This window comes from Acomys russatus, chromosome 26 (assembly GCF_903995435.1).
Source record: "Acomys russatus chromosome 26, mAcoRus1.1, whole genome shotgun sequence".
NCBI classification, from domain to species: Eukaryota; Metazoa; Chordata; class Mammalia; order Rodentia; family Muridae; genus Acomys; species Acomys russatus.
This window is the reverse complement of record NC_067162.1, coordinates 29,791,812-30,069,812: the sequence shown is the minus strand read 5'-3', so window position 1 is coordinate 30,069,812 and position 278,001 is coordinate 29,791,812. Positions and strand designations below refer to the sequence as shown.

The following is a 278,001-nucleotide window of genomic DNA, read 5'->3' as shown; positions in this document are numbered from 1 at the left end:
GTGGATTGCTGTGAGTTCGAGGCCAGCCTAGTCTACAGAGTGAGTCCAGGACAGCCAAGGCTACACAGAGAGACCCTGTCTCCCAAAAAAACAGACAAAAACAAACAAAACAGAGAGAGAGAGAGAGAGAGAGAGAGAGAGAGAGAGAGAGAGAGAGAGAGAAGAATGCTTACTGCTCTTGTAGAAGACCAAGGTTTGTTCCCAGAATCCATAGGGAACTTTACAACAGTAACTCCAGTTCCATGGGATTTGACAGCCTCTTCTGGCCCCTATGAGCTCCTGCATGCACTCAGTGCACATAAAGTCATGCTGGCATATACACTTAGATATAAGTAATAAATTCCTTAAAATAGTCCTATACATATGATTTAAAAATTTGGGTCTGTTTGTTTTGAAATAGACACTCACTCTGTAGCCCTGGCTAGCATGGAACTCACAGAGGTAAGAGGTAAGAAGAAACCCACCTGTCTCGGCCTCCTGAGAGCTGGGATTAAAGGCATACACCACCACGCATGGTTGACTTACTATTTCAATAAATATAATTCAATGATCTTATGTTTTCAGAGTTGTGCAACCACCACCATAACCAACTGTAAAATGTTTTTATCTTCCTTAGCCAGGATTAGTCCCCCAGTCTTAAGTAGCCACTGATCTTCTTTGTCTCTGTAAAATTGCCTTTTCTTCACATTGCCTGCTTTGTTTTTCTTAGCATAATGTTTCAAGGTGAACCCATGTTGTGACATGTATCAGTACTTCATTCCTTTTTATTAATAACATTTACTTGGGAGGCAGAGACAGGTGGATCTGTGAGTTCAAGGCCAGCCTTGTCTACATAGTGAGTACATAGTGAGTCCCATGCCTGCCATGGCTCCCACATGAGACCTTGTCTCAAACAAACAAGCAAACAACCTACCAAAATAGTTTCAATGTATGGATATATTTCACTTTGTTTATTCATTCGCCAATTGATAAACAAATTCAACTGAACACAAAGATTTATTTCTAGGCTCCAGTTTAGTTTTTTTGTTTGTTTGTTTGTTTTGTTTTGTTTTGAGACAGGGTTTTTCTGTATAGCCTTGACTGTCCTGGACTTGCTTTGTAGACCAGGCTGGCCTTAAATTCAGAGATCCTCCTGTCTTTGCCTCCCTGAGTGCTGGGATTAAAGGCGTACACCACCACACCAGCTCTAGGCTCCAGTTTTATACCATGTATTTATATGGTTGTCTTTAATTAATCTTGATGTGTACTGTTTTAAAATTGGAAGTATGGATTCTAAAATTTTATTTTCCTTTCCAAAGATTGCTGTAGCCATTCTAGGTCATTTCTTAGGCAGCTGATGTTCGCTTCAGTATTGTGTTGAAGTTGTTGGCCAGTTTGGAGACTGCCACCATATTTTTTTAGACAAGGTTTTGCTGTGTAGCTCAGGTTGGCCTAGGATTAGCTATCTTCCTGCCAGAGTCTCCAGAATTTGAGGGCTATAGTTGTGGAACAGCATGCTCTACTTGACTATTGTCATCTCCATATTAAATATCTCAAATGAACCTATATTCCCAATTACTTGGGTATATTAAAAGTTTCCCTCAACAGGGGACTAGGGAGAGGGTTCATCAGGAAAATACTGAGCTCGAGCCTCAGCACCCAAATTCAGATCCTCCTGCTTCCCAACAAGCATTCTTCTCCAGCGTCCAGTTCTCCCGCCTCCCACCTTTTAATTCAGGGTCTCACTATGTAGCCATAGCTGTCCTTGAGTTCAGTATGTAGTCCACACTGGCCTTAGACTTGTAGTGATCCTCCTGTCTCCATCTTGAAGTGTCAGCATTACAGATGCATGTAAGCATGCAACCATGGCTAGGTTTTAAAATTGTTAATGTATAAAATTTAATTTAAAAATACTCTTCAGTCTTGCTGAGCTCATAACATATTCTTTCTCCCTCTCCCTCTCCCTCTCTCTCTCTCTCTCTCTCTCTCTCTCTCTCTCTCTCACTGTGTGTGTGTGTGTGTGTGTGTGTGTGTGTGTGTGTGTGTTCCTTTGGATGATGTCAGCAAATGTAGTTTAATACTTCTCATCAGGGTGCTTTCAATTTCTTTTTGTTACATAACCCTCATCTCTTTTCCCTTTAGGAGGAGCCTGGCATGCCCCATGAATCAGCAGAGGATTTGTTTCATTTCAATGTTGGGGGCTGGCATTTCTCAGTTCCCAGAAGCAAGCTTGCTCAATTCCCAGACTCGTTGCTCTGGAGAGAGGCTTCCGCCTTGACCTCTTCAGAAACCCAGAGGCTATTTATTGACAGAGACGGCTCCACGTTTAGGCATGTACACTATTACCTCTACACTTCCAAGCTCTCCTTTTCCAGCTGTGCAGAGCTGAACCTACTCTATGAGCAAGCCCTGGGTTTGCAGCTGATGCCTTTGCTTCAGGTAAGATGTGCCCTCTTCCAAGAGTGATGATCAAAAGCATCACTAAAGGTGAGGCTCTGCTCTATGTTGGTTTCTGAGGTAAGCCTTTCCATGGGCAAGTGGGAAGAGTAAGTTAAAATGCTAAGCAATATACTGGCACTGTATGGTGTCTTTTGTTTGTGAGACAGGGTCGCACTACATAGCCAGGGATCACCTTAAGTTTATGATCTCCCAGCCTCTGTTCAACAAGGGCCACCACACCCAGCTCTTGATTGCTCAGTATTAACAGAGATGTCCATTCTGATTCTGCTTTATTTACATCAGCAGCCACAAGGAACCTAAGACAGAATTTAATGTCCACTGAGAGGGTATCTTAGGCTCTTTCAAATCTTATTTTAAAGCCAGGCGGATCACTGTGAGTTCAAGGCCAGCCTGGTCTACAAACCAAGGCTACACAGAAAAAGCCTGTCTCAAAAAAACAAAACAACAAATCTTATTTTAAGCTGCTACTTTTTTTTTTTGAGGTGCTGGGGACAAAAACCAAAGTTTTCTGCATGCTAGGCAAATATCCCACCACTGAGTTACATCTCACAGAGATTTGCCTGCTTTTGCTTCCAGTGTGCTGGACTTAAGGTGTATGTCATCATGCCCACTGTTTTTTTGGTATTTTGAGACAGAGTGTTTTGTTTTGTTTTGTTTTTGTTCTTTGAAACAAGGTTTCTCTACTTAGCCCTGGCTGTCCTGGAATTCACTCTGTACACCAGGCTGGCCTTGAATACAGGATTAAAAGTGTACGCCACCATGTGGCTCAGTATGACCTAGAATTCACAGTGAAGTCAGTGGTGCTCTTCCTGCCTCCACCTATTGCTGAGACTGCAGACATATACCACCTTACCTTTTTTTATTCTTATTTTTGCATTTTAAGGAAGGGTCTCATGTAGCCCACGTTGGCCTTGAACTCACTCTATAGCTGAGGAGGATTCTTGATTCTGTCAGCTTGCCTCTGCTTTTCAAGTGCTAGGATCATAGGCTGGGCCTCTATATAACCTGATTCCTTTCTTTTTAGAAAATTTTGGCTTTATGATTTTCACTTGTATATATGTGTCTGTGCGTGCACACACATATGGGTATGGGTCCTCCTGACAGCTAGAAGGGGGCATTGGATTCCATGGAGCTGGAGTTACAAGTTATGAGATACCCAACTTGGGTGCTGAGAATTGAACACTCAGGTCCTCTGCAAATGCATCAAGTGCTTTTACCACTGAGTAATCTTTCTAGCACCTTTCTTTCCTTTTCTTTCTTTTTTCTTTCCTTTTCTTTTTTTTTTTTTTTTTTTTTTTTTTTTTTTTTTTTTTTTTTTTTGGTTTTTCGAGACAGGGTTTCTCTGTGTAGCCTTGGCCATCCTGGACTCACTTTGTAGACCAGGCTGGCCTCGAATTCACAGCGATCCACCTGCCTCTGCCTCCTGAGTGCTGGGATTAAAGGCGTGTGCCACCACCCAATCACCTGGAAGCACCGCCCCCCTTCGTCTTTGAGACAGGGTTTCTCTGTGTAGCCTTGGCTGTCCTGGACTCACTTTGTAGATCAGGCTAGCCTCTAACTCACGGAGATCTACCTACCTCTGCCTCCAGAGTGCTGGGATTAAAGGTGTGCGCCACCACTGTGCTGCACCTTCCCTTCTTATTTTAAGAGCTTTAAATACCTTTACTTATGAAGCATCAAAGCATGACAGAAAATGGAAGCATTAGCTTTTTTTCTCCAAGCCACAGAAATCATTTTGGTAGTGGCTGTACTTAAATAGTTTATTTGGTAGTTTTTGAACAATTTTTTTTAACCTGAAAAAACTAAATATTATGACTGGGAAGGACATCTGGGCATGTTCCATCTCAATCCCACTGTCTGGCTGAGGTGTTGTTTATTTCACTTCCATAAGGGCTACATTTCCGTCAGCTACAGTGCACCTGCGTGCCGCTAATGTCTCCCCAGGACCTCTTGGAAGAAAATTGACTTTAACTGCATGTGTATCTGGATCAGGAGGAAAGAGTCCATTTATTTTGTAATATATGTGCTCATGGATGGTTCTTGCTAAATAAGCCAGTGTTTTCTCTGAAGTTATTATATATTTAGAAATCCAAAAACTGTTAGCACAATGCAGTGCAAATTGTACTTCTCTTAGATTTTTTTTTCAAGCTTCCCACTTGAATCTCAATTTTGTCAACCTCCTTAGAAGTAAAGTACTAGAATTGCTTGCAAGTGGCTTCATAACCATTTAAATGGCCTGGCATGTTAGGATTGCTTATGGCTCTATGCCAAGCCATCTCTTTGTGTGGAGAGGGGGTAACTTGTTCATTGCAGAAAATCAAAGAGATCAAGGGAATGTTTTACAGGAGAATTTAAAAGAATATAAGCTTCTTATACAAACAGTTTATTCAGCCCTTTAGCCCTTTTGCTGTCCTCACTTCCTGAACCAAAACGAAACACATCTGGCAATCAACTTCAAAATAGGAGGCAACAACTCAGAGGCCAATGAGTTGGTCTGATTCCAAAATTCCAAGATATGTGAGTAGCAGAATTTGAAGAATTATGTGGATCTGTCTCCCTAAAACAGACTGTGAAGCAAGTGCTTATGCTTTGAAAATGGTGTTTTCGAAGAAATAAACATTTGGGCTGGCTCAGCCAGAGTGGTATTTATTCACTGAAGCAGAGTGTAAATACAGCTGGGAAGCAACAGTGCCTCAAGCTAGTCAACCGCCTCATGCACATTCTCACCACTCTCCTCACTGCCAAGGCCCATCCAGCCACTCAGGGTTTGCCTAAAAGAACAAACATTACATGGAGAAAATGAATCTGTCAATTTTTTTTCGAGACAGGGTCTCTCTGTATAGCCTTGGCTGTCCTGGACTCGCTTTGTAGACCAGGCTGGCCTTGAACTCACACCAATCTGCCTACCTCTGACTCCTTGAGTGCTGGGATTAAAGGCATGGGCCACCATACCCGGCCCAAATCTGTCAATTCTTAGTCTAAAGACTCTTCTTAAGCAGGCCCACTTCAAGCATTTAACTATGGTTTAATGAGAGCATTTTGGGTTCCAGTTATTTATTCCTCTGCACTTTAGGGAAAACAAAGAATGGTACAATAAAATATAATATGAGCCACATATATGGATGACATATGTAATCATATGTAATGTCTTTTAAGAGGTGGGATCTCAGCTAGCCCGGCACTCCTAGCTTCCACTGATCCTCTTGCCTCAGCTTCTGAAGTCACTGGGGGACTACAGGTATATGCAGTAACAGCTAGTTTCATAGCTATTATTTAAATTTTGTAGTAGCCAAATTTTAAAAAGTGTAAAGAAATGAATGAAACCAATTTAAAGGTGCTATTTTATCTAACCCAGAATTTTCAAAAAGATTTACATTTCAGATACTTTGGCTTGTATGAGGTTTGCAATACCTGACATGTTTGTATTTAAAGCTAGCACATCTTAGCTTAGATGCTGTAGTTCAGAAAGGGATTGAGTCGCAGTGACTAGTGTATGGAATAGCATATATCTGAACAGGTCCAAATGATTAGTGCTCCTTACTCCAGAGTCTTTCAGAATTAGCAACTTACAATAAAAAATAGACTGTGGCTCCTGCGAACCAAATGTCTTAGTCACTCAAAAGGTAGCATATATTGTTCCAGATAGTCTATAACATGGTAGGCTTTGTTGAAAGGCAGTGTGGGAAGCTGGGCATGGTGGTGTACACCTATAATCCCAGCCAGTACCTGGGAGACTGAGGTAGGAGGATCATAAATTCAAGGCCAGCCTTGGCCACATGACAAGACCTTATCTCAAATAAATATATAAGTAGATAAGTAGATAGATAGATAGATAGATAGATAGATAGATAGATAGATAAATGTTTTAAGAGGACAAAAAAGAAAAGTAGTGGCATAGAATGAGCCAACAAACAGGATAAGATTGAAAGCTTCTGGAAGACAGGTGCCTGAGCTCCTACTGATTTTCTGCTCACCACTCCGTGCATATCTACCCTTGGTCTAAGTCCCATCCACTTACCCACCCATCTACACACATAACCTGTTCCTTTCATCTGTACAAGGTACACTTGAAGACTCAGATTCTAATCAGAACACTTTATGTGTATTGACATCTGGTTCTAGAGATAAAGATAAAGGTAGGAAGCTATACAATATGAGGTAGAGCAGGGCAGTGGTGGCACACCCCTTTAATCCCAGCACTCAGGAGGCAGAGGCAGGTGGATCTCTGTGAGTTCGAGGCTACAAAATGAGTCCAGGACAGCCAAGGCTACACAGACCCTGTCTCGAAAAACAAAACAAAACAAAACAAAACAAAACAAAAAGAGCGAGTTTTATAGCATGTAAAGTTGTTGGGGGTTGGGGAATAGATCAGTAGTGCTTACTGAATGCTTATGAGTCCTTACTAACCTCTTAAGAGGACCCAGGCTCAGTATCCCAGCACCCATTTGCTTGCTCACAACCATCTGTATGTAACTCCAGTTTCTAGGGACACGACGCTTTTCTGGCCTCTACTGGTTGCTGCATGCACATGCTGCACATAAACTCATGCAGGAATACACATATTCACATAAAAGTAGTAAATAAATAAATCTTTAAAATAAAGTTGTAAGGAAAAAAAATCAGTGGCTACTGGCTTAACAGTATATCAGAGCCTGCAAACTATTTAGATGAACCAAATCCAGTCCACTCGTGTGTGTGTGTGTGTGTGTGTGTGTGTGTGTGTGTGTGTGTGTGTGTGTAGCGCATGAGCTAAGATTTTTTTTTACTTTTTCATGATTGGAAAAAGTCAAATTTCAGTGTTCACTGGTGCTCATCTGTTTATATATTATTTATGGCTGTTTTTGAACTACAAAAAGAGCTGAGTATTTGAATCGACAGAGACCATATTGCCAGCAAAGCCTAAAATATTTAGTATCTGGCCTCTCACAGGAGAAAACTGTTTACTTCTGGCCTAGATTCAATAGGGCCAAATGCAGAAGTAGGAAGATCAGCTAAGAAGCTCTGACAGCATCCAGATCAGGGCTCTCGACCTTCCTAAGCTGCCACCCTTGTGGGGACCCCAACCATAAAATTATTTAGGTTGCTACTTCACAATTGTAATTTTCTACTGTTATGAATTATAACATAAATATCTGTGTTTCTCAATTGTTTAGGGGACCCCTGTGAACAGGTCATTTGGCCCCTGTGAAAGGTCATTCAGTACCCCCCCCCACACACACACCAACAGGTTTCAACCCACAGATTGAGAACCCTGATCCAGATAAAAGAAAGTGAAGGCGTGGGCGTGTGTGGTAATGGAAACACTTTACATCCTGGGTGTCTTGATGAATTTGCTAATGAATGGGATGCAGGACATGAAAGAATGGACAATTTCTTATGTTTCTACCCTGAGCAACAAGGTAAATAGTGAATTCTGAGAGATGTTAACAAGTAGGGGGCAGATTGAAGCATGTCGGGCTGGAGAAAGAGTGAAAAGGTAGTAACAATCCAAGTGGGAAATTGAGGAGCCACTGGGTAGGCAGGTCTGGAATTCATGGGGACAGTTGGGAACAGAAATATAATCTATCAAAGCGGATACGTGAATCTTTGAGCCTGACAATCTTGGAATGTTATATATTATTCATAGGACATATATAAAGAGGTCATTGCCAGTCCGTACATCAGCATCCCGAGGCTTCCTAGAACTTCATGTGGAATTTGAGAAGCCTCTTAAACATAACCTACTGAGTCTTCCACTTGCCCTCAGACTGAGGAGGAGTCACAGCTGCTCCTGGAGAATGTGAGGGTTCCCTTCGGGGCACTCACGAGAGTGTAAGGTTCAACGCAGGCTGTTGGTTTGCTTTTACATGCCCTTTGAAGCCCACAGAGGTTCGAATATATGCTAACACACATTCTACCACTAAACTACACCTTGGCACAAGTTTTCCTATCTCACTGCCTTCTGAGAACTTTAAAGTTTGAACTATAAATTGTTCCATTTGTCAGCAATCTGCTACCAGTAAGGAATACAAATATGCCTACATCGATTGTGTTCAAGGGAGCAAGGGAGTTTTTATGTTGATGACACAAATGATGCCTTTGATAAAATAGGCCATGGGCAGTCTCACTTCTCTTACTTATGATGTGAGACAGATTACCTTGTGGTGTTGGACAGGAACATATAAATGGCAGATAGTCATTCCAACAGTGTGGCTTGTGGACAACTCAAGTGCAGAGCCCTTGAAGTGGCTTCAAGCGTCCCCACAGACTGGTCCATCTGTTCATCCTGGCTCATATCACAAATATGATAACTTGTGTATGTAAAGAAATACATAGCCATGTATACATGTATACAAATACATACACTGAGGTTCATTCATGTTCCTCAGTGTCCCCTTATGCGTTATTTCTATGCCTCTACACTCATTTTTTTTTCTTAAAATATCCTCCTTTTAAATTTTGTTATAAATGTAGCTCACAGGAAGCATAGCCTGACAATTCCAAAGAAAGTTATTGTTGCTCTGTGGTTATAACAGTGCTAATTCTGTTAAAATCATTTTGTATGTCTTTCTGTTTTTTCTGGCTTATATTATTTTCATGTTTGCATATACAATGGTTTTCAAAGTATCTGGTATCCATGGGTGCTTGTTTTATGTATGAGTGCTCTATCTGCATGTCAGAAGAGGGCATCAGATTCCAGTATAGAAGGATGTGAGCCACCGGACCTCTGGAAAAGCACACAGTGCTCTTAACCACTGAGCCATCTCTCCAGCAGCCCCAACTATAAGTTTAGTTACCATCTGCTGGGAGATGAAAACTGGACCCACCGCTACGGAGCGAGGAGACGGAGCCAGCAGGAGGGAGACCAGTCTGAAGCACTGAGAGCTCCATCTCACTTAGCTTTTGGTGTTGGTGTCATCGGAGCACATCCTTTTGGTCTAACACCCGTGCTTCCTTTCAGCAGCAGTACAGGTACTCGCTGTCTTCACACAGCAGTCAGGGATTTGGCAGCCCCCTCAGCTCCTTTACCACTATGCTGCTCCCAATAGCCCAGAAGAACATAAGGTTTCTCTGCTCTGCCAGCAGGGTGCATCGTCAGCCATCTCTTAGCAACACACACACACACCTGCACCATCAGTTTTACATCGCTTCTCTACTATCTAGGCCCAAAGCAACATCAATTGTCCTTACAGTAGCAGTTAGCCTTCTGAGTTCAGGTCTGTATTTCCCATTGACCTGGCACAGTGGAGCATGTCTGTAATTCCAGAACTTGGGAGGCTGAGGCTGGAGGACTACAGCAAGTGCAAGGATAGCCTGGGCTACATAGCAAGACTGTGTGGCAAAAGAAGACCTCCTTCTATAACTTTCCATGTCTTTTTTTTTTTTTTTTTTTTTTTTTTAATTCTGCCTGCACGTGTGCCTGCACACCAGAAGAGGGCACCAAATCTCATTATAGATGGTTGTGAGCCACCATGTGGTTGCTGGGAATTGAACTCAGGACCTCTGGAAGAGCAGACAGTGCTCTTAACCACCGAGCCATCTCTCCAGCCCAACTTTCCATGTCTTAACATAGAAAGAGTAAAATTCCAAAAAGTAATCTTCAGGTAGATGAAAGTAGACCTGAAGTCAGCCTACAGAAAACCGGCCATATGCTCTGTGACAGCTCAAGTCAGGAAAGCCAGCTGTCCCCAGGAAGCCAGGCTCCCTGTCATGTTTGTTATTCACGCATTCTTTCTTTCAACAGAAAATGCATTGCTGTCCCATTTCTAGCAGAGAACAAAACAAGCAAAGTCCTTGGGGTCTCGGGGAGGTTATACTAGAAGCGCTGACAGAGCATAAATAAGTAAGTAGGAAAGGGAGCTGGAGTGTGCCTGTGGTTTCTTAAAGCATCCTAATGTCTTCCTGTGAGCAGAGGTCTTACATTTCTGCATTACCAGAGCAGACTCGCTGAGAGAGTTCAGGAAACAAGTGAAGCTCCTGGGCATTAGTTGTAAGCTTAGCCCCTTCAATTAGCACATAGCATGTCCTCACTGGCTGGGATCACAATCTTTGTAGATTCATTTGCCTGATTTCTTCTCCTTTTAAGATTTGTTAAATGTTTCCTTTCTTGGGGAAAATGGGGCTGCTCACAGTTTAACAGAAACCCCAGAACATAGAGGTTTCATTTCTATAAAATGGCTCATCCTCTCTCCACCAGCATATTTCCCCTCAAGCTAGCTGGGCTGACCTACTAGAATATATACCCCATACCAAACAGAGAATGCTGGGACAGCCTTAAGTAAGTTGTTGTCCTGGACAGGAATTTCCTTCCTCCCCAGGGGCCCCTTCTCACATGGCTAATTTGGACTTGCTCAAGGACTCATCTGTTTTATCCACTAAGATAGAATTTGGACTTTGGATCTGCAGGTGGCCCATTCAAGCTCTTATGAATGCTGAGCAGTATCTGAGAGTGGATTTGGGTGCTCTTTTGTCTCTCTCTAGGACTCCCCTGTTTCACCCTCTTTACTGTGTGCTTTGCCTTTCTGTCAATCACCAATCTAATTCAAACTGAGCCCCGTTCTTACTGCCATTGTTTGTCTGTCCTTTGTCATTCTGGTCCCTCTCCCCTTAAGTCTTCTGTCTCTCAGGTTTGCAAGTTGGGGTCATTATCTTCAGTGCCCTCTGAACTGTGAGCTGTGTGTGCTAGCTTAGCCTACTCTGCATCTTCCTCAGTTGTGTGAGTGCACTCCATTTCTCTGTCAGCTCTCTTTTTCTTTGCTTTTCTTTCCAAAAGACTGAGCTCTCCAGCTCCCCAAGTTTCACGCAGTCTTTCACACTTCCTCTCCATCAGGACCTAGACTGGAAGATGGATAGATGAACCCAGAACTGTCCTGGATCCAACCCAAAAGCCTGTGGCAACAAAGAGGGAGCAAGAAGGGCTGGCTCTGGCCAGGGGAGGCACCAGCTTCTGCAGCTTGAGAAAGGAAGAGGAGGTTTTTGGGCCCAGGGAACAGCACACATAGAGTTGAGGTGGGGTGAGAGGACAGAGGAAAGGGTAATTCAACAGTAAAGTGCTCGACATAAGATTGTCAGACATAGTGCCAGAGGCTAATTAATAATCCTAGAACTGTGTAGGAGGAGATGGGCGGCTCTCTGGGCTCACCAGCCAGCCAGTCTGCCTAATTGGTGAGCTCCAGCCCAATGAGAGAGCCGCCCCACACCACACACCTCATGCATTTAAAAAAAAATGCTGAGGCACCAGGCAGTGGTGATGTACACCTTTAGTGCCAGCACTCAGGAGGCAGAGGCAGGCAGACCTCTGAGTTCAAGGACAGCATGGTCTACAAGTTCCAGGACAGCTAGGACTTCATAGAAACTGTGTCTCAAAACAGACAAACAAAAATGCTGAAGAAGCATTAAAAAAAAAAAAAAAACCCAACATGGTATGCTTTGGGGCTTTTGTGGAATTTAGTGTCATTGAGTTTGGTAGATGAGGTTAAAAACATTAGAAGATGAAACTGGAAAGGTAGTTTGGGGTGTAACCACCAAGAAGAAGGCAGCAATTAACATATTTTGGGCCATAATCCTCACAATTCTTTCCAGATCTTATTGTCTTTACTTGCAGACAATAGGCCTGCAGAGAACACTGGTTAAGAGGTTGGACTCTGGGCTGGAGAGATGGCTCAGTTTAAGAACACTGGTTGTTCTAAAGACATGGGATTGAGTCCCAGTGTCCAGTGCTACCTTCTGGTGTCTGTGGTAACCATGTATGTACATGGTACACAGACATACACATGAAATAAGTTATTTTGCTTTTGTTTTTGTTTTTGAGACAGGTGTTGCACTTTTTCTTCTTAAACTCTACTTTATTTGGGGTGTTTAGGCCTCAGTCTCCCAAACCGATTAGGAGAGAGAGAGAAGGTTAGTGGGGAAAGGGGGCTCCTTTACCTCTCCGGGCTGCTTTGGGTCAAAGGGTCTTTGGGGGCTGTACCAATCTCTGTCAACAGCAGACACAGCCAGCAATCTCTTCCAAGCCACTGCACCCCAAAGCATTTCTCTATGTCTATCTGCTCCAAACCACCACACTGTCTCTGGTCTCTTCAAACTGCCACACGCCACACGCCAACGCTGCCGCCATGCCATGCCATGCCACACACACACTCTCTGAGACTTCATTTATATCCTCAGAGCCCTAGAGCACACCCTCTCCATGCTGCATGAGGTAGGCCTTACCAGCTGGCAAAAGCCACACCCCAATTGAGACAACAGTTGTGGACAAACCAAAGCTCAAACTGAAATCCCACACTAGGGATTAAAACAAAAACATATTTACATAACACAACTGAGTTTACAAAGAAACCAAAACTTCCATTACAGACAGGGTTTCTCTGTGAAGTCCTGACTGTCCTGGGACTCACTATGTAGACCAGGCTGGCTTTGAACTTGGAGATCCACCTGCCCCTGCCTCCCCAGTGCTGGGATTGAGGTAGTATGCCTCTACAGCTTTCAGTTTGCTTTCTTATACAACTCAAGACCACCTACCCAGGGTTGGCACTGCCCACAGTGACCTGGGCCCTCCTACCTCAACCATCCATCAAGAAAATGCACCACAAGCTTGCCCATGAAGCAGTCTGGTGGGGGCATTTTCTCAACCTGAGGTTCCTTCTCCCAGATGATTCCAGCATGTGTCAAGTTGACAGAAAGCCAAGCAACACATCTTTCAAGAATTTTAATTAACCAGAAGAACCATCAAAACTCGTGAGGCAGCTAGCATGGCCTCTGCTCTCTGCTCTTATTTGTTGTCCTCATTCTAGCGCCTTCTCTCCTTCAACCTCAAGCACGGCTGCCTTCAAGGCAGAGGCCTGTGGCTGGATATGTACCTCTACCTACCTTGCCCTATCCTGTCCTTCCGGGACACAGAAACCATTTTCCTTCCTTTGTCCCATTTCTCAGCACAAATACTGTCAAGTTGTCATCCTTTGTCTTGATTCAATACGTGTCCCCATTTGCAATGTGTATTGTGTTCTTCCACTTTGTCACCATCCCAGCAACTCATTGTAAATCTTTTCCCTAGGACAACTATTAGCTCTTACAGAAACCTTTCTCTGATTGATTTCCCTCCTCCAGAGAGCTAACAGTTTGACGCAGAAGCTGAAGCTGTGTGCATACCTAAATCAAGAGGGAACAGAAAGCTTGGTCCTTTTTTAATGATGTGAAAATAGTCCCAGGGTTCCTGGGGAATCCATAAATTTGTAACTGATGCTAGAGCTTACCTCATAATATACAAACTGTTGGTGTCCATGTCCACATGTGTGTTCATGTTTGTATGAATAGACATGTACATGTGTGTGGGTTGTCAGGGGATGCCACAGATCAATGTCCCATTGTCATTCTCAATTGTTCTCCACCTTTTTTTGAAGGGTGGGGGAACTCAACAACTGAGTTGGACTGGATGACTAGCAAGCTCCAGGGAGCTATCTCCCAGTACTGGGATTACAAATATGTGCTGCCGTGCCTTTAACATGCCTCTCTAGAGAGGCTCTGATGCTGAGGACCAGTTCCTACCAATAGCAGCCACCAGAGGGCTCTTCGCAATACTTGGGAATCTCAGGAGCAAACTCACAAGGCTTTCCACCTGGGTAGCTAGCAATTAGAAGCAGGTTCTTTTGCTATTATTGAACCAGAGGTTTTCTGACCATTGCAAAGGTCTTAGAGGAGAAAGCTGATCATATGTATGGCCTATAAGGGATCACTTGCCCTGTTGTGTCCAATGGTTGGTTTATTAGGAAAATGCTATCTTCTAGAATGAGGTGAGAAAAATTTGGCTCAATACTCTGATAATTTGTTCTCTGCAAGATTGCAGAAGGAAAAAAAAAAAAAGATTGCAGAAGGAGAATAAGTTCTTGGGTAAGTGTGCAATGAAGATCCTAACCCACCCTCTGCCCTGGATCCAGCTGTGCTCAGTTAGGGTGCTCCATATGACTCTCACCCACTGCTGGTCACTGGCTCATTCAAACCAAGATGCTCTGAACTTGGGAGACTATTTGTGCAAGTTATATGGCCTTTGAACTACTTGTGTAAGTTATATAGCCTTTGAACCATTTGTGCAAGCTATATAGCCTTTTAACTCAACCGTCTCACCAGTAAAACACCGTATCTGTCTCCCAGGGGTGTGTCAAGATAAACAAGCAAATATATGTGAAAGGGATTTGAAAACTATATAACCTGTGCCATGATTTTGCTATATCTTAACCTCACTGTTAGATTACTTCCCAGAATGGAGATGAATACATAATAAGCAAATCACGACAGTCATAAAAGATCAGGGTTTTGAATTATTAAGGGCAATACTAGAAGATGATGAAACAAATTACTCTGTAGCTGGGCATGATAGGAAACACCTGTAATCTCAATGCTTAGGAGATGAAGGCAGCAAGACAGAAGCTCAAAGCCACCCTTGGCTGTTAAGTTTGAGGTTATCCTGTACTACATGAAGCCTGTTTCAAAAATAAAAGGGAAAAAAAACTCCATAGATTTTTTTCAAGAAAAAAATCCTGCTACTTGGCATAAAATTAGAAGAATACAAACTCAGAAGAAAAGTAATCACTGGAATTCTGAATTATTACCATGCCATTTTACAACTTGAAAGTTTTACATTTTGTGATTGATTCAGTTTACTTTTAAATACTGTCCTAAAGCAAGTCACATACTATTTTTCTGAGCAGTCAGTGTGTAAAAAAAAAAAAAAAAAAAAAAAAGTTAGGGCTGGAGAAATGGCTCAGCTGTTAAGAGCACTGTCTGCTCTTCCAGAGATCTTGAGTTCAATTCCTAGCAGCCACATAGTGGCACAAAACCATCTATACTGGGGTCTGATGCCTCTTCTGGTGTGCAGGTGTGTATGTAGATAGAGCATTCATATACATTAAATAAATATTTTTAAAGTTAGTTACGAGGTTTAGATTTTCAAGGCAGCCTCCTCTTTGTCTGACAGACCCTGGATAACCTGAAGGAAGGGAAGCATCACCTCCGTGTGCGGCCTGCAGACATTCCTGTAGCTGAGAGAGCATCTCTGAATTACTGGAGAACATGGAAGTGCATCAGCAAGCCCTCTGAATTTCCAATAAAAAGCCCCGCCTTCACAGGTACAGCCATGGGTAGGCCCACTCTCTGAAGTCACTAGCTTCCGCTCTCCCTACCGGAACAGATGTTAACCTCCATTTGAGCTACTTCCAGATGTCTGTCTCTGCGTAGCCTTGGCTGTCCTGGACTCACTATGTAGACCAGGCTGGCCTCAAACTCACAGAGCTCCACCTGCCTCTGTCTCCCCAGTGCTGTGATTACAGGCCAGCATCTAGCGTCTCTTTTGACCTAGTACTGGTCCCCTGTCCCCTGCATGGCTTCTGCTCCATTCCATCCTGCTGCACCTGGGCTTCATTTAGGCCACACGCTCTCTTCCTAGAAGTTAGGCCTCCATCATCATTTCCGCTTACCTCCCGCCACAGCACAGAGCTGCCCCGTGGCCTCTGGCCTCTGAATCCTTTGCAGCATAGGCTGGCCTATGGTGGGATATCAGTAGTCTGCGCTTATTAGTGGATTCTGAGCTTCCAGAGGAGTCAAACACATTTATTTAATCTGTAGTTCAAAGTAGTTGGTTTGATCAATTAGAAAGACTGTAGAAGAGGCCAGGTGGTGGTGGCGCACACCTTTAATCCCAGCACTCAGGAGGCAGAGGCAGGTGGATCTCTGAGTTTGAGGCCAGCCTGTTATACAAAGTGAGTCCAGAACAGCCAGGGCTACACAGAGAAACCCTTTCTTGAAAAACCAAAAAGAAAAGAAAAGAAAGAAAGAAAGACTGTGGTGGAACTAGAGAGATGACTCAGCAGTTAAGAACACTTGCTGCTTTTGACCCAGCACCAACATGACAGCTCACAACTGCCTAACTCCAGTTCCAGAGAATCTACATGGGACATAAGCATATATACAGGCAGAATACTCATATACATAGAAAAAAAGACATCTTAAAGAAGAGTCATGAATAACTCAATTTAGTAACTTAGGATACATAAGCCAAAATATCATATCATTCAGTATCCTTTTACTGTCTGTAGAAAAAACAAAACCATATTTTTCACAGTTCATGTCCCAGAACACTGCTTCATTGGCTTCTTTTAAAAAAAAAAAAAAAGAGTGCTCTATTTACAAGTACATCTGCCTGCCAGAAGAGGGCATCATATCTCATTACAGATGGTTGTGAGCAACCTTTTGGTTTCTAGGAATTGAACTCAGAACCTTTGGAAGAGCAGGCAGTGCTCTTAACCACTGAGCCATCTCTCCAACCGCAGAACACTTTTTCTTGCCCTTAAAATAAAGAAATGAAAAGAGAAAGGGGGGCAGAAAGTGTATGGCAGATACTGTCCTCTGGGTGGTTCCTAACTTCCTCTGGGGCCCCTGGGTCAACGGGAGCATTGCAATGCCTAAGGAGGCGGTGCCACTTTCTGTTTTCTTCCCCAGGTCTTCATGATAAGGCACCTTTGGGACTCATGGACACACCGCTGTTAGACACAGAAGAGGAAGTGCACTACTGCTTCTTACCCCTCGACCTGGTGACCAAGTATCCAAGCCTCGTGACTGAAGACAACCTGCTGTGGCTGGCTGAGACTGTGGCCCTGATTGAGTGCGAATGCAGCGAGTTCCGCTTCATTGGTGATTGCTCTGTCTAGGGGTGGCTGCCTACCCTTCCTGTGCCCACACCTGTTGCTTCTGGCCTGAGGAACTCTGAGAAGAGGTTGTAGAGACTGCTAATCTCCCAAGGGCAAGCAGAGTCCACCATTAGGCTCTCACTTAGCTCAGAGCTTTTTTGATTTGGTTTTGGTTTTGAGACAGGGTTTCTCTGTGTAGCCTTGGCTGGTTTGGAACTCACTGTGCAGATCAGGCTGGCTTCAAACTCATAGAGCTCTGCCTGCCCCTGCCTCCTGACTTCTGGCATTGAAGGTGTGCACCACCATGCTCAGCCCAGCTCAGAGCTCTTCTAGCTCCTATTTCTTTTGGGATGGCCTCGCTATAAAGAGGAACTGAACCCTTCTAAGGTAGTGTTATGGACCACAGAGTTGATGGTAAGGGCAGAGGACTGAGCTGAACTCTGGTCACTTCCTGTACTTTGTTTATACCTCCAGCTAGGCTCTAGACCTAAGCTGCTCTCAACACACAGCAAGGAAACAGGAAACTCCCTGCTCTCCCTTCCATCGCACTAGGGTGCAGCGGAAGGGGACGGATGGTGATGGCTTCTCCAGATCATATAGGATGGGCAGCCTGAGCTAAGGAGGGATGCCATCTCTCATCCTGCCCAGAAGGTAGCCTCCCTTCCCACAGTTCCCCAGGGCTAGCTTCTCTGCTACCTAGATAATCAGAGCATTAGACAAGCACCTAACCGGACAGGACAATAAACACCAAGTTATGTGCTGAATGCTTGACAGCGATCCAGAGTCCACAAACAGAGGCTGTTTGTGTTGTGCTTCTGATCTCTGAGCTGGGTCACACAGGGACTTAGGGTTGGTTCCATCTCTGCAGAGACAAATGGCAGCCCGGGCTCGGCCAGGCCTCTCCTCTCTAACATGACAACTCCCTCTTTTGGAATGACCTGCTCCTGGGTCAAGGCTCTCAGGGTATGTCTCAGGGGCTTTGTGTTCCCAAAGAGGGCCTTGGGAATGCCAGGCCAGGGCAGGGGAGGCCACACCCATGGGCTCAGGCACAGGAAAACAAAGTAATCTGGGGTCCTTGAAAAGCACCTCCTCAGATGAAATCTAATCAGGTATGTTTAGCAATTGTTTCAGCCTCACATAAGATGAAGCAGTAAAGAGCTGCCAGGGCCCAGACAGATTAGTCATGAATACGCTTTGTTAACTCATGTACTTTCTCTCTGCTTTTCAAGTGAATTTTCTTCGCTCACACAAGATTCTTCTACCAGATAACTTCTCCAACATAGATGTGTTAGAAGCAGAAGTAGAGATTCTGGAAATCCCTGAACTTACAGAAGCTGTACGGCTTTACCGGATGAATATGAGTATGTTGGCCAGGAACCCTGGGTTCCCCCTGATGTGCTAGAACAGTCTGGGCTTGAGCTACAGAAGCCAAGAGCAACAGCCACTTTGGACTTGGGTGTGGCTGAGTTAGAACCTGAGAAAAGGACCTTGGCTTAAACTCCTGTATGTCCAGGCTGGAATGTCCTAGAAGCAGGCTGGCCCTAGGCAGGTGCTGCCTGTTCCTCAGTGGAAATCCAGGGCATCATCCACCTGCAACTCCCATCTTTCCTCTTCCAGGGACACCTAAGGAGGAAGCAGAAATACTGGTGTATTTTCCACCAGTGCTTCAGTTACTTCCTGCCTAGCTTCCTTCCTCCTCCACCCCTCACTTCACTTTCTTTGACTTCTGTGCCTGTTTCTCTTGTTCCTAACCTCTCCTGACCCTTGTCCAGGCCAGACCTTCGTGCTCCTGGCTTTGCCTCATTCCAGCGGTTCCTGCTTCATAGTTTAGAGTTGCCTTTCAGCAGCTCAGGCACCAGCTACTGCACATCCCTGGAAACTCCATGTGTGCTTTAGGACGCCAGCTCCATGGGTGCAGGGTGGGGGCAGCTGGCTTTTTGAAATAACAGAGCTACCACCAGCGCCACCACCACAACAAAGTGAAGAAGTGTCTTACACATGTGACATTCAGCCTGGTTGGTTGGCTGTCCAGTGGACTGAGGCTCAGCCTCTTCCCAGGCTGACGGAATGCCCTTCCCGTATGGGGGAGTGGCGTCCTGCAGCAAGTCTCAGGGACCTGTTCCAGGATCTTCTAGTTTACTAAGAGGAACGTAAACTCATCACCTTCCCCAAGAGCTTCTGCTCCTCCGAAAGCATGGGTGTTGTGATGTGGGTACAGTGTCTCCCTGGTCCTCACATGCAATGAAAAGACAGCAGTATATTTGTAGACAAGTTTTCCTCAAACCATGAGGTGTTAACCTTCCACAAAGCAACATAACCAAGGTAAACGCCTCCCAAGGCCTGGAAGGGAAGCTCCAACCCCAGCCTGTGTCACTCCCCTAAATCACAGTGTCAGGCAGGACTGAGAACACTGTTCATCTGTTGGCTGCTGATAGGGCTGCTCTGGAGACTGGAGATTAAACCATGAAAATCCTCCAGCAGGAGGCTAGGATCATGGTAGTACACACCTGCAATCCCAGCACTTGGGAGTCAGAGACACGACCATCACAAGTTTGAAAACAGCCTGGTGTATAGAGTGAGGCCCTATTTTTAAAAAAAGAAATTGAAAATCTCCTGGAAGCCTGTCAGCTGGCTCAGTGTTCCTACTGCCGCGACTCCCAAGGGTTTTGACCTCTAAACTTAACGAGTATACACCAAAATGTTAAGTTGATCCAAACTTGGACTGTGCAAGCAAACAATTTCCACCTTACTGGGTAAATGGTTAGGTGGTAGGAGTACCCACAATGTCCAATTCAGGGGTGATAAAAGATCCCAGAGTTGTCGCTTTCTCCCCAACACAGGTGGCTGTTCCCGGACCTCCTGTCCTCCTCTGAGCCCTGGAAAGGGGAGTCGTACAGCCAGTCTGGAGTCTGTGAAGCCACTTTACATGATGGCACTGGGCCTGTTGGTCAAGTATCCGGACTCTGCACTGGGACAGCTTCGCATTGAGAGCACGCTGGATGGAAGCAGGCTGTACATCACAGGGAACGGGGTCCTCTTCCAGCATGTCAAGTACGTCCCAGTCTCTCAGGGAACCACTCTGTGCCATCAGGCTGGGCTGGGCCCATCTTGGGGAATGACCTTAAGCCTTTCCCATGAACTCAAGGGGAGAATTACCTTTGAGATATTTCACTATTTTACCTCTTCCACCACCATCACCACCAGGTTTGGGCCTCTGAGGAGCAAACTGAGAACAGTTTACAAAGGTCTCCATGATTCAGTGGTTTCCACCTGTTTTATGTCCTTACATTTTTCTATGATAGGTCTGAGGTTCCCAGGCCACAGCCGGGTCTTCAGAGTCCTGGGTAACCTGAGCAAACCCCTTTGCAAAGGTGTTCTCTCCTGCCCTTTTTGTTTTGTTTCGTTTTTCGAGACAGGGTCTCTCTGCGGAGCCTTGGCTGTCCTAGAGTCCTGCACTCACTTTGTAGACCAGGCTGGCCTTGCACTCACAGCAACGGCCTGCCTCTGCCTCCTGAGTGCTGGGATTAAAGGCGTGCACCACCACGCCCAGCTTCTCTCCAGTCTTAGGAGACTTTCCCAAGCCCAGGGTGATCACCTGAGAACAAAGCAGGGCAGGCTTCCCAGAGGACATGGATTACTTTACATTTCTACAGAAGGTTAAAAAGAAACAATTCTATTAGTGCCACAAACTTCATTAGTTCCCAAACTGAAGATAGTGTGTTTTCCCACGGTCACCTGACCTAATTGTGTCATTTTGGACCTTTTAGGCCTATACCATCATTTGTCTCTCCCAGGCATGTCCACTTGCAATGTCACAGAAGGCAAATACAAATACTTTTGACAGAGGGTTGGACTAGAAAATTGGTGTTCATACCTTAGTCTCTTTCTAGGTACGAAGGATGTTGGTAATTTCTCAAAGCCATAGGAGGCAGCCACACCATGGATGAGAGGTCTCAAGCAGATACTTATATAAGAGGACAGGAAGGAAGTGGCTAGGTTTTGGCCTAGCTCAGGCACTCAAGGCTTGATATGAGTGATTTTGTTTGGCTTTGTTGAAATAGGTTTGAAGGAGTGAGCTTATGTCTAGGCTTATTCTCCTTCACCAATCATCAAATTAATCCAGGTACAATGGCACACAGCTTTAATTCAGGAGGCAGAGGTAGGCTGATCTCTGTGAGTTTGAGGCCAGCCTGGTCTACAGAGTGAGTTCCAAGACAGCCAGGGCTCTATTATACAAAGAAACTCTGTCTCTAAAAACAAAAAACAAACAAACAAACAAATCACCAAGTTCAATCAAAGAAATGATTTTTTTTGGTGCCACATTTGACTCAGTGCTGTGACAAGACATCCTGGTCATAGGAGGCTTACAGGTCAGGCTCCTTTAAGGTATAGGACAAAGGAAAAAAAACGGTATAGGACAAAGGTGCTTCATAACAGGCTTTCCTCTGGGCAGGAACTGGCTGGGCACTTGCCGGTTGCCCCTAACTGAGACCATCTCTGAGGTATATGAGCTTTGTGCCTTCCTGGACAAGAGGGACATCACCTATGAGCCGATGAAAGTGGCTCTGAAGACTCATCTGGAGCCAAGGACATTGCCACCCACGGATGCACTCAGTAAATGTCTACTTTACTGTGGTCAAACACAGTAAAACGTCTGTGCTTGAAATTAGCATCAAGGGAGGGTCTGGAGACTAGAGAGGGGAGGGGAGGAGGGCCAGCATCAAGTAGTGTAAATGGGAAGAGGAAGGAACAGTAGGCCAATATTTATGATTTTTTTCTAAAGGAAAACTTCCATGTTAAGTGCCCTCTCCTCACCTCCAATTCCACACTATATCTCAAAATAACGGACAGGGATGCTGCATCTGGGCCTGCACAGATCCCAAGGGCATGCCTGTCCTAGTCTCGGGAGCTAATATGAGCTGCCATTTGTTTTTCACAGCCAGGCATGGAGAAATGGTCCATGAATCCATTTAGAATAGAGCAGAGGAACAAGGAGGAATTTGCGCAAATTATAATTACACAGTGGGCAAACTAGGGTCTAAGTGAGTCTAAATCCAATGTTATTTTCACAAGCTAATAATTTTCTTTTGAGACATGGTCTCCCTATGTAGCCCTGGCAGTCTTGGAATCCACTTTGTAGACCAGGCTAGCCTTGAACTCACAAAGACCCACCTGCCTCCACCTCCCAAGTGCTGGGATTGGTGTGTACCACTATGCAGCTAGTTAATAAACTCTTATTAACAAGTTTTTATGTAAAGCTTAACTATATTACTATCACTCAGTAACATTCAACATTTGCTGAGCGCTGCCATATACCAGGACAGGAATAGACAGTGGAAGAAGCATAAAAGTCAGCAGCTTGGGTTCAGTTCCTGTCTTCTGGAGTTTACTACCTAACTCTGTACAAAGAGAGGGACTCCTAGCTCCATTCTGAGTGGGCACATGAACAGCTGCACAGCTAGGGTATTACCAGCCACAGACCAGAGGGAGCTGGCAGTCTAGATGGACAGGGGCAGCATACTGGCTTGTGGGGAAGATGGGTAGGGTGAAGAAAGAACAGTGCCTTTGGAATTAGAATTCCAGAGTCTTCCCTCCTCACCCAAGATGGCAGGCAGTCCATCTCACTCTCCTAGAAGCATGTGAGCACCAGGAAAGGTTTGTGTCCAGGGTTTTTGTTTCTCAGAGAGGCAAGATGATATGAGTTTTAAGGGTATGGAGTCTTACTGTGCAAACACTACTGACCGAAAACCCCTACTAGTTTTCCTTCTGGTCTTACAATGTTCCCTCTGGTTGATTTCCACAGATGAGGAATGGACAGCAGGAATCACTATATATTCACCCCAACAGATCATCAAGCTTTATGTTGGAAGCCATTGGTATGCAACCACCCTGCAGACCCTGATGAAGGTACCACTAGCCTCAGCTGTCTTCCCTGGCTTTCCCACCTGAACATCCTTGGGGCTTGTCACATGACCTTCACACAGCCGCTTCCAGTACTGCTTAGCATAAGAATCTTTCCCCAACTCCCTTACCAAGAACACTCTGATTCTCTGATAGAAACGTGATGAGCAGCATATTTGGAAGGCCTCAGGAGCGTGGGTGGAGGGGCCTAGTCCAAGAAGGGAGCAGGAAGAGGGACCCCCATTCCCCACTCCTGTCACCTCCATTGCTAAAGCAGAGGCAATGTGCTTCTCCCTAGATTCTCTACTTTGTTTCCCTATGGCCAACATACAGGGAGACGGAAGTCCCCAAGCCTGCTCCTTATTAAACAACAAGGCCTTAGGGGCTGATTCTGATGTGTAACACCCTCCTCTAGTATCCAGAACTTCTATCAAACACACAAAGAGTATACTGGATCACCTACGGACACACCTTGCTCATCCACGGTGATGGCCAAATGTTCCGACACATTCTCAACTTCCTGAGACTTGGAAAACTGTTTTTACCATCAGAATTTAAGTAAGCTAACCCAGTAAATGAGATGATAAAGCCACTAAGGCTGAAACTCTCCATAGCAAAGAAGAACCAACCCTTGGTTGTAGCCTTTTGGGAGGGGGTTCTATTATTTTCAACACGGGCATTATTGTTCAAGGCAAATCCTTCAGGGGCTCATGTCTCCCCTCTCCCCAATCTACCATGTCCTTGTCATTTGCAGAGAATGGCCTCTCTTCTGCCAGGAGGTGGAGGAGTATCATATTCCAGCACTCTCAGAAGCCCTTGCCCAATGTGAGGCATTCAAGTAAGCAAACTTCACTCTGAATTCCATGTTTGGAATTTGGACCTTTACAAATTATTCTTAGAAATGTTCTCACGAGAGAGAGAGCGAGAGCGAGAGCGAGAGAGAGAGAGAGAGAGAAATGTTCTCACCTGCCAGTGGTACCTACTCTGCTCATACCTGGGAGAGGAGGTTGGTGAAATGCGTCAGTATTAGCTGGCGTCCTATCTGAAGCCCTGTAAATCCTCTGTCTCTAATTATCCCCAGCCAATGGGTGACAGGCTGACTGAAGCTTCCTCTCACTAACCCAGCCCTCTTGGTCTCTATAGGTCATGGACTCAGGAAAAAGAATCTGAAAATGAAGAAGCTTTTCCCATTAGGAAGCTGCATGTGGTAACAGAAGGGACAGGACCAATGGTGGAGTTTAGCAGAGATGCCAAGGAAGTAAGCCCCAGCTTTCTTTGGTTGGTGTTGTCCTTAAACGTCACCACCACAGGGCTCAAGGGGCAGGCCCAGCTGCTGGGGGGCTGGTGTAGGAGGAGCAGGGCTCAGATGTGTTAGTAGTATAAGAGCTGGTTCTGAACCCCGAGGAGGCACAGGGGTGTGCTAGCCACTTGGGGCCTGGAATGACAATCTCTCCCTTTCAAACATAAAAGTTGCCTGGGCTGGTACCATATCCTTTCAGACCGAATAAACATAAATGGTGATCCATCTCAGGGGAGAGCATTGTTCTGAGTGAACAGATTGTCTTAAAGGCTGGTTTAAGGGGAAGACTTTGATAATGTCCAACAGGCCCACAGGTATCTGCCCCTCCCTCCCCAGGCCACAGCTTGCATGCCTGCGGACTTCCAAGAATGCAGTGACAGGACTCCATGGAGCAAGGCCAAAGGGAACCTGCCCAGGTCCAGCCAGATGGAAGAGGCTGAACAGTATACCCGGACTATTCAGGTCTCACTGTGCAGAAATGCCAAGAGGGGGGGCAATCCCAGCACATATTCACAATGTTCTGGCTTATGTGCCAACCCAAGGCACTGGGGAGGTCACTCTGAGAGTCCTCCCAAGAAGAAGTGCACCACTATAAACCTCACACAGAAATCGGACGCCAAAGAGCCTCCTGTTACCCCCATGCAAAAACTCATCTCTTTGGTAAGGGAATGGGACATGGCCAACTGTAAACAGTGGGAATTCCAGCCCCTGACAGCCTCCCGGAGCAGCTCTTTGGAGGAGGCTACCCTGCACGTCCCCTCAGGAAGTGAGGCTGCTTCCCAACCTTGTACCTCAGCTGCCTGGAAAGCTCATTCTGTATCCTCAGAGAAGGATGCTGGTGCCCAGCCTGGGCCCGCAGCTGGAGTGAAAGACAAGGGTCCAGAGCCAACTTTTAAGCCATACTTCCCCACAAAAAGAACTGTTACCCTAAAGGACTGGAGCAAACAGAGGCCTAAGGAGAGAGGTAAGTCTTGCCCCATCCTTGACCCAAATCTCATTCCAACAGAAAACAGCTTTCCTGGCTAAGACTACAGAGAGCAGAACCTCCTACTCAGTGAGGCCAACTCTGTGCCAGGCAGTGGGTACTGGCATGAATGGTACATGCGCTTGTTGACTTGAGGAACCAAGAGGTCATGTTAGGTGAAGTGATGAGCATTGTGGGAAAGGAGAACCTAGGAAATAGGAATACAAATGAGGCCAGCCACCGGGGAGTCAGCAGGCAGGGAGGAGGACGGTGAGGGTGTTTGTGGGGTACAGGCACTGCTCTGGCTGGAGGCCTGGTCCCAGGGCACAAGCTGTACAAGTGATGCTGAAGGCAGGAGTCGTCAGCCCAGGTCTTTGGGTCAAGTTCAGAATGTAGAGTTCTGTTCTGACCTTAATAGGGATGAACACCCATGAGAGATTTTTTTTAAGGGAGCATATATGATCAGGTGTATGTTTCTGAAACTTATGCAGGGGCAGAGGAAGTGTGGTCATAGGAGGCAAACTCTCAGCAGCATGGGTGCATTCCAGGCTAGGTAAAGGAGGTGGAGCACTGGAGGACAGCAGGGAGACAGAGGTGCCACTGAGAGGCCAGGTATCTAGGTTGGCTGGGAGCAAGTGAAAGTGGCCTTAATCAAGTGGGTGAACAAAGTAAACAGACCTCTGGGAAGGCATGCACAGCATGTGAGATGTTAAGGCCCTTTAAGGAGGGCCTTTTGGAGACTGAGCTTAAGAAAGTTTGTGGCCAGTGGTGGGAAGACAGCCCAGCAAAGTCAGCTGCGAAGTGCCATATTATATTATTTCTGCCTTCAGAACTCCCTCCTACATCACTCTTATCATCTTCCTTTCTAGTACCCTAAGCCCTGCTTAGAGGCCTTCTTGGACTCTGTGAGTCATACGTTGGCCTGTCAAGCTTTGCAGTAACACATCCTATTCTTCCAGAGTAGAGAAGCATGAAAGGCTGCCCAGGGCCGGGCGTGGTAGCACACGCCTTTAACCCGAGCACTCGGGAGGCAGAGGCAGGCGGATTGCTGTGAGTTCGAGGCCAGCCTGGTCTACAAAGTGAGTTCAGGACAGCCAAGGCTACACAGAGAAACCCTGTCTTGAAAAAAACAAAAATCAAAGGACAAAAAACAAAAACAAAACAAAACAAAACAAAAAAAAGAAAGAAAGAAAGGCCGCCCAGAAAGGTCTGCTCACGTTTTAGTTTTATAGCTTCCAAGTCTCTCACTGGGCTTTTGCTGGTAATATTTGATACTAGTCTTAACTTGAAGATTCTTAGAGTGCTGAAATTTAGGACTGGGCTTGCAACAGTGCCAGGGCAATGAAGTGGCAAGGCCAGGGTACCACTTCCAAAAATCAGGAGAATCCTGGAAGTTGTCAATGAAGACTCTTCTCTGTTGCACTGAGTCTAGGCTCCCAAGCCTAAGAAGAAGCTCTTCTCTATTTTCACAGAAAACCCTGGCCCTGAGCAGCCGCTGCCTAATGTTAATGGGACAGACAACCCGGGGGTCATCCTCAAAGTGACCCACCCCCCAGTGGTGGGTAGTGACGGCTCTTGCCTGTTCTTTGAAGACAGCATCATCTACACTACCCAGATGGATAACATCAAGCACACACAACTCACATCCAGCCCCCAGCCTCCAGGTGAGGCTCTGCAGCCATGCCAGGCCCTGTACTTTGCTGTGAAGATGAAGCCCAACTCAGGATGTTAAGAGTGAACACCCCTTGAGAGCGCTGCACCTCCCCTGCCCCGTGGTTGCCTCTAAGGCCTCAGCTGTGGGCAGCTTTAGCCCTCCCCACTCTTTGTCCTTCGCAGAAGTGACCTTCCTGAGCTTCTCCCTGTCCTGGGAAGAGATGTTTTACGCACAGAAGTGCCACCGCTTCCTGACTGACATCATCTTGGACTCCATCAGGCAAAAGGACCCCAAGGCGACCACAGCCAAGGTGGTGTCCCTGGCCTACCGGCTGTGGGTATGTGTGACAGGCCTTGGAGTGCCTTGTTTCCTCTCACATATCCCCTGCTCTTGCAATACGTAGCGTAGGATGAGAGGATGAAGGGAAGTAGCCAGTGACAGCAGAGGGGCTGAAAAGGCAGGGATGAGAACACACAAGTTGGGAGCTGCTCATGGCCCAGCCTGACTGTAGGCTCTCTTGGCAGACCCTGAACGTCAGCCCCAAGCAGTTTGTGGTGGATTTGCTGGCCATCGCTGGCTTCAAGGATGACCGGCACACGCAGGAGCGTCTGTACAGCTGGGTAGAGGTGAGGCCTACCTGCCCTATATAGGGAATGGCAACTTTGTGACTGCTTCACATGGATACTGTTGCTGCCAGGCCAGTGCTGTCATCCAGAAAACTAGCCAGCTAAGTCTGTGGTCCCTAGTCCCGCAGAGGTCGATGGCTGAAATTAACCACTCAAGACTAGTCAAAAAGCGACATTTCGGAAAGCTGCTTTTATAGTTTTCCTCTAATGACACCAAGTCTGCCTTCAACCCCCACTACCCTGGCCATGCTTGGAAAGCACATGCGAACTCAAACGTATGGGCACGGAGTCAGACTTTACAGCCAGTAACAGCTAGCTGCCCTCCTTAGCTATGATGTCACCAGACTTTTTTTATACTTAAGTCCCTCTATAGCATTTTTTAGGATTTGTTTTTATTTTATGTGTATGAGGGTTTCTGCCTACATGACTGTGCACTGTGTGCATGCAGTGCCCTCAGAGGGCAGAAGAGGCTGTGGGACCCTTGGAAACAGGAGTTACAATTGTTAGTCACCATGCGATGCTGAAAACCAAACCCCAGTTTTCTGCTAGAGTAACAAGTACTCCTAACCAGAGCCATCTTCCCCAGCCCCTTAAAGTATTTTCTAAAAGCATTTTGAGGGTTTTTTTGTTTTTTGTTTTTTTTTTTTTTTGGCGGGGGAATGAGATAGGGTCTCCCTATGTAGACCTGGCTATCCTAGAACTCACTATGTTGGTAGATCAGGCTGCCTCTGCCTCCCAGGGCTGAGATAAAAGGCCTACACTACAATGCTTGACTAAAAAACATTTTTTTTTTTTTTTTTTGTAAAGAAAAAAGGATGTTCAATAAGGACGGAAGAAGGGCTCAGGGTTGAGATTTCCCCACACAGTTTGGCTTTGCTGTATAGGTGACTGAGCCTGGTTGGGCCTCGCGCACCCAGGCAAGTGCCCATATCCCAGCCCCCTCCCTTTTGGAGTTTGAGACACAGTGTAGCTGAACTGTCTACTCTGGCCTTGAGCTCATTTTGTAGATCAATCAAGACTTTAATTCTTTTCTGATTCTGTAGTATAATTTCAGCATTTTATGTGTGAAAGATTTAGCAAATTTCTCAGTAAGCTGGCTTCTATAATCAAGTATATAATGATAGTGTCATTCCCTTTAAACACTTGACTACCCAATTACTGGTAGCTCTCTAGCTTGTATGTTGTTTATAAAGATAAAACGAGCATCTAGGGCTAGAAAGTGGACACAGCATCAGCAAACACATCTTTTACTGTCATTTTGCTCAGTTCTCTGGTAGCCAGAGTCCTATGAAATGTTTTACAGCAGAACTGAGTTTAGAGTACCAAGGGTCCCTATAAGGCTTTCTCTTTCTTTTCCCCTACCCAGAGGAGGGAGTCCCTCACGCAGAGCTAGAATAGAAGAGTGGCCGAGAAATCAGGAATAAGATAGGCCTTTCCTTGCAGCTCACACTGCCTTTCGCCAGAAAATATGGCCGCTGCGTGGACCTTCTCATCCAGAGGGGCCTGTCTAGGTCGGTCTCTTACTCAGTCCTGGGCAAGTACTTACAAGAAGGATAGAGTACCCAGAGATGTGGGTCCCACAGACGACCTGCTCAAGGCTCAGGCAACGACAGAAATCACTCTGTTCTTTATTATAAACAAATAAAAGAGTAAATCACAAGATAACTGTCTAGACTCCTCTGAGACAGCACTGTCAATGGCCAGTGGAACCAGTAGCCAACTCTAATTGACAGCTGTTCAAAGAGCATCAAGTCAAAATAACCAAGCCGGCCAGAAAACAAGAGGCTGCAAATGGGGAGCCAAGGAACTCAAGAATGCGGGGCCTGTGGGGGCATGCTAGCCCTGTATTTGGTGAGATCAGCATTAAGTTCAAGGGTTGAGGAGAACCCACTGGTGTCCCTCATGACTTCTCAGAGCTCCATAGTACTCTAACAGTCTGGAGTTTTGAAATACTCAACTTCTGTCCCATCCTGTCCTTAACTTACAACTGGGGTTGTAGCTGGAGAGGGGACAGAAGATGGATCCCAGGAGCTTGGAATCCAGGTGCTTATTTAGGCTGTGCAGCCAGATGCCCTCCCAGAGGCCCTAGGCCAGTCAGTTGGTGGCTGCATGCATCAGACAGGGGAATCAACAAGGCTATTCCTACTGGGGATGAGGGGTGGGGAGGGAGATGGCCCAGGAGCCAGCCATGCACCGGTTAGAGTAGATCCAGAGGCGTGGTGCTCCTTGGCTGCCGTATCTACTGTTTGTCTTCAAGCCGGATTCAAACCTATGGTGCCAAGTCAAACATGAATGCTTTACTTCTTTGGTTCTAGGGGTGGAGATGGGGTCCTCTGGGAAATGGCCCTGACCCACCCGTTTCCATCTCCCCTAAAGAAAAGGCACCAGGCAGGTTGGGATGGGCTGGTAGGCATAAGGCAAAAGGTGACACTCACACAGGACAAGTCCTCAAGGCCTCTGCCCAGGGCCTGCCCTGACACACAGCTGCTGTCAGAACCACTAGAGCCACTGACTGATGGGCACTGGGATGAGACCTCTGATTCCTCAGGAGCTAAAGAGGAGACTAGGTGAGCTGTCAGCAGAGGAGGCCCAAGCCATGCCTCCCGCCTCTGACTAAGACCACACATACTCAAGGAGGGCTGGCTGCCCAGCTCCGCCTCAGCATCCAGCATGGCCTCCTCCGGGAAGTTGGGTGGATACAGGGAACAGTGAACACCCTGAAGAGCTGGATCTTTGTACAGGTGCAGATTCAGAGACCCCAGAACAGAGCAAGAGGCACGGTCTCCAGGAAGGGATCCCAAGGCACCCAGATAGGGGTTGTCATAGTCAAGTGGGGCCACAGCAATGGAGGCCCTAGAGCGAACATCTGTGTAGGAAAGGGGCAGGTCAGAGCCCAGTCTGGCCTGAGGTAGCCAGGGAAGCACAGGCAAGGAGAGATAAAAGTCCATATGGCCTCCTCACTCCCACCCCCATAGGATGCCCTCTCCTCACTCCCACCCCCATAGGATGCCCACTCCTCACTCCCACCCCCTGTGAGATGCCCACTCCTCACTCCCACCCCCTGTGAGATGCCCACTCCTCACTCCCACCCCCTGTGAGATGCCCACTCCTCACTCCCACCCCCTGTGAGATGCCCACTCCTCACTCCCACCCCCTGTGAGATGCCACTCCTCACTCCCACCCCCTGTGAGATGCCCACTCCTCACTCCCACCCCCTGTGAGATGCCCACTCCTCACTCCCACCCCCTGTGAGATGCCCACTCCTCACTCCCACCCCCTGTGAGATGCCTACTCCTCACTCCCACCCCCTGTGAGATGCCCACTCCTCACCCCCACTCCCATAGGATGCTCACTCCTCATTCCTGTGCCCATAGGACGCCCTCTCCTCATTCCCGCCCCCTGTGGGATGCCCACTCTTCACTCCCATCCCCTGTAGAACACCTACCCAACTCCTCACCTCGTCTCTTTAGGACATAGTCGATACTGCGGTCATTGATAGCTTCCTCACTGGGGGCAATGTCCCAGAAGGCCTTGTTCCCCACACCCATGGATGCCATCTCAGCCATGCGCACCTCTGAGTAGAGAATAAGGCATAAGCGAAGCCTCCCGAGCTGTATCTAACACGCTTTTTCTATATACCCATACCCCAGAGATCAGCCATGACTCTTTCTGGTACCAGACTCCCTGCTCCCAGGCACCCCTGGGAAAGGTACAACGTCCCTTTTAGGGCATGAGACCTCTGTTCTTTCTCCTGCACTGTTGGCTGCTGCTGCACCTCTCCCTCTTCCCAAGCTTTTCCAAGTCACTAGATTCATCCCAGTCTCTGCCAAGACACACTCAAGAAGCTTTACCTTCCCTCTGAGTGTGAACCTTCTCAGGCTCCTGGGAGGACATATGCTCTCTGGACTTGTCCAAGAACTCACCTTTGTTGTGGACAGCCTGCCTCCAGAGCAGGCGGGAGATATCCGCTGTCCAGGCTTGTTTAGTGGCCACACTGGAGGCCTGTAGCACGAACAGGGCCCTGGCCTTGCGACGACGGAACCAGATCTCAAAGCGCAGTTTGCTTTCCCCACAACACTCAGTGAGGCCAAGGTCTGCCATCTACATGGCCAGGGGTAAGAGCTCGGTGAGGCATAGGTGGGGGACAGGAGGCAGGGGTCAGGGTCATGTGGACTTACTTTGAAGGAACGCTTGTAGGTAAATATGTCAACGCCTGCAGGCCCACGGCGAGGCTTGCTGAAGAGCAGCAGCTCCTCAAAGAGGAAAACACGACGGCAGGACTTGTGGCGCCCCGCCCGCACTGTGAACTCATCCTGTCGCACCAGCTGCCCTTGCTCCTTGAGGTTAACCTGCAAAGTTGAAGGCGAGCAGATGTCCAACCATTCCTGCCCTTCTCTTCTGTGTCCACGGTGCTTCCCCACATGGGCTGGGTGACTCACATCACAGCCCTGGATGGCATCCATGGCCAGCAGGTCATTGCCATGTCGCAGCTGGAAGTGCACAAGGCTCTGGGCTGCCTGGAGGGCACCTAGCTCTTGCGCTGGGCCCCCACAGGCCCTTGCCAGCTCCTGCAGTAGCAAGGCGTACTTGCTCATGCGCTGGATGGGCTTGAGTAAGTAGGAAGCCAAGTCCAGGTGGTCTCCCAGTGCTTGCTGTTTCTCCTGCACATAAGTAGGAGATAACAGAGTGGTTGTGGAGTATTTCCCCCCACCCCCACCCCCAGCCCTGCTCGTCCTATAGTCCCAGGCTCCTTACCTTGAAGAAGGTGTGACCATAGTTACTCATCAGGGCATCAGAACGAGGTTTGTTCTTGCTGTACAGTGCATACATTCCAAACTGCACCCTCTACAAGGACACATGGCTCAGCGCAGGCGCCAGAGGACTGGCCCCCAAAAGATATCCCCCCCACCTAGGCTACACCACTCTCTCAGCTTATGAGGACAAAGATGCCAGTAAGTGGCTCCAGGGCAAGGAGCTTCTCCCTAGCCCTGCAGATACCCCTCTGAATGCGGATGATCCAGCAAGAACCAGTGCTCTGCAGGAGCTGTCCAGCTGCCACATTCAGCTCTGCACCTCGCAGGGTTCTGGGACTCTGGGACTCAGGTGTTCACTATTCTCAGCCATGCTATGTCCACTAGGCCTCTCTTCTGGGATTGGAACTTACTCTCTACACCTCCTTTGCCCCTGCTCAAACACCCTCTCTTTTAAACTGGGAACCCTGCCCCAGGTGTAATTACCATCCTAAGTGTAATCTAGAATGATCCTTTTTATTTGTACATCTCTGAACCTGATGAAGTGAAAACACCTCAAGAGGCAGAGATTTCTGTGGGTCTCACTCATAGCTGTACCCTCACGGTGGTCTGCTTTCTCCCAGAGTACTCTCTGTGCAGAGCCTGGCATTATGTATTGTGTCCAAAAGCTCTCCAGAGCTCACGTGGCCTATGGAACTTACATGACGCAGAAAGGCATAAGCCACTCGAGGCGGGTGCCTGGTACAAGCTTCTAGCTCACGCAGGAAGAAATGGTGGTGGAAATCCCGAAGCTTTTCAAGGTTGCCAAAGAGGTGGGCGCGCTGGCCCCGGAGGCCCTGGGGCACATCGGGTCGATCTAGCTCAGGGAAGTAGTTCTGTATTGTGTAGTCAAGGGCCCGGACATACTCACGCTCTGTGGCCACCATCTCTGACAGTACTAGCTGTAGCCTACGAGGTAGGTGAAGTCAGGACCCAAGACCCTCCACTGACCCCCCTGCCCCGCCCTCTGCTGATACCTGTTGGGGCTCCTGCAATCAGAGTTGTTTGAAAGAGGCACGGAAGGGGATGATCTGGGCTGGACACCACCTCCAGCCTCAGGTCTGTGGCAGTCAGCAATAGTGGTTGCATAGTGGCCATGATGGGCAGCATCACCAAGATGCTGCCCCAGATTCCGATCAAAGCTATAGGCCTTCCTCAGTGGAGGGATGATGGGTACAGCAGGGGCCCTCCTGACACGCAGGGTAGCTGTGCTGTTCATTGATGGTGGCTTCAGTGCAGCCTCAAGCTTCTGATCCAGAGCCAGCCAGGTGTCCTGGCATTGTGCCCAGGCCCAGCGGCATTCCTGGCGGATGCCTTCTGAGCCTAGGCCTGTGGCCAGAGCCCACATTTTCCGGAAGTGGGCAGGGGGCAGGTCAGGATGTCTTGTCCAGTGCAGCTGTAGTTGCTGCAGCACAACCTCTGGGCGCTCCTGCTGCAGCTCTGTTAGGACCCGCTGCCCTTCCTCCATCCATGTTGAGGCCTGTAACACCAAGGTCACAGAGACATAAAAGCAGGACATCAGCAAGCTTCCAGCGCCTTCTCTTGTGCTCCCTGTCCCACTCTCTGGCTAGCTAGGGGACGTTGGTCCCAGGCTACAATCCAGAAGTTCACAATTTTGAGATCAGACTGAAAGGAAGAAAAGAGAACAAGCAAGCCAGACAGAAGGCTCTCAGACTCTGGAGTTTGGGTGGTGACAGGTACAACCCCTCCAGCTCAGCTACCTGCTTGAAGAGCTGAAACAGCTTCTCAGCATCTGTCAACCGCTGGCGCCTCTGGGCCAAAGCTCTGGAAAATTCCGTCAGCTGGGATCTCAGGGCCAGAAAGCGCTTTGCAAGGGGCCCCAGCTCAGGAGCCTCCCAGCCAAGCAGAGGCTGCAGTAGCTTCTCCCCTTGCCTGACCTGTCCCTGGAGAAACAGGCTGAACTCAGCTGCTGATCCATCCCACACTTGGATCCTTCCTCTGGCATCAGACTCCAGGGCAAAACCCAGAGTCCTTCCTCATTCCCAAGCACAGCTAAAACTGGACACATGAAGGTCTTCCATCAAAACACCCGATCCCCTGAGTCCTTTCACCGTCTCACATGGCTGTATTATCAAGTCCTACAGATTTTCTACGTCTGTTTTTTTGTTTTTTTGTTTTTTTTAACTACCATTCTAGGCAGATGAAGCATTACAGTTGGGCCTCTGTATTTGTAGGTTCCATATATGTGGGCTTCACATTCATGGATTTAACTAACTTTGTATTAAAGGTATTTGAGAGAGCCAGACACAGTGGCACACACCTTTAATTCTTGCAGTTGGGGAGGCAGAGGCAGGTGGATTGCTTTGAGTTTGAGGCCAGCCTGGTCTACAAAGCCAAGTCCAGGACAGCCAAGGCTACACAGAGAAACACTGTCTCAAAAAAAAAAAAACAAAGGAAAAAAAGTATTTGATTATTTTAAAAGTATGAAAGGATGTCTATAGGCTATCTGCAAGCACTACACCACTTTATGTAAGGGACCTGAGCATCCACACATTTATCCAAGATATGTCCTGGAACCTATCCCTAACAGACACTCAGCTACCTCTAAACTGGATTTCCTACATCCATTTTCCCAGAAGCCAATGTCATCTTCCTAGATACTCAATCTGGTTATGGAATTTCTTAAACTTCTTGGTAGTATCAGTTTCTAGATGTACTTCACCTCACCCCACCCTTCTACCACAAGACTTTTTTTTTTTTAATTATTTTATTTGCACTGGTGTTTTGCCGACATATGTATGTCTGTGAGAGGGTGTCAGGAACTGAACTCAGGACCTCTGGAAGGGCAGTCAGTGCTCTTAACCACTGAGCCATCTCTCTAGCCTGCCCCCCTTTTTTTGAGGCCGGGACTCTTATGAAGTCCTGGTACAACAATCCTCTGCCTCTTCAGAGCCCGAACTGAAGGCATGTGCATCACCACGCCCGGCTCTCTGCCCGAACTGAAGGCATGTGCATCACCATGCCGGCTCTCTGCCACAGAACTTCTGAACATACTGTTTCGCAGCCTTGATCGTCTCTCCATCCCCAAATTATTCTTCCATGCTGCTTCTTCCTAGCGTCCTTATGTTTGTGTGCAAATACATGAACCTCTGATTACAACTGATCTCTGCTGAATGGTAACCTCCGAGAGAAAAGGATGTTTGCCTTCACTCGTGCCACAGCCCTAGGCCCTGGCCCCAGTCCCTGCAGAATGAACAAGTATGGAAACTTACCTGGGCAACCTGGTCCAGCTCTTGAAAAGGGCCTTGGGCCTGTAGCAGCACGTCCAGTGAGGGTTCCACTGGTTCCTCCAGTCCTGGCCAGCCCACCTCCTGTAGCCATACTTCAATCTGGAGGACACAAGTAGGAGCACACGAAGGCAGCTGCTATGGTGGGAGTTACAGCTGAGACCACAGGCAGGACACACTCTGGATAGGTAGTTCCCACCTGGCGCAGCCCACCCTCCTGGGCTTCCAGCGCTTGGAGGAGCTCTAGGGTCCGTACTCGCTGGTTGCTCTGCAGCGTTAGCTGATGCAACAGTCCATCCACTTGACCATACAGCTCATCAGCCTTGTCCACTGCAGACCTGTGGAAGGCATACGACCTTGTCCTGCACTCTGCAGGCCCTTTCTCTACTATGCTGGGACTCGCATCTAGCATGTGCCGAGGCAGCTGGTTGAGTATCAGACACACGTACAGGAGGCTGAGCTGGGCTAAGTTCTGGTAGCTGCGCTTGCATTTACCTGTCATCAGGGCTCAGGTTCACCTCTGCCATCCCTTGCTTCAGCCATGCCAGCTCCAGGCTTCCCTGGCTTTGTAACCATGACAACTGAGGCGACTCTAACACCTGCTGCATGAGGGACTGTGACTGCTGGAGTAGCTGACCAACTTCCTGTAATTGAGAGGAGCAACATGCATTGGTGGACAAGGGAGAGAAATAGGAAGTCAGGGGAACATTTGAGGCAATTTGGAGGGGAGACTCACTCCGGACTCTGCGGGCTGCTGCGCAGCCTCCATACTGCCGATGACCCCCCGAAGCAGGGCACAAACCACCCGGCAACTCTGCTGTAGGGTTTCCAGACGCTGTGAGCAGACAGACAGCATGACCAACGTGCAGGGTTGCTCCCAGGCTCCAGACCACAGCAGCCAGTTTCCTCCTGGTCAAGCTGACCCAGGAAAGGCTCCCTACCAGGTCCAACCAGAACCTTCCACCCCCAGCTGGCGCACTGACCATCCGGAAATCCAGCCAGGCTTGATGGCAGTAAGATAGGCATCCTCCTAGCGACGTGGGCAACTCCACGTGAGGAATGTGGGTCAGCAGGCTTTGGTGAGAGGGAAGATGCTTGAACTGCAGAAGACGGCGGGATGGTGCAGGAAATGTGTGGACAAAGATTCCCCACCTCCATCCTAGCCAACCTGGCTCGGTACCTGAAGCCCTGTGGACATTTCTTCTGGCATCTTTCCAAACAGCAGCACTTCTTGTACAGATCCTGGGGCTGCTTCCTGCAAGGAATCAAAGTTCAGCTCCTACCCCTCGCCTATACAGAAGACAAATGGAAAGGGGCCAAAACTCTCTACTCACTTGTAGTTGCCTGAGGCCCCTGATGAGCAAAGAGCTCGGGGAACAAATTCGGGCATCAACCAGTACGGTCAGTCCCAGGGCCTGCACTTCAGGCCTAAATGGGGAGTTTTGTTTTAATGCTTGATTCACAGATCATAGCACGTCACAGCTCAGGCTCAGTGTCCCGTTCTCCACCCCGCCCCCACCCCCACCCCTCAACTCCTAGGTTTCTCCTTCAAACCTGGGGATGCCTCGAAGGTAGAATAAAAGACTCAGAAACTCATGGCTGTTACACTTGGGATGAAGCCAACCTGGGCTGTGGGCACACAGAAGCAGCACTGCTCGGCCTTCGGCATCGCGCGTCCCTGCGGAGAGGAGAAAATGAAGACTGGCAGAATTAGGTCACCCTTCCTCCACGTCAGATATCTAAGTCCTCCCAGCTACCTGGTAGGGCAGCCATGCCACTGGCCAGGAGCTCCCAGGTGAGGTCTTGAGCTAGGAGACTGTCAGCAGCAGCAGGCTTAGGGACGCTGGATCCGCTAGAGTCTTGAGAAGAGAAACGGCTCAGGTCTGAATTGGGACAGTCCCCCACAAAGCCCCTTCATGGACTAGGGGTTCAGGCTGAGTAGGGCCCCACTCCCTCCACAGGTCTCCCAGTCTCCTTACCTTCCTCCAGTAGCTTTGACGATGATGTCTCTGGCAAAGGGCTAAAGCCAGTTGGCAGCGCTCTGCCTGAACCTGGGTCCCCTAGCAAGCCTCCTCCTCGACTAGCATCCTCACCCTGGGTCAGGCTGAGGTGAGAAGACATAGCGTACAAGCGATTGTCCACTTCAGAGAAGGCTGGCTCCTCTGACTGGGCGGAGGGATCCCCTACCATGCTCCTCCGGCAGTGCCTGGACCCATCTGCAGTCCTTTGAGCTGGAAGTGATTGAGACTTCTTGGACAAGAAACCTCCCTGTATTGCTGTGCCTTGGGTTGCCCCTACTGCTGGGCTTGAAGGTCTGGGGTCCATAGCCTGTATCTGGTGAGCCAGTTCCTCCTCCTGCTGGGTGTTCTCAAAACTGCACAAAGCAAGCCTCCTCCCGTCTGTAGCATGGCCCTGGGAGTCTGGGGGCCCCTCCCCACACTCAGGAAGCCCTTCCATCACTCCCTGGGAAGAGTGGGCCTGCTGTGGGCAAATGGGTGATGGTTGGGCCTCGGTGTGAAAGACGACTTCCGCTCATCCAGGAACTGGTTTGAAGATGATGGGGGCACGACTGCGCGGGCAGACAAGCCGGGAACACTAGGCGGTAGGAAGTGCTAGTCTGGGTACCAGGTCTCCGGAAGCGTTGCCGCCCCAGTAGTCCAGCCTGGTGAGGGAAAGCAGAGTCTCCTTTGGGCCTAAATCTGGGTCGTGCTCCTCTGAGCCTCTGCCGGGCGGCCCTACCTTCGGACACACGCTCACGCCAGGCTTAGCAGGCCCACGGGCGGTTCTCCGCTGCAGCTCGCCCAGCCTGGCCCTGGCCTAGTCGCCTGTACCGGTGCTCCCGGCCCCTCGCGGGTCACCTGCACACTCACACCCGTAAGACGCACGGTGGGGAACTGTGAGGCCTGGTGGACCACGCCGCCGGCGCCCTCGAACGAACGAAGAACGAACGCGCCACAGCCTCGACTACGGGTATCGCGAGGTCGCCCGGCGTCCAAGGGCGCCACCTTCTGGCAGCTCGAAGGAACCGCAAGGCCGCTTGGGGACGCGGCGCCCTCTAGTGCCTGGAGGACCAAATTACAGGTTCGTCGGAGGGCAGGCAGCCTCTCAGACTGCGGGAGGATGCAAAGAGAGCGGACAGTCCCCGACCCCAGCCCTATCCCCATCACCGCCCCGGCCTCCAGGCGGGTGGACTTCCACTCTCAGCGCCATGGGGACTTCGCATTCAGCGGATCGTGGCAGCACCCACAACCCATCCCACTGTGCACATTGCACGACTTACCCAGAGCTGAAACTGTCTGAAAGGGTGAGTGAGCGGCGGCACTGCCGGATACAAAGAAGGCTCTTGCACAAAGCACAGGACCCACTTGTGGGATGAGAGCAAGGCTCCTCACTAGTCCCCTTTTGGACATGAGAATACTTGCCCAGCTCCCCTTTGCAAGAGGAGGACCACTCGGTGCTCGTGGCCCCCAAATCTGGCCCAAAGAAGACATGTGGGTTCAGGGTTAGGGGAGGACCCTAGAGAGACCTCCTAAGCCCAACCAGCTGCGTGCGGATAATCTTCATGGAGAGTGGGAGGGACCGCTCCACTGTAGCCTGTGATAGATCTCCCCTTAGGTACTCGGGCCCACCCACCACAAAACAGGTTGGATGGGCTGTGAGGTCTAATACAGTGGCGGGGCCCTTGCCTGGCTTGTATGTGCCCCAGGTTCAATCAATAAAAACAAAGTTTCAAGAAATGAATTGTGTAATTCCCATGACTGGTTGAACTGGAAGATGAGGTACAGGTAGTAATGCCTCTGGGTGGGAACTGACCCAAGTGTGCAAAAACCCGTGTGCCGCCCAAACCCTCCATCTCATTGAATCCAGGCTGGGGCTCTGGAGCTGGAGACCAGCTGGGGGACCTGGTTCCACCAACTCACCTGTTGTGGGGTGCTCCAGGGATTCTTTTCTCTTCACACCTCGTCCTTCTCTCCTGTAAAACAAGAAAGCCATTTTGTTCTCCGGGGATTTTCAGGTGGACCAGGAAAGGCCTGATGTGTCCTCTTCTTAGTTAGGGGATCTGATCTTGAAACCGTTGCAAGGCGCACGGGTAGCTGGTAGAGCCCCAGCAGCTCTCAGCTCTGAGGTTAGAAGTCCTTTTGGAGTGAGTGGGCCTATCACTCTTTTGAATTTGTGGGGAGATCCTACAAAAAGGTTAGCCATGCAACCAGGAAAAAAAACAAAAAACAAAAACAAACAAACAAACAAAAAAAAAACCATGCAGCCTCCACGGCCTTGGTCCCTGGGAGGAGAGGATGCTAGACAATAGTGACTCCTGGCTCTATGACAGGCACTCCCTTCATGAATCTAAGTATCCGCTGCAGCCATGGTACAAACAACAGCACTTCCTCTACCCAGCTCAGACTCCAAGGCGGATTCTGACGGAGAGCATGGGGCAGGGCTGGCCTTGGAGTTTGCCTGCCAGGCCCCAGCCCCCGGCCATGTCTTTTGTCCCTCCTCCCTCTAGCTTCGGTGAGCACCGGGTCCAGGCTCGGAGTCTGTCCTTGGTTCTTGTCCCAGGCCACCCCCACTGAGTCATTACCTTCCCCCTCCCTCCTTCCCTCCATCCCTGTCTCCCTCTTGCCTCTGAGACTCACCTTCACCTACTAGCCAGGCCCCCAGGAGTTATGAGAAGTAGATGGCCCTCCTGGCAGGTACATAGCCCTTCTCAGTGACAGAAGCAAATAAGAGCCATCAGGCCACAGGCCCTAGCTGACCAGGGGCCTTCTGAGCACAGGAGGCAGTTAGGGGAGGGCACACATGCTGGGATAGAGGCAGGACTGTGGTCTTTCCTTTCCACATAGAATGTGCCCTGTAAGCAGACGGTATGTTGTTCACTTTCATATGTCTAGCTCTGTACTTCAAGTCTGGCACAGAATAAATATCTATGACTAGTCACATGCCCCTGAACTCCCAAGCTATCCATCTGTGGGTCACATGCAAACCACAGTTGAAGAAAGTGACTGATAGAGACAGATTCAGACAGAAGTGGCAGAGAGCTGTAAAACACACGAATCTGGGATGGTAAAGGCACAAACAGGAGCAGGGACAGACACTGGCCTAGTGAGGTACATTGGGGGACTAGGCCTAGAGCCAACCTGGGGTGGCTGACCACAGCAGGCTATGAGGGCTGAGCTTGCAAATCTGAATAGTGACTCACGGAGACCATCTCTGGTTCTGCTGGCTGCTCAGTCTACTCACAGAAGCCTTTGCCACTGAGATCATGAAAAGTGGACAGGCCCTGCCTGGCCCCTTCCCTAACCCTCTCTGCCTCTCTTTTCTTGACAACAAGATTAAATATTAAAAAAAAAAAAAAAAAAGAGTAACCTCTGAGCTTTGTAGGCTTGGGTATAAAAGGACCAATAGGCACCCTTCTTCAACACTGCTATAAATAGTAAATACAAGCTCAAACCTTCCAGACTTTGCTCATCTCTAACCTAAATAAACCCAGACTTCTTGCTATGGCATTCAAGGCCACCAGAGGCATGCCAGCCTATTTTCATAGGTCCCAGACTGCTCTTAGAAACATAGCTGACTAAAAGTCTTTTGTCTCATACCACTTTCTTTGACTCAGAACCCTCCTTTTTAGGCTGGTGTTGTAGTACGTGTCTCTAATGTTAGCACTTGAGATGCATAGGCTGGAAGATCACAAGTTCAAGGCTGGCTTGGTCTACATAGACTTAAAAAGTTCCAGGCAAGGTAAAGCGTCATAATAAGATCCTGTCTTTTGTTTTTTTAAGATGGTGGGAAATAGCTAGAGCATGGTGGCACACGCCTTTAATCCCAGCACTCAGGAGGCAGAGGCAGGTGGATCTCTGTGAGTTCAAGGCCAGCCTGGTCTACAAAATCAGCCCAGGACAGCCAGGACTACAAGAGAAACCCTGTCTCGGGGGGGGGGGGGGGGGGGGGGGGGGAGAAGAACATGGTCGGAAGCTGGGGGGATAGCTTACAAGTATAAGGTCCTAAGTTTGATGCTCATTTTTTTTTATTGTTTTTTGTTTGTTTGTTTTGTTTTATCGAGAGTTTCTCTGTGTGGCCTTGGCTGTCCTGAACTAGCTTTGTGGATCAGGCTGGCCTCGAACTCACAGCACTCCTCCTGCCTCTGCCTCTGCCTCCTGAGTGCTGGGATTAAAGGTGTGCGCCACCACGCCCAGCGATCCTTTTTTTTTTTTTTTTTAAGCTAATCATGCTGGCACACTTGTAATCTTAGCACTGGGGAGGCAAGCACAGCAGATCCTGGGGCTCAGTGGCCTGCCAGCCCATCCTACTTAGTAAGTTCTAGGCCAATGAGAGGAGAGACCTGTCTCAAAAATTCAAAGTGGATGGCTGGAGAGGTGGCTCAGATGTTAAGAGCACTGTCTGCTCTTCCAGAGGTCCTGAGTTCAATTCCCAGCAACCACATGGTGACTCACAACCATATATACCCTCTAATGGCCTCTTCTGACATGCCGATGTACATGCACATAAAATAAATAAATATTTTAAAAAATTTAAAGTGGATGGCTTCTAAACAACAACACACACATACACTCTTTCCCCTTTAAGGCCTGGATTCCCCTCTTCGTTCATCTCAGGGGATATACCCACCCTGCCATTTTGTCCAGTCAAGTGGCCAAGCGTGGATAAGGTCTTGACTTGCTCGCTCCTACAGAGCAAATGCCTGACAGCTTTCCCCACTCCCTAAGCTGTGCTCACTAGCTTTGTGGGCCTCCAGAGATCTGCTCAATCAAAACTCTTGGAGTAGGCGAGTGTGGTGGCACATGCCTTTCATCCCGGCAATATGGTGAGTTTGAGGCCAGCATGGTCTACACACCGAATTCCAGGCTAACCTGGGGCTGCATAGCGAGACCCTGACTCCAAAAACCAAACATGCTGGAGTAGGCTGAGGAATCCCTGTGTTTTGACAAACTCCCCAGGTATCCTGACACTGAAAAGCAGCGGAGCAACTTTTTTGTTTGTTTGTTTGTTTGTTTCCTCTTTACCTAGTCAGAGCTGCTGAAGTCGCCGCCCCAGAGCCCTTACGTCTCTAGCTTTCCTTTATTGGAATCCACCATTTGAGCTTTCAGATAATCATCTACTTCTTCCTGGCCCTCTTTTTCCCAGAATGCAAAGACCCACAGCATTTCCCATGCACCTTTGCCTTGCAGTATAAGCGAGCTCCGTTACCACAGAGCCAGGGATAGGACAGTCTCTTCCCATTTTAATCCTAGCAGTCATCTTATGAAGTGCTAAGTGTGATTCTTAATCCTTTTTGTTATTGTGTTGCTTTTGAGACAGGGTTTCACTGTGTACCTCTGGGTAACCTGGGACTTGCCATGTAGACCAAGCTGGCCTCAACCCCACAGGGATCCACCTACTTCTGCCTCCCCTCTGCTGGGATTAATGGTATTTTGCCATCCCACCCTGCTTCGGCTAGCCCCTTTTAGAAATGGGGAAACTAAGGCTCAAAGAGCTCAGGTAACAGGTCCCAGATAATGTAGACAATACACAACAGCGAGGACTGACTCCAGATCATCAACTACTTAGATTAACTATCAGGTCTTATCACTGTCAGCTTTTAGCAACTCGAGGGCAAAGCTAAGTCACTCTTCCTTCTCTTTACCTTTTCCACATGAATATCACAGGGGGAAAAATGACCAAGTCTGTGGGTATTTGACATGTTCTAAGGTCCTCAGACCCAGGGACAAGAAGAGTGAGCCAGTGATTGCCTACAGCTGTGTGGTGTGAGTGGGATGAAAAAAATGACTTCTCTTGGGGCTGGAGAGATGGCTCAGTGGTTAAGAGCGCTGCCTGCTCTTCCAAAGGTCCTGAGTTCAATTCCCACCAACCACATGGCAGCTCACAACCATCTATAATGTGATCTAATGTACACTGTATACATAATAAATAAATAAATAATTTTTAAAATGACATCTCTTGAGTTCAGGGCAGTAAAGGGAGGGGAGGGGGATGATGATGAAACATTCCATTCTTATAACATGAGAAGGTTTGTACAACTATGGGAACATAGCTGGGCGTGGTGGCGCAACAGCAAGCATATTGCTGTGAGTTTGAGGCCAGCCTGGTCTACAAAGCAAGTCTAGGATAGCCAAGGCTACACAAAGAAACCTTGTCTCGAAAAACAAAACAAAACAAAACAAAACAAAAACAAACCAGCTATGTGAACATCCTAAAAACTGGGGCTGGACAGAAAGCTCAGTTGGTTAAAGCACTTGCTACCCTTTCAGAGGACTGGAGTTTGCTTCCAGGAGGTTCACATGCCCCACTAGCTCCAGGTGATTCAGTGCCTCTGGGGTGTCTCAGGGTACCTGCATTTATGTACATACTTACATGCAGACACATATACCCACACACAGTTAAAAATAAAACCTTGTTTTGAGACGGTAGCTCTCTATGTCTTTGAACTTGCCACATGGACCACAATGGCCTTGAACTCACAGAGACAGGCCTGAGTGCTTTGCCTCCTGAATGCTGGGATTAAAGGCATGTACCACCATACCAGGTGAAGGGATGTGACAAAAAACAAACCCTAACTGTACATTTTGCCATTTTATTCTCAAATATGCTTTTAAAAAAAATTCTTGTCGGGTGTGGTGGCGCACGCCTTTAAATCCTAGCACTTGGAAGGCAGAGGCAGGAGGATTGCTGTGGGTTCAAGGTTAGCCTGGCCTACAAAGGGAGTTCCAGGACAGCCAGGGTTGTTACACAGAGAAACTCTGTCTCGAAACAAACAAACAAACAAACAAACAAACAAAAGGGCTGGAGAGATGGCTCAGAGATAAGAGCACTGACTGTTCTTCCAGAGGTCCTGAGTTCAATTCCCAGCAACCACATGGTGGTTCACAACCATCTATAATGTGAAATGACGCCCCCTTCTGGCATGCAGGTGTACACGCAGGCATAACACTGTATACATAATAACAAACAAAAATAAAGTCTTCAGACCACAGTAGGGACTGCACTGTTATCGAAGGGTTCCATGGCCCATACTGCTTTGATATGTATCATAAATTCTCAGGGTAGCCAACTCCCTGGGAATTTAACTTCCTATCTGTCATAGGCAGAGAGACACTTGTTCATTTGGCTCACACATGTCCTTCCATAGAGGCTTTGTCCTTGGACAGCTTAGACCCTGACATCCACGGCTCTCTCCCTGCTGCCCTTTCCCATTGAGAGACCTTCTTCCTCAGCCCATACAGTGGTCCCCTAGACGGCCACCAATGCCTCCTGCTGGGAGGAGGAGGAGGATGGAAAAGTTGTTATGTGGACCAGAGGGGCTAATACTTCTGCCTAAGATCTTCCCTACTGTTCTCTACTCCTGAAAAATTGTGAAACCGGCAGATCTCTTCTTGTCCCCACCCTTGAAAGCCTGAGACAAATGGACAGAGGACACTCATCCATCTGAGAGATGTTTAATGTATCTTGGACATAAGGTACAAAACACAAGGCAAAGGCTAACCCCAGGAAAGCCCAGTTACTCAGTCTGCTGGCCCCAAACACTGCAGCCAGGCATCCCAGCCCCTACAGTCATAGTGCAGTGGCCCTGGGACACCTGGTGTCTTCTCCCTTTGGGAAAAATTTGAGGTGGTGACACAGGAGCCCAGAGGCCTCTGTCTCCTACTTGGAAACCTCAGATCCAAGCCTCAGAAAGTTCCAGACTTAGACCTAGAGCAGCAAACTGGCTACAAAGCAACTCTGAACTGAAGCCTGGCCCAGTGCCCGGGCCCTAGAAAAGAAGTCACCATTACCTCAATCCCTGGCAGCAAAGGGATAGGGGTAAAACAAGAATGTGGAGGCAGACTCCCGCTACTCCTGTAGCTGAGCCAAAGACTGAGGCTTGCCCTATACCCAAGCCCAGTCACTCTGAGGACCAGCCCCTCATAAAGCCTCATTGCCAGCACACTGACCATGACCTGGTGCTGGGGGGGGGGGGGACGGGGGTAAAGGACAGGGAAGACCAGTGTCTACTGAAGAATGATGCTTTGGGGCGGGGGGGGGGGGGGGGGGAGGAACAGCTGCCAACAGTAAGTCCAGGAAGACACCCTAGGGAAGGGACATCAGCTTGTGGGCCTATCCCCTAGAACTCTGGACTGGATCCTGAGCCATTTTTCGAAATGAAAAGTGGAAAAGGGTTAAGAGCAGGGAGAAACGGCAAGAAGAGTCTCTGTGAGGGCCAGCCCAGGAAACCCTTCTGACCAGTCCCAGGGAGGTCCAGTTGCCACCTCGGCCCAGGCCCGCCCTGGCCACAAAGCAGGCTGAGTAGGCACCTCTGTCCACTGCCTGAGGCACACACTCCCTACACTCCCCGAGGCCCTGGGCTACAGCCGGCCTCCTCTGTTGAACTGGATGCACCAGTGGGAGTTGGCAGTGCCCGGACTAAGATGCGTATGGCCCTTGTGGCCCATGAGGGGTTGCAGCTCCTGCTGCTGGGGGAGGTCAGCACTGCTCTCGCTACGAGAACGGCCAGCTTTGGCCAGGCTTGGGGGAAAGGCAAAGCTTGAGCGGGGGTCAGAAGACAGGTCAAGAGGAACCTGCGGCTCTTCCATGCCCAGAGGGTGAGGAGGCAAGCGGGCTAGAGTGGGAGGCTGGGTGCAGGGAGGGGATGCCAGGCTCTCCAGGGAGGAGATGCTTTGGTTCCAGCCTGTCTGCATGTCCACAGGCACGATCTTGGTTGTTTCCGAAGACACATAGACAGCCAGGTCTCCCTGCCCACTCTTCCAGGGTAACTCCTTCTCCGCACAGGTTGGGGAGGGGGGGATGATGCGTGGGCTTGGACACACCTCATGGCTTCCTAGAAACACAGAGAATGAGTACACATGAGCTCACTGCCGATGCACGGGGATCCTCAAATGCACTCAAGGTCACCATATCATATTCATCTGTGCTGCACACCATAAAAGGCTTCCTGGAAGGAAGCATCAGATGGCTTTGCTTTGTCCTAGCACCAGCACAGGGGCACACACTGAACATCTGTTCACAAGGTACATACTGAACAAATGGCAATTAAGTACAGCTTAAGAAAACCAAACAGGAAGGACATCTTATCCCTGATTACCCTCATCAGCACCAGCTTGGACACTGTGCATCCTGCTAAGCCTCATCCTGACCAAGCACTGAGACAGTGGTAACAAGGGAGGAGAGCCCTACTCAGTTGTGACAACAAAGCATTCTCCAGATGGGGCTGGGGAGGTGGCGGCACAGGTTAAGAGCACTTGCTCAGGCTGGAGAGATGGCTCAGTGGTTAAGAGCACTGGCTGCTCTTCCAGAGGTCCTGAGTTCAATTCCCAGCACCCACATTGTGGCTCATAACCATCTGTATTATGATCTGATGCCTTCTTCTGGTGTACATGAAGACAGAGTACTCATATACATAATAAATAAATAAATAAATAAATAAATAAATATCTTTTTAAAGAGAGAGAGGACACTTGCTCTTCTTGCAGAAGACTCAATTCAGTTCCCAGAGCCACACCAGGCAGCTTGCAACCTGCTTATAACCCAAGCCCCAAGGTATCCCATGCCCTTTTGTAGCCTGTGAGGGCACCCCCACAAACATGAGACACACACACACACACGCGCGCGCGCGCACTTGTACAAAAAAAATAAATCTTTTAAAAAGTCTCCAGATGTTACGGAAGTCCCCTTTGGAGCAAAATGTCTATACTGCCACCATTTTGTTGTTTTGTTTTTCAAGACAGGGTTTCTCTGTGTAGCTCTGGCTGTCCTGGAACTCACTGTAGACCAGGCTGGCCTGGACCTGCCTCTGCCTCCCCAAGTGCTGGGATTAAAGGTGTGTGTCTCTGCCTTCTTAACTATTCTGTAATAGGCTAAAGGGGACTTATTAACTAATGCAATGTGTGGTCATAGCCGGATTTTTTACTTGCAGAAAACTGTAGTAAAAGGGCTGAACGTGGTAGCACATTTCTGTCTCGAGACAGTGTCAGTGAGATAGTGAGTTACAGGCTGGCTGGGCTGCCTGGTGAATGCAAGGCAAACCTGGGTTACATAGTGAGACCCTGTCTCAAAATAAATAATAAACAAAAATAAAAACCAAGGAAAACTGACTCCCAACTAGATTCTCTTATGACAAAGATTTTGTATATGGTGATGATATTGTGGATGCGTTTTTAAAAATACTTATCTTGTTTTGTTTTGTTTTTTTAGTTTTTCGAGATAGAGTTCCTCTGTGTAGCCTTGGCTGTCCTGAAATCACTCTGTAGACCAGGCTGGCCTCGAACTCACAGAGATCTGCCTGCCTCTGCCCTCCCCCCCCCACCCCGAGTGCTAGGATATATTGAAGTATTTGTTAATAAAAATGAGATATTTAAGATTTTCTTCATGGGCTGGAGAGATGGCTCAGTGGTTAAGAGTACTGCCTGCTCTTCGAAAGGACCCGGGTTCAACTCCCAGCACCCACATGGCAACTCACAACTGTCTGTAACTCTAAGATCTGACACCCTCACACCAATGCACATAGATTAAAATTTAAAAAAAAAAAAAAAAAAAAAAAGAACACCAAATAAAGAAGGTTTTATAAAAAAAAGAAAAGAAAAAGATTTTCTTCATAAGAACCCTGAGGAGCAAGTGCCGTAGGTGAAGGTCTAAGTAAGATGAAGTGTTAGCTGATGAGTACTGAAGCTAGAACACGGGCCATTGTGAGTTTGCTTCACTATTCTGTCATTTCGTATTTTGAAATGTTCTATAATAAACTTCTCTATCGTCCCCTGAGCATTTGTGCCAACTACCATTAAAACCAAGCGATAGGCGGGAGGGTCCCTACATGCAGGAACATGTAAACTGCCTTTTATTCACAAGTATCCCATTAGGACGAGTCTCTAAAGCTTTGTGACTCTGTTTCCCCACCCTGGGTTCTGTAACGGCTTGAGGCAGATCACTTTGGGAGATTTCTGGCAGCGTCAACATTCTTAGTAAACGCTGGCGGTGGATAAACTAGCGACCAGGAAGGGAGAGTTTCCTGAAGCAGCGGCCAGGAGAACGGACAGAGGAGGCAGCTGCACAGGAGGAGGTCATGATTACAAGGAGGCTATTACCTGAGAGCTTGCCTTCTTGGAGAATCTCATTGGTCGCTCGAGCCACGAAGATGATCCCTTCATCGTCCTCTTTCTCTGTCTCTGAGCTGTCACTTTCCTCCTCCTCCTCAGACTCCATGGTTAGAATCACTGCAGCTGGGCAAGGGTGAATGCTGCGTCACCCAGTGGCTGCCTCTCAGTACTGAACAACCTCTAGCGAGCTCCTGCTACCCCCAGCCCCCTCCATCGGCTGCTACCCAGGTGAAGCCCATGTTGGCAGAGGCACCTGCATTCAGCCTTTTGGGGCACTGGCCTAGAGTGTTGGGCTTAAGGGGGAAAGGAAATTGCACAACCCAAGGAGGCAATCAAATGGTAAGTCCTCAGAGGAAGCCATGAGGGCTGTACCTTCCAGCTCTTTCTGTTGTCAGCTCCAGGTCAACTGGTGATATCAGCACCCACAAGACTGGAAGGTCTGTTAACATTCAGTTCACACGGAACTGGAGTTTTTATTTTGTTAGTTTTTTTTTTTTTTTTTCAGACAGGATTTCTTGGCTGGCCTCGAACTCACAGAGATCTGCCTGTCTCTACCTCCCCGAGTGCTGAGATTACAGGAGTGTGCCCATGCACCTGGCTTGGAACCAGGTTTTGATGATGGGCCATTAGGCCTTTCCCCACCTATCCTTTAAGGCCTTGGACAGTCTACCTGTCTCCACGACCTTTTCCAAGTCCTTAATAGTCCAAAGTCAGAGTCAGCAATTTTTTCATACCTGGTACATTGATTTGAACTATTCCAACACTCCAGTGCGCCTGTCTAGCCCCTGAGGGACTAGCTCGTGGTGCTAAGTGTTTCCAGAGGAGAGCCTGTAGGATCTGGATGACAGGCCTTCTCCTTCCCTTCCCCTCCCCCCTCCCATCCCCACAGCTCCCTGCTTGCCTGTGTCCTGAAAGCCCAGGTCTCGAGGAGGCTTCCCATTTGTAGCTTCGGGATTAGCCACACCATCCTTCTGAGGACCAGAAAGCAAACCTAAGACTCCGGCCTTGGTCCTACCACCCAAGCCCCAAGCCCTGTGAAATGGCAGAGTCAACGGAACAAGCCTTCCTAAGCTAGAAGGGGGAGGGAGCCTTGGTCAGCCTGGCAGGAACTGTGGCGTCTAAAGTGACCCACTTTATCATAGGCTCTGGCTCCACGGGCTTGGATTGGCTGAGGGCTCCTAGACTCCACCCTTTCCTGTTTTCTCAGGTAGCAAAGGCTGCCCTCCCCCTGAAGCCCAGACAGTCCTAAAAGGAAAGCCCGACGACCATAGACACCCAACCCCTGATGGTGATTAAACAGGACACGCCCTCGCCCTCGGGCTGAGTTCCAGTATGCAGCAGCCTACAGCCCCAGAGGAGGCATCCCAAAGGAAAGTCGCACCTTCTTGTGGCCGGCTTTGCGGGGTCGAGGTTTGCTCTTGGTGAGGCAGATGTTATGCTTGGTGGACTTAAAGGACTCGAGCCGTCGCTTCATGTTCTGCTGGAAGATCTCCTTGTCCTGTCGCTCCTGTGCATCCTCGGAGATGAAGTGGCGGCCGCAACTGGCTTTGTACTGGCAACGACAGCCCAACCTTGCCATGAGGCTGGGTGCCTTGGCCCTCCCACAGGAACCCCAGGCCACAACCCCAACATGTTCATCACATGTCCTGCCAGCCCAGCATTTCCAGAATTCGCCATGGGTTAAAAAAATAAAATTAAATTAAAACACAGGAAAGGGACTGGAGAGATGGCTCAAAGGTTAAGAGCACTGATTGAGTACAATTGCCAGCAACCTCATGGTGGTTCACAACCATCTATAATGAGATCTGGTGCCCTCTTCTGGCGTACTGGTGTATATGCATGCAAAACGCTGTATACTTAATAAATCTTAAAAAAAAAAAAAAAGAAAAGAAAAAAGGATTATAGCCAGAGACTCTGTACTAAGTTCACTAAGGGAAAATTTCCCCTTCCCCCAAAATTATTCCTCCAAACCTGGCTTTCCTTGCCCTCTGTCACCCATTCCTCAGTTCTCTACAATTTGAAGTGATAAGAGGCAAGGCCCTGTGTTTTGTTCCCTGGGGCTACTATGAAACCATAGAGCCATATCCTTTGCAATTCCATTTATCTCTGTATGCCTATCCCCAGGTAGCTACACAGGATCCTCTTGCCAGCTGATTTCCTTCTAACTATTTCTACAGCTACCAGGACACCAGGTCTGTGCTTTGGACTTCTCCAACCATCTGCCCTGGCACCCTAGATCCTCTTGGTCCTAGCAACTGCCCACTTAATGTCACGCTAACACTTGATCTGCTTCTTTGAACTCTTTCTCATAAAGGCCAAGCCCTCCACACACTCCTGGGCCTGCCTATTTCTGCCCTTGGCAACTTAGCAACCTTTTCCTATTTAGTGGAAGGAAACCAGCAAAGTACTGCTTAGAACAGTCCTGGTTGCTTTATCTTGCCTCACATTCTATTTGGTTCCTTTCATATTCCTCCTATTTTCTGTTTCTGTAAACCACTTCTAAGAAGTCCTTGAAGTCTCCCATCCACCTTTCTTCTTTATCTATGTATCTGAAACCGCCAACCCACCTTTGGGGCAAAGTGTCCCTGTCTCAGCTTTGCTCAACTCACTCCTCCCGCACCCCTCAGTTCTGAGCTCTCTTTTCTCCTGCCATAGTTACTTTTCTTACCCCTTTCTCTCTGCTGTAAGACAAGCTCCTACCCTTGTTTTTGTTTGTTTTTAAAGTGCTTCCACTGACACTACTATCTCCCTTTTGAGGCCAAGCTCCTAAAAATTAATTTGGATACTTTCCATCCTGTCTAGTACTTCCCTAAATACCAAAAAAAAAAAAAAAAAAAATGCTGTTCAAGTTCCATCAGTCCGTAATGCCACCTTCTCTTTGGTCACCTGTCCTGAAATCCCTGTAGGTACCAGCCTGACCTCTGTATGGCACTTAGCCCCGCTGTCCCGGGCAGACATGTTGTCTGCTATTCCTTCTCTGAGGGTTCCTCTTTCTCCTTTGCTGGCTCTCTGTCCCTTTCTTTCACGAATATCCCTCTGTATTATTCTTGGCCCTGCTCTCTTTTCTCTAAACACTCTCCCCAGAGACCTTATGCATTCTCTCCACTTCCACTGACCCAGTGGCATGATCTGCAGTTTCAAAACACCAGGCGTCAGACCAGCTGCCTTTGAGTCATCAGTGGGCTTATATTCCAGGATCCTACATCTCTAGGAAGGGAAAGCCAAGAATCCTCACTCCACCAGGCTTCTCAGCGAATCCCAGGTAGTCGAGTGAGGAGCCCTCAGCTGTAAGTTCCTCCAAACCTTTCTCTCTAGTCCCCCTCCCCTTCTCTCTTAAGCTATAATCTTAATTTTAACTGCATATTATCTCTAATGCTATTCTGGAAAGAACATAAGGAATTAGGGTCTGTGTCATGCTGCAGCTAAACGGATTCAGAACCAGTCGAATAACCATACCCAAAAAACGCTCCATCCATGTCAGTGTGGAGGAAGTCTTTAGTAGCATGCCACAGGGCTCTGTCCTCAGCTCTATCCTGTTCAGTATTTATGATGCTTTAGATGAACATAAAGTTAACAGGCTTAGCAAATTTTCAGATGATATGAATCTGAGAAAGAGACATCTGGTGGTAGACATGGGATCCAAGTGATGGAATGATGGCTAAATTAAATAAGATGACATTTGACAAATAAGCACAAACTTAGTCTAGTTCTTTTTAAAATGACTACACAAAAGCTGAATGCAACCCATTGGCCAAACACACACACACACACACACACACACACACACACACACAATCACACAGACGAACAACACACAACCATATAACACAACAAGAAGTATATAGCAAGCTGGGCCTAGAGGTGCAACCCTATAATCTCAGCACTCCGAAGACAAAAGCAGACAGATCTCGATGAGTTCGAGGCCAGCCTGGCCTACAAAGCAAGTCCAGGACAGCCAAGGCTACACAGAGAAACCCTGTCTCAAACAAACAAACAAAGAAATATATAACATACTTGAAAGCTCCTGAATTCCTGAATCTGATCAGGGTCCAGACTTAATAACAAGAAAATATAAGAAATGGAGCAACATGCTAAATAAGACTGGGATACAAACATCAAGATCTAGAAAAAAATGGTTAATTTGCCAATATAAAGTATCTAGTTTCTTCAATAAATAGCAAGGAGGAAAAGAAGAAGAAACTCTTATAGTTTTTCTTAATGAAGAGTATATATCCCAGATATAAGTTGTGAACTTCTTTTAAATCTTGACCTATGTAAACCAGCTAGGAAAAAACAGATATTATAAAGCAGGAAAAAAATATATTGAACACTAGGCACTTAATATAAGGAATTATTATAACAATCATAACAGTAATAGTACTGGTTTTGACTCGACTTGACTTTTTCAGTGCTGATGAAATCACAACCAGGTCCTCATAGGTGCTAAGCATATGATCCACTATTGTCCCATCTGCTCAGTCTGACGGTATTTTTAAGAGGATTCCCAATTTGAAGCCAGTCCTAGGGCAGCTAGGAAGACTGTGTCTCAGAGGAGACAAAATTTTTTTTAAATAAACTAAACAAAGAGCTCTTGCCATATACTGAGATATTTATAGATGATGAGAGATGGTATCTGGAGTGTTTTGCAAGATGAAGTGTGGGCAGGGTGTGGTGGGTTACACAGCATAAAATTTTAACCATGTACTGATAATTATTAGAGTTGGGTAATAGACAAATGAGAGCTATTTCATTCTCTCTACTAAAATTTGGCATAAGAAATGCATTAAAAGGGACCGTTGGATGAGGTGGGCTTGACTGCCATTAACTGAGGAAAACATGAGGGTTTGGCGGAGTGTGAATATAATATGAAGCCCTAAATTGGTGAGCCAAATCGGGGACCCTGGGCGGCAGAAATAGCAAGTCTAGAACAAGAAAGCAGGAGAGCCCCTATCGCTCACCCTAGACAATCACCTAGCAGCTTCTCCATGGGATTGGGGGGGGGGGGGCTTCTCACGGCCAAAGACACACCAGCGGCAGGAGAGGCTACTGGAGTAAGAGGGCCTGAGTACAGCTGCCGGGAAACCTTTGAAGCCTGTTCTGCAGAACTGGGAATGTTTAAAGACAGGTGCGTGTACATTAAGCCAATTCTATCTCAATGTTCTAAAAGCCTTGCCTGTGGAGCTGCCATCAATAACAGAGTCACATTTCAAAAGGCCCAGGATAACAGCCTGCTGCCCCCTTGTGGGGTTACGGAAGATCCTCTCCTGGATGGGACGGGCCTTTCCTTACCAAAAGCGCCAAAGCTACCCAATTTGCACTGGGCTAATCCACCTCTCTTGTTAAACTGGTTCCAAAGGTCTTCTTGGGTTCCTGCTCCCATCTTTGACCTGCTCCCCAAAGCTCCTTGTCCTCTTTCTCTTCCTCTTCCCTCAGGGACAATCAATATCTATGTCCCATGTGCTCCTGTCCTTCCTAAAACCCAGCTTCTAACCCAGTGTGCTTCCTTCTAGAGTCCCAGCTGGTCCATCTCTCAATTCATGCCTCGGTTAGTCTGCTACTCACCCTGCCGCATTTCTTCCACATCACCATCACCACCAAAACCCCAGCAAAGTATGAAACCCACAGCCTTCAACTGGGCCTTCACAGCCGGACACAAGCTGGTACCAAATGCCTGCAGGTCAAGGCCTCTGCAGACCACTTCCCACCACCCTGGGAACTCTCACCCTGCGCCTCCGCGGCTTGTAGAGGCCTCCACAGAGCAGGTGGTGCATCACAGCATCCTCTCGGTCTCGGCCGCTGCGTACAGTGTCGATCACCTGCAGATCCAGACACGCGCCACTGCCACTCTCCCTCCTGCAGGAGACAGGGGCACAAAGCGTGCTGGGGAGTGGGTGGCACAGGCGAGGGGAAGGGCAAAGGTGTCGACAAAACTTCCCAAGAAGGGATCTGTGGCGGGGAGGGGGGCAGGGGGGCGGGAGGGAGCAGAGCTTGAGGAAGGGAAAGGGGCCTCGTGGACTCACAACAGGTTGGTGACAGAGGTCTCTGCCACGGAATTTCTGCTAGGCATAGTGGGCAGTGTGAGTCCTGTGGAGGACAAGACGTGGCCTCCCTGCAGGAGTCAAGACTGAGGTCAGACAAGGAGCAGATGAGGAGCAGCCAGACAGAGGGGTAATAAGAAGAACAGCATGCGTTAACAAGTATTCTGTTTTGTTTTGAGCCAGTGCTGGGGATTACCCAGGTCCAGGTGCTGAACCACTGAGCTACACCCCCAGGCATCATTCTGTCCTTTGTTATACCAGATACTAAAACCCTTCCCATACTGAAGTCTCCAAATCTGACCTGGGTAGTACTATTCTTACTGCTAGTTTCTTTTCACTGAGAGGAAACTGAAGCTTGGGCAATTTAAGGAACTTTCCCATGCACCGGCCTATACGTGATTAACAGCCGGACTGTGTGCCTTTGTTGACTCCAGAGTCCAGCTGTTTCCCACCTTTCTGTACTAGCTGCCAGACTCTGCCAACACCAGGCTGGCTCCTGCAGCTGTGACGAGGCAGCTGCGAGTTCTAACTCCCTGCCCCTTGCTAACAAGCCCACCTGCCTGTCAGCCCTTACTGCCCTGCCGACCATCTGTCTACCCACCACCGGCCTACCTGGTAAGTGCTGGCCCACCTGGTCCACAAAACTGATGGCATCTCGGATGTTGAGCCGGTAGTACACATCCCAGATCTGGTCTCGGATACGATAGGCTGACCGCCGCATCAACAGCTGGCTCAGGTACTTCTTGTCAAACTGTTCCCACCTACAGAGGATGCCAGGCCCAGCCCTGAGTACCATCCTCATGGTGTGGCTGGCTGGCCCTTCCTCAGTCAGGACAGGGACACTGCCAGCACTTGCCTGGCTTTCTTGGTGTGAGTCCAGGCCAAGGAGAATCTCAAGGCTAGCCTTTACATTTTTAGGAGAGAGTCTGTCATTAGTTAAAGCTAGTTCAAATAACTGTAAAAATTATAACCATGACAAAAACTACCACGGATAATTATAATGGGGATTTGTCCTTGTCAGGGAGACCAGAAATCTCTAAGGAATCAATGTCTGCGGTTAGACCTGATGGATGATTCAAAGCTAAATAAGGAGGTGAGGCAGTGTTCTAGTAGACAGAACACATACAATGGTCTCAGTGGCCACGCTTGGGCCTCATGATTGGCTCTGAGGCTCTAAATAGGGTGCACGTAATTATCAGGTAGCCCATCAAAAACAGAACAGAGCACAGCGGGGTGGGAATCTGGCAAGTGCCAGACCATGCAGGGTCTGGCAGGCCACCCTGGGGGAGAGCTCTCTGTCTTATCCTGAGAACACTGGGGTGCCACTGAAAGGCTTCAGGCAAAGGTCACCAGCCTGAACCTGGCTGTGACCCTTCTGAGAAGGGTGGCATATCCCCCATGCTGGCCTGGCTGGTAGGGCCACTGTTGCTGAAGGAGCCTCGGGGCAGCTCCCTCACCTGTCCCTCCAGTAGTGGTAGCCATGGTGCCCCACAACGTCCTCCACTGCAGCCAGAATGTGGTCAAAAGTCTAGAATGGGGGTGGGTAGGGGGACTGGATCAGGACTCTGCCAACAGGAGCAGGGAGAAAGGGGCAGGTGGAGGGATGGGGTTCTGGTACCCACGTGCTCATGTAGCTCCTGGTTCAAGGTGGGTTTATGGTGATCGCTCCTCTTCACCCTCAGCCACTTGACCAGTGGCTTGATGGTCAAACCCTATGGACAGGTAGGAGGTGAGGCCTGGCCTGTTCAGTTCCCTGCTGCCCTTTTCCCAATAATTAGGCTTCAGCTCTACCTCCACCCATTACACTCAAGGTCTGGGAAAGTCAAGTCCCTGCCTACCCCCCCCCCAAAACGGAAAGGAAAGCCCCAAAGTGTTCCAAGGGTCTGCTGAACCTCTCTCCCCACCTAGCCTCCCGGGCACTCCCACCTGCACAATGACTGTGAAGAAGACCACCACAATCGTGGTGGCCACAAAGTAGTCCTTGGCTGGGACCTTGGTCCTGTCCAGTAGGATGACGAGAGCAAAGGCCACAGCCCCCCGAAGGCCCCCATAGGACATCACCACCTGGTCAATTTTGTCCAGAGGGACCAGCCGGAACTGATTCAGCACCCAGGTCTGCAAGACTACGCCTACAGCAGGAGGGAGGCCAGCAGGAGCAAGGAGTTGGGAGTGGAGGATGACGGGAGTGGATGGCGCCAGGCGTCTGGGCTGAGGTCTGGGAGGGGTTGGGGCAGGTGAGCACTGAGGGGAGGCCTAGGAATTAACAAGGGCGTGGACTTGGATTGAGGGGTCAGTGGTGGGGTGAGAGGGGAAAGAAAGGGGATAGGGACAAGAGCAGGGTGGCATGGGGGTAGCAGCAATACCGAGGGCTCGGAAGAACAGGATGAAGAAGAGGGTGCCCAGCACCAGCCCAGAGTCCCAGGCCCATTTGGATGAGTCCACGGCTGAGATGCCAAGCAGCATAAAGATGACGGTCTCAGCGCAGCTGGCGAGCGTTTTCATTGTGTATTTGACGGCTGTGCGTGACTTATGGGAGATGTTGGCCTCCACATATTTCTTACATCCAAGACCACACATGGTCACTCTGGGAGAAGAACAAAGCTGGGCGTGAGGAAGGGTCCCCAAACTCTCAGTTTCTCTTGGGCCTGAGCATGCAGCAGACAGGGATGCCACCATCACGGGGTATCAGATTCTCCAAGACAAAGCTCAGGGGCACGTGGAGATTGCTGGTTAGTGGTAGTTAGCCTTAGGATGAACACAGATCTGTGGGTCTCCCACTTAGTGCCTCTTGCTCTGACTAGCAAACCCTCCGAGGCATCCTTTGAGGTGCTATATCCATAGCAACCAGTGGTTTTGGGCCCTCGAGTATACTGGGCAGCTTAGTCTGCACTTCAGGTGCGCAGACAATTATCCTCTGAGGAGAGGACGAGCTGTCCACTACCACAAGGACTCGGTGGTGCCCACAGGGTCTTTAAGGACTTGCTCTTGGCCGTGTAATGTGTGACTATTCCCAAAGCCCTTTCCCAGTCATTTGCCTGTGATGCACCCTCCCCTCCCCATCCCACCCCCAGCCAGGACTCACGCAAGAATGGCGGACAGTGAGGCCATTTCAGCAGTGAGGTAGGCTGCGTAGGCGAGGAGGAAGACCAGCAACGGCTCGATGATGCGGACCCGCTTGGTGAAGCGCGTGGTCAGGGCCAGGAGGAAGGCAAAGACCAAACCCACAGCTGCCCCGCCCAGACTGACCACAAACAGGGAGGCTGGTGGGGAGGAGTGGGTTGTCAGAATGATCCCTAACCCACACCCTCCCCAAGTTGGGCTGACAAGACCGCTGCCTAGTGAGAAAGAGAGGAGGGTACCCTACTACGCTCCCTGGGGCTCAGGAGCCCAGGGCAAGCTCCTCCCAGACCCCATTTCTCCATCAGAACAGGCTCCTGTGTCCCGGTGCTGGGTGGGTGGGGCTCGCCAACCCAGGGAAGTAAGACACCGAATGCTGGCCAGGTTGGGGGAAATACTGACCGACTCCCTTTAAGTAGTCAGTGGCCTGCACGTTGGCAGAGCCCATCTCCACAAAGGAGTTGCAGACCTTGTACAGCACCTGAGTGATGAGAGGAGAGGCAGGAAGTAGGAGGAGGGCCACAGAGACGGGAAGTGAGCTGGAAAAGGCGCAAGAGCTCAGATCCTATTTCCTCCCCAGGGAGCTGGGAGGAACCGTCTAAGCCTGGTCAGATACCCAGTTGGCAGCCCAAGGTCAGGGGTTTGTAGTCAGCTATACATTCTCACCACGGTAACTGCATCATTGAGCAGGGACTCTCCAAAGACGATGATAAAGAGAGTCTCATTGACGTGCACCTCCTCGAAGACAGCCAACACAGCCACAGGGTCCACCGCCGAGATGAGGCTTCCAAACAGTAAGAAGTCCAGCAGGCCAGCCTGTACCTTAGGGGCTACCAGGGAGAGACACAAGACAGGCCTGACTGGTGAACATGACTCTGCCTCCCATAGCACTCCCTGGGACAAGCCCAATAGGCTTTCCTGCTGGACAGAAATAAACCCAAAGGGAATCTTTGGAAAGGCGAGGAGAGCCGCCTGTATCCTGGAGGCTTGAGCTGCCTGTGTTTAAGACCTGGCTTTGTAACCCCCAGCTGCTGTGATGTGGGCTCTTGTCACTGTAACATGACTTCTATTAGCCATGCCTCCCTATCTGCCTAACTCACAAGATGGCTGCAAAACCATTCAGGTGGTGCTGGTAATAAAAGCTGCAGCAACAGTCAAAGTAGTTCCCAGCAAGTAGAATTGGCCACTGACTGGCTTTATTATCCAGGATAACAGCAAATGATTTCTCCCACACCTATGGTTCTCAGCCAATGGGATATGGCAATAGACAATTCTCAACAGGAAAGAAAGGTCTGAACACAGTATGGAAGGTACCATAGGTGGGACTTGAGTATGTCAAATAACCCGGTGTGCCTCAGTTTCCCCATATACAAAATGGAAATAATAATATCAACTCCAGAAAGTTCTTTATTTAGATAGTACCTGATAAATGATAAGGAGCCAGTGTCACCTATTATTAGAATGACAACTATGATTAGAATCTGAGGTCCTCCTTTTCCTTCCTGCCCCAAATAGTTTACTTTTTATTGAGAACACGAGACTGGAGTCCCAGCTGGGAATTGAAAGCCTTTCCTTTCTACCTTAGAAGACGTCTGAATTTTCAATATCAGGACTGAATGGATTTCTTAAGAAGTGATTGGAAGAGGGCCTCAATAAAATGGATGGCAAACACAGGCTCAGGTACCAAATGAGCATCGAGCGGCTTTACTTTCTCTTCCATTAACTGCAGTAAATAACACTTTGACAGAATAATTGGCCAGACACATTAGGAAAGAACGCCCAGAATAGCAGTTAGCATTTTGTGGATGTAAAGTACGTATTTATTAGAAATAAACTTTTATTAGAAATTAAAAACTAGAAGCCACTTGGCATGGCTTGAGTATAGCCACAGCTGTCAATCCTCACAGAAATGGTGAGGAAGCAGGGCTGGCAAGTGGCAGTGCGCTGACAGAGGGCAGGAGGTACCAGAGTGCTAGTGCAGGCTCCGGAGCTCCAGCAGCCCACACACAGCTGGGAGCCAGGCCCTGCTCAGCTGTCACGCTGCAGAAACTCAGATCCAACTGGCAGGGACCAAAATGAGGACCGAAGCCTATCTGGAGTATTGCCATATACCCCAGGTGGGTCGGACCTGCGACACGCTGGCACCCGACCTTCAGAGGTGGAGAAGGGAGTTAGGGGATGGAGCTAGCTAGTGACTTTTTTTTTTTAATTAAACAACCTAGGTCTTAGAGCTACTCACCTACAAGTCCAGCCTGCTGCAGGCCCCAAAGGGCAACACCTGTTGTGAAGGTATTCCAGAGTGTGCCCACCACAGCGTAGGTGAGGATGGCACCCAAGTTGTCAAAAAAGAGCCGGCTCGGCATGAAATAGCCTGAGTCTAGCACGATGGGAGGGAGCAGGAAAAGGAAGAAGGTCCCTGGCTCCAGCTGGTATTCAGCCTTCTTGGCCACAGCTAAGACAATGCCCCCCAGCGCCAGGCCCAGCAAAATCAGCAGGCAGCTCTCAGGGACCAGAGATGTCACCTTCCGAGACAGGTGAAACACTGCAATGCAAGGAGAAGGCAGCAGGTATGAAGCCGTCCAATATCCACCCACAGCCTGGCCTATTGTGGTTTACCAATTTACCCAAAGTTAGAACCCCTGACCCTGGGAGCAGTGGAAGAGACATAGAATCTCCAACCTCTGACCCTACAAACTCTCCATGGCTTCACGGCTGTTGCTTGTTTTTTGTTTTTTTGTTTTTTTTCTTTATGAAAATGCCTCCGCCGCTGGGCGTGGTGGCGCACGCCTTTAATCCCAGCACTCGGGAGGCAGAGGCAGGCGGATCTCTGTGAGTTTGAGGCCAGCCTGGTCTACAAAGTGAGTCCAGGACAGCCAAGGCTACACAGAAGAAACCCTGTCTCAAAAAACCTTTAAAAAAAAAAAAAAAGATAAAAAGAAAATGCCTCTTCTTCTGTTTTGCCATCCCCAGGGAGTGCCGCCATCTTTCTCTGATCTCCTTTATCCATAGCAATCACCTGACGTTAAGCAAATGCTGGCCGGTCTCTCTCTACATCGTGTATACAGTTGCTGGGGAAAGACTGTAAAATCAAGCTGCTTGGGTTGGAAGACTCGGCCCTCTATTTACCCATTCTTCTACTCTCAATTTCCCCAATTGCAAAATGGGAACAAAACCAGCAACGATGGAGTAGGATGGTTGTGAAGATTAAATAAAACAACCTACCCACGAGCATTTAGAGCTGGGCCTAGTAGGGCAGACCTATGATCAATTTAGTAAGCCTGACTCAAAACAAAGCGGAGATTCAGCTCAGTGACAGAACACTAACTGGCAAGGCATACCCTACCATTTATGAGGTTCCAGAGTCAACGTCCAGTAACTGGGAGTGAGGCAGGAAAAATCAGGTACGACGGCAAACACCTGTCATCCTAGCACTTGGAAGGCTGAGGTAAGCGGACTGCTGTGTGTTTAAGGTAAATCTGGCTTAGGGTGGGTTTATTTTTATTTTTAAGATTTATTTATGTATTATGTATATACTGTTGTGTCTGCATATACACCTTCACACCAGAAGAGGGCACCAGATCTCATTATAGATGGTTGTGAGGCAGCGTACAGCTGCTGGGAATTGAACTCAGGTCCTCTGGAATTACAACCAGTGCTCTTAACCTCTGAGCCATCTCTCCAGCCCTTAGGGTATTTTTTAGAAGATTCTTTTAAAACAAATGTGTGTGAGTATTTGCTTGCATGTATGTAAGTGAGTGCATCATGTGTATGCCTGGTGTCTGAGGAGGTCAGAGGATGGTGTCAAATCCCCTAGAACAGCTGTTACAGGCAGGTGTGAACTGCCAAGTGTGAACTGGGACCCAAACTGGAGTCCTCAGTGCTTTCTCTGTAAGCACTGAGCCATCTCTCCAGCCCCTTGACCTGGTTTATACAGTGAGTTCAAGGCTAGCTTGGGCTATGTAGACTTTTTCTCACCTCTCTAAAAGGAAAAACAAAACAGAACACTTAGCCCACTGATTTTTATAGTAAGCAATAAATGTTTGCTATCGATATAACAAGATCTATGCTAATCTCTCACTATAGTTATGCATACCTATACATACGCTCACATAGCTCCTTTTAGGCACCGTAGGCCTCTCACCCTAATGCACATATTTCATTATACGGGCTCAGTTTAAAAAAAAAAAGCTTTGTGTAGCTAGGGTACCATGGCACATGCCTTTAATTCCCTCACTCAGAAAGCAGAGGCAGGTAGATCTCTGTGTGAGTTCCAACTTAGCCAGGGCTACATAGTAGTCTGCCTAAATAAATAAATAGATAGGTACATAAACAAATAAATAGCCTCGTATGTAAGAGTTAGATTTCAACGCCTTCTGACCATATCACTTTCCAATGCTGTGATCTCAGGAAATTTTTAAAAATATTTATTTATTTATATTTTTATGTGTATTTGTGTACCATCTGACCACAGGAGCCCACAGAGGCCAGAAGCAAGAGTCAGATCCTCTGGAAATTGAGTTACAGACAGTTGTAAGCTGCCAGGTGGGCCCTGGGAACTGAACCTGGGTCCTCTACAAGAGGTGCTTTTAACCACTAGCCCATCTCCAGGCTACCAGTTTCTTCTCTCCCTCTCCCCCTCCCTCTCTCTCTTTGGCTTTTTTGAGACAGGGTTTCTCTGTGTAGCCTTGGCTGTCCTAGACTCACTTTGAAGACCAGGCTGGCCTCGAACTCCCAGTGATCCGCTTGCCTCTGCCTCCTGAGTGCTGGGATTAAAGGCGTGCGCCACCACGGCCAGCCAGTTTCTTCTCTTTTAGTATAAGAAAAATATCCGTCACAAAGGGTAAATATAAAATACGTGAAATGGGCAAGTTGCCTAATGTAGTACAAGACATAAACAATAATTAAATTTGACTTGGGAGAAAAGTCACATTTGAGATATCTATCTTTAAGAAAAGAAGAGAGTATTTTAAAAAGGATTTCTAACATTATCATTTCTCCTACATTTGTCCCTAAACCCTGGTTCTCCTCTGGGCTCTAGCATGTTGGATCTGGCCCCATACAGTCCCTCAGCCACTGGCAGAAGGGTCCTTATTAACCTGAGCCCCTGTGCCAAAGCAATGCCCTTTGGAAAATGCATCCAAGGGCTTAGACTACCTAGCACACAGTGGACTCTACGTGTATATGTATTGAATGAAAAGAGGGAGGGCACTCTAGCTGTGAACATGTAAAGTGTTCCAGAATACTCTGTTCATCTTTCCCCTCCTCTCTGAGGACCCTTTTTAGCTGCTGAGGAGGATTCTTCTTCCTCTATAGGAGGTGTTATTGAAACTAGAGAAGGCACTATTCATCTATGATGTGGGTGCTGTGAGCCTTAAGTAAAACAGCAACGCTTCTACAACCCATGGGCTTCTCAGCAAACCCAGCCCTTACTCCATGTCTGAAGCTGCTTCCTCCAGCTTGCTGTCGCTGCTGCTGGGCCGGCCACCAGGGTGAGTTCAGGCACAGATGGCCCTACCTTCAGCCCCCCACCTCTGCTTTCCTTCTCCCCTCAGCCCTGCAAACCTATCAAAAAGTCAGATTCCCGGAAAATACTTAGAGCTCCATTTTCAATGGTTAACTCTGGTGGAGTGGAATTAATTCAAAGGTGGAGTGGAGAGATCTATTCCAGACCCATTCCCCACCCTGTACCCTAGTGATAGCCCTGGAGGAGAAGAGGCCAAACTCTAGGCTGTGGGATTCCTACATTGCTGAGACTGGGGTACAAGCTGTGCCGGCATAGATGGAGAGTGAGTAGCAGCGCTCAGCTATAATCAGTCACCCCCACAGCAGAACTGGAACAACGGAGAGAAAGGAGGAGGGGTCTCCGTTGGGAGGAGGGGCCGCTGGCTGTCAGAAAGTGGCAAGAGGCAAGGAAAGGCATCTCTAAAGGGGAATGTGGGAATCTGAAGCACAGCCCTCAGTGCAAGGGTTGAAAGATGTGGGATATATATATGCACCTAGGGGAGTCAGCACACACGGAAGACCCAATAAACGGGAAGTTTCTTAAACCGTGAAGAGAGGACTGTGAACTGGAGGGCGGGGTTGCATCCGGGTGCAAGAAGGTGGCAAAGGTTTTTTTTAAAAGAAGAGTAGATAAGCTACAGGAAAAGTGGCAGTTTAGTGTCTCAGGGGATATTAAATATCAGACTCTTAGCCGTGTCTCCAGGGCAGGAAAATTGCTCAGAAGCCGAATGCCTGGCTTCCCAGGAGAATACCATCTCTTCAATGTCCCTGTGCGTCCTCATTGCTGACAGGTTTCTGAGAAGCTGGACGTCTGGAGGAGAGGCCTTACAGACGTTTACTGAGAGAAGAGCTAACTGAAAGGGGAAGAGGGAAACAGTGGGGGAAAGAGTCTAAAGATGGAGCTGAAGAGAGGACCCCTTTAGAAAGGAGAGGAGGCGGGAGACCCACGAGAGGTGCAGGAAATGGGAGAGAACCCAGATTTGTGGAATTGCAACCTAAGTCCCGGCACAGTGCAAGACACAGGACTGGATCTGGAGACTAAGGGGTTTGGGGGCGGGTCCACTGCGGGCCGCTGGCGCGGCGTGCGGGGAGCTCGAAAACACACACACACACACACACACACACACACACACACACACACACACACACACACTCACCGATTTTGGCCAGGCTGGCCACCAGGATCCATAGGGCCACCAGGTAGGGCGCCTCCACCTCGTGCCACTGCCAGCGGAAAAGCGCCAAGCCTGGAGGAGGCTCACCCAACGGCCGGGACTCCTGGGTGGGTTCTTCTGTGGCCCCCGCCCCCGCTAGGGGCAGCCGGAGCAGGAGAAGCAGTGCGGCGCGCAGCATCCTGCAGCCTTGCCTCGCCGTGCTCCCGGCACTGCACGGCCGCCGGCCCCGCGTCGCTGTCGCCGCCGCCGCCTACCCAGCGCCCCCGCGTCACAGGCACGTGGGGTTCACTCCCCCCAATCCGGGCTCTGATACCCCCGCATCAGGTTCGGACCCCGAGACCCTGCCCTGGACTCTAGCAGTTGGGATCCCCTCCTCCATTTCTTCTCGGATAGTCTCAGCTCCGGAAATTCCACAGTGTAGCCCTCTTTCCCGAATCCTGAAACCCACTCCCTTGGTATGCTCCCCTCAATCGCCTCTCACCCAGATTGAGAGAGGTGATCGGCCACAGCGTCCCGGGACAGCGAGAAGGACAGGGGTCTCGAGGAACAGACACGAGCGCGGCTACCGGAGAATGCCGCCCAATTGCAGGCCACCGGCCCCAGGTGCCTAGGCTGCGGGTCCCGGCGCCTCGCTGAGTAAACCGCAGGGGGCGGTGCGCTGCTGCCCAAATCTCCAAAACCTGGGACCCCTGCCGGCCTGTGCCCAGACCAGAGCTGCGCACGCGCACTGGGCACACCCCAGAAAGCCTTGATGGACAACGCTGCCCTCCACGTACCCAGAAAACCTCAAGGCCGGGACTGATCCCAGTTCGTTCCAGTTTGCAAAGGAGGCTATTCTTCTTGTCTCCGGAGCTGAGAGGCATCGCCTTGCCTGTCCTTCAGACTACGGGGCACTATTCTCTTATTCCATGAATCTGTGAGGATCTTACGGAGTTCCCTTTAAACTAGGAACTTGGGTCATTTGACTCATCTCGCCCCAACCCAAAGACTGTCTCCACTTTCCACTCATCACCCAAACTGAAGTAACATGTGCTACCTGCCTCCTCACGCTGACTCATTCCATTCTTTTTCGAGAAAGAGCACCCATCCTCCGCGCCCCCCACCCCCCATCCCAGTTTAAGAGGACTGAATCCACCTCTTCCTTCGAATATAAAATCTATTTCCATTTCTTGTTCCAAATTGAAAGAGATCCTTCTCACTGCTTTCCTCAAATGAGAGAAAGGTTTTCACTTATCTTGCAGGCTAGTAACTAAGTCCCTGCTCGTCCCTTAACTGAGAGTGGCCCAACTATCCAGATTAACGGAAGAGATTTTCGCCCAATCTGCCCTAAAATCCCCACAAAGACCCGGGGCAGCCTCGCCCATATCAAACCTAAAGTCTCCCCGCCCTCTGCTCTGAGGCGGAGCGGGAGCTCGGGTTTTCCCGCCCTCCTAGCCGTGGAACTAACGGGATCACCAGCTCTCTTACTGGCTGACCCAAGCGCCGCCTCTGGCGGTGGTTCACCCAAGGCGCGCGGTCCGCCTAGTCTTGGCTCCACCCCCTTCCTCAGCCCCACCTCCGTCTGGCTCCGCCCCTCGAGCTGCAAGCGTCCGGGGCCCGGCCCTAACTGCAAAGTTAGTCCAGTTGAAGTTGGAGCAGTGCAGGGACACAGGGGTGTCCAGTAGTAGCCCGTGGCAGAGCCATGGCGGGCGAGGAAGAGCGCGGGGATGGCGACCCAGTATCAGTGGTAACTGTGAGAGTGCAGTACCTGGAAGACACCGATCCTTTCGCATGTGCCAACTTCCCGGAACCACGCCGGGCCCCCACCTGCAGCCTGGATGGGGCTCTGCCCCTGAGTGCGCAGATCCCTGCGCTGCACCGCCTCCTGGGGGCGCCTCTCAAGGTGAGGGGGTGCTGCGGAGAAGTTTGCGCTCGGAGGTTGAAGTGGGCGGTGGGCAGTGCTTCTGGAAGAGAGACTATAACCGGTGCTCGCCTCCGGCAAAGTCTCCGGCCGGGGTCCCACGGTCTACGCTACTTTACCTGTTAGGAGGAGTCTCTCAAGTTGAAGAGGCATTGTAGAAGGAAAATGAGAGTTTGTGATTTGCTCCACCCAGGCTCCCCTTGAAAGTTAGGCCCTCCTGGAGAGGTGCTTGGAGTCCCCTTGCTGCCTGTTTGCCAGGGTGGCTGGAGTGGACAGAGGGGTCGGTACCCCTTCTGGTTGTAGCGGATCAGGGAAGTAGAGTTTGGGGAGGGACCGGTTTCCACCTGCTTCAGGTAGGTTGGGGGGGCGGAGCTACAAAGAGGGGCGGGCTTAGGGAGGACTTGGTGTAGTGGCCAAGACTAGAGGCTGGGTTGGGTCTTTGGAATACAGTATCTCCAGGGTTGGTGGAGGCTGGGAGTGCGGGTCAGGATGAGAGGAGTCCTTTGGAAGCAGCCAAGGGCTCATGGGAGGCTGCACGGGTGGAAAAGCCCTTTGAGTCACCGCCCCCATGGTCCCTTAGGCCCACCGCTGGTGGCCTACGCCTGGAAGGGAGGGGGCGGGCCAGTCTAATTTTAAAACTCTGGGCTGCCCCAGTTTGCTGACGTTCCTTGGATGGTTTTGCACAGTTCGAGAGGCTTTTTTCCACAAGGCTAGGGGTACTACCCCTCCCTTCCCCTCCCGCTTGCCTCCCTCCAACCCCCCGCAGGCATCCCTTTCCGGCTTGCTTTTTCCGGGCCAGGACTCCTGGAGGCTTACATACAACCACCCCGCAGGGTTCCCGACCTGCGGGTTAGCTAGGAGCCGTGAGGAAGAAGGGAGGGAGGGAGTCGGTGGGGTACATCAACTGGGCGCGGAGTTGCGCAAACATTGCCCTTAGGCCCGGGGTCTCCCCTGGAATGTGCCCTGGGCTCTAGGCCCCCAGACTGCATTCCTTGCGTTGTAGCCAGCCCCGCCTCCAAGTGCAGGCAGGAGGGGTCGGGAAAACTTGGCCTGGGAAGTGGCAGGGTGTCCAGGCAGAGCCCCAGCTTTAAGACCACAGCTGGAAGGACGCAGCATACTGCGTACCTCCAGGGTTGTGGTTCAGTCTGCTCCCCTACTGCTCTGGTCAGAGGGGTCTGGAAGAAGCATGTGCAGTCTGAGGTCACCGGGCATTCTATTAGTATTGGAACGACATAGAAAAGGATGCTGAGCCACAACTGTTTAGACAGACTAGAGAGGAAGGGGTGTTGAACTAAGGCTGGTTAGCTTCTAAACTAATGAAAAACCTTGGCCTGAAGTAAGGCGGGGCCTGAGGCCGTGGTGTATGCTTACTATGTGCAAGGGGCCCTGGGTTCCATCCCCTGTACCACAAATACATACGTACATAAGGTAAGAGAGAGGACAACAGTTCTCTCATTGTCTCACTCCAGGACATCTCCCCTCACAGTTGGGAGCAGGCCTAGGATGTTCAAAAATGGGATTCAGAAGCTCCTCGTCATTTAGAAAAGCCATTGCATGCAAACACGGCCCCTGGGTTTGGGGTGTGTGTGTGTGTGTGTGTGTGTGTGTGTGTGTGTGTGTGTGTGTGTGTAGAGATACAAGTCACTATAAGACTATCTTCCCAACCCGGTGTGCTGTGTCTTGTCTTCCTTTGCCAAGGACCCTACTGAGCCCCGTGAAAGATGTGTTTCCCACCGCAGCTCTGTATTCCCTACTCTTGACAGCCTTCACAATGTCTTACCTGCAACACAGGAGAACTGCCTCCCCTCCCCAACCCCCTTTCTGGGAGGCTTTGGAAAAGGCATAAAGTTACCACACTGTTTAGAGCCAGAATTCTCTGGAGTTGACAGCTCTGCCAGGAGCGGTCAGATGCACTGTGATGTGCTTGTCCCAAATATAAACTGTGACCACAGACTCAAAATAGAAGGCTGGAGGAAGAGGGACCGAGAATAGGGCAGGGGGCAGGGACACCAGAGAACTGAGGGAGGAGCAGAGCAGTGCTCCTTTGCAGGAGACTTCAGCAGCTGGTTCCTCTGCAAGTCCTCTAAGTGGGCTTCCCAGAGGCATTCGTTAAGTCTGCCTTGCTTGCCTTCCAGAAGGAGATGATGGGCTGCAGAGCCAGGCATCCGTGTTGTAGGGCAGGGATGTGTTCTCTCTATCCACTGCTGCGTTCTATGTGCAGTTGTCTGCCAGAAGGGGGACCACAATCAGGAGACCTCTGCCCTCCCATTCTGGGTACTGTCATCCTTGCAGACCCTCCCTGGGGTTCCCCCCCCCCCCCCCCCCCAGCCCCTGTTGGACTCCAGTTCTCCAGGGAGCTCCTTTTTAAGCCATTCAGAGCTCTGCCAGTCTGAGAAACTTTGCTCATTTCCTCCCCGTCTAGGAGGAAGCTCCTGGCCACAGCCACTGACTCATCTTCTGTCCTGGTTGGGGGCAGGGGAGCCTGGCAAGACCGGAGGCTCTAGGCTCAGCCTAGTGTCCCTAGGGGAACTCCAGAGTCTTCCTCCCAGTTAAGCTTGGGCTCTTCCACCCTAAGGACTTGTCCTGCCCCCCGGGGGAGGGTTGACCTTTGATGTCCTAAACCCTAATTCCAACCCATAAATCCTATCTTTTTTTTTTTTTTTTCTGGGAAGGGCTTTAGAAGCTTTTCCTGAGAGCAAAGGTCCTGCCGCATCTGGTGTACCACTGACATTTCCCTGGGCTCCGGGCAAAGGGACCTGGACAGATTCTTGACCTTGCAGTAAAGGCTAGAGAGTTCCCTCTTAGCGACAGCAAGGATCGCCTTTAGGTGTTTGGTCATTGCCCACAATTTCCTCAGATGGAAGTGACTAAAAGAGGACAAAGGTGGACAAAGGTGCCACAGTATGTCCTGACTCCACTCCAGCGTCAGTCTGCCCCCTCAGAACCCTTGTGGCAAGAGAGCTCAAGTGTGAACCTGACCTTCAGGGATAGATGCTAAATGAGGGAGTCCCCTGAAGAGAGTTTTGGTTGTTGTTGTTTTTCAGTGCTGAGGATAAAGCCCAGGCCCTCACAACTGAGGCACTGCACAACTGAGCGACATCCCCTCCCACCCTATTCCCCCCACCTTAGAGTTTTGTTTTGTTTTTGTTTTTTCCCAGACAGGTTTCAGACCGTCTTCAAATTCAGGCTCATGAATGGTAGCGTTATAGGCCTATGCCACCATGTCCACTCCCTGAAAGATTAAGAGGCCCGTGGGGGTTTATCTTTTGGTAAACTGAGCCGTTTAGTCCTCTGCTGCGGGAGTCTAAGGACCACTAGAAAGTTAGAGTACCAGCTTGAGTTGCAGTCTGTAGTCTGCATGTCCCATGCGCTGGCTTTTCTAAGCTAAAGAAGTTGGGCTACAGCCTGGTGAGGACCCCACAGCCTAGGTCCTGGGAGCAGTAGATAGGCAGAAACAGACAGTGTTCTCGTGTGTGTGTGTGTGTGTGTGTGTGTGTGTGTGTGTGTGTGTTTTCTCTCACTAGAACTGGGAAGACCAGTTTGGGGTATTTGCAGAGTCCAAGGCGTTGAGTAGCAATGTTGTGGGCCCCAGTGCTCTCTCTCCACTTCTTCAGGGTTTTCTGGAACACTTCCAAGACCCAAGCATCTAAGAGATGGGTCAGTTAACCCTGGCTTCAATCAGGGCTGTATTTGCCTATGGCAGTTCACTAAAATTTTTTTTGTTTTTGTTGAGATAGGATCTCACTGGCCTACATGGCCTGAAATGCATACAGATCCACCTGCTCAGCCCCCAGTGCTGGGATTAGAGGCCCTATTACTGTGTTCTTTTGAGATTGGGTCATCCCGGGCTGGCATAGAACTCAGTATGGGCATCATGCATCAGGCTGGCTTGAACTTGTGAAGATCCTGCCTCCGCCTCCTGGGTGATGCAATTATAGGTGTGCACCGCCATACCTGACTAACTCACTGCATTTCTGAGCTCTGCTTGTTAAAAATGGAGAATCAGGGCCTGGAGAGATGGCTCAGAGGTTAAGAGCACTGACTGTTCTTCCAAAGGTCCTGAGTTCAATTCCCAGCAACCACATGGTGGCTCACAACCATCTGTAATGTGATCTGGTGCCCTCTTCTGGCCTGCAGGTATACATGCAGGCAGAGCACTGTGTACATAATAATAAATAAATACTTTTTTTTTTTTTTTTTTTTTTTTTAAATGGGAAATCAGATGAAACAGGCAGCCTAAAGTGAGGTACGCTGGCTTGCATCTACAATCCCAGCATTTTGGATAGCTAAGTCAGGAAGCTTGGCATGAGTTTGAAGCTAGCCTGGACCACAGTAAGAGACCCTATCCAGAAAGGAAGAGGAGAGGAAAGGGAGTAGGAGAGGTAAAAGAAAAAGAAGAGAAAACTAGGCTTCAGGCTTCGTATGCCAGGCGTGGTAGCATAAGTCTACAGTACCAACCAACACTTGGGAGGTGGAGGCAGGAAGATCAGGAGTTAGCTTTAGCTGTATATCGAGTTCTAGGCCAACCTGAGTTACAGGATGCCTAATCTTTTTATCTTTCCCCCCCTCCCTTTAGAAGCCAGTCTGTTATCTAGCACTGAAGAGGTGCATAACAAAGGCAGGTTTCTTTGCCTAAGGTACATCCTTGTTAGCTCATCCAGGAGGTCACAGGGTAGCTGGAGACTCAGATAACAGGAAGTCTTGCTATTCGGAGCAAAGGGTCCTGTGTTCAGTGGTCCAATTACTCCCTAAACCAAGAGTCCTTCAGCATGAATTCTAGCCTCCCCTCCATCTTCATAGATAGGAATGCCCTATCTATTCTTATGTGATTACGCTTACCAAAAAGAATAGGGGGCTGCTGATAAAGCTACAGGTTAGGATGCCTTACCTGTACTGACTGGTGAAGGAGGCTCTCTTCCTCTCTCCTCTGTGAACATCATGGGATGCACGCAACCATACTCAAACACACAGAAGTAAACACGTAATTCTTTCACTTTTTGGGTTTTGTTGTTGTTGTTGAGACAAGTTTATATGTGTAATAGCTCTGGCTGTCTTGAAACTCACTTTGTAGACAAGGGTGGTTTTGAACTGCCTCTGCCTCCGGAGTACTGGGATTGAAGGCATATGTTACTATGCCTGACAACAAATATTTTTTTTTTTTTAATAGAGAGTAACCTCCTGGTCTACTCAGCTTGACCTGCATATGAAACCATATATTGAGTGGTGGATTTGGTCAAATACATTATGTACATGTTTAAAATTCACAAATATATTAAGCTAAAAAAACAAAACAAGGCCAGGTGTGGTGGCGCACGCCTTTAATCCCAGCACTCTGGAGGCAGAGGCAGGCAGATCTTTGTGAGTTTGAGGCCAGCCTGGCCTACAAAGTGAGTCCAGGACAGCCAGAACTCCATAGAGAAAACCCTGTCTCTAAAAACCAACCAACCAAACAAACAAACAAGCAAAAAAAAAAACAAAAAACCCTATGCCAGATCAGAGCAGTAGCCTATACCTGTAACCACAGCAAAAGGACAGAGAGGCAGAAGGATTGGGAGTCATCCTCAGCTATAGTGAGTTTGAGGCTAGCCTGGACTACATGAAACCCTGCCTAAAAATAAATAAATTAAATCAATGTATGATATAATAACAGATGACATATAACAAATAGTAAAGTCAGGAGTGTATAATGAAGTATGGCTACGGCCCACTGATAACAGCATTTGCCTGGTATGAAAAAGGTTGTGGTTTTGATTCCTAGTGGTAGATATTCTCCACTGATGAAATGAGCCAATCCAAGCCAAATTAAAGTATATAAAATCAGGTTTACTGGGGACAACTCTTGGGCAGATTCACTGGTCCCAAAGGAACAGGGACAGAGAAGTTGCCCTTAGAGAGGAAGACAGAAAAGAGGGAAGAGGCAGAAAGAGATATGAGAAAGAAAAAAAAAAAAAAAAAAACCAAAATGTCTGGCTCATAGTGAAGAGCCTCTGGGGGAAAGGAAGAAAGAAAGCCCAGCCTCTGGGTTAGAAAGTTCAGATAGGGACTGAGGGATGCTGGGAGAGCCTGGAGGCCAGGTCTGCTTTAGTATGCTAAATAGGCACCCTAGCTGCTGATCTGAATCCCAACACCCAGCTCAATAAACAAATTCACTTATTTCTTAAAAACAGAGGGCAGGATGTGGTGGCTCATGCCTTTAATCCCAGGCAGAGGCAGATGGATCTCTGTGAGTTCCAGGCCAGCCTGCTCTACAAGTGAGTCCAGGACAATCAAGGCTACATAGAGAAATCCTGTCTCAAAAAACCAAAAATGATAAAAATTAAAAATAAAAATAAAAGAAAGAAAAGAAAACCCAAAAATAAATAAATTAAATAAAAAGAAAGAAAGAAAGAAACAGGAGCCAGGTGTAGACATGCATGCCTTTAATTTTTTGTTTGTTTGTTTTGTCTTTTTTTTTTTTTTTTTTTTTTTCAAGACAGGGTCTTTCTATGTAGCCTTAGCTGTCCTGGACTTAGAATGATCCGCCTGCCTCTGCCTCCCAAGTGCTGGGATTAAAGACATGCGCCACTGTGCCCGGCGTTTGTTTTGTTTTTCAAGACAGGGTTTCTCTATGTAGCCTTGGCTGCTCAAGACCAGGCTGGCCTTGAACTCACAAAGATCCATACCACACCCAGTGGTGCATACCAGCATAGAGGCAGGAAGATCTCTGTAAGATCAAGGCCAGCCTGGTTATTTATTTCTGTTTTTTGTTTTTGTTTTTGCTTCCTGAGACGGTTTCTCTTTGTAGCTGTGACTATCCTGGACTCATTTTGTAGACCAGGCTGCCCTCAAACTCACAGAGATCTGCCTGCCTCTGCCTCCTGAGTGCTGGGACTAAAGGAGTGAGTGCATCACCACACCTGGGCCAGCAGAGTTTATAAAGTGAGTTCCAAGGGCTGGAGAGATGGCTCAGGGGTTAAGAGTACTGGCTGCTCTTCCACAGGTCCTGAGTTCAATTCTCAACAGCCACATGATGGCTCACAACCATCTGTAAGGAGATCTGGTGCCTCTGGCATGCAGGCCTACATGTAGGCAGAACACTGTAAAAAATAAATAAAATAAAATAAAGTGAGTTCCAGGATAGTCAGCACTACATAGTGTTGCTCTGTCTCAAAACACTAAACCAACCAACCAAAGAACAAAAACAGGCTTGAGAGATTGCCCTGTGGTTAAGAGCCTTTACTACTCTTGCAAAGGACCAAGATACGCATGGGTTTGGAGCTGCCTGAAAAGCCTAAGATGGTAGACTAAGGAGATACATGGCCAGAAGCCAAAATGAGGGATGCCTGGGAAGAGTGAGTGAGGGACTACCTAAAGACCGAGGCCAGAAGTGAGAAAGACAAAAGCCTGGGTGGAGCTGTAGGCCCACATACATTGTGCTGGCCTGGAGCAATATCATCAGACACTAGGTCTTGCTCAAGCCTGGCCCAGCCCCAGGGTGTGAGAAAAGAGTCCCAGAAGTTTGCCTCTCAGAGTGGTGCTCCCAGGAAGGGGCCAGAGGGTGTGAAGGAGAAGTTCCATATTGCTGCCAGGAAGTCTTCCCTTGCTTTTGGCCTGGTTGTGGTGTCCAACCTCCCACTTCCACTCAAGACAGATATGTGAGAGCAGAAAGCTGACTTGGAGGAGGTAGGCTGAATGCTATCTCTAGATCTTTCCCTATAATGGACCCTAGGCACGATTGGACTGGTGAAATGGTTGGAGAGGCCACGTCTACATCCATGACTAAGGCTTAAAACTGTTGAGCTGAGGATGCTGGCATGGTGGCCACTTAGCCTTCAGGACTGCGCCGTTGCCCCTAATCTCATCCTGAAGGGGGAGGACCATTCTCTGTCTACTTAACGTGAAACAAGGTACATGGAGGAAGGAAGAACTGAGCGATGGGCCTAGACATCTCTGTGCAACTTTGGCCTGTGCCAAACACCTGGGTATGCAAGTGGGTTGTCAGGTACTTACGGCAGTTTGGTACCTCCTCTTTCTTAGAACTCGTGGAAGTTGTGAATCTTCATTTACTAGTGAGTGTTTTTCTGAGTCAAGGCTGGCTTGTCTCCCCGGCTGGGCTGGAAGGGAAGAGGCAGAGGCGGCCGAGATGTTAACTGCTGTGGCCTGCAGATCTAAAAGCAGTCTCTGGCTCATGGATGTTCCATTGAGTAAGCTAGTTTATGTGTGATTAGGAGGGTAACCCTTCGGGGGAGGTATGTTTAAAGTCCCCAGATCCCCTAGTCCAAGCAGTGCTTGGCACTGGGCTGGAATGGGGTCGGGGTTCAGGCAGGGCTGATGAGTCTGTGGGAGAGAGAGATCGGGAAGAATGTTGAGCTGGCCCTGACAAGATAACCCAGCCTGGGCACCTTATTGCTTCCTCTCAGACCTGTTCCCCAGTAGACCCAGGAGATGACTCTGCTCCCTGGAAGGAGAGAGGCCAGGCCCGCCCAAGGCGCCCAAGGAAGGGCAGGCAGCCAGGCAGGAAGTGGGACAGAGAACAGGCTGGAGTGTTTGTCCTGTGTCCCATGTCCCAAGCAAAGGGGTGGGGAGGGGTCACCCAAGGGCTCGACAGGCTAAACTGTAAGGAAGGAGCCAGGTCAGGCTCTGAGACAGGAGCAAGCAAAGGGTGCTAACAGCAGGAGCTAGCCCCACCCCCACCCCTATCCCAGGGACCAAGACTAGCTCAAAGCCTTGAGGTGGGGTTCAGAGCAGGAGAAATCTCAGGGAAGATGTCAGAAGTGACTTGCCCAGTGAGAGCCACCAGAATACCCCGCCCCTCCTCCCCAGAGGTATTTTCACCCTATGACATAGCATCTCAAAAGCAGAATTGCTAGAGGTGGGGGTGGATTTTGTTTAGCTCTGCGTATCAGCACTGTGCTAGTGGGGGGGAAGGCACGAAGCTGCCCCCGGAGTCCTTTTTGGTTTTTTGAGACAGGGTTTCTCTGTGTTAGCCCTGGCTGTCCTGGACTCGCTTTGTAGACCAGGCTGGCCTCGAACTCACAGAGAGATCGCCTGCTTCTGCCTCTCGAGGGCTGGGATTACAATGTCGAGCCAGGGCTGAAGGAGGGAAATGAGAGAGGGACGTATGATGGAGCTGCTGGTGGTGCCTTCCCATTTAGGGTCTGATGGCGTCATGGTCAAAACTCTGATGCTTACCCTGAATGGTTGTGACTGTCACTCCCTTGTGGCAAGGACCAAGAGCCCCTGAAACCCGGAGGGACTAGGGATTCTGGATTAGCTCCTTGGTCATATTTTACTGGAAGAAACTCCCAGCTGGGTTTGCACCTCCTTGAATGCTTAACACTTTCTCTCTGAGCCTGAATGCTTTTTGTGGCTGAAGCTTATCATCCCCACAAGGCTGTGAACTTCCTTGAAGGCAGCAACTTCCTGCCCTCCTCCTCCTCCGTGTCCCTTCCTCGTTTGTGTTTGTGAGTGCAGAATAAACAGCAAAAACTAGCCAACCAAACAAACCAAAACAAACAACCAAACAAACAAAAAACCCCAAAAATCTAAGGCTGTAGCTCGACGGTTTCACATGTGGGAAATCCTGGCCTTGATTCCTAATAGCGAAGACGACAGACAACAAAACCTGAACTGCGGCACTAGCCCTAATAGCCACATTGCTTTGCTTCCAGCTGGAGGACTGCGCACTGCAAGTGTCTCCCTCCGGATACTACCTGGACCCGGAGCTGTCCCTAGAAGAACAGCGGGAGATGCTGGAGGGCTTCTATGAAGAGATCAGGTCAGAGCTGAAGGGGTGAGGGGGGCTAGGGAGCTCCTCCCTCTTTTTAGAGGCTTGAGTCTGGCCCAGGCTCCCAACCTGGTCCCTACCAGGGTCCAAGCTCAGGTATCAGCAGCTGAGACACTTCAGTCTGTAGCCTGGGCATTGGGTAAATTCAGGGGACAATGCTATTGCCTAGACTAACTCATTATATGTCCCCACTGTTCCCTAGAAGTGGGATCACTCTCACATACCTGAGTTACCCGTATTTATAAAAAAGAAACAAAACAGAACTCCTGTTTAGCTAACACTTGGGCCCCAGAATAACAGTCGGGAGGGCAGGAGTGGGCCAGGGTTCGCATGTGGATGTCTTTGCTTTGAGGGTAGGACCCTGAGGAATCAGTTGGGAGCCACTAACACGGCTGCTTGATTTTTAGCAAAGGGAGGAAGCCTACATTGCTGCTGAGGACCCAGCTCTCTGTGAGGGTCAATGCTATCTTGGGTAAGTGTGTGGCATCTTTGGGGGAGTCCAGCAGTCTTCCGCTGGTTTGTTCCCTGCTTTTCCTCCATAGCCTAGTTGACCTAGCTTCCTTCAGGCATATTCTGGGCCTTGCATTGAGTGGATTGTCTATCCAGTATGGCCTCTTCTCTCCCTGTCCTGCCTTTTCCTTCTGGAGTCAAGACCGATGCCACAGCTGGACTACAATATTGGTGATAGAGGAGGGTGGGTACCCAGAGTCAGAGAGTAGAGGGGAGGTTTGAAAATACTAGAATCTTCTTTGGTAGGAGGCTGTGGTCATGTGCCCATGGAAGAAGACGCCCTGTCTGTGTTCCCTTGGGTTGTTCATGACCACTCAACCCCTTGCAGAAAAGTTGTATGGCTCCAGTGGTCCAGAGCTGCGCCGGTCTCTCTTCTCATTAAAACAGATATTCCAGGTAAGATCGGGAGGTGGGCGGAGGGTTGGTGTCGAGCCCAAGCTCCTTTAAACACCCCCCATGACACCTCCAGGAAGACAAGGACCTGGTGCCCGAATTCGTGCACTCGGAGGGGCTGAGTTGCCTGATCCGCGTGGGCGCTGCTGCTGACCATAACTACCAGAGTTACATCCTCCGAGGTCAGCGCCACACCTTTCCCCTTTGACCTCTGTTCCCACGTGGCCCCCCTCCCCTCAACTAACCTCTTCCCATTTCTACGTCTCTAGCCCTGGGCCAGCTGATGCTTTTTGTGGATGGGATGCTGGGGGTGGTGGCCCACAGTGAGACCGTGCAGTGGCTGTATACACTGTGTGCTAGCCTGGTAAGCGGCTCTAACCCAAACGTGTGTACCCTTTCCCCACTGGCTCCCTCTGAGCCTCAGTTCCTCACTCTTCTGCAAAGTGGTTGAGGGTAAAAAGCCTGAGGCCCCTTGAAAACTAAACAGCATTTGCAAGCTCCGGCCCAGGACCAGGGTCTTTCTACCTAGACCCTTCCCTTTGGGTCCAGCCCCAGGAGCCCTTCCCCTCCTCCAGGAACTAACCGTCTGCTCCAGGCCCCACTCATGTGGATTGACTTCTCCCCCAGTCCCGCTTGGTGGTAAAGACAGCCCTGAAGCTGCTGCTGGTGTTTGTGGAGTACTCTGAGAGCAACGCGCCGCTGTTCGTTCGGGCAGTCAACTCTGTAGCCAGCACCACCGGTCAGAGCCTATCTTTTCCTTTCTCCGCCACTCAGCCCTCTGTCCTGTTGCTCCCACCCCAGTGATTACTTCCCTTTCCGTGTGGCAGGCACTCTTCCCTGGGCCAACTTGGTGTCCATCCTGGAAGAGAAGAATGGATCGGATCCAGAGTTGTTGGTGTACACGGTCACTCTCATTAACAAGGTGTGTGCCTGGGACCGGGTGCCAACTACGGAGCCGTCACCCATGATCCGCACACATCAACCTCGGCCTTGGCTTCCTATCTCTACCTTCCAGACACTGGCGGCACTCCCAGACCAGGACTCTTTCTATGATGTGACAGATGCCCTGGAGCAGCAGGGCATGGAAGCTCTGGTCCAGCGCCTCTTGGGTACTGCTGGCACTGATGTTGACCTGCGCACACAGCTAATGCTCTATGAGGTGTGTCAGCGTGGGAGGGGGGTGGCAGGGGAGTGGGGGAGAGGTGCAGTTCCGGAGTACCTGTCCCATTTGTTGGGCCTTGGCTGCTTAACTCACATCTTGCCCACTTCCTGTTAGAGTGCCCTTCGGTTAGAGGATGGAGATATGGAAGAGGCAGCAGCTGCGGCAGCTGCAGGCGGCCGACGGGAGCGACGGAAGCCTTCCTCAGAGGAGGGCAAAAGGAGCCGAAGATCACTAGAAGGTGGAGGCTGTCCTGTGCGTGCCCCAGAACCTAGGTAAGTATATGCCTGGGTCCATGTGCAGGGGTGAATCTGCCTGGCATGCCGCTGTCTCATAATAAGCCCTGCTTCTAGCTCTGCAGGCCCAGCCTCACCAGTAGGCTCCACCTCCTTCACTGGCCCCACTCCGCTGACAAATCCGGCCCTCAGCCCCACTGGCCAAGCCTCTAGCCTCCGTACGTCAGTGAACCTCTTTCCTACCGTTTCTGTGGGGCCCTCAGTGGACAGTTCCTGTGAGAGAAGCATCTACAAGTAAGTGGGGAACTAGAGCCCCCGTCCCCCAAGTCCTATCTCCAACTGTCCCTCCACTTTGCGCCCCTCCATGGGCTCTCAGCCTCCTCTGCCCAAACGCGTGCTTTCTCTTTCTTTTCAGACTCCGCCAAACTGCTCCCGTTTGGTAAGTGAGTGCTGGAGGGTGAGGACTGGCTTTGGCTGGACCTCTTCCTCCTGCGGCTTCTCTAGGTCTTTCCAGTCAGTGTTCCACCTCACCTGCCTTGGCCTTGTGTCATGTCTCCCTGTTCACTTTCTGCCCTTCCGTTTCCGTCACTCCTTTTCTGTTCTGTCTTTGTTATTACTGCACCCTGTCCAACTTCCTGTCCATTTCCACCACTTCCGATTCACCCCATGGCCTGCCACCCCGAGCCCTCTTCCTACCACTGTGGATGGGAGGGGACTGTGACACTACTGTCCTGAGGGGACTGTGACACTACTGTCCAGCTCTGTATGGGTGCAGCAAGTGGGCCTCAGAATGGAGCTGGCACCATAGTTACCGTGTCTTCCTCTCATCCCCCTACCCAGCGCCCCTGAGAGCCCACCTGTCCCCCAGTCCCTTACTGGGCAGGCCAGGCTAGAGTAAGTACAGAGTCCAGTCTGCCAGGCCTGTCGTGTGCTCGGGGCTTCAGCATTGCTTGCCCAGCAGCCATTCATGTAGCCCTACTAGGATTCTCAAGAATCCCTTCTCTCAGACTTAAGCCTCCTTAGTAACTAGAAGACCTAAGCACTTTAAGGGAGCGGTTCACTGGGATCATAGCGGTCCCTATGCTTCCGTCGTGATACCTGAGTAGCTAAGACCAGAGAGGGGCATGTGGACCAAGAGCTTGCGGATGAGTTTGGAGAGGTGTTGAAAGTGAGGTGTGGGTGGTAGAGGACCCTAAAACTAAAGGCAGGACAGGGACTGAACTAACTGGCTGGAAGGACTGGAAAGGAAATACTTCAGACAGGTATGGTGGCACACACCTTGGAGCTAGCACTTGGAGCTGGGGATAAGGAGGATCGGTAGTTCAAGGTCATCTTCAGCTACGTAATGAGTTTGGGGCTAGGCTGGCCTACATGAAACTCTGTCTTAAGAAAAAGGGGGCGGGTAGAAGAGAAGAAAGGAAAGAAGAAAGGGATGGGGGAGAAAAGGAAGGGAAGACAGCAATAGATAGCATTTCGTTATGTCAACACAAACTGAGCGCACACTGTTTAACAGACCTTTTCTTAATTTTAACTCTCAAAAGCAGACAAGCACATAAGAAGTCTGTTGTGCTTTAGGGACAACCTTCCCCTTCCTTTACTCCAAGGGCCTTATCTAGAATCAGGAGGATGAACATAGATGCCAGCAAGCTTGCAGGTTAGATGCCCAGTAGAACTTCTGTAACTTGGACCAAGAATGCTGCCTTGGTTCTAACTCCCTGGATGAGGAGCACTGAACGGGGCCGGGCCTTGGTGGGGTGGCAGAGTTACGCCTAGTGCATGGACTGTTCCCTGTGCCCGTGTGTGCTTGCAACCGAGGGCAATGCCCGGTAGCTCAGCCAGGCATGTGGACTGCCCTGGGCTGGACTTGGGTCCGACACTGTCACTGACAAGAACCTCTCCTCAGAGCCCGGTTCCTGGAGAATGTGGCAGCAGCAGAGACAGAGAAGCAAGCTGCTCTGGCCCAGGGCCGGGCGGAGGCACTGGCTGGGGCCACGGCAGATGACACTGATGGATCATCAGGTGGGTAGATGGTCAGGCAGTGGAATCCAATCATACTGCCTTTTTTATTTTTTATTTTTTGGGTTTTTTTCGAGACAGGGTTTCTCTGTGTAGCCTTGCTATCCTGGACTTGCTTTGTAGACCAAACTGCCTTGAATTTACAGAGATCCACCTGCCTCTGCCTCCCAGAGTGCTGGGATTAAAGGTGTGCGCCACCACTGCCCGGCTGCTTTCTTTTTAAGATAAACACACCAACCCTTGGGCCTGCAGAGCTGCCTCAGTCAGCAGTTAAGAGAGCTTGTTGCTCTTGTAGAGGTCCTGCATTTGGTTCCCAGCACTCAAATGGTAGTTCATGACCATCTGTAGCTCTAGTTTTGGGGAATCCTATGCTGCCTTCTTAGTTTGTCTTGTTTTTTGAGACAGGGTCTCTCTGTGTAGCCGTGGCTGTTGCGGACTCGCTTTGTAGAACAGGCTGGCCGCAAACTCACAGTGATCCACCTGCCTCTGCCTCCTGAGTGATGGGATTAATGGTGTGCGCCACCACGCCTGGCTTTTTTTTTTTTTTTTCCCCGAGACAGGGTTTCTCTGTGTAGCCTTGGCCATCGTGGACTCACTTTGTAGACCAGGCTGGCCTCGAACTCACAGTGATCCGCCTGCTTCTGCCTCCCGAGTGCTGGGATTAAAGGCGTGCGCCACCACGCCCGGCTACGCCTGGCTTTTTTTATTTTTATTTTTTTATTATTATTTTCTTAATTTTCTAAAATTATTTATTTTACATACATGAGTGCTCTCTCTTCATAAATACCATTACAGATGGTTGGGAGCCACCATGTGGTCACTGGAAACTGAACTCAGGACCTCTGGGAACTCAGCTAGCGCTCTTAACCGCTGAGCCATCTCTCCAGGGCGGCTTTTTTTATTTTTTAAACTGTTGTTCCTTACTCTTATCTCCATGGGTACCAGACATGCACTTGTAGCACATACATATACACAGGCAAATCACTTATACACATAGAATTTTTTTTTTTTTTTTGAAACATGGTTTCTCTGTGTAGCCCTTGGCTGTTCCGAAACTGGCTCTGTAGACCAGGCTGGCCTCACAGTCACAGATCTGCCTGCCTCTGCCTCCTGAGTGCTGGGATTAAAGGTGTGTGCCACCAGCCATGGTGGCCAGAAGAGAGCATCAGAGGCCTGAAACTGGAGTTATGGGTGCTTGGTTGTTAAGTCCTGGGAACTAAACTCTGGGTCTTAAGTGCTGAGCTGCCCATCTCTCCCGCATTCTGCTAACCTCAACCATCACGTTGCTTTCTTGCCCCATAGAGGAAATGTGGCTGACAGTTACTTACCTTTTGCTAGGCACCAGGGAACTATGGGGCTCCCCAGAACCAGCCTCTGCACCCAGGACACCTCAGAGCCCTGTTCCCCGAATCCTGCTCCGGACCCAGCGGAGTCTTGAGTCAGAGCCTAAGGAACCAGTGTCTCCACCAAGTCCCAGGGCTGAGCCTATCCAGGATCTTCCTGCTCGAGTACCCAAGCTCTGCATTGGGGACTTGGACTTCTCAGATCTGGGGGAGGATGAAGACCAGGACACATTAAATGTGGACTCTGTGGAGGCTGGAAAAGCATTCGCATTCCTTTCACCTTCATCATCCCCACTCTCTGGGGGTCCCCCACCTCCTCCACCCATCGTAGGCTCCTGCCCACCTCCTCCACCCCCACCTCCCCCACCCATGGTAGGCTCCTGCCCACCGCCTCCACCCCCACCTCCCCCACCCATGGTAGGCTCCTGCCCACCTCCACCACCCCTGGCTGCTCCACACTCAGCACTTGACGGCCCTCGCCTCCCCACCAAAAGGAAGACAGTCAAACTTTTCTGGCGGGAACTAAAGCTGGCTGGGGGCCCTGGGTGCTCTAGAAGCCATTTTGGGCCTTGTCCTACCCTTTGGGCCTCTCTGGAACCTGTCTCGGTGGACACAGCCCGGCTGGAACACCTATTTGAGTCCCGAGCCAAGGATGTGTTACCCACCAAGGTAAATAAATGGGTTTGATGGGCAGGAACTGGGAGTTCAGGGGGCAGAGTTGTTGGAGCTGGTAACTCGTTTACCACATAGGGAAGTGGCAAGGAAAGGAAACTGTTGAGGCTCTCTGGGGATGAGAAGAACCCTCATGAGGAGGAGTAGTTCATCCCCAGGCCTTATGTCTGTGTGCTCCAGCTGTGGGCTCATTAGGTCATTCAGAGGAGGACTTTCAAATGCCCTCTTTTGTGGGGGGAGGGGCTTCAAGACAGGGTTTCGTTGTGTAGCCTTAGCTGCCTGGAGCAGTGGCTTTGAGCTCATTAGACCAGGCTGGCCTCAAACTCTGATTCTCCTGCCTCTGCTTTCTCAGTGCTGGGATTAAAGGTGTGCACCACCATGCAGGCTTAAAAGTACCCTCTAAAGGTTCCTACACCAGCCAGTTCCTCCCTGCCCCCCCCTCCCCCCCGCGCCCACCTCCTCCTCCTCATCTTCTTCATTTTATTTTATTTTTGAGACAGGGTTTCTCTGTGTAGTAGCCCTGGCTGTTCTAAAACTCACTGTAGATGGCCGGCCTTGAACTCAAGAGATCCGCTTGCCTCTGCCTCCCAAGTGCTGGGATTGAAGGCGTGCGTCACCACCACCTGGCTTCTTCCTCTTCTTAAACTGCAATTCTCCCAACCTTGCAGAAAGCTGGTGAGGGCCGCCGGACAATGACCACAGTGCTGGACCCCAAGCGCAGCAATGCCATCAACATTGGCCTAACCACTCTGCCACCTGTGCATGTCATCAAGGCTGCCCTGCTCAACTTTGACGAATTTGCTGTCAGCAAGGATGGCATTGAGGTGGGACCTACCCTAAGGGTGACAGGGGGAAGGAAACGTGCTGGCTCTTTCCTTTGGTCAGCAGGACTTTCCAGTCCTTCTGGTGGTGGGTATAGGCCTGCCATTTCTGTAGAGCATTCTTCCCAGCCTGGGGCTCCCCTAGAAGGCCAAGGGAGGGGTAAGAGACAATGTCTTAGGCCTCAGGTCAGTACTGAATTCCTGTGTGGGGCGGTGACTGCATCTTCAGAAACTGCTGACCATGATGCCCACGGAGGAAGAGCGACAGAAGATAGAGGAAGCCCAGCTGGCCAACCCTGATGTACCCCTGGGCCCAGCTGAGAATTTTCTGATGACTCTTGCTTCCATTGGAGGCCTGGCCGCACGCCTGCAGCTCTGGGCTTTCAAGCTGGACTATGACAGCATGGAGCGGGTACCTGGGTCATGGAGTGGGAGAGGGTGGTACGGACAGGCGAGTGATGACCATGTAGCCTGAAGGCTGCTTGTCCCTCACACAGGAGATTGCAGAGCCGCTGTTTGATCTGAAAGTGGGCATGGAACAGCTAGTGCACAATGCCACCTTCCGTTGCATTCTGGCTACCCTTTTGGCTGTGGGCAACTTCCTCAATGGCTCCCAGGTAAGTGAAAAAGCACCTGGGGACTGGAGGTCTGGGCTCTGGAACCAGCTATGACCAGACTGAGAGAGTGTCCTTTCAGAGCAGTGGCTTTGAGCTGAGCTACCTGGAGAAGGTGTCAGAAGTGAAGGACACAGTGCGCCGGCAGTCACTGCTCTATCATCTCTGTTCCCTGGTGCTCCAGACCCGGCCTGAGTCCTCTGACCTCTACTCAGAAATCCCTGCCCTCACCCGCTGTGCCAAGGTTAGTACCAGGCAGGTTCCACTGAGACTGGCTGGTGTACAAAGGGGCACTGCTTCTTGGGGTGACTCCTCTTACCTACCTGGACTCCTGTGCCAGGGCTTCCTGAGGCTGTAGGTAGGTGAGCTGTTATCACACTGCCAATGGCTTAGCCACACCCATTTAGTTCTTTGGGCCTATTTAACTGCCGCTCCCTCCATGAAGCCTTTTCTGTTCTTGCTTGGAGCAATTGGACTGGTGAGCCTCTTGTATGAAACTCTAAACTTTCTGGTTGGTTTGTTTGGTGATGCAGGGGCCTGAATCCAGGGTCTTGTGCAATGAAAGCAGCAACTGTTCTACCACTGGGCTTTATTCCCTGCCCACTTTTTACTTTCTGAGACAGGATCTAAGTTGCCCCGGCATACATTAAACAAACACCATAGCCCAAACTATCCAGCTGAGACCTGTGCTGACAGTCACAGGCCAGGCGTGGCAGTGCCGACTTAACATTCAGGCCTGAGGCAGTGATGGATAGATCGGGCAGCTGCATACTCTCTTGCTTTATAGGTAGACTTTGAGCAGCTGACCGAGGGCCTGGGGCAGCTGGAGTGCCGGAGCCAGGCGGCTGAGGACAGCCTTCGGAGCTTGGCAAAGCATGAGTTAGCCCCCGCTCTGCGTGCCCGCCTCACCCACTTCCTGGCACAGTGTACCCGCCGGGTAGCCATGCTGAGAGTGGTGCACCGCCGAGTCTGCAACAGGTAGGGCCATGAGCCAGAGAGGGAGAGAGAGGATTGCCGCCACCATTTAAACACCAGGCAGGACTCCCTATCCAATCTTTCTCACCTTCCAACCTACCTAGGTTCCACGCCTTCCTGCTCTACCTGGGCTACAGCGCGCAGGCCGCCCGGGAAGTACGCATCATGCAGTTCTGTCACACACTGCGAGAGTTTGCGCTGGAGTATCGGACTTGTCGGGAACGAGTGCTGCAGCAGCAGCAGAAGCGGGCAACGTACCGTGAGCGCAACAAGACCCGCGGGCGCATGATCACTGAAGTACGTGCCCCCTTCCGGGTCTTGCCTGCCACCCCATTCCTTTTCCTTGCTCCTAACCATCCTTCTTTTCCTGTTTAGACAGAGAAGTTCTCGGGTGTGGCTGGGGAGGCCCCCGGTAACCTGTCTGTCCCAGTGGCTGTGAGTAGTGGGCCAGGTCGGGGTGATGCCGACAGTCATGCCAGCATGAAGAGCCTACTTACCAGCAGGCCAGAAGACACCGTACACAGCCGACGGAGCAGAGGTAGGTAGGGCTTGTAGCTGCTGCTAGGGGGTGTTCTAAGGCCACCTTAGCCTCATGTCCCTCCCTCTCTGGTCTCCCTTAGGCCTGGTCCAGAGCAGCTCCCCTGTCACACACACAACAGTGGGGCCCTCCACTGCATCCCCTGAGGAGACTTCAGGCTCCAGTTTACCCAGTGACACTTCAGATGAGATCATGGACCTGCTGGTGCAGTCAGTGACCAAGAGCAGTCCTAGGGCCCTAGCTGCTCGGGAAAGGAAGCGTTCTCGTGGCAACCGCAAGTCTTGTGAGTGTCCCCTTAGCAGCCCACTGATTGCTTCCCTCAGCCCCCTTAATGATGCCCCCCCCCCCCGACCCCTGCAACCTGTAACCCTGCTCTGTCCCTGCAGTGAGACGGACACTGAAGAGCGGGCTTGGAGATGACCTGGTGCAGGCACTGGGACTAAGCAAAGCTCCTGGCCTGGAGGTATGAGGATGCTAGCTACCACAGCTGGATCCAGCCCTAGAGCCTGAGCACAAAGAAGGCCTGCAGCAGAAACCTGTGTTCAGAAGCCTGAGCCCAGGAACCAGTATTGTGAGCAGTATTGTGTGTGTGTGTGTATATATGTGTGTGTGTGTACATGCACATGTGTTTGTTTAGCATGTATACATGCACGTGTATTCTGCGTGTGTGAGTTCCTTATTTGGAACAAAATAAAGTTTACCTAGCCAATCCAAGAGCCTTTGTCCTCTTTCAAGATCCCTGTTATCCTAAGCCTAATCCTTCCTTCTTTGTGCATTATCATCCACACGGCCATCAGTCACATTCAAAACAATTTATTTAGTAATCCTATATTTCTGGCTGCTTTTGGCCCTTAAACCAGGCCCTCACTGCTCCAGGCACAGAGCCACGCAGCCTAAAAGCCAACCAGCACCCAGCAGCCTACGCCATAGTAATGGTGGCTATAACCGCTTCATTTGCCGCCGCTCCTGTCGGCGCTGTCGTTTTTCATTGACCTCTGGTGCTGGGGCTCCATTGTCTGCTGTGAACCAGGGGCCCAGCACATTTACCCACAAGAGGTAAAGGGCCCGGCCTGGAGCCTAGGGGAGAGAAGGTAACTTAAGACATTTGCAAAGACTGGCAACAAGATGGGGATGGTTTAAGAATTTTTTTTTCTTAGGAGCCCCAACCAACCCTCCAGCCCACGCACCAGAAGCCAGAAGGACCAGATGTAGAGGGAGAAGCAGCTGAGCACCTGAACAATGGCTGTCAGTAGGATCACATCCTTAAGGTGCCTGTGGATAGAGGGAAGGCTGCCAGGGATAGTAGACTGGCCCTAGTTCTGCCCCCTCCATACTGTTCATGTTGAAAGTAGCTGTGAGTCTTGGGCTGTATGGGCCCCAGCGCCCCAGCCCTGGGGCCGCTCACCTGGGCTGGCGATGGGGGACACTCACTCTGCCATGCCCTGCTCCATGTTGAGGTCCATGCCACCATCCATCAAGGACCCATCCTCAGAGAAGGATGCCCGAGCCATGGAGCTCATAGAGTGGTAGCTAGCCCCATACACTGCCAAACTAAAGCCCAGGGCCATCTGTAGAACGAGAATGCGTGTATCAAAAGCCAGACACTGACCCTGTGCACTCAACTCACTGTCCACAATGGGGCTACTTACCCAGGCCCAAAACGAGGCAGACGAATAGAAGAAAACCAAGGTCACAAGGCAATATATGGCCTGCAAGCAAACATAAGATCAGGCTACCCCCCAAGTCATGGGCTTTCCTCAACTCTGAGGAACAAAGTGGCAAAAGGGCTCTGCTTCCTGAGTCAGACAACTCTCAAACCCATGTTGGTCCTAGGAAAAGCAGCCTTCGGTGTAATGTGAGGATGGTCAAATTAAGCTGGGACTCGTTGCTTCATTTTGTTTCCCCTTCGTTTCTTTCCTTGTTTTGCTTCTACTTCTAGTCCATACTTCCTCTGTATCTGGCTGCTTTTTAAAAACTATTTTATTTATTTATTTATTTTTAAAGCTTTATTATATATACAGTGTTTTGTCTGCATGTATGCCTGCAGGCCAGAAGAGGGCACCAGATCTTATTATAGATGGTTGTGAGCCACCATGTGGTTGCTGGGAATTGAACTCAGGACCTTTGGAGGAAGAACAGCTAGTACTCTTAACCTCGGAGCCATCTCTCCAGCCCCTTAAAAACTATTTTAAAATATATTTTATGTGTAGGAGTGTTCTGCCTGTACGTATACCACGTGTCCACCTGTACCTGGTACCACAGAGATCAGAAGAGGGCATTGGATCCCCTGGGTCAGATGGTGCTGCTGGGAATGGAACCGAGGTCCCCTGCAAGAGCAGCAAGTGCTCTTCACCACTCAGGCCCTGGATAGTTTGGGGGCCGGGGTGGGGGGTTGCTGGTGGTGTAGGTGACCAAACCCAGGCAGGGGCTCCAGCACTAAGCTACACTGTCCGCTCTGAGTCCTCTTTCCTTGAGACTTGAGTCTTGGTGTGTTGCTCAGGTTATCCTTGAACACATGGACCTCAGTCTTCCAAGAATCTAGAAGCACAGTTATGAACTACTATGGTGGGCTGCTCTCATTCCCCTGTCCTCTTTTTTTTTTTTTTTCTCTCCTTTCTTTTCTTTTCTTTTCTTTTTTTTTAGAGATAGGATTTTCATGTGGCCCAAAGCAACCTTCAAATTTCTCATCCTCCTGCCTCAGCCTCCCTAGTTCAGGGTGATTCCATGCCTGGCTTCTCATTTCTTTATAGCGTTCTCTGGCTGTCAGTGACCAGCACTCCTAATCAGATAGGTATGAGAGGGCACAGAAAACACTAGACAGGCAACTTACATTGGCTCCCAGTATGATCCGAAGGTAAAACTTCAGAGTTTCTTTGTTCTCTTCAAATATCTGCTTCTTCCCTCTTGTACCAACTTTGCCTTTGGGCTGCAGAGGTATGATGAGATGCTGTCAGAGGGTTTTTGTTTTGTTTTTGCCTCGACCCTCACTCAGCCTGGTTACGTACTGAACTTTATCTGCTGCTGGGCGTGGCGGTACACGCCTGTAATACTGGTACTCAGGCAGAGGCAGGCGGATCCCAGTGAGTTCCAGGCCAGCCTGGTCTACAAAGTGAGTCCAGGACAGCCAAGGCTACACAGAGAAATCCTGTCTCGAAAAAACAAACACCCTAACAATTCCTGAGATGCCTACCACTCCTCTAAGTCCATTCCCCCCTATAGTTACACCATCTTTACAGTACCCCAGTTTTGATCGCCTAATGCTCGCCCCAAAACAATCCAAACTATGTTTAGTATCTTATTTGGCTCCCTGGTAAGGTTTAGCCTTAGGCTGAGAACCTCTCCGGGGTAAGTTCAGGGGAACTTGATGGCGTCCCCCTCCAACCTCTGGAGGAGTAGTTCAAATCTGGAACCGATACCCGTCCCCCGCCTCCAACACTAGTTCTGTATAGTCACACTGCCACTCTCCCCTCATCCTGGCCGCTCTAGCACAGTACATTGGACGGCGCCCCTCTCTGGCCAGGCCAAGTGCCTTATGCCTTCATGTCCTTCGTATTTTCACTTCCCCAACACCCGGAAGCTTTGCTGGTGCGGACCTTGCCCTACCCCTTACCGCCATGGTGCGAAGCAAATACCCAACCAAGGAAACAAGGGCGAGTAACTGGAACTGCAGTCACTAGACACCACATCGGCAGCCCATGCACTTCCGGTACAGACCGAAATCGTCAGGATTCTGAACGGAAGTGGATTCCATTTCCTTCCCAGGCCCCGCCCTTGAGACGGTGGGACTACACGTCCCAGAAAGCGTTGCGTGGGGGCGGAGACGGCAGAGATGCGATGGCGGACTCACTGCCCCTGGAGGTGAGAGGAAGCGGTCCTCAGGCTTGGGTCGGGGACAGGCCCCGCCTTCGGGGTCCTGAGCTTTGGGGAAGGGCTATCTGACAGCTCTCCCGGCACCTCCCGTTAGGCGGAAACCAACCGCCCGGCGAATCCCAGGACCTGCAAACTCTGGGTAACGGCACGCTTTGGGACCACTTCGACCCTTTCGGTTGGGATGCCTTCCTCTCCTTCCCCACTGGCCCCAGAAGATGGCTGCTCGGTCACCTCAACGAGGACAGACTCTCTGCCCATCTCCTTTCCTTGAGATGGCCATTCCCTCCCCCTCAGTCCTAGAAGATGTCCGCTCCACCGTCCCTGAAGGGCAATCAATTTTATCCCCACTGGCCCCTTGGAATGGTCGCTCCATTTCCTCCGCCCCTCCCCCAATGTCCTCGCAGTTGGAAATATACTGCTCCCTCCCTATCAGTTCTGGAGACCGTACCCGAGGCCCTTAATCTAAAACAGGCCTGCGCCTCATCCGAGACCCCTTGTGATGGTTGCCCCTGTAATATTCATCCCACGGGATGTTTGTTCCGTTAGCCAGGGACAAGACTACTCTGCCCTCATGAGCAAAGAGATGCAGATACAGGCTTTGTGTCCTGTGGTGTGTTTTTTGAAATGGCTTTTCTGCTTATTTTGCCCTGAAGGTTGGCAGCCCCCCCCACCCCCCCATTGCCCGAGGAAGTCAAGCCTTTCTCTCAGAGTTCCTGTAACACACCCTCTCCTTAGCATAAATAGAGCCTGCAGTGACATCCTAGTCCGTATTTTGGCCCCATAGGTTATCCATTCATCCCTGTAGTCCCCTGGGGTGGTTTCATGGAATGACCACTCCACCCATTCTCCTTTCTCAGCTTAATGAATTACAGTCCTTCCCATGGAGACATGTTGTTTCTCTTTAACTTTGCCCCCAGCGTTGATATTTAAGAAGATAGGTCAACCTAGCTCCCCCTAAGGATTGGGGCTTGGTCAGTCCAGTCCCATCAACACTCTTTTTCTCTGGTCCTAGTCATTCCAGCTTTGTCTCCTTCCCAGAGCAAACCTGTGGTGAAAACAGAGGTAAAGAACTCACTTTTTTTTTTTTTTGGTTTTTCAAGATAGGGTTTCTCTGTGTAGTCTTGGCTGTCCTGGGCTCGAACTCACAGAGATCCACCTGCCTCTGTCAGCTCGATTGCTGGGACTACAGGCATGTTCTACCACCGCACCCAGCTTGGATTCTCCAGCTTTAATCTAGTAAATACTGGCTGAATACTGCCTATGTACTTAGCATCTGCGAAGAGAAAGAGAAAACACAGCGGGCTAGTGAAGTCACTACAGAGGGGCTTCCCAGAAAGAGCCCCACGTACGGAAAAAGGATTAGACATGCTGTGCTGCTAGGGAGGATGGACTGGGGATATTCTGGGAGCAGCAGGCCCAACCAGGCATGGAGGTCTGGTAGTCTTGTCCCAAGAGCAGAGACATCGTTCTGAGAGTATTGGGGCACCCGGATGGTTTTCATGAGAGGTAGTGAAATTGGAAACTTTTTGGAAAATTAGTCATGTGACTATATAGAATGGATTAACAAGGATGAACATAGAAACAAAGGAGGCAGTGAACGGAATCTAGGTCTGGGGGGATAACATTTGGAACTATTAATATGGTGACGTTGCAAAGGTGGAAATGTCAGTAACAACCATCTAATCCCTATAAAATGGAGCTAAAGTGCTTCAAAATATCTTCATCTCATACACACGGAAACTGAAGCTCAGAGAAGTCACATGCTTTGAGATTACTCAGTTGGAAAGTAGTAGATCTAGGATTGGATGAGTCTGGGTTTGCCTTGCCTAAAACTTCAGTTTTGTGAGTAGAGAATGGAAGAACACGAGTCCAAGTATACCAGGAACCTCAGATTGGGCGCACGGTTGGCATCCAAGAGTAAAGTTAGACTGAAGGCAAAATACCAAAATGGTTGAGATTAAGGTTGAGAACTATTTAAGTATAGGACCCTGTGGACAATTGGCAGCACTAGACTAATGCTTGGCTAATATGACAACATAAAACTATTAAATTGCAGTACTCGGGAGCCAGAGGCAGGCAGATCACTGTGAGGTTGAGGCCAGCCTGGTTGACAAAGCAAGTCCAGGACAGCCAATGCTACACAGAGACACCCTGTCTCGAAGAAACAAACAAACAAAAAATCTTATTAAATTGTTGGCTATTCTTAGACAAATAAATAGAAAATCAAAAGATTAAACCTTGGGAGTCATGGAGAATCTAGAATAGAGCAATTAGCATAGTAAAGGCCTAGAAGACATTGCCATAGGGCTTGATGAGAAAAGAGTCTAGAAGAAAAGGATAGTTAATAGGAAGTTGTTCCTGGCCTCCCAAGTGTCCCCTTTCTCAGTCCCAGATAGAGCCACCAACCTCACCACAATAGACTCATAGTGCTTAGGGAAGAGCTGCGTCTCCTGACTTTCTGGGTCTCCCACCTTAACAGCAAGCTGAGAAAGAAGAAGATGGGAAACGAATAGGGGTCCCAAAGCTGGGGATCCTGGCTCACACTCACAAGTCATCCCATGGGGTATAGTTGTAGCTAAGGAGAATGGCTGTGCCAGATGGAAGCAAGACTGAGGATGTAGTGAGTTCCAGGACAGCCTAGACTACAGAGGGAAACCCTGTCTAAATGGGGGGAAAAAAGAGTAGCATTTGACTTATGTCCTAGATCTATGGAAAGCACTGTTTGTAACTTCTCACAAGAACCTATTTAAATCTCACTACAGTTGCCATTTCACAGATAAGAAAAACAAGGCTCAAAGAAGTCAGCTAGGCAAGTGGGAACTTTGACTAAGTTTGTCTGGCCCCAGTGCCCAAGCTCTTTCTACCAAACTGGGCGTGGATTTTGATTATTACTTGGTACAAGCCTGGATTCAGAAGTGGCTCATGTTAGGTTGATTCTCAGGAGGCATGCTTCAAGGCTGGAGAAGGGAAGTAAATACCTCATGAAGTTCTGGATCCAAGATTGACTAGTGCTCTGATGCCCTCAGACCCAGAGAGATGGGTTCTAAAGGCCTTCCGTTTCTAACGTCTCTCAAACACCTTATCTTTTCCCTTCAGATGCTCACTTATATCCTGAGCTTCCTTCCTCTGTCAGATCAGAAAGAGGCCTCCCTCGTGAATCGGGCTTGGTACTGTGCGGCCCAGAATGCCCTTCGGGAGGTAAGGTACCCACCTCACTTAGTCCACTCTGAGCTGTCCCTTACTTCAACTTGCTCATGGTCATGTTTATGCACCATCTGTCCATTCATCCATATATACTCATACATTCATACATACTTGTCTGGGGCATAGAGCTTGGAGTGTACAGGTGAATAAAGCCTAGTCCCCTTAAGGAGCACATCATCCAGTAAGGATGATGACTGTGATACTGTGTGTTCAGTACCATAGCAGCCAATGAAAGGGTAAACGAAGATAAGGGCACCAAGACGAGAGCATCCAGTAGGATCAGGGAAGGCCTGAGAGAATAAGATGAGAGTACATGCTGCTCTTTCTAGAACTGACATCAAGGGTATGGAAGTTCTGAAAACAGTCACACAAGTTCCACATAATTGGATTGAGTTTTGTGGTGGGATGTGGTAGGAGAGGAGACTAGAATGTGGTCAAGACTGCTAGGTGGCAGATGTGCTGGGCAGCAGGGCTTGGGCTTTCTTCCAGTTACCTGTGCAGCCTTTAAGAAATGGTAAGGCAGGCAAGGGACAGTGTGATCTGTGTCTTAAAACTCCACTGTGCAGAATGGACTAGATGGGTGAGACTGAGTTTGGGGCGGCAGGCCAGCCAGGAGGGGAATGCAGACATAAGTGTTATTTGAAAGACAGCAATGCTCTTGTGTTAATTTTGATTTAATTATCACTGAATTTATTTTATTTTATTTTTTGTTTTTTGTTTTTGAGACAGGGTTTCTCTGTGTAGCCTTGGCCGTCCTGGGCTCGCTTTGTAGACCAGGCTGCTGAGTTTAATTTTTTAAGAAAGATTTATTTATTATTCTGCCTGCAGGCCAGAAGAGGGCACCAGAACTCACTATAGATGGTTATGAGCCACCATGTGGTTGCTGGGAATTGAACTCAGGATCTTTTGAAGAGCAGCCAGTGCTCTTAACCTCTGAGCCATCTCTCCAGCCCTAAGTTTTTGTTGTTGTTTTTTTGAGACAGGGTTTCTCTGTGTAGCCTTGGCTGTCCTGGACTCACTTTGTAGACCAGGCTGGCCTTGAACTTACAGAGATTCGCCTGCCTCTGCTTTCCAAGTGCTGGGATTAAAGGTGTGTGCTACCACTACCCAGTTAATTTTTTTGTTGTCTCATTAGCTATTTGTATTCTTTATTCACTTAACTGGTAGGGTCTTAGTAATTTGCTTGCCTGTTTGTACATTAAAGATTAATTCTTTAGCTGGGCTATTGTGGTACATGCCTTTAGATCCAGCATTCATAAGGCAGAGGCAGGCAGACCTCTGTGAGGACACCCTGGTCTAGGAGAGCTAAGGCTATACAGAGAAACCCTGTCTCAAAAAAAACAAAAACAAAAAAGAAAAAAAAAAACCACAAAAAAAATCAACTTATTTTTAGAGTAGTGACTGGCTCAACAAAAATAGAATTTTTGTTTTATGTTTTTAATATTTTGCTTTCTTTTTTAATTTAAAATTTTTGGACAGTGTCTGACAGTGTAGCCCAGGTTAGCCATGAACTCAGCAATCTACCAATTCCAGCCTTCTAAGTGCTGAGATTGCAGGCATGGGCCACCACACCCAGAAATGGAGCAGAAGGGACACTGAATTTTAAGAGTGAGGGTAATTTAGGTCAAGTATGGTGGCACATGCCTGTAATCCCAGCACTCAGGGAGGTAGAGGCAGGCAGATTGCTGTGAGTTCAAGGCCAGACTGGTCTACAAAGCAGGCCCAGGACAGGCAAGGCTACACAGAGAAACCCTGTCTCAAAGACCAAAACCAACCCAAAACAAGAAGAGTGAGGGTGACTTGAATCAGGGCTATAAAAGCTTAGGAGGAAAAGCACATTCGGGCATAGATGGCAGATTCAGAATTAGACTTTCAGTGCCAGGCTATCTAGAGAGCTCTGTGAAGCAGTTGATCTCTAGTGTCTGGTTGAGGGAAATATGATAGATGAGAAAGTAGCTGGGGCCAGGCATGAAGGCACATATCTATAATCTCAGGGCTGGGAGACTCAGGCAGAAAGATTGCAAGTTAGAGTTTAACCTGGGCAAGATTCTGTTTCATAAAACAACAAGAAGGAAAAAAAAAAGAAAGGAAGACAGGACTGGAGAGGAGGTTCAGTAGAGTGGATGAGAATGCTTGCTGGCTGCCAGCTTAGCTTCAGGCTCAGTGAGAGCCCCTGTCTCGAGGGAATACGGCAAAAAGTGATGGAGTGGGACATGTGATGTCCTCCGGCTTCCACATGCACCTCATTCACTCTGCACTTAGACCATACACCACAGAAAGAGAAAGAAATACTGTCCCGTAGGAAGAAGTACAGTGTGACAGTACACATGGAAGAGGCCAAGGACTGTACAGGTGTATGTTGTCAGGTAGAACCTACTCATCTATGGTCTGGGTCTTTGTTTTGTTTTGTTTTTCAAGACAGGGTTTCTCTGTGTAGCCTTGGCTGTCCTGGACTCACTTTGTACTCCAGGCTGGCCTCGAACTCACAGTGATCTGCCTGCCTCTGCCTCTCGAGTGTTGTGATTAAAGGCGTGCGCCACCATACCTGGCATGGTCTGAGTCTTTTGATGACTCCAGAGACCGATGAAAAACAAGTTAAAAGGCAAGAACAGAGCAGAGGGTGGCACACTGGAGTAATGACAAGGTTAATGGCTATAGCAGGTGGCATGGTAAAGAGGAAGCTGTGAGGTTAAAGAGAGGCTCCTACATGGTAGTGCCTTGCAGGGGAGGGGGAAGCTGTGAGCAGGAATGAGGAGTCTAGCGGGAAGGAGTTAAAGGGAAACCAAGAGCCCAGACAGTGGCTATGAGTGCCTTCCTGTGCTTCTCAGGGAGAAACTGGAAAGAGACAGTTTAGAGAGATGACAAAAAGTGCTTTAGTACTCAGGAGACTAAGGCAGGGGGATTCTTGTACCAGGGCATCTTGGGCTACATAGTGAATTCAAGGTCAGCTTGAGCTGCATAGTCAGACCTTGTCCCCCCAAAACAAACCCCAAAACTGTTGTTTGTGGACTCTGGAAGGACCAATAGAAAGATTAAAAAAAAAAAAAAAAATAAACCAGCAGAGTTCTCAGAGATGATGTGGGACCAGCTCAGCCAGCCAGAAGAAAGAACTGTCTGAACTCAAAGAGTAGGAGCTGGAGGCAGGGTCCTGCCAGGAGCCAGCCAGCTAGCAGACAGGAGGGACTTCCTGATGGCCTTGGGTGTTTTTGAAGCAGAGCAGGCTGTTCCTAAGAAGGCCAGGCGCAGAGAAGCGTATGCAGCCAGCTCGGAGCAGGAGAAAACGGTGGACTTGTTGAGAAGGAAGACACGGAGGAAGTGGGATAGGGAAGGCGGCTTCCTCAGGCATATTCTGTTATCTCCAGCAAGGACTACAAATAGGCAGCTGGTTTTGTCATCTAAGGCTAGGCAAGAAGAGTGGGCACAGCAACACAAAGAAGGACTACAAGCCCTCCATGTAGAATTACGGTATTAGGGGCCTTTTTCTAATGCCCACCCTTGCTCCCAAATAGCAACACAGAGACCTTGCATTTATTGGTAAACCTCAGAGCACTATAGCTGGGCAGATGATTACTTATTCTAGCCCATCTGCACTGGAATGGACTATTTCCCAGCCATAGGCCCCTTTACCAGCTCTCTAGTCTCACCCTGCCATCTCCTGCTCTATCCTTGTCCCTATAGTGACCTTCACCCTCTTCTCTCCTCTCTCTTCTGGTCCCTCCCTGAGACTCCCTGACTGGCAACGGAAGTCCCACCTCATGTTTTCTCTACCCAACTACTGGCTAATCAGCTGATTTAGCATTTTTAGGAGGGTCTGGTTTGTTGTTTTTTGAGGGGTTGTTTTGGTTTAGTTTGGTTTTAGGTTTGTTTGTTTGGTTGGTTTTGGTTTCTCAAAACAGGGTTGCCCTGTGTAACAGTCCTGGCTGTCTTGGACTCACTTTTGTAGACCAGGCTTGGCCTCGAACTCACAGAGATCTGCCTGCCTCTGCCTCCCAGGTGCTGGGATTAAAGGTGTGCGCCACCAGGCCTGGCTTAGTTTTAGTTTTTTGAGACAGGGTTTCTCTGTGTAGCCTTGGCTGTCCTACACTAGGCTGGCTTCAGACTCACAGAGATCCTCTTGCCTCTGCCTCCCAAGTGCTAGGATTAAAGGCATGCACCACCACCTCCCAGCTTTTGAAGCATTCTTTTTTTTAAAAAAGATTTATTTATTATGTATACAGTGTTCTGCCTGCATGTGTGCCTGTAGGTCAGAAGAGAGAACCAGATCTCATTATAGATGGTTATGAGCCACCATGTGGTTGCTGGGAACTAAACTCAGGACCTTTGGAAGAGCAGCCAGTGCTCCTAACCTCTGAGCCATCTCTCCAGCCCTTTTGGAGCATTCTTTACACAACATTGATAGAGAAGATTCTTCATAGAAATGACAGTGCCCACAAGATCTCTGGGCATAGAAATCAGCATCTGAATACACAGTGCACAGGACTATACCCCAACACCTAGGAGAAAGAAGTCTCCTAAAAAAGAAAGACCAGCAAGGAAGAAGAGGATGGAGGGAGTAGCCAGGGTCCTGGGTATAGGAGGAGCAGGGAGGGAAGAAAGTGAAGGCTAGGGTCTGTGGCTGAGGTCTCAGTGGCCACTGTTGTAGAACTGGCACTGCTGTAGCTAACTTGCAGCTCCAGGTCATGTTGACAAAGACCCTGCTAGGCTGAGAACAGTGAAAGGTCAAGCAAGGTACACAGGCATCTAGGGCCCTGACCGTGCATAACCATTATTATATCCCAGAGAGCAGAGCCTGTCCTCTAAAGCCCAGATGTAGGCAGGTGGAGCAGGAGGTAGTGCCTCCAGCCATTGGTACTGTGGAAGAGAGTGGCCAGTTGAGGCAAAGCTGGGACTAAATCTTGCCCAGCCAGGCTAGGATACCTGGACTATGTGACTTCTGATTCCCTCTGTCCTCTCCATCTTCTTCACTTAACCCTAGGTACTCCCCAAGTAATAATCAAGGAAAGACAGTCCTAGTGCCCTGGACATCCTGGGTGGTGGCCACCATTGCATCTGTCACTATGGAGCAGTTCAGATTCTTCTTACTGTCCTCCTGTCCAGAGTATTTGATTCCCGTCTAGAGACTACACCTCTGTGCACCAGTGCTGTAGTAATTCACTGCAGTTTTCTGGAAGGAAAACGGTGCCTTAGCTTTTGGATCCCTGTACCAAGCAGATGGAATCATTTCTCTATTGGAGGGCTTTCAAAGCCTGTAGTCTTACTGTGAGGCTTCCCTGGGTACTATGTCCTGCCCTCCTACAATCAAGAGACATTTCCAAAGCAACTGCAGTTGTTCATAAGATGCCAACAAGGAGAAAGATGGCAGGAACTTACTTGTCACCTGTCAGTGGGGTGGCCAAAGCTAGGGCAGGTACCCTACCAGTTCTCCCTCAAGCCTCCAAAAGCAGTTTCTTAGGCCCCAGAAAAGGCCAAACCCCAAATCCAGGAGCCCTCCTTGCACCTGCTCTCAAAAAAGTAAAAATATTCTTAAAAGACTGCCCTTTAAGCTGGGCGTATGCCTTTAATCCCAGCACTTAGGAGGCAGAGGCAGGCAGATTGCTGTGAGTTCAAGGCCAGCCTGGTCTACAAAGCGAGTCCAGGACAGCCAAAATAACATAAAGAAACCCTGTCTCAAAAAACAAAAAACAAACAAGCAAAAAGATGCCCCTGTGGCCCTTGTAAATCCATCCAGCTGATCTCAGGAACAGGCTGACCATTGTATAAGGGACTCTAGGCTGTCTGGCATGTAAGAATAAAATGGTTGGGGGTCACTGAGGATGTGGTTCAGTTGGTTTGTACTTGCCTAGTATGTACAATGCCCTGGGATTGATTTCTCATTAATTACATAAAGCTAAGAGTAGTGAGGCATGCCTGTAACCCTAGCCCTTGGAAGGCAGAAACTAGTAAGTTCAAGGTTGTCTGCTTCATAGCAAGTTCAAGGATGGCCTGAGCTATGTAAGACCTTATCTCAAAACAAAACAAAACAGCCAGCAGGGGCCAGGTATGGTCTCAAGTCTCCTCTCTCCCCTAGGAGCTGGAAATCCTTTGGCCCAGACCCTGCCTATTTTTCTTGTGACTACCAACTATTGGCTGCACCCCAGGGTGATTGCCAGTGCCCTTTCTTGGCTGTTTGTCCACCTTGCTTACAGAAAGGTAGTGGAAAATGGCAGAACATTCCTGGCTGCTTAAGCTCCCAAGAAGGGAAGAAAGCCGAGCTCCTTTGTGCTTGTAGCTGTTAGCACAGAGTAGCTCTTCAGCCCCTAAGCTGCATGAGTGGTCGGGGTTGGTGCTGTCTGGGCAACTGAGCTGTTCATAGCTCCTCCAGCTCTGGCTTAGTCAGCATTAGACTGAAATCACATGCTGTGCAGGGCTTCTTTCTCAGTGGCTGCAGTCTGCTTTCACTTTTCTTTCTACAACCTCCCTTGGCTTCTCTGGGATTTATCCTAGGTCCTGTCCCCTGCAGAGATGTGATATGGGGTGTTCCAGGCAGCCCCACATGTTAGAATACACATGCACACTTCTGCTTACACAACCATTGTTGCAAATATTCAGGTGCTTGAGGCATTCAGGCTAGCAGGGCATTAGGCCTCATTGCTTATTCCCCTGTTATTCCAGAGTGATCCAGTGCTCTGCTACTTAAATCATAAGAAGTTAGTGGTGTTTGTTGCACTTCTGCCTTCCAGTCCTCTCAGTACTGTTTACATCCTTTCTAGAAAGCTGGGGAGGCTGGTAGCTTAACTAATGCCAAGATCCTGGCTGGGTCCATGGATCTCAAGATCTAAGACTCCAAAAGATTGTGATCCAGCATTCTGTCTTCCCACCCCATGAAGGCATCGGTGGGTGTCCTATAGGTCACAGCCCTCCTGTGCTCAGCTCGCTAACTCTCCACTCTGTCCTTGCCCCTCTGTGGGCATCTAGTGTTGTCCTTCACTTACCTCCTGCTGGTCCAATAGTCATTTCCCTCCAAATCCCAGCATGATTTATCTTTCTACTTCCTCTTTCCTCTTCCCAGTCCCACTTCCTGCCTGTACCATCCTCAGTTACACATGACACACACCAGGGATGGGTGCTCATTGTAGAAGGGCCTTTCTTGACTGTTCAGCCTTTGAGAAATCTAACCTCAGGCCTGCTGCTACCCTGTAGACAAATGTGCGCTACAACATTCCTGTGTCCTCTGCCTCACTCTCGGCCATCAAGAGTTTGGGCCTCAGGGGCATTTCATGCATCAGTTTGACCAATCTGGATGGCTCGCCAGCTTCACACCAGGTACTACAGTCTGTTGCTTACCACTTAGGGCCACGCCTGGAGAGCTTATGCCTGGGTGGGGGCAGCCCCACGGAGGCATCCTTCTTGGCCCTGATCCTGGGATGCCCAGCCCTTCGTACTCTTGATCTCAGCGGCTGCAACAGTCTCTTCACATCAGGCACTCTGCTGGCTCAGCCTGAGACAGCACAGTGTGTCCGAAAGGCATTGAGTGGCCTCCGTGATCTTAACCTGGCTGGCCTGCGTGACCTGACTGACCTCAGCTTCAACCATCTTAGTGGTTGTTTTCCCAGTCTAGAACGCCTCTCCTTGGCCTACTGTCATCTTACCTTTGAATTAGGCCCAACCTGGAGCTCTATAGGCCCCCAGGTTTCCTCTCCTTCCAAGCTTTCTTTCCACAACTTGCTACGGTTTGTCAAGGAACGAGCTGGTAGGCTGCGTGCCCTAGACCTCAGTGGCACAGGCTTGCCCCCTGAGGCCCTCCAAGCTCTGGGCCAAGTGACTGGATTGCAGTTGGAGGAGCTGAATGTGCACAGCTGTAGAGACCTCTCCTCAGAGGCTGTGGCCACCCTGTGCCGCCAGCAGCCCGGCCTTACTTCCCTGGACCTTAGTGGCTGTTCAGATCTGACTGACGGAGCGCTCTTGGCTGTGAGCCGAGGCCTACGACACCTACGGCACTTGAGTCTGAGGAAACTGCAGAGACTGACCGATGCAGGTTGTACGGCCCTGGGGGCCCTACATGAATTACAGAGCCTAGACATGGCCGAGTGCTGTCTGGTGAGCGGCCGGGAGCTGGCCCAGGTCCTAGGCTCAGTTCGCAGAACTCCACCTGCACTGACTTCCCTCAGGCTGGCTTACTGCTCTTCACTAAAGGTGAGCTACTCTGTCTCCCATCTGTCAAGGGCACCTGGGGGAGCTGGGCCTGTGTGCCAGGGAGAGGCTGCCTTGTTCTTGTGTCCCAGGCATAGTAGTCAGAAATGAATTTGGGACATGGTCTGGAAGAGAACAGAGGTTTATGTGATAATATAATAGTGGCACATACCTTTACAGTCCTCACTGGTCAGGCTCATGAGGTGATCTTACACTGTGTGTGACTTCTAGAGTGATGGAAAATTCTGGGAGTGGTGGCCCACACCCTTGATCCCAGCAAAGGAGGCAGAAGTAGGCTGATCTCTGAGTTCTGAGTCAGCCAGAGCTACACAGAAGACCCTGCTCAGCAAAGAGAAGGTGTTCTATTGTATTGCACCAAAGAAGGTGTTCAGTCGGTAGGGCTTTGGGGAGGGTAATGTCACCTTTTGGCTGAAGCATTACTCTAGGGGTGGCATTCCTGAGAATGTCAGGTGGCCCCTCCCTCTTGGGTGGGCTATCCGTTTAACCTATTACTATAACAGGAGTATTCCGAACTTAGAACCTACCTTAACCTCAGCTCACGGCAGGCGTTCTTCCTGCTAACCACTCCCTGGCCACCAGTATCTTAGCTGTTCTACCAGTCCTCCACGGCTCCCTCTGAATCTACACCTAGATTCTCTGCTCTGCTTTTAGCTCCTGCTGCCCCCAGCTTCTCATGGTAGTGGCAGCCCTAACACTTCAGGTTCAAATTCTGGAAGAAGTACCTCTGGTTAGTTCACCTGTCCATTCCTGGTGCAGTGGGCTGTGAGCAGAGTGTTGCCTTGGTGCATCCTTCCAGCAGGGCTGATAGCCCAGGCATAGCCTTACAGCCTTAGAACTATCCATCTGCATTCTTCCTGTGCCACCCATTGTCTTAGCCTTTGTCATTCAGCAATCTACTTTAGGCCTCCCCTCTCCCCCCCATAGCCTGCCCCATGCACTCCAAACTGACAACCAGCACAGGGAGCTTGTTGCTTGCTTCCTGCTTTGGCCCTCTGGCTGAGGAACCTCATTCAGACCCTTACTGGTGACCTCTGCCAAGCCTGGAGGCACCAGCTGCTGCTGCTCCTCTTCTGTCCTAGGATGCCTCGGTGCTCTCCATGATCCCGGCACTGGGCCCAAGCCTCAAGGTGCTAGACCTGTCCTCCTGCGTGGGCCTCACTAACCAGACCATGCAGGCCATCTGCACATACCTTATCCACCTGTCAGTCCTGCGCTTGGCTTGGTGCAAGGAGCTCCAAGACTGGGGGCTTTTGGGGCTGAAGGAGCCAAGTGATGAGCCAGCGCTAAGTCCCCAGGTATGAATGAGGTCCTTAAAGTTAGGGAGAGTGAGGTGACCTTGGCCTCAGCTGCCCTTCTGTGCTTCTTGAATCTTTGGCAAAGCTTATGAAAAACCTGAGGGGTTTCTTCCCACAGCTACGCCAAGAGGTGGAAAATCAAGCCCCAGATCCACAGAGCCCCTCCTTGCTCATGCTTCAGGCCCTGCAGGAGTTGGACCTCACAGCCTGCAGCAAACTGACTGATGCCAGTTTGGCCAAGGTGTGAATAAACTGAGGACATTAGGGCTGATGCTAAGGGATTGGGCTAACCCACTTTGTGCTTGGAGTCCTTTCTGTTTGGTTTCTGGTAGAAGCAAGGAACCTGGAAGGGGCCTAGGCTGTGGGTCCCTGTGCTACTCTATACCCCTGTGCTTGCAGGTGCTCCAGTTCCCTCAGTTGAGGCAGTTGTCACTGAGCCTGTTGCCAGCGTTCACAGACAAGGGCTTGATAGCTGTGTCTAGGGGCTGTCCCAGCCTGGAGCGCGTGGCATTGAGTCACTGCAGCCACCTCAGTGATGAGGGGTGGGCCCAGGCAGCCAGGTTCTGGCCAAGGCTGCAACACCTCAACCTGTCCAGCTGCAGTCAGCTCACAGAGCAGTGAGTGTCTGATGGCACTGCATTAAGCAGATGGTGCCATGTGCATGGGCTGGGCTTGGGCCTCACACTGGGTCAGGCACTCATCCTGTGGCCTCCTTGCAGAACTCTGGATACCATTGGGCAGGCATGCAAGCAGCTTCGAGTGTTGGACGTGGCTATGTGTCCTGGTATCAACATGACAGCTGTCAAGCACTTTCAAGCCCAGCTGCCTCAGGTGACCTGCATCCAGTCTCGCTTCGTGGGAGGGGCTGACCTGACCCTAACGCTTTGAGGCCAGGTCAGTAACTATCCCTGAAGCACATCTTCCTTCACCAGAATAGCCCTAGCCCCGGCCTCTGACCTGAGTTTACTCCTGTGCCTCCTCCCTTCCCCTGCTCTAGAGCCTTTTCTAAGTCTCAGGATGGAACCAATCCAGGATACATGCATCACCAGTGTACCCCACAAATGGCGGCAACCTCTTTCCAGCTATACTTGCTGCCATGGGCCCTCTAAAGGTCAGTCCCACAGGTGAGCTGGGCCTGGTGCTAGGGAAGGCCATACCTCCTGCCAGCCAACTACTCAGACCTAAAGCCTTTGTTCTGCTTGCTCCTGCTCAGCGGGAGAGTGTGTCTCTTCCGACCTTCCTGAGCTTATAGTCAATCCACCAACTTCATTGTAAACCCAAACAAGATTAAAAATTCCAGATCTTATGTCTTCCTTTGATGTTCTCAGACTAATGAAGCCCTCCTTTCTTTATCTCAGTTAACCCAGAGAGCACTGACTGTAGATACCTGACTCAATTAGGTCCCCAGCTTCCTTTGGAGGCCTTTCCCAGCACCCCTACCCATCCCAGCATGCCTGGTTACAGAGGCACTGGTCCTAATTAGACCTGGGAGTAACTGCTTACCAGATTCATGGGCTGTCTTGTGGTAGGGTAAGAAATAGGACAGCACTGGGAGTAGGACGGTCAAATGTGGTCATATAGTCCAAACCCTATTAACAGTGCCATGACGTCTCAATAGTAGCTCTGAGGTAGTCTATCCAATTGATCCTCTGTGTCCCAATACTTTGTCTATCTTTTATCAGTTCTGTAAGTAGCTGGCCGGTGCTTCATGTTGGGATTCAGAAGTGCCATTGCTCTCTCAATCAACAAACCCGATAGGGAGACAAATAAGCCAACAGCCAGGGGCATGCATGAGCAGAGAAATAGCACTGAGGGTAAGGAACCTAGGGCAGCAATGAACCTAGAGGGTCAAGGAAGGCATCAAAGCAATGAAAATGGCAGAAGTGGGCATAGAGGTCAGATGGACAGACCGGAGCTGGTTCTGATATGGAGGGGTATGTATAGACCCTGGTGGGATACAGGGAAGATGCTAGCTTGGCAACAAGAACCCTGAAAACCAAATGGAGGAACTAAAACACATGTCTGTGCAACTCACCAGCTCAATTCAGTACTCAGTCATGGTAACCATGGCAATAGAACAACAATGAGGTACTGATTAATATAATACAGGATGTGTCTTAGAAATAGAAATTGCTGCTACGAGATACTATGACCAAGGTACTTATAAAGGAAGGTATTTAATTGGGGGCTTGCTTATAGTTTCAGAGGGTTAGTCCACGAACATGGTGGGGAGTATGGTGAGATGCAGGCATGGTGCTGGAGCAGTAGCTAAGATGTAAGCATCCTGATCTATAGCATCAGGCGGGGTGGGGGGGGGAGAGCGCACGAGCTGAGAGAATGTGAGAACGTGAGCAAGAAGAGCACGCTACACTGGGCCTGGTGTACACCTCCTAATCTTTGCCAAACAGTTCCTCTAACTGGGGTCTTAGCATTCAATATATGGGTTTATGGTTGCCTTTCTCATTCAAACCATCCCAGGGAGTATATATGAGTATATAATCACATTCCAATTTGCAGTGTTGGAGTGGCAGCTATTGAGATGCTCAGAGGAGCAAGACTAGAACCCAGATGTCAGGGGTTATTACCAAAATGGTGGTGTCATGGCCAAGTAATTGAAGACACTGAGAAGAATCGACTGTGTTGGGACCCTGAGAGTAACTGGGACTCCTGCTGTCTGTTTTCATTTTAAACTAAAAAATCTGCTCTGTGTCCAGGCATGGACACTAAAGATTGGAAATGTTGGGGTTTGTTATTTTTAGTGAGGCTAAGTGTTTTGCTAGCACTTTCTCCAAAAGAAATGCCATTTAATCAATTTCTAAGGGACAGCATTAATGACTAGCATGCTAAATACACTATTTGAGGAGTAATGAGTGGCATATAGAAGTCACTCAGGGTAGTGGTAGCTTTCAGCCTACCATGTGGGGCCCTGGGTGGCAAGTATTTGTCTTTAGGTGCTTGGAGTTAGCTGGACCCACCACGTCTTAGCACTCCTGCCCCCACAGACTCTGGCTTCTCTGTGATCACCACCTCACATAGGATCAGGAGTAAGATCTTAATTCTCTTATGTAGATCTGCCTCTTTGGATTTGACAGCCTTCTCTTCAGCTTTGTGTGTCTCCTCATGCGTCTTACCAAAGGTTTCTGCACAGCACAGAGGCCAAGGGACAGGGCCAAGTAGGGTTGAGGAATGAGGGCAGACTATGAGGAGCCTTCTGAAAGCATGGCTGCCAGGCAGACCACTGTTGCTGGTGCCCAGAAAGGCATCCACTTGGGGCAGTGCACCGGCCCTGCTACTTCTTTTGTCGTCTGGCCGACATTCCAGTCTCCTCTCTGGTGTTCAGATGACAGGTCATCCTTCATGTCCTGAGCTGAGGGAGGCTAAGGACTCACTTCAAGAAGGGCAATATTCTCTGCCTAGTCTCCCCGAACACCAGCCTTCCAAAAGTAGCTAGCTGTTTAACTTTGTGGCCTCACCTGGTACTGTATGTCACTATGTTTGAAGACATGTCCATCTTTATTAACAGGCTTAACCCACAGGTTCAGAGCTGATTTGACACATACCTACAAGCCAACTTCAGTCAAGGCTCAGAGATGCTGTAGTCATAGCAGAAGTTAAAGCTGGTAGGGGGCGGGGGTACTGGGGGAGGCTGCTCAGGAATGGGTACATTCTCCAGTTCCAACAACCGCAACTTGGTCTCCATAGTAAGCAGCTGCTCAAGGTCTAGCCGAGTCAGCTCACTGCTCATGGTGCTGCCCAGCAGGGCACTCAGCCCATCTGTCCACAGGTAGAACTAGGAATGGACAGGGCCAACTCTGTGAGGGCCTGCCCATCTGTGCCCCTGCCCATCTTCCCAGCAGCCTGGCCCAGACACTTACATCGCGTTTGGAGGGAGCAATGAAATTGAGGTATGCCTCTTCCTCCCCATGGTCATAGCTGATAGAGAAAGCCAACTCATAGAGGTCCTAGTAAAGTGAGAGCAAGGACACTGAGTGGGGAGCAGGCAGCAGAGGGGTGTAGGTGAGGCAGAGCCTCCCACCCTACTGCAGTCACCTTGTTCTGCTTCCCAGAGCCTTTCTCCCGGACATGGGGACAGTCCTTGCCCATTAGGAGTGCCCTGATGTCTGCCACAGGGACTGTAGACAGAAGACATGCTGATCACTGTAGCCCAAGGCTGACCCAAGATATGGGGCATCTAGGGCTAGGGAGGACAGGTGTGGGAGCCCTAGCCCTGCCCTCCTTACGCTGCTCAGGTAGGCTCTCTAGGGTGGGTGGGTGGCCACCCTCCTCCACATCCCCATACTGCAGCACTTTGTGGTTGGGGGATAAACAGCAGAACCACAGCTTGTCTGCAGAAAAGCGAAGAGAGGGGTGATAACAGGGCCTCTGACCCCAATGTCCACCCCCACCCCTCCCCACCCCCCGTTTAGCCCATTCAGAGACCCTGGCGTCGCCGGCTGCTGATCTTGCGGAAGAGCATTCCCTCACAGAGTCGGAGTAAACGCTGCTGGCGAATTAGACCCATGAGCTCTGGCTTCAGCTTTTCCCGCAACTCCCTGGATGGAGAGTGGGGGTCATTAACCAGGGCTGACCTGGAGCATGGCTCACAGGGCACTGGGGCAAGTAGGGGCTGAGACTGGAGCACTCTACCAACTCACAGTATAGGAGGGGCCAAGGTGCCCTCCTGGTGCAGCCGCTCTGTCTGCCGCAGCCTCAACACTTCCCCATAGGTGAGGGCGTTCACTTTAGTTCGAAAGAGCTCCAGGGAGGTGGGCTTCAGAGCCAGGGTGCGGGCTAGCTGCTCCCGAACCACCTGCATTACCTAGGACCGCCCAAGCTCAGTGTAGGACCAGTGTTGTGGACCCCTTCCCAGAAGAGCCCCCTGGCCTTGCCGTTTCTACCCCACCCACCTTATCAAAATCCTCCTGTGTTGCCCTCATTTCCTTCCAGGTCTTATTCAGCAGCTGGATGGCCACACAGAAGAGCTCGTGGAAACTGTGGTCCTGGCTGAAGAACATGGGTGAGAAGTCCTGGGCCGTCTCGGAGCCTGGAGCGGGGGGGCAGGAGGGGCTCAGGGAGAAAATGTCTGCAGCCCCTGGCCCTCTCTGCCCTTCCGTCCCCTGTCCCCAAATACACTGGATCCAGCCCAACTCACAAGGCTCCCCAACACGAAGCAGCTCACACAGCAACACCGTCAGCTGGATGCTGCTCCGGGCAAAGGGGCACTCATGCTTGTCCTCTCGACTACTGTTCTCCAACACAAACTAAGGCCATGCATTAGACAATGGTAACAGGATCTCCATGGAGACCCCGATGTAGCTGTGTGGCTGCCATCCTCCCTGCCCCCCAACTCTGTTACTAACCCGACTGTATGCACTAGGGGCATGTCTGGAGAAGTAGAGCATGTTGTCCAGGGCTAGCAGGCCAGGGGGCACACGCTCCAGGTCCTGGGCTGGGTTGCTGTTCTAGAGATAAGAGTGCAGATAGCTCAGGAAGGGCCACAGTTCTAGAATAACTAGTCAGGGTGGAGGTTTGGGAGAGAACTAAGTTCAAGGTAACTTACAGAAAAGCCTAGCTTGCGGAACTCTCGGACACAGAGAGACCGGCGGCGGTCAGCACTCAGTCCTGTCCCCAAGGACTCCCCCTCTGGTTCAAAGGCTGCCTGACGCAGGGCCTGCAGTTGCTCCCGCTGTTCCTGAAGTCATTGGGAAGGGGCATGTCAATATCATAGAGTGAAAGCAAAATTCTGGGTAACCCTCCAGCTTTGTGCCCTTTGCACCTGGCTATAGGGGTCAAGTGGTGTCCGCATACGTGGCTCCAGCAGCCCCAGGGTAAGAGCCTGCAGCACATACAAGTGGTGAGCCATCTCGTCGCCCATGGGTGCTGCACTGTGGATGATGTTCTGGAAGGCAGCCAGGCTTGCGTGAGACTCACTGGGGAGGGATGACTGGGGAGAGGGTCTCCCTGACCTGGTTCATCCTACCTTGTAGATGAACTGGCGAAGATTCCTCTGCCACAGGTAGTCAAGCATGTTCTGCGAGAGGTGACAAGAGGGTTTAGATGACTTTGCCCTAAGCTGGAGCACAGCACCCAGCAGCTGCTGTTCTTCCTTTGGTCACCCTGGACAGAACACTCACCTTACGCTCAATGGGGTTAGCCCCCTGTAGAAGGGCTGTCAGCAATGCCATAGCCTTGGTTTGCAGCTGCTGGTTCATTCTGTGGCAAGAGAGCAGGCTCAAGTCTATATCCGGAGTCCAGCACTGCTTCCCCTATACATACTGTACCCTGGAGGCTTACACCTGCAGGTGCACCAGCAGCCTATCCAGTGGCACCTCACTCTTCACCAGCTGGCCCAGGGCAGGGCTGCTCAAGGTCACACTCTCCAGAAGCCTGAGGGCTAAGGGCTGCACAGAGGCATCCATCAGGTTCATGTTCACGTAAGACACCACCTGTTTGGGGTAGAGGGTGTCATTACCATTCATGAGGGCTAGGTGCTGGCACTGCTCCACAGCCCTGGAAAAGGATACACACCTTCCTGACAAAAGAGATGCTGAGTGTCTCCCAGGATACCACACCATGTTCCATGAGCTCCAAGAAAGCCCTCAGACCAAGGGCCAGCATCTCCCCTAGGCTACAGAGAACATCTGGGGATAAGTAGGAGCAGAGCAAGAGCCCTAAGCCCTACCATGTCCCCCAGTCCACCTGGGCCCTGTGCTCACTCATCCCCATTTTCAATGATGGTGCTTAGTCTCTGAAGCCCATCACGGCTGATGACCTCCTGGGCAAAGGTCATGTCTGAGGCCAGCAGGACCAGGCTTCTCAGGGCTTCACAGCACCCTTCACGACTTGTACTCTGCAGCCTACCCAGTAGCTGCCGGGCCTCCAGATCCTGCCGGGAGCAGTGTAAGGAAAGATGAAGTGGTTAGACAAGAATGTTACCCCAAGAACTGGAACTGTGATGGCCTGAGTGTCCGCTAGGTGGGGTACTTAAGGAGCGCGGGGGGGGGGGGGGGTGTCCCGACCAGCTGCAGAGGGTGCTAGGCAGTAGTTGCCCAGCAGAGGGGTAGGAAGGGGAGGGCTGAAAGGGGCATTACTGGGGCGGTGCTGAGGCACAGGATGCTTCCGTTCTTGATCTCCGTGCGGTTCTGAAGGAAACAGCAGAAAGGAGTGACATTAAGGAGTGCCCTGGGAAATGGTCAGCTGGATCATGAATTGGTGGGTCAGTAAAAGAGCTCCCATTCAGAGCAGGGAGAAGGAATATAGGTCGGTTAAAGGGACCTGAGGAATGCGGGGCTGGGCAGGGGCTCACATTCTCTGTGATGTATCTCTTGTGCCCATCAGCAAACTGTAGGGCATAGTGCTCCGGGTGAGTCAGGCTCCACCTGCGGGGCAGGAAGCTCAGCCAGGGAAGTCCAGGGCTCCTCCTTTCCCGCCTGCCCCTCCCCCACTTTTGCCCAGGCCTGCAGCACTTACGCGTCACACACCTCCTTCAGCACAGTGGCCAGGGGCTTTGCCTGCAAGTGGAGTTGTCACTCAAGGCATTAGAGTAAGGAGTTGGGGTGAGGGACTTCTGGGAGGGATGGTCTGGGCTGGCCCGAGGGAAAAGGGACAATCCAGAAGTGGGAGGCAGAGTTCTGACAGCCCCATTGACCTGGTCTAGCTGGATAAGCTGTGGGATGGCGTCAGGCATCTGGACGGCAATCTTCACCACGTTCCGCGGGGGCGCCATACTCCAGCCGCTGAGGCTGCCAGCACTCTGCACTAATGTGCCACGTGCCACCCGGGGTGCACCTAGGCTGGGAGCTGTGAGGCCCTCCTGTCTAAAGCCTGGCTTCAGTGGTCTGCACTCACAGTTCAGGCTCCCACTCCTGATCTGGCTCGGAGGCCTTCCCAAAGGAGCCTCTGCTAGTTCCGGGTTAATCTCAAGGGTAGGAGGGTAGAAGCCGGCCTGTCCTGCCCTGCTCCGCCCCGCGGAGGAGGCCTGGCCCCGCCCCACGCCAAGGTGCAGCAGGTGGAGACTGGGAAGTCAGGCTTCCTAGGCGGAGGCGGCCACACCTCCCATTCCAGTAAAGGGGAACCACCCAGTCCCAGCTACAGTCCAACAATCCCAGGAGGCCCCAAAGAACCAGATCAGAGATAGCCTTAGGCATGTCTTTATTCACTTGAATGCTGTACAAATATTACATTTCCTTTTGCTGAAAAAAGTATAAAAATAATCTTTATATAGGAATCCATTCGTTACTGTAAATCTTTCTAAATCTCTGCAAATGGCTCTAAATTAGGATAAGTGAATAAATGGAAGTGAAGGGAGTATGGGCTATCAGCAGGTTGGGCCACTCGTCAAGTACAAACCCACCCAGATTCCTAGCTAGACACATCAATTCCTTCTTATTAACCCCCTCCACCATGGCTATCCCGGACTTCTCAGGACTTAGGGCGGAGCAGAAAGGGGACATGTGAGAGGTCCAGAAGCTGCAGGGTGAGCAAGCAGAAAGGAAATTAGAGTGATGGCTGGCAACCACCCAGCTCCACCTCCTTTCCAAACCTCCTTAGAAGAGTGGCTGGTAGACACAGGGCAGATGTGCCACTGAGTGGCAGCTGAGCCTAGCTGGAGAAGGCTCCAGAAAAGAAGGCAAACACTTGGCTCCATGTAGAGAGCGCTAAGCTCTCTTCCCTGCTCTGCCAGCACAATTACAGGTGCCAGTGCAAGACAGGGGAGCATGGCCAGAACTGAGCAACTGAGGAAGCTATGTCAGGGGCTCTCAAGCTGGGGGTAAAGATGGGGGAGAGTCTGGGTTGCCGCTGCACAGGACATGTCCCTGTTAGTCAGAGGTTGAGAACAGGAACATCAAAGAGATCACAGACACCTTCACTCTCGTCCAGGTTGTAGATGTAATCGTGGTCTCCAGGAGGTGGAGAAAGTCGGAGGAGGGGGGCAAACACTGCAGAGAACATTACGCCGAGGTCTTAGGCCCTGACCCCCCAGCAGTCACCCAACCCTTTGCTCAAATCTTCCCCCTTATTCCTGGGCTACCCACCTTCTGAAGACATCAATTCTTCCAGCAGCTCGGAGCTCATGCACTCTGGGAATGAACACAATTCACTCAGATTCTGGCTCTCCCCTCTCCTCCCACCAAAGCCCAAGAATGACACACACGTGCACACCTGTTAGGAGCCTCACCCCTTTTCTGGGATACCCAGCACACATCCTCAGAAGGGAACTCAAAACTATGTTCCTCACTCCCTACATCCATTCCAAAAGAGAAGCACAGCCTACCTCGTGTGGGGTCAAAGATTTCTGACAGCTCTTTGGGGAGATCCAAAACTGAAAGAGAAGAAAGCCAAGCTCAAAGGAGGTCCAGCTGGCCCACGGCAGTGCAGCCTTCTTCAGGTCATACTCCATTAAGCCTCAGGGCCTCACGCAGCTGAGGAAATGTTGGCCCCACCTTTCTTCAGGTGTCTTATCTGCTGACCTAAGTTACTCTGTGTTGAGCCAAGGTTACCAAAGGCCCAGTGCCGTGCCAAGTACAGCTGTTGTAACTCAGAGACACTGCAGAACTCCCTTTCTGAGCCGGGCTGCGCACCTTCTCTAACAGAAGATGCCTTTTCCACCCCAACTTTTGCTGGGTACCTGCTCTGGGCCAGGACACCTAACAGGTGAAAGAAAAGATTTTGACAGAGGATAGACCTCTGACTGGGAAGGCACATATAGGAAATAAAAACAGAAGAAACCTGAGCAGAAGCTGGGCGGTGGTGGCACACGCCTGTAATCCCAACACTTGGGAGGCAGAGGCAGGTGGATCTCTGTGAGTTCGAGGCCAGCCTGGTCTACAAAGTGAGTCCAGGACAGCCAAGGCTACACAGAGAAACCCTGTCGCAAAAACCAAAAAGAAACCTGAACAGACCATGATGGATGCTGTACGCAGGGCTCAGAAGTTCATTCAGGTCTAGGGCTGGAGAGGCAGCTTAGTGGTTAAGAGAGTTTCCTGCTCTTGCAGAGGACCTGAGTTTGGTTCCCTGCACCCACACCAAGGAGCTCACAACTACCACTAATTCCAGCTCCAGGGGATCCAATGCCCCCTTCTGGCCTCTGAAGGCACTCACATACAGCCTTCACACACACATGCACAGCAATTTTTTAAAGTGTCAGGTTTGGGCAGTGGGGCAGTGAGATAGCTCAGCAGACAAAAGTGCTTGTCCTGAAATATTATATCCTAAGTCCAATCCCTGGGACCCACAATAAAGTGGAAGAACCAACTCTGTGGAGGAGTACATATGCACAATCTTTCCATCCTTCAGTACTTTTTGCTGCTGCTGCTGGTGGTGACTGAACACCTTTCCTCATGTTCAGAAAACACTGTATCACTGAGCTGTATCCCCAGCCATATTTAAAACTGAGAAGTCTCAGTAGTCAGGGTTGCATTGTAGATCATTCCATTACTGAAAGTAAATAAAAGGATGATTTTTAAAAGGCAATAGACTTTGCATAGCATTATACTAACCTACCAGACAAGATGTGCCTACTGGTGCAATAGTGGCACAGCTGTTATGGAGATAACCAACTTCCTCCCCCCTTTTTATGATTTGAGGCCAGTTCCACAGGAATTAATTCATGACTGATACTGTCAACCTTGTCAAAAGCCCATGGCTGGAGAGACCATAGACTCAATGGGGGAATCTTACTACTGTTGCTTTGCTAAATGGGCATATCATCAAACTGCCTAATTTTTATGCTTATCTGTTGACCAGAGAAAATGGATAGGAGTCAATGCAAAACTCATAGCTGATCAACGTGTTGAGATTAGGTTGAATGCTCAGCCAAGGTTCAGGGAACACTGGTGAAGAGGTATGGAGAGAATGTACAAGCCACAGGATGGGGAAGTGTTATGGTTTAGATATAACATGTCCATGAATCACAAGCAGCTATGGCTACCTACATAAGATCAGGCCTTCCAACTAGCTGGGAAAGGGGGAGCCTTTTTTTCTTTTCTTTTCTTTTTTTTTTTTTTTACATCTGTGTATGCCATGTAGCACTAATTAGAATGAATGGGTTATAAAGAAGAGCACATGGAGCTGGGCGTGGTGGCACACACCTTCAACCCCAGCACTTGTGAGGCAGAGGTAGGTGTATGGCTGTGAGTTTGAGGCCAGCCTGGTCTACAAAGAGAGTTCCAGGACATCCAAGGCTGCACAGAGAAACCCTGTCTCAAAAAACAAAGCAAGAGAAAGAGAGAACATGGAAGAGGAAGAACAAGAAGGGCAAAGGAGGGGGGGGTATCATTTTATTTATTTTGAAGATTTATTTATTATCATGTATACAGTGCTCTGCCTGTACACCTGCAGGCCAGAAGAGCCTGCCATCAGATCACACCATAGATGGTCATGTGGTTGCTGGGAATTAAGCTCAGGACTTTTGGAAGAGCAGCCAGTGCTCTTAACCTTTGAGCCATCTCTCCAATCCCCATTTGGGAGGGGGAGTTGTCATTTTATAAATAATCAAAACATATTGTTTAGAGCTGGGTGTAGTGGCACACATCTTTAATCCTAGCACACAAGAGGCAGAGGCCAGCCTGATCTACATAGCAAGTTCCGAGATGACCCCAGCTACATAGAGACCCTGTCTCAAAACAAACAAGAAATCATATTGTATACATGCATGAAATTACTGATAGGTAGGTAGGCAGGCAGATGGTAGAATGTTCTAAGGGAAAGGATGACTGTAAACGTAGACTTAAGATGACCTGTAGTTATCTGGATGCTGAGGATGCAAGAGGGATGAGAAGAGATGCCTCACAGACTTTACTTAGCCAATGTAAGGTGGGTAGCAAAAGGATTGAGAACAGAGGCGTCTCAAGCCTGGTGACTGGAGCCAATTATAAAGTGCACACAGAACTTGAAAGGCAAACTAAGAACAGGGTGCATAAGTTCAGTTGAAGACATATAGGAATGAGGTGTCCACCAGAAATGCAAAAGATGGATGGCAGACATAGAGGAGATTGACTAAAAGATCTAGACTGAAACCCATTATCAGCTCCCTAGAGCTGAGGCCCTCTCCAGGTACAAAATGGGAAGGAATTGCCAGGAGAAGCCAGTGAAGTAGAAAAGCCAAGAGCTAACAGAAAAGACAAAGGAGGAAAGAGCATCAGCAGAAACCAAGAACGCACCAGACCTGTACCCTGTGTACTGCTGGGCTAGGCAGTATACCAAGAGCAGCACAGCTGTAGCACTGGGCTGGGGGATTAGGAGACAGACAGGAGTACAACATGGGTTACTTTTTAAAGGCACCAATGGTGGGGTGAGTACAAAGAGTAGGAAGAAAGAGTTAGTGAGGCTCACTGATGTTCCAAGTGTTGGCAGGTGGGGAATGGAGTTCCAGGAAGGGCCAAGAGGCACCAGCACTGACCCTGAGACTAGGCACCCTTGTCTGGCTGGCAGACAGAGAGTAGGGCGTAGCAGGAAAGAACTGCCAGCTCCAGCTGTGTATTTGATATAACACTGGGCTAAGGCTGGACTCTTCCTGCTGCTCCTCTCCCCCTCAGTAAGTACTTACCACCTGTGGGGTCTGCCTTGATGGGCTCAAAGGAGGTAGAAGGGTTGGGTCCAGATGAACTGCTGCTGCTGCTACTGCTGCTGCTGCTGCTGCTGCTGCTGTCCAGTAGAGCAGAGGACTGCAGAGGTCGAGTGTCCAGTGCTGTCAGGCCCAGTGGGAGTGAGCTGAGTTCACCACTGTCCTTGTTTTCAGTTCCAGGGCTACCACTCACTGCAACCACATCCCCAGACCCAATTACATGGAGTCAAGAAATGGATCCTATGGCCAGGATGACCATACTGCCCTGGTACCCAAACCCAAGAAGACTTAGCCATCACTAGCTACCAAGAAACAACCTAGAAAAGGTAACTGAAGATAGAGCCCAAGTCCTGGAGGAGGGAGATCATGAGGTTGCCAGGACCCATTAAATAAACTTCCCTACTGATGCCTCATATATAGCCAAAGCTTCCTTGTTGGAAAGGTCATATTCAGGGCAAGTGAGATGGCCTAGTGAATAAAAACACTGGTGGTCAAGTTGTCATCTGACCTCTTCTGACTTCCACATGTATGCTGTGCCATGTCCCCTCCTCACAAATAAATAAGTGGAGTAACAAAAAAGAAGAAAAGAGTAACTGTGACACCAAGAAAAGCTAGGCGGGGACCCCAGGACCCTCTTCCATCTTAGTACAGCACTCCATGACACAGACACCTTCTTGTGGGCTCCAAAAAAGCATCCCGCCACATCCTACTAGCGCGTCTCACCTGCAATCTCAGCTGTCTGGTCTGCTACCTCCGAGACTTCAGTGCTGCCAAGGACAGGAGCAGGGGTGGTTAGCTGGGGACTGCTTGGACGAGAGGTTTCTTGGGGTTGAGCTAAGGCAGGCTTGGGTAGAGGTGGACTCTGGAGCAGATCGTCGGGGGGGGGAACAGGCACAGCCACCGGTGGCGAGCTCCAGGCCTCCTGGTTCACCAGCAGCACCTCGATGGGGCCGCTCACGCTCTTCAGGTGAATCTGGTACTTCTTCTGACCGTTGAGACCCTGGAGGTGGGTGGCAGAAGATGGGGAGCAAATAGCCTTGCAGCAGGCATGGCTCCTGCCTGGCTCTGGGTCAGAGCCAGACTGTCCTCACTCCTCACCTGCCAGTCCACCTAGATAACCCCAACTCCAGGCTTCCCCACCTGCCCCACCCACAACTTATCAGACTTCGCAGCCAGGAGCCGCCCTCAGTGGGTACCGCCTGCCAGGGGTGAGCACCTACCTCTGGGATGGGCACCTCTAAGCCGGTGCCTGATGGGGCCCTGATGGCGAGGAGGGTGTCTCCTGGAACGACAAGGACAGTGGGTCAAGCTGAGCTAGGATACAAGTGTTTACTCATTGGAGCAAGTTTAAGAGACTCAACATTAAGCCTCCACCATTCCAGAGCAATGGGTAGAGCTAAATTCTTCTCTCTTCAAAACCTTGTCCTCAATAACCAGAAAATCCAAGTGTAAACACACTTCGTTTTGAGACATGGTATTTTTATGAAGTCTTGCCTGTCCCAGAACTTGAAATGTAGACCAGGCTACCCTCAAACTCAAAGATCTGACCTCCGCTGCCTCCCAAGTGCTGGAATTAAACATACAATCACATTCTGGAGTGAGGTCACTGGCTACAGGTACCACCTCACTCCTCAAATGATGCTTGTCCCTAGCAGCAGATATTCTGAGCATGTCATATACACCATGCAATGGAACTAACTACATATTAGAAATGGACACCACTGACTCCTGTAAGGCTGTGCACACAAATACACATGTACACATTCTCTTTTCCCCCTCTGGGCCACTATCATGTCCAAGAAGAAAACCCAGTGAACACTGCTGATGAGGGCACACCTGTGGGACACACTGGGGACCCTCTACCCTCTCAGTATTATCGGTCTCTATAGAGTCCCAGTGACTTTCAAACAGAGGCTTACCATTACTGGTTTATCTTTAAGTGGGCATAAGGAACCCTCTTAAGAGGCAGAACTTCTCCTTGGGCATTGACCCTGATGCTCAGGACTCCGTGGCTTAGCTCAGTCCCACCCCTAAGTCCCCCTACCCAGGCTCTGCTCACCAGCAAAGCATCTGCAGATGTCTTCATGAGTCACGTAGGCCAAGGTGTGAGGGTTAAGGAGAACAGCTGATGCCATTCTTACTGTGCCAGATGCCAGATCACAGAAGAGACCCAGGGTTTTAGCAGATGTCTGACGGACAAGCCCTCACAGGAAGTTCTGGAACCTGGGGTCCAAGTAGGTGAGGATCATGGGGTAAGATTGGAAGAGAAGGGAACCTCACATCTGTCATCTGACCAGGGATTCCAGGATATCTCTTCCAAGAGGGACTGGGCCCAGAGCTCCACAGAGCAAAACCAGTTGAAGGCCCCTTGCCCACTCCCCAGGGCAGGGACTGCCAGAGGATATCAGCTGTTCTGGACGTCTTCAGTGACATTCCGGATGCTCTGCTGCACCCACACCTTGTGCTGGTCAAGTTCTTGCTCCCGTCGCTGCAGCTCCTCGATCTCCGCCTTGAGCTCAATCAGCTTGTCGGCAATCTCCCGGGTATTGCAACCTGGCCCGACACCCCTGGAGCACAGCAATGAGAGATGCTGACAGGGACTGCTAAGGCCTCCTGAGCCCCAGACCTCCGCTCTCTCCTACAACCGTCACCCCAACAACCCCTCTGACACACTACCCTCCCAAACAACCCTACTCACTTCCACTGGATGCTGTTCTTGGATTTTTTCTCGATCAGACCAATACCTTCCAACACGTTGGTGATGTCGTAAATCCGCCGTTTCTGGCGCACAGCTAGAGTGTCGGCTGCCTGGCAGGTAGAAGACAATTTAGAACGCTAGCTAGGCCGACTCTCAACAGCGTGCCCCCCCCCCATGCCTTTAGTCTGCAGTGGGGGTACTCGTGTCCCACCCTCGGAGTCCCCTCCCATCACTCCCGCGGTGTGCTGAAGAGAGTCTCGGCTTAGCTGTGCTCTGCCACTCCGATGCTCGTTTCCCTGTGCTAGGCACGGAAGGCCACGAGGGCAAGCACCTGCAGCCCCGACCCAGACAGAGCCGAGGCGCAATGCCTTGAGCGAATGAAAACCACCTTCCGCCTCTCTCGTGTGAGAAAGCACACTGGTGGCGGCCAGCTGTCGGAGGACTCAGAGGGGGCCTTCCCGGCGGTCCCCCGCTCCTGGTCCAGGCCTGGGCCCACCATCTCCCCCTATCGCCCCTGAGGCCGGGCCGCACCAGCTTGAGGTCAAGAACGCCGTCCTTGGCTTCTTGCAGAAGCGACACGAACTTGGTGGTGAGAAGTCCCAGACTCTTCTCGTGCCGGCTTGGAGTACCCGGGGGCGGCGGCGCCTGTGGCCCGGCCTCCGCCATCGCGCCCGCCCGCCCGCCTCCCCACAGCCAGGCCAGGCCAGGCCGGCGGCGGCGCCACTTCCGCTTCCGTTTCTAGTCGCCCGGCCACCGGAGCGGTCACGGCTACTTCCGCTTCCGCTTCGCGCCCTCCCAGGGTATCTGGTACAATTCTTGTCTGCAGATACGGACGTAAAACTTCGGGGACCATCAGCAAATATAACATTACCAAAGAAAACGAAAGCAACCCTTTAGGACAGCTAGGAGAATTTAATTAATTGGACAAACTAATTGTATGGCAGAAAGTGAAGGAGGTCAGTGAGCAGTCCTGGCGGTAGAGAAGAGGAAACCACCCGATTATTCCTTGCTAACTTGCCTCCACACTAACTGCTGAAACACCCCATTTAGGGAAAGGGAAGACATAATGCCTAATTAGCTTAGCCAATTAAAACTGATCCTAAAGGCTTCCCCGCTGTTTTGAGATCATTTCTGCTATTGCTGTTCTTTACTTCCTGATAAGCCAGCAAGAACTATATCTAGCTTGCCCACTTCGTCCATCTCTACTTTTCTTATTTAGTTCCAGCATCATTTTTCTCTGGCCTCCGGGCTACTATACAGCTCAAAAAGGCCGAGAGTCTTACTTACAGCCACTACTTAGACCATGCAAAGGGATTTGCCTATGTGTGACTATTAAGTAAAGCCTTTAAGGCAACTCCTAACATATAGGAAGGACTGTGTCTGTAAGTCTCATTTACTTTTTGGTTTTTAAAAGGCTTTATTATTCCTATTATTATTGTGTGCGTTTGTGCACATGTGTGCAGGTACTCAGGGAGGTTTAGAAAAGGGTGTCAGATCTCTGGGAGATGGAGTTAACAGGCAGGGTGCTGGTAATTGAACCCGTATCCTCTGCAAAAGCAGCAAATACTCAACCTCTGAACCATCTTGCCAATAGAAAAGCCTTATTTATTTATTTATCTATCTATCTATCTATCTATTTATTTATTTTTGGTTTTTCTTTTTTCTTTTTCTTTCTTTCTTTCTTTCTTTCTTTCTTTCTTTTCTTTTTTTTTTTTTGGTCTTTCGAGACAGTGTTTCTCTGTGTAGCCTTAGCTGTCCTGGACTCACTTTGTAGACCAGGCTGACCTCAAACTTAGAGATCCGCCTGCCTCTGCCTCCCCAGGTATTGGGATTAAAGGTGTGTGCCACCATGCCAGGCCGCAAGTCTTATTAACATCACTTATTGCTTGTTTATGTTGGTCAAACTGCCTTCAGCAATTCTATTGAGGATTCACACTTGCAAGAGTGTAAAAGAGCAGAGTTCAGAGGACCTAGCGCTCATAGAGTCCGTGGTGTGAGCTCTGAAATTGGGGTAGTCTTTCTGAGGTGTTCATGTTCAGCAAGGGTACTTACTTGGGCGTCAATACTGACTCGGAACTTCAGCTGCAAGCCCTCAGCAGCCTAGGCTTCTGGCAGCTGGGAAACATGGGTCCGTTCTGAGGGATGGGTTTGTGTAGATCACTAACTGCTTATCCCGTTATTATCATTTATTGTCCTCTGTGGCTCCCTATCACTGTCAGGAACAATATAACCTTTCTGATCACTGCTTGCCGTCTCCCACGGGACGTTCTCACAACAGCGGTCTTCCCGTTACCGAGGTGCACACCCTTTTCTGCTGGGCTGACAGCAGTTCTCATACTGTCATGCTGTGTGCAGCCACACCAACAACACATGGAAGGGTCATCCTTCACACCAGCTTGAGGCCAAATCAGCTTTTATATGTTCATGCGTGTTCACTGATCATTTAGAAGTCTGAGGTAGGCTGGTCAAGACTTGGTGATCACAAGGAGTTCACCCCTGTCCCCACCCCACAGGAAGTGGCGCCCAGCTCTCCCCACCACGGTGCAGATGCTTTTCCTGTTGGGAATAAAGTTCCAGAGACTCAACTTCCTTCCTTTCTTTCTGCTTTGGAGAGGGAGGGGACTTGGGGGGAGAAGGGGCTTCTGGGCTGGGAAGTGGGGGAGAGAGGCTTCCTTGGGGAGCAGGATTTGGCTGCTGGTGCCAGAGGAGCTGGAGGCACTCAGGTCCTGTGAATAGTGAGGGTGTTCCCAGCTCTGCAGGAGAGAGGCGGCTGTTCTCAAGGCCAAGGCCATTTGCAGAGGAGGGAGAATTGGACACCAGTCAGATCCGGTAAGTTCTGTACCAAACTGTCCTGGGCATTACGGAGCACAAGAGGGGACGTGCAGCTAGCGCGGTAGGCCCTTTTTGCGTGCTCTCACACTTGGCATTGGCAGAGGCACAACTCAGAACCCTGTAGGGCCAAGGCCTCCCAGGTATCCCATTTCTATTGTACTACCTTCTCTCTTATTTCCTGAAGAGGCTAGGCAGGGACCTTGCTCTCTCCCCAGAGGGCCCAAAGGAACATCCACTGTGCCTGATCTCTTCCGGGCTCTCACTCTAACTCCTACCGAAACTCCAGCTCCCCAGGGCACACCATGGACTCAGCAGCCAAGGACGAAATACAGCCCACACTTTGTCCTGGTATGAGAGCCTTGCTATCTGGGCTTGGGGGAAGAATGATGGCAAGAAAAAGAAATGGTAAAAGTGGGGTTGGGTTTTCCTGCCAGGTCCGGCTAGAGCTCTGTAGGATAGTTAAGAGTGGGCTGTCCTGGGGATAGGCCGAGGAAACAGAAGGGCAGCAAGTTTGTTAGCCACAGGCCATCCCTGACTGACACGACTGCCCAGACTCTTCCTGCCCAGGGCCTGAGTGGCCAGAGCAAGAGAGGGCAGAACAGCTGGCTCGGGGTGCAGCACTCAAGTGGGCTTCAGGCATCTTCTACCGGCCAGAACAGCTGGCCAGGCTGGCCCAGTACCGCAGCCGTGAAGTACAGCGAAACTACTCCTTGGAAGCACGGATCAAGGTGGGTATAGGACAGGGGAGCGGTAGTGTGGGAGTGGGCTGCAGTGCTGGCCAGGCCTTGCTAGGTAACTCTCTCTACAGTCAGTGGTGCAGTCATACCTGGAAGGTGTTCAGACCGGCGTGTGGCAACTGGCCCGAGCCCTCGAGGCTGTGCGGGGAACCCGGGAAGCCCTGAGCCAGGCCCATCACTTACTCCAGGGTTTGTCTCAGACCTCACAAACGCTGAAGCCCCTGAGGGAATGTGTTGTCCAGCACAAGCAACTTCAGGTCCTGACTCGGTTGCTGCCAAGACTACAAGCAGGTGCGTGGGGTGCAGGGGCCCCTTCTAGTAGTCCACAAACACCCCTACTGATCAACGTCTGGAACTTTAGGAAAGGAATTGTGTGCAGAGGTGCACCGCCAGGGACATCCCAGAGAGGAATCAGCTTCAAAGAGTATATGAAAAAGGCATGATCAGCTCATCCTGGGGTTTAACAGCTGGGGCTGTTAAAGTCAGCGTGGAAAGTACATTCTGTGGCTGTGAACACTGTGACTTCCAACCTGGGAGGGCTTTGGCTGTAGCTCTGGTAGATCATGTGCTTAGTATGTGCAGGGCCCTAAATTCAATCCCAGACATCCCCCCAAATTACACATATATATAAAGTACAATATATACTTGCATCCACACACACACACACATATATATGCATATAAATACCAGTATAAATGTAGCTATGTTTATAAATATTTCCCTAAAAAGGTGGGTGAATAGCAATTACAGTGGCTTCCCATTTCTTTTGTTATTTTGTCTGCCTCTGGCATTCTTTTTCAAGACTTGTATTTTAAGTGAATGTTTGAGTGCCTGGTACATGCAGGGGTCAGAAAAGGACTTAGATCCCCCTGGAACTGGAGTTATAGGCAGCTGTGAGCTGCCACATCAGTGCCAGGAATCAAACCCAGGGCCTCTGCAAAAGAGCAGCAGCAAGTGCTCATAACCACTGAGCCATCTCTCTACTCGGCCACCCACCTCCCCAGTATTCTTGATTTCATGTTCTATTGGCTCAGGGGTTGACATATGGCCCAACTCCAGGCCTTAGTCTGGATATTCAGATTAACCAATGCTTTTCAGTGCTTATTAGTAAATATTTAACCCACCACAGCAGTCTCAAGACCTCAGTATCCCTTGCTGTACCAGTGGCACAGGTGGGAAGGCTGAGGCCTCAAGCCACCTTCTTTCTTCATTAGTGCCAGCTGCCATGGCCCACACGCAGACCCTGATAGATGCTCAGCGATTCTTGGAGGCATATGTGAGCCTGCGGGAGCTAGAGCAGCTGCAAGGGGAGACATGGACACCCCTAGGAGGGCAGGAGTTGCCCATCTTCCAGGGCCTGGGCCTTCTGGCTGAGGCACTGGGCCAAGCTGTGGAGGCCGCCGCAGGGGCTGCAGGACGGCTGGCACGTGAGGATCCAGCCCTGCTGGTAGCTGCTGTTCGTGTGGCAGAGGTGGAGACCGAGCGTACAGTCCTGGAGCAGACACCCCGAGACTGGCGGCAGCGATGTCTTCGGGCACTACAGGAGGGCCTGGAGCGGGTACACTTCTCATCGCCTGTGCTACCTGAACCAGGAGCCCTGGCAGGGTGGCTTGAGGCTCTGCAGGTAGCCTTGCCTGCTGAGCTGGCAACGGCGGAGGCACTAGTGGCACCCTGCTGCCCACCAAACTACCACGTGGTTCAGCTATGGGCCCACACCCTGCACAACGGCCTGCGCAGAAGTGTGCGGCAACTCCTTTCAGGGCCTGAGCTGGGAGCTGCTGACACCTTTGCCTTGCTGCACTGGGCATTGCATGTATACATGGGGTGAGTGTTCTTGGAGAAGTGGGAAGTGGGGAGATTGGAGGCTCAGTATGACATCCTGCTATCTATCTCTAGGAAGGAAATGATGGGACACTTGGACCTGGGGCCTGAGGCTGACGTGTCACAACTAGAACCCCTCCTGACCTCGGAGGACATTGAGCAGCTGGAGGCAGCATTTGTGGCCCAGGTCCAGGTGACGAGTGACTGCTGCCTTAGTTGAATGGTTTTTGTTGTTGTTGTTTTTGGTTTGTTTTTTTGTTTTTGTTTTTCAAGACAAGGTTTCTCTGTGTAGCCTTAGCTGTCCTGGACTCACTTTGTAGACCAGGCTGGCCTCGAACTCACAGCGATCCACCTGCCTCTGCCTCCCTGAGTGCTGGGATTAAAGGCATGCGCCACCACGCCCGGCTAGTTGAATGTCTTATCATTGGTACTCTGATGCCTTATCCTTTCTTGCCAGGTAAGTGTGGCTCAGTGGCTGAAGAAGGCACTAGTCGGGGAGGTAGCCGAGTGGAACAGGGAGCAGGAGCCCAACGCAGACCCATCTGGTTTCTACCACTCACCAATGCCAGCCATTGTCCTGCAGGTGGGTGAGAAGTACCCAGGTATGTGGGTGGCTCCCACAAAGGAAAGGGGAGATGGGGCCTGCCCTGGGGATTTCTAAAGGCTGCTCCTCCCTGTCTGTAGATCCTGGCTGAAAACATCCGAGTGACCAGCATGATCAGTGACTCGCTGCATCGCCGGGTGTGCGACATGGCTCTGTTAGAGCTGGGCGCGTTCTTGAGGAGGTTTGCCAAGCGGGGTGGGGTGGGGGTGTGGGGGGGGAAGGGTGCATTTACAATCTCCGGTTGTGCTCCCAGACAGCCAAAAGGGCTCTGAGTGAATAGGACAGGCCAGTGGGGGAAGGGTTCCTTTAAACAAGGACTTGAACGTGGGACAACAGTTCTGGGGGATGCCAGAGTAACAGCAAACCCAAGCAAACTCTCCCCGCCCCCATCTTCAGTTTCAGTGACGCTCTGATCCGCTTCTCTCGAGGCCATCTCAGGGGAGAAGCTGTGGCCCCTCACTACGTGCCCTACCTACTGGCTGCCCTTAACCACCAGTCCGAACTGAGGTACTACACTTTCACTAAGACCCTTCTGAGTATCTGTGTCACATGGATGCCACCCACATTAGAACCACACAAAGATGGGGGTTCCAATCCTAGTTCTGCCAATTGCTAGTTGTACAGCAAGGTACTTGTCACTTGTCTTTTTTTGTTTTTCGAGACAGGGTCTCTCTGTGTTAGCATTGGCTGTCCTGGACTCACCTTGTAGACCAGGCTGACCTTGAACTCACAGCGATCCGCCTGCCTCTGCCTCCTGAATGCTGGGATTAAAGGAGTGCGCCACCACACCCAGGAACTTTTCTTATTCGTATTATTTGGGTAACAATAAAATAGTCGGAGAATCATATGAGATAAAGATGTCAAATAACTACCACATTCTTTCGGCAAGTATTTATCAAGGCTCTAGTCTATATTAGATGTCTGATATGTCTATATATGTCTGAGATTGCAGCTATGAATAAGAAAATTTTCCTCCCACTCTTCCTCCTGCTCTGAGACGAGAGTGGCACTCCGTAGTGCAGGCCGACGTCAAACTGGCTAGCTCCTTGAGTATTATGCTATTTGTAGTTGGTACAGGGAGGACAGACATACAAGCTGAGGAGTTTTACTCCCTCTTGACTAAGATTAGCTCCCCTCCGAAAAACAAAATAACAGGAAAGGACAAGACAGGGCTCTGGGCATTCCTGTCCTAGCCTTTCAGAGTACCTGAGACCATAAATTCAGAGCCGCCCTTCCCGTCTCCTCTCCTACCGGACACTTTGGACCACAAGGTGGCGCCAAAATGGATGACTACTGGAGGGCCCTGAGAGCCTTGGCCTTGGTCCTGAAGTAGTACTTACGGTTGGTTCAGATCTTCGGTATCAGTCCTGCTGCCTGACGGGGAAGCTTCCGGGATCTTAGCTCCAGTAGAGGCCGCGCTGGACGACGTACTGAGGAGGGTCTGTCGCCTGGTATTGGAAGCACTGCAGGTTGAGCTCCAGGTGAGGATGGTAATATGAAGGGAAACACGGTATATTTATGGTGGTCTCTACGGGATCCGGATCATTTCTCGAGCCCCGTCTCTGCTACGCTTTCCTTAGCCCCTGTTCGCCGCTCTGCCCTCGCGCCAGTGGCTATTGAGTTCTGAGTTGCTGGACGGCGTGTGTGCACAGACTTCGCACTTCTGCCAGGACTTCGGGCGCGTGCGGAAGCCTGCTGTTCAGGTGGGGCGGGGAGCGGAAAGCTGGGGGCAGTGATGATGGCAATCTATACTCAAATTGGTTACTGTCCTGCAGCTGCTGCTGGCAGAGGCGGAACGAACCGTGGTGTTGCAATACCTACGCGCGCTGATGCAGGGCCGCCTCGTGTGCCGAGGTGCGGACGAGCGGACCCAGGCGGCTGAGCGCCTTAGGCACGATGCCGCCCAGCTTAAGGAGCTTTTTCTTGGTTTGGTGAGAGTTCATTGGGAGGGCAGACAGCCGAGACTCTCGGTAGGAGCTCAGGACCGGCTAGAAACCCTGTTCTAACGTGTTCAGGGCTTGGAGGAGAGCGCTCATTGCGCGCCGGTGCTGCTTTCGCTGAGTGAACTGCTCAACCTTCACGACCCCACGCTGCTTGGCCTGGAGGTGGCAGGCCTGAGACAGCAATTTCCTGACGTGAGGTGCGGGGGGGGGGGGGGGGTGGGAGGAAAGGTGGGGGGAAACAGGAGGAGGGGCTCAGGAGAACAAGGACCAGACTCACGCAAGTGGTGGTATTCTTGCAGCGAGGATCATGTCTCCGCCCTCTTGGACCTGCGCGGGGACGTGTCCCGAGAGCATCGCCAGGCAGCACTCAGCTCGCTGCAGGCCGGCCCACCGCCCTCACCTTCCACTGGCCGCCGGGCACTCTTCAGCCTGGTACCGACGCCTACGCCTTCTCTGTCCTCCTGCCTCCCTTCGAGTCCCTGCTCCTGACACCTATTTGTCTGCGTAATAAAGCCACGTCTACCGCACGTCTGAATCTGTGTTGGAGCACGCGGGTGTTGAAAGCAGCGGTGAAATTAGGGGTCCATGTACAGTGGCAGGCATATCTAATCCTGACTGCAGTCCTAGTATTCTGTCAGCATCTCGCCTATGCGGGCATCTGTTCTTTTTGTGGACTGCGTCCCCCGAACCCTTGGTTCCTGTGGAGTTCTCAGTACCCACGTATCCAACGGCTGGCTACAGTGCCTCCACCACCCTCACTAGTCTCTTTAGAAGCCCGGAAACTTGGGGAAGGGAAAGTCTAGGACGACACCCCGCCCAGAGGCGTAGCGTGTCAGTGAATTCCTTCCTCTTCCACGCTCGGTTCCGCCCACAATGGGCTTAAGAACGCCCTACGGCGAGACTGAGAGTGACGTGAGCTTGCGCATCTTCGTGTGAGCGTGCGCGCGCCCGAGTGCGTGAGCCTTTGGCGCGGGCTTCCATGGTCTCAGCGGCTAGCGATCGGCTTTGAAGAGCAGGAATTGCGGACAGCAAAAGAGGCGCGATCAGGTGCGGGCGCGGCACGCGGACCGAACCCCCATCCCACTCCAAACACCGAGACTAAGCATGCGACTTGACCCCTCTTGATTTCGGAAAATTTCCCGGGTCCATTGTCTTCTAGCCCCGCCCTCCATTGGGCACGCCCTTCACCCTGTCCCACCTCTTATTGGCTTTCAGGGCACGCCCCCTCCCCAAGACCTCTCGATTCCCATTGGCTCTCCTCCCATGTTAACCTCTTTCCAAGGGTTCTTATTGGTGTGGACCACACCCTCTCATTTGTCACCAGACCCCGCCTTCAGCAGCCAGGGACTTTAGCCTTACCTAGCCTTCATTCATTCTGTGTCTAGTGAGTACTTGGGACGTGAGGGTGAATCAGACCCTCCCTGACCTCGGGGAGTTCAGGGCACAGTGGGGAAACATGGACCTAGCCTCAAACCGTGACAGCCTAGAGCTGTCAAGAAGCCATCAAGACCCTGGGACCCTTTACACACCGGGAAGGCTTCCCAGAGAAAGTGAGGCCTAGACTGAGCCCTGAAAAATGGTTAAGAGGTTGCTCCAGTGACATACGGCCAAAGAATTCTTGGCAGAAGAACCTGACACGTGAAAGAAACAGGTGCATTCTGGTAATTACGGAGAGGTAGGTGGAGTGAACGAAGGGGAAATGAAAGAACTGGCCCATGCAGTGGTCAATAGGCGTCCAGGAAAGTATAGTTTGAAGAAGGCGAATAAGAACTGAGATTAGAAGTCTTTTTTTCGTTCAAGCAGCCGACCCCTAGGCAGAGTGGGTGAGGGCTCCGAGGAGGAGGCTCGATTCTAGATGGGGATTTAAATTTGGGGAAGGAATAATTCTAGGTCTTGTCTTTGATGGTTATTTATTTACTTATTTATTTTTGTTTTCAGCCATTTATTTTGGATGACTTTCTTTCATTTTTCATTTTTATTTATGGGTATGGACATATGCATGTTCCTGTGGAGACCAGAAGAGGGTGTTGGCCCTCTGCAGCTGGAGTTATAGGGCAGTTGTGGATGTCAGGAACTAGATTTGGGTCCTCTGAGAGAGAGCAGCAAGTGCTTCTAAGTGTTGAGCCATCATCTCTCCAGCCTTATGATTCCGTTTTTTACAAGGACTTGGGTTCATTGCTTCATTGATTACAGTGCTGGATCAGGAACTGTTCCAGAAGCATAGTTGCCAATCCTGGGAAGGAAAAAAGCAGATAAAACCACTAGATACAGCGTACAAACATGAAGTTAACTGCAGTACACTTTAGATAGCAACAACTGTTACAGAAAAACCATAGTTGCCGGAGAGAGAGAGGAGGCTTGCTCTTTTGTAGAGATTTGCTAGAGCTGATTTTCTTTCATTCATTCATTCATTCATTCATTCGTTCTCTCTCTGTGTCTTAAAAGATTTATTTATTTTCGTATTTGTATATATAAGCACTCTATTTGCATGTATGACCGCATGACAGAAGAGGGCATCAAATTTCATTATAGGTGGTTGTGAGCTGCCATGTGGTTTCTGGGAATTGAACTCAGGACCTCTGGACAAGCAGCCAGTGCCCTTAACTGCTGAGCTATCCCTCCAGCCCTCATTCTCTCTTTTCAAAGCTTTTTAAGACAGGTATTGCTATGTAGCCTAAGCTTCCTGGGCTTCCCAGTTTTCCTGTTTCAGCCCCAAGAGTTCTGGGATTACAGTGTCATGTACCACTCTCACCAAGGGCAGCTTTTCTTCTGCTTTTAAACTTTATTAAAACATTTTCTTGTATTTTGATCATATTTTTATCCTTGCCCAACTCCCCCCAGACCGTCTCCACCTCCCTACTCACTCAGCACCCAAAATCTCCCTCCTTCCTGCTCTCTGTCTCTCTGTATCTGTCTCTCTCTGTCTCTAACGTGTATATGTACCTGGGGCATTTTTTTCTAATAGTATGGTATTTATGCAGTTTTTAGGATACTAAGAAAGAGACCCATTCTATTCTATGGGGGGAGGTGCCATTTTATACAATAGGCACATTCAGTTTAAGGTACCTACTAAATAATAAAAGTATCTTGAAGGTCAGGTATGTTGGCTCAATACTGACCTGGGACCAGAGAGATTGAGGCAGGAAGACCAGCATAGGCTACGTAGGACACTCTTGTCTTAAACGTTAGATATGTATGCAAAGTGTCGATACTGATCTAGGGTTCGTGGGAGGAGAGTCTGAACTGATGTATTTAGTTATTTATTTATTTAGTTTTTTGAGACAAGGTTTCTCTGTGTAGCCTTGGCTGTCCTGGACTTGGTAGACCAGGCTAGCCTTGAACTCACAGCGATCCACCTGCCTCTGCCTCCCGAGTGCTAGGATTAAATGCGTGCGCCACTGCGCCACCCGCCACCGGGCTTGAACTGATGTGTTTAAAACCATGAGAGTGAGGGCCAGGGATAAAAGCCAGCAGGAGAGCGCATACTTACTGTGTACATGGCCCTGGGTTTGATCGCCTGTGTCAAAACAAAACAAAACAAAAAACCCCACGAAAATCGGGATCGCAGGCCTCTAGGGCAAGAGTATAAGTGGAAAGGATGAGTTACCATAAACGAGCCTTGGGATGTTGTAGTGTTAAGAGGTTGGGAGATAGGGATAGGATGACTGACAAGCCAGGGATGTGGGAGGAAAACTAAGTTCTAGTGTGTTTGGAAAAGGAAGCGGGCATTGTGTTCCCAAGCTAAAAGGATCAACTGCACCTGGTGCTACAGATCAATGTGATGATCCTTAGTCACCTTGGTCAGCCAGTGTGATGGAGAGCAGGATGTACACATGCTTAACAACGGCAGTGAACTTAGGAGGGAACAGGAACGAAGAAAAAGGAGACGGCGTGTATGGCAGTGTGCCGCAACCAAGAGCAGCTGCAGGGAGCTGTGCGGGGAGGCGGGTAAAGGCTTTTGTCTTGTGTTTTAGGACGGAGGAATAATGGCGTGTGTCCTGGCTGATGGGAGGACTCCTGGAGAGGAAGACGTGTGATGTAGGATCAAGGAGAGATGCTTGGATTGGTTCCCTGAGCAGGCAAGGGGGTTCAGAGGCTGGGGCCTTCTGCCAGTCTCTGGGGGAGAGACTGGGTTGCACTAAGCCCTGGCACAGAGTCAGGGGTGAGTACTCTGACAGTGGCCTTGGATGACCACTGGGAAAGAGTCCTCAGATAGGAGACAGGCCAGGGGCTGCTTTGAAAGTAGTGTTTTTCCTCTGCTTCCAACACACAGGTTCCAATTCAGTTCTGAACCTACGGGACGGGTGTTGGGGGGGCGGAGAGAGAGAGAAAGAGAGAGAATTTCACGTGGGGATTGTCATGAGCAAGGGGCACTCATTCAAACTGTCTGATTACAAACAGGCAGCGAGATGTAGGGGGAGGGGAGAGGGGGGAGAGAAGGGGAGAGGACAGGGGTCAACGTGAGACTGAGATACCCCTGTCTGTACAAAGGAGTCCAGGGGGCTTCCCTTACCTATGTTCCATCTAGGGATCTGAGGCCTGTATTCTGCCAACTCCTGGGTTACTCCAATAGACTGGATGAGTGGTAAAGACTGAAACTAGAACCACGGTGAGAGTCTTGGTTTTAGCTCTAGGTCTGGCCACCAGGGACAGTTCTAGTAAGTAGGGAAATGTGTAAAATTCTTTCTCTTGCTTTTGCCCCACCTCAGACTATTTGGGTAAACCTGGTGAAAGCAATGGACACTAGGGAGGGTGGACAGTTTCCTGGGTTCCTGGCAGCAGACCCTGGACCCAACAAGGATTACATGGGACACAGGGCTTTCTCCTCTGACCACACCCACTCAGGCCGGTCTCTACATGCCCTTCTGTGTCCCCAGAGGTCAACAGTGTGGAAAGTTGGCACAGCGGAGCTGGATGTGACCCTCAGGAGAGAATGGTGCTGGATTCTGGGGCTCAGGTGTATGAGCAGGCACCCCCCAGCCTACCTGCTAGTCCCCCATCTCAGCACCATGACCTGAAGCCCTCAAACCAAAATGGGCCACCCTTGTACCCCTGGCCTCGGTCCCTGGCTATGCCCCTGGCTCTGGCAGTTCCCTCAGCACCACAGCCCAAGCCTACGTGGCAGGCCTTCTCAAAGCTGCACTTGGGACAGAGTAGCCACATGCGTCGCAGTGAGAGCACCTACAGCGTAAATAGTACTGGCCGCCGGGCGCGAGGCAAAGCCCCACTCGGACGGGAATGCGATCCAGGTGGAGGGACCCTCCGGCCTGCAGCCTCCTTACCTCACATTGCTAAGACTCGAAAGGACGGAGGCAATGGTAGCAACAAGAGCCCCTGTATGTTGGTGGCCCTGAGGCCAACCAACATGAACCAGGAACGGGAGAAGTTTTTCCAGTCTCGTTACACCTACAATCCACAGTTCGAGTATCAGGAACCGATGCCAATGAGTGTGTTGGAGAAGTACCAGGAGGCCTCTGGGCAGTTCATCCATCAGGTTAGTCCCACCTGCCCATTTCTCCCTGGCCCTGACTACCCAAGGGACCTAGCCTGACTAGTGACTGTGGCCCTGTGTACAGGCAGTTGGCATCATTGAGGCTGTCCTGGAGAAGTTTGGCACTTACGAACACTTTGAGGCTGCCACAGGGGGCCAGCTACTTACCAAGTGCCAAATTTGGTCCATTGTGCGCAAATACATGCAGAAGGAAGGCTGCGTTGGGGAGGTAAGTTTGCTGTGTTTACAAGACCCATCTGTGTGGCTGATCGGTCCAGCTACACACCTGGCCAGCTGTAATCCCCAGACGTATCCCTGCCCCACCCCTAGGGAAGTAAACGCTGGCTTTGAAGGGTGGGTATTCTAGCCACTGTCCAGACTGGCTGCTTTGTAGGATCAGGGGCCTGTCTGCACACTGGCTGGCAGGGCTTATAAACCATGCCTCAGAGCCCTGTCACCCTGCAGGTTGTGGTACAGCTGAGTGAAGACCTGCTGTCCCAGGCAGTGATGATGGTGGAGAACAGCCGACCCACATTGGCCATCAACTTGACTGGAGCTCGCCAGTATTGGTTGGAGGGCATGCTGCGGCATGAGATAGGTCAGGCTGTGGGTGGCATTTGTGTGGGTGGGTAGGACTGGAAAGTGCTGAGAGATGGGGACAGGGCAGTGTGGGGCCTCAATAGTCCCCTACTTTCGTCCCCCCTCCCTCTGGGGGGGGGGTAGGCCAGGGATACACGCCCACTCTCTGGGCTGACCTTGTATTCTTTCTCATTTGAGGGGTATCTCTCCAATTCCTTTCTGATTTCCTTTGATAGTGAAGGGAAGGTTTCTGAGGTTCTAACAGGCTAGCAAGAATCCTGAGGGACCCACCAGGGTGGGTGGCAGGCTAGATCCTAGGAATGGGGCTCCTTGAAGACACGTGGAGAAGAGTTAAGGAGAAGGTAAACCAAGCTAGGAAGAGGAGCACAAGACACCAACCACTGTCTGCCCTCACCAGGTTGTTCTGGGCAAGAAGTGGTTTTGTTTGGAGCTTTTGCACATCTGTCAAGAGGACTGGCATGGGCACAAGGATGTTGGGGCAGAGTGGCATGTGCTTGGTCTCAAGGAGGGTTAGGTAGGGCACAGTAGGAGTTGGGAGGTAGAGGTAGAAAGAAGCCTGCCCTGTACCAAGAAGTGTCCGTGTCTGGAGTTGGGTGAGAGTAAATTTAGGTAGGGCTTGGCATGACGTGTATGAGGTGAATTTGGGGGGCATGAAGATCTAAGAGTCTCCACTAGAGAGGCCCTAGGAGTGAGTTCAGCCACTACCTCATCCTTCCCACAGGCACCCACTACCTGCGCGGTGTGAATAACTCTCGACAGCCTTGGCACAGCACTGAAGGCAGACTGCAGTATGGGCTTCGGCCTGCCAACCCCACTGAGGAGGGCCTGGCCAGCCTGCACAGCGTGCTGTTTCGAAAGCAGCCGTTCCTGTGGCGCGCAGCCTTGCTCTACTATACCATTCACCAGGCTGCGCGCATGTCCTTCCGCCAGCTCTTCCAGGATCTGGCGCAGTACGTGCAGGATGAGGACGTACGCTGGGAATACTGCGTCCGTGCCAAGCGAGGACAGACGGATACCTCCCAGCCAGGTGGGCGCTGCGGGGCGGAGTCAGAGGAATGCCCGGGCTTGGGCAAAGGTGAAGGGTGGCGGGTAAGAATCCGTTGGTTCTCCTTCTCGCAGGCTGCTTCAGCAAGGACCAGGTGTACCTGGACGGCATTCTGCGTATCCTGAGGCACCGAGAGACCATCGATTTTCCGATGCTGACCTTGCTGGGCAAGGTAAGTGGCCGCGTACCCAGAGGCCCCAGTTAGCTCTTCCTCCTTGCACCTCTGACACATGCTCAGTGAAGGCCTGGACATCAGGCCTCTCTTGGAACTTGGGTGGAAGTAAGAAGACAAAAATGGCCGGGCATGGTGGAGCACTCGCGAGGCAGAGGCAGGCAGATCGCTGTGAGTTCAAGGCCAGCCTGGTCTACAAAAGTGAGTCCAGGACAGCCTACACATAGAGAAACCCTATCTCGAAAAACCAAAAAAAAAAAAAAAAAAAAAAAAAACCGACAAAAATGAAACAAAATTTTGGTAACCCAGGTGAGGTGTGACCTTGCCTGCAGGCACATGCGTGTGTTTCAAAGGAGGTGAGTGCTCCAAGACTGGGAGCAGTCAGGAAGTTCTTGGGAAGAGAAATGGCCAGGGACCAAAGTCCTGAGTATCTTGTCTGTACTGGGTTGAGGAATGCCAACCTCATCAGAAGCAAAAGGGAGCTGGAGGGGCTATAGTAAAAATGTGGCACAGGGGGCTGGAGAGGCTCAGAGGTTAAGAGCACTGGCTGCTCTTCCAGAGGTCCTGAGTTCAATTCCCAGCAACCACATGGTGGCTCACACCTATCTATAATGTGATCTGATGCCCTCTTCTGGCCTGCAGGGGTACATGCAGGCAGAATACTATGTACATAATAATAAGTAAATATGTCTTTAAAAAAAAATGTGGCACAGGCTGTGCTTTAGGAGGCTCCTACTGGGTGTCCTGTGGGAAGTGCATAGAAAAGAAGGGCCTAGAGAGGCAAGAGGAGGAAGCCTTCCATCACTTTTACAGAATCAACAATGGTCTATCCTAACCAAGCAGAGTCCTAACACTAACCAGGTAGTGGCCACAGTTGCAAAGGGATGAGCTACAGATGGTAGAACTCTTTATCTCTTTGACTCCCCAAATGGGAAGATGGCAATCCCAGTTGCCATTTGTTGGTCCTGATTGTGGGGACTATAAAGGCTGGGGGCGGGGCAGTGGGGGAGGGGGAGCACAGACAGCTGATGCTCAGCAGTCTCGTGTTGAATGTGGGAGATAACCTGAGAGATACCAAGGTGTCAGTTGAATACTATTTATAGAGGTGAGGGGATAAACCAGGCTGGAGAGGAATGGGTTGCAGAACAGAGATAAAAGATGGAGAGAAAAGGCCCAGGGAGGAGCCTAGCCTGAAGGTATCTGTTGCAGGAATAGATGAGGAACAGAGGCATCATCTCAGGAGAAAATGGCTCTGAAGCTATCAGTAGATCTGGGACTAGCTGCTTGAAAGCTGAGGGTGGGGTGGGGTGGGGTAGGGGTGGAGTGGGTGGGGGGGCTTTGATTAGCCCTGAGGTTCAGTTTCCTCCCTATAGGTCTCCTATGAAGATGTGGACCAACTGCGGCCCCATGGAGTACTGGATAATACCAGAGTGCCCCACTTCATGAAGGACTTGGGACGCTACCGGCAGCAGCTGGAACACATCATGGCTACCAACCGGCTGGATGAAGCGGAGCTCGGCCGCCTGCTGCCCGACTGACGTTGGTTAAGGGTTACAGAGTCAGAAGTTCTTGACAGAGGTCTCAGATCAGAATACGAAGCTCTTTATGGTTGCATAGCCTAGGTGTTTCTTGGGGGCATTTGGGAGGCCAGGAGCATCTCGGGAAGATGAGAGACAATGCCAGAAGCTTTTTGTCCTTGCTAGCCTTCCTGTGCGGCCTGTGAACTAGTGGCAACATTGTCACACAAACTCTTGGACGTGGGGGAGACCTGGGGAATAGAAGGAGAGCTGAGCGAACCAGAATGTGAGTTGCTTTGAGAATAGAAACTTGTTCCTGCATGAGATGGCTTTGGGTGTCTGGTACCAGTCTTTCCCCCATCCCCCCACCCCCCACTGGCCTATTGGTGCTTCTTCAGCATTCGTACTGTCTACCTCTCACTGGGGCTGGTGGAAGTTGGGGTCCCCTCTGAGGTGACGTGCCTGAGCATAGGGTCCTGGCTTTCACTCGGGATTCAGAGGCCCAGCTGGGCTGGGGTTTGCTTTTCAGTTTTTTTTTTTTTTTTTTTCCTCTCACCGGTCATGTGTTATTCCATGTTTGCCTCCGTGTATTTAGTCCATGCCTCCAGCTGGGGCTGAGAAGCAACAGATCCTAAGAGTCCAGTGCAGGGACAGGATCCTTTGACAAGGTACCTTTGTTCCTAGTTCCCCCTTTTAACACACACACACACACACACACACACACACACACACACACACACACACACACTGGACTTCAGGTCTTGAGGGTCCAGCACTTGGCCCCACCCTCAGTCCCTACACTAGGTTGTCCCTGCCCTTAACCACAGCCTCACAGCTGGTCTCTGGCAGTGGTTACGACAGGCTGGGCACAACTGCGATCAAACCTGCAGGGCAGGCCTCTAGGATTCGTTATCTCCTGTTCAGGCCAGAAGTTCCGAGCTGGTTGATGCTTTCATTTTAACTTCTGGTTCAGCCGTGAGAGACTGAGCCAGTACTATCCCTACCCTGGCCTTTTATTTTCCCATCTGCGAAGCTTGGAAACACAGCCGGGAAATTCTTAATTCATTTACTTAATAGATATGTACAGAGCTTCTTGTGTATGTCTGCGGCTGGTTAGGCCCCCCACCCCCACGGCCCCAGCTCCCAGTTTAGAGGGAAGCCAGATAATTAAACAGCAGTTACAATGATGTGTGTGGCCTCTGTCTACTCAAGTTCCCTCTCAGATCCCTCCTTCAATACTGTGAGCTCCCAGATTTCTCCCCTTGGCTTGCTCAGTACACCAAGCCTAATTAATGATTTCTATGGAGTACAACTGTTGCCTACACAGGCTCCCAAGTGGCTCGTGAAGGTGGGGGTTGGGGGTCGGGTGTAGAAAGCAATGGGGCAGGTGTCAGATTCCATTAGGGGCCTGGGTCTGAGATCTCCAGAAATACAGCTTGGGCTATTTTGGGAGTAGAATGTGTTTGAGAGGGTGGGGGGCCATTTCGTACAAGTCTGCTCAGGTCAGTGGGATTCAGATCCACGCCCACCCTCCGTTCCTGAGCAAAGAGCCAGAGTTGTGGAGAGTCAGGTCCAGGCTCAACCTCTGGAGTTTATTTATTTTGCTGTAAATAGAGTCTTGGTGCATTGGGTCGGGCAGGCTCTGGCAGGTTCTCAGGTCTTATCCAGCTTGGGTAGGGTTTGGACAGGTCAGGCTGGCTTTCAGGAATCTAGAGAGGAAGAGGATGGTGGTCAGTGGGATGGGGACCAGGCCCCACTTCCCAGTCCACAACCACTAGCAAGTCTGTAAGCAAGGGTTTAGGTGCTCTCACAACCTTCAGACTCATCATCTGCTTCTTGGAAGTCAGGCTCCGGCTCCGGCTCTGGTTCTACCTCTACCTCCGGCTCTGGTTCTACCTCCGGCTCTGGTTCTGGATCCATTTGTTGTTCCAGGTCCGGCTCATCCCCTTCAGAGGCTTCAGCTTCTAGTTCTGGCTCCTCTGGAGTTCCAGACTGCACTGCCTCAGAGCCCTCAGGACCTCCAACCTCCTCTTGCTCTGAAGCTCTGGGCAGCCCAGGACATGTGGTCCCCGAACTGGGTGCCTCGGGCGTCCAGTGGCCCGGACATGGAGGGTCATAGCTGCGGTCCCGGTAGCCTAGGGGAGGAAGTGGTGTGCTCAAGGCTCAATTCGCCCCTCTGTGGTTAGTTATCTCCACATTCTCTGCCCTCCACTTACCCTTAGCTTCGCCCCGCCCCCAATCCACGTCTGCCCCTCACCTCACCCCACCCCCTTTCCCGATTTCATCAAGGCTCCACCCTCCTGGTGCTCACCAGGCCCCACGTGCTGCCAATCCCAGGCGGGGTCTGGCATGCGCACAGTATGTTGGGCACAGCGCAGTAGCTCCTGGCAGGCTGCCTCGCCCTTGCTCTGCACCAACAACAGCAGGCGGCGCACCCTGCGCTCTGCATCCGGCAGCGCATCCAAGGCTTCATACTCCGGCCCGGTGAGGACACCCCGGGCCACCAGCGCGTCCAGCAGCAGCCCAGAGTCAGCCTGCAAAGTCTCTACCAGCCGTTTCCGTTCCCGGTCAATGGTCTCCGATGGCCTCTCCTGTGCGTTGCCCATGTTTGGGCTATATCAAGGAGGAGGATTGGAATGGGGATGGGACTTGAGGGAGCTGGCGATCCCCAACACTGACCTCTCTCCTAAGAGTTATCTAAGTTCACCTTGACGTCAGAGTCTGGATGGCTCCTCAGCGCAAGACCTGGAGGCCGGGGGCACAGAACTCACCCTCCAACCCCTTGGCTGCTTCTGTCCTGACTCCGCAGGTTCCTCTTCCAGCCCCAACCTGCCTGCGGAGTGCTCCCCCTAACTAGGACCTCCCTCCTTAGCCTCAGTCACTTGCAGAGCTGGCCACCAGTTGAGAGCCAGTTTACCTGAGTTCTTTTTTCTAAACCCAATTCCTTACCTAAATAGGCAGAAAACCCTAGGATTAATTCATACCTCCTTCCTGAACCCCCAAACCTTGGATCATGGTAGCCTGCCTGATCTCTCATACAATCAGGTCTGCACCCAAAGTGCTGAGGCACCCATGTTCCATTCGCCTAACCCTGAGGTCCCAGAGGTCCAGAACCTTACCCCTTCCCTCACCAGCACGCTGCAGCTTCAACATAGTCTTGTGACTCTTCCAGGTTATCTAAGCCGGAGAACTGAGTTTTAATTTTAATTTGGACAGACTTCCTGGCGTGGGGCAGGGTCAGGGGGGGGGGGAGTAGGGGGTGAGCGGGGGGGGGGGCACCGGGTTCCCTGATGGCTCGGCAATGACTCACCAACCATCTCTTACTTGACCTTGAAAGCCCAGCTGCCAAGGCCCAGCTCTTAGAAGCCATTAAGGAATGTTTACCAACCTTTAGCTTTCTCCCCATGGATTATCCATTTGGAGATGCTGCCTCAATCAAACCTTAAGAATCACGTACAAATTAGTCTACTCTGCCCACAGGGTTGGGTAGCCTGACCCAGAAAGCAAGGAAAAAAAGAAACCCAGCCATTTCCCCCACCTTTGTTTTATAAACTACAGCAACCTTCTAAGTCTCCTCTGCCCTAAATGTCCCTGCTTTTCCTTCTTCGAAGCCCATTCCCTCACATCTAAGTGTCAGCCCTTCCCCAAGGCCACCAAGCACAGACCAGGGGCATTTCCTCCCTTTCTGCCTCCTATCACAGATGCCTTGCAGTCAATCGCTATGAGCCTCTGCCCCTTAAACCCACCAGCAGGAGCTTGCCCCCTGGGACGATGAACGCCCCTGAGTACTCCCACGCCTCCCCCTCCCCTCCCGTCAACATAGGGGAGTTTTATGGACAAAGAGGTTCAGAGAAACCCAGTACAACTGCAATCTGACTTGCCCTAGACTGAATTGTATCTCTTGTCTAGCTAACGCCAGGCCTAGCCACCCACCACCCTCTGTCCCATTACCCACCAAAGAATCTAAGCTACCTGGTCGCGCTATTTTAATCCCCTCTCACGCCCTTGGACAGTCATATTCTTTGCCATCCCCCGCCCCCCATTCAGCCCTTGGAGAACTAACTATGGTCCTGCCGCCTTAGCCTTTGCCAAAGCTGTTGCCTAGGTCTGGGATACCCTTCTCTCTCCTCTCCTCTCTATGGATCCAGCCCTCGAGATGCAAAGGCTCCCAGGCCAACCCCAATTCCCCGAGAGTTTTGTGTGTCTTGGTCCTACACTACACTGTGTGCTCAGGACCTCAGCTCTCCTCAAGACTGTCTCTCCAAAGACTGTCTCCCACCACTGATTACAGGGAAGGGGGTGAGGCCAGCACCTATTCTGGCCACTGGACTTCCACGCTCCCCCCCAACACCCGTCTCTGTACGCTACATTATTTTTATGTTAGCTGCATTTTCCTTTGAGATTATCAGAGCTCTAAGGTGAACGCTGGTTATGCCCCGTCAGTACATCAAAAGATAAGCCTAAATGTTACCCTGAGCTCCAGGTGGAGAAGCATGTGACCAGGTCTTGTCTGGGATCCCCAGCTTGGTGGTTGGCTGTGATTGTAATGGGGGGGGGGGGGGGTGAGGCGGGGGAGATGGGAGGAATAAGAGCTGGAGCCGGTAGCGCATGCGCAACCGCAAGGGTACCTACATTAGCCCTCCACTCAGTCCTAGAGCTTCAGTTCTGCGGAAGGGCGGGGCCCACAGACCTTCGAGCTTCGCTGCTGGTGGTGAGGCGCGGGATTCTGCCCAATCTGTTTCCTTTCCTTCCCTGCTGGGTGGAGTCGTGCTTGTAGTCCGGAGAGTTTCGGACTGCCCCACTCCGGAGTTGAGCCTCGCCGGGGCAGATGACAGTGCAGAAAGGGTTGAGCAAGTGGGGTGGGGACGCGAACAGCAGCTGCCACAGGGGCGGGGCGTCCAGGGCTGCCGGGAATGGGGGGGGGTGGGGGAGGGGCTCACTGGTCCTGTGAACTCGAACGCTGGACATGGAGGACACGCAGCCCGCTATCCTTTCCTGCTCCAAAATTGAATCAGGGGGCCAATACAGCTAGCTCATAGTACCACTTGTCTAGCCCACTTTGGGCCTTCTAATTGCTAGGTCCTTTTAATTTACCCTTCCACGACTCCTCCTCCACCTGTCACAGAGTTTAGAGAAGGGAATTGACTTGCCCAGAATTAGAGACATGTGTATTGAGCCGCTGCATATGAATATGGCACAGAAACGCTTGCTTCTTAGAGATTATAGTGGCTGGCGCTAGGCCGGCATCTCATTGCAAGCGGCAGAGTTAGGCACTGGCTCTCCAAGTACCACCATCTTTTAGGTGTGTGTGTGCAGGGTCACATTCTTCCATGAATGTCCAGAGTATGGACCTTTCTAAGTCTGAACAGCGGGACACTGGTATGAACGCTAAGTCGTCACCCACCCACGATGCTAGTGATCATTGATTGATAGGAGAAAAAAAAAAAAAAGAAAGAAAGAAAAGAGAGAGGGAGACCAGAAACAGAGCGGGAGAATGCAGTTTATGTTGCAGGGCTCACAGGGGGTAGTGGAGAGAGGCTGCTGCATACAGCAGCCTGGGGAGGAGGCGCCAGGAAGCCCAAAAGAGGGTGCTGCTGATTGCTGGTTCCTTAAGCAGGCTTCGTCAGAGGGGTGTGGGTCTCAGCGGGAGGAGGGACTGGCTCCAGGATCCAAGTAGGTGACATTGCTCTCAGGGGCATTGTAAAGGGCTAAAGCCCCAGGCACAGACAGGGCTGCACCCTCCAAATCATCCTGGACATCCAGCAGGAGTGGGGGTCCCAGCGTGTGGTCTTTCCCTAGGAGAAGTAGGCTGTGCTTAGGCGAAGGGTCCTACACTCATTCTTGAGGAGAACAGCTCCCTTCAGCTAGAGTGTAATGTTATCCATACACACACTCCTTTTAAAGGCAGGATCTTGCTCCATAGCGCAGGCTAGCCTCCAGTTTGTGGTCTACTTATATCAGACTCCCAAGTGCTGGGATTACCAGCATGCACTACCCTATCTAGCTTAAGACATGATTCTTGACCTCTCACACAACGATGATGGTATGGGTGACTCTAGAAGGCTCTTCAGGGCAGCCTGAATTCAGGGTTGCCCTCTCTCCCGACCTAAGCTGCCCAGCTCACCAAATCATGCTAATTCACAGGCCCAAGGTGGCCATCTGCCCAGGAGTCCCTACCACCACCAGTTACCTACACCAGACGAATTCAACTCCTTGACTGTCAGCTCTGCATCACCCCTCTCTGGAGCCAAGGGCTGCATCTGCATGGGAAACCCCAGGAAGCACAGCTGAGAAAGGAGCCCCAAGAGAAGAAGCTGAGGAAGAGAGCTGGGGGGAAGGAATCACTAGGGCAACCCTTCAGCCATGAACCAGAGTGTGCGGCCCTTCCCACTCCTTTCTTACCAGAGACAGCTCCATGTCCAAATCCATCAAGGTCCATTCTCGTCCTTGCAGGCTAGGGCCCAGCACCTGGGAAGAGCTCAGGTAAATAGTGCCTTCAAAGGCTGCACAAGACAGCTCAACTTCATGTGTCTCATGTCCTCCCACGCCCCCCACCTCCACCCTGGGGGCGGGGCAAAGAGACACTCACATCCATGGATGCCATGGGCTCCACAGTTTCAGGGGGAGGCCGAAGCAACATCGAAGGCAGCAGACTCTCTGGGCTCCGGTTACCCTGATCCAGGCCCAGAGTTCCCCTGTGCATAAAGAACTGCCATGGGTCTATAATGCACACTTCCTAGTAGTTCCTAAGGAGCTTAAGCCTCATCAAGTTTAAATTGCCTTCCCAAACTTAAACATGCTAGGAAACAATACTTTCCTTCAATCCCCTAACTCATAAGGGAGGGTTTTAAATTTATTTTGTATTTTTAAATTTCACTGTGGAAGGAGTGAGACAATGTCTTGACACGTACATAGACCTGGCTGGCCTCAAACTTACAGCAATCCTCTTGCCCAGTCTCCTGGGTGCTAAAGGGGGGGCATCTTTTTTTTTTTCTTCAAAAGATTTATTTATTATGTATACAGTGCTCTGCCTGCATGTAAACCTGCATGCTAGATGAGGGCATCAGATCACATTATAGATGGTTGTGAGCCACCATGTGGTTGCTGGGAATTGAACTCAGGCCCTTTGGAAGAGCAGCAGTGCTCCTAACCTCTGAGCCATTTCTCCAGCCCCTAAAGGAGGAATCTTTACTGTTGTTTGACACAGGGCCTTGCATAGCTTAGGCCAGGCACAAAGCTTTACTAGCTAAGTCTGGCCTTACACTCCTGGCCCTTCTGCCAGCACTCTCTTCCTAGAGCTGGTATTATAGTAAGGTTATGTCACCATGCCCAGCTTCTAAGAGGTTGCCTTGAGTTTGCCTTTGCTTCCTAGCTGAGACCTGAGGTCTTGGGAGATATCTCATCCTATGTAAGTGTAAATACTAGTAGAGGGTTTTTAAAAAAAACTGTTTTGTGTGTGTGTGTGTGTGTGTGTGTGTGTGTGTGTGTGTGTGTGTGTGATGGGATTTCTCTGTGCTGGCCTTGAACTCAGAGATCCTCCTGCTTCTGCCTTCTGAGTACTGGCATTAAAGGCGTGTGCCACCACGGCCTGGCTTGTTTGTGCATTTGTGTTCCAGTGTTGGAGTTTGAATTTAGATCTTGAGAGTGCTAGGCACGTTGAGCTCTACCACTAAGTTATGTCCCCAGCCCAGCCACATTTCCCCTTTTGTTTTTAACTAATTATTATTATTATTAGTTTTTTTTTTCCAAGACAGGGATTCTCTGTATAGCTCTGATTTCTGGAATTCACTCTGTTTTGTTTGTTTTGTTTTTTGAGATAAGGTTCCTCTGTGTAGCCCTGGCTGTCCTGGACTTGCTTTGTAGACCAGGCTGGCCTCAAACTCACAGCCATCTGCCTGCCTCTGTCTCCTAAGTGCTAGGATTAAAGGTGTGTGCCACCATGCCAGGTTCCTGGAACTCACTCTGTAGACCAGGCTGGTCTTGAACTCATAGAGGTCCATCTGCCTCTGCCTCCTAAGTACTAGGATTAAAGGCATGCACCAACACCACCTGGCTGCTGTTATTATTATTATTATTTTATTATATTTTATTAAATTTTTTGGCTTTTTGAGACAGAGTTTCTCTGTGTAGCCCTGCCTGTCCTGGAACTCACCCTGTAGACCATACTGGCCTTGAACTCAGAAATCTGCTTGACTCCTAAGTGTTGGGATTAAAGTTGTGTACCACCACCTCCCAGATTTTTAATTTATTTATATTTGTTATGTGTGTGTATTATGTGTCTTGGGGTGGGGCATGTGTAGAGGTCAGAGGACAGTTGGTTCCCTCTTTGCTCTTTATTTGAGTTTTAGGTGTTGAACTCAGGTGAGGAGGCTTTTGTGGTAAGAGCTTCAGAGGCTGAACCTCCCTGCCAGAGCTCTCTTGTCTATTTAGACAGGGTCTTACTAAGTTACCAGCACTGTCGCCCAGGCAGGCCTTGAACTTGTGATACTCCTGCCTCAGTCTCTCAAGTAGTTGGGTTGACAGCTCTGAGCCACTAAGACCAGCTACCATTGTTTCTTAAGCTTACATATCTATATATTTATATCTATATACCCTCTCTCTATATATGTATACATAGTTATGTATGTATATGTGTATGTAGTATGTATGTATAGCCCAGTGAACTATTCTCAGATGTAAATTTCAGAGTCCTACCACAGGGTGCGTAGTGACTTTCAATTTTCTAAGTGATTTTGATACTTTTTGGATCAAACTCTGAGAAATCAGGTCAGGGTCACGAGAGTCTGATGCCCAGTGTACTCCCTTAGCTGCCACAGGACAGATAAAGCGGTGACTATTCTCTGGCCAGCATGTGGATCTGGCTCTGCTTACCTGTCAGGTACCCTCCCTGGGCCCCCTTGGTTCAGGCTGTTGTACACTCCTGGGCCCCTCAGGGCTGAGGCTCCCCTTCCCTTCCAGGATGGCCTGCACCACAGCCACAGGCAGCGGCGGGGGTGCTGTCACGCAGAAGTCACACTCGTTTGGGGCCAGGGCCAGCCCGGCCTCGCCATCCCCCCCTGGACTGGCCGGCTCTTCTTTGAGCAGTGCCAGGCCCTTCACCCTGCACCAGAGAAAAGCTTCAACCAGATCCCCCACACTGACCTCTCCCCCACCCCCATGGGCCTCTGGGCTGTAGGTTCTTTCCCAGATGGTCCCCAGAAGGCAGCCCCTGCCCTCCTTACCTCCTATTTCCACTGGAGGGAGAAAGTCTGTGCCCTTCAGGAGAGGGGGAGTCTTCTGGGATGTCAGAGATGATGGGCCCTCTAGCCCTGTGAGGGCTGAGGCCCAAGGTAGCCTCTGGGAGGGGCTGCAATTAGAAGGCTAGGCCTAGCGCTTGGTTTCTACCTATAGGAAGAGCCCAACCAGCACCCACTGGAACCAGGTTTAAGGGTCAAGGTTTGAAAATGAATCTAAGCTGAGGAGTCTCTCTGTCCGGTTGGTAGAGTGTTTGGCTTCCATCTTTTGGAGGGAAATAGGGAGAAGAGACAGCTTCCTTACAATCCTATCTGTACCCCAGGAGGAAAAGGAGGAGGAGATAACACCTACCGACTGGATAAAGTAGGGGTCCTGGAGGAGAGCACCTGACAGGGAGCAGGCATTGAATTTGGCAGATGCTGCGCAAGAGCTTCCCTCATCTAGCATTAGGGACCTGTGCAGGGCAGGCAGGTTAGCCTCCATGCCCCTCAGCCCACACCTCCCTCCCTCCCTCTCTCTCTCCCTCCCTCAGGCCCCAGCAGCCAAGTCAGCAGAGATGAGGCCTGTTGCCAGGGCATCAGTCACATGCTGGGGTGGAAGGGGCTCCCTGAGAGATGGGGGCCCTTTGGGGTTGAGAGGAGAGGTGGGGGTGGGGGGTTGGGGGGTGGGGTAAGGTGGGTGGGTGGGTAGGTGGGGGTAGCTTAGTTGGAGTCCCAAGCCAGGAATGCCTAACTTTGGACCTAGGAAGAGGGGAAGGGATGTGGAGTGGAGGGTAATAGGTGATAAGAGTTGGGGGTAGGATGGGGGGGGGGGATTCCCGGATGGTAGGAGGAAGGAAGATAGATTCTTGGAGGAGGCTCTGGAGGGGAGAGTCCCTGAGAGAGAAGTGAGTCCTAGCAGCTGAAAGGTCAGCAAGCGTGAACTCTACAGGCTTTTGTACTCACAGCTTTCTCTTGGTTCCTGTACTGCCAGGCCCTGTCTGAAGTGGCCCGAACAGGCATTGGATTAGCTGAAAAGAATGGGTTAATTCATACTTCAGGCCAGGCCCTTCAGCCTAGAAAGGCAATTCCTGACTGAGGGTAAATTCCTGGACTGAGGGAAAGGGGTAGATGTATGGGGTACCCAGGAGTGGGGGGCAGACGGGTGGGGGGCGGCTAAGGGGTAAGAGGCAGAGAAACACCTTGCCGATGACCCGATGCTGCTGACTGTGGCTCTGCCGCAGGGTCACCACCTCTCGCCACAAGATCTCGTTCTGCCTGTGAAAACCGGGTGGAAGGATGCTGAGGCAAATGAGTTTGCCAGGCACCAGTGCCCCACAGAACGGAGATGTCCAGACTCTGTGGCCAGCAGAGGGGAGATGCATCTTATAAAACCCTGCCTGGTGGCACACACCTTTAATCCCTGCACTCGGGAGGCAGAGGCAGGCGGATCATTGTGAGTTCGAGGCCAGCCTGGTCTACAAAGTGAGTCCAGGACAGCCAAGTCTAACACAGAGAGACCCTGTCTCGAAAACACAAACACACAAACAAACACAACTAAAGTTCCAGAGCTGGACCCATTGTCTGGATGGAGGTTCCAATCTAAGATTGGAAAGAGCTGCTCAGAAACCCTCTCACCCACAACTCCACCCTTCCTTCCCTGTCCCTCACTGCCTGAGCTCCTGCAGCCGTGCCTCGGTGCTCTCCTGCACTCCCCTCAGAGCTTGCACTTCTCCCAGCAGTCGGCCCAGGTCTTCAGGACGCCATCGACTGTCGTCGCCTCGCAGCGCAGGTACCTGTAGGCAGGAGGCACCATCCAGGACAGGGGCATGTAAAACAAAGTCAGAAGTACTGGCATTTGGTGTTTTCCTGTTTTGTTTGTTTGTTTTGTTTTGTCTCTCCCCGCCCACCCCCACCGCCGCCCAGTTTGTCTCACCTTGCGGCGCACGCGCTCCAGTAGCTGTTCGCGACCTCGCAGAAAGCTTGGATGCTGGAACTCAACGTGGTCGCGCTCCGGTCTGAGCAGGCCACCTTGCTCAATGCTCACCACCTTCCGAAAACCGTCTGGGGAATGATGCGAGGGGTGTGGGGATAGGAGTGGGGGCGTGAGCGTGAATCGCTCCGTCCTCTGCACTAAGTGACCCCCAACCCGCTCCCCGCCTGGCCGAGGGACTCACACATGTTGAGTTGGCGAACAAAGCTCGCCATGTTGCTGTGCTTGAAATACTGGGGCAGTACTTCCTTGGCGAAGCGGCTCTGATCACTTACGAGGAAGCTGGTCCCACTCTACCGAGAATGAACGACGCCCACCCTCAAGCGGGTGGAGACCAGACTCGTTGAGTGGTACCCACTCACGGCTGAGACATACTCACTCACTCTGGGGTCCAGGTTTGCACTTCATTGGGAGGAAGGACTTGTCCAGGACAGAATCATATAAGGCCTATCTATCCGGCCATAGCCACAAAGAATTCCTACCCCTAACTAGCCTAACTAGCCTAGACTAGGGTCTCAGAAAGAATTAGCACGTACCAACCCAGGGTCCACCTCAGATTGCTCTCAGACTCATTATGTGACCCTGAGCCAGAGGTAGAGCTAGCCCTTCCCTTTTCCGGGCCGGTTTTCCCATCAGTCAGTCGATGAAGTAAAGTGAGAATTACCTAGGTCCTTTTGGGCTCTAGGACCCTTCCTCCTCATCCTTATCTCACACACCCCTTCCGCCATGATCCACTCTGGATAGCAGAATCGAGGTACTCACAGCCCAGTCCCAGGCGGGGACTGGGTGGACATGGGTGTTCACAGACATTGGAGGGACCCCCGGGGACCACTGAGGGAGTTGAGGGGCCCCCAGCCCTCACCGGGCTCCAGCGGATGAGGTGGTCGGTGCCTGGGTCGCCCACCAGCGCCCATAGCTTGCCGAGGAAGGCAGGTACCGGGCTGGGGCCTGGCTCCGTGGGCAGCGCAGCTGGCGCTTCCTGCATGGCGCAGTCTCGGCCGGGCTCAGCGTTCCAGCCCGGCCGCTGCGGGCTTGTCAAAGCCGCGAAAGTGCTGCGTTTGCCGCCCGCTCCGCCCTACTCCGCCCCTGGGCGCCGGGTCAGGCGGGGGCCGCGTGCGAACCCAAGAGGCGGGGCTCGGACAGCGGCCCAGCCACCAGCGGAGAGAATAAAGCTGGCTGAAACGTAGGTACGAGGGGAGGGGAACCCAGGTTCGAGCCTCATCCTCAAGTTCCTCTCTTTCTGTGTTGTTTGGGAGAAATCATTTGTGGGCTTGGAAAGTCCTAGTTCATCTGTGGACTAAGTGGAGCCTAGGTAAGAGGGGGCAGATAGAAATGGTGGTGGGTGAAGGCCAACTTCTGTCTGCTAGGAAACTGGTTCTTCCCGGTGTATAGAGAGCCCGGATCCAGACTCCTCATAGTTACGGTACAGTGGCCCTTGAGGTCTCTTTGCAGGGCTGGCCCGACTGCTGTTCCAGCCTTTGTGTGTTTCCTGCCCTCCCCTTCAGAGCTGACTCGGTATCACAGGACGCAGGAATACTAAAGGATTTATTTACTTCACACTCACCCTTGACTCTTGGCTCTTACTTGTATCTGCCCTCCCCCCAGCTCTGGGCCTCAGAGCTGTCGCAAAGTGCACGGAGGGGAGGGAGAACCCAGAACGGGCAGAGAAACTTAGGTTGAGAGGGACCCCGTGAACTTATGGCGCCTGGGACTGGTGTGGATGCCCAAAAAGGCCCCAATCCCAGAGAAGCACTGTGGTCCACGGAGTCCCTAAGGAAGGAGCTAGCAGCTGGGGCGTGCCTGCGCAGCTTGCTCAGGCCTTTCTGAGGCTTCGGGTCCGCGCGCTCCTGAAGTGGTGAGATTGTCCAAACACCACACCAGAGTGGGCCGCCAGGGATGCGGCTCACGCTTTAGTTTGAGCGTATAGCTGCGCAGGCGCGGACAGTGCGCGCGGAAGGCGTCCAGTACAGAGGGTCTCACCACGCAGAAGCAGTGTATCTCCCTCAAGCCCGCGCAGCGCGCCGCCACCTCCTGCAGCGCAGTGTGCAGCTCGGCGGAAGCGGACGCGCGCACCTCGAGGACGCGCAAAGTTTCGGCGTAGTGGCGAGCTGCGAAGCGCACGGGCCCTACAGTATCACCCGAGAGGTTGAGACGCAGCACAGCCACGGGCACTGATGGTTGCAGGATGCGCGTCACAGCCTCGTCTGGAAGCACAGGCTCCAGATCCAGCTCCACCTCCAGGCCAGGGTGGCGGCAACACACTGTCGCCCAGGCTTCATCAGGCGGAGGGGACGCGCGAGCATCTTCGGGGCACGCGCACCGGAGTGCCAGGAGGGCAAAAGGGGCGCGGCGTGGAGCAGCTAGACATTCCAGCGCGCTGCACGACAGACTGGCAAGGTGCAGTCCGAGGGCGCGCAGGTGCGGGCAGGCCTTCAATAGCTCGAGCACAGAGCTGGGCTGCACACTGTTCACAAGTGTAGGGTTGTTCAGGAAAAGACTGCGGAGCTCCGGGCAGCCACGTGCAGCCCTAAGCACCAGCGTGTCGTCCAGTGTGTAAGGCAAGTGGCGCAGGTCGAGGTGGCGCAGTTGGTGCGCTGCTCCACAGACGGTGTGCACGGCGCCTAGGATGTCGCGGCCGGCATCAAAAAGCGGCTTCTCACCGCGGCATTCCAAGCTTAGACCTCGAAGCCGTGGGGCTCGGGCGGCCAGAGCAGTCAGCAGCTCGGTGGCAGCTCGGCGGCTGGGCTTCTTTGAGGGTTCATAGTCCAGCCTTAGGTTGTGAATGTGGTCCAGGCAGGCAGACAAATGTGGTGGCAACAAGTCTTCCAGCTCACAGTCACAGCTTGTGTTAGAGCGGCACAGAAAGGAATTAGTATTAGCAGTGTCACCATGAACTGGGGGAAGAAACTTAAAAAAAAAAATTAATGTGTTGGCATGGTGCGATGGGCACACGCCTGTAACCCCAGCACTCGGGAAGCAGAGGCAGACGGATCGCTGTGAGTTCGAGGCCAGCCTGGTCTACAAAGTGAGTCCAGGATAGTTGTTTGGCCTGCAGGTATGTCGGTGCACCACAGCTGTGCCTGGTGCCTGAAGGGGCAAGAAAGGGTGTTGGATCCCTTAGGGCTGGAATTGCAGCTGGCTATATGCTGCTGTGTGGGAGCTGGGAATTGAACCTAGGCCTTCTGGAAGAGCAGCTACTGCTCATAACTGTGGAGCCGTTGCTATCCTCTCTATAATATGTGTGTGTGTGTGTGTGTGTGTATGTATATATATCTTTTTTTTTTTAGAAGTTGTCAGAGGTCTCTGCACGGACCTCCATATCCCCGTGGAAAGCCAGTGGTACTTGCTCAGCAGTCTGTGGAGATGGAGCGGAGCCTCCACACTGCCAGGTTCAAATTCTGCCTCTGTTGCTTGTTTGCTGATGAAGCTTCCAGGCTCAAGCAATTAAGGCTCTAAGCCTCACTTTCCAGTCCATGCAAAGGAAATATTAGCCACCTACCTGCTATGTGAACTTCTTGTGAGAATTGAAAGAGTTAATTTATGTAAGGCACTTATAATGCTAGGAGCTAGTATAGGGCCTGGGACAGAGCTCAGTGGTGGAATCTTTCCCTAGCAAGTGTGAGACCCTAGGTTCAATCCTCTGTATCCAAAACAAAACAAAGAAAACAATATCTATTGGTATATAGTAGCCAGCCAGTGAAGAAGAGCGGTGGCAGGCGGCAGGCAACTCACCTGATGCTTGTATCATGCCACACAGCACTGCTGGTGGCTGCTGCAGCCCAGGCCTTGCAGACTCTGGCAGCTACAGCACGGTCCCTGAGAGGCAGGTCACGGAAGATGAGTGCTAACACTTCCTCTGGTAGTTTTTCTACCAGCTCCTTCATCATGTGGCTTGGGGGAGGGGGTCTGTCGCTCCCAGCAGCTGTGCCTAGAGTGAAAGAGGGAATGCCCGGGCATTTCCACAATGCCTGCTTGGGCACAGTAATGTTTAAAGCCTAGGAGACACTATGCAATTTGTAGGAGATGCAGAGATCCCAGCCTGTGAGATGGCTTGGCAGATAAAAGCACTAGTCCCCAACACTGACCTAAGTTCTATCCCTGGGCTCCAGGGGATGAAACTGACTTCCAAAAGTTGTCCTCTGCCTCCACAGGCGAGCATGCCTACTCTAGCTGGAGCATTTCCATATACGTACACACATGAATAGATAAATAGATGGTAGATTTGCTGGGTGTGGTGGCACATGCCTTTAATCCCAGCACTTGGAAGGGAGAGGCAGGCGGATCGATGTGAGTTTGAGGCCAGCCTGGTCTACAAAGTGAGTCCAGGACAGCCAGTGCTACACAGAGAAAACCTATCTTGAAAAACCAAAAAAAAAAAAAAAAAAAAAAAAAAAAAGTAGATTAAAAAAAAAACCAAAACCAAAACAAAACACCCTAAAGTATGATGCTGGAGAGAGAGATGGCTCAGCAGCTAAGAAAACTGGCTGTTCGTGCAGAGAGAGGACCCAGGTTCAGCAGCTGGCACCTCACATGGTGGCTTACAACTGTCCCTGACTCCAGCTCCAGGGAATCTGAGACCCTTTTCTAGCCTCTGTGTGTATCAGGCACACACATAGTGCACATACATAATGCAGGCAAACACTCATACATATAAAATATGTAAACCTAAGAATGACTTTGTAAGATATTTGTTGCTCTCAAAGAAGGTGGGAGCTGGGCGTGGTGGCGCACGCCTTTAATCCCAGCACTCGGGAGGCAGAGGCAGGCGGATCACTGTGAGTTCGAGGCCAGCCTGGTCTACAAAGTGAGTCCAGGATGGCCAAGGCTACACAGAGAAACCCTGTCTCAAAAAACCAAAAAAAAAAAAAAAAAAAAAAATCAAAGAAGGTGGGGATTTTGTCCCTACATAGCTAGGGACATAGTCATAGCTGTCTATAACTACAGTTCTAGAAGATCTAACGCCCCTCCTAGCCTCCATGGCACTGCTTGCTCATGTTACACAGATACACATGCAAACACATACACATTAAATAAATCAGTTAATTAAAAAAGGGAAACACTCAGAACATTGGTTTTCCCCAAAGGGTTAAGGGTTAAGCTCCAGTGGTTGTGTTCTCTCTCTCTCTCTCTCATACACACACACACACACACACACACATGCATACTTTTTCATGGTCTCTCCTCTCTAGCCCTGGCTGGTGTTGAACTTGAGATATTCCCGCCTCAGTGGTTTCGTGATATATATATATATATATATATATATATATATATATATATATATATCTGCATGACAGAATAGGGCACCAGATCTCATTATAGATGGTTGTGAGCCACCATGTGGTTGCTGGGAATCGAACTCAGGTCCTTTGGAAGAGCAGCCAGTGCTCTTAAACATTAGTCTGAGCCATCTCTCCAGCCAGATTTTTCTTTCTTTTTTAAAGACAGGGTCTCACTATGTAGCCTTGGCTGACCTAGAACTCACTATGTAGACCAGGCTGGCTTCGAGCTCACAGAGATGCACCTGCCTCTGCCTGGGATTGCTGTGACTAAAGGCGTGTGTCACCAAGCCTGGTCCTTAGGGGTTCTTCAAACTACTTTCTTATTTGTTGAAAAAGCTTTACTAGGTTTCAAGTTGAGGAACCCTGTCCCGGCCCTCCCACTAGAAAGTGACTGCTCAGTTAATCAAGCGTGAATCCTAGTGAAGATTTTGTTTGTTTGTTTGTTTGTTTTTGTCTGAGATCACAAGCCAATCAGGAAGTGATGGTGCACTTACGGAGCCCAGAAGGGGAGGTTCCTTCGTGCTGCCTCCACCCCCAGAAACTGACTTCCTGCGTGCTTTCTATGACATATCTGTGGGGAAAAGGCTTGTGGCTCTGGCACCTTAAGGGACTGTTGTTCAAGTTAGGACCCTGACTCTTTACGCAGCCTTGGTTCTCGCTAGCGGTTGGAACTCCGCAGACCCACTCCAGAGCTCCGCTTTTAGAGGAGGGTGGGTGGGGTTTGCTGAAAGCTGTGCGTTCTCTTTGACGCTGCCAGCTTTGTTTCAAGACGCTGGACGGTTTTGTAAAGGTTCACACCACTTGCCGTTTAATGTCCCTCTGTCTTCCAGGCGTGTCTCTCATAGAACTTACCCCAAGTACACTCTGGGCTTCGATTACCCGATCTAGGCTTGTCCTGGAACCACAGTCACCCCATTTTTCAGTGCTAAAGAGTAGCAGAGTTCAAACCAAATTCCTAGAGGTCGCCAGAAAATTCTCGTCCCCAGGAGATGCCCTCTGATTGAACTTAAGGAACTGATTTAAGTTTGGCAGCTCTCATCCTGAGGCCCTTCGGCCTTAAAAACCTCAAGCCGCTAACATCTGATCAGTGGGCAGTTCGTCCTGCCATCTAACCTTGAGTGTCGTTATCTTACCTGCTCCGCGGACTAGGTGGGCTTTGCCCGGAGGCAGGGGACTGGCCACGGAGGACAGCGTGGGGGCAGGAAGGAGAGGCCCTTAGCGGAGAAGGCGGGGCGCGCCGGGCGGACCCGGCTGGGGCACCGCCCCTGCGTCTCCTCCGCGCACACCCGGAAGCCGCGCGCAGCGGAGCCCGGCAAGTGTGTGGCGGCCAGGTTAGTGTGGAGGGTGGGTGGGCTCCGATGGGCTCCCTTGGTGCAGCCAGAGCAGAGAGAGAGAGAGAGAGAGAGAGATCGATCTGGCTCCCGAGGGTGAGCACCGCGTGGTGGTGACACGTGGTTGCTGGCCAGCTATTGGCGGCGCCCTGTTGGGCTGCTTCCGTGGGAGGTGTGAGGGGCTTTGGACCTCAACCTTCATTGGTTTCTTGTCCCAACTAAGGGTTTCTGGTGGGTGTCAGGGCCCTGCGGGCGAGAGGATGTGGTTGCTGAACTAGCCGGAACGGTGCTGAGAGCGCTCTTCCTGTCTGACCCCTGTCGTGTGCCTTCAAGCCCTCAGTTTGAAGGCGGGGTAGTGGACCGACTAGGAGCCTCCCTCTGGCAGGTCGCCTACTGCGCAGCCAAGCAGGGGGCGTGTTCTGGTCCGGGAATCTCAAACTTTCAGTCCCTGAGTTGGGACCCATGCCTTTCCAGTCAGAAGTGGGCCTGCTGGGTAGGGGCATTTGTGTTTAAGTTAGTATTGGTGTCCCAGGACGCAGCCTAGAAGCCTCCAGGTGGGTGGTGGGGCTTTAGATGGAAGGACATCTGGAAAAGATGATAATGATGATTCTAATGATGATGACGACGACGACAGTTTTGTTTTTTTGTTTTTTTTTGTTTTTTTTTTTTGGTTTTCCGAGACAGGGTTTCTATCTGTGTAGCCCTAGCTGTCCTGGAACTTACTCTGTAGACCAGGCTGGCCTCCAACTCACAGAGATCTGCCTGTCTCTGCGTCCTGAGTCCTGGGATTAAAGGGGTGTTCCACTACCACCCGGCTTCTGGAGGGACACTTGAGGGGACGGTGAGAGACCATTTCCCTCCTTCTTGTCTGTCCTATCTCTTCACTTCTCCAACTCCAGTGGACTTCAGTCAGGCCACTTCCCTTATTTGGCCAGTACCCAGTACTAGTGAATTTACATTATCGATCGCTCTCCCATCTCCACATCTCCAGTACTTGTGCCTGACAGGCCTGATGGGTAGTATTCCAACCCTCCTCCTGCCCCCTGCCCCCTGCCCCCTCCACCCCATCCCCATCCCCATCCCCGCCCGATTATGGTTCCAAATCTCTTTCCGCCCTTTGGCGTGAGGTGGCATCAATCAGATCAGCCATTCCAAACCAGAACTGTAGGGAAGTGAACCAGATGTTTCAGGAATCACCACACTAATTCTTAGGGTCCCTCACTTGTTTTCCCTCCTTAGCTGTCATGACAGAGTTTCATCCTGATTTACTGCTTTTTTTTTTATTTATTTGTTCACCTTACCTCCAGATTGCAGCCCCCACCCCCACTCCCTTATTCATTGCTTTACTTTTTTTGATTGTTTGTCTTTTGGTTTTTCAAGACAGGATTTCTCTGTGTAGCCTTGGCTGTCCTGGACTCACTTTGTAGACCAGGCTGGCCTCGAACTCACAGTGATCCATCTGCCTCTGCCTCCCGAGCGCTGTGATTAAAGGCGTGTGCCACCACGCTCGGCTGCCCCACCTTTTCTTAAAAAAAAAAATACTAAAGAAACATGTCTGTTCTATATAAAGATATTGCTAAATACAAAGAAAATTAAAATCACTCCAACCTGCCCAGAGATAATATTTTTCAGACTGTTTTAGTAAATTTAGTGTATTTTCTGATGGGAGAGGGGTTTCAAAAACTGTGCCCCAGCTGGGCAGTGGTGACACACACCCTTAATCCCCAGCACTCAGGAGGTAGAGGCAGGTGGATCTCTGAATTTGAGGACAGCCTGATCTACAGAGCTAGTTCCAGGATATCCTGAGCTACACAGAGAAACCCTGTCTCAAAAAACAAACAAACAACTGAAACAATGACACAAACAGAAAAACACAACCAACCAACCAGCCAAACAAACAAACAAGAATAAAAACAAACCTGTGTCCTCTATGCTTAGACCCTGGTAGGTCCATGAACAATTCATCATTGCTTTCAGGAAGGTCTGTATGATGCCCTGCCCAGGTGCTTTCTTAACCTTGACCCTCCACTAGAGGTATACAAACAGGATTTTGACAGGAGATGGATGGAAGAGGTCCTAGCATTGAGGGGCTCTGTTCTTGTGTGGACAATTAGGGAATTTGTTTAGGGACAGGTGAGGAAAACAAGAGCCTAATAACAAAGAATGATTGAACAGTCAAGGATGGCTCAGAGATGGCTGGTTCCCAGGTAAACAGTGTATGTCTCGAGATGGAATACATAACAGGGAAGAGCACTGGCAGCTCTTCCAGAGCAACCAGGTTAGATACCCAGCACCCGAACAGTGGCCCACAACCACCTGTAACTCCAGTCTCAGGAGATCTGATGCCCCCCTCCTGCCTTTTTTTTTTTCCCAAGTCCTGGAGTCACTTTGTAGACGAGGCTGGCCTCAAACTCACAGTGATCCGCCTGCCTTTGCCTCCTGAGTGCTGGGATTAAAGGCGTGCGCCACCACACCTGGTGCCCTTTTCTGGCATGGGCACCAGACCTGTATGTGGTACACAGACATAGATGCAGGCACACCAAAAAAAAAAAAAAAAAAAAAAAAAGTAAAAGAAATAGGAGGCCTGCCAGCTATGGTAGTTCATGTCTCTAATTCCAGCACTTGGGAGCCAGAGGCACACAACTAGTCTACATAGTGAGTTTCAGGTCAGGCAGGGCTACATAGACCTTGTTTCCTTCCATCTAGCCTTCCTCCTTCCTTCAGATGGGTTCTTTCTAAGCGGCACCCAAATAGAACTATTCTTTGCCTCTAATTCACACCAAGCATGGGGAAATTAGTGCCTCTTCTTCGTGGTCCACCCAGAGGTGCAGGGTTGAGTTTCATTAGTCAAGTCTTAGCCTTGCTTTTCATATCCAACCTTGGATCTAGGCGGTGACAACTAGGCTGAGCCAGGTATAGTAGAACAAAGGTGGGGAGGGTGGAGCAGGGTGGCACAGTGGAGCGTGGGCAGGGACAGTGGAGCGTGGGCAGGGACAGTGGAGCGTGGGCAGGGACAGTGGAGCATGGGCAGGTACAGTGGAGCATAGGCAGGGACAGTGGAGCGTGGGCAGGGACAGTGGAGCGCAGGCAGGAGGTACAGTGGAGCATAGGTAGGTACAGTGGAGCGTGGGCAGGGACAGTGGAGCATAGGCAGGGACAGTGGAGCGTGGGCAGGGACAGTGGAGCGTGGGCAGGGACAGTGGAGCGTGGGCAGGGACAGTGGAGCGTGGGCAGGACAGTAGGGACAGTGGAGCGTGGGCAGGGACAGTGGAGCGTGGGCAGGGACAGTGGAGCGTGGGCAGGGACAGTGGAGCGTGGGCAGGGACAGTGGAGCGTGGGCAGGGACAGTGGAGCGTGGGCAGGGACAGTGGAGCGTGGGCAGGGACAGTGGAGCGTGGGTGGTACTTTTGGCCGGCAAAGGCTTTGGGAATTTAAGGTTAAGCTGAAGGCAAAGCTAAGACGGGTCTGATTGGCTTTGAAGCATGAGCTTAGCTTTGGTAAGAGGTACATACTGGCGTGGGACCCACTTCAGGGCCCGCCTCTGTCCCGTTGTTACTGTGACATTACACTTTTTGTTAAAAGCAGTGGAGGGGCAATCCTGGGTTCAAGTCTGGGTTTGGTGGGCTGGTCTGGTTTTTAAGCAGAGCCAAATTTTGGGAAACTGTGGAAGGGCAGCTGGGCCACTTGAGACTGGATAGTTGTTTCCAAGTCTGGAGATGGTCTCTTTGCATCCCTAGGAGGCGAGATGGCAGCTGGGCAAAATGGGCATGAGGAGTGGGTGGGCAGCGCCTACCTGTTTTTGGAGTCTTCGATGGACAAGGTGGTCCTTTCTGAAGCCTACACAGATCCCAAGAAGAAGGTGGCAATATACAAGGCTCTGCAGACTGCACTGTCAGGTGTGTGGCTGGGCAGCTGTGGAAGTAACTCTGGGACTTTGTGGGAGGGACCAGGATTGAGGCCCCCACTTCTTTGCCTTTGTGGATTTAGGCTCAGACACCTTTAGGAAAAAGATGATTTGGGTGAGGGGTTGGAAGAGGGATGAGGAAAGAGGGAGGACCCTTGGTTGTGTGGGGTGTGCAGCCTTTGCTTATTGCACACGTATCCTTGAGTGTAGGCATTTGCACACTCATCTGTACCTTATCTATATCTACCTGTTTCTCCTCCTCCTCTTCTTCTTCTTCTTCTTTTTTTTTTTTTTTCCTTTTGTTTTTCGAGACAGGGTTTCTCTGTGTAGCCTTGGCTGTCCCGGACTTGCTCTGTAGACCAGGCTAGACTCGAACTCACAGCGATCCACCTGCCTCTGCCTCCCAAGTGCTGGGATTAAAGGCATGCGCCACCACTCCTGGCACCTGTTTCTCTTCTAATGTCACCCTATTGTACATCTATCCCCACTTGCTGCTAATTGCACTTTTCTGTCTTCTTTTCCTCTCTCACTGCAGCATACCTTGCCCAAACTCCTCCAGTACCCACCCACCTGTTCCATTCCCCTTTCCCATCTCTGGGTAGAGACCACAAGAGGCTGTATAGCAGCTGTCTGTGGGTTGGGAGAGTAGTATGACTGGCTGCTTGGAGAATAGTCCTGTTTGGGGACAGCGGGTGGCCTGACTGCTCACCTCTGCAGAGAGTGCGGACAGCCCCGACGTACTGCAGATACTCAAGATCCACTGCAGCGACCCACAGCTTGTTGTGCAATTGCGTTTCTGCGGGCGCCTGCTGTGCGGCCGCTTCCTCCAAGCGTACCGCGAGGGGGCGCTGCGTACCGCACTGCAGAGGTGCATGGCCTCGGCGCTGGCCCAGGAAGCCGTGCGGCTGCAGCTGGAGTTGCGTGCTGGCGCGGAGCAGCTGGACACTTGGCTGACCGATGAAGATCGCTGTTTGAATTACATCTTAGCCCAGAAGGTGCTGCCATCTGAAGTTAGGATGGGATGGGCGGGGATTTGCGGCCCAAAGCCGCACTTACTGTGCACCCCTTCGCGCAGCCCGATCGGCTCCGGGACGAGGAACTCGCGGAGCTGGAGGATAAGCTCTGCAAACTGACGTGTGACTGCACAGGCCAGGATGGATCCATACAGGTGGCTCCAGATGCTTCGAAGTCCCGGGTCCGCTCTCCTACTGAGGAGAAGTCACTGCCGGCGGCCTGCCAGACTTTCCTGTTTCATGGTCAGCCCGTAGGTGAGGTTCACTAGCAGAAGAGGGGTCCCCAGGAGGTTGGTCTGGGATGGAGCAGGGCATTTCCAGGCAGGCAAGGGAGGGTGCGGGGCTCCAGGGAACCGGGCTCACCCACCTCTCCTCACTTCCTGCGCAGAGAACCGGCCACTGAATCTGCAAGACCAGCAGACGTTCGCGCGCTCTGTGGGCCTCAAGTGGCGCAGGGTGGGGCGCTCGCTGCAGCGCAACTGTCGAGCACTGAGGGATCCTGCCCTCGACTCGCTGGCCTACGAGTATGAGCGCGATGGGCTGTACGAGCAGGCCTTCCAGCTGCTGCGCCGCTTCATGCAAGCGGAGGGCCGCCGTGCCACGCTGCAGCGCTTGGTGGAGGCACTGGAGGAGAATGAGCTCACAAGTATAGCAGAGGATTTGGTGGGCCAGGCGGAGCCGGGTGGCGGCCTGGCCTAGGTCTAGTACTGTGGGAAGGGCAGTCAACCAGCAGTGCAGCCAGTATTTGGAACCCACTGGTGGGTGTTGGAGTCGTCTTACTGCTGTTGTCACTGCTGACCACTTCCCACCCACTGGACTTAAGAGCATACACACTCACTCCCCCACTTTGCTAATGTGCTGGAGTGGAACTGACTGCCCTCCCCAGGAGCCAGCCAAGTACCCACGGAGCCTCGGGGTACATCACCGAGGATTGTGCCCCAGATTCTTTGATGGTGACAGCGTAGGTGTCATTATCCTCCCATCCTAAAAGAGGACTTCCTGCAAAAACTCACTAAGTACCTTCTGAAGCCTAGATACCATTCAAGGTGTTACAAACACTGTTTGTGAGCAGGATGCTCAATTCTCCTTGCCCTTGGCTCATACTCAGCGTGGGACGTAAGCACTTTGCAGCGATAATAAAAATGTAACCCTTTTACAGACTTATTTCAGAGAGCCGGAATTGGAGCAATTAAAACTACAGACAGGGAGTAGTGGAGCACATCTTTAATCCCAGCACTGGGAGGCAGAGGCAGGCAGATCTCTTGTTACAAGCCAGCCTGGTGTACAGAGTGAGTCCCAAGACAGCCAGGACTACACAGAGAAACCCTGTCTGGTAAGCAAAACAAAACAACAACAAAATCAAGACTAAGTTTTAAATATTTTTTCTGTTTTCTACTGAGGTCTTTTCCCTTGTTTCCACTAGACCGACATACAAGATTTCAGACATTTTACATGGCCTGTGACCTTCAGTATGTTGAGGCAGGATTGCTTCAATTTGGAAGCTAGCATGTGTTACATATTGAGACACACACACACACCCCGCCACTAAGAAACAAAACAAAACCAAACAAAAAATCTGGCTTTTTTTTTTTTTTTTGGCCAGTAATTCCAATATAACTTATATTGCTAATAAGTTCAACCTTCAATGCTTCTTTAAGCTTGGAGGTGGGCTAGTGAACTTAGCTTTGAATTACGCATACTCAGAAACTCCAGTTATTTGACTTTTTGTGGTGGTAGGGATGGAACCCAAACTCCGAGGAAAGTTCTACCACCGAGCTACACTGGCTCTTGTTTTGTTTTTGAGACAATCATTATGTAGCTCAGGCTGGCCTTGAACTCAGGATTCTCCAGATGCATCCAACTCCTGAGTGCTGGGATTACAGATGTGCAAAACCAAATGTGCTAGAAAACTGTTTATTTTTATTTATTTTTTTAATATTCGGGGACTTGAGCATGGTAGTCAAAGGCAAATGGGTCCCTGTGAGTTTGATTGAGGCCAGCCTGACCTAGAACAGGAGTTGCAGGTCAGCCCTGCTAGGGTCCTGGCCTTAGGCACTTTCATTTACTGGTACACACCTGGACACGTGCGTATACATAATTTAAACATCTTCAGGGGTTAGAGAGATGGCTTGGCATTTCTTCCCGATCAAGGTTTGAGTCTCAGATACCACATAGCAGTTCATAACCATCTAATTCCACTTCCAGGGGAGTCTAATGCCCTCTTCTGACACCAGGCACGTGCCTGGTGCACTGTGTACAAGCAAGCAAATCATCTACACATGCCCTTGCATGCCTATGTGTGCATGTGTGCACAGCTATCCTAAAGTTCCTCCTTTAGTAGCTGCTCAGAGACTCCAGGGTTTGGGTTTAGCTCCTGACTCTTGTTTGTGACAATGTCTCTCGCAGCACAGGTTGTCATCATATTCCCTAGGAAACCAAGAATGACCTTGAACTTCTGATCCTCCTGAGTGCTGGCATTACAGGCACTCACCACCATGCCATTTTAAAGATTTGTCAACTGAGCTACATCCCCAACCTCCCAGAGTTTGGATCTTATAACAAGGCAGTGAGAGACGCCTTTGAAGGCAACACACACACACACACACACACACAGAGTTTCTCTGTGTAGCCTTGGCTGTCCTGGACTTGCTTTGTAGTTCAGGCTGGCCTCGAACTCACCACCTGCCTCTGCCTCCCCAAGTGCTGGTGTAATATTACAGGTGTCCGCCCCACCTTGCCCAGCTCCTTCGAAGGGATTCTGGGAAGGAAGACTGGGAGACTGGAGAGAGATAGAGAGGCCAAGGCAGTGACAGGAGAGATAGAAAACAGGATGAATAAATACCAACAGCTGTTTGGGAGGTCGGGCATTAACAGGCCTGTAACCTTGGGTGAGGAACAGGTAGGTGAAAACCAGGTTTATTTGCCAGTGGGATGAGGCCTGGGGAAGGCTTTGATTGCTGTATCCGCAGAGGGAAAGACTACCCTGCAGGACCTTCTGCTGAGCTGGAGCTCAGTTGTGTCTGTAGTTTCAAATTCAGGAAAACAGTCAGAACCAAAGAGTCAAGGATGGAGCTGGGAATACTAGTGTGTGCCTGTAATCCCAACACCTTGGAGGTTGAGGGAGACAGGTTATCAGTTCAAGGTATGTGGGGGTGGGTGGGGTGGGTGCACAACATGGTCTGTCCTCAAAACACCAAACCAAAATAACAAATAAAAAACCAAAACAAACAACCTGTAAGACTGTCAGACAGAGCAGGGCAGGGGGTGGCGCACGCCTTTAATCCCAACACTCGGGGTGAGGGGGGGCAGAGGCAGGCAGATCGCTGTGAGTTTGAGGCCAGCCTGGTCTACAAAGTGAGTCCAGGACAGCCAAGGCTACACAAAGAAACCTTGTCTTGGGAAAAAAAAAAAAAAAGACTGTCAGACAGGTGAGAGTGGCTAGTGTGGCCTGAGCGACAAAGAGGTAGGAGAACAAGAGGACCTAGAAAACAGGGACAGCCTGCCATGGCTCAATGGCCACTTCTAGAGGTGCCTCTGCCATCCCCCCCTCCAAACAATACCAATCCCTGACAGCCCAATCTAGACTGCAGAGGCAACAGCATGGCAACTCTTCCATTAAGGATGCTATGTTGGGGAGCAGGAAACTCAACACTGGATCTGAGCATGGAGAGACAGGACTGAAGTGCTTCCCTGCGAAGTTAATGTAAGCAAAAGTGGTTCCATTTCCTTTATCCCTCTGGATGAGGAGAGCAAGGAAGCACTGGATTCCTGAATTTCCGGGGGCAATACTTTCTGCCTGCATCACCCTGGGAAGGTAACTCACTAAGCAGTGCTTTTTGGGTAAAGAGTTGTTGGCAAGCCTGCTGTCTTGCTTGTTGGGGTCTATGTGCTTGAGTTTACCGGTGGCAAGTATGGTAGAGCTAGGAGGAAGGAGGCAGTTCTATATCACGGGGGTGGGTGATGGGTGGTGTGTGTGTGTGGGGGGGGGCAGCCTATAGCTCCTGCTTGGTGGGCCAGGGCTGCTGAAGAGAAGTTTTCTGAAAGATGGCCCAGGATGGTGACCAGAAAGAGCTGAAAGTTAAGGCACTCGGGTCTAAGGATTTGAGAACCATCAGACAGAATGGGGCCTCTTATAGCCTTCGGCAGAAGTTGGGATGAGGGTATCTCAAGCCTCAAAAACATGGAATTCCGGCATCTGAGACAGCACAAAAAGACCAGGCTTTCCCAGTGAGATTTTCTCGAGATCAATCTGTACTCAAGAGATGGTGTTCCCTGCACTGGGGCGGAGCAGAGCTCCAGATGTCTTGGCGTACACAGCTGGAGGGTCACGTGACACGGCCCCAGCCCCCTTCCTGCCAACGCTGCATTTGGCTCAAGCCCGGGTCATGGCTGCCCTTGGGACCCTGAGCTGACAGTTGGAGGGCCCTGAATTTGGGAGCTGCGACCCCACCCCCCAGGTCAAGCGTGAGTGTTGGGGTCCTACGGGCCAAAGTCGGTGGCCGGGAGGTGGAAATGTAGAAGGGGCCTCGGAGCACCGGGTGAAGGGCGGTAGGGGCGAGGCCTGTGTTTCCCTGCCCAGTCTTGGGGACCTTTCTTGGTCTGGGGCTGGTGGCTGAACTTCTTGTCCCTTAGGCTGCTGCGGTGTGTCAGGGTCCCGGGCGGAGGCTGACAGAGTGGATGCAAGATAGAGGACCTCGGGAAGGGCGGGGCTGGACATGAGGAGGAGGCCGCGCCTTGGCCGGGACGCGTGGCTCACGCTGCTGCTGAGCGCCGCCCTCGGCCTCCTGCTTTACGCGCAGCGCGACGGGGCAGCCCCCACGACCAGAGCACCACCAGCGCGAGGACGACAGCCCCCACCTGGCCTCCGAACACCCCGAGGACGACAGCTCCCCATCACTGCCCGCGCGCCCCCGCCGGCCTACGAGGACGACACCCCGGCGCCGCCCACACCTACGGGCCCCTTTGATTTTGCCAGGTACCTGCGCGCCAAGGACCAACGGCGCTTCCCGCTGCTCATTAACCAGCCGCGCAAATGCCGCAGCGCCCCTGCACCTGGCGGCTCGCCCGACCTGCTCATTGCTGTCAAGTCTGTGGCTGCCGACTTCGAAAGGCGGGAAGCCGTACGCCAGACTTGGGGCGCCGAGGGTCGCGTGCAGGGGGCACTGGTGCGCCGAGTGTTCTTGCTGGGTGTGCCCAGGGGCGCTGGCTCCAGCGGGGCCGGCACGGGGACGCACTGGCGCGCCCTGCTGGAGGCTGAGAGCCGAGCTTACGCAGACATCCTGCTCTGGGCTTTCGAAGACACCTTTTTCAATCTAACGCTCAAGGAGATTCACTTTCTAGCCTGGGCCTCAGCATTCTGTCCAGACGTACGCTTCGTTTTTAAGGGCGATGCGGACGTGTTCGTGCACGTGAGGAACCTCCTGCAGTTCCTGGAGCCGCGGGATCCAGCGCGGGACCTTCTTGCGGGTGATGTGATTGTTCAGGCAAGGCCAATCCGGGCGAGAGCCAGCAAGTACTTCATCCCCGAAGCTGTGTATGGGCTGCCAGAGTACCCAGCCTACGCAGGAGGTGGTGGCTTTGTTCTTTCTGGAGCCACGCTCCGACGCCTAGCAGAGGCCTGCTCACAAGTTGAGCTCTTTCCCATAGACGACGTCTTTCTGGGCATGTGTTTGCAGCGCTTGAGGCTCACACCTGAGCCTCATCCAGCGTTTCGCACCTTTGGCATCTCCCAGCCTTCAGCTGCACCGCATCTTCGCACCTTCGACCCCTGTTTCTACCGAGAACTGGTGGTAGTGCATGGGCTGTCAGCTGCTGACATCTGGCTTATGTGGCGCCTGCTGCATGGGCCTCAGGATCCAGTCTGTGCACACCCACAGCCTGTAGCAACAGGTCCCTTCCAATGGAACTCTTAGCGATGTCTTGGTAGCAAGCCTTTCTCACCCAGCTACAGGACAGAACCCAAAGGGGTTTTCCCATGTGGATTAATGGAGCACAGGCTTTTCCTTAAATCCCTGACTCATTTGAGACAGCCTCGCTTTCCCTAAAGCTTAGGATAGAAACGCATGTTGATCTCTCCATGGTCAGGCCTCAGCCCTCAGGGACCTGGCAGGCACTTTCCTGTAAGCTACAGGCTTCCTTCCTTCTCCACATTGGACTCCCAGTGGCCATATCTTACCTGTCGCCTTTGAGGTCTGCTGTGTTGGAGCTAACGATCCCTTTAGGTCCAGGTTTGCCTGTGAGGGCTGGGGCCATGAGCCGTCATTGCCTTGCCCATTATGCACAGGCACACACCTATGCCAGTGCACTTCTGAGAGGTGCCCACCCCCTCCCAGGAGTCCTAAGATTCCCCCACTATAAAATATCCCATATTCTTCAACACACCTTCAAGGAAGCCAACACTTCACATCTTAGTACAAACAGCCCAGCAGCAGCACATGGCAAGCTGTCACTGAGGGCATAGGTGCTTTATTGGAAAGGGGAAGAGGAAGTTTCCTCTGTTCAAGAGGATAGGAACAGTCCTGGCTACCCTGACAGTGACATTTGCAGGGTCTCTGGCCAGACCAAGGTCCAAATGGGAAGACACCTGTCAATCAGCCATGGGAGTGCCACGCAGGCCTGGCTGTAGGCCAGGAGCCATACAGACAGCTGGGGCAGATCCCCTGCACATTCATCATGAGCTATACAAGATGAGGCTGTACATGAGTTAATTACAAAAGTCATTATTTACAAAAATCTGTACACACATTTGAAAAACTCACAAAATTGTCATCTATGTATCACAAGTTGCTAGACCAAAATATTAAAAATGGGATAAAATTATACATTTCTCTTCTCAATTCTTTTCAAAAGGATTACTATTTTAAAGCACATATATGCTACTCTCCATTAGCAAGACCCATGTAAGAAACCAAGCAGCCCAGTGTTCCTTGAGCCCCTAGGCCTTTAAGCTAAGTGGCCAAGCCAGGCCAGGCCAGTGCCCAGAACTCGGGCAGGGAGCTGGCCCACAGTGCATGACAGAATGCTGTGATGTAACAAAAGGAGGGAGGTGTCTTTGGCTAACACTTTGGCATTAAATAAAAGAGGCAAACAAGATGGAGACATGCAGCCCTGTCAGCCAGACTGGACCAAGAGACACAGGTGACCTTGAAGACTGGCTCCCAGATGAGCAGTGGGAACCAGGCCTGGGCAGATACCCGGTAGAAAACTACTTCACCACCTGGGTGTGCCGCCTGGGCATGGCAGGGAGCACTCACACAAGAAACACAAGGGCACGTGGGCCACATCAGCCACAGCCAGCTCATCCAGTAACTAAAGTGGATGTAGTGCAAATATTGCAACCAAGTACTATGGACATGCTTCTGCTCTGCCACATGGCAACGTCAGGCCAAAAGCAGGACCCTGTTCTCACCCTAGTTGCATTTCCTTAGCTAGAGAAAGAGCCCCATCTTCCCTGTGCGGGCAGGCAGAGGTTGACGTGTCCTTCGTTACATGTTAGTCGAGTATCAAGGCTCAACGTTTGTGCTTCTCTTTGCAGACGGTTCTCTGCTGGTGACAGCATATCTGGGTCCTCTGTCCCAAGGTGGAGGACTCAGGCCGAATCCTACTTCTGAATCCTTTGGAGTCCCAGAGCCCTTCAACACTGCCAAGGTGCCCAAGAAAACACACAGCGCGCCACAGAGACCCACTGAGCTGGATGTGATGCACAGTCCCATGGACGGGGGCGGGGATGGGTAGTGATGTCCTTAGGGCAGCTCTGCTGTTCTCAGGTGGGCACCAGGCCTAGGGGGGCCATACAGGGTCACTGAGGCAATATGGTTGTTCTGCATGACCTGGTGTGAGAAGAGGGAAGGACAGAGGCTGATGAGGTCCCCAGCATTGGGTGGGTGAGAGGGTGTGCCCATGGCAGCCTCCACACAGGCCTGGGTTCTGCCGTTCCTCACAGGATACATGCCTTTATAAACCCACTATAAAGGCCTGCTGAAGTATGGTGTCTAGATTGAAAATATGGGCTCCCCAGTCTTCTCTCAAACCAGTGGGGTCTCCATGGCCACTCATGCACATGGCACTCAAATTTGGCCATTCTTGCCTTTGAGGTTCCCCCTCAATGACAGGCTCATCCTGTTAGATGCAGAAGTCAGAACAACTTTCAAGACACGGCTCTCTCACTGTGTGGGTACCAGGGATTGAACTCATGTCCTCAGGCCTGGCAGTGATCGCCTTTACCTACTGAGCTACTTCACAGGCTCTCTTATCGTGTCTGAACATTCAGACAGCGGAGATGAGGAAGAGGCATCTCTCCAGCATGGCTGTTAACCCACCTACACTTTTCCTCAATCACTTGTTTGATCTTGCTACAACCACAAAGCCCTTAGCAGCTTATTTGGTCTCCAAGACTTACCTCAAAGATCATCCGCTGAAGACCAAAGCAGAACGTGGAGCCAAATGGGTTGGTGTTGTTTGGGGATGAGGACCTGAGGACAGAGAATCCAAAATTAGAGAAACAAGGGCCAAGCAGCAGAGGGTCCAGTCCCTTCTGGGGTGTGGTCTCTCATGACACTATGTCTCCAACACAGGCCCTCAAAGAAAGTTAATGTGCTGGCTGACTGGAGCCACTCGGGAAGAGGACACACTGGTTTAGGCATTGCCTCATCAGATGGGCATGAGGGCATGTCTGTGGGCATTCTTAATGACTGACGTGGACATAGCCCACTATGTGTGGTGCCTCCCCCAGGCAACGGGTGCTAAGCTGTATAAGAAAGCAAGCTATATGTGGAATGGTGGTGTAACCCTTTAATGCACCCAGGAGGCAGGAGCAGGTGGATGTCAGAGTTCAAGGCCAGCCAGGGTAGAGATCCTCTTTATCCAACCACTGCACCCACTCACTCCCCAAAACAGAGAACTGAATAAGCCAGAGAAAGCAAGCCCTAAGTGGTTTTCCTCCAAGGTTCCTGCCTCGACCACCCTCAATGATGGATTTTAATCAGATTGCAAGCCAAACAAACCCTTTTCTCTCCACAGCACCAGAGATCGTCCTAGGACAGTTACTACAGAACTGAATGGAATGGTGAAGTCAGGAAGTCCCCTTCAAATGAGAGGGCACCGCAGTTAGCACAGATTTGATGGGAAAGGAAAGCTGAAGACAGTGAGTCAAAACAACTGCAAGTTCTGAATACGGGGTCAGGGTACCCCGAGAGACAGGGCAGGGGAGATACACCTCGGCACCTTCTTAGTAAGCATGTTTAACCCTGACATGCAGGGTTAGCATGTACATGCTGGGCTAATACACCACTCTGACCTGCATCTCCAGTCCGGAAATGTATGCAATGTGTAGGATGGCCACTGCTAGGCTTTCCTGAGCAGATACAGCATCCGTATTTACCTGTGCAAGACAACAGGCTTCTCCACAGGATGGCCCAGAAGCTCCTGGATGCTGTCCCACTGCAGAAGGGATCGGGGAGATACACACCTGTGACTCATAGATTCCCCAGATGACATCTAGACCTATGTCTAGGCCCCAGACCTCATGCCCACCTCAATCTCAGACTCCTAGACAGCGAAGTAAGAGTTTACCTTGCTGTAGGTCGTGCACACTTCAGTCTGGCCACCTTCGTTTTCTGGAAAGAGAAGATGGTGCAGGCTGGGTGGGGCTGGCCTTGGTTATCTATAGGCAGAATCCAGACCTAGCCACACTTTGTGCTGTGCCTGGAGCCCGCAGGGAGCAAAGGCGGGTTGTTTGGAAGAATGTGGTGTAAGCTGCACTAGTCGGCCGTGAGCACAACGGATGTGTAAGGAGCACTGGGTGATAATCTGCAGAACAGGAAACTCCTCTGTCCACTAGCCGAGAGTCCCAGTCCCAAGAGAAGGCCTCATGGCCTTCAGAATAAAGGACCTTCCATCGAGTGCCTCTGGAATGGTCCTCTAAAAATACAGAAGAACACTCTTACTGCCCGGCCCTTGGGGTTCTCTCTTTTTGTGACTCCAGGAGCTGAGGCTCTGGGGAGAAGACAGTGAGTAGAGACTTTACTGGCCCAACCACTACTCTCTGCTGGCCTTGCCCCCTTAACACAGGAGTCACTGCACATTCCCCTTTAACCTGACAGCACTTCGCACTCACCTTTCTTTACGGCTAGTGGGATCTTGAACTCACAGCGGTGATAACTAGAAAGAAGACAGATAAAAGTAAAAGCTGTTTCTTGGGAGGCTGAGTGGCTCTAACATCTCTATTCCACATCCCAGAAAAGTCAGAACCCTACGTACCTGCCCAAAGCCCTGGTTTGGGGTCTTGGACAACATTCACTGGGGGAGGCCCAACTCAGGCACTGAAGCCAAACAGAAAAGAACATGGCTCTCAGGTCTAAAATGACTACTAACTAAGTAAGCTGTAAAGGTTTGTAGTTGGGCATGGTGGCTCATCCTTGTAATCTCAGCACCGGGAAGCAGAGCCATGAGGACTGCTTTGAGCCTGAGGTCAGCCTGCACTGCAGAGTGGGCACCAGGCCAGCTAGAGTTATGAAGACCCTGCCTCAAAAAGAAGAGTTTCCGGCTGCATCTCCCTATTTGTAAACTGAGTACACATAAACATAAAGCACTGAATACTGACTGGGGCAGGAACATGGTAGGCACTTAGCATGTATTTATTTCCCACAAAACACAAGGGTCAGGTAGAGGTGACGAACTTACATGGCCCACTCAAGGCCCTGGGTTGAAGCGCCAGCACACCGGAGGGGAAGAAATCCGGTAGAGGTACATTTAACACCCAGCCCCAAGTTCAGCTCCTCTTGCACACCTATGGCGTACTCACATATTAAAGTTGTAGTGCCCAGGGTAGTTGGTGTGCAGGACAAACTTCTTCACTTTGTGTGTATTTGCATCAAAGAGGATGTCCTGACCGGAGAGAAGAAAACCAAGATGTTATGGTTCCAAGGCAGGTCAGGGGCCTTTCCAAGAGAATTCCAACTTGGAGTCTTCAATCATGAACACTAGCAACTACCTGCCATATATTCACAGCAGACTTAACTAGGCATCTTTGGGGAGGGGGCCTGGCAGGCACAGGCACTACAGTTCCTCTGCTAGGCAACATAAACAGCCAACGGAAATCTTTTTCCCCACTGGCTCCTAGAATTTTTATTAAATGCAGATTTCAGTTCAAAAGAAGATTTAGGATGCTTCACTCTGGAAAGGCTCCGACACCTGGCTATGTAGACACTATAACCAAGGAGACCTCCAGCTTCTATAGAAACTGACAACTAACGGAACTGCTATTCAACCTAACCTCTTAACAGGACTCAGCCTGAATTTGATGCCACCCATTGAGCACTTACGCCTGTAAATACCAACTTTCCCAGCTCTTGGTAGGTGTTTGGGTCAGGACCTCAGGGTTATTTCTTACTCTACTCCCTTACCAACAGCCAACAAAATCCACCCAAAGCTATCTGCTCTGGCCATCTTCCTCACTATCATCATTGGTCCTTGAACTCAGAGGTCCAACCACAACAGCCCTGCTCCCTGCTGCTACTACCCTCCCCTCAGAAGTCTGTCCCCAAAACTCCCCAGGGTTTCCTGACTCATGTACGGCCTTTTCCATGTAGGTGTCCCCAGCCTCTTTTTCTCCCGCTTTTCTGCCTTTGTAGTTCAGACCATGGAAAGCTCAAAGCTAATTTTGAAGACTCAGGGTCCAATTTGGCACAGTAACACATGCCTGTAACTGCAGATAGATGACTGTGAGTCTGAGGCCAGCCTTGGCTACATAGTAAGACCCTGTTTCAAACAAAAGTTAGAAACAAAACAATGATGACCCACAGCACAGGTCAACTTTGCCCTGAAATGGTTCCTTCTGGCACATTAAAAAAAAAAAAAAAGATGTATTTATTTATTTATTATGTATACAGTGTTCTGCTGGCATGCCAGAAGAGGGCACCAGATCTCATTGCAGATGGTTGTGAGCCACCATGAGGTTTCTAGGAATTGAACTTAGGACCCCTGGAAGAGCAGCCTCTGAGCCATCTTTCCTGGCCACTTCAGGCACATTTATGTATTACAGGATAATTCCCCAAACAGTAATGCGTGATCTCCACAGTTCCCACATGTGAAACATGCTGTCCCCAGAAAAGAAGGCACAGTGAACCAGGAAGTGCACCCACCCCAATGTTCCTCAGTGTTCTTGGTCACAAGAATATCCACATTGTGATACCAGAACCTGGCACGAGCACAAGGAGCCGAAGTTCCTCAGAAGGTCATGGCTGCATGTGTCACACATGCATCCAAGGGTGCTCTGCCTGTGCCAATAGAAGTGAAGCCCTTAAGTCATAATACTTACCACTCCAAGAGTGAAATAGTTAAAAAAGTAGTCGTTGCACTTGGATGGAACTTGTTTATGAGGGGAAGGGGAGTGGATTTTCATCTGTAGGGGGAAAGAACAACACATCAAAATCCCTTTGAGACAGTTTCTAGCTAAAGTATGTGTGCACAGCACGCTCCATATGTAACGTTAAGCTGATGATGAGTAGGGAAGCAGATCTGTTGATATGGACAGATCTCCAAGAGGGCAGAGTAGATAGACAAGAGACAGAGCCATAGAACAGATTCTATGGGGAAACAGATTTATGCACATTAAAAGCACTGGTGAATAAAGAGAGAGACTGCCTAGTCACATGTAGACATCTTTCCCCTACCTTGTCTTCAGATTTATAGAAGACCTTGTGTGGAGAGCCAAGCATGCTAAGAACATCTTGGCAAGAATCACCAAAATACACTGCGCGCTCAAAGACTCGCATTTTGGCATCTGCTAATACTCCGGGTCCACAACCTACAGACAAGGGGAAGATGGTTCTGGTCAGGACTAGAGACACTGTAACTCAAAGTCACGGGGGCTCCGAAGAAGCCAACAGCTACCTCCTCCTGACTAATCAGGTCTAGCCAAAGGGCAAGACTGCATTCAACTATAAATATCAATAGGGCTTAATTAAAAGCGGCTTTTAATCACTATCTACTTGAAAACAGTGCCAGGGATCCTGGAGAACTAATGTATTCACCAAATCCTTAAGTACTTACTTTCTTCTTTATCTTTAACATATATTTCTTGCAGGATGTGGTGGTGCACGCCTTTAATCCCAGCACTAATGAGAGTTTCTCTGTGTAGCCCTGGCTGTCCCAGAACTTACTCTGTAAACCAGGCTGGCCTTGAATTCAAGGATCCACCCATCTATCCCAAGTGTTGAAATTAAAGGCAGGGGTCACATGGGCCAGCATTCTTTTTTTTTCCCCCTCTATTTGAGACAAGATCTCACATAACCCAAAACAACCTCAAACTTGGAAGGATAACCTTAAAATTCTGATCGTCCTGCCTTATCACAGTGGAGATTATACAGGCAGTGTGATAACACGCTCAAGTTACCCAAGCATTTCTTTATTACCTACCACGTGCTGAAACTCTCTCCCAGAAAGGTCTAATGTTAGAGTTCATAAGCTTTAGTAAAATGAGCCTCACACTTGTGATCCTTCTATCGCCTGAGTGCCGGGATTCGGTGTGCACTACCACGCACGGCAGGAGGTACTTTTTAATAGCACCACCCCGAGACTGTACCTACAAGAGCACTGCATCAGAGAAGCCACAATGACACACACACAGTTCATTCCCTAACCCTACAGAACGTCCAGCGGTGCCTTCCAACCTAGGGGTGAATACAGTCACTTCAAGCCGCAGATCAGGAAGATAAATAAAACAACGACAAGCGCCTTCAGATGTGACGAGAGTTTATATTTTAATGACACACCCACACAAATGGAGACACGCTTGTAGTATCAGTGGCGGGCAGTAAAAATCCCCTACATCCCGTGGGTGGTCGGGGCACAGATGATTAATGTGTCTTACCAAAATTTTAAAAGTAGCAAAAAGTCAGAGGAAGGCCTCAATTTCTGGTGTCATGTGAACAAGAAATTACTTTACATAGGGCGTTACATCTGTCTAAGCCTTTTCACGTATAAACAAGACATCCCTTTACTCTCCATAGGGCGTTACATCTGTCTAAGCCTTTTCACGCATAACAGCCAACTTGCTTTCTTTGAACAACTTCAGAGAACCCAGTCTGAAATAACTAGGCACTGAATTCTCCAACTAACTCAATTCTATTCTCAGTATATATCTATTCTTTTTCAGATAGGGCCTCACAATGCAGGACAGGTTGCCCTCAAAACTCATGATTCCCTTGCCCAAGCCTCCCAAGTGCAGCACACATACTCTGAATGGCAAACAATGGATGTTCAAATTAACCAGGTCCTAGGAATGCATAATTTGTCCATAAATACTGCAGTTTAGGCAAGCCTAGGGGGGTGACCTACAGAACACACCCAGAGTCTCCAATTATCTTACATATTTATTTCTATGACAGGCTTTCTCTGGGTAGCCCTGGGTGTCCTGGAACTCACTCTGTAAACCAGACTGGCCTTTAAGTCACAGAGATCAGCTTGCCTCTGCCTCTGGAGTGCTGGGATTAAAGTGCCACCACTGCCCAGATATGAAAATATCTCTTGACCCTCAAATGACTCAATTTTTTCCAGACCTCACAGCAAAGTTAATAATACCCCTTGAGATCACTTAAGACTATGTACTCAATCCTACTATGCTCTCAGTCTGTTTAATTTAACTGGTCTTTAAGAAAAAAAAAATGTGTCAACCTTACCATGCCTTGGATTTCCCATGCAATCAGCCTTTACATCCTAGCTAATGCATAGCTTTCATCTTAAATTACATATTCTTCCATGCCCCTGATACCTAGTAGTATATGTGTGTTTGTGGCTGTTGTAGTGATCACTTGTTGAAAGCAGCCTAACCCTGGCTAGAAACAACCTTATAAAAAACAAGCATCTGGCCAGGTGGAGGTGGCGCATGCCTTTTAATCCCAGCACTCAGGAGGCAGAGAGAAGCTGGTGGGTTGCTGTGAGTTCAAGGACAGTTTGGTTTACAAAGCAAGTCCAGGACAGCCAAGGATAAACAGGGAAACCTTGTCTTCAAAAACCAAAAACCAAAACCAAAAAAACCAACCCCCCCCCAAAAAAAAACAAAAACAACAACAACAACAACAAAACCACAACAAACCAAACCAAACAAACAAAAAAAAAACCCAAAACATTTATTTGCAGTTATGTTTGCTATTCTAAGTCATGTTGGGTCAGAGTTATCTCACCCCTAAAGAACTCTGCTAAAATATCCCTCATCCCTATCCCATTTGATGCTTTTAGTACTGGTCAATGCAGAGTGGGGCTGGAGAGATGGCCCAGAGGTTAAGAGCACTGTCTGCTCTTCCAGAGGTTCTGAGTTCAATTCCTAACAACCACATGATGGCTTACAACCATCTGTAATGAGATCTGGTGCCCTCTTCTGGCCTGCAGGTGTACATGCAGATAGGGCACTCATATACTATATAAATAAATTCTCATAAACAGAACAAAGCCTTTTGGGAGGGACAGACAGATATAGGAAGAGGCACAAATTCAGAGACATATGATCGACAAGCTAGAGACTGGCTGGTAACTACAAAATATACAGCACAACACACAAGGAGAGAAGTGGAGAATTCAAATCTGGGCTCATTTTTGGTCAAATTAATCAAGAGAAGTCTGTGTTTTCATTTCCTAATTTGACATGGACACATTTTGTATTTCGAGGTTATCTTTAATGAGCTAACAGGCCACAGAAGACCATCTGGGTAAATCAGCTTAGATTGTGATTTCCATAACTATCTTTTTTTTTAAACCTCTGTGTAGCCTTGGCTGTGCTGAACTCGCTTTAGACCACACTGGCCTCAAACTCAGAGATCCGCCTGCCTCTGTTGAGTGCTGAGATACAGGTGCACACTGCCATGCCTGGCTCTTAAGTAACTTTTTATAAATTACTGTGGTGCTCACAATTGAACTGACTTCTTGTTTAACATATCACCAGAGCCACACTACCTAAGAAACAGATGTGCAGGATGGGTTGGAGAAAACCCTTGTGTTTGCCAACGGAAACTGGATTGGACACTTCTCTAGAGAGGAACAGAAAGTGTTTTCCCCCCACTAGCAGTTTAAGCAGTGAGAAGTCTTGGGAGACAGGCAGCCAGTACTGGCTGAAATCTTCACACTCGGTGGGTGTTTCTCTTGTCACTACAATCACCACTGTTCTAGATTGAGACTCTGTTGTTTCAGGGGTGACCCTCCTGAGAAGAGAGACAGCCCTTCTCTCTCTTGTCTATTCTATGTCAATTTTCTCAAATGACGGCTCAAGTGCAATATTTCTTTAAGAAGCTGTTCTGATGTAATTATATTAAAACACATTTTAGAGCCAGCACTCTACAAATCTGACAAACTCACATAAAAATGAAAGGAGACAATCAACTCCAAATAGCTGCTTTTGTAAGCAGGATAGTGATGGTGCACACCTTTAATCCCAGCACTTGGAAGGCAGAGGCAGGCAGATTGATCGCTGTGAGTTTGAGGCCAGTCTGGTCTACAAAGTGAGTCCAGGACAGCCAAGGCTACACAGAGAAAAAAAAAAAAAAAATTGAAAAGTTGCCCTTCTAAGTTGTGGACATATGTCCTCCACCCCTACCCCTGTAGGGATAATCTTTTTGTGTGCTGTGTGAAGATTATCTTCAAAGGCTGATTTCAGTTCAGGCAGAGATCTGGTTACAGGGTACAACTTTGGTACTGTCATTATTATGAAGCATCTTCTGTCTTAGTGTTTTGTAAACATTGTTCCTATCACTTTCGGATTGGTTAAATAAAGAGCTGAATGGCCAACAGCTGGGTTGGAGAGTTAAGGTGGGACTTCTGATCCCGGAGAGGGTTTCTCGGCGGGGAGAGAGGGGACCAGAGAAAGGAGGCATCCCCATCTGAACACATAGATTGGATAAAGAAGGAGGTGCCAGACTAAGATGGCATGTAATAGGCCACATGGCTGGAAGTAGGCCAGGCCAGCACTATCAGGTTGGAATAGCTGAGTACTTACCCAGCTAAAGGGCCTGAAGCCTTTAATAAATGTAACAGGTCTCCACATCACTATTCAGATCAAGGAGGGCACAGAAAAAACATGCTGTTACCTGCACCCACACCATTCATCATCAACAACACAAGACTAACTGCTAATGGTTCAGAGTTAACTCAGTAAGTACTAAAATTATTCTTTCCTCCTCTTCCTTTTTGAAAGGGAGGGGCTTAAAGTGTAGCCCCAGGTTAGATCCTTTTGCCCCAATCTTTTAAGTGCTGGAATTACACACTTGAGCCACCACACCCAGGGACTGATACAAGATCCTAGTGGGTTAGGATATATGCAGGTTGGACTATGAACTCCAAGAAGGCATGGTCTCTATCCAGGAACACTCTGGAAATCACCACAAAGGTCATGTCTTTGTAGTGGACTTATGTGCAAGCCTGGTAGTGCTACTGTTAAGACAGACAAGTGGTGGCATTCGTCCCTAATCCAAATTACTCAGGAGGCTGAAACAGAAGGATGGCTTCAAGTTCCTGGCCAGTCTGGACTACATTATGAGACCCTGTCTCTGAAAGCAAAACAATACTCCCAGAACATACTTACTGAAGACAAAGTTGTGAGGCTAGAGAGACTCCTAGTTAAATCTGAACTCCCAGCACCTATTTTAAAATAAGGCCACCAGGTAGTGGTGGTGGCCTTTTATCCCAGCACTCCGGAGGCAGAAGCAGGTAGACCTCTGAGTTCAAGGCCAGCTTGTTCTGCAGAGCGAGTTCTTTCAAGGACAACCAGGGCTACACAGAGAATCCCTGTCTTGAATTGCCATCGGCTTCTGGTTCAGCCAGAGATTCTGCCTTGAAGCAATAAGGTGGAGAGAAGATATGCCATGTTCTGTTCTAGCCTCTGCAGGCACACCTTTGGGTGCACACATCAGCAGTCAAATGTTTGCATCACACACAAAAGTAAAACTATGTTTTGTCCCCTGATTAAATTAAAGCTGCACTAGATTGTTATCTAATGAAATAATTAACCACATCCCTATTGTTCTCTATTAACTATCTAGTAATGGATTAACTGTTTATATCATCCTAAAACTTGTATGTTGAATCTGAAATTCTTTTTTTTTTTCCTTCCCCCACCCCCACAGGGTTACTCTGTGTAACAGCCCTGGCTGTCCTGGACTTGCTTTGTAGACCAGGCTGGCCTCGAACTCATGGAGATCAGCCTGCCTCTGCTTCCCCGAGTGCTAGGATTACAGGTGTGCACCACTGCTTCCAGCTTTGTTCCTGATTGTAGATGTGTTTATTGTTATATTCCTGTGTTAGAAAGGTTCGCTAGCTCTCAGGGGTTTCCTTGTATGGACACTAATCCCAACTGTGAGATCTCTACCTCCCCAAAGCAGAGCTTCCTAAAACCATCACCATAACAGGTTCAGATGTGGCTGGGAAGTGGTGATGCATCCTTTAATCCCAGTAGAGGCCAGCATGGTCTACATAGCAAATTCTAGGGCAGCCAGGGCTACACAGAGAAACCCTGTCTCAAAAAATCAAAATTGGAAAACAAGTTAAAAAAAAAAAAAAAGCCCCCAAAAGCCCAGGCTACACAGAGAAACTGTCCCAAAAAGCCAAAACCAAAACCAACTAAACAACAGCAACAAAAAACAAATCAGAAAAGCCGTCACCCGACACTTCGGAGGTGGATGGGGACACATGAGGATGACAAACAGGGAGCCTACAGCAAGCTCACAGACAGGGACTTACCTGCAGCGAGCAAGCGAAGTCGCAATCCTGAGGGTCCAGTTCCATCTCGAAGAACATCTATACTTTCAGCATATACATTCCCCAGGAAACAGCTTAGGGGCATCACAGGAGCCCTGGAGGAGGCGCAGAATAAACAAGGCATGGATCTCCCTCTGTGCCAGAGGCCGTGGGCCTAGCAGGAAGCTCGTGCTCCTCCTCACACTCACTTGGTATCCTGAAGGCTGTTCCCGCTGTAGATGTACATTCGCTTTACAGTTGCTCCATGGGGAATCTGAAGAGAAGCTAGACCATGGGCAAAATTGGGCTGCGAACAAGACAGAAAGTATACTAAGAACATTATGTAGACCACATGATTAAGGGTCTAGTGCTCCCTGGCACTCATGATCTGTAAGAACTGGTCTGGTCAAAGCACACAAACTTGATGGAGTCAGCTAACCTACTTTAGATAAGCAAACGCACCTTTCATCTTTGAGTTTTATTGCCTTTTCCCTCCCTTTAAGACAGATTTTACTAATCCAAGCTGGTCTTGAACCGAAGACCCTTCTGCCTCAGCCTCCTAAATACTGGGATTACCCAAGTGTGCGCCATCACTTCTGCCTTGTTCCTCTTTGAAGCAACAAATAACTGATGATCCAGAGAACGAACTCTTCGGCAGTGCAAAATACCCTCTTCTAGGAATGCCCGGCCCCAGGCTTGTTCTTCATGTCAATTCTACCCATTCTATCTCTCCTGGTCCTTAAAGAACTCAAAGACAAGGTAACTAAAGACAGGTGTTCTGCTCAGTTCCTTATCCACCATAAACACTGGACAAAATAAAATAAAACACAGGAAGTGCCGACCTCATACTTGGGAGCCTCGGTCCATGAGTCTAACTGAAAAGAGAAAGACAATCCTCTGAAGTTGAGGTGGAAGAGCTGCTCGGCAGAGTTGTACACTGTGGAGGAGGAAGAAACAACAACACAGTTGATTGGTATCTGCTTTCCGATGTAAACCAGCTTGGCAGGAAGCAATGACTCCAGCTGGGGAATTCCTTATGTCTAGTGTCAGAGCTGACCCACTAGGAAGAAAACAAGGCTATGGGGTCCTGCACACCCACCCAAGCACCCAAGAGGTGGAGAGATGGCACCACCCACAAGCTTATTGCTATGGGCTACCTCTACTGACCAGAGGAATCAGGTGAGCTTGGCTTACCTCCAGGATGGGTTGCGCCAAAAGACTGGTCAATTTGCTCAATGGTAGGAGCGATGGCCTGAGAGTTAAAATGCACTCCACTGAAAAATACAAGTATGTTTTAAATACCAAGTTTAACAAGATGGGCTTAGATCATGAGAAATGGTGGCTGGGATGAGAGAATCTTGCTAAACACCTTGGCTGGCCTTAAAAACACTCCTGTCTTGGCCTTCTCAGGAATCACCAGTATGTGCCACTGTATTCAGCGTAAGAGCTATTCTTAAAACACGTTATATAAAAATAAAATGGCTAGGCACTGTGGTCTACACCTTTAATTAGCACTTGGGAGGCAGAACTCAGTGAGTTCAAGGCCAGCCTGGTCTACACACAGAGTTCCAGGCTAGCAAAGTCACATAGTAAGACCTTGTCTCAAAGTGAGTAAACAAACAAATAATAAATTTGTTTTTGTTTTTGTTTGGTTTTTCAAGACAGGGTTTCTCTGTGTTAGCCTTAGCTGTCCTAGACTCACACTGTAGACCAGGCTGGCCTCGAACTCACAGCGATCCGCCTGCCTCTGCCTCCTGACTGCTGGGATTAAAGATGTGCACCACCATGCCCGGACAAACAAATAATTTTAAAATTAAATAGGAGGAATTAATTAGGCACAAAATAGGTCAATTCTTGGAAGCCCATATATAGAGTTGGCTCTCTGGGGCCTCCCAATATATTACTGGCTCTAAATAAAAAGGACAGAGAAGATAAACAAATCAGACCTTAACCCAAGAATGTTCTAGCAAATAACACTAAAAGGACAAATGGATCTAGTGTCACTAAATATTTGTTTTCCATTCCTGTACCAGCAAATGCTGACAGAACTGCCCCAGGAACTGGTCCTAAAGGGCTTGCTAGAAGGCAGTCTTTTTTGTTGTTGCAGTCCTGGGGAAGGAACTCAAGGCCCCATGTATGCTGGGCAAGTTCATCGCCACTGGGCTGAATGTATTCCTAGCCCCTGGACGTTTGTTCTAAATGTGAGCATAGCACTCTGCCAACTGGCTCAAGTATCTAAGGCTTGTACAGGCCATGTTGTTCTTGTCTGAAATGCACCTTCTGCTCTCAGTGATGGTCTCTTTAGCTTTGGTTTTGAGTCAGAACTACCTAGCTTGTTCCATTTCTGTTATTCAGAAAAACCTGAAAGAGGTTTCAAAGGGCTATGCGGGAAAGGGTCATTATGACTCAGGAGACTGTCATAGCATTCCTAAGCCGAAGTTGTACTTTATTGGGAGAGCTGAGTTAGATTTTATATGTGCATCCAATGTGTTAAGCACCCAGTATTTTCTTAACGAGGCTTACTTCTTCATGAATCTGAGTAGACTGGGAGGCTGCCTCAGGGCACTATGATGCCAGGCTGTAGTTCCTGGACTGCTGGAAATGAAATCCTTCAATACTTTATGAAGACAGTAGGTGAGCTGGTCTGTACCAAACAGCACACATACCAGGAAGGGAGAAAACTTACCAATATTTTAACTTTACTTTTGTCAAGTCATAAACTTCAATCACCTGAAAAAAAAAAAAAACATTGTTTAGGTGTTCTAAATGTTTAAGTTGTTACAAAGACAGGTAAGCGGCTGTGCCAGGATTGAGTTCAGGCTCAGCTTGAAACCCTGTCTCTGAACATATTCCCAAAAGCAATATCGGGGACACAGCTTAGCAATAACATGTTTAATATGATCTGAGCTTCACCATCTGTGCCCCACACAGCAAAAGTCTCTCCTGAAGAAGTGCATGTTATCTTCTGTGCTCATTTTACATTTAGGGAAGACAAAAGCCTCATGTGGTGTTGCACACCTATGGTCTCATCTCCTTAGGAGGCTGAGGATGGAGCTATGTGTCTGGCACTAGCTTGAGCAAACAGTAAGATTCCATCTCCAAATAAGACAAAGAACAAAACTGGGAAGAAAATGCACACCATAACCTTCCTCCTTAACTTTCTTTTGGGGACAGGGTCTCACTACATAGTGCTGGCTATCCTACAGCTTGCCTCTTGCCTCTGCCTCCCAAGTGCTGGGATTACAAGGATAGTACACTCAGCCATAGCTTCTGGTCTTCCAATAGAGTGCTCAAGTGCTGACTGCAGATGCTTTGGATCAAGGTCCTTACATCTTGAGCCACACTGAACACATATGGTTCTACAAGACAATGCCACATTCCAGGAAACATATCCACTCAGCTTGCTGATGCTATGTGTTCAATACTGAGCCCTTTCCCCCTTCCACACCATACTTTTTTCCCCCTCTCTGACAGGATCTCACTATGTAGCTCTGGATGGCATGAGACTCACAATATAGACCAGGCTGACTTTGAACTCAGAGATCTTCCTGCCTCTCAAGTGGTGGAATTAAAGGCATGCACCAGGTCCCATTCCATATTTGATACATTATAAAAACAACAACAACAATGACAATAACAAAACAACTCTCTAATAAAATTAGCTTATTTTATTTACAGTACAAAATGATGAAGGAAGAGGTCCATCTTGCTTGGAAATAGGCACTACATTAGTATAGAACCAGTGTGAGAGTATTAGATTATGTCCCTAATAAAGGGATCTGGTTGAACCTGAAGATCCTGAGGGCCCTTGTGAAACTGTCCCTTTAATAGGGTCAGCCTTAGATGAAATGCCAGGAGTCAGGGTAGAGACAAATGAAAAGGCACTGAACACTTAGGCATCTCTGGTACCAAGTAATAAGTGCTACAAAGTCCTTGATACTGTGATGTCATGGCTTGGCAGCCAACAGCATGGGTCGGCTGGGGGCTGGGGAAGCATTTATTATCCTTCAGTGGGGATGGCACAAGCAGAGCTGGCCCAGTGCCTGTTTGTCATGCTACTCTGAGCTCAGATGTGGAAGAAACTGGGACATACACTCAAAAGTATCTAGCTTCTGACAGGAGAACTATGCCTAACTTCGCTTTCTTCTTCTTTTGTTTTTTGCTTTTTCAAGACAGGGTTTCTCTGTGCTGTCTTGGATTCGCTTTGCAGACCAGGCTGGCCTTGAGCTCACTGAGATCCACCTGCCTCTGCCTCCCTGAGTGCTGGGATTAAAGGCATGTGCCACCAAACTTGGCTCTTTTTCTTTCTTTTCCTTTTAAAAAAGATTTATTTATTTATTATATATAGGATTTTGCCTGTATGTACACCTGCACACCAGAAGAGGGCATCAGATTTCACTATAGATAATTGTGAGCCACCATGTGGTTGCTGGAAATTGAACTCAGGCCTTTTGGAAGAACAGACAGTGCTCTCAACTAAACTCTGGGCCATCTCTCCAGCCCCTCTTTCTTTTCTCCTTTTTTTTTTTGAGACAGGCCTTTATGTAGTCCAGGCTGGCTGTCAAGTCCCTAGGTAGTCAAGGATGATTCTTAATTCTTGATCCTCTGGCCTTTTTTTGCCCCCCTCCAGAGAACATTAACACTGGGACTTGTGAGATAGCTCAGAGGGTAAAGCCACTAAACCTGAGGACCTGCATTTGACCTCCAGGACCCACACGGGAGAGAATGAACCTCTACATGTATGCTGTGGCACATGCATGTAGTACGCGCACACACACACTGAATCAAGTTAGGAACCTCTCTATGCCAGGCGGTGGCTGCATACACCTTTAATCCTAGTACTCAGAAGGCAGAGGCAGGTGGACCTCTGTGAGTTCAAGGACAGCCTGGCCTATACAGTGAGTTCTAGGACAGCTAGGGCTACACAGAGAAACCCTGTCTGGGAAAAAAAAAAAAAAAAAAAAAAAAAGATAAAAAAATTTCTCCACCGTTATGAAGGTATTTTGATCCCTCCTGCTGGGACCTGAAGGAATCCTTTTCTTCAAACTTGTGTGGGCTCTTCAATGGTTCCATTAAGCCACTTAGTGGGTTAATGGTTTATTTTGTACAGGGAAGGTCTGCAATGCTCATTAGGTAGGTCCACCTCCTACGAAGCCACTTAAGGGCAGTATGAAGTTTGTTAAGTGTGGAAGCTGGTGCTAAGGGAGGCCATGAAAAGGAAGACAGGAACAACAGTGACTTAGAGGGTAGCCAGGGTCCCCTTCAGAGTGCCTAGGCATGGCAGTGCACCACGCCAAATTGGCTGCCGTTTCACTAAGGTCAGGACCTTCTGCTGACAGTCTCTCTGCTGTCAGCCGGAAGTCCTGCTTGTGGAAGATACAAGCGTGTTCTCTCTCTCTCTCTCTCTCTCTCTCTCTCTCTCTCTCTCTCTCTCTCTCTCTCACACACACACACACACACACACACACACTGACAACTATGGCTGGCCAACGACCTCTCAGAAGGATCTCCTCAAAGGGAATCCTTTCCACGTCCTATTTTCTCTTCTCAGTAGCTCTCTTGTGGTTGGATGACAGGAGCTGGGAAGCATGTCATCTTTTGGAAGAGCTACTTCATAACCTAAGCAGGAAAACACACTGGTGTGCCATTTAACCTCATGACTCTGAGGCATGAGTCTGGTGTCACATGACTAACCTGTGCAGTCCAGGCATTTGAAAACAGAGTGTATTATAAACATCCTGGACTGAACAGGTGCTGGCAGACGGCATGCCCATGCCCATTAAGATACCCTATACATCAGCAAGTTGTTTATATTTCCACAATGGGGCTAAAGAATCAACTTGTTCCTGGTAGTGTTAAGACCAAACCCTAAATACCAGAGAATTTTCCATTTTTCAATCCTCAGGTCACACTGTCTGGAATAAAAGTAAAGAAACACAACACACACACACCAGACTAAAGTCACTGGATCCTATCCTGTAGTTAGGCTCCATTCTCAGAACCTTTTAAACAAGATTTGGGTCAAGGCCTCTACAGGATCTTTATCAGCACTTTCTTCCCCTCTCAGCACACTCCCCTAAGTCTGGGACACTTTCTTCTTAGGCCCTCAGCAGAGAGCAACAAAAGCTCTTCCAACCATACCAGCTCAGTCCTACTTTTCAACCCACCTTTAGAGAAATATGCATAGCTTTAGTTTCTACACTGTGGTCTTTGAACCAAAGAAGTCTACACACTCACTTAAAAGTTTCCTGAACACCTCACAATAGCACATGTTAATTAACTTCAGACAGACTGGATCAGCCAGATACGAAACTATAGTTGTCATTTATGGTTACCTTAAGTCTCTGATTGAAAGCATCAAACAGTAGTTTGATCCCGTCCTGAGTCAGGTTAAGGATGAGGTCATGGCTTAGAGGAGACTACAAAACAAAAATAAAACATAGTTTGAGCAACTGATTTATTCACCAGCATCTGCTAAAAAACCTTACAACAAAAATGCAACACAGGGAATATTTAAGACAGTCCCAGCCGGGCGTGGTGGCGCACGCCTTTAATCCCAGCAGTTGGGAGGCAGAGGTAGGTGGATCGCTGTGAGTTTGAGGCCAGCCTGGTCTACATAGCGAGTCCAGGACAGCCAAGGCTATACAGAGAAACCCTGTCTCAAAAAACAAAAAAACAAAACAAAAGACAGTCCCCTTCTCCCAACTGAGAAAGTCTGGAATCTTAAAAACAAAGGAACAAAACTGCTGCATGAATGCAGAATCTCTTCCTTCTGCCTGCAACTCCTGCTTCATTATTTATTTATTATTTGGTTTTTGACACAGGGTTTCTCAGTGTAGCCTTGGCTGTCCTGGACTCACTTTGTAGACCAGGTTGGCCTTGAACTTGCTGAGATTTGTGGGTCTCTGCTTCCCTGAGTGCTGGGAGGCTCAAAAAAGCCTTTCCCTTTCAGACTTTAGTATAAATACATGCGAGGAATGGACAGAATTAACTGAGTAAACAGGTCATTTTCTTGGGCCCCGGGGTGACTATCTATCTTCATAGTTTACTGCCATTAAACTAGGAAGTCTATTAGTAGTAGTACATGTCATGTGAAAAGCCTCAGGATCCAAACTTGGCAAAGTACTGGCTATGCATGTCAGCTGAACCCACGTCTGCAGGCAGGCTCTTGGTGCTATGCATACCAATCACATATTTTATTTAGAATATTTTGGGTCAAATTCTTGGAATAAAAAAATACCTTGTGATCTTGTCCTACAAAAGATAGAATTCTCCCTCCTTCTTCTCCCTCATTCCATACTATATATGCTTCTTTCTGAAAAGTCCAAGTCTAAGATCTAAGGAGTTACACTCCACAGCTGCCCCTCAGTGCTGTGGGGAGCGGCTGCACACAGCTGCGGGCAGAGACCTCAAGACCTAAGATCTCCTAAAAGTGTCATGATTCTGGTTCCTACTGAGGAGTAGGTCACCTCTTTCTTCCAAGGCTGTTCTGAGGACAAAGATGGTAGGTCAGAAAGCATCAAGAACAGCTGTCTGCCTCCTCTTCCTGCTTCTAACCCAGTGCAAACAGTTCAAAGATAGTTTAAAGACCAAAGAATTGACACAGATTGCTACAAGTTGAAGGAAAAAACAAACAAACACCACTATCTCAAACTCCCATGGGGCACAAAGCTATTCAAAAGGCTTAAAGGTTTTAACTAAAGTAAATAGTGAGTAACAGAGGCATGGTTTTAAGAGACAAGGACAAATTAGAAAGCCAGATGCCACCCTGGAAGGCCTTATAGGGAAATTCCTCCCCAAAGGCCTGTTGGAATTAGTTCAAACTATTTTAGTCCCTCACTGACTCTAACACCCTGCAGACCCAGGTGGCACCATCAATGCTCTGCCCTCTAAAAAAGATGGCTTCTGCTTGATATGCACGCTTTAAGTTCCTCTGTGTGATCTGCACAGATAAGGCATTTCTATGGTAGGTAGCATACTTGCTTAGTATACTGGAGGTCCCAGGTTTCACCTCCAGCACTACCAAAGAGGAGAAAGAACAGTGAAAAGAGGAGAAAGAGGCGGGTGTGGTGGTGACACCTTTAATCCCAGCACTAGAGGTAAAGGCAGGTAGATTGCTGTGAGTTCTAGGCCAGCCTGGTCTACAAAGTGAGTCCAGGACAGCCAAGGCCACAGAGAAACCCTGTGTTGAAAAACAAAAGGAAAAGAGGACAGAATGAAAAAAAAATTTTTTTCCCTTGGAACTTTTAATAGGAGCAAAATGTTTTCTGAACTTGGAAGCAAAGAGGAAATATATTATAGGAAAAAAGGTAAGAAGACGAGAACAGACTCACATTTAGAAACCACCACAAAGATGGTATGGTGCCACACACCTATGATCACAGCACTTGGGAAGCTGACACAGTAAGATTACAAGCTAGAGGCCAGTCTGGAGTACACAGTAAGATACTGTCTAAAAGACAGCACTACACTGGAGTGCCAACACCATCTTTAGGTCCTTGTCAAACGCTGCTCAAAGCTGAGATGGTGGCATACAACCTCAGTCCCAGCAATGGGGAGGCAGAAGCAGAAAGACAGCGGCTTGAGTCTGAGGACAGCTGTCTATGAAGCAAGTTACAGGCCAGCCAGGGCTATACAGTGAAACCCTGTCTCAAAGATTGTTATAATAATATATGAATTTGACAGACTAGTTATCAGCTTTTCACAAGCTACACAACTTAAGAAACAGGAAGAATGTAGATCTAGACTCAAAAATCCACATATTTTTGGTTGAGCATAGTATCATGTCTTTAATCCCAGCACTTGGGAGGTAGGGACAGGAAGCTCGGGTGTTCAAGCCCAGCCCTGGCTACACAAAACCTGGTTTTAAAATTCCAAAGCCATAGCCAGGCGTGGTGGTGCACGCCTTTAATCCCAGCACTCGGGAGGCAGAGGCAGGTGGATCGCTGTGAGTTCGAGGCCAGCCTGGTCTACAAAGTAAGTCCAGGATGGCCAAGGCTACACAGAGAAACCCTATCTCAAAAAACCAAAAAAAAAAAAAAAAATCCAAAGCCACTCATGTCTAAATATTGGTAAAATTAAGAGCCTTGATGCTGGAGTTCAGATCCCAACACCCACATGGCAGCTTAAACCATCTGTATGTAACTCCAGTTTCACGCGATCTATACCTTCTGGCCTCTGCAGGTGCTGGGGCACTGTGTGCATAGTGTACACACACACACACACACACCACTCATACAATTAAAAAAAAACTTTTAAAAAAGAAGATACTGAGCAGTGGTGGCGCACGCCTTTGATCCCAGCACTGGGGAGGTAGAGGCAGGCAGATCTCTTGTTGAGTTCAAGACCAGCCTGGTCTACAAAGTGAGTCCAGGACAGCCAAGGCGACACAGAGAAACCCTGTCTTGAAAAAACAAAAACAAAACAAACAAAAAGATACCGGCCATTCAATCTTCAGAGCGACAATCTTACAGCTCCAGGCTTGCAAGCAAGCCCACCTCCTGTCATTAGGTTAGGGATGATTGACAGCCAAGAGCCATCTCTTTTAGACATGAGAACCCACTGTCATCATGGCTCCAGGAGCCCCTCTACCTTCTGCCAAGTTCTGTATTTTGTGGCAGGCCACTTGAATGTCTAAGCACTGCTTGGAGACTAAGCATCCTCAGATTCTTCAGAGGACCCAAGGGCTAGGTACTTCAGAAGCCCGTCATCTCTGGTAGAGGTAAGGGGCTTGATTCAGCAGCTGCTCTAAGCCAAACCAGAAGCTTACCAGAAATCTTACCCACTTATAACCTAATCTGCTTTGAGGGTTGAAACTCATTAAAATCCAGCCAGTATTCAAAGAGTCTCAGCGAAGCCACAGGGACAGCCTTCGGCTTTTGTAGGCTCCAAACTGCTCTCAAAGTTTTGCGACATAAAGGCTATTTTACAAAGCTACATATGTTGTAATGTCACAGAACTGCAGGGTTCAGAGCTCAGTGGAGAAAAGATGGTTGGAGAAGAACAGAGGGGTGAGCTGGCCCTGCTTCCTTTCAACTCATATGCTCTGCTAGCTAGAGATTTTTCCTGCAACAACTCTGGACAAAAGACAACCAACAAAGCAAAAAAGACACTTAAGCACAAAAGAAGGCGACAAGCACTTTAAAACAAAACAAAACAGGTGTAGTTTTTACTGCTCTTCTATTTACACCTGGCAGCACTACATTATCAAGAGCAAAGTTTCCCAAACAAGAAGACATACCTGAGACTTGCTCTCCTGTGGGAACACAGCAGCTCCTCCCAGCGTGCCTCACTAACCAAGGCGTTTACTCCAGTAAACAAGCCAGCCACCACTCACCTGCTCACTGTAGAGAACCTGGACGTTTTTGATGATGCGACAGTGCTTCTGAAGAATGGCTACTGCCTGAGCCAGAGGCATCCCTGAAATAAAGGAAGGACACCGTGTGGTTACTTGTCTATCTGCTTACTGACTCCTGCACAGTGCTAAGCATTGATCTCTGAAGCCAGCACACAGGGCGGAGTCCCTGAAGTCAGTAAGAATAAAGGCAAAAGCAAACTCCAAGGGACGGGCCACTCGAGGGGAGAAAGTGAACACAGAAAAAGCTTCCTAGAGATAGGGCAGCCAAACTGATCCTAAGCAATCGAAGAGCTCAAAGACAAAGTCAGCAGGAGCCAAGAGAAGGCTGGGAAAAGCAGACTTTACCACTCTAGTCCTGACTCTGTGTTAGCTTCCTATGACCCAGCACAGGTCCCTTCTCTTCCTCTCTGGCATCTGTCTCCGTATCTCAAATGAGAATGTATTAAGACTTGTGACTTACAAAGAGTCAAGGCTTAAACCCACTGGGCATGGTGGCACATGCCTGTACATCTCTGTTCTCCCAAGGTAATATATAGGCAGGAGGATCGCGAATTTGAGGCAAGTCTCAAAAGCAAATGAAAGAGTAAAGTCACAGATTGACCAAAATCAATCTATTTTTACAAAGAATTTCATTTGATTTCTACTTAATAGACCACAAATATCTCTTTAACACAAGTGTTGAAGGCAAGGCTCATTACGAGCAGGTTTAGATTTGCTTCCAGTTTAAAGTGATCCAAACCGACACCTCTAACATTCTAGGGATTCACCATGATACAAAGTTTGTTTTGGGGGTCCACTAACATTAAACAGGAAGAGACAAATTCTGGAGAATCTAAAAACTCTGTTTCATGAATGCAAAGACAGCATGAACTATTTTCTGCTCTGACTACCCAGCTCCCTGCTCAGAGCTAGCCATCTATTTATCTAGTGGCTTTAGAATGAATGCTTATTCTGTGGGGCTAAAGGATTATAGAGTAAGTGACAAAAGAAAGGAAAAAGGGGCTAAAATATGATGCCAGGCCCACCAGGAAGACCACAGGCAGATGAGGGACTCTAGATTGAAAAAATGAGTTAATGCAGAACAAGCCTTCAGATGAAGAGTTAGAAGTTGTGGTCCACATCACTTAAACAATTCTATTTCATTCTCATTTGAGGAGCTTATGCTGAGTTTTAAGAAAGGTGAAAGCAACCAATCAGAAGGCCACATGTAATTTTATACGTGGACATGTGCACATGCACACACGTGGAAGCCAAAGGACAGTCTCAGGCCCATTCTGCAGCAGCTGCTCACCATGGTTTTTGAGACAGCATCTCTCACTGGCCTAGAGCACCCCAGTAGGCTAGGGTGGCTGGCTGGCCAGCAAGCCCCAGGGATACACCTCACCACCTTTCCAGTGCTGAGATTTCAAGTCCACGCTACCACACTGAGTCTTTTTTATTTATTTTTGAGCCAGGATTTCTCTGTGTAGCCCTGGCTGTCCTGGTCTGTATGTATGTAAACCTATGTAGACCAGGTCTGCCTCTGCCTCTCAAGTGCTGGGATTACAGCAGTGTGCTACTATCTCCAGGCTATTTTTTGTTTTTGTTTAATTTATTTCTAATGTGAATTCTGGGGACTGAACTCAGAACCTCATGTTTGCTGGACATGCAACTTACTAAGCTGAACCCCGAGTCCTGAATTATAATCAATAAAAACCACTTTCAGCCTTCTATAGCTTAGGGCCTAATACACAGTAGACAGAGCTGCTGAGAATATGAGCAGTCTGAGTATTATCATTCAGTTCGCCGTTCCTGCAATGGGAGAGCATGTGCGCTACACACACCCATGAGAACGACCCGCTAGAGCATGCGGGACTTTCCTGCTGTTCCTCCAGCTGTCTTAGTCTCTCTGGGTATGTTTGACAAAAGGTATTTCTTCTGGATTCTGGGTCTCTCTTATTACTTCCAACATCCAGTCAGTATATCGTAAACCAAAATCTCTAAACTTTCTTTTCCCCTGCCTCTCTGAACCCAGTTTATAAACTGTACTTCCTAATGGAAGCCCACAACAGACTTTACCATCTGCCCCACAAGCTCAGAGCCTTTAAAGTGTCCCAGACAGCTAAAACAAAACAGAATTAGGACTCCAGAGAAAAACAACTTTTTTTGAGAGAGGGTCTCACTGTATCCCTAGCTGGCCTGGAACTCAGAGATACATCTGCATCCTGGGATTAAAGGGGTGTGGGGGGGGGTGTGGGGGCGCACCACCATGTCTGGCTATTGTTTTGCCAGTACACCATGCTCCAGTTATTAATCCAAATTGACTATGTTTTCCTGCATACATAACCTGTTTGTCTTCTTTGGGTTAATACTAACCCTTCTCTGGGACTCTAGGTTTGGTCAAGTCCCTTCTCTCTTTAGAACATCCTACACATCTATTATAATAAACCAACTATTTCTGTACACCTGCTGTATCACTAACCTAAGTTCTTCAGGGGATAGGATAATTTCCCATTCAATTTCCAGTGTTTATGAGCAGAGACCACAGACATACATATTATCCTGGATACAGCAAGCCATTGTATCTGTACAACACAACAATGCTGGAGATCGCTTTCTCAAGTAGCCCTTTAAATCTGCCTTTAGGATTCTAAAGATGAAATTCAAAAGCAAATTCAAGCCAAGCACAGTGACTCAGACCTGTAATCCCGGCACTCAGGATGCTAAGGCTGGAGGATTTCTCAGAGTTCCAGACTAGTATGGACAAGATTCTGTCTCAAAAAACTAAAAACAGGTCAAGACACATGCTGCTACTCCAATAGATTCTATAAGTCTTATTGAAACCATTATTTCAATTTCAACAACTTTATTCCACAATGGTCAAAGGATCTGTGGTTTTCTCAGAGATTCTGCTTAGGTTTTCCTGTCCATTGTTGGCATTTTCCTAATCTCCCAACACTATACAAAGGCCAGGAAGGCAGCCAAGAGGCTGCATGCTGTTCTCCATTATAATGAGAGGCAATGGTACATCTGCATTGCACAGACTACAATAAGAAACCTGGGGCAGGGCCTGGCGTGGTGGCGCACGCCTTTAATCCCAGCACTCGGGAGGCAGAGGCAGGTGGATTGCTGTGAGTTCGAGGCCAGCCTGGTCTACAAAGTAAGTCCAGGATGGCCAAGGCTACACAGAGAAACCCTGTCTCGAAAAACCAAAAAAAAAAAAAAAAGAAACCCGGGGCAGCCCAGGACACCCTTCTTTGGGTTGCTATGTGTCTCTTTACCTAGCTCTATAAGGTAAACTTAGCTTGCAAACGAAGAGAACCTTACAGTGTTGTGGTGACAAGGCAATCGCTGCCCAGTTCTAACATACTTTTAAAGCAGATTAATCTTCCATACTTATTTATCTCCACCTAACAGCCACAAATGCACTTTGGATGGTTAGGATTAGGAGAGAGGGGAAAATTGATTTACAGTAGCACCTCTACCCTCATGACGAGTGCTGGGATTAAAGATGAAGTCTAGGAAACCAGCTGCTTGGGACATGCCTTTAATCCTAGGATTTGAGGCAGGCAAATCGGAGTTCAAGGCCAGCCTGGTCTACACAGGGAGTTCCAGGCCATCTGAACTTTTGAGACCAAGCCTTAAAAGACAAAACAAACCCAAAAAAGCTTATATAAACTCATGAGTGATTGGTTTCTAGAGGATTATAAAAGTCTGTTAGGATGCTACACTTTAAATTTGAAGGTTAGAGTCCTGAGAAACAGATTAAGGCAAAATACTAGGGAACATCTGCCTCCTGCTTGTTACAGTGACAACTAAGCCAGTCACTGTGAAACACACCTGAAATGGTATATAGACTTGGGGACAATAGCAGAGTCCCATGCCATTCCTCCCCACACAGAACGTCCCTAGCACAGTAGCCATGTGACCACTCTCAGCAAAATGCAGTCCGTTCATTACTCAAAATGAAAAGAATAGTAGAAGTAAGGGGCCCAAGGTTGCTGGTCCAGGGTGATCCAAGATCGGCTAGCTAGTGTGGAAATCAAAATCCAGAGGCTGGAGAGATGGTTTCAAGTTTAGGAACAGTTGCTGCTCTTCCACAGGGCCTGAGTTTCATTGCCGGCACCTGCTGCTCACAACTGTCTTTAACTGCAGCTCCAGAGGATCCTATACCCTCTCTATTCTGCAGTCACCCATGCAGGCAGGTGCAAACAAACAAATCTAGAGGCGGGAATGGTGGCCCACGCCTTTAATGCCAGCACCTGGGAGACCGAGGCAGGTGGATTTCTATGAGTTCAAAGCCAGGCTGGCTTACAAAGTGAGTCCAGGACAGCCAATGCTGCACAGAGAAACCCTGTCTCAAAAAATAAAAAAAATCTTGAAAAGTACTCCATAATGATCTAAGAAACAATCCAAACCCAACCTAGAGTTAAACACCTTTATCCCACATGATCTAGAGCAATGAGATCTTGTATGTCTTTCCTTTCGTATTCATCAACAAATATGGCTTTACCTTTTTTACCATAAAAGATGAAAAGGTAGACTTTAAGTGTAGTGATGTGAGGATGGAAATAGAGAAATGTGGAGGACAGGGTAGGGGCAAGTAAGAACAAAGGAGTGTCAGATATGTATGCAAATGTCACAGTGAAGCCCATTTCTTTGTGTGTTAACCAAAAACTAAAATAATAAAGCACACACAACCCTTGCATGCTACAGAGGAGTGTTCTGTGAAAAGGATTTAAAAAAAAAAAAAGATTCATTTATTTATTATTTATAAAGTATTCTGTATGTGAACCAGAAGAGGGCACCAGATCTCATTATAGAAGGTTATGAGCCACCATGTGGTAGCTGGGAATTGAACTCAGGACCTTTGGAAGAACAGGCAGTGCTCTTAACCTCTGAGCCATCTCTCCAGCTTCCATGAAGAGGATCTTTATGCTTCTTTCAATCAAACTATTTAAACTTTGCTTTGTTCACTTACTGTATCTTATCAACTTTCTGAATCACCATAATTAAAAATCTTATTTTTAAGAATCAGTGGTTCAGTACCTCATTGTGTAATTCCTAAACTAAGCCTTCAGTTATAAAGAATTATAGTCTTGGGCTGGAGAGATGGCTCAGTGGTTAAGAGCACAGGCTGTTCTAGAGGTCCTGAGTTCAAATCCCAGCAACCATAGCAGCTCACAACCATCTGTAATGGAATTTGATTCCTTCTTTTGGTGTGCATCAAAACACAGCACTCATATGAACATAATAAGTAATTCTTAAAAAAAAAAAAAAAAAAAAAAGAATTATAGTCTTTTGCTGGGTGGGGTGGTGAACTCTAGAGGCAGGTGGATTTCTGTGACCAGCGTGAATTCAAGGATAGCCAGGCTTAGGTAGAGATACTGTCTCAAACAAACAAACAGTGGAGTCCTGGGTGTGTCACCCCACCAGCCCTGGATTCACATCCTCTAAAACTTGCAGATTTTAGGGCTGGTAAAATGACAGTGAGCAAGGGTGTGTGTTGGCAAACCTGGGGAGAATCAACTCCTGTGTGTTCTCTTTTGACCCACTCACACACTTAGTGTGTATGGGTGTTTTGCCTGCAATGCACCGCATGTGCATAATGTGCATGCAGAACCTGTGGATCCTTCAAAGGAGCAGCCAATGCTCTTAACCACTGAACTTCTCTCCTAAATAAATTTAAAGAAAAAAACATTTTTTTTTTTTCCGAGACAGGGTTTCTCTGTGTAGCCTTGGCTGTCCTAGACTTGCTTCGTAGACCAGGCTGGCCTCAAACTCACAGTGATCCACCCGCCTCTGCCTCCTGAGTGCTGGGATAAAAGGTGTGTGCCACCACGCCCAGCTTCTGGAAATTTCTTTACCCCAGGCGATCTCCTATATTCACTAGGTCAAACAAGGAGATCCACACTCTGAATGTACCATCTGTAGTCTGTAGTCTGTGGTTCTTAACCAGTCTTGGGAGGTCCAGGTTAGGTAGGAGTTGTCCAGGGGTGGGGGAAGATGTTAGTCAGAAGTCAAACATCATTGGCTTTCAACCAATCTCTTGGTGCATCACAAGAGATTGAATGGAACATTTCATCATAGCAGATTAAATTTTGAGACCTCTATAGGGAACAAGCAGTCTAAGTTCTGAGAGAAGAGAGCCAAGACCCCTAGAAAACTGGCTTCTACAATGGGCAGGAGGCAGGCAGCCACTGAGTCCCAGTAAGGTGATTCCAATATACACTGTCTCTAGACGGAGACAACATCATCTGCATTGACAGTCTTCCACATTCAAGGATAAGCCATAATCAAATGGAGCAGCTGGCTCAGTCCAGGAGCTGACACCAGAGGCTCAGGCCCACACAGACAAGCAGGAGGAACACCTTTCCCACCCCTTTTCCTTAGTGCTGGCATAAAGTAAACACACTGGAGTTTACTGAATGCAAAGATTCTTGTTTACATAAAATTGAACAAACTAAATTGTCTACAAAGCCCATCTGTAATTTCCACTTCACTTAATTTCAACCTTTAACTCTGGTCTCTAGTATTACGACATCACACATTAAGTCTACATTTCAAAAGAGAAGAAAACAAGTCAGAAGTTCCTTTAACAAAAGCAAGCTCAATTTCCCCACCATCTGATTATGAGATATGAGCTTAGGTTTTCCCTTCCGAAAAGGGGAACCCTCACTAAAACTAAAGGAAGGCAGATCTGAGACCAGAGGGTTGATGAGGGGTGCTACCCATTTCTTAACTATTGCACAGTCTGCTAAATAGGCATAACTAGTATTGACCCCCAGACTTCAGGGAGGGGTTGTAGAGGTAAATTCTAAAGATCAGGGCCTTCCCACCAAGCATTTGCAGTGTACCGGGTATTAAGATTACTAGTACCCCAGCTCCTATGAAGGACCCTGCTGAGACCCTAGGCGAGAACGTCGCTGATCCTATGACAGATGGGAGGAGCGGGCATCTAACGCCCGGAGCCGAAAGACCAGATAGAAGATACGAAAAGGCGAAGAAGCGCGGGCGCAGGGGTATCTGGGGCAGAAACTAGAAGCGGAAAGGGCCAGAGAAGCGGGGGTCAGCGAAGAGTGTCTCGAAAGGATCCCACACTGACCCAAAGTGAATTCCCATTGCTCGTTCCCCAGAGAGCGTTCAGGCACCACCTCCAGGTCCAGCATTGGTTCGGTTCGCTGGGCCGGGCGGCCTCCCTGCCGCAGCGCAGACAGGACCCGGCCTGAGGAGACCACGCAGTTGCTGACTCGCCGCTCTCGCCAGCCCGCGGACGTCCGGCTCTCCGCTCCGTTCAGGGCGGCGACCGCAGCACGAACACAACAACACAACACAGTTCACCTCCCTTCACCTCCCGGGCAGCAGCCGCGGAAGGAGCGGCTGAAGCAGCAACACAGGCAGCCGGAGCAACTGCAGCAAAAGCGGCGTGCCCGGCCGTAAAGCGTGGCAAAGGCGGAGCTCAAATGTAGGGGGCGGAGCTTGAGGCGGAGTCGCGCACGCGCAAGCCCTAGATCGGAGGCCAGACCAGGGAAGGGTGGCCCAATAACGTAGGAACAACCGCTGCTCTAGAAGCACATTCTGGCGCTACAACCTGAAGAGCAACCCATCCATACATGCCTACACAAGGAAAGGCACAACGAGCACAACACATCCCACAAAAATAAAGTTGTCTGCTTTCTACACACCTGTCCCCCTAATGTGCACTAGGACCAAAAGGGACAGGAAGGACACATCTAGAGACTAACGGCGTGCGGGGTGGGGGTGGGGGGTGGCAGGGGCGCACCATCATCTAGCTTGTCACTGTACTGACGCTGGCTGCAACTGCCTATAGTTGTGCAGAAATGTACTCTCCGCTGACCTAGTTGTCTCTGAGCAGGGTCCACTTCAGAGTTGGGGATGTGTGTGTGTGGGTAAGGTCTAGGGCAAGGGGCTTGAGTAGCCGGTAAAAGGATCCGGGTCAGGTCTCATATCCACAAAGCTCAACTTAGAAACAACGCTAAGGACAGGCTGCTTCCAGCAGCTCCGCTTTGCTGTTTTATAATGCTTTATGGTCTTGGCTAGCCCTTTAGGCATTCTGTGCCTTAGTTTCCCGTGGGTGCCCAAGGTTCTTTGATCCTAGGCAGTAGAACTTAACCTCCACTACTGTTTCCTTCTCTTGTCTTTGATGTTGGGGCCAAGACCTTGTTTGTTCCTTCGAGTCAGGGTTTCTGTGTAATAGCCCTAGCTATCCTGGAACTCACGAGATCAGCTTGCCTCTGCCTCCCTAAGGCTAGTATTTAGCAGGGAGGGACGGACTAAATGCTCAAACCGGCTACAAGGGAGCACAACAGTGGAGGCTTCATCAAAATTTGATGTCATTGCTACGGGCATGAAACAAAACAAAACAAAAATAGTAGGGTGTCTTGGAGAAGCATCTCCGCATGCCAGAACAACAACTGGGTCACTGGAATGTCCAGTGGGGAAGTAGCCGAATAAACACTGACGTGTGTGGTTAATTATGTGTAGAGGCTGGGTGTGTTGATTTGTGCCTGCCTGAAATTACAGCAGTTGGGAGTCTGAGGCAGTCAAGAAGTTCAAGGTCATGCTGGGCTACAAAATGAATTCAAGGTTAACTAGAGATGTAGGAAAACTTGTCTCAAAAAGAAAACAAACAAACAAACAAAAAAAGGTGACCCTCCCCAACTAACTTTCTAAATAGAACTCTAATTAAAACTGGGGGTGGGGTAGGGTGGGGGGAGCCTGGTGGTGGTGGCACAAGCCTTTAATCCTAGCACTCAGGAGGCAGAGGCAGGCAAATCTTGAGGCCAGCCTGGTCTACAGTGTGAGTTCCAGTACAGCCAGGGCTACACAGAGAAACCCTGTCTCAAAACAAACAAACAAACAACAACAACAACAACAAAAGTAGGAATGGTTATGCTAACAACAAACAAACAAAACCAAGGCGGAAGAGGAAAGGGTGTGCAGGGCTGAATTGGAATGCAACAGGCTAGGTCGGGTCTTAGGAGAAGCAAGACAAAGACAAAAGCCCCAGGCTTCTAAATACAAAATGAAATGATTATTTTGGGTTTTGTCCCCCTCCCCTCCCCAAACACGGGTTTCTCTGTGTAGCCTTGGCTATCCTGGACTTGCTTTACAGACCAGGATGGCCTCAAACTCACAGCAATCCACCTGCCTCTGCCTCCTTGAGTGCTGGGATTAAAGGCATAGACTACCACATGCAACATGTTGAAATTATTATTATTATTATTATTACTATTATTATTATTATTATTATTATTATTATTATTACTATTACTAATGTCCATTGGTGGTTTGTCTGCATGTATGTCTGTGTGAGAGCGTCCATTCCCCAGGAACTGGAGTTACATTTTTTAGCTGCCATGTGGGTGCTAGGAACTGAACCTGGGTCCTGTGGAAGAGCAGCCAGTGCTCTTAACCACTGAGCCATCTCTCCAGCCCCATGAAATGATTAAGTTTGAATAAACCATAAAACCAATAGAATACTGAAGCAACTCCCAGGAAATCCCAGTTGAGGTAGTGTGTAGTGATTCCTATGAACAAAGGATGTTATTTTTGCATATTTAAATGTGACACACTCAAGTTTTGTCATAAGTGAAGCTTTGAATAGCAGGAAAGCTCTTGGCAGAAGTGAATTCCAGGCTACACAGTGTGAGGTCCAAGAAGTCCAAAGTCAGTTGTAGGAAATCTAAGGCAATCCAAGGCTACTTTGAGTCCCTGTCTCAAAACAAAAACCTAAAACAAAGAAATAAACCCAACAAATATAATGCTCAAGGTACATCAGGGAAATAGCTCAACTCCAGAGAATGCCTACACAATTTAAAAGTGTTAAAAAATATATGTAGGGCTCGAGAGATGGCTCATAAGTTAAGAGCACTGGCTGCTCTTCCAAAAGTCCTGAGTTCAATTCCCAGCAACCACATGGTGGCTCATAACCCTCTATAATGAGATCTGGCGCCCTCTTCTGCTGTGTAGGTGTACATGCAGGCAGAGTACTGTATACATAATAAATAAATCTTAAAAAAAAAAAATAGTTGCATGGTGTGGTAGCCCACACCTTTAATCCCAGCACTCGGGAGGCAGAGGCAGGCGGATTGCTGTGAGTTCGAGGCCTATCTGATCTACAAAGTGAGGCAGGCCAGCCAGGGATACATGGAGAAACCCTGTCTCAAAATATAACAAAACAAAAAACCATGTAGTTAATGAAGAGTGTGTCCAGCCGGGCGTGGTGGTACACGCCTTTAATCCCAGCACTCGGGAGGCAGAGGCAGGCAGATCGCTGTGAGTTCGAGGCCAGCTTGGTCTACAAAGTGAGTCCAGGATGGCCAAGGCTACACAGAGAAACCCTGTCTTGAAACCACCCCCCAAAAGAAGAGTGTGTCCAAGAAGACAATCCTGGTATCCTACAAATTAGATTCAGAAGGTAGCCCCAGAGAACAGCAGCTAATTAATAATAAAGCTCATGGACTGGTAAATCACATTTCTACTATTTACCATAGCTTTGTCTCTTGGGCAGATGGCTTCATTTCTCTAAGCCTGTTTTCTGTCTGTAAAACCACCATCTCCCCCTCACAGATCTGTAAGTGGGTCTGCACTTTTGTGTCTGGCTTATATGAAAAGACTTTGAATATAAGTTAAAAATTACATGACTGGAACCAGCAAGAGTGACAGACTGCACGGGCTCCCAGGCACCTCCCTACCACTTGCAACTCCAGCTCCAGATGTGATGACCTCTGGCCTTCTCAGGCACAAGTGACACTTAAACACACATGTGAAATATGTCAGCTCAGGCAGAAGGCTGAATAGTCATTTAGGAAAGGGGATGGAGGAGCTGACATTCATTCTGGTAAAAACCATGTGATAACTTGAAAAGCAAGATACCAAGCAGCTTGAAAGACAAAGGAGTCTTCTCAAATGGGCTTTCCAATGATACTCCAGTTATGGACCAAGAGCAGTTACTTTCTTTCTTTCTTTTTTTTTTTTTAAGATAGGGTTTCTCTGTGTAGCCCTGTCTATCTTGGAACTCTTTGTAGAACAGGCTGGCCTCGAACTCAGAGATCCGCCTGCCTCTGTCCAAGTTGGCGCACTCCTTTAATCCCAGCACTTGGACAGAGGCAGTCTGATCTCTGTGAGTTTGAAGCCAGCCTGGTCTACAGAGTGAGTCTAGGACAGCCAGGGATACAGAGAAACTCTGTCTCGAAAAAAAACCAAACCAACCAACCAAACTCACGTGTCCCACCCCCCCACCAAAAAAAAAAGAAAAAGAAAAAGAAAAAAAGGTGAGTGTTGCAGCTGTGACAAGTGCTGTTAACTGTGGTAACTCCATTTTGATATCAGATGAATTTTGTCTTGCTAAGTAAAATGCCAAGAACTCTAAGGAGGAACTTAGGGAAAACAATTCCGGGAAGAAAAACTCAAGGATAAGGGCTCTTTGAAAGGGTGTCTGACCTTGGTATTTTTGCTAATCGAATATTTTGGCTTAGTTTACAGCTGCAGGAAGGGAACCTTGGGGGCTTTCCAGCCAGGATGTGGTTTTCTTGCTTAAATATGGACCCTGAGAAAGGCTTGAGTTCTCAATGCACAGGTATGGTCAGCAGCCACCTGGAAGAGACTTTCGGTTGGCGCCCCTACAACCGTGTGAACGGCTTGGTTCAATAAACACAGAAGATGCAAGTCAGCTCCAGGTGTTCGCAATTCCTCTTGTAACAGCCCTGGCTGCTGGGAACTCAGGGATCCGCCTGCCTCTGCCTCCCAAGTGCTGGGATTAAAGGCATGTGCCACCACACCCGGTTCACAATGGACTGTTTTTTGGAGACAGGATTTCTCTCTGTTATCGTGGCCATCCGGACTCGATTTGTAGACCAGGCTGACCTGGAACTCACAGTGATCTGCCTGCTTCTGCCTCCCGAGTGCTGGGAGTAAAGGCGTGCACCACCACCTGTGGCTACAATGGCCTGTTTTTTTTTTTTTTAAAGATTTTATTTATTTATTATTTATACAGTACTCTGCCCCCATGTATACCTGCAGGCCAGAAGAGGGCACCAGATCTCAGATGGTTATGAGCCACCATGTGGTTGCTGGGAATTGAACTCAGGACCTTTGGAAGAACAGACAGTGCTCTTAACCTCTGAGCCATCTCTCCAGCCCCAATGGGCTGTTTTTAACAGATAAAACTGGTACAAAATTTCAAAATTACAGTTCTTGTACTTTCTCCCTTTATTAATATAACACTCATGGTCTGATAAATTCCAAGCCTACCACTTACCATAGCCTTTTATCTTAAGCAAATGGTTTCATTTCTCCAAGCCTGTTTTCTGTCTGTAAAACAACCATATCTACCTCACAGACCAGCTAGTGGGTTTGCACGTTTATCCAAGTCTTCATACCCACCCGGCTACTGCATCTAAAAGGTTACCCTATGATTAAAGACAACACATTTCTGTTTCTGGCCTTGACCTTTTTTAAAGACAGGGTTTCTCTGTGTAGCCTTGGCACTTTGTAGAGCAGGCTGTCCTCAAAATCACAGAGATCTGCCCCCTCCTCCCCCAACCCCTTGCGGTTCTGCCCAGGCCTTGACCTTTTCAACGAAGAAAATTTCTTGAGAACTCATCCCACAAACTTTCCATTCTTTCGCTGACTTCCTGTCCTCTCCGAAGTAGCAGGCCCAAGTGTCTCCCACATGGGTGACAAGACTAACCCAGAGCTGCTTGTCTCACCACAGCCTCTGCAGTCCCCTCCAAAGCTGTATCTGATATTCTTTTTAGCTTCCTATGTATAAAGGTTGCTACTGCTTTGGGTCAATTTTCAGGACAGACTAGGTTCCTTCAGGGCAGAGATAATATCTATTTAGGGCACTCAATTTATATTATTTCCTCTAAATTATCCTAAATGATTAAAGTTTTTTTTCTTTTTCTTTTTTTTTTTAAAGACAGGGTGTCTGTGTAGCCCTGCCTATCCTAGACTGGCTTTGTAGATCAAGCTGGCCTTGAACTCAAGAGATCTGCCTGCTTCTGCTTCCTCCCAAGTACCGAGACTAAAGGCATGCACCATCACGCCTGGCTAATATACTTTTTAAATTTTTATTTTATTTTTAAAGATTTATTTATTTATTATGTATACAGCATTCTACCTGCAGGCCAGAAGAGATGGTTGTGAACCACCATGTGGTTGCTGGGAATTGAACTCATGACCTTTGGAAGAGCAGTCAGTGCTCTTAACCTCTGAGCCACCTCTCCAGCCCCAATATACTTTTTTTAAAATTAAAGTTTATTTACTGTAAGTACCTTGTTTATCCGTATATATGTGTACTATGTGCATGCCTAGTGCTCATGGAATTCAGAAAAGGGTGTTGTATCCCCTGCAGCTGGAGTTAGGGATAGTAACTGAGACACTATAAGGATGCTGGGAACCAAACCTTGGGCCCCTGCAAAAGCAGAAAGTGCTTTTAACTGCTGAATTATCTCTCTCCAGCCTGATTTTTTGTTTTTGTTTTTGTTTTTTTTCAAGATAGAGACAGGGTTTCTCTGTGTAGCATTGGCTGTCCTGGATTTACTTTGTAGACCAGGCTGTCCTCGAACTCAGAGATTCACCTGCCTCTGCCTCCAGGTGTGTGCCACCAGGCATCAGTGCATACATTTTTTTTTTTTTTTGGTTTTTTGAGACAAGGTCTCTCTGTGTTAGCCTTGGCTGTCCTGGACTCACTTTGTAGACCAGGCTGGCCTCAAACTCACAGCCTCACAGCGACCCACCTGCCTCTGCCTCCCGAGTGCTGGGATTACAGGTGTGCGCCACCACGCCCGGCCAGCCTGATATACTTTAATAATTTAAAAATTTAAAATTAGTATAGCTTCAACATTTTTCTTTTTTCTTTTTTTTTTTTTTTTTTTTTTTTTGGTTTTTCGAGACAAGGTTTCTCTGTGTAGCCTTGGCTGTCCTGGACTCACTTTGTAGACCAGGCTGGCCTCGAACTCACAGCGATCCGCCTGCCTCTGCCTCCCGAGTGCTGGGATTAAAGGCGTGCGCCACCATGCCCGGCTTCAACATTTTTCATTGAATTATTTCCATTTTATAATTTATTACCTACTTATACTCTTGATATTGATGGCAGCAATCTAAGTAACTTAAAATTTCTGGGCAGCGACACAGAGAAACCCTGTCTTGAAAAGCCAAAAAAAAAAAAAAAAAAAAAACCAAAATTTATGGGCAGCTACATTAAAGATTGCCATTTTAATATATAGTGTTAGGTCCAAAGGGACCTCCTCAAAATGGCAGTACTTGTGACACTGTCTGAAACAGAAGGGTTGTTATTGGATAAACCACTTTATCCTGTCCCAAAGTTCTACTACCTCAGGCAAGGGCCATGTAGTTCTACAGCTCAAAGCCCCCACCCCATATAATGTATATTATTTCTAAAACTAGTCTGAAAGATGATACTAATTTGGATATATTTATTTTTATTTTTTTTGTCCAGAGGTCACTGTTTTATGGTCATGCCTCCAAATATGGATAAACCCATGAGATTGTTGGGGGTGGGGGGAAAGGAGCTGCTGAAGATCTGATCTCACTCTGTAGTATAAATCCATGGTGATCCTTCTCTCTCAGCTTCCTAAGAACTGGATTACAGATGGACCAGTTTTTGCTTCTGTCTTAAGATTTTATTTATGTCTACAGATATTGTCTACATGTATGTACAGCCAGAAAGGGGCACTGATTGCTGGGTACTGAGGGGATTCTGAGCTGACTACTCTAGATGCTGGGAATCAAGTTACTGTTCACTATTAAAACAGCATAACCTTTAGCAACAGCTCTTAACCTCAGAGGCATGATGACCTTGAGTTCCTCATCCTCCTGCTCCCACTTCCCATGTTCTCGCTCAGCTCATCATATACAGGGAAATTATTGTACATTGTGATTTAAAGGGCCTTTTTGGAATTAGAAGATATGGCCACTAGATGGCACTGTTGTTGCTGTCCTAAAAAAAAAAAAGCATCAAAGAATTGAACCTAGAACAGAAATGATCAATAAACAGTCAACACTGTTTTCACTACACAGAACTTTAATGCGGAACTAAATTAAACATACAAATGTACATTAAAGCTAATGGCAAAGCAATCTGGTAGCTTAAGGCAAGTTTTAATGAAAAGGAATTTAGAAAAAATGATGCAAAGATGTAATTTTAAATATAGATTATGAAAAAATATGAAATTGCATCAATAACTTAAAGTAGTTTTCAAAGCCTGCACGACCGGAGAAAAGAGGTTTATGATCTTAACGCCAGCATTAAGACAGACAGAAGCAGTGCAGAGCTAATAAGGAACACTCAGTATTTACAGAAGGATGGCAACAACATTAACACCATGTGATCTTGTTTACCGCTGGACTGAAAGCTCTTGGCTAGAAGCAACAGAAAAGATGTACCACCAACATGTTACTTTAAAAAATAAAGGGTCATTTTAAGAAGGTAATTCCGCCAGAGGAATTAGGGCACTGAGAGTGTAAACATGTGAGCTGTACAACACCAAATACCAACCAATCCATTCATAGTACTTAGTTACACAAGGTCAGCATGGGTTTTGTAACACATTATTGTTTATAATAATTCAAACACAATCCTTACCATGCATGACTTCAAATATATAACAAATATTTTTATTTTGAGATACAGGGTATTTGTATATGAATTATAAGACCTATATACAATGAAAGACACACCTCCACAATCAAGTATCTTTATATGCTTTTTAAATGCAATGACCGTATTCAGACTTTTCTGAATTGACCATGTCAGTTTTTAAAATTCTCTAAAATAATGCCATTTTATGATAAAATACATTTTTGCAAAAATTCAGAAATGTAGTAACATTTAATGAATGACCATGAAAAGTATCTGTAAGCATGTGCCAATAACTTAGCACTTTTTTTCCAGTTTTATATTTAAAAAAATTGCAATTTGACACTAAGCCTATTTAAAAAATATTGTTACACTGATTCATCTCAAAAGGCGCTATTTATAGTCCTTTTGTAAAATACCACCATATATAACTGTCAATGTTTTGCCCAGAATTAATGGAAGAAAATGTATCTTCTGTACAGATGAACATTTTCTAAGACTAATAATTTTCACCACCCAAGTTTGTTTCTACAAAAGCATGCAATACAAAATACAAATGAAAGCAGCTATCTTAAACATGATTTTAATACCATTTACCTCTGTAGCTGACTCATCACTGCCTCCAGTTTAATATGCTGTTACACACAAGAAGTTCCAGTATCCCTTTTCTGACTGATTTAAAACAAAAACAAAAAGAATCCCTGAATAAAACAGAAGCCAGCCTGTGACTTCTTCAGGCATTTCTGTAGAATATTATCACTATAGAGAATATCTCTATCCAAACTCATAATTATAGAATGTAACTTGAAACAGATATGAGACAAATGAAAATTAATGCTAATTTTAAAATTTATGTTTAAAAGGGACAGAAAGGGTAATTAATTATTATTACCATTTAAAAGGATACTGTGGCTTTAACAACTGTAAACTTTTGTATTAGGAGGCTGTGACAGACAGCTCTATGCTAGGTTTTCAGCTTGTAAAAAACATAAGCACATCTTCATTTGTAAAATGGTGTAGAATACAAAAACATAAAATGATATAGAGAAAAGAAACAAAACCAAGAACGCTTATCTAAGAAAGAAAGCTGTATAACCAACTCGTCTGAAGTACACAAGAATTTTAAGCAACTGGCTAAAGAAAACCCTGATACAAATGTAATTTCTTATCTTGTTTTAAAATGACATGAACTTTTAAATTAAAACAAAGAAAGTAGATACTTTCAATCCAACTGAAACAATGTCAACAAGATAAGCTTGCATAGAAAAAAAAATCCAAATTATTACTGGCTACATGTTTTAGAAATCAAAAATGCAGGTATTATAGTGCAAAACCATGGCAGCTGATGTGTCGTCTTTACTGCCTCAGGTCATGACATACACTGTAGTGCCTCTAGTTATCACAGTTTCTGGTCGCACAATGAGTTATTTATACCAACTAGAAGCAGTGTGTACGTAGAGATGGGCGGCACACGGGCTGTTCTCATATTAACGAAGCTTGAGATCATCACCACCACCTAAGTTGGAACCAGGACTAGGGTCTTGCTGTCTTCTTGCCTGAAATGAATAAATTGTAGTATGTAGTCATGATTGTGGTGTGAAACATACATACAACATCAAGACATATTATCACATAAAAATGTTCATAGCTAAAAACTTTTCTACCAATATTTTCACAACTATATTATGACATTTTGTAGTACTCAATAATAATCATTTCATATTCAAAAGGATATTATGAACATAATACTACATATAAAAGAAAAAAAATCTATGGTTGTATTTTTAGAATTAGAAGTTTAACTTTAGCACACTAATCAGTCAATCATCTTAGAAACAAACTTTTACTCTTAATAATAGTTGACATTTAATTAAGCAACATCTAGATGCTAGGCATTGTCTTAAGTACTCTCAATGAATGAACTAAATAGGTCCCAACAACTTACATAGGTACTATTATTTTCCCTCATTTTATAAAGAAATTGAATGGCCATGCATGATGGCACATGCCTTTAATCTCAGCACTCAGAAGAGGCAGGGGCATATTTGTGAGTTCAAGGCCAGCCTGGTTTACAAAAAATCCTGTCTCAAAAAACAATAAAAAAAGGAAACTGAATCACGGAAATATTAATACATGTATAATTTACTAATTAACTGAAAAATATAATAAATTTAGTCTGTGCCAAATAAATTTTAACTAGAAATCTCAAGAAATAAAATCCAAAACTGGGCAGTGGTGGCACACGCCTTTAATCCCAGCACTTGGGAGGCAGAGGCAGGTGGATCTCTGAGTTCCAGGCCAGCCTGGGCTACAGACTGTGATCCAAGACAACCAAGGCTACAAAGAGAAACCCTGTCCTATCTTGAAAAACTAAAACCAACCAACCAACCAACCAAAAAAACCAAAACAAAACAAAACACTCCAAAGAAATGAAATCCAGAATATTTAGTTTTATAGACAAAAATAGTGCACTTATAACACCTTTAAGTATCTTTTAAATAGTATTTAACAATTAAGAAACAATAATTATAAACACTGAGCATTTCAAGGTACACTGACAAATGAACACACTAAATTACCTATGGCAAATTATTTACTAGGAAACATCTCTCTGGCAATATAAAATGTAAGATAAAGTACCCTTTGGTCTATGTACAACTTTAAAATTAAAGATTTATTTATTCTTATTATATTTAATAGGTGTGTGTGTGTGTGTGTGTGTGTGTGTGTGTGTGTGTGTGTGTGTGTGGTGTATGTGTTATGCATGCAGGAGCCTATATGGAAGTCAAAAGAGAGTCAGATGCCCTGAAGACAGTTACAGATGGTTGGGAGCTGGCTGAGATGGGTGCTAGGCCCTAACTAAACACAATCATCTGGGAGAGCAGTAAGTACTGAACACTAAACTCAGGTAGTCATGCTTGGCAGAAAGTGCCTTATTCAGCTGGGCATGGTGGGACTCGCCTTTAATCCCAGCACTTGAGGCAGAGGCAGTTGGATCTCTGTGAATTTGAAGCCAGCTGGGTCTACACAGGGAGTAAGCGAGTCAGGACAGCCAGGGCTACACAGAGAAATCCTGTCTCAAAAACAAAACAAACAAACAAAAAACCAACCAACAAAACAAAAAAGGTACCTTATTCACTGACATACCTCACTAGCCCCCCACATGCAATTTTTCATTTTAGTTTCTTGCACAAATTCTAATGTATTTTAAAGTTTTTTCAGTCCTTCCAAATATTTGCTAAATACAAACATCTAATTCAGAACCCGGTTCCTCCAATACAAGTCATCCATTTTTGTTTGTTTGGTTTTTGAGACAGGGTTTCTCTGTGTAGCCCTGGCTGTCCTGGACTCACTTTGTAGACCAGGCTGGCCTCAAACTCAAAGCAATCTGCCTGCCTGTCTCCCTGAGTGCTGAGATTACAGGAGTGCACCCCCCCACCCCCCGGCAAGTTATCCATTTTTAGATAATGGCAACTCCAGTTTGCCAGCTGTTTGGGCAGAAAGCCTTGGATTTTAACGTGTTCTTTTCCTATACTGAACAACAAATTCTGATGGTTCATCTTTAAAGGTGCCCATCCCTATTTGACCATTTCTATTTCACTCCCTCTATCATCCTCTCTAGACCAACCCACAGCCATAATTCCCACTTCCATGTCCTTCTTAGCTGGCCTGTTATATGCTAGCGGCTTGGACTAATTTATTAGCTAAACTTCCAGAATTGTGTACTAAAACATCAACTAATTTTTCTACCAGCTATGTCATTTTTTTAAAACTCCTTTTTCCTGAGACAGAGTTTTCTCTGTGTAGCATTGGCTGTCCTTGAACTCAAGAGATTTGCCTAACTCTGCCTCCCTGAGTGCTGAGATTGAAGGCATGCACCACCATTACTGGCTTTACGTCATTAAAAACAAACAAAAAAACTCCAAACAAATTTAACAAAACAATACACTGTGAATTTATTAAGCTGAACATAATGACACACAGAGTTACAGATTCTAACACCTGCAAGGCTGAAGCAGGAAGATCAAGTGTGTAAGGACAGTCACCTGGGCAAATGAGATCTTACTTGAAAAAAAAAAAAAAAAAAAAAAGCGATTAGAGAAATACCTTCCTACAAGGGCTCAAGTCTCAGTTATACTTTAAGGTCAAATTTTATTTTTTTTAGTACTAGGCATCAAAGACAGGACCCTGTCTTTGCAGACTTAAGAATGCCTTCTACGCCGGGCGTGGTGGCGCACGCCTTTAATCCCAGCACTCGGGAGGCAGAGGCAGGCGGATCGCTGTGAGTTCGAGGCCAGCCTGGTCTACAAAGCGAGTCCATAATGGCCAAGGCTACACAGAGAAACCCTGTCTCGAAAAACAAAAAAAAAAAAAAAAAAAAAAAAAAGAATGCCTTCTACGAATGTGGCACAACCAGCACACCAAGGCTATGTTTATAGCCAGCCCTAAGGTTGGAATGGCTTAGACAGTCCAGAGCTATATTATCCATTAAAAACCTCATGGTTTTTGTACAATTGCCTGGTGTAATGGCACCCTAGAAACAGAGGCAGGCAGATCTTATGAGTCTGAGGCAAATCTGACTACACAGCAAGGCCCAGGCCAGTCAGAAGACCCTGTGCTCAAAAAACCAAAAGAAAAGACAAAACAATCCAGAAGCCAAATAACTACTACAAAACAACAGCTTGCCTTATTTAATTCTGAACAAAATTAAAATTCAATAGTAAATCTTTCTTTATCAAATGAATTTACGCCATTTTTGTCAGGAGACTTCTCACAACTTTCTTAACATGCCCTTTTCAGTTAGAATGCTCACAGTAATAGTACAGTGTACAGCCTGCTGAGGTAAAAGGGTACAATGCTCATACACTAGAAAACCTACTTATGTTCCACACAATCAATGCTAAGTGTGCTGTAAAAACCAGTCAATTTTGCAGAGGCAGAGGCTGTGATATAGGCATCTGGTTTCAGTCAATGAGGGTTAGAAAGGGGCTGAGCAATGAAGAAACACTAAAGAAAAATCAATCTGAATTATATATTTATAAATCACTAACCTACCAACACAGTACTCTGTGAATAGCATAGCCTTTGTTTTTGATAAGTTATTTTTAAATTTTATTAAATGATAAATGAACTTATTTCAAATGGGTGACAATCACTACTAGCTGAAGGGTTTGTTTGTTTTGGTACTATGTGTGTTAAAACAGCTGAGGAACACGTGTCTAAAACACTGTATATTTTGATAGAAAGCAAGATTAAAAGAAAAGTAACCTTAATATATGCTATACTGTTGAGTTTCTCTTTACCTTGTGAGGAAAAGATCTAAAAAGATGCGATAAATGGCCCTATCCAGGAGTAAAATGTAGGACCAAAACCAAGGAGCCGAAACAGAGAACAGGAGAAGGAAGGAAGAGGGACAGGTTATGGAGGGACATACAGACACACCTAGCTCCTGTTAGCTTTACAAGTAAGACTTTCTTTGAGAAGCTGTGCTACCAATTTTGGCTCTTTCTTTTTTTAAAAATAGGGTCTCAGTATGTACACTTGGCTAGCCCCTAACTCACAAGATCCATCTGCTTCTACCTCTCAAGTGCATTTTGGCCATACCTAATGTAGGCTGGATGTTTTAAAGGAAATTCTATAGATAGTAAGCTACACTAGATAGTGGCAAAGAAGGCCTCTCTGAACTCACTCTAAACATCAAGGTCAGCCGGGCGTGGTGGTGCACGCCTTTAATCCCAGCACTCGGGAGGCAGAGGCAGGTGGATCGCTGTGAGTTCGAGGCCAGCCTAGGCTACAAAGCGAGTCCAGGACAGCCAAGGCTACATAGAGAAACCCTGTCTCAAAAACAAAACAAACAAACAAACAAAAAAAAAAAAAAAACACATCAAGGTCATAGTTTGTTGTTTTTATTTAAACTAGGCATTTCATTACAGAGTAGACATGTCCTTTCTTCTTACCTTTTTAGTACATCTTTCAGAAATATAGCAAATCCAGTTTCTAGGAGGTCATCACAAGATGAGTGTAAATGAGTGACCAAGTAATCATTAGAGAGCAAGGCTTAGTTAAATAAATCAAAGGTTTTGGTTGGTTGCCATTCTTGTATTAACCAAAAGAAAATAAATGGGGATAGCTCTTTATGGAAAAAAAATGCTGTAATCATCGAAAATAACTGCAATTCACTGAGTATACACCATATAAGATGTAGCCTTCTCATATTCACTTTATATTTGGTACCTGGCTAATAGTAAGTATTTAAGAGATCTGGCTTGGGCTGGAGAGATGGCTCAGAGATTAAGGGCACTGACGGCTCTTCCAGAGGTCCTGAGTTCAATTCCCAGCAACCACAGGGTGGCTCACAACCATCTATAATGTGATCTGATGCCCTCTTCTGGCCTGCAGGTTTATACGCAGACAGAGCACTGTGTATATAATAATAAATAAATTAATTCTCATTATATAGATGATAAGTCTGCAACATTCAAGGATTAGTGATGCCTAGACACTCATAGGGCAAGTGAGTGCAGAAAAAATTAAAATACAATATTCCTAGCCGTTGTTATTTCTTCGTATTGCTAAGGCTCAGAGATAAAAAGCAAAAATTTTAAGTCCTGAATTGATGCATTTCCCTCATAACTCATTAAAAAGGTTAAAAGCTAGGTCAGAGAGATGGCTCAGTCCAGAAAGGCACTTGTCAACAAGCCTAAATTCAACCTCTGGAACCCACATGGAACACACAGGGAATGAACTCCTTCAAGTTATCCTCTGACTGCCATATTACAAACACACAAATACAGACGCTTATTTTTTTCTTACACAAAAAACTGAGTATTATGTACAAAGCTAATTGTGCTGAAAATGCAATTATTAGGGAATTTAAGATAGAGGCTGAGTCCTTCTTTTAGCTTAGAATATACAAGCGCCAAAACTGTGTATACCAAGTCCAAAATCATATAAAACTTTTGCTTGTTTTATTCCTGAGTGAGTTCTAATAGAAATTCTCCTGACTTGCTGAGAATTAAACTTTAAAAGGTAGACTAATCAGTAATTAAATCATTCCATGATATTAAAAATAGCTATTTGCAAGTACTCCGTAACTTAACCAGATGGAGACTTGTTTTTAGTCAGTGCTAGAGAAAAATCTGTTGTAGTGATTTGTTGCCAGATTAGGTGCCAACAGTGTTCTATTAGCTTAGGTCAAGAGGACAAACTAAGGGAGTCTCCAGCAATACACAGTACCTGAACTGCGACAAGACAGACAAGAAGCACAATTCAAAACCAAAGCACTTCCAGGCACCATGCCAGCCTAGGAAACTGCTACTGCTATAGCTAGCAGGACCAGGCAAAGTTAAATTTTTTGTTGTTGTTGTTGTTTGGGAACTGACACACCATTACTGCCACTAAAAATGCCAAAATCTAAAGCAGTCTGGCAAAGTATCTTTGTGTTTCTGTCTAAAATAGAATAAGCCCATTTAACTGGCATTACAGATACACTGTAAATGAAATACTAGATACCATTTAACCGCCATTCAAAGCACCAGATACTAAGGCTCAAGAAGAACAAGCAACTTTTGAACTGTCAGTGAAACGGCAACTAGAGACAGAGCTAGCATTACAATCAGGTGTCTATTACATACTGTTTAAATGCATGAATGAGAATAGATCTCTAGGTGATAACTGAATTAGGAGGTGTGGCCTTGCTGGAGAAAGTATGTCACTGGGGACAGGCTTTATGGTTCCTGCCATTTAGAGCTGGCCCTCTCTGCTTCCTACTCTCTGATCAAGCTCTCAGCTGTCCCTGCAACTGTGCCTTTGCTCTGAAACCATAAGGCCAACTGAACACTTTCTTTTTTAAGTTGCTTGCAAAGTATGCTCATTCTACACACCCAAGGTCCCTACGTAATCTACATCCAAGTTCCATTAAAAATACTCCAGGAACCCCAGAGAGAGACACCATTTGGGAGGCTAAAGTAGGAGGCTCAAATGTTTGAGACCAGCTTGGATAGCAATAGTGTTACCGCCAACTCAGCAAAACAAAGTTTATATGCCAGCACATATAAAACACAAATCAAAGAATCTTCTGTTTTCATTATTCTGTGTTACACTAGGATAATTTTTCTATTTCTTTTTTTAAAAAGGTCTATAACCTTTCTTTTTTATTTTTTGTTTTTCTTTTGCTTTTGTTTTTTTGAGACAGGGTTTCTCGAAATACTTTTTTTTTTTTTTAATTTTAAAAAGAAAGGTTAGCCAGGCGGTGGTGGTGCATGCTTTTAATCCCAGCACTTGGGAGGCAGAGGCAGGTGGATCACTGTGAGTTCAAGACTAGCTTGGTCTGTTAAGCAAGTCCAGGACAGCCAAGGCTACACAGAGAGCCCCTGTCTTGAAAAACCAAAAACCAAACCAAACCAAAACTCTAGCCCTCTTCAAGAGCAGTAAATATTCTTTTTTTTTTTTTTGGATTTTTCGAGACAGGGTTTCTCTGTGTAGCCTTGGCTGTCCTGGACTTACTTTGTAGACTAGGCTGGCCTCGAACTCACAGTGATCCGCCTGCCTCTGCCTCCCAAGTGCTGGGATTAAAGGCGTGCGCCACCACGCCCGGCATAAGAGCAGTAAATATTCTTAACTGCTGAGCCATCTTTCCAGACCACTAAGATGAAATTTTCTTTCTTAAATACAGAACAGATGCATGTATTACTAGACTTATAAAATACTAAAGATATACAGTCAAAGATAAACCCTCCATTTAGAAAAAAAATTTAATTTAAAATTATGTGTATCTGTGTGTCTTTGTATACCAGTGCAGGTGTCCAGGAAGGTCAGAGGCATCAGGTCCCAACGGCTCTGCAGTTAGGGGCAGTTCACATGAGCAGCTAATGTGGGTGCTGAGAATCAAACTCTACCAGAACAGTTAGCACTCTTAATTGCTGTGCCATCTTTTTCAAGCTCTCTATGACTTACTGATGTGTATGTATGTGGGTATGCATGTATGTACAGGTACCCATGGAAGCCAGAGGAACATATCAGATACCCTGGACCTGAAGGTTGTCGGGAACTGAATCTGAGTGCTCTTCAAGAGCGACTGGTCTGTGATCTTCAATGTTCAACCATTTCTCCAGCCCCAATAGCTCTCTATTTTGGCACCCATCCCCCAGATCTGGTTTCTACTAGTTTCCAGTTTCAGTTTTCTATGTAACCTTCTAGAAAACTATGTTCAAACAAATATATTTAACTTTTTTTAATTTTTAGGTTTTTGGTTTTTTTGAGACAGGGTTTCTCTGTGTATCCTTGGTTGTCCTAGACTCGCTTTGTAGACCAGGCTGGCCTTGAACTCACAGAGATACACCTGCCTCTGCCTCCTGAGTGCTGGGTTTAAAGGATAAGATATTAGACATAAGTTTGTATCCCATTTTATTTTAAGACAATTTAACAATATCTGGTTAAGTTATTAAAATTAGCTTTTGCTTTTTTTTTTTTTTTTTTTTTTAGACAGAGTTTCTCTGTATAGTCCTGGAACTTTCTTTGTAGTAGTCCTGGAATTCTCTTTGTAGACCAACCTGGCCTCAAACTCACAGTGATCCACCCGCCTCTGCATACTGAGTGCTGAAATTAAAGGCACAGACCACCACACCTGGCTAAAATAAGCATTTTTTTTTTTTTACCAGTTCATTATCATCTGTCAAATCAATTTAAAGGTAGGCAAAATACTGTACAAGTGAAAAGCCTCTTCCTGAAAAGACAGAAAAAAGAAATGCAAAACCCAACCATAAGAAAATTCAGCATCTTGCCGGGCATGGTGGCGCATGTCTTTAATCCTAGCACTTGGGAGGCAGAAGCAGGTGGATCTCTGTGAGTTCAAGGCCAGCCTGGTCTTCAAAGTGAGTCCAGGACGGCCAAGGATAACACAGAGAGACCCTGTCTCGAAAAACCAAACCCCACCCCCCCCCAAAAAAACCAAACAAACAAAAAAACAAAAAAAGAAAGAAAACTCAGCATCTTATAGACGGCAAGCTGGGAGCATGCATATGGAATTGCATGCACAAAATTTCATATTAAGACAGTGAAAACTGAAAAGCCTTAAGACACCAGCCACTTTAAGTTCTGCTTCCCACTACAGAACTTTACATACATATGAAATGTTCATGAGCAGTATCATTACAGCTTTAGTGTGGCAAGGCTAGAGATTTCAGAGGTTATTCAAACAGTGGGGACATCCCTAAGCTTTAGTGCTGCCAAACATCTCAGGCTTCCAAAGTTATTACCCAGTGCCACCCACGAGCTGCCACTGTTCCCTGGCCCTCATTTCCAGTCATGCATCAGGACCACCCACTAGAATCAATATTATTCTTTTCTGCCTCAGCCTGTTCTATTCCAGGGGAAATGATTTCTAATGTCCTCTGGCAGATTTTACTTTTCAGCTTAAGCATCTGTATTTCTTACCACTAGACTGTATTTGTGTAGTGCCCTGGTTGGAAAACTATGGCTTAATTTCTTGTACTTTCTTCTGCTGGCAAACTATTTCAGAGAGCACACCAATGAATTTTTCTGGGAATTTTATTTTTACAAATTGTTATAATAATGAATTAGATGATGTTCAGATCCTGAAGATATTTGATTGTGTGTATGTGTGTTTTGAGACAGGGCCACATTATGTAGCCCTAGAACTTGCTATGCAGATTAAGTTGGTCTCAAACTGCAGAGATCCATCGACTTGTCTTTTGCCTCCTGAATGGGTAACCATACACATACCCAAAGATATTTAAATTATAGGGATTATAGTGTTATTTTTTAAAAAGAGGTAAACAACAAGAAAGCAAGCTTTTAGAAAGTGCTTGTAAGACAAGAATATGTGGGACAAGGGCAGAGTATATACACACAAAACACAGTGGGACAAGGGCAGAGTATATACACACAAAGCACAGTGGGGCAAGGGCAGAGTATATACACACAAAGCACAGTGGGACAAGGGCAGAGTATATACACACCAAGCACAGTGGGACAAGGGCAGAGTATATACACACCAAGACAAGTGGGACAAGGGCAGAGTATATACACACAAAGCACAGTGAGGCAAGGGCAGAGTATATACACACAAAGCACAGTGGGGCGAGGGCAGAGTATATACACACCAAGCACAGTGGGACAAGGGCAGAGTATATACACACCAAGCACAGTGGGGCAAGGGCAGAGTATATACACACAAAGCACAGTGGGGCAAGGGCAGAGTATATACACACCAAGCACAGTGGGACAAGGGCAGAGTATATACACACCAAGCACAGTGGGACAAGGGCAGAGTATATACACACCAAGCACAGTGGGACAAGGGCAGAGTATATACACACCAAGCACAGTGGGACAAGGGCAGAGTATATACACACAAAGCACAGTGAGGCAAGGGTAGAGTATATACACACAAAGCACAGTGGGGCGAGGGCAGAGTATATACACACCAAGCACAGTGGGACAAGGGCAGAGTATATACACACAAAGCACAGTGGGACAAGGGCAGAGTATATACACACAAAGCACAGTGGGCGAGGGCAGAGTATATACACACCAAGCACAGTGGGGCGAGGGCAGAGTATATACACACAAAGCACAGTGGGGCGAGGGCAGAGTATATACACACCAAGCACAGTGAGGCGAGGGCAGAGTATATACACACCAAGCACAGTGGGGCGAGGGCAGAGTATATACACACCAAGCACAGTGGGACAAGGGCAGAGTATATACACACAAAGCACAGTGGGGCGAGGGCAGAGTATATACACACAAAGCACAGTGGGGCGAGGGCAGAGTATATACACACCAAGCACAGTGGGGCGAGGGCAGAGTATATACACACAAAGCACAGTGGGGCGAGGGCAGAGTATATACACACAAAGCACAGTGGGGCGAGGGCAGAGTATATACACACCAAGCACAGTGGGGCGAGGGCAGAGTATATACACACCAAGCACAGTGGGGCGAGGGCAGAGTATATACACACCAAGCACAGTGGGACAAGGGCAGAGTATATACACACCAAGCACAGTGGGGCAAGGGCAGAGTATATACACACCAAGCACAGTGGGACAAGGGCAGAGTATATACACACCAAGCACAGTGGGACAAGGGCAGAGTATATACACACCAAGCACAGTGGGACAAGGGCAGAGTATATACACACCAAGCACAGTGGGACAAGGGCAGAGTATATACACACCAAGCACAGTGGGACAAGGGCAGAGTATATACACACCAAGCACAGTGGGACAAGGGCAGAGTATATACACACCAAGCACAGTGAGGCAAGGGCAGAGTATATACACACCAAGCACAGTGGGGCGAGGGCAGAGTATATACACACCAAGCACAGTGGGGCGAGGGCAGAGTATATACACACAAAGCACAGTGGGACAAGGGCAGAGTATATACACACAAAGCACAGTGAGGCAAGGGTAGAGTATATACACACAAAGCACAGTGGGACAAGGGTAGAGTATATACACACCAAGCACAGTGGACAAGGGCAGAGTATATACACACCAAGCACAGTGGGGCAAGGGCAGAGTATATACACACAAAGCACAGTGGGGCAAGGGCAGAGTATATACACACCAAGCACAGTGGGCGAGGGCAGAGTATATACACACCAAGCACAGTGGGACAAGGGCAGAGTATATACACACCAAGCACAGTGGGACAAGGGCAGAGTATATACACACAAAGCACAGTGAGGCAAGGGTAGAGTATATACACACAAAGCACAGTGGAGCGAGGGCAGAGTATATACACACCAAGCACAGTGGGACGAGGGCAGAGTATATACACACCAAGCAAAGTGGGGCAAGGGCAGAGTATATACACACAAAGCACAGTGGGGCAAGGGCAGAGTATATACACACCAAGCACAGTGGGACAAGGGCAGAGTATATACACACCAAGCACAGTGGGACAAGGGCAGAGTATATACACACCAAGCACAGTGGGACAAGGGCAGAGTATATACACACAAAGCACAGTGAGGCAAGGGTAGAGTATATACACCCAAAGCACAGTGGGGCGAGGGCAGAGTATATACACACCAAGCACAGTGGGACAAGGGCAGAGTATATACACACAAAGCACAGTGGGGCGAGGGCAGAGTATATACACACAAAGCACAGTGGGACAAGGGCAGAGTATATACACACCAAGCACAGTGAGGCAAGGGCAGAGTATATACACACCAAGCACAGTGGGGCGAGGGCAGAGTATATACACACCAAGCACAGTGGGACAAGGGCAGAGTATATACACACAAAGCACAGTGGGCGAGGGCAGAGTATATACACACCAAGCACAGTGGGACAAGGGCAGAGTATATACACACCAAGCACAGTGGGACAAGGGCAGAGTATATACACACCAAGCACAGTGGGGCAAGGGCAGAGTATATACACACAAAGCACAGTGGGGCAAGGGCAGAGTATATACACACCAAGCACAGTGGGACAAGGGCAGAGTATATACACACCAAGCACAGTGGGACAAGGGCAGAGTATATACACACCAAGCACAGTGGGACAAGGGCAGAGTATATACACACCAAGCACAGTGGGACAAGGGCAGAGTATATACACACCAAGCACAGTGGGACAAGGGCAGAGTATATACACACAAAGCACAGTGGGGCGAGGGCAGAGTATATACACACCAAGCACAGTGGGACAAGAGCAGAGTATATACACACAAAGCACAGTGGGGCAAGGGCAGAGTATATACACACAAAGCACAGTGGGGCGAGGGCAGAGTATATACACACCAAGCACAGTGGGGCGAGGGCAGAGTATATACACACAAAGCACAGTGGGGCGAGGGCAGAGTATATACACACCAAGCACAGTGAGGCGAGGGCAGAGTATATACACACCAAGCACAGTGGGGCGAGGGCAGAGTATATACACACCAAGCACAGTGGGACAAGGGCAGAGTATATACACACAAAGCACAGTGGGGCGAGGGCAGAGTATATACACACCAAGCACAGTGGGGCGAGGGCAGAGTATATACACACCAAGCACAGTGGGGCGAGGGCAGAGTATATACACACCAAGCACAGTGGGGCGAGGGCAGAGTATATACACACAAAGCACAGTGGGGCGAGGGCAGAGTATATACACACCAAGCACAGTGGGGCGAGGGCAGAGTATATACACACCAAGCACAGTGGGGCGAGGGCAGAGTATATACACACCAAGCACAGTGGGACGAGGGCAGAGTATATACACACCAAGCACAGTGGGGCGAGGGCAGAGTATATACACACCAAGCACAGTGGGACGAGGGCAGAGTATATACACACCAAGCACAGTGGGACAAGGGCAGAGTATATACACACCAAGCACAGTGGGACAAGGGCAGAGTATATACACACCAAGCACAGTGGGACAAGGGCAGAGTATATACACACCAAGCACAGTGGGACAAGGGCAGAGCATATACACACCAAGCACAGTGGGACAAGGGCAGAGTATATACACACCAAGCACAGTGAGGCAAGGGCAGAGTATATACACACCAAGCACAGTGGGGCGAGGGCAGAGTATATACACACCAAGCACAGTGGGGCGAGGGCAGAGTATATACACACAAAGCACAGTGGGACAAGGGCAGAGTATATACACACAAAGCACAGTGAGGCAAGGGTAGAGTATATACACACAAAGCACAGTGGGACAAGGGTAGAGTATATACACACCAAGCACAGTGGGACAAGGGCAGAGTATATACACACAAAGCACAGTGGGGCAAGGGCAGAGTATATACACACCAAGCACAGTGGGGCGAGGGCAGAGTATATACACACCAAGCACAGTGGGACAAGGGCAGAGTATATACACACCAAGCACAGTGGGACAAGGGCAGAGTATATACACACAAAGCACAGTGAGGCAAGGGTAGAGTATATACACACAAAGCACAGTGGGGCGAGGGCAGAGTATATACACACCAAGCACAGTGGGGCAAGGGCAGAGTATATACACACCAAGCACAGTGGGGCAAGGGCAGAGTATATACACACCAAGCACAGTGGGACAAGGGCAGAGTATATACACACAAAGCACAGTGGGACAAGGGCAGAGTATATACACACAAAGCACAGTGGGGCGAGGGCAGAGTATATACACACCAAGCACAGTGGGGCGAGGGCAGAGTATATACACACCAAGCACAGTGGGGCGAGGGCAGAGTATATACACACCAAGCACAGTGAGGCGAGGGCAGAGTATATACACACCAAGCACAGTGGGGCGAGGGCAGAGTATATACACACCAAGCACAGTGGGACAAGGGCAGAGTATATACACACAAAGCACAGTGGGGTGAGGGCAGAGTATATACACACAAAGCACAGTGGGGCGAGGGCAGAGTATATACACACCAAGCACAGTGGGACAAGGGCAGAGTATATACACACCAAGCACAGTGAGGCAAGGGTAGAGTATATACACACCAAGCACAGTGAGGCAAGGGCAGAGTATATACACACAAAGCACACAGGACCACAACGCCCTCGTCCGTTCCCAGCGTGTACTCTGGAGACAGATTCCAGCCCGCTATTTTTAGATGACAGCTCACTAAGAGAACTAATACTTCAAATTACTGACATAAGTGACTAGAGCAGTGGTTCTTAACCTTCTTAATGCTGCAATCTTTTAATACAGTTCCTCATGTTGTGGTGACCCTCAACCATAAAATTATTCTCGTTGCTACATCACTGCAATTTTGCCACTGTTATGAATTGTGGTGCAAATATCTGATGTGCAGGATGTCTGATATATGTGGCCCCGTGGAAAGGTCGTCCGACCCTCAAAGGGGTTGTGTTCCACAGACTGAGGAACTGCTGGACTGGAGGATCTTAAATCATTGATGAAAATCTAATCATTTTCTCTATCGTCTAGGTTGTAATACGCTTTAGTGCCCAATGTACATTAGAGAACTGAAAGGATACTCCATTAGCCAAACAATTCAATTAGCTGGAGCCAGTACCGGGCAGAGATATTAGCACTAAGGAGGCACTTTAGAGCTGTTAGTTCTGTTGGCACACAAGGGCTGGGAACCTCATTTAAGTGCTTTCTAAGTGTTTCTCATTGAATTCTCACAATTTCTGTGATAAAACTGGGGCTTCAGAGAGACTGGCAAGTAATTGAACAAGAATGTGAATTGGGCCTGACTACAAAGCCCAAGCTCTCAATCGCTGACTCGCTAATGGAATAGTCTATCTGACAAATCACTTGGCACCTCCTCTGTCAACAGGTTCTACTTTTGTTCACAGACAAATGTTTTCAAGTGACAACACTGTAAATTAGAAAAAGTATCTAAGTATTTAAAAGAGACAATCTGTGTTGGGTATAGTTGCACACATTTAATCTCAGCATGAGGAGATTCTCTGGCAAGAGGGTCTAGGCTAGCCAGGGCAACACAGTAAGGCCTGTCACAAATAAAACACCTTATTTAATAATTGAACCCAAGAGATATACAAAATCTTCTTGAATGACTGTTCCACTAATTCTTAGTTATTTCTTCAAGAATATTTATTTACTGCAGGAAGACTGACCACGCACATTCCCTGGCTTGACAAGCTCCATTACTCGTTCGTTCCTTTGCACAAGAAAGCCTCCTCAAGTCTGTCCACTTGGCAAGCAGTCTTCTCTTGAATCCTTCCAAGTGTGCTCTGTAAAAGTTCTCAAGCAGAGCTCAGTTAAATGCTCTGCTTTCTACACTGCCACCATTTTCCTTTGAACTGCTTTTATGTAAGGTAAGTGATATTGCAATTACCCTTTTTATATCACTTTCTGCCAGACTGAGAAGTGTGCAAAGGTATGTACCTCCAGTACCTACTGAAGAGTTCAGTACAACACAATTAGCCAATTAACACAAATCAACAAGTTTAGGAATTTTTATTAAAATCTTGGCAGAAGCCAGGAGTGATGGCGCCCTTCTATAATCCCAGCACTTGGGAGGCAGAGGCAGGTGGAGCTCTTTGAGTTTGAGGTCAGCCTGGTCTACAGGACAGCCAGGACTACACAGAGATACCCCATCTTGAAACAAAACAAAACAAAAACAAAAACTCCTAGCTCTCAAACAGGTAGGTTTAGAACTGTTGTTTGGAAGATATTCATTTACCAAGTAAACACCATGTAAAAACAAGGTAGATAACTCAGTGGACACAAAGAGTAAGAGTTTCATTTTATGGGATCTCAAGAAAGGGAAGGACAGATAGATGTATAGACATTTCAACATACAGTTGCAGAAAGCGGTAGCTGGGAGTGGCAGCTCATGCTTCTACTCCCAGCACTTGGAAGCTGGAGTCAGGAGGATCAATAATCTAGCTCTGGTTCTGTTTATACAGTGAGTTCCTGGTGAGCCTGTGCTAGAGGAGACCTTGTTTCAAAAACAAACAAAACTCCAAAGCAAACAAACCACAAACAGGGAAAATAAGGGTAGAGGGGCACAGGAGGAGGAAAGTGGTAAAAGTCAGAGGGAGACAACAAGAGAAAAGAAGGGAGGAAGAAATTAAGGCTATAGAAACTACAAAGCAGAAGGTGATTAAGAATACTTGAGAAGCCTGGTGTGGTGGCCTTTAATCCCAGCACTTGGGAGGCAGAGGCAGGCAGATCGCTGTGAGTTCAAGGCCAGCCCAATGTGCAAAGAGAGTTCCAGCACAGCCAGGGCTATTACACAGAGAAACCCTGTCTCAAAAAACCACCACCACCATCACCACCACTACATGAGCAAACAAAATCCCTCCAAAAGCCAAAATAAAACCCAAAAAACTAAAACAAACAAAACAAAACAAAACCCAGAAAACAAAACAAAACCCAGAAAACAAAAACAAAAACAACAACAACAACAAAAAAAAGGGCCTGAGAACGACCTGACATAACTTAAGCTGCACCCTGTTGAATGGGTAGCAAAGTACATTTCACTGACTACAACAAGAAAAATGGTAGAAGATGCAAGGCATCAAGATATACATACACATGTATTTGTGTGTGTGTATGCATGTAATGTATGCATATGGCTATCTCTGTTCTTCTATACTCTCCTAGCTAAAATTTCTAGGGATAGACTCATTTACTTAATCAGTCCTTTAAGTAAATTAACCCACCGACAAAGTAATCTATCAATCATTAAAAGACATCCAAGTCTTACTTTACCTCACAGAGTAAACAGTGAATAGGCTTCATATTAGATTTTAAAATTTATTCTAAAATAGACTGACCACAATACCACAGAAAAGGAAATAACAACAGTTGATATCTACTCAGTGCCACATGCTCTACAAGTTCTTTCACATGTAATTTGCCCATTTAGTCCCCACAATGACCACGATGAGGAAACTCATCATAAAGGTGAAGTACATTATCTCAGGTAACCAAGCCGGCGGCAGAGTCAAGAGTCAGAACTCTCAGTCAGCTTCAGAGCCTGGGCTTTTACTACTGTCTTTTTGTGGACAACACATACACTTTCTTTTCTACATAGTAATTTAAATAACAGTATATACATAATTTTGTCCTTTAAATGTTTTCTGTATTATACAACATTGATTTAAAACATTAAGAAAAAACATAATATAGCCAGGCATGGTGACATATGCCTTTAATTCCAAAAGGCAGAGGTAGGTGGATCTCTGGAGTTTAAAGCTAGACTAGTCTACAGAGTGAGTTCTAGGGCAGCCAAGGATACACAGTCAGACTCTTGCCTCAAAAAACAAGATCAGGGGCTAGAGAAACAGCTTAGTGATTAAGAGCACTGTCGCTATTCTAAAGGACCCGGGGTCAATTCCTAGTATCCACGTGACAACTCACAACTATCTGTAATTCCAGTTCCAAGGTATCTGACACCTTTATAGCAATGTACATAAAATAAAAAATTAAATAAATAATTAAAAAAAGCATATAGCTTGTTAAAAAAGAACAAAATTAAATTGTGTTAAAATGTACAGTATCTTAAGCATTTTCATGAACATCAGTAGTGTCTAAGTACATTTATATTGACACGCAACAAATCTCTAGAACTTGTTATTTTACAAAACTTAAACTATATATCCATTAAAACAGCTACTCTCAAGCTGGGCATGGCATGGTGGTGCATGCAGAGGCAGTTGGATCCATGTGAGTTCGAGGCCAGCCTGGTCTACAAAACCAGTCCAGGACAGCCAAGCTACACAGAGAAACACTATCTTGAAAAACCAAAACCAAACCATAAAAGGGTGCTCTCCCATCTCCCTAGCAACCATCACTGCACTTTGTGTTTACAAATTTGACTACTGTAAGTAACAAGGCTGACTTTATTTTATGTGTATGGGTGTTTTGCATGCATGTATGTGCCTGATGGTCTCAGGGTTACAGATGGCTGTAGCTGTCACATGAGTCATGGAAACTGAACCCAGGCCCTCTGGAAGAGCAGCCAGTGCTTTTAACCACTGAACCAGCTGTCCAGTCCCTCTTTTATTCCCTTTCCTTCTTTCTTCTTTCCCTGCCTCTCTCCCTTCCCTCTTTCTTCCTCTCCCTTTCTCTTTCTTGTTTGAAACAAGAGTTTTGCTATACAGCCCTAACTGGTCTGGAATTGTAGCCATCTTCTTGTTTCAGTTCCAGAGCTCTGGGACCACAGGTGTGTTCTATCATGCTCAGCATCATAAACTCAGCTTCATAATACTCATCTTCAAGGCCAAGAAATTACTCTAGTTGATATAACTATATTTTTAATACTTTGTGTGTGCATGTGCATAGACATGCTGTGCACATTTGTGTGTTAGGATGGATGGGCATATATACATGCATACATATGGAAGCCAGTTGTTGAAATCAGTTATCTTTCTTTCTTTTCCATATTTCTGAACCTGAGTCTGGTGATAAACCTGTAGTTCACTGGTTTGGCTTTTCTAACTAGCCAGCTTGCTCCAAATCCCATCTGCTTCTCAGTTGTTGGGATTACAGGAGGGCCACCAAGACTCCTGAGACATTTAGGTAGTTATTGGTAACCCAAATTTGCTTTACTCTTTCTTTTTAAAACTATATATATATGTGTGTGTGTGTGTGTGTGTGTGTGTGTGTGTGTGCGCGCGCGCGTGTGTGTGTGCACCTGAGTGTGTGCCTGTGCACCACATATGTGCAAAAATCCATGGTCAGAAAAAGGGTGTTGGATCTCCTGGAACTAGAGTTATAAGCAGTTGTGAACTGCCATGTGGGTTCTGGGAATTGAACTCAGGTCCTCTGCCAGAACAGCCAGTGTTCTTAAAGACTAGGCCATTTCTCTCACTCCTCCCTCTCCCAACCCCCAAAGCCAGTCAAATTTGGTAGTTAGTGGGGGCTGTGAACAACTTGAGTGATATGAACTGATAACCTTGAGTGATAGCATTGATAACCTATTACCACTGGGTCAGCTTTACTGGCTTTTGTCAAGTTTGCATTTCCTGGGCTGGGACACAGAACCACATAGGACAGGCCGTGAGTTGGGCTCCAGCACTTCAAGAGTGAGTGGGGAGAAGGCAGAGGGAGAAAGAATTTGTATTCTCCAAGAATATATTTGTTAATTACTAACTTTTTCAACTAAGTCCATTTAAATTAGGAATCAGACTAAACTCATGGGTACTAATACCACACAGAAAGAGAAGGAAGTACTGAGGTAATGAGCCAGGTGTGGTGGCGCACACCTTTAATCCCAGCACTCAGGAGGCAGAGGCAGGCAGATCACTGTGAGTTCGAGACCAGCCTGGTCTACAAACTGAGTCCAGGACAGTCAAGGCTACACAGAGAAACCTTGTCTTGGGGGAAAAAATTGAGGTAATGATTATTTTTGAGTAGAGTGAGGGTATAGTCATGCATATAGAGGATATTAGCATAAAAATCAATGTTTCATTTTGTTATCTTGAAAGTAGTTATAAGGGTATTTGATTTACAGAAATTCATCAGACTACATATTCTTTTATATAGACATATCTGTATTTTACTTCATAATAAATTTTTAAAATTATTTTATGTTTATGTATCAGATGAATGCTTTACCTGTGTGTATGTTTGTTTGCCTGAGATTAGAAAGGGCACTGGACCCTCTAGAACTAGAATTACAGACAGCCATGAGCTGCCATGTGGGCGCTGGGAATCAAACCTGAATATTCTTCAAGAGTAGCAAATGCTCTTAACCGCCAAGCTATCTTTTCAGTCCCTAAATATATATTAATCCTCATAACTCCATTCATAAGATATTCTGAAAATATTAAGCCATGCTCTAAAGGATCACACAAATGACAAAGACTATCCTGTTTCAAGATGATCATTCACAGAGCTATACATGTGATAAGGCATTTGTAGAGCTGGCCTCAGGCTGGTTTAAATACCCAGCATCACAAGAAAATGAAACAAAGAAACCCACCTTTGTAACTTTCAAAATCAAAGTAAATATTCATAAAAAGTAGAAAACAGTATTTGGCTCTAAGGATTTTAATAATGTTTTATATTTTTGGTTGTAAGCCTAACTTTCAACACTGAGCCATCTCTCCAGCCCTTTAGTAATGTTTTAAATAATGTTTTAACAATGTTCTGTATTAACAAGAGGCACATTTTACAAGTAAGTATGTTATGGCATACACCTGCAATTCCAGTACCTAGAAAGTGGAGTCAATAAGAGACAGAATAAAGATATTTGAATCACAAATTTTAAAAAAGGTTCTTTTGTGAAACTTAGTAAATGAGAAATCCACACACAACCTTAAAATTAGCATTACTTTTAAAAAACATCAACTTCATACAATAAATTCAAGCATGAATATACAATTTTTAAAAATAAAAAACCAAAATCAAACAATTAAAAGAACAATATGCACAAACATCGCAAACACAGCCTGAGAGTTTGGGAAAGTACTAACCAGTTACTGCCAGCAGCTGTGAAACTCTCACCTCCATTTCCTCCCGGTGAGACCTGTCTCTATCCTCAAATTCACGAGTTCTTCTTCGAGCCTCTTCGAAGGCCTGTTGTGCTAAAGCATCTTCCTGCTGTCAGGGTACATGAAATAATTATTTTAATTTTGACTTATGTAAAAAAAATTAAAATTGGGGATTCTGGGGAAGGAAACTAACTGAAGAGTAATTCTTAAAACATCAACACTAATTCTCCCACCCCTAACTAATTTCAGAGGTATTTTTATTTCATTTTGGAGTCAGGGTCTCATTACACCTTGGCTGGTCTGAAATATAATCCTCCGTTAGCCTCTCCAGTGCTGGGATTACTTACATGTGACTGTCTTTGACTTGTAACCGTCTTTCTTACTCCTGCAAACTATATCAGCATACTACCTATATGCTCCTGTATTTTTGGAATCTTTAGTATCCCCTTCCTTTTCATAAAAATTTTTCTAATTTGGAACCCAAAGAGCTCCTAGCCAGATTACTGTAAGTCTCCCAAAGACTGCTCCTGTTCCATTCGGTTATTGCACCCACTGCTCTCTATGCCATCCATGTGCGTCTAAAATAAGATGTGACTGCATAACTCGTAACGTTAGGATGTATTTACACATTTGATGGTATATTTGCAGAAACTAAAAGATCCGTAACAATACCAAAAAGTCATCAATATTCACTTCCCTAGAACAGCACAAGGGTTGGCCATATAACTTATTTTTGCCAAGGAGGCACAGCACAAGCCACCTAATGAGGTTTCCAAGAAGGCTATATAAGAGAAATTTCATTTTTTTGTTTTGTTTTGTTTTTGTTTTTTTGAGACAGGGTTTCTCTGTGTAGCCGTGACTGTCCTGCACTCACTTTGTAGTCCAGGCTGGCCTTGAACGCACAGCGATCTGCCTGCCTCTGCCTCCCGAGTGCTGGGATTAAAGGCGTGCGCCACCATGCCCAGCAGAAATTTCATTCTTATTCCTTCCTGGGAACTGATACAATGATCAGAGACTTAGTAGCCAGCCATCTGGCAAATAACGAGGATAGAGCCACAGGCTAGCAGCAGCAGAAACATGAAAAAAACCTGGACCTCTAATAATATAATAAATGTTATACCAGGCCTGACTATGCTAGATATCTTGCTGTGTGCAATAAATTATGACACTGTTAACAATACTAATATTTATTTTTTCACAATCCACAGAGGCTTTCTATTTATGTGTTTTACGTCTCTAAAAAAGAATCCCAAGATTTTCCCTCCTGTGTGTTTTCAGCTTGCTTCTTAACGGTCCATGATGCCAGCTGAGGTCAGTACAATGAAGCCAAACTGACTGGATGGGAGCAGATTGTTCTGCCATTCCTTGCTCTTTTGCAGATCAAGATTGCATATCAAATCTAGCACTGATCACTCTACACTTGTTCAATCTGCTGTGGGGCTCACAGCTCTGTGATTATCAATGGTTTCAAGTTATCCGATATAAACAAACTTTAGCATCAAGTTAAGAACCAATGAAGACTTAGAGCATGGCCTAATGAGGAACTGGCACTCGCATCTCTTCTCAGCGTTGTTGCTAGAGAGCATCTGTCAGGACATTCATGTGCACCATGGTGTGACAGCGTGGAGAGATGGCAGAAAGATTAGTATTTATAATTTCTATTTGCAGTGCCTGTAACTTAAAGGTATGATCAGATTCCCACACTTGGAGCTGGAGATGAAGCCTGATGGCAGAGCATTTGCCTAGCACACACAAGGCTCCAGGTCCAATCTCTAGCACCTAGGGACAGGAAGGCACATTTTTTTTTTCTTTCCTAAAGTCTTGTGTGTGTGAGGTGTTTTTTTTTTTTTTTTAAACATGTATTTCTGTGCACTACTTGTGCACCTGGTGCTTGCAGAGGCAAAAGAGGTCACTAGATTGCCCTGGTATAGTAATACTCAGTTGTACCAGTCCTCTTAACTGCTGACCCATCTCTCCAGCCTCCAAAACACATTTTTATGATGTACCTACTAGTGTTAGGACCCAAGGCAAGATATTTAATTTCTCTAAACCTCAGTAAATTAATATAAAGTATAGGCATAGTAATATTTCACACCTTTGTTAAAATTAAACAAGACAACACACAAAAAAATGCTTAACATTGAGTGCTATTAATTTACAAGCACTTATGGACATATAAGTCAGACACCTAACTAAACATAATTGCTGGTATCTATTATACTTTCAGAATATTCTTTTTTTTTTGCTTTTTGTTTTTTCAAGACAAGGTTTCTCTGTGTAGCCTGGATGTCCTGGACTCACTCTGTAGACCAGGCTGGCCTCGAACTCACAAAGATCCACCTGCCTCTGCCTCCCAAGTGCTAGGATTAAGGCATGCGCCACCACACCTGGCTACTTTCAGAATATTTTATACAAGCCTGAGCTACCTGGAAAAGAATGCTGTCCATTCCTAAGAGCATTCTATTTCTAGTGAATTATCAACTGGGACAAAGGTGCTGATGACAAGGTAGCCATCCGTTCTGCTCATTATTCATTCCTTTTTTAAAAAGATTTATTTATTTAATATATACCCGTGCTCCATCTGCATAGACACCTGCATGCCAGAAGAGGGTATCAGATCATGTAACAGATGGTTCTGAGTCAGGATTTGGTTGCTGGGAACTTAGGACCTCTGGAAGGACAGACAGTGCTCTTAACCCACTGAGCCACCTCTCCAGCTTACTTACTCTTTTGTTTTTCTCAGAAATTTTTATTACACTTAGTGTGTGCACACATTGCAGCTTATAAGTAAAGGTGAAGCACTGGGTAGGCAGAGGCAGGTGGGTCACTGTGAGTTCGAGGCCAGCCTGGTCTACAAAGTGAGTCCAGGACAGCCAAAGCTATCACAGAGAAACCTTGTCTCGAAAAACCAAAAAAAAAAAAAAAAAGTAAAGGTGAAATAACAACCTGCAGGGGTCGGTTCTTTCCTCCCATTTTGTGGGGCTTGTGGCTCAAACTGAGGTCAAAGGCTGGTGACAATGATTTTACCCTATGCCATCTCATTGGCCCTTACTCACTTTTCCATTTATTTCACAATTGTTTACTTAGCCTTTATTATGGGCAGGCTTTTGTGCTTGTGCCATTAATATAACATGAGGCAATATTGTTTTGCTGTTGTTGTTTTTAATCATATAGCTGCTGGGGTCAGTGGCAAATAAACCTAACATACATAAGGTTATGAATTGTGTAGGATAACAATTGAGATGTAATATGAATAAATTAATAAAATATATTTTTATAAAGTTATCAACTGCGATTATGTACAACAGAGGAATTACAAGGATAAAAATGAGAGTGTACATGAGCTGTGACCTAATTCCCTAAGAAAGTTACTGATACACTGTGTACAAAGAAATAGGTATAAACTTTCCCCATGAAACGACTGAAAAGCATACTAATTACTATAGAAAAATGAGTCAGGAAAGACTTGGTAGTTCTATTTCCTAGTTCCAGTTTTCCAGTTTCTGTCATGATCTTTTCTGGTGACAAGTGAGATGTACATATGGTGAACAGAATTCTTACTCCTGGCAAACTGGTAAAATAGGAAAGCTAATGGGCAATCACCAGTGCCATCCTGGCCTTTAGCATCTCCCTTCTGGGGACACTACCTGCTTATAACATTACCTATTTACCCATGACTGGAGACTAATGGCTAGGGACAAATAACTTTATCCAGCCTTAGGCAATGGTTACAGGAATTTGTAAAATTTTAGTCTCCTTGGTCATGTGTCACACTAACTTGTTTTTCCAGAGTCTATATGAAGACATGCTTAAATAGTGTGCTTTTTCAATTGTTTCTTTCCCTCTCCCCTATAGTGGTTCTAAAAAAGGAAAAGAGAATATTGAACAGAACCATTTACTGGACTTTTGATTTACCATTAGCCAACCATGGGTAAGCCAATGATTAACCAGACTTCCACTGAAGGAAAGACTCCCAAAATTAGGACCAGGACGTAGTCCTCAACACTTTCAAGATCATTCATTATATGAGCGTACTCCTTGTGCGGGCTGGTTTTGTGTCAACTTGACATAAGCTAAAATATCAGGGAGGAGGGTGCCTTGATTAAGAAAATGCCTCCACGGGATCAGCTTGTAGGCAAACCTGTAGGACATTTCCTTACTTTATGATGCTGGTGGAGGGCCCAGCCTACTGTAGGTGGTGGCAAATAAATCCTTTTCTTCCCAATTTTGGGTCATGGTGTTTCATCACAGCAATAATAAGACTAACTACTGCTCTTTACTCTTTAAAGCTTTTTTATTAAGGGTCTGGAGAGGTATCTCAGCGTAATAGCACTGGCTGCTCTTCTAGAGGCCCCAGTTCAGTTGCTGGCACCCACACGGAAACTCACACCTGTCTATAACTCAAATCCCAGGGTTTTTTCTCATATATATATAAAAAATACCAATAAACTTAAAATATTAAGGCTGGGCAGTGGTGGCACATGCCTTTGATCCCAGCAGAGGCAGGTGGATCTTGAGTTCCAGGCTAGCCTGGTCGACAGAGAGAGTTCTAGGACAGCCAGGGTGGTTCAAAGAACCTCTGTTTTGCGAGGTGGGAATTTGTTTTCATTACATGTTGTTTATTTTGTGGGTGTGTATATGTGTATGGGCGCACAACAGTTATATGGCATGTATGTGGAAGTCAAAGGACAATTTACAGGTCTTGGTTCTCTCCACCATGTAGATCCTGGGAATCAAACTCAGATCCTCAGGCATGGCAGCAGGTGCCTTTTATTTGCTAAATCATCTCACAAACCTAAACATACTACTCTAAAGATGAAGTAATAGTTCCTCAAAGACAAGAATAGAAGGGTAAAATAAAAGGACTGTTCCCAGTAAAGCCTGAAGTCACCCTACCTGGGCTCGCTCCTCATCAAATTCCAGGCAACCCATACCATCCAATCTGTGGAGATCAATCCAGCCCTTCCAAATAACACATACTCCATTCAGAATCATGGGAGCCTTCAAGTACACCTAAAAAAACAAAAAAGACTGGTAAAAACCAATAAAAAGCAATCAGAGGTGAATTTTCCCCTTAGGATATTACACACACACACACACACACACACACACACACACACACACCTTTAAAATAAAAGATTTATTTATGTTATGCATATGAGTGCTCGATCTACATGTGCACCTGCATGTCAGAAGATCCCAGTATAGATGGTTGTAAGCCACCATGTGGTTGCTGAGAACTGAACTCAGGACCTCTAGAAGAACAGCTGAGCCACCTCTCCAGCCCCAGATTTTTTTTCCCTAAATGTTCATCTGTCCAACAGAAGAGGGCATTAGATTCCATAGGACTACAGTTATAAACAGTTGTATGTTGGAGAAATATCCAAAAGAATACTCTGGGAAGCTGTAGCATTGTAAGTCACTGAAAAATGTAAAACACATACTATACTTTATGCCTTAAGTTTAAAAAGGTATCAATAAATTTTATTTCAAATGTGCTGAGCTAAAAACTATCCTATAAACCTTTAGCACTATCAGAAAATTCCAACCTCCTTTCACATTGAGGTGACTTGAACTTTAGTTTTCTATTTTCTTCTCTAAAGATAATCAATACAGTCACTAATAATTTTCAAGTAAATAACATTAGAGCAAAAGTCACTTTAGTTGTATTTCCAAACTGAGATTTCTTTTCTTCTTCTTCTTCTTCTTTTTTTTCTTTGAGCCACGGTTTCTCTGTGTAATCTTGGCTGTCCTGGACTCACTTTGTAGACTAGACTGGCCTCGATTCTCCTGCCTCTGTCTCCCAGAGTGTTGGGATTACAGGTGTGAGCCACCACACCTGGCCCAAACTGAGACATCTAGCACTGGACTGGATGTGATGGCGCACACCTTTGATAGCAGCACTGTGAGGCAGAGGCAGGCAGATCTCTGAGTTTGAGACCAACCTGGTCTACAGAGTGAGTCAGGGCAGGCAAGGCTACACAGAGAAACCCTATCTCGAAAAACCATAACCAACCAACCAAACTACCAACCCCCTTCAAAACAACAACAACAACAACAAAAAACTCAAAGCCTATTGTTGGCTGACTTTTCTCCAGAATAAGTATTCAAATGTTAAGAACGGCTGCTAATACTATAGGACAGATATATTGCATTATGGCATGGGTATGAACCAAGTGAGAAGTTTATCAATCTTGTAGGTTCTGATGTCTAATTGCTATGGATCTCAAAATGGCTTTGAACTCAACATCACTGTACTTCCACTTTAAATGCCACGCTTCCAGTCTGAGCCACAATACCCACCAGGTGTGGTGGCACGTGTCTTTAGTCCTAGCTTGGGAGGCAAAGGTAGGTGGGTCTACTCGAGTTCCAGGCTAGCCTGGGGCCACAGAGAAATCCAGTCTAAAACAACAAAATCCAAAACAAACAAACAAACAGGCTAAGGAGGGAGAAGGGAATGGGAAAATGATGTGCTTGATATAATGTCAACTTTTAAATAATTGAAATAAAAATAATAATTAATTAAAGGCTGGTTGGTCCCTGCCCTTTCTCTCTTCCTTTCTCTCTTTCTGAGATAATTCATGTGGCCCAGTCTGGTCTTGAACTGATGCTCCTTCTGCCACTACCTCTCAAGTACTGGGATTGTAGGCTTGTGTCCACCATACCTGGCCGTTAATAATTTTTCCCTTTATATCTTCTCTACCTCACTTAACACTTCTGAATAAAAGTCAGCATGAATTTAAATCATTACCTGCCATGAGTAAAATATTTAAAATTCAGAAGAAGTGGATCTTTAGTGAATATTAGAAACTCAAGTAATCAAACAGATCCTCAGAAGTGAGATTTTTATCTGTGAACACAAAATATGTTGTCACTGGACAAATCTAGTGCTTTATGAGCTAAAATTGGCAATTTTATTACTTACATGACAGAAAAGTGGTAGGAAAGTTTCTCATTTTAACAGAAAAGCTGGAAATATCATTCTCCCCTGCCCCCATACTCAATTTAGCAGTCTCCTAAGAAACATTTTGGAATTCTTGTTTAATAAAAACTGTCAGTTTATAAAAGATAGGAGGCTGGGCTGTGGTGGCGCACGCCTTTAATCCCAGCACTTGAGAAGCAGAGGCAGGTGAATTGCTGTGAGTTCAAGGCCAGCCTGGTCTACAAAGCAAGTCCAGGACAGCCAAGGCTACACAGAGAAACCCTATCTCGAAAAACAAACAAACAAAAAACTAAAAAAAGGATAGGAAAATTAATCCCTGGGTACCTGCAACAAAATTTACAGGACTTATTATGTATATGTATGTTTTTCTTCTTATGCTAAGAACCCCCCCTTTTTTTAAAAATAAAGGTTTCAATAAAAGATGTTGAACCAATTTCTACTTATAAAAGAAAGAAAACTCTCTTAAAACATAAGGGTCTATTTCTCCTCCCACTGGAACAAGGGAAATAGTCTACAGTTATAGTTACAAAACCGTTTAACCACATATTTCCTTTTGTTCTGATAAGTACTCATTCCTTTCCACATTATAAATTCATTATTTATTTGTTTATCCATTTTTGAGACAAAGTCCCATGAAATATGGGTTGGCCATGAACTCTACATAGCTGAGAGTGACCTTGAACTCCCGATCCTCCTACTTTATCTTCCGTGTACTGGTAATCACACCTATGTACCATCAAGTCCAGCCACATTTAGTCCACCCATGTGCACCTTTAGTCAAGTGACAATGCTAACTATCTGCTCCACACCCCAAAGAACCCTAAGAACAACATCCCTCTACACTTTATTCAAGAGAACTTGACTTACCAAACTTCCAATGAAGATTTTGCTCCTTACAGCACATGGTACAGAGTGTAACAATTCACTATCAAAGCCTGTATTATATTAAGTTCTGGTACAAATCATAGGTAACTTTTCTCATGTAAAAGCTGAGAAAGGGTCTATCTCACACTACTTTTAAATTATATTTGTGTTCTTCACAAATGGTTTATATCTTTTTAAATACAATTTTTTAGCTTATTCATACTAACATCCACAGGCAAAAATATTTTCTTTGTGAAATTCATTTTTTTAAGTTTGTCTTTTACTTCTTTATAAATCTTTCATGAAAAGGAGACCATCATTAATCTGTTTTGGGAAATCCCTAAATGGCTTTAGAAAATGGATACATTCATTATGAAGAATAATGTCTGGACTCCTAATTTAAAATAACATCTGATGATCCTGGTGATTTATTTAATGTTCACACTGAAATAAACAGTTTTATTTGTAATCTTCAAAGTAAATATTTGGTGCTTTTATATATGCATGAATAGCAGGCCTCAAAGTCTGAAGAAAATATACTGCTGTCTCTTAACAGCTGGTATTTTGTAATGTTAATTTAATAATGTCATTTAAACACAAAGACATTTATTTATTTCACTGAAAATGATGCCTTACGTCAAATTTTGAAAAGAAAGGTTATTATATGTCTCAAAATGAAGCTCATTTGTCCTGGAAAAAATTATGTTATAGAAAATGGAATCCACAAAGCCTTAAAAACTGGTAAATAGATGTAGCCACCACATGAAGCAAAGTTTATCTTTCTAAAAGTTAAATACTAAGAATGAGCTCTCACAGGGTTAGAAGTGACTAAAGCTTCCTTTTTAAAAAGGTGATAGTGTTTTAAGTGAATTTAACTCATGATCTAACACCAATATTTTTGGTGTCATAATCCAAATAATACAAATCACTTTATTTTCAACCTATAGCTTCAAATTTCCCATCATTCAAGCCAGCAAAGAAGTTCAATAAAAATATGCTTGTATCATCCAACTGTATTATTCGTATAAGGGTATATTATTTGGTCATAAGCAGGAATGTGTGCTGGACATAGTGATGGCAATGCCTCTAATGCCAGCACTGAGAAGGCTAAAGTAGAAGAGTCAGTGCGAACTCAAGGTCAGCCTGCACTACACAGGATGACTGTCTCTAAACAAAAAATCCTCAATATTGTAACCATCAGCAAAACAAAAACTCAAACAACAAAATAAAAATTTGAGTCCTGTTCCTATAACACAAATGAACCCCCAAAATCATACAAAGTGGAAATAAGCCAGGAAAAGGACAAAATTACTAAATTACCCATAACAAGTCTAAAGAGATAGAAAGGAAATGTAAGATTTCAGTTTTCTAAAAGATCTGGGCTGATACAATAAATATGGTGGCCACTAATGCTGTGGGTTCAAATACGGAGAAAGAGAAGAGAGATTCATTGAGGAGTAAATAGGAAATGGGGACCAGTGAAGAATGGAGTGTTGGAATATGGTCTGGTGCTTTGTATTTGTTGATTGCTTGCCCTCGAGATTCTTGCTGTAGACTGTCATGTACCCCAAGTATCGCCATTTAACCTTGCCTCCCTATCTGACTAATCAGGAAAGCTGATACCTGGATACCTGGGCGGGGCCGGAGGAAGGCAGGCACGGTGAAGGGTCAAGGGCTGCTGGGATAGAGAGGATCTTGGGAAGAGGCAGAAGGCACTGGAGGAGGAAGGAGGAAGGATCATCGGGGGGGGGGGGGGTATAGAAAAGAGCCACGTGGGCCCCGAGGAGCTCTGAAGTTCCACATGGAAAACAAAACAAAACAAAACAGCCCAGATCCTTAGCAAGTATTTTGGGATTTTGGATGGGAGGTAGTCCAGATAGAAGTTCAACTTTTCAACGTGGGCAGAAGAAAACAATGCAGAGCCGACTATGAACTCCCTTTTGTTGGCTGTAATATATATCTCAATGTTAGAGGACCTTAGGTCACTCAAGTTTTTAGTAATACTTTTATTTACAGCAACAAAATTTTTGTCATAAATATTGCCCCTTTGATTTTTTTCAGACAGGGTCTAATTATTCCGGCCCGACACTACTTGCTAGTAGTCATGCTAGCTTCAAATTCAAGTTTCCTGTCTCAGCCTATAAAGTTCACAGGCCATAGGTTTCTACCTACCATACTTAGATAACAGAAGATTTACTTTATTTTATGGAGACAGGGTCTCACTATGAAGCCCCTGCCTGGGCTGGAACTTGTATGTAGATCAGGCTGGGCTCAAACTCAGAGATCCACCTGTCTGTCTCCCAAGTTCAGGGATTAGGGTTCAGAAAACCCTTAAGGAGGTTTGCATTTATAGGTACATTTTAGTAAGGCTAGAAGCTTTGTAAAATTCTGAATAATAATTTACTTTTGAATCCAGGTGCTTTTCTCAAAAGAATATTATTTCTTTCATTAGATTCTTAAAGAGATGTGCAAAAAAAAAAAAGTATTTAATATAATGTAAAAACTGCTAATCCTCCTTCATAGACAGACTCCAAGGTCTTTGTAGTAAATGGGCAGAGAGGAGGGAGGGAGGGAGAGGGGAGGGATGAAGGGAGAAGGAGAGAGAAAGTAAATATGACTGCAATGCAAGATCCCTAACCTCAAACTTTATGGGGGTGGGGAAATGGAAAGGATTTCTCTGTGTTCTCCTGCTGTCCTGGACTCACTTTGTAGACAGGGTGGGCCTCCAACTCACTGTGATTCACCTACCTCTGCCTCCCAGAGTGCTGGGATTACAGGTGTGCACCATATCGCCGAGTCCCTTAACTGCAGCCCTCTTAAATAGCTAATAAAAATAAATCAGTAAACTTGGGTCCTGAAATTTAAGTGTCAGAAGAAGGGTATGAGGAAAACCCATAAATGCCTCACTTATTAACTTGTACAGTATTTCCTTCTTTGTGGGTCTATTCTAAGGATGCTTATTCTAAGAGTAATTGATATGGAAGCAGCAGTGGCATTTACAGCTCAGCCATCTTTCCTCTTTCATGATGATCCCATTTGAGGAAAGAGCACTTCTAGCACCGAGGGAGCTGAGGTGAGGCAAACTGAAAGTAGAAAAGCTATGACTGAATTTCCATGCTACTCTAGCTATTCTGAGTTATTCTAAAGATAATTGTGATGGGGCTGGAGAGATGGCTCGGAGGTTAAGAGCACTGGCCGCTCTTCCAAAGGTCCTGAGTTCAATTCCCAGCAACCACATGGTGGCTCACAACCATCTATGATGTGATCTGGTGCCCTCTTCTGGCAGACAGAACATTGTATACATAATAAATAAATAAATCTTAAAAAAAAAAATAATAATTCTGAGATAAGTACATCAATATGTACAAAAACCAAAGCTATTGACAAGAGGAAAGAGTTCGTTTTTCAAAACAAAACAAACAAAAATACCTTTTAATTGGAAAGAGTGTTTCACTTCTCTATAATAAGCTGATAAGCAGGGAATGGCAGTGCACATCTTTAATCCCAGTGCTTGGAGGCTGAGTTTGAGGCCAGCCTGGTCTACTTGAGTTCCAGGACAGCCAGGGCTACACAAAGAAACACTATCTTTAAAAAACCAACCAACCATACAAACAAAGAAATAAACTAGTAACATTCAAAATGTTTCAGTCTAGTCTATAAACAGAAATACCAGGAAAACATTAAAAGAAAACAATCATTATCCCTTAGCCTGAATATTTACATTTTTAAGAAATTATTTTATGTATATGGGTGTTTTGCCCACACATGTCTATATACTACATTTATCTTTCCTGGTACCCAAAGGCCAGAAGAGTACATCCATTGGATTTGCTGAAACTGGAGCTATGGATGGCATTGAGCTGCCCTGTGGGTGCTGGGAATTGAACCAGGGTCCTTTGGAAGAGTTGCTGGTACTCTTAACCACTGAGTCAGTCATCTCTCTAGGTCCCAGAATAAATATTTACTTATTAATAAAAGAGCAAGAAAAAAATGTTCTTAGCTTTCTTGTACTAGTCATTTCAAACTACTTACTTTTTAAAAAAATGATGTTGTTTATTTGAGATTTTTGTTTTTCAGACAGGTTCTTACTATGTAGTTCAGCTTTGCCTTAAACTCACAAGTCTCTTTGTTTTAGTTTCCTAAATGCTAGGATAATAAGTGTGTACCACTTACAATGCCTGTCCTTCAAACTACTTTTTTTTCACTTAGCACCAGACTCCTCACATTTTATAACCATCGATGAAAACATCTCCTGTAGTAAAAATTAGACAAGTTAAAGGAAGTAAAGTGTATGGAACCCAGACCACCAAGAAACACTGCTGGCATGTACATTTCCACCAATGCTCTACATGGCAACTTTTTTCTAAGGCAAAGAACTATCTCCCCCTCCCCCACCCAGACAATGAACAGTTGTTCTACCCACAAACTAATGAATCATCAGACAAGCTAGCTGTAATTCTAGGCTGGCCAGAAGCACCCAGGAAAAAAAAGATTCCACTGATGAAATATGTACCTTGTGCCCAGCTGTAACCATTTCTGTAGACTACTTAACAGATCCCATTAAAAGACTTCTGATTCATCCTCCTTTAGGCACATGGTCCTCTCTGTTCATAAGTGCAGTGTCAGCCACTGTCAGATAATGACTACAGTTACTCATTCACATTAGCCTCTGAGTAACAACCGGGTTGTATGTAGGAGAAAACAGCTCCTTGCAGTGATCTAATGCAATGTATAAACCCACTTCATGTAGTTCAAATGACAAATCATAAAATGGAAAACTAGAAAATATTTTTGAAGCTTGTATGTACATACATTTAAAAATAGTCCATCAATTAGTCTGTGGCTGGGCACAGGGCAAAAAACTGTAATCTTAGGATTTTGAAGACTGAGATAGGAGGATTGAGTTTGAGATCAGCCTGAGTCACACAGTAAAAACCTATCTCAAAAAAAGGGGAAAAAGAGTTTGTTAACTAACCTCAGATTTCTGTTACGACTACATGAGAGCTGGACATAGTGGCTCCCACCTAAAATCCCAGCACTTTGGAGAAGGTAGAAAGATCAGAAGGGTCATCCTGTGCTTCTTGGCTAGTACAATACCAGCCTGAGCTACATAATGACTGTGTTTCAAAAAAACAAAACAACACGCACACATCACCACCACTAACATGAGATATGTACACCTTTCTACAGAATAAAAGATTGTACTAACATGTCACTAGTGCTTTCTACACAATTATTTTTTACTTGATTTCACTGTATTTTTCCTAAGTGAAAAGCTTGTTATGTCCACTCAGAAAAGTGGGCAGGCACAGCAGTGCTGTATGGCAGACAATTCATCCATCAGTCATTGCCCTAAGGGCTCTTAAACATCTGCAGCAGAATGCAGTTGCATCCTTAATTCCATCCAGCTCATCCTCTTCTAAGAAGATATCTGAGAACAACAGTTCTTTTCCACATTCGTGTCTTTTTAAGTTGAAAATATTAGTCTAGGGCTGGAGAGATGACTCAGCAGTAAGAGCAATGGCTGCTAAGTCTGGCAATCTAGGTACAATCCCTAGAATGCACATAGTGGAAGAAAGAGAACCTATGCCCACAAACTGCACTCAGTGAGACAGACAGACACAAAGACACTTTGTAGCAGGCATGGTGGTGCACACCTTTTATCCTGGCACCTGGGAGGCAGTGGCAGGCAGATCTCTGTGAGTTGGAGGCCAGCCTGGTCTACTTAATGAGATCTAGGACAGCTAGAGGTACAGAGTGAGACCCTGTTTCAAAAACGTAGGACCATGCTTGGCCCTAAAATTACTTTTTTAGAGAAGAGTTTGACCTCTTTCTTCCTGAGGCCAGGACAAGAATAGAATACACAAGTTCTATTAGGGGGAAAAGGGGGCCAATGAATAGCAAGCAATAAAGTTCATTTTTTGAAATCAGTTTTCAAACTCTTTAGACTAACTAGACCATACAATTACCATATATAGTCATTTAATCAAAATCCCAATGAAGCTTTATGAAACACAGATTATATGAAAAAAAAAAAAAAAACTGTGACCACTCAAGACTATTAATTATGGTCAACCAAAATCACTTGTATTCATCTAAAATAAAATATAATTGGAAATAGGTCCTAAGAGGAAAGAGCAAAGGAATTAAGCTGAGTCTATAAAATTTCAATTTAGGAATGATTTAAGTTATGATAAGTTGCATTTTCCTAGCTGTCATCTGATAGCTAAATACAAGGAAGCAGCTTAAAGAAGAATGAAAAACATCTTGGTTGCCAGCACAGGATGGACTACTTGGAAAGATGAAGTGTTCCAACAGCACTGTACGCCTACCTGAAACGAACTTACCCAAGTCATGCTACGGCACTAACTCTATGATTCAGTTACAATCTTACCTGACAAAAACACCCAATAGCCTAACCCTGGATAGGGATTTACAACTGAAGATGCATTTTTAGTGCTGAGCATACTGTCACCAGCCTATAATCCATACACTTAGGAGGTAGAAGCAGAAGAAACGTCAGTTCAAAGCTGGCCTATCCTACAGGAGACCAGTCTCAAAACAAACAATTCAAATTTCAAAACATACCCTTCATATACTCTGGCACTTCATTTAATCCTCACTATTGAGAATATTCTGCTTACCACTTAGGAATAAGCAACAGTTGTGATCAGCTTTGACTCGACCTTCCCACTATGCTTATGTTAAATCTTTCCTGAAAGACTCTAAGAGCCCAGTTTAAAGGCTGGGAACACAAGAACTCAGTGGTAGAGAACTCGAGTAACCCGTGTGAGGCAGGCTCTGGGTTCCATGCCCTGTACTATCTAAAACAAACAAAAAACAAGGACATGCCAAATGCAGACAGTCCAACTAGACAGCTGTTTCAAGTGGGGCTGGAGAAATGGGTCAGTAGTTAAGAATAGTGGCTGTTCTTCCAGAGGACCAGGTTCAATTGCCAGCACCCATGTGACAATTCATAATCTTCTGTAACTCTAGCCCCTAGGATTCCAATGCTCTCTTCTGGCCTCCTTCCCAGGCACCAGGCACACAGAGGGTGAAAAGACCTATAAGCAGTCAAAACATCCTGGTTCATATAATGAGTTCCAGGCAGCCAGAGCTATATATGTAAGTCCTATCTTCCTCCAAAAGTTTCAAGTACTTCAAAACAAGACTATAAAATACTATGCTCAAACTTGATCTTATACAAAGTACCTATTTGTTAGTAATAGTCTGCTAAAAGACCTTCCTTATTAAAGACACTTGGAGTGATACATGAAAACAAAAGAGCCTCAGTTTAAGGAACAAACTGAGTGGGGGGTTGGAACCTAGGGCTCACAAGTACAAGGCAAGAGCTGATTGCTGACAACTGATCTACATAACCAGCCTTCTTAAGCCTTTTATTTTGAGACAAGGTTTCTCTAAGTTGCCCAGGCTGGCCTTGAACTCTATAGAACACCAAGCCTTGAACTTTTTTGATCCTCCCATTCAGCTTCCTGAGAAGGTGGGATTATAGACCTGCGCCAATAGAGGCCTAGGTGAAAATACCTCTGCTATCACATAAACAAAAGAATGAATAAAAGAGCCTCTTTTCTGAAATCACAAACTACTGTTTTGAATAAAATATTTATTATTTGTTTCTTATTTATTAACATTGTAAGTTGTTATAAATTCACTAAATTTAAGAATTATTATTGTGGCTGGGCTCAAACATGGCCAATGACTGCATCATCCCGGGACTCATACCCAAGTGTAATAATCCTCTTCTCTGTTGAGTGTGGCCTAGACTTAGTGACTAGCTGCTAATAAACCAAATGAGACACAAACGACCAGGAGAAATGGTCATAAAAAGCATGGCGACTTCATTCATTTCCTCTGTATAGAGAAGCACACATGCCTAGAAATAAAAGTCATATGGGCTTAGACAAGTCTTCAGAGACTGTCCAGCCTTATCTAACAGTTAGAATGTAACCTCAAGAGGGACCCTGACCCAGAACCACACAGCTACAACAACCCCAGATTTGCGTAAAGGAACATGAAAACAGTACGTTAGCCATAAAGGCATTTATATGTACATATACATATGTACATATACATATACATTTGTTAAAGTGAAATTATGCCATTAAACTAAGTACATTTTATTATATTTAACCTACATATTTCAATAAAGTCGATCTTTTTCAAAGGTCATTGAACTCTTGAGATAAACAGATGAAGAGTCATTTTAAAAAGCCGTTTGTTAGTTCAGGGTATGCAGTAAGGAAACAGAAGCTACAAAAACAAGCAACCATGACAAACCCACATGTCCTAAACTGAGCAAACCTGCTCCTTACTCATCTACAGCCTTTCCCATCTTAGATGATGGCACCCATATTTCCAGTTGTTCTAACCAAAGAGGTGGAGTTGTTGTTAGTACTCTCTCCCACCCACTACATCCAACCCATAAACAAATCCAGATGGTTTTATTTCAGAGCACACTCACCTCTCACTATACCACTGCTGCCTGGCCAAGGTTACTTCAATGGCCAAACTGGTTTTCCTACTTCACTTTGGCCCTTAAAGTATATTATCAACCTAGAATGCAGAGTGAGCCTGTCAAAACCTAACACAAACCATATCATTCATCTGTGAGGAATCCTGAAACCACTCTTCATTTCACTCAGAATGAAAATCCATGCCAAGCCAGATGCAATGACTCACACATTTTATCCAGTATGCTGGAGGTGAGGGAAGAATATCACAAGTTCAAGGCCAGACTCAACTACATGTCAAAGTCAAGATCAGTCTGAGCTATGTCAGACCCTAACCTTAAAAACTAAACAAAATAAAATTAAAACAAATAAACCAGGGGAAATAAAAAAATAAGAAAGCTGGGCGCAGTGGTCTACCTTTGTAATCCCAGCACTCAGAGACAGGCAGATCTCTGAGTTCAGGCCAGCCTAAGTATACAAAGTGAGTCCAGGATAGCCAAGGCTACACAGAGAAACCCTGTCTTGACAAACAAAACAAAAAAAACAATAACCCTCGCTTGCTCCCAAAAAAGAACAGCCCTTTTGAGTAGGTAAGATGGCTCAGTGGGTTAAAACACTTACTGCCAAACCTGATAACTAAAATTCAATTCCTAGGACTGACACTGAGAAGAACATATTCCCACAAGTTATATTCTGACCTCCATATGCATATACATACATGTATATACACAAATAAAAAGTCAGCCAGACTACAGTGATGCACGCACCTTTAATCCCAGCACTCAGGAGGCAGAGGCAGGCAGATCTCTGAGTTTGAGGCCAGCCTGGTCTACAAAGTGAGTTCCAAGACAACCACGGCTACAGAGAAACTTTGTCTCAAAACAAACAAACAAACAAACAAACAAAAAACCATACAGCCTACCATGGTCACAATAACCAGCTCTCTGTTTTATTTCTCTTATCTCATCTTCTGTTCCTGTTTTGGGCTAATCTAGCCATACCAGCCTGTTTGCTGTTTGTATAGTACGCAGCGCCTGCTCCAACTCTGGATCCTTTACAATGGTTTTTCATTGTCTAGAACACTCCCCCCTAGATGCCTGCACAGCACACTATTTCCTAATCTTCTCTTAAGTGTCTGCTCAAATTATCAGCTTCTTTACCAACCACCTATTTAAAATTACAACATTTCCTGATCACTTATCAGTCAAGAGAAATAAGCTGCTGGGAGACAACAAGGTTAAAGCGATGCGATTTACATACCTGTAATCTCAGCACTTAGGTGGTGTAGGCAGGAGGGTCAAGAGTTCAAACAAGGTGCAAAAAATATGAGATGATACTCATCTGATAAAAAGAATCCCAGCACTCGGGAGGCAGAGGCAGGCGGATCTCTATGAGTTCGAGGCCAGCCTAGTCTATAAAGCGAGTCCAGGACAGCCAAGGCTACATAGAGAAACCCTGTCTCAAAAAACGAAACAAACAAACAAGCAACAACAAAAGAATTAACACAGGAGGGGGGGGGGTGGGGGGGGTGGGGGGCCTGGAGAAATAGATGGCTCAGAGGTTAAGAGCACCTGAGCCCAATTCCCAGCAACCCCATGGTGGCTCACAACCATCTATAATGTGATCTGATGCCCCCTTTGGCCTGCAGGTGTACATGCAGGCAGAGCACTGTATACATAATAAATAAATCTTTAAAAAATTTTTAAAAAAGAATCAACACTGGCAAATAATTAGCATTTGGGAAAAGCTCACCCAGTTGTTTTTTCGGTAGTCCACCCAAGGCCTACGAAGACAGAAAGTCTAAGGAGAACAACAACAAAGCCTAAAAAGGGAGAAAGACACCTCCACAGTCTAAATGTGATGGATGAGAAAACCTAGGTTAGTGTTCTTTTTTTAAAAACCAACTGGAGTATTTTATCTTAGCAGCATGTAGCAATATGCTAGGAGGGTGTCTTTGTTTTCTGCATTTCTTTTGGTTGAGTATAGGTGTTGGTAACACTAATGAAAGACCTGTCATCTCTACATAAACACAATTTCATCATATGAAAGAAAGATACTCATTTTGGCTAGCATTACCAGATTCTTGGAATATAGCACCACTCACTTATTCATCTGCAGTATTTAGCTCTTTTGACACTACAACTACAAAGGTAAATAGCTGCAACAGAGAAAGTTAGCCTGAAAAACTGAAAATTCCATCTGTCTTTTTAAAAAACAAACTTTTAAAACCAATATTAATACAATGTAAATTTCCTGATATCTTGCATCAGTTTTATTATTTGCTACTGAAATTGAAACATATATTATGAATACTATTTTTCATTTTCCAATTAAACAAATTAATATTCGAAAAAGTAAATTATGTAACTATTACTCACTTTTTAAAAACTCTGCAGCCTTTCTCCTTTTCAACCTAAAGACTAGCTGGTTACCTATAAAAGATCAACGTCACAGAACTAAACAGACAAAATCTTCACTGTACTTAAATAAATTAAAAATAATTTATTTTAAACTTATGTACATTGGTCACTTAACTGCATGTACATCTGTGTGAGGGAACAGGAGTTATAACAGTTGTGAGCTGCCACGTGGGTATTGGGCATTGAATCAGGGTCCTCTGGAAGAGCAGCCAGTACTCAACCACTGAGCGGACTCTACAAGCCCCGAAACAGATACATTTTAATTAGTGCATATATGCTGCTATTTCTTTTTGGTTGCTGTTTTTTAATTTGTTAAGAGTTATTTTATTATTTGTGTGTGGTAGGGGGTACAGATGTGTCTGAACACTAGAAGACAACTTCTTTAGGTGACAGGGTCTCTCCTGTTGTGTTTGCAACTGGAATATTTTACTAGCCTCTGGTAGATCCTCTGGGCTCTACGTCTCACCTTGTAGTAGGAACGCTGAAGCTGTGGCCAACAGCCACAGTACTGTGTTTCTCACATGGGTTCTGAGGTCCAACTCAGATCAAGGTTGCCAGGCACACATTCTTACCTCCTGAGCCATCTCACCAGCACTGTTCGTTTTGAGATAGGGTCTCACTGTCGCTCAGGCTGACTTGGAACTAAATAGTCCAGAAGCTCCCCATAAACTAAAGAGGCAAAATCTGCCACACCAAAGGCAAATAACTAAAAAGTTTATGCTAGCTATGATGACACTTAGAAAAATAATTTATCAAGTTGCTAGAAACAAAAATGGTTAACATTTCAGAAGCTGGGTGTAGTAACACACACCTGTAACCCAGCAGTCCAAGGTGGAGTCAGGAGGATTAAGAATTCTAGGTTGGTGATGGTTACAAGAGACCGTATCTCAAAAGAAAAACAAAAACACCCCAGGAAAACAAACAAATAAAAACCCCAAAACTCCAACAAAACCATCTATGGAGGAAATAGAAATATGTAGAGTATACAACTGTTATAAAAGTTCTTTAGTTTTTGTTCATGAAATCAACTGGACTTTTAAAAATATTTTTCGAAAGCTTCATACAGTCATGTAATATATACACATGACCTCACCCTGACTCCTTGATCAAAGATCAATCAATCTAAAATACCATTACATTTTTTATCAAGTAATACAACACACAGATTTTTAATAGTTATCAGTGTAAACATTTCTACCTATATTTTCATAACTTTAACCTTAACTTCTAACATAAAAATTAAAAGACATTTATTTGAATTTCTAGAAACTTTCCCTTAAAATAAATGGAAAATATTATTTTCAAGTAGAAAATTTCTTAAAATAAAAATTTGCTATATTAACAAGCTACCTATAATTTGTTTCTAAATACAGAAACTTAAAAAAATTTTTAAACAGTCATCCCGTCCCTAATTTTCATAGGACTATACCATTTCAGTAGACACAAAAAATTTCTTGCTAACTTTTAAAAAAATTTTAATTTGAATGTTAAATGTAGGTTCTTACCTTTCTATAAATTAGAACTTCTCATGATAATTATATATATATGAAATTAGGAATCAAATGTTATAAAAATCACTAAAATCATTTTACATTCTTTTTACATAAAAACAAATCTGGTAGTCAGACTAATAATCTCCTTATTAAAATGCAAATAATCAGACAGTAACAAAGCAATACACAATACTTGAAATAAAAAAACAAAACAAAAAAACAAAAACCAAGAAACGTTTCCTACCTTGCCTGCTTCTCTTTCTAAGTCGACATATTCCCGGCTAGGTGTTTGTCGCTGTTCTCCCTGCCAGCTGGCCGGAAAAAACTGGAGAGACAGATTGGTTCCTGTGGCCACAAAAGCCTTTTAGAAAAATCAATACAAACAGGATCAGAAGCAGGACATTACATAAATTATGCAGGCAGTCATTTATTTTTACATCAGTTTATGTCTTAAGCCAGGCAGCACCAAGAATACTTAAAAGTAAAAACCATGCACTCATCATTTTTCTTAAGTATTAAGTTACAAACATCTGATTCCATTTTAAGGACATTTGCCATTGGCTGCTCAAATATAAAATCAGACATGGAATCAATACTTTCTTTCAGGTCATTTTTTTGCTGACGTTAGGAACTCAAATTGCTCTTGTATAACAAAAACTATCCTTGCGCTTAAACTTTATTTTCAAATGTGCAAACCACTCATGGTTTTGAGTTTTAAAGCATAATATAATTTAAAGTTGTATATGTAAGCTATTTTAATTTTTCTTGATTCTCTGGCTCAAGAAAACATGCAACCATGTGTGATGTGTTTAAAACAAACAAACAAACCAATGCAGTATTTAAATACATTTTTTTAAGCATGAGTTCCAAAGCCCATGATAAAAATATTCTCAGAGGCCAGGTATCATACACCTTTGATTAGCACTCAGGAGACAGAGGCATCTCTATGAGTTCAAGGCCAGTCTGGTCTATATAGTAAATTCCAAGACAGACAGGGCTACATAGTAAGAACCTGTCTCATTTAAAAAAAAAAAAAAGGTTAGCTGGTATAGTTCAATACACAGGACAATTTAAAGTAAGCTCCAAAAATGTCATTTTATGTCACCTCTGAGTAATTTAACTCTTACTTCTTCACATTAAAAAAAAAAAAAAAAAAAAAAATCGCCAGGCGTGGTGGCGCACGCCTTTAATCCCAGTATCAGGAGGCAGAGGCAGGTGGATTGCTGTGAGTTCGAGGCCAGCCTGGTCTACAAAGTGAGTCCAGGACAGCCAAGTATACACAGAGAAACCCTGTCTCGGAAAAACAAAACAAAAAAAAAAAAACCCCCCAAAAATCAGAAAAACCATTACTCTCCTTTCCAAGACAGATTTCCAAAGATATAAATAAAAATTGTATTAAAAAAAACCCAACAAACATTTTCAGTGTTCGTAGTAGAACACACCTTTAATCCCAGCACTTGGGAGGCAGAAGCAGCCAGATTTCTATGAGTTCCAGGACAGCTAGGCTACACAATGAGATCTGTCTTGAAAAAAACAAGGGGAATCAAACAAACAAACAAAGCCCAATACGTATTAGGGGCTGGAGAGATGGCTCAGCTCTTAAGAACACTGACTACTTGTCCAGAGGACCAGAGTTCGATTCTCAAAACCCACGTGGAGGTGCACAATCATCTGTAACTTCAGTTCTATGTGGTCCAATGCCCTTTTTTGGCCTCTGGGCACCAGGCTGATCATAAACAGGCACAGACACGCATGAAGGCAAAATACCCATATACCTAAAGAAAGTTTTAAAGTCATCTAGGTATGAACTCCTCTTTGCTGGAAGCATAGTTTTACTTTGCTAATGAAATTTCAAAGCCTCAACTCTTTTGAAACATAATTTGTTTTCTTTTCTTCTTCTTCTTCTTCTTTTTTTTTTTTTTTTTTTTCGAGACAGGGTTTCTCTGTGTAGCCTTGGCTATCCTGAACTCACTTTGTAGACCAGGCTAGCCTCGAACTTACAATGATTCGCCTACCTCTGCCTCCTGAGTGCTAGGATTAAAGGCGTGCGCCACCACGCCCGGCTCAAACATAATTTTCATTTGAAAGCAAGGGGCTCAAAACCAGGGGATACTCAAAGTCATTAGGTGATACATTTACCCATTGGCCCCCTCTACCCAGGATTAACAACTTCAAAGAAGGGGGTCTCAATACTCAGCCCAAATTGGCCTTAACCTAATCCTTTTCCCACTACCTCCAATTTTTTACTCAGTAGGTGAAATTCATCAGTCTAAGTGCTCAATTTCTCAACTGGGTAAGTTTTACCTATTAAAGCCCCACGAGCACAAGTTCAAATGAAAGGGGGACTCATGAATTCAAGCTCATCCTTGGCTACATATGAAGTTTAAAACCATACATGAGGCCTGTCCAACCCATCCTCCATGCAAAATGAAAACCAAAATTGCAAAAGGAAATCTGCCTAGGCTGTATGACCTAAGGCATACCTCAGCTTCCTTATTTATTAAGCTACTTAGAAAAGTACCAATAAGCACTAAACGTGTGCTGAATAATGTAAGAGAAACATAATCCCTCTGACACAGAAAATGTGGCCAGGCTGTTCAAACTCAAGGCAGTCTTCCCGTGTCACGTACCCAAGCCCTGAGATAAGCATGAGCTGTCATGCTAAGCTAGTCTTTGCAGACCATATCTGGCTATTTTGCACAGAAAGCCTTCAAACTCCAGGGCCTAAGTAATCTTTTTCAGTTTCTCCAGTAGTGAGACTACAGGCACAAAGCCTATACACGCAGCCGAAGAGAAACTACCGAGACCCAACTTTTTTAGCCTTAGATAACAATGTTTTCAGAGCAGGGAGTTAGCAGGTTAAATCCAGCCCATGAGGAATGTTTGTTGACAGCTGTGAAGAGGTAAATCCTTCAATCTCTGAGCTCAGCACCAAGACTGCAGATCCTATCACTTCACATCCTGTTTGAATGGCAACCTCAGACAGTTCCTAAGGTGGGTGTTACTTACACCTATAATTACCGCACTCCAACAGCAGAGGCAGGACAATCACAAGTTCCAAGGTTGCCCATGTTGGAGAAGATCTGTCTCAAAACACAAGAAAGAGGCCCGGGAGATGGTTCGGTGGATGAAGGTGCTGCTGCACAACCTTGACAACTGGGTTTCAGTATCACACGGTGGAAAGAAAACCGACTGCAGCTAAATCGCCCTCTGACCCCCACAAGCACACCATCCATATGAGTGCTCATGTGCGCCTCCCTTGTGTGTGTGTGTGTGTGTGTGCACGTATACAAAAAATGTAATATTTAAAAAAGGAAAGTTTCTATATGCCAATTATCTAAAGGTTATTCTTATGAGGGAAAAAAAGTGGCAAAACTGATAAGCAAGTACTGCAACCCCATCTTTTTCTTTCTTTCTTTCTTTTTTTTGGAGATAGGGTCTCATTATGTAGGCCTGGTTAGCCTGGAACTCACCATGGAGAACAGGCTGGCTTGAAATTTATATTGACCTGCCTGTCTCCTGAGATCTAGGATCAAAGATGTTCACCGTTAGACCCAGCAAAACACCAGATAGGGCATCTCTCTAACGGAATAGCTACACATATGAAAGGGTTAGGAAAACTCTGAAAGCAGTAAAATGGCACATACTGTTTTAGAACCCCAACACACTTATCAGTCAAATTTCAGGATTAAAAGTATATATTAGTGAGAAAATGAAAAAGTTAAAAAAAAGTTGTAGTATATTAAAGATAAGAATATTAGAAGTTTGAGGCCAGCCTGTTACAAAGTGAAAACCTGTCTTAAAACACTTTCTCACAGTAGAATTATAACTCGGATGTCATTCTTTTTCAAAATTATTTCTTGCTGTATTATTAATAAAGATATTTTCAACATTCTTACTCTAAGAATTGATGATCAGGCATGGTGGTGCACACCTTCAATCCTAGCACTCAAGAGGCAGAGGCAGGTGACCTCTGAGTTCAAGGCTAGCCTAGTCTACAGAGCAAGTACAGGACTGCAGAGAAACCCTGCCTCTAAAAACAAAACAAAAAACATCTAAAAAAGGACAAAAAGATCACAAGTTCAAATCAACTTAGTAAGACCCTCTCTCAAAGTTTAAAATGCAATATTGACTAGTATGCTAAAGACCTACTGTTCAATTCTTAGTACCCGGGTGGGGAGAATAGGTAACAATTAAAAGGTAAAAACCAGAAAGAGAAGGAAATGTAAAATTCCTTCCCAAATACAAATAGTTAAATTACTCAACAAAGGGCCAATGAGAAGGTAACAGGTACTTACAGCGGCCCTGACAGCATAAATTCAAACCCTGGGACCTACATGGTGAAGGGAAGAACCAATTTCTCTAAGTTACCATCCTCTGACCCACTCATCACAGCACACATACTGCCTCCTAAACAAAAAAAATGTTAAAAACAACAACCAAAACCACTTACTGTGGAGCCCAGTCCCAATGGACACATCTATAAAACACTCCTGCACCAAAGGCTCAGGGCACATTAAGGAAGAGGGGTAGAAAGGCTGTAAGAAGCAGAGGATCAGGGAATTTTATTATGAGATTCCTTCCTAGTAGTATCAGAAGCCACGCCCATCAAGTCTAACCAACATGACTGCCAAACATCATAAACTCTCACCAAATCACTACCCAAACAGGAACTGAATAAGGGTAACATTGGACATGCCTAAGTGGAGGTGGGAAAGCCCAGTAGGACTCAACCCTATACAAAGAACTGAGGGAAACTGAGGGAAGCTGGGAGGTGGACTTCCCTAGAGAAAAGCACACCAACTGACTGTCCAGTGCCCAACAGTCCTGAGAACATATATACAAGCAACATCATATGGACTGTACAGGTCATATTTAGAAACACCTATGTATTTAGAAATATATATGCATACACACATATGAATACAATGAAAAAAAGAGGCTGTGAATTTGGAGTAGAGTGGGGAGGGACATATGGAAAGGCTTGAGGGAAAAAAGGGAAGGAAGAAATCTAACTATAATTTCAAAAAAGATTGAGCGTATGGAGTAAGAACACAGTCTTTAAGCCAGGTATGGTGGCGCAGGCCGGCAAGCCCAGCACTTGGGAGGCAGAGGTGGGTGGATCTCTGTAAATTAGAGGCCAGCCTGGTCTGCAAAGCGAGTCCAGGACAGCCAAGGCTAAGACACATGACCAGGCATGGTGGCTCACAACTGTAATCTTAACACGCAGGAGACTGAGACAGGAGGACTGCTGCACATACAAGGCCATCCTGAGCTATAAAGTATTGTTTCAATAAAATAAAATAAAAGACACACATTTCCAAGCCAGTTTGGGAAAAGAAGAAGAAAATGGGGTGTGGGGGAGGTTTGGTGAGATGGCGCAATGGGTGAAGATGCCAAGACGGACAACTTGAGCTCAATCTTTGGAATCTACATGGTAGGAGGGAACTGCTGTTCTCTAAATACCATATGTGCCCCCACACACAATAAATAAAAAGTAAAAGGAAAAATAAAAAAGACATACTATCATAAATGCAAATCTTTTTTCTTTTTCTTTTTCTTTTCTTTCTTTCTTTTTTTTTTTTTTTTTTTTGAGACAGATTCTCTGTGTAGCTTTGGCTGTCCTGAAATTCACATACTGACCAAGCTGGCCTCAAACTTGTTCACCTGCCTCTGCCTCCTATGAATGTTGGGATTAATGGCATTTGCCACCATGCCCAACTCAAAAAACCTTTCTTTTGCTTTTTTGTTTTGTTTTGTTTTTTGAGATAGGATTTCTCTGTGTGATAGACCTGACTGTCCTGGACTCACTTTGTAGACCAGGCTGGCTTAGAACTCACAGAAATCCACCTGCCTCTACCTCCCGAGTGCTGGGATCAAAGTTGTAGGCCACCATGTCCAGCCCCATAAACCTTTCTTAACTTATGAAAATTTTCAGAAAACAAACAATGCTTATTAAAATTTGTAAGGAGTTAGGCACGCTGTACCAGGTATGTGGAATGTAAATTCATCCTAGGTTACATACAACCTTTTCTCAAAAACAAAACAAAACAAAACAAAAAACAGAGAAAAATAAAATTTGTAGTATCAAATATTTAGAAGATGGCCCAAAACGTCTAATTCATTCTAAAAAGAATTTATGACAAATACAGCAAGCTATATAATACTGCTGTATCACAAAAATATTAAATACAGCTGTTTAGACATACTGTGCATTATATGTGCAATCTGTAACTACATACACCAAACTCTGATAGCATAAATAAATAAATAAATAAATAAATAAGGAAGCAAATCAATCCACCCATCCTACTGACTATGTATCACGGCATTAAAAAAAAAAAAAAAAAAAAAAAAAAAAAAAAAAAAATCAACTTGCCCCGATGTGGTGTCACACACCTTTAATCCCAGCATTCAGGAGGCAGAGGCAGGTGGACCTCTATGAGTTCAAGGCCAGCCTGGTCTACAAAGTGAGTCCAGGAGGACAGCCAGGGCTGTTACACAGAGAAACCCTGAAAAACTGGAAAAGAAAAAAAAAAAAAAATCAACTCAGCTTTAAAAAACAGTAACTTAATTGTATCTCATCTTTTATACTTAACATATGTAACATACAAGAAATCTACCGTGCAGTATACCATCCACCCTTTGCTACTGAAATGCAGGCAAAGCATGCCATTGGGTCAACTCCTGAAGGATTTTCTTCTGCCACCCAAGGCTAAAACTAAACAGCATTTCTTATGCTTTTTGAATTGTGTGACATCACAATTACTCAAGAAACCAGTTGAAATATGGGTTGAAAGTGGTAGGTCTTTCTTTCATGAGACACCTTAACGGTCAGATATCCTATAGCTCTTGATATGTGTAATTAGTGTTTTTTCACTATCAATTCAATTCCAACCGCTTTCATTTTAAATATTAAATAACACTTAAAAATAAATTAAGTGGGATTGGAGAGATGGCTTGGGGGTTAAAAGCACTGGTTGCTCTTCCAGAGGACCCGGATTTAACTCCTCATATGGCAGCTCACAGCCATCTGTAACTCCTGTTCCAGGGGATCTGATAACCCCACGCAGACATACTTTCAGTCAAAACACCAATGTACATAAAATAAAAATAAACACACTTTTTTAAAATCTAATTTCAGTGACAAGAGTTGAGTTCATGGTATATGAATTACCTCTCAATAAAAAATTTTTGGCTGGGGAGGGAATACACTCAGTAGCCGTGTACTGTTAACCTGTATTGAAATTGCTTCAAGTTTGGGCTAAGGCAACGGGGCTATCACTGAACAAATAGCTATTAGGATTCCATCACACAGTGCTTCCACTTAAAACACACGTACCTCTTTCCTACAGTGTCTGCCCTTTGTTGCTTCCTAACCAACGCCTCTGAAGAGATCAACTAACAGGCAAGAGAGGAACTAAGTCACTTTGATATTTTTCAACTCAGGGTTTGATGAGTAAATAGAAAGCTTCAAATATAAAATAGGAGCCTCTAGATCAACTACAGGCTTAGTTTATGGAGAACCAGGCAATTTTTTAGGAACTCCAACACAAAGACAGCCGTATTTAGGTTAGAAAAAGGAACCTTTTCAGATTCCTAACATTCTAAGGAAAGAAAATGGTCCATCCTTTGGCCCCCCCCCCCCCCCCGCCTCGACAGATAAGTGGAATAGATTTACTCTCCACTGTATTGGGAGATAGCTTCTCCTACGGATTTACCCATCTCGCTTCTCAGAAACAAACCTATCGCTGACCACTTAAATGATTCTTTTCGCTAAAGGGGGTGTATTCCTCCTTCAAACACTCAGATCCCTGATCGAGGTCACATCCTAGACCATACCCGTTGCCTGGCTCGGGTTTGAGCTCCACTCCGAGAGGCAAGCAGGCAACTGGGAAACACAAACCATGTCGGGCGACCGAGGAGAACGCGCGTGTGTCCACCAAGCGTCTGCCTCCTCCCCCCCCCCGCCCCGGCGCCTTTCGAATCCGGACTAGGAAGTGAGACTGCGCCCGCTGCTCAGTTCCGGGAGCCGCAGCATCCGCGGCGCCGTCCGGAACCCGCCCGGGGCCGCGCGCAACAAGTGACTGGCGCGCGCCCGGGTCCCCCCGGCGCGGCCTTCCCCCGCACACACCCCCGGGGCCCCCGCCGCCGCCGCCAACTTACGATCTCCGAGCGGCCGTCGCGGCAGGCGTTCTGGAAGCGTGTCTGGCGCTCCTCGTGGGGCCGGTCCCTGAAACCCGTGTACTTAATCTGCAAAGGCAGAGGCGGCCCGAAATCAGGAGTCAAATCCGCGGCGGCGCCCGCCCTCCCGCCCGCCGGCCCGCCCGCTCCCCCGCGGCTCCGATAAGGACAAGCAGAGTCTGCGGGCGGACCGCGGCCGGCCGGGGCGAGATTACCCCCTCCGCCGGCGCGCCGCCGCGGGCTTCCCGGGAAGCAAGCCGCTCAAACTTTTCTCCGCCGCCCGGGCCCGCTCCGAGGGGGAGCGCCGGGGCCTCCGCGCCTCCCACCCCGCCTCACCTCACACTCGCGGCTCAGCTTCCTGAAGAACTCCTCGTTCTCGAACTTGCTCCTCTGGTCCGGTACGACGCGCGGCATCTTCCCGCCCTTCAGGCCCCGCCGGCCGGCCGCGCTCCGGGGCTAGCGCGGGCACCCGCTGGCGGGCTCTGGTGCTGACCGGCTGACCGCCCACCCCGCGGCGTCCGGACTCCCGCTTCTCTTTGTTTCAGGAGCCCGCCCGCGTGGGCTCCCGCTCCGGGGGAGTCTTGAGGTGCCGCCGTCTGCCGGAGCCCAACCCACGCTACCGCCGCCCGCTTCAGCCGTTGCCTGCCGCCCGCGCAGACACAGCTCTAGCCTCCCCCGGCCGCTGCCGCCACTTCCTCTCGCCGCCCGCCCCCCCTGGCTCTCCCGTCCCCCTCCCCCTGCTCCCCCTTCCCGCCGGCCCCACCCCTCCTTCTCGCGCGCCCGCCCGCCTCAAACTCTAGCAAACAAGACGCACCATTCACAACTCCACGGCCCGCGCCGCGCATGCGCCACCCGCCGGCAAATGCCGGGCGCCTGGGTTGCAGTGAAACCAGGCTCCTTCCGCAGCCAGATCTCCTTCCCCCGGCTTGTCCGCAAGACTTCTCTGCGAACTACCGCCTAGAAAGGGATCCGCCCCTCCCTTAGCAACAAGGAGCGGCCCCGCAGACCTTTTCCTCTGCTCAGTCTGGGCTATCTAGAACTTCGTGGCTCCCTAGCCAGCCACGCAGAGTAACCCCAGCTGGGCCACTTGAATTCGAGGAAACCTTAGCCCTTGAGGACTTTGCATACTCCGCACTGACAGGGAAGGGTGTGGATTGTGCACTGAAAGGTGGAAGTGGACATCTAGCCAAATCATGGTGGAAAGGTGGTGACTTGCAGCCAGGTGGGCCTTAGGATCCCCTCCTGTCCGTATAGCTTTCTGTCTGCAGACAAGGTTGAGACAAGTACCAGACCAGCGAGCCTCAGATTGGTAATTTCCAAAATGCACACTCATAAGTTCATAGCGTTAGTAGGAGAATGTTTATGTAGACCTAGCACACCACTTAAAGAAAAACTATCTAAATTATATATAACCCGTTGCCAGCCCATATTTTTCCCCAAATGTGCAATCAAATATGGAAACAAACAAACAAAACAAACCAAACCAAGATCTGCAAGTTCTAGAGAACTTGCCAGAGCAGAAGAAAATCTGACTCCCGGTTTGCAACAGAACTTGATCTAGATAAATTCCCATCCTTAAAATCCCAGTTTGTTAAAAGTTCAGTTCGACGACGATGGCAGATAGGTGCCAACTCTGAGAGCAGCCAGCCAGATGCTAAGCAGTGTGAGGATACACCTAAAGTCACTGAGGTCATTTGGCAATGCCTGCCTCAATACAGATTTTGGCAGAATTTCGCTGCCAATCCAGTCCAGTCTCATGGATAAGAACCTAAACTTGGGTAAACAACTGTCCTAGTTTGTCAGAGACTGTCCTTGTTTTAGCAATGACTGCCCTCTCCCCAGCCCCTAGAAGCTGCGTAATCCCTGACAAACTAGGAGGGTTGGTCATTATTATTATTTTTATTTTTTGAGACAGGGTTTTTCTGTGTAGCCTTGGCTGTCCTGGCTTTGTAGACCAGGCTGGCCTTGAACACACAGCGATCCATCACCACGCCCAGCTGAGGATTGGTCGTCTTAACTGAACTCTGGAGAGTTGCTTGCACAAAGCCAAGAGTTTCTTGTCATCGTCATTGTAGTTGTATGTGTGTGTTACTTTTCTACTACTGTGATGAAACACCATGTCCAAGGCAAGTTATAGAAGATTTTATTTGGGTTCATCACACCCGAGGGTGTGTCCATGATGATAGGGTGTCAGGACCAGGAAGCTGAGGGCTCACATCCTAAATCAAAAGCAAGCCAGGTGCAGTTATATGCCTGTAATCTGGGCATTCGAGAGGCAGAGACAGGTGGGCCTCTGAGTTCAAGGCCAGCCTAGTCTACAAAGCCAGTAGGATAGCCAAGACTACTTAGAGAAACTCTGTCTCAGAAAAACCAAAACCAAAACTAAACCAAACCAAACCAAACCATGAATCAGAATAAGATGTGGGAATGCCAGTGGCTTTGAGACGTCAAAGATAGCCCAAGGGGCATACTTCCTCCAGCACGGCCACACCTCCTAAACCTACCCAAGCAGGGCCCCCACTGGGGATTCAAACATGAAGCCTATGGGGGGGGGGGCGTTTCTCATTCAAACCACCACAGTCTCTGAGTAGGTCAGACTCAGGGATTCACCTCAGCACGAGCTCTCCCACTGAGCTGTATTCCCAGCATTCCTGGTCAAGGTGTTCTTAGCAGTCAGATTTGTAGACCACATGACTTATAGCCCCAGCTGCTTCAGCCACGGAGGCAGGAAGATTTCTTGATCCCAGGACCCGTGCTAAAAAAAAAAAGAAAAGAAAAAACAAAAAGGAAGGAGGTCCTGTAGGTTGAAAGACATACACCTTCCATTAGCAGATAGGGGATCAGCTCCATCTTGGGACAGGCACAGCCCACTCCACCCCAAGCCTGGAGAACAGATATGTGTACATGAATAGAAAGGGTGCAGTTGTCCATGTCAACAATGGCTATCGATGAATCTTCAGCTATTTTACAATCTCACACTCAGGCCTCTATTTGTTTATTTATTTTTGCTTTATTTATTTATTTTTTTTATGACAGAGTCTCTCTGTGTAGCTCTAGCTGTCCTGGAACTCACTCTGTAGACCAGGCTGGCCTGGAACTCAGAGATTTGTCTACCTCTGCCTCCCAAGTACTGGGATCAAAGGTGTGTGCCACCGCCCCCCCCACCAGCTTCAATTTTTTAGTGTTTGTATACGCACGCATATGCATGATGTATATGTGGGCACACATGCTGTAGCTTCTGTGTATAGTTCAGAGAATAACTTTGTGGAATTGGTCACCTCTCTCTTGCCACTTTTACTTTGGTTTTAGGAATCGAACTCATGTTCTCAGGCTTTCACAAAGCAACTGATTTTTAACTTGCTAAGCTCTCTTGGCAGCCCTGCCCAGGCCCCTTTCAGTTGCAAGGCACAGACGCTCTAGTCCAATGACCTTAAAACTAAAAGAGACCGTTTATTTCCAGTAATCAAATCAAAGGTGGGGACAAATGAACATCACACAGACATGTAAGTTCTCACTTCTGCTTCTTCTTTTTCTACACAGCTTAATTCTTTTCTCTTTTTTCTTCTTTTTGGGTTTTTGAGACAGGGTTTCTCTGTGTAGCCTTGGCTGTCCTGGAACTCACTCTGTAGACCAGGCTGGCCTCGAACTCACAGTGACCCCTCTGCCTGCCTCTGCCTCCCAAGTGCTGGGATTATAGGCATGTGCCACCACACCTGGCTCACTGCTTAACTCTTAAAGGCTCTCTTAGGGGCATCCATTTCCTGGCAAAGGATAGCATCAGCCATTCTTCAACTTTTTGAAAATTTCAGTGAAATATTTTGATTGCTAGTTCTGGATTCACATAGCATCCCCTCTCTAAATTCATTATGTCCAGACAGATGGGCTAGCATAATCTATCAGTTTACTTTTTTTCCCCCAGTTTACATTATATGCCCATACGTCAGGGACTGAAGGCCTGTGATTGGCAGCATCAGAGACAATCTGATGAATTGAAAGAAAAGGAAAAACAATTTTTCCCTCAAAGAGGGAGTGAATGGAAGTGTGTTATAGGTCTATTGAACAATCTGTATCGACTATATCTGGCAAAGGCCTCAATATTTATATATTCGTTTATGTGCATTGGTGTTTTGTCTGTATGTATGTCTGTGTGAAGGTGTCAGATCCCCTACACCTGGAGTTATAGACAGTTGTGGGCTACCATGTGGGTGCTGGGAACTGAACCCAGGTCCTCTGGATGATCAGCCAGTGCTCTTAGCTACTGAGCTATCCCTCCAGCCCCTTATTGGTATATTTTTAAGATGAGCTCTCATGTAGCCCAGGCTGGCCCCAGACTCATTATGTGGTTTAAAAAAAAAAAAAAAAAAAAGACCTCGCATTCTCCTGCTTCTATCCTATCTCCTCCATGCTGGGACTGCGTAAACACTTGGCTTATGTTGTTGTCAGGATCTGACCCTAGCAGGGACTATGCATGCTAGGCAATCATTCTATCAAACGAGTGGTACTTTTCTAGCCCCAAAGTATCCCACTTTTATTAATACATAAATATTTTGGTCAGACTGATAAGAAATTTTCCACAGGCAAAATAGTGACAAAATTAGCTTTAAATATCTGTAACACAGGTTAGAAGGTGAGTGGGGGAGCCTTCGTTTCATCCAAGACAGACCCAAATCACTTCCAGGAGTAGGATCCTTTATCGTGTCTGCTGAGTCACCCTCAAGACTTCCAGTCCAGCTGAGAGAATCTGTGTGCGCAGAGCAGCACAGTCATTGTTAAGCAAGAAGAGATGACGCGGTTTCCCAGTCAACGAGAATTGTCTGCAGAGTTGTGGAGATGCTCACTGCTGCCGTCTTTGCCATCGGCCCTCGTGGTGGGGGTGGGGGTGGGGGTGGGGGGTGAATAACTGTAGCCCATATGATACCAGTCAGCGCCACCACGTTCTGTTTAGGCAGACATTTGTATTGCTTTCCATGTCAGCTTCTGAAAAGTGACCCTCATGAAAGCGCCATCGCTCTGCAATGGGTTCTGGAGGGCCCACTCACTTGCAGCTCATCTTGGCTTTCTATCTCTAGCAGTAATTGTTTCTTCTATTGGTAATCAAAGTTGAAACTGGGAAGGATGATCCAGTCCTGTAATACTAGACTAGCACTTAGAAGATCAAGGCAAGGGAGGTCAGGCCCCAGGCCAGCTTGGCCTGCTCCACAGGAAAACAGAAAAGAAAGGAAAGGAAAAAGAAAAAAAAAAAAAGGAAGAAAAATCGATCTTTGTAGTGCCCTGAGAGGACAGATAGTACCAAGGTCAAGGGATCTGGACCTAGATAGTTGGTGTTGGTGCAGGCAATGTAGAACAAGCCAGAGCACTTTAACTGTCATCTGAGTGGGCATGGGGAGCAATGTCCTTAGGGAAATAGATGGCAAAAAACTTGCCCAGAATCAGTGCAGCCTTTGGCAACTCCAGGCCACAGGGTAACCCACAGCCAGCATGGTCTGGCATCCGGGCAGCCTGGCCAGTAAAAAACTTCTGGGAAACAAGCTGTTGACTGTAAAAGCTCTCCTCAGCTGACCTCTGTATGCCTTTTTTGTTGTTGTTGTTTTAATTTGTGTGTGTGTGTGCTTATTTTTAAAATGGGATTAAAAGAAAATTATAAAGGCAATTTTCATCCAAATGAGGCACATTTAGGTCTGTACTCCTAACAGCTCTGGCAGCAGTCTGGCTGGGTACGGATTGATTCAGAGTCAGCCCTGTGAAGTCTGCTCAGACCCAGTTCTAGAAGGTTCGCGGGTGGCAACTTGGTAGTGTCTTTGCGCTGCTTAGAGCCCCCCCCCCCTCCCATTATTTCCTCCAAATACTAGCAATTCCTCTGAGGTTTTGTTACCTGGAACTGTCCAGCCTTAAGCATTCAACTAGCCCAGGGCCGCCTCCGAGGGTTTCACCTACCTTTCTGTCTGGGTAGTCATTTCCTGGGACCCCTCTCCCCCAAGTCTGATCTTCAGTGGGTGAATATAAAATATACACTAGGGATCCTGGGGAGATAGCTTAATCAGTAGAGGCCATCTAAGCATGAAGACCTGTGCTAGGATCCTTAGAACCCACATTTAAAAAAAAAAAAAGGGAGAAGCAGGTATGTGCCACCACACCTAAAAGGATTTGTTGTGTGTGTATGCCCCACACTGGTGCTGGGGTCCACACTTAGGGTCATGCACTTGCTAGGCAAGCACTCTACCACTGAGCCAAATCCCCAATTCCAAAATGGCCATAGCCGTCCTCTGCTGGTAGCAATGCCTGTATCGATTATTGAGTTGATAGGGACCCCGAAAGTCCTGTCTGTATCTCTTACTGAGCTGCAAATTCGCAGGAAGCTGTAGTTGTGCTTCTCTTTTGGCGCACCCACCATGTCCTGGAGGTTCCTTAACTGTTGAATAATGGGTCCTATTGTAGGCCTCTGTAGGAGGGTGCAGCTCTTGTGTTTGAGGGTTACTCATTCCTGCCCATGGACCCAGCTGTTTGCCCTTCCCTGTCTTGGAAAGTCAAGGCCTAGCCATCTCGCCTCCCCAACTCCCGACTCCAGCAGGAAGGAAAGCCTTATCTGGGTCTGGGGTCAGAGTCACACACACATCTGACTTTCCTGGTCTCTGAGCCTTTAGTCTTCTTCTTCCCTAAGGAAACAGTTTCCCTTCAGTTACTGAGGAAACACTTTACCGTCCTGCAACAAATGAGACTTGAGGGGAAGGAAGAGACGTTGGTAGCTGGCACCATGCCTAATGTCCTGGCTCCACCTAGCTTCTAGGTTTTAGAAGGAGATGGGCCAATACCCAGGACAAATGTGTCATCTGCCTAGACAAAGCAGTTTCCTGGGCCCTTCACTTTTTTTTTTTTTTTTTTTTTTTTTTGATGTAGAACTCACATTCCATAAAATTCACCCCTAGGCTCTACAGAATTTCTCTTTTGTCCCAGTGGTGTCCTCCCCTTTTAGCTTTCTTGCCACCCTCCCCCCAACTGGCTCAGCCCAGCCATAGGGAAAGGAAAGAGGAGCAAATTTACCCAGAATAGCATTTCTTCAGTGTTGGGATCAATAAACCCTTTTGCTTAAAAGGAACCAGATGATTTCATCCTTGTAATTACAAGGTTGACGTTTGCAAATCTTGCCCAGGCTCCAAATGAGCCTCTTTGTCATAGGCGGGTGCAGGGGTTTGTCTGGGTGCCTGAGGATGGAGAGGGAGCCTGATGTGGTGGGAATAGGTCCTGGCTAGGGTCAAAAGGCCTGGCTGACCTTATGGGGAGGCATTGATGCCTCCTCCCCCTCCCCCACCAACTTCGGGCAAGTGATGGGAAACAGACTAGACAGGAGGCTAGGGAATATGGGCCATGACCTTGAACCACACCATGCTCCTGCTTAAGACCCCTCCCCCAAGTCTCCTGGTTTCTTTCTTTTTCTTTTTCTTTTTTTTCTACTTCTTCTGGCAGAAAGACAAAGGCCTTCAGCATAGCATTCCAGACCCCAGGCAATCTTTCCTTTCCTTTCCAGCTCCATCTCTTGTTTCTCCCCATGGCACCCTGCAATCCATACTGGCCTGCTCATGTTTCCCACATGCCTCTGGCGTGACTTTCTCCCTCTTCTCTGCAGGGAAAGCTCATCCTTCTTTAAATATGAGTTTAGGGGCTTCTGTCTCCTACAAAGTGACTGAGCACCCGCTGTCAATCCTCTTATTTTTATTTTTTAAAAATCTTTGGTTACATTTTATTTATTTTGGGTGAGTGGGGAGCATGCTTGCCGTGGTATGAGGGTGTTGTGGCAGTTTTGTTTTTGTTTTTATCCTTGCAATGCTGGGGACTGAACCCAGGGCCTTGTCCATGCTAGGCACACACTCTACTAAGGTACATCCCTAGGCATACCCCCCCATTCACAGCAATTCTCCTGACCCTGTAAGAATTTGGCTCACTGCTAATTTGTTTTTATACTACTACCATACAGAGCTAAGACTTTGAAGGAAATTATTTAAAAATGTATACTTCTTTTTGTAAAATAATAATAATAATTAGGAGTTAAAGGAAATAAAAGTGTCCTGTCAACTTACCATTGCTACAGACCAAGATACCCCAAAGACTGAGGTTGGGAGAGTGCTTGAACTTAGTCCCAGAGGTTCAAGGCCAGGGTGGACAACAATGTGAGAACCTCACCCCCACCCCACCAAAAATAGCTCAAGAAACTAGCACCACAATAACAACAAACAATTGCTAATCTCTTACTGTATTTCCCTTGGCCTTGTTCCAGCCACACACTTTTCTACACAGCTCTGACGTTCTATGTGTGCAATTTTGAGTACTCTGTTTGGGGCATCACTCTAAGCCTACAGTATGAATATTTTTCTATGATCTCACTTAATATTCTTTTTTATTAAATTTTTAAAATTTTAGTTTATTGGCATTGTTGTTTTTTCTGCATGTATGTCTGTGTGATGGGGCTGGATCTCTGGAGCTGGAATTACAGTTGTGAGCTGCCATGTGGGTGCTGGGAATTGAATCTGGGTCCTCTGGAAGAGGCTAGTGCTCTTAATTGCTGAGCCATCTTTCCAGCCCCACTTAATATTTTTAGTGGCATCTTCTTGATCCACTGTTCCAAGCCCTTATTGTTGGACATTTAGATCATTTCCTGTTACTCATTATTACAGATAAGGCTGCTATGAAGTTTGTAATGCACAGACTTTCTCCTAAAAGTTTAGAATACTGTTTTTTGTTTTGTTTTGTGCTTTGCTTTGTTTTTAGAGACAGGGCTTCTCTGTATATCAAGCCCTGGCTGTCCTGGACTCATTTTGTAGACAAGGCTGGCCGTTACTCACAGGGATGCACCTGCCTCTGCCTCCTGAGTGCTGGGGTTAAAAGCATGCGTCATGCCGCCCAGCTTTGGATAGTGTTTTTTATTACCAGTTTTCAGAGGTAGAACTGCTAGGTCCAAACATATAGGCGCCATGGACTCCTGATGCATATTACATTGTTAAATTGCTCCGTGGCATTGCCTCTTCCACTTCTTCATCACCATCTTCTCTGCTTCTGCTTCAGATAAGATCTCACTATGACTGGGCAGGCATGGTGGCACAAGCCTTTAATCCAAACACTCAGGAGGTAGAGGGAGAGAGGAAGTCAGAGGCAGGAGGATCTCTGTAAGTTTGAGGCCAGTCTGGCCAAAACCGTGAGTTACCAGGCCAGCCAGTGCTAAGTAGTGAGACCTTGTCTCAACAGCGAACTAACACTTTACAAACAAACACGTAGCTCAGGCTGTCCTCAAACGCATGACCCTCACATGTTATCGTCACATCACCAAGTACTGGGTGATAGGTGTCTGCCACCATGTCCTTTTCCTGCTGTCTCTTTTGGAGTCTCAAAATCTATTCCCTCCTCTGTTTTCAGTGGAGGGACACAGGAAATGCCAACCAAGAATAAACCAAGACCTGCAAATAGAGATCAATGGATCAATAAAGGAGGTTGAATAATTTAACACTCACTTCTGGCTCATTATTGACTCTGCAATCCAAATGCACCCTTTTCTACCTCCTTTTCTTTTATATGTCTGACGACCACACCTTGACACTTTGTCCTCTTCTTGGATTCTTTCCCAAGTTTCCCAGCCGCACCAATCAGGCAGGCGTGGTTCCTATCATACTGTAATGTTGTCTTATAAATAGAAAGAAATTACCAAGCCATAGCCCCCTCAGCAGCCTGACACCCTCTTAGGAACACAAAGAAGAAGAATGGATAAAGCAGATACCAGTTGTCTTCTTCAAGAGGACTCTTGCGGGTGTAGCAGGCAAGGAGCTGAGCTCTGGTCTGTTCTATCCTGACTCATGTCTTGTCTACTTGGCCTCTCTTCCCTTTATTAGCCAGACACATTCATCCTCTTCCTCAATAGCTTCTCTACTTCCACCTTATGCTAGTTTCATCTCTCTACCATCTGTCCCAGGGGAGTTCCCAGCATGCCTTGTAGCATCTAAAAGTGTTGATTCTATCCTGCAAGAGAGAGTTTCTTGACACCACACACTGTGACAGTGACAAGGGCTCATTCTCAAAAAAGCTTCATTTGAGTCCGGTGATGGTGGTGCAAGCCTTTAATCCAAGCACTTGAGAGGCAGAGGCAGGCAGATTTCTGGGAGTTCGAGGCCAGCCTGGTCTGCAGAGTTGAGTTCCAGGACAACCAAGGCTACACAGAGAAACCTTGTCTCGAAAAGCCAAAAAGCTTCATCTGGTGCAGCGGTTCTCAATCTGTGGGTCATGACCCTTTGACAAGCCTCTATCTCTAAAAACACTTACATTATGATTCATAACAGAAAAATTACAGTTATGGAGTAGCAACAAAAATACTTTTATGATTGGAGGTCATCACAACATGAGGAACTGTGTTAAAGGATCGCAGTGTTGGAAAGGTTGAGAACCACCGGTCTAGAGCCATCTCTCCTCTCTCCTCCTTCACCCAAGTGTGGTCTACATAAGACTCTTCCCAAGAACATGCTGTGGGGAAGCCACCTTATAAGTACACCTCAAGATCTTATCATGCCACTAGAAAAATTCTTTATTTTATTATTATTATTTATTATTATTATTAATTTGATTTTTTGAGACAGAGTTTTTCAGTGTAGCCCTGGCTGTCCTGGAACTCACTCTAGGGACCAGGTTGGCTTTGAACTTGGAGATTCTCCTGCCTCTGCCTCCCAAGTACTGGGATTAAAGGTATGTACCACTATACCTGGCTCTTGTTTTCTTTCTTTTTTAAAAAAAAAAAAAAAAAAACTCAAAGATTGTCTTGGAGCCTGGGCATGGCTGCACATCCCTGTAATTCCAACATTCAGAAGGTGAGAGTGCATAGTGAGTCTGAACCTAGCTTGAGATCCATGAAACTTGAGAGGGGGCAAATCCATGGTGGTGACTCGGCCAGGTTTTGAAAGCTCCTGCAACAAGGTTTTGGGCTCCTGAGCCTGATGTTTTGGGAGGCTCTGGAGGCAGCATTAGCCTTTCCCCCAGGGCTAGCAGAGCTGTTCCTTAGGCAGGGGCCGTGAATCAATCGTGCGTGTCTCTGCCATGTTGATAGATTCTCCTGCCACTAGTACTAATTTGCTAAAAGCCCTTCTCCCACCATTAGCCCCCTCACCCCCCACCCCTGGCACCCATCAAAAGGAGCAAGATCTATAATACTCAGTGGCTACTTGGTGAGGTCACCACCATGTTTATCTCCCAGATCTTATGACTGGAAGGACTGGGAGTGAAAACACTCTGTAACACCAGCTGGGAGAAGCTTAGGCCAGAGTCTTGTTCTACCACAGGGACTGTTCCCATTTACAGAGGAGGAAAAGCAGACTGTGGGCGTGAGGCAAGAGGCCTACCTGAAGATGGATCAAGGTCAGGCCCAGACAAGAACACAGTGTTCCCAGATTCTGCCTAAGAGTCATGGGGAATCCTGCTCTGCTGAGTCATCTAAACTTAAAGTGCTTTCAGGGCTTAAATAGACCCACACTCCCAACCTTATGGCTCCCCAAACAAATCCCAAGTTCAAGTCCCTTTGACCACAAAGCTTGTATAGGAGATAGAATCTAGTTTTGGTGTTTTCCCTGGGGGAGGGTAGGCAGCATATGGGTCTGACTGGACTCCCTCCTGGGGCCCTTTCCTGGGCCTACTGGGTATGAGATGAAGTTTCCAATCCAGAGGAGGGTCATAAGGGTTTCTAGGCTAGGCTGTCTGAGAGACCTCTGGATGCAGTGCCTCAGGGGCCATCCTGTATGGAGGGCTTGGGAGTTGGTCAAAGCTGGCCCCTTGCCATCACCCACAATGCTTTGGGAAAATAGTGAACCTGAGAGGAGGCTTCAACTCTTGTTTCCCTCAAATGTTCTCAAGGTCTAGCCATCTACTCTGTAAATATTCTAGCTCTAGGAGATTGGTTTTCGGCTCAGGACCCCCAACACCAAGTTCTCAGCACAAAGACGATTTATTGGCCCCAGAGGAACAGAGGTCAGGGAATAAGAGACAAAGACAGGAGATAGAGGATGAGGGAGAAGGGGAAGGAGACAAGGGAAAGGGGACATTGGTTTTTGTCCCAGAGGGCAAAGAACTACCTCTGGGTAGAGAGGAGACCAATCTGGCACGTAGGGAAGTTTATAAAAGTAAAGGGGAAAATGATGTGTTAGGATAGGATGTTTAATTTTAATGGAGCGTGGTAATTAGGTGAGCCAAAGGGGGCTCTGAAGTGCTGGACTTCAATACTTTGATAGTTGGACCCTGTAGTCCGTTGTAGGAGTAGGAGGAAGTGGCCAAATAAGGGAATAGACCTTGAGGGATGTAATCTAGCAGGTTTTTTGTTTTGTTTTTGTTTTTGTTTTGCAAGGCAGAGGGAAGGGCAGGGCCTGGCTGAGCTGTGTTTGCCAGGCTGAGCTTGCCAGGGTTCTTTCACTAGCCCCAGTCTATGAAGAGTTAACTTACCATCTGTGCCAACCTCCTCTGGTCATCTCTCTTCTAGTCCAGTCCTTCTGCATGTTATGTAACCTCCGAGATCTTTCTGGAAAGTCAATATGCCTTCATCCGTCCCTCCTATCTCATGTCGGGCTCCTCCACTTTTCTTTACTAATCCTTTTAAACTCGAAAGCCCTCTTAGACTCCTTAACCTACCCAAGTTAGGTGGTTTCTTCTGTGCTTCCATAGCCTTCCAGATGACCCATTCTAGCCTCCCCAACACCCAGACGCTGTCTGTGGCCATCCAGGATAAGAATCTGGTCTGCTGCTGCCACCTTCCAAGTGCCAAGGCACTGCTCTCTCCCCGGCGTGGGTTGTCCGCGCCACTGCCCTGATTCTCTGTCAATCCGTCTGTGTGGCTGTGTGTTTACCAATGTCTGTTTCTTTCCTTTACTTTCTGATATTCTTGGCCAATCATTTCATTGTCCTTTTATCTGTCTGTTTCTTTGCTCATTTTCCACCCATTAATTTTCTCTTGCTCGATTAAGTGCCCCAGGTGGTCTCACTGTCACTGCACGCCTGCACTCATCAGTCTCCACTCCCAGTTTCTCACAGGCATTGGTCCTTCTCTACGCAGTTAATGGCACCAGCACATAGGATACACAGGAAGAGCTGTCCTGCTGGGCGTGGTGGTGGCACACGCTTTTAATCCCAGCACTCTGGAGGCAGAGGCAGGTGGATCACCGTGAGTTAGAGGGCAGCCTGGTCTACAAAGAGAGTTCCAGGGCAGCCAAGGCTGTTACACAGAAAAACTCTGTCTCAAACAAACAAACAAACAAACAAACAAACCAAAAATAAAAAATCAAAACACATACACATACACAAACGAGAGAGAGAGAGAAAGAGAGAGAGAGAGAGAGAGAGAGAGAGAGAGAGAGGGAGAGAGAGAGAGAGAGAGGTGTCCTAACCTATTTAGTGATCTTCTCTTCCCCAAAGAGTCTGGACCCACCAGGCCTGAGAGAGATCACTGAACACAGGACAGGCGCTCGGACCTTCCCCCACTGAGGCCAGTCTGAGAGGAGCGTGGGCATAGAAAAGGCCAGGGCATCCGGCCTCAACTCCTCTAGGCCAGGCCCTCGTAGCGCTGATAGGGAGAGAGAAGCATTGCACAGCAAGAGTCTTTCTAGTCAACGCAACTGGCCCCTCTTCCTACAGCCATTCCCCTTGCTTCTTTCGGAACGTTCAGCTCACTAGGCCCTAGGCCCATCGCTCTGGGGCCCCAGTGTGTCCAGCAGCAGCTGTGAACGTCGTGTTATTAGGACCCTGGAGCGTTTGGTGCTCTACATCGGTCCCCGCTGCTCCTTCCAGCTCCTCTTCACCTGATGCTCCCCCCCATCTCAGGCCTTTCCCCAAGGTTAAGGTCGAAGCCAAAACCCCTGGAGCCTCTGCCCATGCACCCTGCCATCTCTGGAGGCAAAGTCTGATCCTGTTGGACTCCCCCGAAACCTATATATAGGTACATGATTTGTGTTCAGGGCCGGGAGCTAGGGGAGAATAGAAGTGTTGAGGGCCTTGTGCTCCATACTGCCTACTTCACTGCAGCAGGGGCAAGAACAAGAACCCATTGTTTTGGGCACTGCTAACCCACAACCAGAGAAATGACGAGCATCCCAGAGAAAGCTAGAATCCAGAGTCACCAAGTGCCTCAGTGGCAGTCCTAAGATTGGAGTTGCAATCTTCTGGCTGCTGCAGGATGAATTGATGACTGGCTTCGAGGCACACACGTGGGAGGCTCAGGACTCCTCACAGCGGGCTCCAATCCTCTTGCCCTGCCACCAGGCGCTGCAGGGTTCCAAGCCCAGGCGCCCCAGAGTCCGCCTGGTCTCTGGACAGGAGCCAGCAACCAGATCCATCACTGCAGTTGGCATGAGGCCAGATGGCTGGTCCCCGGAGCTCCCAGGCTGCTGGCGCTGTCGGTGTGCAAGGGAGGCCTGGGACCCGCTCCGGGTAGCAGGAGCCTGGGGCATGGAGACAGCTGTGGTCAGCAGGAACGGTGGCAGAGCCTTGTCCTCCGGCAGTAATTGGCCCTTTCCCAGCCTTCTTAGCTGTTTATTGCTGCTTCGGGTGTAGAAGTGTCGGAAAAGAAGGGGGCGCTGCTCCCGGAGTCGGAAGCCAGAAGCCAGGTTCCAGGCCCAAGTTGGGCCTAGCGAACAAGTGCAAAGGCACTTTGTCTCTGTGAAGAGTTCACGTCACTGCGGGGTTGGCAGGCAAAGATAAAGGGATGGGAAGCGGTCAAAGGCAGGGTGTGCGGTCTGGGAAGGAGCTGGCTGAAGATAGCACTTTCTTGGATGCATAGAGAGGGTATGGAGCCAGCAGTCCACCTGGCTCCCTTCCAGGTTGCCCATTGGAATTCTACGGTGGGACCCAGGGGAGGTCGAAGGTCCTAGGGTTTCCCGGAGTCCTTTATTATTCTGTCAGCCCTGGCCATGCTGGAGTCTGAGTTCTTATTTCTGCTTAGTAGTACTTTCTCTAATTTGGAGGATAAATAAATAGCCTTCCTTAGGCTTGGGTGAACATGCCTAAAGAGGATGTTAAAGGGGAATCAGGTCGCTTGTGGTGACTCACGTGAGTGATCCCAGCACATTGGAGGTAGGAGGATTGTTAAAAGTTCAAGGCCAGAACGTGAGAGATGGCTCAGAGGTTAAGAGCACGGACTGCTCTTTCTTTTTTTCTCTGTCTTTCTTTATTTTCTTTTTTTTCCGAGACAGGGTCTCTCTGTGTAGCCTTGGCTGTCCCGGACTCACTTTGTAGACCAGGTGGGCCTCGAACTCACAGCGATTCCTGGGATTAAAGGCGTGCGCCACCACGCCCCGCCCTGGCCCTTTCAAAGGATCTGAATTTAATTCCCAGCAACCACATGGTGGCTTACAACCATCTATAATGAAATCTGGTGCCCTCTTCTGGCCTGCAGGTGTACAGGCAAGGGAAACACTGTATATATAGTAAATAAATAAATCTAAAACACAAACAAACAAACTAACAAAAAACTTCAAGGAGAAACTCAGCTACCTAGTGAGTTCTAGGTTAACTTGGACTCCAATACGAGATGCTATCCAAAGAACAGGCTAACTAATAGGGGCTGAAGAGATGGTTCAATGGTTAAGAACAAGTTTTGCTCTTGCAGAGAATCCAGGTTCAATGCCCAGCACCAACATGGTGGCTCCAACCATCTGTAATTCCAGTTTCAGGGATCCAATGCCATCTTCTGACCTCTGAAGTCACACGTGGTGCACATACATGCAAATAAAACATTCATACACATACAAAAGCTAAAAAAAAATCTTTTAAAAATAGAATAGATAAAAAAGTTAAAGCTCAGGGAAGGCTGGCAGACTTCATTCAAGGTCATTGAAATAAACACAGGACCTTTGCAATAGGATTTTGCAGTGGGGCAAAGAGAAATTTGGCTCAAATCCCAATATAGCATAGGTAAGTGAGAATTTATAGTGAAGAGCAGTGTGGTCAATGAGTGAAACAAATTCCTAGCAAGAAGCACTATCTAGCCAATGGTCAGAACAGTCTCCACACTTGAGTGGAGAGTGGGATATGACTTTCTCACGTACTCTGGTGCCTCACATTTGACCATGTCCCCTGGAGGGGGAGACTTGGTGGCACTCAGAGGAAGGACAGCAGGTTACCAAGAAGAGACTTGATACCCTATGAGCATATACAGGGGGAGGTAATCCCCCTCAGGAACAGTCATAGGGGAGGGGAATAAGGGGAAAATGGGAGGGAGGGAAGAATGGGAAGATACAAGGGATGGGATAACCATTGAGATGTAACAAGAATAAATAAATTAAAAAAAAAAAAAAAAAAAAAGAAGCACTAGAGGTTCTGGCTAAAGGTATCTAATAATTCCTCAAAAAAAATTTAATGTATTTTATGTGTATGGGTGTACTGCCTGCATGTGTCTGTGCACTACTTGGAGAGGCCAAAAGAAGGCATTACATCCCCTGGAACTGGAGACAGAGGTGGGTTGCTGGGAACCACACTTGGGTCCTCCGGCAGAGCAGCCAGTGCTTCTGAATGCTGAGCCATTTCTCCAGCTCCACTTACCTAACCAGTTTGACAGAGGACAGGCCCAGGTGCTCAGACGGCACCTGGAGGATGTGTAGGACGGGGGACTCCATTAGTTATGGAGAGTGATCAGCTACTGAGTCGGGGGTGGATCTCTGGTTAAATTGACTTGGCAGGGCTCTTACTAAAATTGGACACAGTTGAAATAAACACAGAACCTTCAAAAGTCTGGCTTCCTTAAAAAAAAAAGTGTGGGGGAGTCTGAATTGAATCAATGAAGGAGCCTTCTTCAGAGGATCTGTCAGTCTAGTCTCTTTCACACACATTACAGAAGGATGTGTGGCTGCCTTAGTCACAATAACCAAGAGGTGGAAAGAGCTCATCTCTTTTCTCCTCTTTTGAAAAACTCAAGTATATAATGGATTAAAAAAAAAAAAACAATACTAGCTGGGCGTAGTGGTGCACTCCTTTAATCCCAGTAATCGGGAGACAGAGGCTGGCGGATTGCTGTGAGTTTGAGGCCAGCCTGATCTACAAAGCGAGTCCAGGACAGCCAAGGCTACACAGAGAGAGCCTGTCTAAAAAAACCAATACATACATACATACACACACACACACACACACACACACACACACACACACACACATATATACACACACATATATATATAGTTTTCAGCTTTAAAACAGAACAAAGTTGTCATATTCAACAATATGGACGGACTCACAGACATTATTCTAGGCATAAAAGAACAAAAATATGAGTCTCTTCTATAACTATAAGGTGCCTACAAGAGTGAAGTTCATGAAAACAGAAAGTGGAAGTGTGGGGACTGGAGAGATGGCTCAATAGACCACATGAACACTTGCTGCTCTTCTAGAGGACTTGAGTGCAGTTACCAGCACCCCAGTCAGGTGGCTCACAACCACTTGTAACTCAAGCTCCAGAAGACCTGACATCTTCCTCTGGCTTCCACGGACGGCCACACACATATACATACACATAAATAGAAAATTAAGCCAAAATTTTAGAAAAGAAAGTAGGAGACTGAATAAGTAGCTCAGCAGATGAAGGTGCATGTTTCTAGGATTGATGGCCTATGTTGATTCCTGGAACCCACACAGAGGGGGTTGACAGTTGTATTCTGACTTTCACATGGGCACAGTGACACACACACACACACACACACACACACACACACACACACACACACACGGACAGGTTGGGATGTGTTCAGGAGACTGAGGAGGGTGGAAGGATATGACTGACCTAAATAGATGTGAGCATGAGGCGGGGTGTGGTGCTCTGATATCTGTGGGGGAGAAGAAAGACTCTCTTGAGATAGAGAAGAAACAAGCCACATTTTTCTTTCTGCTGTGTTATTTTTGAGATGGGGTCTGATGTCATCAAGGTTGGACTCAAATTCTATGTGGCTGAAGATGACCTCGAACACCTGGGTTCTCCATTCTCGCTTTCCAAATGCTGGGATTACAGGCATCCGCTACCCCATCTGGCAACAGCTAATGCTTTGCAGTTCAGATGACTTCGCTTCAGCCCCTCTAGAAGTACAACTCAGGAGCCAGCACACAGCAATGCTCTCTTCCTCTAAGGGCTCACACTGAGATGGCATTCATCTCACCCAAGCATTTTACAGAGAGAGAAATTAAGGATCAAGCCAAGATGTTTTTATTGAACACACCATCCCTAGGTAGGCTTTGGAAGGGCCCTGGGGAGATGAGTGTGGGTAGGGGAACAGGTCCCAAGTCATAAAAGCTTTGCACCATATCTTGAATAGATTGTCAGGGGCCTCAAGGCCAGCACCAGCAGGTAGTTTGAACAGGGTAGATGACCAGTGACAAACGGGCGCAATGAAAGTGGCAGCCTGTGTGAACTTTCCACAAGAGAGACTAAAGATACATCATGAAGGGCGAGAGGATTGGAAAAGTGAGAAAAGAGGTTGGTGTGAGGCTGGGCACAGTGTGATGAAAGGCCTGGCCTAGTGTAGACAGTGAGATATGATGTGTCATGGGTACCAGGTTGGACAGGGGGTGCTGAGCCCCAAATGGTGGGCTAGGGCTCCAGATCTATCCTGAAGGCAGTCGGGAGCTTCTACAGGTCCTAGGTTGAGTGGACAGGACTCTTGTCGTCAGATGTATCCAGGGCCAGCCTCCTTGAGGCAAGATGGTAGGATAGTTCCCTGTCGCTTGGTCACTCTCACTATGGCTGGTGCTTCTCTGGTCTCTGAGGCTGACGAAGCCTTTTCCAGAAAGCCATCTTTTCCTCCTTAAGCTTCACACCCACCCTTGTCTCGAAATCCAACTGCAGGTACTTTTCATCCTTGTCAAAGCGTGGCCAGTAGGGCAGCTTTCCGTCATTGGGGTTCCTGACACAGCGGTGGAAAGAGATTCCTGTCACTCCTTTTTGTTCAGCTCGCTCCCTCTTACCCTTCCTCATTTACCTTTACTGGGGAGCTGAGATCCAAGGGGCCTTTGTGGCAACGGTGCTTAGATCTTTATGAAAGCGTACGACGGTTAGGTGTGAAAGCGCACACTCAGAATCCCAGCTCTCAGGAGGCAAAGGCAGGAGAATTGCAAGTCAGTGCAGGCTGCATAGCAAGCCCCAGGGAAGCGGGTGGGAGGAGTGAGCTTTCAGGTGGTGCGAGGGCAGGTAAATTCTGGGTGAGTATGAAGAAGATGGGTGTGCAGAAAGAACGATAATGACACAGGGGAGGAAAAAAAAATTGAAGGGTTTTCCATGTCAGGCTAAGCGGATGGAACTTTACTCTGGGGACGTGAGCAAGGATTTTAGGCAAGCGAAGTCACTTGGTTAGGTGATGTTTTGGAAGGACTCTACAGGGTGATGAGGGAGGGAAGGCAGGGCTAGAAAAATATGCATGGATGACCTAAGCTCAGTTCAAGTGCCATATCCGCTTGAAGCCACCTCTACCATTCAAAGAGTACCAGACCCCTCCCTGATGCTCCCCGTGGGACAGCTCCTACTGTGCCTGTTTGGGATTTTTGTTTACATATACTGGGGGTAAAAAGGATATAACATATGCTTATGACGTCCTTGAACCCCAGCTTCCAGAACTAGGGTGGGGTACAAAGGAGAACATGGGTGAAATACTGTTGGATGCTTGAGTGAGTAGAGAGTGTGTGTTGGGGGACAGAAGGGACACATTCTAGGGCCATTTAGAATCGCAAGGCTGGCAAGGAAAGGGAGAGGGGCCCAGGCTTGACTGTGTAGCTCCTGTGGGACTATTATTGTCTATATGTGCAAGGAGCTAGACTCACCCAGTGCGGGCAAAGTTGGCCCAGTATTTCATCATCTGGAGGCTGAATTCCTTTTCCTTTCTTTTGAATGTGCCTGGGGGCAGAAGAGGATGTGGTATTTTGGAAAGAGCTGAGGGGGGGGATTTAGGGGGGAAGGGGAGGGCGGGGTGAGTGCCAACCTCCCATTCTGCATTTGGGAGTACACTCCACGCTAGGGACTGAAGGGTTCCCTGTGGTCAGCCAACGGAGGCGTGGGTCTTCATATGTGGTGGGGAGGCTAGGTGCCAGATTAGGGCATTCAGACCTTTGGAGAAAGGGCTTCCGAAGATATAGGAAAGCTCGTCTCCGTGGTCTGCTATGTTCTTCCGAGGTTTGATGATTAGGCTTGAGGGAGCATGGTGCTTGAACTCATACAGATAGACGGGGAAGCCAGCATCTATGAATAAATGAAACCGGTGAGCACTGCAGGAGGAGTCTCTGCCCTAACTTCCTATCTACCGCATGCACCCCACCCACCGACAGCAGGTAGGGCACAAGCTTTCAAGTCATGGAGCAAATTAGAATCCCGCCTGCATTAGTCATCAGTATGTGACACCGGCCAAGTCACTTAAACCTTCTGAACTGCAGTTCCTCATCAGGCAGAGTTGGGGGACACTAAAACCTAGTTGGCAAGATTATGGCAAAGATCATGGAGACTGGCTTCTTCCCTCTTCTGAGCTTTCTGTGGGGGACATGGCCTTTAAGGGCCTTCAGTAGTTGTCCTCTCCAGCCTCACCTTTGACCGCCCAAGCCCAGCCAACCTGGCTTTTAAATTGCTCTTACTGTCTCTGCCACCCCAGCTTTCTCCTCTGGCTTGCTGCCTTTTCTGTGGCTTCTTGGAGGCCTGTACTAGCTCAAAGTGTGGAGAGGGTGGGGGAAGAGCTGGTGACCTCACTTGGAAGGATCTCAGCTGTAGAGTGCAGGGGATCAGTGTGGTTACTCTTGGGGGGGGTGTCCCATACCCCGGTGATAGCGTGCAGCTTGAAGTGTGGAATACACGAAGGTGGCATCTCCAACCATGTCTATCATGTGGTTTCGGAACATCTTCCAGTCATGTTTATTGGTAGCGTCGTCCAAGTACTCCTTCACCACCAGTGGAACCTGCTCTTTAGTGATATTCTGAACCAGGACACAAGACCCAGCCTAAGGCCTGCTGTATCAGCTGGGCCAGGATGGGTACACCATTGGCTTGCCCCCAGAATCAGCTCCCCAGGACTTTTGGGAATGGGATTTCTAGGAAGGTCTCCATCTTGATTAGTTCTTATCCCCATTTCTGCCACAGGAGAACTGCCTCCCATGACCCTACAGGTGCCTCAGAGACCCTGCCCATCAGCAACCATTTCATCCCACGTCAAACTCCTTTAGGAGGCTCTAAGAATGATCCCATCCTGTCTCAGGACCTCATTGCATAAGCAGGTCCTACATTATCTAAAGGTGTGTGTGTGTGTGTGTGTGTGTGTGTGTGTGTGTGTGTATTAGTTCTGTTTGCAATGAACAACCCTACCCATGGGTCCCCTCACCATCAGTGTGCTGACACTCCAGAGCAGTTTGGTGAAGTAATTCATGTTCATGACTTGCTGATTTACCCGGAGCTTCATGATCTGCACACAAGAGAAGGAGCCAGGTGTCCCGGGTCAGGCCCGAGGCCGTGCCTGTCCGCATGTAGAATTGTCAGACAAGACACTTCCCAAGAAAGAACCACACTCTTTCCCCGTTCACTGTTTGCCATTGCTACGTGGTTCTGAACTGAAGCACACCTGGGGGCATTATGTTGAGCTAGAGCGTTTGCCCTTACTCAGGGAGTAAAGGAGGCCCCCAGGGTGTCTACACATTAGGAGGCTCAAAGGTTGACTAGCCCTCTCCCAATTCCCCTCCATCGCTGCTGGCCACTGTCCCCACACGGGGAATCCAGGTAACTTATGCATCCTCAGTGGGGCCACTGAGATTTGACCTGGTACCCAAACACTGCCCAAGGGCCATCCTCTGCAAACCCACGGTGGCGAGCACCTTTCCTATCCACTCACAAAAGGCAATATCCACTCGAACTCTCCGTTGTTGACACCTAGCAGGTAGGGCACACGTGTAACCTGCCCGCTGGTCAGGAGCTCCACAGGGTCCTCTGGGAACACCACACCATCCACCACAGGGCTCAGGAACCATACAATCTGCAAGGCCAGGGGCATTTTCATCCCATATAGCCCCCGAGGGCCTCTGTGACTTGGGTGCTGCTCTAGCATCAACTCTTTCGGTTAAAAAAAAACAAAACAAAACAAACAAACAAAAAAACAAAAAACTGAGATTGCCTATAATGATGCTTAGACAGATGAGCATGGGAAGGGACCAGGGCAGACAGGGCCCAGCTGCTAAGATTTCAGGCATGCACCCAGTTTATTCTTTATCTCTTGAAAATCTTTTCAAGATATCACTTCAGTGAGGCAAGTGTTAGCCATTCTATTTAAAATCACACACCTCTTATCATGCCTGGCCCCTTCCCTTGTTGCTGCCACCTCCTGGGAAAGTGAGTAGTCTATTTACTTATAGGTCTTAATTGTCTCTCTCCAGTGGGACATCAGTTTCACTAGGGAAAGGAATTTGGCCTGAATAGTTGGTTTCTCAAGAATCCTAAGGACCTGGCACATGGTAGTTATTCAATAAACACTCAGATTGCAGACCACTTCTTACGCACATCTTCTGGATCTTTCTTGGAGTTCACACGAAAGAATGTCTATAAAGGAGAGAAGAAGATAGGACTCACAAGAAGCTCCTTCAATGTGCTCAGGGGCAGGTTTCCCGGGGAGGTATCAGCGAGGGGCTATGGTACACAGGCTGACACGGGAGGCAGCTAGAATGGTCAACCTACCATCTTCTTGGAGACGCGCATCACCTCGTCCCCTGATAGACCCCTCAGGCATTCTACCATGATCCTTGTGCTGTTGTGGCTGCAGCCAGCCAGGTGAGCAATCTTCTGTAGAAGAGAAGGGGTATACAGGGATGCATCCATCCTTCTCCCCTCTTGCTGAGCTCTGGGATAGGAGCGATGCCTACCTTGGCTGACTTCAATGGATCATGAGTGATGAAGGCTTTGATTATCGCAGTACCACTCTGGGAAATGGCTCGATGGAATAGACCCTGGGTTAGGGGTGACATCAGCTGTAGGGATTGGAGACAGAGCATCCATGAGATTTATAAATAGAACCCACTTGAGCTGTTTCGGGTGCCTGCCTGACCATTTCTGAATAGTCTGAGAGACAAACATCTTGGAGGGAGCCATGGGTCTAGGCTAGCCTCCTAGACTCAGAGCCAGTACCATTCAGTCCTGGCTTATGCAGGGGGCTCTAGAGGCCCTGGAGTTGACCTGAGGATATAGAAGGTGGTCTGTTGGTGTGAGTAAGGGGGCCTTTCTCTGCTACAGGTTACAAATGAGGGTAGATGGGACCCCATAGTCACAGCTCCAACCACCTGTGCTAACAGCTCTTTCAGAGAAGTTATATCTTTGGATACCTCAGAATTTATGTGTCTCAAACAACAAAAAATATCCAAGCCAAACCACACCACACAGAAAAACCTACCCTGACTCTCTAGTATACTTCAAGTGAGGTACTTAATTTTTCTCTGCATCTGTGGCTTCATCCACGAGATAAACACAGTAATGCATTTCTACTTGGATTTTTTTTTAATTTTTATTTTATTTATTTTTTTTTGCCAGTTAATTTGTTAGTTTTGGTTAGGGTGAGCCTTGCTGTGTAGCTCAGGTTGGCCAGGCACTTCTGGTCTGCCTCTGGAATGTTGGGATTATAGATTGGTCTGTCTTTTTAGATTTCTTCCTTTCTTCCTTTCTTCCTTTCTTTTCTTTCTTTTTTAAAGGATGGGCAGGGTCTCATGTAGTCCACACCAGCTTCAAATTTACTATGTCGTTGAGGCTAGCCTTGACTCTCCCATTCCCCTCAAGTTTTTGTTTTGTTTTTGTTTTTTGAGACTTAGTTTCTCTGTATAGCCCTGGCTGTCCCAAACTAGCTTTGTAGACCAGGCTGGCCTCAAATTTACAGAGACTTGCCAGCCTCCACCTCCCAAGTGCTGGGATTAAAGGCGTGTGCCACCACGCCTGGCTTCCCTTCAAGTTTTAAGACCACCACATCCAATTCTTTTTGGGTTGGGGGAAATTAAAGTAACACACACAAGGTGTATAGGAGAGTGCCTGTCATATAGAAATCACTTAGGTGTTTGAGACTAATTTCTTTTTCTTTCTTTCTTCCTTTTTTTGAAAAAATAATTTATTTTTAGTGCATTGGTGTTTTGCCTGCATGTATGTCTATGTGAGGGTGCCAGATCTTGGAGTTACAGACAGTTGTGAGCTGCCATGTGGGTGCTGGGAATTGAACCCGGGTCCTCTGGAAGAGAGTCAGTGCCCTCAGCCGCTGAGCCATCTCTCCAGCCCCAAGCATAATTTCAACTGTGGCCCTCACAAGCATGCTTAATGTCCTTCTTGCTCATTTCCACCTGGGAGAAGTCTCTGACACAGGCCCCTGACTACTAGGCTTAGGCTGTCCCCAGCCCTGCCCAGAGGGTAGATGCTGGCCTCTGTTTAAGGAGAAAGGGCTCTGAGGGAAGCAAGAGGTGGTAGGCACCCACGATGCCTCACCCTGTCCTCTCTGGGGCTTGGATTTGTCATTTATGCTATTCTCTTTTCTTTCTCTCTTTCTCTCTTTCTCTTTCTTTCTTTCTTTCTTTCTTTCTTTCTTTCTTTCTTTCTTTCTTTCTTTCTTTCTTTCTTTCTTTCAAGAAAATCATTTATTTAGTATATAGGACAGAAGCCGGGTCAGAGGACAAGTTGCAGGAGCTAGCGCCACCTTGTGAGCTCCGAGAATTGAACTCAGGTCAAAAGCCTTGTCAGCAAACACTTATACACGCTGAGCCATCTCAGCTGCCTCTATGGGTGCTATTCTCGAAGAGAAAGCACCATTGGCTGTGAGCAGTTGTTCCCTTGGCGGGAATGCTGTCCACGGCAGGGGTGAGAGCAGGTCTGTGGACCTGCATGTCTGCACATATGCCTGTGCAGTGTGGGAACACGCTGGCCTATTTCTCTGCAGGTCCCGTGGACATCGCACTCACCAGTCCTGAGACGCTCATAGCTCCTGCCGACTGGCCAAACAGTGTTACACTGTCTGGATCTCCACCAAAGGCCTTGATGTTCTCCTGCACCCAGCGCAGAGCGGCTATCTGGTCCAGCAGCCCCCAGTTCCCGCGGGCCTGGCTGTCGCCCGTGCTAGGCACACGAGATTCATGTCAGGGTTCTAAACTTCGATGGTCAGCATTCAGAGAGTTGACAATCCTCCCTAAGGCTTCCTTATTGGCTGAGTCGGTACCCAGCTCTCTGGGTCCTTCTCACAGGCTCAGGCACAGCTCTTGCTACAATCTTCTCTCGGTCCCGCCCACGGGCCACGCCCCCTTCTACCGGTCCCCGCCTTCTGCGCCTCCGACAGGTAGGGGAAGGGCCTACCCTTGATTCAAGGCCCACCTGAAGTAGCCCAGGATGCCCAGCCTGTGCTGCAGAAACACCAGCACCACTTTTTCACGGGCGGCCAATTCCGTGCCTTCGTAGGTGGAAGCTGAGCCGATGAGGAAGGCGCCTCCGGGGAACCAAACCATCACCTGGGCAAGAAAAGTCGCCAAAGCCTGAGGTGGGCTGTAAGGCGGTAGAGGGGTATGGCCAGGTGATAGAAAACACTCACCGGCAGCAGAGGGTCCCCAGGTGCAAGCACTGGGGCGTACACGTTCAGGTAGAGACAGTCCTCGCTGAAACTCAGCCACTTATAATATTTCCGAGTGCTTAAGTACATGGAAGCTAACTGCCCCCAGGTTTCCTGAAGGCACCTGTGGGCATGCAATGAGTTCGGTTAGCAGTGAAGAGAGTGATTTCAGTGATGGGGGAGAACCTAAGACAAAAGCGCTCTGTGGACATGTGCATGCCTCCTGGAGCTTTTTACCAGCTCTGGCAGAATCCCCGAGGCAGGCAGGTGTCCCCCCCCCCACCCCCCCAGCCCCCGCCATCTACCTATCCTTTCTCTACCATGGGTCTTGCCTTTCACACCTCAACCTGGGTAGCCTTTACTCTAGTTGGAGACTGCCGATGAAGTCAAGGCCAAATTTTGGGTGCCCCGTGTACCTCTCTGCCATCGTGTCCCAGCCTCCCAGACTCTTTTTATCTCCCAAGCAGGCCAAGGAGCTCTGGAACATGTTTCCTCACTCCGAACACAGGACCATCGGTCCTATCAAAACCACCAAATCAATGATCTGGACGCACACAGCCCCCAACGTCTTCACAGTCCTCCAACTTGTTCTCCTTACTTTGGAGGACATTGATAGAAGCAATTAAAAGCAAAGCAAAGCACAACACAGATGAGACCATCGCGCTGCCCTTCTTAAAGCCTTCCCTGTGGGGGCATA

At 47.8% G+C, this 278,001-nt stretch overlaps 17 protein-coding genes across 36 annotated transcripts in view; 7 read left to right on the top strand and 10 right to left on the bottom strand.

The window, feature by feature from the left end:
• The first annotated feature begins 426 nt into the window (after nt 1-426).
• Kctd19 (potassium channel tetramerization domain containing 19) lies at nt 427-29,472 on the top strand. Its single transcript, XM_051168850.1, has 16 exons — nt 427-441; nt 2,122-2,418; nt 15,389-15,539; nt 16,909-17,100; nt 18,326-18,479; nt 19,872-20,147; nt 21,550-21,710; nt 22,900-23,003; nt 23,413-23,555; nt 23,752-23,835; nt 24,141-24,255; nt 24,634-25,261; nt 26,734-26,925; nt 27,098-27,252; nt 27,440-27,541; nt 28,985-29,472. The coding sequence occupies exons 1-16, from the start codon at nt 427-429 to the stop codon at nt 29,096-29,098; spliced, it is 2,883 nt and encodes a 960-aa protein (XP_051024807.1). The 3' UTR covers nt 29,099-29,472.
• Nucleotides 29,473-29,774: 302 nt separating this feature from the next.
• On the bottom strand, nt 29,775-38,537 carry Plekhg4 (pleckstrin homology and RhoGEF domain containing G4). The gene is given in 20 exon segments (XM_051168962.1): nt 29,775-30,092; nt 30,171-30,407; nt 30,999-31,115; nt 31,465-31,642; nt 31,720-31,890; nt 31,981-32,202; nt 32,297-32,386; nt 32,994-33,240; nt 33,309-33,811; nt 34,053-34,235; nt 35,565-35,681; nt 35,779-35,917; nt 36,075-36,223; nt 36,316-36,414; nt 36,563-36,679; nt 36,760-36,834; nt 36,914-37,007; nt 37,134-37,257; nt 37,337-37,500; nt 37,579-38,537. Coding segments are annotated over 20 exon segments (3,738 nt in total). The 5' UTR covers nt 38,037-38,537; the 3' UTR covers nt 29,775-29,838.
• Nucleotides 38,538-45,751: 7,214 nt separating this feature from the next.
• Nucleotides 45,752-66,013, bottom strand: Slc9a5 (solute carrier family 9 member A5). Of its 2 annotated transcripts, none has more exons than XM_051168966.1 (16): nt 64,497-66,013; nt 60,077-60,379; nt 58,504-58,667; nt 58,240-58,318; nt 57,803-57,980; nt 57,084-57,304; nt 56,647-56,849; nt 56,343-56,432; nt 56,178-56,248; nt 55,352-55,481; nt 54,703-54,791; nt 54,406-54,535; nt 50,064-50,234; nt 49,584-49,650; nt 48,671-48,805; nt 45,752-46,410 (listed from the first exon to the last, which is right to left on the bottom strand). In XM_051168966.1, the coding sequence occupies exons 1-16, from the start codon at nt 64,690-64,692 to the stop codon at nt 45,938-45,940; spliced, it is 2,700 nt and encodes an 899-aa protein (XP_051024923.1). In that variant the 5' UTR covers nt 64,693-66,013; the 3' UTR covers nt 45,752-45,937. The 2 variants fall into 2 exon arrangements, with proteins under 2 accessions (XP_051024923.1, XP_051024922.1); XM_051168965.1 differs by having other exon boundaries at nt 49,584-49,653; nt 64,497-66,012.
• Nucleotides 66,014-66,089: 76 nt separating this feature from the next.
• Nucleotides 66,090-85,877, top strand: Fhod1 (formin homology 2 domain containing 1). Its single transcript, XM_051168849.1, has 23 exons — nt 66,090-66,396; nt 76,065-76,171; nt 76,588-76,652; nt 77,019-77,086; nt 77,160-77,265; nt 77,353-77,447; nt 77,711-77,822; nt 77,911-78,005; nt 78,099-78,242; nt 78,360-78,517; nt 78,596-78,772; nt 78,894-78,917; nt 79,319-79,372; nt 80,382-80,497; nt 81,833-82,506; nt 83,178-83,333; nt 83,560-83,742; nt 83,828-83,947; nt 84,027-84,188; nt 84,732-84,922; nt 85,024-85,216; nt 85,295-85,457; nt 85,540-85,877. The coding sequence occupies exons 1-23, from the start codon at nt 66,196-66,198 to the stop codon at nt 85,875-85,877; spliced, it is 3,702 nt and encodes a 1,233-aa protein (XP_051024806.1). The 5' UTR covers nt 66,090-66,195.
• Nucleotides 85,878-86,388: 511 nt separating this feature from the next.
• On the bottom strand, nt 86,389-89,219 carry Tmem208 (transmembrane protein 208). Of its 2 annotated transcripts, XM_051169053.1 has the most exons (6): nt 89,068-89,219; nt 88,288-88,383; nt 87,107-87,166; nt 86,889-87,025; nt 86,645-86,729; nt 86,389-86,534 (listed from the first exon to the last, which is right to left on the bottom strand). In XM_051169053.1, the coding sequence occupies exons 1-6, from the start codon at nt 89,071-89,073 to the stop codon at nt 86,397-86,399; spliced, it is 522 nt and encodes a 173-aa protein (XP_051025010.1). In that variant the 5' UTR covers nt 89,074-89,219; the 3' UTR covers nt 86,389-86,396. The 2 variants fall into 2 exon arrangements, with proteins under 2 accessions (XP_051025010.1, XP_051025011.1); XM_051169054.1 differs by lacking the exon at nt 86,389-86,534 and having other exon boundaries at nt 86,863-87,025; nt 89,068-89,218.
• Nucleotides 89,220-89,253: 34 nt separating this feature from the next.
• Nucleotides 89,254-107,093, top strand: LOC127209419 (F-box/LRR-repeat protein 2-like). Of its 2 annotated transcripts, XM_051169055.1 has the most exons (7): nt 89,254-89,315; nt 92,424-92,525; nt 99,711-100,703; nt 101,801-102,016; nt 102,135-102,257; nt 102,416-102,633; nt 102,736-103,227. In XM_051169055.1, the coding sequence occupies exons 1-7, from the start codon at nt 89,292-89,294 to the stop codon at nt 102,902-102,904; spliced, it is 1,845 nt and encodes a 614-aa protein (XP_051025012.1). In that variant the 5' UTR covers nt 89,254-89,291; the 3' UTR covers nt 102,905-103,227. The 2 variants fall into 2 exon arrangements, 1 of the variants encoding a protein (XP_051025012.1); XR_007833194.1 differs by lacking the exons at nt 99,711-100,703; nt 101,801-102,016; nt 102,135-102,257; nt 102,416-102,633; nt 102,736-103,227 and adding an exon at nt 106,964-107,093 and having other exon boundaries at nt 89,276-89,466.
• Nucleotides 105,103-110,016, bottom strand: Elmo3 (engulfment and cell motility 3). The gene is made up of 20 exons (XM_051169051.1): nt 109,665-110,016; nt 109,487-109,527; nt 109,323-109,395; nt 109,108-109,158; nt 108,733-108,902; nt 108,545-108,644; nt 108,311-108,462; nt 108,151-108,229; nt 107,997-108,047; nt 107,793-107,915; nt 107,577-107,708; nt 107,377-107,478; nt 107,169-107,277; nt 106,924-107,060; nt 106,672-106,835; nt 106,457-106,569; nt 106,258-106,362; nt 106,067-106,149; nt 105,892-105,978; nt 105,103-105,806 (listed from the first exon to the last, which is right to left on the bottom strand). The coding sequence occupies exons 1-20, from the start codon at nt 109,740-109,742 to the stop codon at nt 105,594-105,596; spliced, it is 2,163 nt and encodes a 720-aa protein (XP_051025008.1). The 5' UTR covers nt 109,743-110,016; the 3' UTR covers nt 105,103-105,593.
• A 139-nt stretch (nt 110,017-110,155) lies between these two features.
• On the bottom strand, nt 110,156-117,982 carry E2f4 (E2F transcription factor 4). The gene is made up of 10 exons (XM_051169056.1): nt 117,811-117,982; nt 117,280-117,389; nt 116,987-117,148; nt 116,641-116,684; nt 115,802-115,863; nt 115,305-115,581; nt 114,564-114,773; nt 111,291-111,338; nt 111,052-111,096; nt 110,156-110,955 (listed from the first exon to the last, which is right to left on the bottom strand). The coding sequence occupies exons 1-10, from the start codon at nt 117,943-117,945 to the stop codon at nt 110,840-110,842; spliced, it is 1,209 nt and encodes a 402-aa protein (XP_051025013.1). The 5' UTR covers nt 117,946-117,982; the 3' UTR covers nt 110,156-110,839.
• A 2,431-nt stretch (nt 117,983-120,413) lies between these two features.
• On the top strand, nt 120,414-125,736 carry Exoc3l1 (exocyst complex component 3 like 1). The gene is made up of 13 exons (XM_051168848.1): nt 120,414-120,459; nt 120,649-120,839; nt 120,920-121,139; nt 122,063-122,672; nt 122,745-122,862; nt 123,127-123,252; nt 123,354-123,454; nt 123,670-123,780; nt 124,625-124,754; nt 124,854-124,976; nt 125,049-125,204; nt 125,289-125,413; nt 125,516-125,736. Exons 1-13 carry the CDS (start codon nt 120,414-120,416, stop codon nt 125,703-125,705), a joined length of 2,247 nt encoding a protein of 748 aa, XP_051024805.1. The 3' UTR covers nt 125,706-125,736.
• A 3,440-nt stretch (nt 125,737-129,176) lies between these two features.
• Matcap1 (microtubule associated tyrosine carboxypeptidase 1) lies at nt 129,177-134,286 on the top strand. 2 transcript variants are annotated; one of them, XM_051169098.1, is made up of 7 exons: nt 129,177-129,378; nt 130,094-130,710; nt 130,793-130,936; nt 131,173-131,305; nt 132,029-132,334; nt 132,427-132,524; nt 133,898-134,286. In XM_051169098.1, the coding sequence occupies exons 1-7, from the start codon at nt 129,222-129,224 to the stop codon at nt 134,060-134,062; spliced, it is 1,620 nt and encodes a 539-aa protein (XP_051025055.1). In that variant the 5' UTR covers nt 129,177-129,221; the 3' UTR covers nt 134,063-134,286. The 2 variants fall into 2 exon arrangements, with proteins under 2 accessions (XP_051025055.1, XP_051025056.1); XM_051169099.1 differs by having other exon boundaries at nt 129,189-129,295.
• A 1,537-nt stretch (nt 134,287-135,823) lies between these two features.
• Nol3 (nucleolar protein 3) lies at nt 135,824-138,913 on the bottom strand. 5 transcript variants are annotated; one of them, XM_051169024.1, is made up of 3 exons: nt 138,670-138,913; nt 136,353-136,654; nt 135,824-136,176 (listed from the first exon to the last, which is right to left on the bottom strand). In XM_051169024.1, the coding sequence occupies exons 2-3, from the start codon at nt 136,645-136,647 to the stop codon at nt 135,839-135,841; spliced, it is 633 nt and encodes a 210-aa protein (XP_051024981.1). In that variant the 5' UTR covers nt 136,648-136,654; nt 138,670-138,913; the 3' UTR covers nt 135,824-135,838. The 5 variants fall into 5 exon arrangements, with proteins under 5 accessions (XP_051024981.1, XP_051024979.1, XP_051024982.1 ...); XM_051169022.1 differs by having other exon boundaries at nt 138,732-138,912; XM_051169025.1 differs by lacking the exon at nt 138,670-138,913 and adding an exon at nt 138,513-138,579.
• Nucleotides 138,914-139,598: 685 nt separating this feature from the next.
• On the bottom strand, nt 139,599-146,588 carry Hsf4 (heat shock transcription factor 4). 3 transcript variants are annotated; one of them, XM_051168664.1, is made up of 13 exons: nt 146,109-146,588; nt 145,431-145,539; nt 145,190-145,317; nt 144,925-145,049; nt 144,456-144,531; nt 144,220-144,284; nt 143,627-143,729; nt 143,263-143,401; nt 142,924-143,037; nt 140,631-140,761; nt 140,444-140,509; nt 140,232-140,301; nt 139,599-139,836 (listed from the first exon to the last, which is right to left on the bottom strand). In XM_051168664.1, the coding sequence occupies exons 1-13, from the start codon at nt 146,229-146,231 to the stop codon at nt 139,682-139,684; spliced, it is 1,404 nt and encodes a 467-aa protein (XP_051024621.1). In that variant the 5' UTR covers nt 146,232-146,588; the 3' UTR covers nt 139,599-139,681. The 3 variants fall into 3 exon arrangements, with proteins under 3 accessions (XP_051024621.1, XP_051024620.1, XP_051024622.1); XM_051168663.1 differs by having other exon boundaries at nt 142,924-143,141; nt 143,263-143,387; nt 146,109-146,353; XM_051168665.1 differs by lacking the exon at nt 145,431-145,539 and having other exon boundaries at nt 142,924-143,141; nt 143,263-143,387; nt 146,109-146,319.
• Nucleotides 146,403-158,342, top strand: Tradd (TNFRSF1A associated via death domain). Of its 8 annotated transcripts, XM_051168658.1 has the most exons (6): nt 152,609-152,697; nt 153,605-153,800; nt 155,594-155,752; nt 156,478-156,755; nt 156,836-157,028; nt 157,162-158,342. In XM_051168658.1, the coding sequence occupies exons 3-6, from the start codon at nt 155,602-155,604 to the stop codon at nt 157,470-157,472; spliced, it is 933 nt and encodes a 310-aa protein (XP_051024615.1). In that variant the 5' UTR covers nt 152,609-152,697; nt 153,605-153,800; nt 155,594-155,601; the 3' UTR covers nt 157,473-158,342. The 8 variants fall into 8 exon arrangements, with proteins under 8 accessions (XP_051024618.1, XP_051024619.1, XP_051024617.1 ...); XM_051168661.1 differs by lacking the exons at nt 152,609-152,697; nt 153,605-153,800 and adding an exon at nt 146,403-146,433; XM_051168662.1 differs by lacking the exons at nt 152,609-152,697; nt 153,605-153,800 and adding an exon at nt 146,406-146,429.
• A 2,965-nt stretch (nt 158,343-161,307) lies between these two features.
• Nucleotides 161,308-162,765, top strand: B3gnt9 (UDP-GlcNAc:betaGal beta-1,3-N-acetylglucosaminyltransferase 9). Its single transcript, XM_051169095.1, has one exon. It carries the CDS (start codon nt 161,489-161,491, stop codon nt 162,683-162,685), a length of 1,197 nt encoding a protein of 398 aa, XP_051025052.1. The 5' UTR covers nt 161,308-161,488; the 3' UTR covers nt 162,686-162,765.
• A 1,567-nt stretch (nt 162,766-164,332) lies between these two features.
• Nucleotides 164,333-193,265, bottom strand: Phaf1 (phagosome assembly factor 1). Of its 2 annotated transcripts, none has more exons than XM_051168621.1 (16): nt 192,984-193,265; nt 185,830-185,912; nt 181,829-181,912; nt 178,180-178,223; nt 176,688-176,767; nt 176,336-176,430; nt 175,703-175,800; nt 175,497-175,609; nt 169,445-169,578; nt 169,090-169,173; nt 167,575-167,657; nt 166,888-166,931; nt 166,344-166,387; nt 166,153-166,211; nt 165,172-165,244; nt 164,333-164,602 (listed from the first exon to the last, which is right to left on the bottom strand). In XM_051168621.1, exons 2-16 carry the CDS (start codon nt 185,908-185,910, stop codon nt 164,516-164,518), a joined length of 1,203 nt encoding a protein of 400 aa, XP_051024578.1. In that variant the 5' UTR covers nt 185,911-185,912; nt 192,984-193,265; the 3' UTR covers nt 164,333-164,515. The 2 variants fall into 2 exon arrangements, with proteins under 2 accessions (XP_051024578.1, XP_051024577.1); XM_051168620.1 differs by having other exon boundaries at nt 192,935-193,264.
• Nucleotides 193,266-202,222: 8,957 nt separating this feature from the next.
• On the bottom strand, nt 202,223-252,428 carry Cbfb (core-binding factor subunit beta). Of its 2 annotated transcripts, none has more exons than XM_051169300.1 (6): nt 252,079-252,428; nt 251,725-251,811; nt 243,803-243,919; nt 228,264-228,380; nt 223,381-223,476; nt 202,223-203,013 (listed from the first exon to the last, which is right to left on the bottom strand). In XM_051169300.1, exons 1-6 carry the CDS (start codon nt 252,154-252,156, stop codon nt 202,945-202,947), a joined length of 564 nt encoding a protein of 187 aa, XP_051025257.1. In that variant the 5' UTR covers nt 252,157-252,428; the 3' UTR covers nt 202,223-202,944. The 2 variants fall into 2 exon arrangements, with proteins under 2 accessions (XP_051025257.1, XP_051025258.1); XM_051169301.1 differs by having other exon boundaries at nt 223,350-223,476; nt 252,079-252,426.
• A 17,781-nt stretch (nt 252,429-270,209) lies between these two features.
• Nucleotides 270,210-278,001, bottom strand: part of Ces4a (carboxylesterase 4A) — a 16,903-nt gene continuing 9,111 nt past the window's right edge. Inside the window, exons 3-14 of the mRNA XM_051169153.1 lie at nt 277,287-277,428; nt 277,073-277,206; nt 276,667-276,820; nt 274,603-274,707; nt 274,418-274,522; nt 274,244-274,282; nt 273,582-273,722; nt 273,078-273,158; nt 272,520-272,676; nt 271,823-271,954; nt 271,540-271,612; nt 270,210-270,629 (exon numbers count right to left, since the gene is read on the bottom strand). Of these exons, the coding sequence (XP_051025110.1) occupies nt 270,464-270,629; nt 271,540-271,612; nt 271,823-271,954; nt 272,520-272,676; nt 273,078-273,158; nt 273,582-273,722; nt 274,244-274,282; nt 274,418-274,522; nt 274,603-274,707; nt 276,667-276,820; nt 277,073-277,206; nt 277,287-277,428 (1,429 nt within the window). The 3' untranslated portion in view covers nt 270,210-270,463. The remainder of the gene's footprint in view (nt 270,630-271,539; nt 271,613-271,822; nt 271,955-272,519; nt 272,677-273,077; nt 273,159-273,581; nt 273,723-274,243; nt 274,283-274,417; nt 274,523-274,602; nt 274,708-276,666; nt 276,821-277,072; nt 277,207-277,286; nt 277,429-278,001) is intronic.

Bases quoted from the DNA above. Each gene is read 5' to 3' on its own strand.
- Phaf1 (XM_051168620.1), bottom strand. From the start codon at position 192,998: ATGCTGGACCTGGAGGTGGTGCCTGAACGCTCTCTGGGGAACGAGCAA. The intron at 176,768-178,179 runs GTAAGTTTTCTC...TGTATTTTTCAG, and splicing joins AAAGTAAAGTTAAAATATTG to TGGAGTGCATTTTAACTCTC. The intron at 169,174-169,444 runs GTAGGGGAAAGA...TTCCCCCTACAG, and splicing joins TCTATAAATCTGAAGACAAG to ATGAAAATCCACTCCCCTTC.
- B3gnt9 (XM_051169095.1), top strand. From the start codon at position 161,489: ATGAGGAGGAGGCCGCGCCTTGGCCGGGACGCGTGGCTCACGCTGCTG.
- Hsf4 (XM_051168663.1), bottom strand. From the start codon at position 146,231: ATGCAGGAAGCGCCAGCTGCGCTGCCCACGGAGCCAGGCCCCAGCCCG. The intron at 144,285-144,455 runs GTGTTTCTCTGC...CATTCTTTTCAG, and splicing joins AGCATCGGGTCATCGGCAAG to CTAATCCAATGCCTGTTCGG. The intron at 140,510-140,630 runs GTGAGTGTCTCT...AGCTCTTCCCAG, and splicing joins AGCCCATGGCATCCATGGAT to GTGCTGGGCCCTAGCCTGCA.
- Tradd (XM_051168655.1), top strand. From the start codon at position 147,421: ATGGTTGCAGGATGCGCGTCACAGCCTCGTCTGGAAGCACAGGCTCCA. The intron at 155,753-156,477 runs GTGTGTGGCTGG...TCACCTCTGCAG, and splicing joins TCTGCAGACTGCACTGTCAG to AGAGTGCGGACAGCCCCGAC. The intron at 157,029-157,161 runs GTGAGGTTCACT...CTTCCTGCGCAG, and splicing joins GTTTCATGGTCAGCCCGTAG to AGAACCGGCCACTGAATCTG.
- E2f4 (XM_051169056.1), bottom strand. From the start codon at position 117,945: ATGGCGGAGGCCGGGCCACAGGCGCCGCCGCCCCCGGGTACTCCAAGC. The intron at 114,774-115,304 runs GTGAGACGCGCT...ATGTGGTTGCAG, and splicing joins CCAGACAGCTGAGATTGCAG to TGAGTGGTAGCCCTGGAACT. The intron at 111,339-114,563 runs GTAAGTACTTAC...CTTCTCTTTCAG, and splicing joins CAAGGCAGACCCCACAGGTG to TTTTGGATCTCCCCAAAGAG.
- Cbfb (XM_051169300.1), bottom strand. From the start codon at position 252,156: ATGCCGCGCGTCGTACCGGACCAGAGGAGCAAGTTCGAGAACGAGGAG. The intron at 228,381-243,802 runs GTAGGAAACGTT...TTGTTTTTTTAG, and splicing joins TAGAAAGAGAAGCAGGCAAG to GTGTACTTGAAGGCTCCCAT. The intron at 203,014-223,380 runs GTGAGAGTTTCA...TATTCATTTCAG, and splicing joins CTCACCGGGAGGAAATGGAG to GCAAGAAGACAGCAAGACCC.
- LOC127209419 (XM_051169055.1), top strand. From the start codon at position 89,292: ATGGCGGACTCACTGCCCCTGGAG. The intron at 100,704-101,800 runs GTGAGCTACTCT...CTTCTGTCCTAG, and splicing joins CTTACTGCTCTTCACTAAAG to GATGCCTCGGTGCTCTCCAT. The intron at 102,017-102,134 runs GTATGAATGAGG...TTCTTCCCACAG, and splicing joins AGCCAGCGCTAAGTCCCCAG to CTACGCCAAGAGGTGGAAAA.
- Exoc3l1 (XM_051168848.1), top strand. From the start codon at position 120,414: ATGGACTCAGCAGCCAAGGACGAAATACAGCCCACACTTTGTCCTG. The intron at 123,781-124,624 runs GTACTACACTTT...CGGTTGGTTCAG, and splicing joins AACCACCAGTCCGAACTGAG to ATCTTCGGTATCAGTCCTGC. The intron at 125,414-125,515 runs GTGCGGGGGGGG...GTATTCTTGCAG, and splicing joins CAGCAATTTCCTGACGTGAG to CGAGGATCATGTCTCCGCCC.
- Slc9a5 (XM_051168965.1), bottom strand. From the start codon at position 64,692: ATGCTGCGCGCCGCACTGCTTCTCCTGCTCCGGCTGCCCCTAGCGGGG. The intron at 54,536-54,702 runs GTGAGTCCACGA...TGTCTCCTGCAG, and splicing joins ACCTCTGTCACCAACCTGTT to GAGGGAGAGTGGCAGTGGCG. The intron at 46,411-48,670 runs GTAATAGCCTCC...CTGTGTTTCTAG, and splicing joins CCAAGAAGGCAAGCTCTCAG to GAAGCCATGAGGTGTGTCCA.
- Kctd19 (XM_051168850.1), top strand. The intron at 20,148-21,549 runs GTACGTCCCAGT...TCCTCTGGGCAG, and splicing joins GTCCTCTTCCAGCATGTCAA to GAACTGGCTGGGCACTTGCC. The intron at 23,556-23,751 runs GTAAGCTAACCC...TGTCATTTGCAG, and splicing joins TTTTTACCATCAGAATTTAA to AGAATGGCCTCTCTTCTGCC.
- Matcap1 (XM_051169098.1), top strand. From the start codon at position 129,222: ATGGGAGGACTCCTGGAGAGGAAGACGTGTGATGTAGGATCAAGGAGA. The intron at 130,937-131,172 runs GTAAGTTTGCTG...GTCACCCTGCAG, and splicing joins AGGAAGGCTGCGTTGGGGAG to GTTGTGGTACAGCTGAGTGA. The intron at 132,525-133,897 runs GTAAGTGGCCGC...TCCTCCCTATAG, and splicing joins TGCTGACCTTGCTGGGCAAG to GTCTCCTATGAAGATGTGGA.
- Elmo3 (XM_051169051.1), bottom strand. From the start codon at position 109,742: ATGGCGCCCCCGCGGAACGTGGTGAAGATTGCCGTCCAGATGCCTGAC. The intron at 108,903-109,107 runs GTAATGCCCCTT...TGCTCCCGGCAG, and splicing joins TGTGCCTCAGCACCGCCCCA to GATCTGGAGGCCCGGCAGCT. The intron at 106,570-106,671 runs GTGAGTTGGTAG...CTCTCCATCCAG, and splicing joins ACCTTGGCCCCTCCTATACT to GGAGTTGCGGGAAAAGCTGA.
- Nol3 (XM_051169024.1), bottom strand. From the start codon at position 136,647: ATGGGCAACGCACAGGAGAGGCCATCGGAGACCATTGACCGGGAACGG. The intron at 136,177-136,352 runs GTGAGCACCAGG...TTCCTCCCCTAG, and splicing joins TTGGCAGCACGTGGGGCCTG to GCTACCGGGACCGCAGCTAT.
- Tmem208 (XM_051169053.1), bottom strand. The intron at 87,167-88,287 runs GTAAGTTGCCTG...GTTTGCTTGCAG, and splicing joins GGATCATACTGGGAGCCAAT to GCCATATATTGCCTTGTGAC. The intron at 87,026-87,106 runs GTAAGTAGCCCC...CTCGTTCTACAG, and splicing joins CTGCCTCGTTTTGGGCCTGG to ATGGCCCTGGGCTTTAGTTT.
- Fhod1 (XM_051168849.1), top strand. From the start codon at position 66,196: ATGGCGGGCGAGGAAGAGCGCGGGGATGGCGACCCAGTATCAGTGGTA. The intron at 78,006-78,098 runs GTGTGTGCCTGG...TCTACCTTCCAG, and splicing joins CGGTCACTCTCATTAACAAG to ACACTGGCGGCACTCCCAGA. The intron at 78,243-78,359 runs GTGTGTCAGCGT...ACTTCCTGTTAG, and splicing joins CACAGCTAATGCTCTATGAG to AGTGCCCTTCGGTTAGAGGA.